At 38.5% G+C, this 288358-nt stretch overlaps 10 protein-coding genes and 2 long non-coding RNA genes across 26 annotated transcripts in view; 6 read left to right on the top strand and 6 right to left on the bottom strand.

The window, feature by feature from the left end:
• Nucleotides 1-19131: 19131 nt before the first annotated feature.
• On the bottom strand, nucleotides 19132-48309 carry LOC309480474. Its single transcript, XR_014199653.1, has 2 exons — nucleotides 48178-48309; nucleotides 19132-19306 (listed from the first exon to the last, which is right to left on the bottom strand). It is a non-coding gene; the product is annotated as an uncharacterized lncRNA (long non-coding RNA).
• Nucleotides 47035-59958, top strand: LOC309480437 (polypeptide N-acetylgalactosaminyltransferase 6-like). Its single transcript, XM_082144899.1, has 10 exons — nucleotides 47035-47552; nucleotides 48207-48379; nucleotides 49383-49532; nucleotides 50004-50238; nucleotides 52385-52502; nucleotides 53993-54193; nucleotides 55796-55927; nucleotides 56032-56133; nucleotides 56298-56456; nucleotides 58261-59958. The coding sequence occupies exons 1-10, from the start codon at nucleotides 47077-47079 to the stop codon at nucleotides 58372-58374; spliced, it is 1860 nt and encodes a 619-aa protein (XP_082001025.1). The 5' UTR covers nucleotides 47035-47076; the 3' UTR covers nucleotides 58375-59958.
• Nucleotides 59959-61083: 1125 nt separating this feature from the next.
• c1galt1la (core 1 synthase, glycoprotein-N-acetylgalactosamine 3-beta-galactosyltransferase 1, like a) lies at nucleotides 61084-69056 on the top strand. Its single transcript, XM_082144467.1, has 4 exons — nucleotides 61084-61454; nucleotides 63987-64251; nucleotides 65087-65751; nucleotides 67963-69056. Exons 2-4 carry the CDS (start codon nucleotides 64029-64031, stop codon nucleotides 68272-68274), a joined length of 1200 nt encoding a protein of 399 aa, XP_082000593.1. The 5' UTR covers nucleotides 61084-61454; nucleotides 63987-64028; the 3' UTR covers nucleotides 68275-69056.
• Nucleotides 68964-71027, bottom strand: tac3a (tachykinin precursor 3a). The gene is made up of 7 exons (XM_082144468.1): nucleotides 70854-71027; nucleotides 70432-70547; nucleotides 70248-70347; nucleotides 70113-70142; nucleotides 69970-70023; nucleotides 69319-69394; nucleotides 68964-69144 (listed from the first exon to the last, which is right to left on the bottom strand). Exons 2-7 carry the CDS (start codon nucleotides 70531-70533, stop codon nucleotides 69126-69128), a joined length of 381 nt encoding a protein of 126 aa, XP_082000594.1. The 5' UTR covers nucleotides 70534-70547; nucleotides 70854-71027; the 3' UTR covers nucleotides 68964-69125.
• A 38986-nt stretch (nucleotides 71028-110013) lies between these two features.
• On the bottom strand, nucleotides 110014-197530 carry znf385a (zinc finger protein 385A). 3 transcript variants are annotated; one of them, XM_082144910.1, is made up of 8 exons: nucleotides 197184-197530; nucleotides 141549-141694; nucleotides 133870-133980; nucleotides 125344-125515; nucleotides 117906-118235; nucleotides 114541-114725; nucleotides 114332-114424; nucleotides 110014-114203 (listed from the first exon to the last, which is right to left on the bottom strand). In XM_082144910.1, exons 1-8 carry the CDS (start codon nucleotides 197308-197310, stop codon nucleotides 113979-113981), a joined length of 1389 nt encoding a protein of 462 aa, XP_082001036.1. In that variant the 5' UTR covers nucleotides 197311-197530; the 3' UTR covers nucleotides 110014-113978. The 3 variants fall into 3 exon arrangements, with proteins under 3 accessions (XP_082001036.1, XP_082001037.1, XP_082001038.1); XM_082144911.1 differs by lacking the exon at nucleotides 197184-197530 and adding an exon at nucleotides 183629-184337; XM_082144912.1 differs by lacking the exons at nucleotides 141549-141694; nucleotides 197184-197530 and adding an exon at nucleotides 137584-138979.
• On the top strand, nucleotides 130482-133614 carry LOC309480472. The gene is made up of 2 exons (XR_014199651.1): nucleotides 130482-131316; nucleotides 133002-133614. It is a non-coding gene; the product is annotated as an uncharacterized lncRNA (long non-coding RNA).
• Nucleotides 197531-200312: 2782 nt separating the features above from the next.
• Nucleotides 200313-201586, top strand: birc5b (baculoviral IAP repeat containing 5b). Its single transcript, XM_082144941.1, has 4 exons — nucleotides 200313-200525; nucleotides 200677-200786; nucleotides 200971-201088; nucleotides 201322-201586. The coding sequence occupies exons 1-4, from the start codon at nucleotides 200400-200402 to the stop codon at nucleotides 201400-201402; spliced, it is 435 nt and encodes a 144-aa protein (XP_082001067.1). The 5' UTR covers nucleotides 200313-200399; the 3' UTR covers nucleotides 201403-201586.
• A 6506-nt stretch (nucleotides 201587-208092) lies between these two features.
• Nucleotides 208093-210894, bottom strand: neurod4 (neuronal differentiation 4). Its single transcript, XM_082146489.1, has 2 exons — nucleotides 210741-210894; nucleotides 208093-209639 (listed from the first exon to the last, which is right to left on the bottom strand). Exon 2 carries the CDS (start codon nucleotides 209631-209633, stop codon nucleotides 208578-208580), a length of 1056 nt encoding a protein of 351 aa, XP_082002615.1. The 5' UTR covers nucleotides 209634-209639; nucleotides 210741-210894; the 3' UTR covers nucleotides 208093-208577.
• A 10541-nt stretch (nucleotides 210895-221435) lies between these two features.
• On the top strand, nucleotides 221436-228646 carry LOC309481483 (myosin light polypeptide 6). Of its 3 annotated transcripts, XM_082146396.1 has the most exons (7): nucleotides 221436-221627; nucleotides 223773-223800; nucleotides 225578-225721; nucleotides 226544-226717; nucleotides 226888-226965; nucleotides 227126-227168; nucleotides 228124-228646. In XM_082146396.1, exons 1-6 carry the CDS (start codon nucleotides 221451-221453, stop codon nucleotides 227152-227154), a joined length of 630 nt encoding a protein of 209 aa, XP_082002522.1. In that variant the 5' UTR covers nucleotides 221436-221450; the 3' UTR covers nucleotides 227155-227168; nucleotides 228124-228646. The 3 variants fall into 3 exon arrangements, with proteins under 3 accessions (XP_082002522.1, XP_082002521.1, XP_082002523.1); XM_082146395.1 differs by lacking the exon at nucleotides 227126-227168; XM_082146397.1 differs by lacking the exons at nucleotides 221436-221627; nucleotides 223773-223800; nucleotides 227126-227168 and adding exons at nucleotides 222936-223063; nucleotides 223555-223582.
• Nucleotides 228647-231425: 2779 nt separating this feature from the next.
• c1ql4a (complement component 1, q subcomponent-like 4) lies at nucleotides 231426-246588 on the bottom strand. The gene is made up of 3 exons (XM_082144939.1): nucleotides 246236-246588; nucleotides 244317-245792; nucleotides 231426-232941 (listed from the first exon to the last, which is right to left on the bottom strand). The coding sequence occupies exons 2-3, from the start codon at nucleotides 244848-244850 to the stop codon at nucleotides 232762-232764; spliced, it is 714 nt and encodes a 237-aa protein (XP_082001065.1). The 5' UTR covers nucleotides 244851-245792; nucleotides 246236-246588; the 3' UTR covers nucleotides 231426-232761.
• A 30078-nt stretch (nucleotides 246589-276666) lies between these two features.
• Nucleotides 276667-278767, bottom strand: tmem107l (transmembrane protein 107 like). 2 transcript variants are annotated; one of them, XM_082146310.1, is made up of 6 exons: nucleotides 278583-278767; nucleotides 278380-278470; nucleotides 278224-278291; nucleotides 277387-277487; nucleotides 277032-277128; nucleotides 276667-276922 (listed from the first exon to the last, which is right to left on the bottom strand). In XM_082146310.1, the coding sequence occupies exons 2-6, from the start codon at nucleotides 278464-278466 to the stop codon at nucleotides 276853-276855; spliced, it is 423 nt and encodes a 140-aa protein (XP_082002436.1). In that variant the 5' UTR covers nucleotides 278467-278470; nucleotides 278583-278767; the 3' UTR covers nucleotides 276667-276852. The 2 variants fall into 2 exon arrangements, with proteins under 2 accessions (XP_082002436.1, XP_082002435.1); XM_082146309.1 differs by having other exon boundaries at nucleotides 276671-276922; nucleotides 278598-278767.
• A 1637-nt stretch (nucleotides 278768-280404) lies between these two features.
• huwe1 (HECT, UBA and WWE domain containing E3 ubiquitin protein ligase 1) overlaps nucleotides 280405-288358 on the top strand; it is a 44268-nt gene continuing 36314 nt past the window's right edge. For 8 of the 10 annotated variants that reach the window (XM_082144462.1, XM_082144465.1, XM_082144460.1 and 5 more), the window contains exons 1-15: nucleotides 280405-280475; nucleotides 283360-283410; nucleotides 284807-284876; nucleotides 284969-285067; nucleotides 285147-285353; nucleotides 285452-285604; nucleotides 285981-286043; nucleotides 286711-286788; nucleotides 286945-286992; nucleotides 287116-287284; nucleotides 287421-287521; nucleotides 287624-287786; nucleotides 287879-288006; nucleotides 288107-288247; nucleotides 288344-288358. The exon at nucleotides 288344-288358 is cut by the window's right edge and continues 91 nt beyond it. In XM_082144462.1, coding sequence (XP_082000588.1) covers nucleotides 284832-284876; nucleotides 284969-285067; nucleotides 285147-285353; nucleotides 285452-285604; nucleotides 285981-286043; nucleotides 286711-286788; nucleotides 286945-286992; nucleotides 287116-287284; nucleotides 287421-287521; nucleotides 287624-287786; nucleotides 287879-288006; nucleotides 288107-288247; nucleotides 288344-288358 — 1410 coding nt within the window. In that variant the 5' untranslated portion in view covers nucleotides 280405-280475; nucleotides 283360-283410; nucleotides 284807-284831. Of the gene's footprint in view, nucleotides 280476-280510; nucleotides 281959-283359; nucleotides 283411-284806; nucleotides 284877-284968; nucleotides 285068-285146; nucleotides 285354-285451; nucleotides 285605-285980; nucleotides 286044-286710; nucleotides 286789-286944; nucleotides 286993-287115; nucleotides 287285-287420; nucleotides 287522-287623; nucleotides 287787-287878; nucleotides 288007-288106; nucleotides 288248-288343 lie in introns of those variants that run through there. The other 2 variants (XM_082144461.1, XM_082144458.1) reach the window with 2 other exon arrangements.

Genomic DNA, 288358 nt, shown 5'->3' with positions numbered 1-288358 from the left:
GCACAAGCCAATTCTGCTGCTCCTTCACCTTGCCTCTAAGACTGTACATGCCAGCCAAGGTATGGATGCGAACTGCTAAGATACTGAAGGCTTGTGAATCACCAGTTTTAATGGTTGGAAGACTCATGATATCAGCAATTTTCCTCAGGACAAGTTGATTTAGCTGACCATATTTCTGCCAGAAGGCTGCCCATTCTATACTAAACGGCAGAGAATGGTTAGAATAAGCCAAAGCTAAATTGCGTGCTGAATCCAATTTTAAATGGTCTAGGAGAATATGGAACTTATACTGCTCAATCTCATCCGGTGGTAATAAATTCTCCAGAGCCATCTTTAACATTATGAATTGTTTAGAATCCTCTTTACAAAAATATTTTAAGGATTAAGGATTTTCCCAATTTGGGAAAATCTTGGAGGATAGCTCTTGGCCTCTTTACTCCAATCCTGCTTGAGAGCTTGAAATAGGCAAATAATAATAATAATTAATAATAATTTCAAATGTCAAACTTCAAATGAACTGAAAACTAAGAAACACAAGGTATAGGATAATTTTATAGCATTTGGTTATTCTGTTGTTGTAAAGTAGGTCTCAAAGACAAAGGACAAGGTGAACTGGGCATTACAGATTGAAGTGATGAAGACTGAACATCTTGAACAGTAGTTTGGGCTACCGTTAGACCAGTCAAAACATTTTCTGATATTCCAACTTGACTTTGTTGCTGAACACGATTAGTCAGATTTTAAGTTTGAATAGCCAAGGGAAGTATGGTTGGACTACAGATCTAACGAAAATAGAAAAAATAAGTATACATCAAGTTCATTTTATTAAGTAGGCTAGGCCTATATTTTGCCCTAAGTAAAGTTCAATTCAATTTAAAAAAATGTTTTTTATAATTCAAGTTTTTATTGTTTTTGTCCGGTACATGACAATATCATACAAAGCACAGAATACAGATTTATACAGATACTGCATGTATGACCAGGATAAATACAGTGGCTGAAATAAACAATGAAAAATCAAAATTATTGTGTTACATGGAAAGACAGCGTCACATAAGACCAAAATTCTTCCCAAACCGGAATACCCACAGTGACCCCTGCTTTGTTCTTATTACTTAGTTTGTAAAGCAAACGTTCGTACGAAGCTGTCTTAGTCATTATGTTGACCCATTCTTTTAGCTCTGGGGTTTTGGGAGTTTTCCAGTGCTTCAAGATGACTCTAGCCGTCACCGTGACCCCCACCATGATCACTGCGAACTCCACCTTTTTAATATTTGGCATCTGCTCCTTGTCCCCCAATAGACACAGCCTTGGTGAAAATTGTATTGTTGTTCCAAGCCATTTGCTCAGAATATTTAAAGTTTGGTGCCATAAAGGCTGAATAATTGGACATTCCCAGATACAGTGAATAAAAGTACCTCTGTCCTTTTGACATTTCCAGCAAACATTATTATTTGTCAGACCCATTCTATTGAGTCTAAGAGGTGTCAAATAAAACCTGTGTATGATCTTATACTGTATTAATTGTCCTCTGGCTTCTCTTACAAATTTACCTGTATTTGACTAAATTATTATCCACTCTTCGTCCCCGATTACAATCCCAATGTCCTTTTCCCATATTGTCTTTAAATTAATGCAGTCATTGCTGAACACATGGTTGGCTGTCCTGTAGAAAATAGAGGCTTTTTGTCGTGGATGAGGCAATGCTAGCAAGTCCAAGATATGGTTTTCGTCCGTGTGCTTGATTTTTGTGGAAACACAATTTCTAATTTGAAGATATTTCCAGAAATTATATTTTCCCTTTAAATTATACTTCTGTACAAGATTATTATAAGACATAAATACACCCTGCTCAAACAGATCTGTCACAGTACACAAGCCATTCATATGCCATTTCTTCCAATATATGGGTGAATTCCCGATACGAATCGCGGAATTATACCATAAGGAAGAGTATGGTTGCTTACATTGTGATAATTTGTGCATCTTGTGAATCTTTTCCCATTCCTCTTTTGAGTGCTTCATGATAGGATTTGTGGTTGTGTCTAAACACTGAGACAAGTGCTCAATAGGGCTGTATGGCCATGATAAGGTCTTCTCAATAGTAACCCAATCTAACTGAGTATTATTATTCCAATGATTGGCCAATTTGGCCATTTCAAAGGATATCTGATAGAGCCGAGGATCTGGTAATCCCAACCCTCCCTTATCCCGAGATGCACATAATTTATTAAACTTTATCCTGGGCCTTTTCCCATTCCATAGGAAACGTTTAACCATTATATCATACTGATTAAAGATCAACTGTGGTACTGTAAGTGGTAGCATCATAAGCACGTAGTTAAGTTGAGACGAGACCACCATCTTAATAATATTCACCTTCCCCCATAAAGTTGACTGAATTTTTCCCCATTTGTCCAAATTATTTCTTATGTTTTGTAGCAGTGGTGCCAGATTAAGCAGAGGAATCTCTTCTAACTCCCTGCTTATCTTGATACCCAAATATTTTATACCTCTTGGGATCCAGCTAAATCCAAATTTAGTTACCATACTTGTGTTACATATTCCGGATATAGGAGTAGCTTCCGACTTTTTCCAGTTAATTTTATATCCAGATACTTTAGAATATGATTGAACTGTCCCCATTAAGTGGGGTAAGGACTTATCTGGATCTTTTACCAAGGCCAGAATGTCATCGGCATATAAAAACAATTTGTGTTCTTTATTGCCTCCCTGAGCGCCTGGGATGTTTGTATTAGCCCTAATAGCAATGGCCAGTGGATCCAGTGTGATATTAAACAATAATGGCGACAGCGGGCACCCCTGTCGTGTCCCCCTGGTGAGGTCAAAAGACGGGGAAACTTTGCCATTAGTAATCACGAATGCCTTGGGTGTCTTATATAATGTTTGAACTAGGGCTGTAGTACTCGAGTCCGGTCTTGGATGTGGATGTTATTGAGCTTGTAGAAGTTTAGCTCTTGCGTTCTTCTGAACATCTCGCTGAATGACTTCTGAACATTGCCCGATGTAATTTCTGAGTCATATCACTCCATAATCTGTCTCTCTTTAAATGCCTATTCCACGAGTGGCATAAACCAACCATAGGGGTACACTCTGTAATACTGGTCACTTCTTTTCTACACTACTGTAGGCTACATCTGGAGTGAAGCTATATTGTCATTTAGTTGCTCAAATGTTCAGTACTAGTAGCTAGCAGTGGTAATAGTAGTGGGTTGGTGTTTGTATAGGCTATCAGTTCTAACACTGCTATTATGAGGTATCACCATATGCCATCATTCTGTTTTCTTTAGATTAGAAGATTATATGATATCAAGGGGAATGTCTATACTTTAAAATCCTGGGTGTTGTGACACTGCTTTTGCTTTTAGATCAACAAATAATAACCCAAAATGATTGTCTTGATAATGTCATGCATAAGACTTTTTTTTCCTGTCCTGGGGCCGTATTCACAAAGCATTTTATCTTACCACTAGGAGTACTCCTAAATCGCACTAAAAGATTTTAGCTAGGAGTTTTCTCTTAAAAGTTATTCACAACGCCTTTCAGACCTACTCTTAGTAAAGAAAAATGACAACTCCTAAACTAAGAGTGAGTCTTCGTTGCTATGGATGACGTCATTACTCATGCACGAGCTTGACTGAAGTGACAACCTTGTTTGGCTGATGATTGTAACGCGGGAATGATTCCAAACACCTCCCCTACGATGATGAGTGACAGGTGACAGGTCTGAGAATGCGTGCGCTACACAAGTAGTGCGAAGGACGGAAGATGATGAATAACTGAATAAATAGCCTAAATGAATAAAGAGTAAGGCAAAACAAATAGCCTAGTAGCCTAATGAAACATGGATTGATGCAATATCTTTGCAACATTATTAAATTAATCTGTCACTATATGCCTCTGCCTACGTTTGCAAAGAGAAGAACATTTTAATTTGATTCACAATGAAACGTTACAATTAGTTTACATGCAATGAGTAGCCTAGTTTTGGTTGTTGTTGGTGGCGTTATTGCATTCCTAGTTATGCCTACAATGCGAAATTGTTCCCTCGCGATTGGAAGCTCCTGTTGCCGCCGCATACGCATTTCAAAACATCGCAACGTGAAATGCCACAAAAAGCGGTTTGTGAATAGGTCTTAGTGAGTTAGGAGTCCTCTCGACTTCTTTTAAGCTGTCCCAGACTTAGGTGCTACTTTTAGGGCTAAAATGCTTCGTGAATTACTCTTAGTCAAAAAAATTAGGAGTCCTAAAGTTACGAGTGACACGCCCATTATTTTTAGGAGTTGCTCCTAAATTCGCCAGTTAGGAGCTACTTTTAGCCTTAAAATTCTTTGTGAATACGGCCCCTGGACTCGATCTTGACATGGGCTCGAACCTTTTTGGACTCGGTCTTGTCTTGGACTCGAACCTCTTTGGACTCGGTCTTGATTTGGACTCGACTAGTCCTGGTCTTGGACTTGTCTTGGACTCGACAAAGGTGGTCTTGACTACAGCCCTAGTTTGAACCCACTTGATGAAACAGGGCCCAAACCCAAAATTTAACAGCGTTGTAAATAGAAATTCCCAGTGAACCCGATCAAACGCTTTCTCTGCGTTAAGTGAGAGGGCAACAATTGGGTCGGTATTTTCTCTGTTTAGCCAAATTAGATGGAGTAATCTTCTCATGTTATCTGTTGACGACATATTCATCAAAAATCCAACTTGATCAGGATTTATAATGTTGGATAACACCTTCTCTAACCGTAATGCAAGAATTTTACTAAGGATCTTACAGTCTACAAACTTATTGGACCATCATTTGAGGGTTCGGTGGAGTCCCGATCTTTCCACTAGTATATGCCTCATCCACCGCGGTACCATTTATCGTAGCCTGTACACAGACCATTCTCCCCTCATCATCTTTGACCTCACCAGTCGGAATGAAATTTAAATTCTTGTTCACTAATATAGCGACGCCATTCCGTTTGCTGGAAAAGGAGCTATGAAAAATGTGTCCAACCCATCCATACTTCAATTAGAGCCTCTTCCCCTTTAAAGTGTGTTTCCTGAATAAATGCTAAATCCACTTTATGATGTTTCAAATAAGTCATAACTTTGCCTCTTTATAAAGGACTCCCACAGCCTTTTATGTTCCAAGACATTCATATTATATGATTTCCCACCATAGCGCACTATGTAATATTGACATTAGGAGAAAGGGAGAGAGGAGGAGTAAAAAATAAATAAAAATAAATTTAAAATTTAAATTTAAACACCACTGTGTATTTATACCTATATAGACATTGTTGCCTAGCCAATAAAATAATGAATTCTTAGTAGTAAACTTTGTCATGACCGAACCTTTTTTTATGAAAAATTCACAAAAAACAATACAAACACCTTTAAGTAACTTAAAATGCTCCCTCAAAACAACAAAAGTGTTGCAAATATAACATGCAACAACAGAAAATAACTCCTATTGGTCCGTGGGGCACCCCACATGCAGCTGGTTATGTCACTGTCCAGCTGCACGCTGCTCAGGCAGCATACCATCTAAAGCTCAAAACCCACTCGTGTTTGATTTCCACCCATGGTTGACTTTTATATATTCCTCATCGTCCATAAGCCACTGTCGGCATACCTGTTTATGTCTCATCTTTGCGCAATGTGCTGATGAAGCGTTCCGCTTCCTCGGTGCTGGTGAAACTATGATTTCTACCTTTCCAAGTAAATCTCAGTGTAGCGGGGAAAGCAAGCGTGTATCTTATATTTAGCTGTTGAAACGCTTTCTTGGCAGGCAGGAACATCTTTCTTTTTTCAGCCAGTTCCCTCGTCATATCGGGAAACACGGACAGTCTAAGATCCTCCCACATAATTCCACGACACTCCCGTAGAACTTTCTCCCACGCTGACTGCCTCAAAAACCTGATCAGCACCGGTCTCGGCGGTTGATCCTCACTTGGCATGGGGGCTAATATTCGATGAGCCCTCTCAATTTCGAACTCCCCCTCCATGACGATCCCCAGACCTTCACTCAGAACCTTCTTTACGCATGTCTCCAGGGTGCCGTTCGTCCCGTACTTCTCTTTCAGCCCCACAAGCCTTACATTGTTCCTCTTGCTATGGTTTTCAAGCATTTGAACACGTTCCCACAAAAGATTTTATCTTCTTTTCTTTAGCGTCTTTGTCTGTCGTCAGCCCTTCTGTCACGTCTTCCAATTGTGAAATACGGCCCTCCGCCTCCTCCATTCTAACCTGCAGCCCGTTCACAGACTCTAACTCCGTCATTGTCTCTTTAATGGCGATCGTGTCCGCTGCCACTACCTGAAGGGTCGTACTCATTTTAGTAATTTCGGTGAAAACTTTCTCCAGGCTCACTTTAGCGTCAGTTTGTTTTTCGGGCGAATTCGAAGCCGCCTTAGCCTCAGTGGGGTCTGTCTGGTTGCCATGCGGTTTGCATCCTTGAAATATTTAGATGTTGTCGCCATCGTAATGCCGCCGAAAGCGTGAATAAGTCTCTAGAATTTGGATTATAGACGTTTTCAAAGTATTCTTTCCAGCGAAATGTCAACTATTCCATAATAAATTGTGTAATAATTAGCAAGTGGGTAGGAGCTTGTCTAAGGAGCCGCCATCTTGCTTGAGGTACTCACGTGACTCCGTTCAATTCTATTTTTAAGTATACTTTATATATAGTAAGTGTATTAATATTAATGTACTAGAATTATACTTGTAAGTAGCCTACTGTTTCAATTCTGCTTGGGACTAAATTGGCCCACTTTTTAGTGTATAAAAGTAAACATTTTAAGTAGCCTATACTTTAAGTGTAATAGTAGTAAACTTTGAGTACACAAATAGTTTACAACAGTTTTTTATTTGTACTGCAGCTATACTAACACTACCTTATAGGTAGTTTATACCTGTAGCACATTTTCTAGTTTATGAAAGCACACTTTGAAGTATAGCCTACTTTCAGTAAACTAGTAGGCTAGTTTTAGTAGTTTTATACTGCAAGTATACTTGTAAGTTTTCTTTAAGTGAACATAAAATCATATCTATAGTTTACTATTTATATATATATACAGTATATATATATATATATATATATATATATATATATATATATATATATATATATATTCTCTTTAAGCCCAGTGGCACCCGCAGAACATTTTAATAGGGGTGGCCAGAGTAGGTCAGAGCAAATTCTTGGGGTGGCACCAAAAAAAACAAAAACAAATTCAGTGTAATGTGTGTTATACTTGTTTACGTTTGTTTCTGGTTAATGTAACTATATGACTTTAAAGCCGCAGTCCGTAACTTTTTTTGGTTAAACATTTTTAACTTTTTTTAATTTATTTTTTTAATGTATTAAATTTTTTCCTTAAAATTGGTGGGGGGGTTCCTTCGTTAATAATTCGTTACACTGAACTTTATTATATTAAATAGCCTATTAATCAAAAATGATTCACACCTTCACAAAATCCAAACATTCAGTGTAAGAGTAAAAAAATGACATAACATTATTTATAGTAAGTTTACTTGATTCACAGCTTATTAAAGTTTTGACCTCGACAACACAAACTGCATTTCCTTACCGCAGACAGTCTAAACTAAAAGATTGTTTTGGTAATTGTTCTACACATTGTCATATAGATAACCTGAAAATACAGTAGTTTATTAAGGTTAAATCTTGCTAACCACTCTTATGGGGTAAGCACACTTACATTCTCATTTTAAGAGGTGTTAAATGTGGTTTGATTTGTTTACATTAGTTAATGTATTATGCTAACTAATGAACCACGAGCAATACATTTGTTACTGTATTTATTAATCTTTGTTAATCTTAGTTGAACAAACAATGAACAGCTGTATTTTTATTATGTTACTTCACACAGTGCATTAGGCTAACTAATTTGAATAAATACAATTTCTGATTTAAATAATGTAGGCTATGGTGAAATCAACATTAATAAAGATTAATAAATGCTGTAGAAGTGCAGTTTATTAATAGTTAATGTTAATTGATCTAGTTAACTAGAGTTTAATAAATGGAACCTTATTGTAAGTGTTACCGATTTGTTATACACCGATTCAGTGTTGGACAGATCAGTTGTTTTAACCATTCATTAAAGTGAATCGGTTCAAATGAGTCATTAGTTCGTGCCGACGTGTCATTACTCATTAGCGGACTTGTACGCGTTGTGTGATTATCCCGGCAGTTATGGACACCGCACAAGATTTGTCAACACAGAAAACATTTCATCATCGGATAGGTATTGTTAATTGAAAGTGTTTTTTATGTCAGCTGAATGGGCTGAACGCTTTTCAGAGAAGATAAGGCAACGTAAAAAAGTTTAGCACAATTCACCCAGCGGTAATTCAGAAAGAAAAAATTCCGAATGCTCCACGTTAAATTTCGGTCTTCCGATCTTTTACCATCGTGTCAATTCTCAATTGATTTTGATTAATATGCGCGAGGGAGCGAGAGCAAGACAGTTTGAAGACGCGCGCGCGCGACCGGGCCTCTCTCTCTGCTCGTTCTTTCAGTAATATCCGCCTTATCGCAAGCGCAGCAGTCATCTACATCACTCACCGATCAAATAAGGCTTTGGCGAGACAAAAAATCGCTTGTGAGAGAGACGCGAGTGACATAGACGGAGGGAGAGCAGGGGAAGGAAATGCAGCTGAATAAATATGACATTTGTTTTATTACGAAACGCAATATGTGGCGGCCGGTGTTGATCTGTGGTGCACCGCCACGAATTAGTCTATGTGTGGGAAACACTGTACCGTTGCCGTTTGTCGTGACGTCGTCTCTCCAAAAAGATGCTCTGTCTCGGCGGGCCGGAAGGTCCAAAAATAAGACTAATGATTTGTCGTGGGAAGTCACTATACTATAGCCCCTAGCTACTCACTTTCCCACTGATATGCCAGCGGTGGATCTGTATACTCTCCTCACACAGCGAGCGACTCACTTTCCTCACAGCGAGCGACTCACTTTCCTCAGCGAGCGACTGACCCTCCTCACACAGCGAGCGACTCACTTTCCTCAGCGAGCGACTCACCCTCCTCACACAGCGAGCGACTCACTTTCCTCAGCGAGCGACTCACCCTCCTCACACAGCGAGCGACTCACTTAGCGACTCACTTTCCTCAGCGAGCGACTCACTTAGCGACTCACTTTCCTCAGCGAGCGACTCACTTTCCTCAGCGAGCGACTCACTTAGCGACTCACTTTCCTCAGCGAGCGACTCACTCTCCTCACACAGCGAGCGACTCACTTTCCTCAGCTGGCTTTTCAGTCTCCTCACTCAGCTGGCGACTCACTTTCCTCAGCTGGCGACTCAGTCTCCTCACTCAGCTGGCGACTCACTTTCCTCAGCTGGCGACTCAGTCTCCTCACACAGCGAGCGATTCACTTTCCTCAGCTGGCGACTCACTGTCCTCACACAGCGAGCGACTCACTTTCCTCACGCAGCGAGCTACTCAGTCATGTACATTGGCCTAATATTATAATAAAATCTCTACCCTTTCAAGTACTGTATTGGTGCAATAACTAACTACTTCAGTAAAGTGTTCAATTTTTGTGTTGTAAAAGTAATTTATTCTGAACCAATAGTCTTACATTGATTCTCATTGCATTTTTTTTATATACATTAATAAAGGCAATTTCCCCCTATATTTCAAGTCAAATTCTATACATTTTAAGTCACTATATTGCATTTACCAATCAAATTGACTAGTATCAACAAAAACATTTTTTCCCACTGCAGAGAAAACAGAATCTGCATCAGAGGTGGCATTTATAAAAAGTTTAATATGCAAAACAAGCATAAAAAAACAAAACATTATTCAACATGAATGCATGGGGCAAAAAATGAAAAAATATTATGTGTATTTTATGTTTGTTTAAGGACTGCTGCTGGCCAATAAAACTTATGAATACAATTGGAGTTCAAAAACAAAAAAATAATCATAAAACATAATGGGGCATTCATGTTGAATATTTTTTTGAATGGTGTCATCAAATAATAATCTGTTATAATCTGATAGAGAAAAACAACATGCAAGTAATTTACAGTTAACTAATGTGATCTTTACAAAAACATAATGGTGTATGTGACTTTGAAATGTGTTTTACCTATTTTCAATGTGAATCAGCAAAAATGGAAATGTCACTTTTTCAGAATATTCTATTTTAAAGATAATTTATAAAATCAACAAAAGCTTTACAGGTGTTTATTTTAAAGTGGTTAAACTGTTTTTTATGCTTGTTTTGCATATTCAACTTTTTATAAATATAAGTTTTCTCTGCAGTGGGAAAATTTTTTTTTTGTTGATACTAGTCAATTTGATTGGTAAAAGCAATATAGTGACTTGAAATGTATAGAATTTGACTTGAAAGATGACAGTTAGGGGGAAATTGCCTTTATAAATGTAAAAAAAAATCAATGTAAGACTATTGGTTCAGAATAAATGACTTTTATACAACACAAAAATTGAACACTTTACTGAAGTAGTTAGTTATTGGACCAATACAGTACTTGAAAGGGTAGAGATTTTATTATAATATTAGGCCAATGTACATGACTGAGTAGCTCGCTGCGTGAGGAAAGTGAGTCGCTCGCTGTGTGAGGAGAGTGAGTCGCCAGCTGAGGAAAGTGAATCGCTCGCTGTGTGAGGAGACTGAGTCGCCAGCTGAGGAAAGTGAGTCGCCAGCTGAGTGAGGAGACTGAAAAGCCAGCTGAGGAAAGTGAGTCGCTCGCTGAGGAAAGTGAGTCGCTAAGTGAGTCGCTCGCTGAGGAAAGTGAGTCGCTCGCTGAGGAAAGTGAGTCGCTAAGTGAGTCGCTCGCTGAGGAAAGTGAGTCGCTAAGTGAGTCGCTCGCTGTGTGAGGAGGGTGAGTCGCTCGCTGAGGAAAGTGAGTCGCTCGCTGTGTGAGGAGGGTGAGTCGCTCGCTGAGGAAAGTGAGTCGCTCGCTGTGTGAGGTGAGTATACAGATCCACCGCTGGCATATCAGTGGGAAAGTGAGTAGCTAGGGGCTATAGTATAGTGACTTCCCACGACAAATCATTAGTCTTATTTTTGGACCTTCCGGCCCGCCATATGTCTCCAGTGATTGAATCAGCTGCTTCTTGCACTGACTGAGCAGTCAACGACAGGATTGGAGAGGGGGAGGGGCAGTGAAACAGCTAACTTACTCTGCCTAGTGGCGCCAATCAATCTACAATCTTTTTTTGGTGGCTGCAGCGGGTGCTGCGTTTTATTTTATTTCACTTCGTGAACATTTGTGAATTTATATAATGTATTCAAATTAATAGTAGCCTACCCATTGCAAAACCATTCTAGGGGTGGCACAGGGTGGCCAGAGTTTATACAGTGGTGGCCGTGGCCACCATAGATATCATATAAAGGCTAGGGCTGCGTTCGAAACCGCATACTTCCCTACTATTTAGTATGGGAAAAAGAGTAGGCGAGCGAAAAAGTATGTACGAATCGAAAAGAGTAGGCGAGAATTACCTGGGTGACGTATTAATTATCGCGAGATTCGGACTTAAGTGCGTTCGAATATGCCTACTTTCCTACTATATAGTAGGCGAAAACAGTACGTGAAGGAAGCAGTACGTTCGGAACATCAGTATTCATAAAAGAGTAGGCGAGAAGTTCCCGGATGGCTTACTGCTTCCACACAGATTTTTGAGTGCTGATCCGTGGATACTCTTCTATCCCAGGAGGCCACGCGAGAGGATACGTCATTATCAAACATCGCGGAGATCAGCGACGCGGGTGCTTTCAAATGTGAGTAAACACGGTTCCTTGTGTTAAAATTGCATGTGTTGAACTACTGTAGAGTAAACTGTTGAATTGTTGAAGGTGTAAAGACGTTACACAGTGTAGTATAGTTGTGATTTTGCTGTAAAAACACGTTTTATTATGTAACGTTAGCTAAAAGGGGAGCTCCAGTAAGGACACGTAAGTTACGTCTCTAAAGTGGATTTACATAAACCATATACATCTTAAAGACGCTTATTTTAAATGTCTATTTACATCTGACAGGAAAATCTTCAGTAAGTATTGCAGAAGAGCACATCACAACATGAAATAGACATCTGAGTGATGAATGTGTGCTAGAACAAATCTATAAAGTAACTAAACATAAGTTATTTATTTTATTTGTCCATTACTGTTGATAAATTGAGGAACATTTATGTTGGATAGAAAGTTAAAACAACCTCAACATGTAAATGTAGTGTTGCTCATAAATCACAGAGGTAATGTGAATCTTGTCTGAATGTTACAGGGTCAGATGAACAGGTGTGTGTTTATCCAGTGGAGAGTGGCTCATGAAGCAGAATGCTGCCATCAAAGGCCATCAAAGACATGAATAACAACAACTATTTAAATATTAAGTTGTAGTTTATTTTAATTATTGTAATTTGAAACAGAGCTATTACAGCACTTTTCTGATTCTTGATTTCTGTGCATTTGCTGCATAGCTTTTGTGGTGGAGCAGGACCTACAAGGGAAGATGATGGCGGCATTTGTGGAAAAAAAACACGTTTTTGTCTTCTAAATAATACTGAAATCAAATGACATTGTGCGGTTAAAATGACAGTTTTTTGTGTTATGTTTGTGCATTTTTGTAGGTTCTGCAATGTCAGCAGGCTGGTGTGAGCACTGAGGATGAGGAGCCCAGAGCTGAATCCTGGAGATGGTGCCATGGATGAGTCCCTCCATCACTCCACCTGCTCTTATTGCCTCAGATTGTGAAGCACAACACAGCACGCAACAACCTCAGGCACGAACTAACGGCTCACCTCTGGTGGTCAGCTGATTCATCAGAATAAAGCTGCAGAATGGGAACCGCTGTGTTGAGACGGCAGAAGGATGTGGGGTTCAGCGCCTGTAGCCTACATACATGATTGTAGTTTGAATAAAGCTTTGTTTCATGTGTTGACTTGTATATGCATTTGTTTATTGTGTGATGGTGACTTTGATTCATTCTTTGACTAATTTATTAATATTTCTCATTGTTGTCAGTAAATAAAATATAAACATTTAATTAATGCTTTATTTATTGTTTGAATGAAAATGTAGACATGTTCACTATATACACATCTAGAGTGTATTCATGCATAGCTATGTCATATGACATACATTACATTTTGTTTGTTTTATAGAATTATTTTCAGTAAAAATTAATATAATTAAGTATTGGTCAGCATTTATCGTTGTTATTATTGTATGTTTTGGGGTGGGATAGCAATGCAATTCATTCTGGGGTAATATAAATTTTTAACATTAATGATACTTACATTTTTCGAGTATAAAATCAACAGTTTTCTCCAAAGGCGAATCTTCGCACAGCTGCCCTTTGTGCAGACATTACAAACGCTGGAGAAAACCGTTTTAGGTATAGGGCTGTTGAGTTACTGATGTTATGAGGTGTATATATATATATATATATATATATATATATATATATATATAGGCCTATATATATATATACACACATATATCAATCATGGGTTTGCATACATAATATGAGATTTTATACACAGGAAAAAAGAACCTACAAGGTTGAATATCGTAATATATATTTTCTTAAATAATTAGTTATAATACACTTAAAAAATTCATTTTTTGTTATTTATAGGCCTGAGGGATGAAACGAGAGTTAAATTCATCAAGAAAAAGAGGAAAACATAAAGCAGTAAGCCATTTTTGCTTGTGGCTGAAAATGTTTGGATATAAAATAAAGAAATTAACAACATATTCAAGAGATGACAATTTTGGGATTTTGTAATAAAAATAAATAATATCGTTAAGGATAAAACGGTAGGTCACATTAGTAGGGTTAATAAGAACTTAAATCAACCCTAAATGTAGTCACAACATAAATGGGCAGCAGTTTCTTCAAAAAGACCACAAAATGAGCAAGTTTAATCAATATCAAGACATTTACAGATAGATGAATTAAACGTGTCGTTCAAATCTTTTAAGTTGTTACGCGTGTGATAACGCGTCATAGGTCACATGATAACGTCAACATGGCAGATGTCCGGTTCGCATTCATACTCAACGAGATCTGGCTATAAAGTACCTACTCTTTTAGCGCTCGTTAAGTAAGTACTTATTGAAATTAAGTACCTACTCATTGAGTATGCGGTTTCGAACGCAGCCTAGATGTCTTAAGGCGGAGTCACTTCCGGCATCACCGGCGGCCATCTTAGGACAGGGCTCTGTGAATTAAGGTGAGTGAGCAGCACGCACACAAATCCTCTTATCTCGCTGAAATCTGGACGGATTTACAAACGGTTTGGTTTCTTACAAACGTTATTAACGTGGCTATAATTCTGAATGCTTAAACATTTTGAACATAATTATTCATATGTATGCAGTATAATAGCTACATCTCTGACGTTTATAACAAACCAAACCGTTTGAAAATCGGTAGAAAATTGAGCAAGTTATGGTTATTTAAAAGTACATGCACCATGTTATGAGTGAGCGAGCACCCTGTCTTAAGATGGCCGCCGTGTGCGGATGTCGAGCTCCATTGGCCAGCAGCGCGGACGAGACATCTAGCCTTTATATGATATCTATGGTGGCCACCCCTTTGGGGCGCCCCTGTTTAAGCCTATACATAGTTCCCACAGGCCAATTAATGTCACGTGACCTCCCCGGAGACGCCATCTTTGAGGGCATAAGCTGCTGTGTTTACAAAGTTTTAACATAGACAGTATAGAGTTTTACAAGCAAATTTCGAATATTTCTTTCTATTTATAATGTTACGAAAATCATGAAGAGACAAAGTGACAGATTATATAGAGACTCTATTAACACAAGACAGAGAGTACAATGCGAAAATTTCAGTCATAAATGGTGTGGATCCGTATGCGCTAAACTGAGCACTGATTTTGCAGCTTTGCCTCAGATACAGTATTATCCATGTGTACCATTATCTGGTATTGGCTAGGAGTTTTAACACATGTGAGCAATTCCGAGCCTGGAAATATGTGCATGAATATGAATACACGGCATGAAAATAAATAAAACTCGCGTGCAAATGAATTAATGTAACGGTTAATGCGGAACTACTTTATACGCGGGTTCTTTAGGGACATAATCTGAGATTGCAAGGCTGGAATGTCTGTGTGTGCATAGACATAATATAGATAGACGCCCTATCGACCGCTACTGCCTACTGGCGCGGGCGAGCCGTGGGGCCGCCATCTTAGACCGGTCACCCGCTCCACTCAGTGTAATCTGAATGGCAGGTGCAATGAGCTGTCAGCGCATTTAATTAATCATACCTCACTGAATACCGAGCTGATTTTCATGCGGGTTTTTTTGCTGCAAAGGTCATTCATGTAGCTATTATACAGGACACATGGTTCGGCGTATTTTAATATTCATAGTAGGCTTAACATTAATATAATATTCTGATTTAAGATATAAAGTGACCAGACGTCCAAAATCAAAATATGTGATGTAGGATATAAGGTATTTTATAAATCACACACTATAAATATGATAAAGAAGCAGAAACAGATAGTTGCAGTAAAGTAAGATATTTTAATAAGTTGAAGAAACGTGTGTGTTTTACATTTACATTGCTTCCTGATATCACGTGCGCAAACACAAATAACCTATATATATATAAAACAGTTATGTCCGGTCGAACAATTAATGTATGAATTAACTTCAGATTGGATTGCGCTAAAAGTAAGTTTCGTGCCTCTTACAAGTGCTTTCGAACTTCTTTCTGATCTGAATGGTATGTGGAAAACACTTGCGTTGAGGGAGCCAGAAAACACTTGTGGGAGACTTCTCCTAGTGTCCAGAACGCAACTGAATGCCTTTTCAAGCGTCTCAATACTGGAAAAACCACAGGAAACTACTTTTAAACACGAAATGACTTGATTTACAGAGGGTCTATTCGCACGTCTCGTCTTTTAATATAAACGTTACCTGAGGTAATTTTCCTGGACCTTTTTACAGAAGGTAAAAGTCGCCGTAATCTTTACTGACATTGTCCATAATGATTACTGAGATGCACATTCGGACGGGACTAAAATAACCGAGAAGCTCTTGTAATTATTACTTTACCCCACCTCTCCATGTCAGGTGAACACCGGCTGGTGCAGTAAACAATGCCTAGCTAACGTTAGCTGGCTACGATTTCAGTATAGTAATATCAAAGATCCTTGCTCCTTCTCAATTATCTGGTAATATTCTATTCACAAAATACAACCAATAGTACGGTAATGTTAAAAGTAATCCCCCGGGCCCTATTTGCTATGGTCCGCCGATTAGAACAGGAAAATACTCCATAGTGCTCTAGCATCTTCACTGCTGCCACGCAACGAAACTAGGAATACGACCGGTTTAAGATGGCGGCCGCATTTCTCAGTGCCCAGCGGCCAATAGGGCATCTAGTCTCTATATAATATCTATGTGTGTGTGCGTCAGTATGTGTGTGCGTGTGGCAGAGTGATAGAGAGTCGCGGGCGCGATCGAACAGTGGAAACAATGTTGTTTTTGTATGTTTTTAATACCTCGTCATTTTGTATACAGGACATCATTCAAACTGCAAAGTGTTAACTTATATTTGTGTACACTCGCAATAAAACACAACAAATTCTTGCGTGTTTTGAGGGAGTTTCTTTCCTGTTTATCCTCGGCAGCCATAACCTCCATCGTTGTTCTGACGCTTAACGTTAGTCTTCTCACATTCCTGAAGTCTAATGACGGGTATACTGTAAAATCCAAATTTAACTGAACCTCCAGCACGATTTGAACATCCCTTGACCCAGCAGGAGATGACCATTTTCACTTTTTATCACGAAATTAACTCGTTTCAGCTTCTTCTTCTAATGTTCTGCCCACAGAAATGGCGCCGGGTCGGCAAATGCCCGTATGTTGTGACGTCATGTAGGAACTATGTATAAGTCAAAGACTACGTCCGTATTGGATTCAGAACGATGATCAAAACAGATGGAGTAGATCAAGCTCAACACTCCCAAAGCTTCACAGTCATTTACCCTGCCTGGGTTGACATTTCATTCAGCAACATTAGGCAGTTTTAAACTTGAATGCTGTTTAATGTTTGAGGGTCGTGTTATTTTACATTTGCATAAGCAATCTTCAATAACTTGTTTCTGCTTATTCTTCATCAGTGTTTTGATCTGGAGATTCTGTACTCTTTTAGAAGATGCGTAATAGCGCCCCCTACAGTGAAAACATGGATAGCCTAATTCAGTCAATGGCGGGGAAAGAGTGAAGTAGTTTTGAAGTAAATTCCTGTACACTACCAGTTGAAGGGCGGTGGATTCTGGAGTGGAATCTAATGAGTGATTATAATCAAGGTATTAATCAATATTTTTCCTTCTAAATATCAAATGAGTTGAAGACTATGGAGATGTGCTACTGCCTATCAGTCCATGTGTGGAAATTGACTATGTTTATCTATTTCTTAGCCAATCAGAATCTTTCAACCTGAAGCAATGGCATAGCTTAGACCTTGGTGAAGGGTATAATTGTTGCTGTGATCTTTGTAACTGTAAGGAGGGCGGCCTATGAACTGGACTTTTATGAGTCTTGAAGCTGACTTCTGCCTGAAGAAAACGGCTAAACCATCTTCAGTAAAAATTCTCTTTAATTTATTGTAATTCTGACTTTTGTCTTAAATTGACTGCACTTCTAACTCATGGGGCTCGTTCTTCGTACGTTGCTTAAAACATCCGAGATCAAATGAGACATCCAAGATGATATCATCGTGCTAATCATGATCCGGCTAATTAGGTTCTTCAAACACACTTGCCGGATATGAGTATAGCTGGATTGAGTTATCTGAGATAATTGCGCGTTCATGCGCTGGTTTAAAAGGGGATATGTATTGATAGTAGAAACATTGATAAGCAACGCTGCTATTGGCTGTTCAGCGTGGCCAAAGAGCGGGCTCAGTTTTTCTCTTCAGCAGAGCAAGAACTAATAGTCGAAGTTTATTCGGAATTTTAATGTTTAATCAAAACGTCAGGGAACACCTCAAAGTCTGCAAAAGCCAGGAGAGAGGGCTGGCAAAAAGTAGCAGACAATTTAAATCCGTTAGAAGTGGCCATGTTAGATGTTTTTATCACTTATTAGCCTATATTTTTGTATTTTAATAATTGCATAATTACTTTGTTCATTGTAATGTCAGTCACCACACTAGAACATGGGAACAAATAAAAGTGAAGTACAAAAATATTCTACATAATGGTAATTTTGTGTTATATTATAGTCTCTTAAAAGGCACTGTTAAATAAATGGTGGTCTGTTTATAAAAGCAACCAAGAAAAAGGCTGAGAAAAAAATAGAAAAGATCTTAGCCTACACTGTAAAATAATTTTTGCTGCATTAAATTAAGGGCGTATAGTCATTTCAACTGTTAAATCTTGAGTAATGATGAATTGCTTTGACTTGTGAAAGTGAAAACTGATAAACTTATGTTAATGTAAAAATATTTTGCCATGAGTTATTGATCACATTTTTCCCGAGTGTAGTTCATTGTAATGACATTGTGTTTTCCTCTTTTGTGCACTTTTACATAATACACCAACACTTGTATCTGTTCCCAAGAAAGTGGTGGCTGAAATATGTGCAGTAAGTGGACATTTTCTAACTTTCCAAAGGAAAGAAAGTATAAGACTTTGTAATGTCCATTTGTTTCCATTGCACTGGACAGATAACTGTCCAGTGCAGTTACCTCTCAGATAACTGTCATATGGAGGAACTAGCCTACCTGCAAGTGCATAAATAACTTTACTTAATTTATACTTGAATGCTTTATGGCTGCAATATAAGTTGCAGGATTCCACATCTACAGAAAGGCCTATAGAAGAGTCTGCACAGACAGAGGAGACATAGGCCAACAGGTGGGCAGTTTATAGCCAACTATATATAGCCAACTAATATCTCTTGTTGCAGACACTTGACCACTGGCTTTTCTTTACAAAGAATAATTGAAATAAAACTCAAGGAACCAAGCATATTTGTCTTTTATTAAACATTTAATGAAAAGTGTTTTTTTTGTGTGTTTTTTTGTGGCAATGTTGTGTAATATGTCACATGCAACAATGTCACGGGCCCTGTCAGGTGTGCAACCCTCAGACTTTTCAGACACGGAAATCTTCCCTTTAGTTAGCCAAAGTTCATTTCATTGTGTGCCCTTGTCCTGGCTAGAGCTGCATTGTAACTGGTTTGGGTCAGGGAATGGGGTCATAAAACACCTGTCTGCAGGCAGGAACATGTCATAATCACCTATGAAAAAATGCAGTTCTGTTAGGATCAGCATAAGTGTATGTAATAAAGTGAGCTTGATATTTAATTGTGGAACTTTCCTTACCACTTTCAAATAATGTGCATAAATGTGAATCTCTGAAAATTCTCAAGTCATACACAGATCCTGGCCATTTTGCTTTCACATTTGTGATATGGAAGATTTTAGTCAACTGCGTTTTTTTTATTTGATATAATATTACTAATCTGGAATATTAAGAATCACAATAGTAACTGGGCTGCACATTTACATTGTGAACCCCCTTTCTGTACACATACTGTAATCCCCTTCATTGAGGCCTTGATGGCAGTCTATGGTCTAGCCAGACTAGCCTATAGGGACGTTCCGCGTGACGTCACGCCATTTGGAGCAGCCATCTTGACGGAATAGAAAATGCTAAACCGCCGGTGATACTCGTGATACTACAGCTCGTCGCGAAATATTCCTATCATGCCCGAGCAACGCTGTGCAGTTGGATGCGATCAGATACGTGATCATACAAAAGGAATATCTTTATACCGTATCCCAAAAGAAACAAAACGGAGAAACAAGTGGTTGGCGGCAATAAACAGGCAAAACGCTGATGGCGGTGTTTGGCTTCCAACTGTTTGTGATATAAGGTACAAGAAGTAAAATGTAAACAAATTATAAAAGTGCATGTAAAGTATACAATAAAGTTTAGATGAAATTATACAAGGTTACTTGACTTTTTAGGTCTATTCAGTTTTTGTAACTGTCTATGACAAAATGTCCATGACAACCGGTTATGTCCATGACAATTTTGTCCATGTTATTGTCCATGACAATTTTAGAACTCTATTCTATTCTGTTCTATAAAAAAATTAAATAATAATCTGCGTTAGATTAAACTGAGAAGGGTCATAGCACTTGCATATTGTTGTCCTACTGTTAGTTTAACTGCTTCTATTGTTCTCATTTGTAAGTCGCTTTGGATAAAAGCGTCTGCTAAATGAATAAATGTAATGTAAATGTAAACCGATAGCCTGCTAAGCTTTTGTAAGCTTTTAATGAAGCTCCGGTGTAGCGTGATGGGAAGTGAATAAGGTAGCTGTAAATGTCACCGAACTCAATGTCAGGAAGTTTTTCTACACATTTAACGTTAATGCATGTAAAAAGAACTTGTGGTGCTTCATATGGATCTATGATTCCTAATTTCTTTATCTTCCTCTTGTATATACTTGTATATATATCTTTTTGTGATGCTAATAAGTGCGATGACATGACGTGAAGAGTTAGCTGACGGCCACTGCGCTAATAATAGATAACTTAAGTTAGTGGTGGGGGGAAAAATCGATTCTGTTCAGTATCGAGATATTTTGCGCACGCAATTATATCAATACTGTAGCGCAAAGTATTGCAATATTTAGGCTAATTATAAAATAATTATACTAATAATTATATTATTAGTATAATAATATACTCTCTAATATATTACCCACCCCTAATAATAGATCCATTGCCACTGAGTAGCTGACGGATGTATTCCGTCAAAATGGCTGACACGCGGCTAGGGGTCACGTGACTGGGAGATCCCTATAGTCTGGTACCAATCACGTTAGTGAAGCCTGAGTGACATATAGCCTACTGTAAACGAGCGTATGGGACGCTCAAAGGGTTCGTTAAAGGAACACTCCACCGTTTTTTGAAATAGGGCTTATTCACCTTCTTTCCCACATTTAGATAGGTGGGCAAATGCATTTTTGTCTCAGTGCATGCATTGTTTTAGTTTGACAGGGTCGGCGCTAGCTTAGCTTAGCATAATGAATGGAATCCTTTGTTGCCAGCTAGCATGTCCTGAGTAAAAGTGATAAAAAAAAAAACCTAAAAAAACCACCTAATTACTTCTTGTGGCCTGGGCGCAGAGATATCACACAACACATGAAATCTCACGACTTCCGTCAACACACCGGCGTGAATAGTAGCTGGCTATTTTTCCTACAGTACATGAATGGCAATGAACATGGCTAATTTTGTGAGAGACAAAGAGGGTGACTTCTCAGATACATGTAGTCAAAAGCCAGAGCCAGAACCATACCTGAGTTTTCAGAAGATGAGCTGCGTGCTTTGGAAATAGAACGACAGGAGGAGGTTGCGATCGCTCAACAGCCTGAGGACGTGAGGATGAGAGCCAACACGAACTGGTGGTATCCCGACTGAAAAAGAGTGTCTGTGCTGTGGCGAGTGGGACAAGTTTCTGCCATCGATGACCAGGCTCAGCGCGTCAGATCAAGATGAGCGTGCGATGAGATGAGTTGTGTCACAGCTACCGAGGATTTCACGGCGTTGATCCATCCTGCAGTAACTTTTACTCTATTTTTTTTCCCGGTGTGATAAAGTGAACTGGAAAAAAAGCCCCACGCTGAATGGACCAAATGGACAACTGTCCACAGAGTAAGTGATTATTTTAAACATGACATATGTATAGATCGACCCATATTATACCTGTATTCACATTCACATATTATACCACATATTCACATTTCATGTGTTGCGTGATATCTCTGCGCCCAAGTAGCAGTGCTTCGCCTATGCTTCCCCCTAATATAGTCCCAAGTCAATATCTGCCTAGGAAATCGCCTAGTGTTAATCTGCAATGCTATTTGTACTCGTTGTGAATACGCAGGCCACAGGAAGTAATTAGGTGTATTTTTTTTTTTTATCACTTTTACTCAGGACATGCTAGCTGGCAACAAAGGATTCCATTCATTATGCTAAGCTAAGCTAGCGCCGACCCTGTCAAACTAAAACAATGCATGCACTGAGACAAAAATGCATTTGCCCACCTATCTAAATGTGGGAAAGAAGGTGAATAAGCCCTATTTCAAAAAATGGTGGAGTGTTCCTTTAAGCACTAACAGAAATGGTGGTGGGAGTTTCCGGTTAGAGAAACTGGAGCAAGAGAGAGAGTGTCCCAGCAGAAGGGTTTTATTTTGATTATCTCAGCATGTATGAAGTATTACAGGCATTTGCCCATAGGTATGTGTGGTCTACAATGAACAGTGAAAACAAAATACAATATAAGTTTGCTAGTATAAACAGTATTACCGATAGCATAAAGAATAGTCACTATACAAAACAGAAGTAATAGTAAATCAGGTTATCATTACTCTGTTAAAGTGTATTCAATTATTTAAAATCTAAATATATAGCATAAATGATTTGCTTACATATCAGAATTATATTGCAGAACATAAACCACTGAACAGTATCAAACTAGTTTCAACAAAGTAACATACATAAAAATACCTCCAGGGGGCATTGTTGGGCTTCCGTACACAGCCGCCCCCAAATGTTGCTTGCGACATTTGCACCTGGTAGAAAGCCCTTCCTAGGTGGCAGGATTGGTGTTGTCATCATCAATGAGTTTGGGAAGTGGAATTAACCGAGCTACAGGTCTAACATAAGTCCGATCTTGAACCTGAACTGCAACTGTCCTTATACGTCCATCAGGTCCAGGGAAGGTACGGGTCACCTTACCCACTGGCCAGAGGGCTCGTGGAAGTTGTGGGTTAATGATGAGTACTACTTGGTCAACCCTGAGCTTGTCAGTATCCTTTTGCCATTTTTGTCTTTCCTGGAGACTTGGCAGATAGTGATTAATAAATCTAGCCCAGAATTGGTCAGATTGCTGGAGTCATACATTACTTGTGGGAGAGAGGAGTCATGGCGACCCATGAGCAGGATGCTGGGTGTGATTGGGTCTGGGTCTGCGATATCCCTCCACCTCAATCAGAACAGTGCGGAGGACTGTATCAGGGACTGTCTGTTCCTTTAGAATGACTTTCAAGGCTTGTTTCAATGATTTTACTTCTCTCTCCCAAATACCACAAAATGCGGAGCACTGGGAGGATTAAATCTGCAAGAGATTTTCTGTTCGGCTAATTGCACCTTTAATCGAGGTGCCATAGCTTCATAGGCCTCTTTAATCTCTCTGTTCCCTCCAACAAAGTTGGTGCCATTATCAGAAAAGAGCTCGAAAGGCTTGCCTCTTCTAGCTATAAATCTCCGTAGAGACATCAAGAAGGCATCAGGGTCGAGACTCTCAAGTAGATCCAGATGGAGGCATCGTGTGGTCATACATTTGAAGACTATTCCCCATCTCTTTTCAGTTCGTCGTCAAACAGTCCATTCCAGTGGAATAGAAGGGGGGCTTATAAAGCCTAAGACGAGCTGGTGGGAGATCTGCCATCATAGGGATGCTAGGTTGGGCACGCCACTTTTGACATTCAATACAGCCAAGTTGATGTTTCTTGATGGCTGTTCTGCCTTTCAAAATCCAATAGTGACGTCTGAGCTCTGCAAGGACTCTTTCTGGCCCAGGATGAAGGAGATTGACATCATATTCCTTAATAAGGAGTTTAGTTATTTGATGACTAGGATCAAGAACTATGGGATGCAGGGCATTCGTGTCTACAGTATATGTTCAGCATGACGCAGTCTCCCTCCAACCCTAATTAGCAGAGCATCTTTATCATACTCAGGAGACAGAGACACTAGCCGGCTATTGAATGGTAAGGATCAGTTTGATGATAGAGCCTTAACCTCCCCTGGAAATGAGTCTCTTTGAGCTTGTTGGAGAAGGAGCCTTTCTGCAGTAACATAATGTTCAGTTACATCTGCTGGCAATGTGGAAGATTGAGCCACCCCGTGTAGGCACGCCACTGTGGCCTTTTCCAAGTCTTTCCAGGTGTTATACTGCTTTGCGTCTGGGAGTTGTACATCATGACTAGTGCGTAGGTAAAGACAGAGTGCTGACTTCTTTAATTCAGTATCTGGTTCAGGGTCAGTAACTAGCATGATTGGCCAGGATGTTTCTGGTTGATACAAGAAGTCAGGTCCCTTAGCCCAACGGTATGATTGTGTCAACTCCTTTAAGGACTTTCCACGGGTAATGTCGTCTGCTGGGTTATTGCCAGAATCCACATTCCTCCAGGAGTTAACATCTGTGAGGGACTGAATTGCAGCAACTCAAGTTCCTACAAAGACTTTATACCTGCAGGAGTCAGCCAGCAGCCAGCGAAGGACAGTGGTGGAATCTGACCAGAGAATCACTTGCCTGAGGGTTACTGTGAGTTCTGTTTGGAGAACTTTAGCTACTTGTGCTCCAGTAAGTGCTGCACTTAGTTCAAGTCGTGGCATTGACATTTGTTTCCTGGGGGCTACACGTGAACGGGCCAGTACAAATGAAATGTGTACATGACCATCTTTGTCTTCTGTGCGCATATATGATACTGAGCCGTATACTCTCTCCGAGGCATCACAGAAGATGTGTAGGTCTCTGGTGAATGGTTCATCATGCACTTGAAATGGAGTATAGCATCTGGGAATCTGTTGTTCCTCCAAATCAGGTACCCAGGTTTGCCATCTATTGCGTAGGCTGTCAGACTCAATGAGGTCATCCCATCCCACATGAATTTTCCAAAGATCCTGAATAAGTATCTTGGCTTGGGTGGTGAATGGAATCAGGTACCCGAGAGGGTCATACTGCGATGCCAATACCTTGTAGGTATTTCTCAAGGTTGGTTTGAGACATTCCACTTGGCGGGGCTTGTATCCTAAGGAATCACTGAGACAATTCCATTGCAATCCAAGTGTGCCCTCTAAGACAGCTATTCCCAAACTGTGGTCCGCTGACCACTAGTGGTCCGTGAGGGTACTGCAGGTGGTCCGTGGAAAGGCAAAATAAAATATAAAATAATATTTTTTTTACCTTAATTTTACCAGGAAATTCCCAAAAAAATAAAATAAAAGAATAATATGTAGGCCTATATTGATATAACATTTTAATTAAATTGTCAAGTTATTGTGTGATTACTAAAATAGCCTAGTGGTGTTCGGCCTTGACATTCAAGTTCAGTGCCGTTAGAACCACAACATTGGTTCGGTGGATAGCAACAGGTTCTCTGAAGAGAAAAGGGCAGAGGCAAATATGTTCTCATTATCACATCACACGCATAGCCTTTAATGGTGCGTTCACACCGGACGAAATTTCGCTTCAAACTTTTGTTTTTACGCGCGTCAATTTCGCTCTCGACGCGCGAATTGATACAAAGTGGTCAAGCGTATCACTAGACGCGGTAGGCGCGAATTTGACATATGATCCCTTTTTGAATTTGACGCGCTATTCGCGTCCGGTGTGAACGCACAGTTAGGCATAGGCAGTAACGAAATGTTTATAAATGGAATGAATAAGGCCTGTTATTATTTTAATTTCCAGTTAGTTTCTTGATCTCGCGTTTCTGAAATGTTTTCCAGATGTGCTGTTAAGTGGACAAACTCAAGCCTAGGTACTTTTTGAGGACTTGTAAAACTAAAACTCTGAAGATTAATAATCCCCTAAAATCACCAAAGGTTTTGAAATGTTGACTATATTCCAGTGTTCTGTATAGATTTCATACACCATTGCTATGGAAATAAGCCTGTTGTTCAAATGAACCTGATTATGCCCTCGGGCGCTTGAGTAAATAAATAAATAAAATATGTGGCAGCCATTGTGTGCAGTAAACTTTCTTTTAACATGCCTGTTGTACTGATGTGATGACCAATGATAGTTTTAGAGATAGTAAGCCTATTTAGAGGTGCAGATTAATTCAGGTAGGACTCTGTGTAGACATATTTTATTATGTGTATTATGAGGTGGTCCGCGAAAATTCTTGATTACAAATAGTGGTCCACACACACAAAAAGTTTGAAAACCCCTGCTCTAAGAGATCTGGACTCTTTTGGGATAACCATAGCTCACTGCTTTGTGACCTTGCTTCTGATGGATGGTGTTCAATGACTTCTGGTTTGTTGCTGGCCCATTGGCGGAGATCAAACCCTCCAGTCAGCAGCAATTGCCGTAGGCCATCTACAAGAGCTCTAGCCTTTTCCGTTGATTCCATACTTTGACGACAATTGTCTACATAGAATGACTGGGTAACTGATTCTACGAGAATGGGATCAATTTCGCTGTTGTCATGGGCTATTTGTTGCAGTGCATATATACTGTAGCACAACAAGGACTGCACGTTGTGCCAAAAGGTAGGACTTGCCACTCATATATCTTTGGCTGCTCACTCCTTTGCATGTTTCTCCAGAGGAAGCGCAGGATTGCCTTGTCATCTGGCAATAGGCGAACTTGGTGAAACATTCCTTTCACATCTCCGCTCACAGCCACGGTGTGTTGTCTGAACCGAAGCAGAACTCCAAGTAAAGATGGACCAAGTATGGGACCAGGAATGAGGAGCTCATTCAATGATTGACCCTGATACAAGAAAGAACAGTTAAACACAATCCTGTTTTTGCCATTGTGATTCACCATATCGTGTGGAATGTACCAGGATTCAGTGGTCTTCTCAGCTTCCTGAGTGGAGATTACTGCCACGTAACCAGCTTGCTCTAATTTGTTCATCTCAGTGAAGTATGCTTCAGAGAGGTTTGAGTCTTTGGCGAGTCTCCGTTCAGTGCTGCGAAGGCTTGCCAGCACTGCTTCCTTTGGAGCTTTAAGGGTGACAGTATTTGGTCATCTGAGCAAAGGAGTGGCATATTGTAGAATGCCGTCCACCTCTATCCTAGAAGTGCATGTTTGGAGTACTGTCAGAGCATGCTGGTCCTGAATAGAACGAGTAGCTGCTGTTTCATTAATGTAGGGCAGGGTGTCAATCTGCCAGAGACGCTCAACGTTCTTGAGTAACTCAGCATTCTGAGCATCTATAGAGATGTTCAGACATTGTTGATCACAGGGAGCAGTTTGGCTGTACCCCACAGGGCCTTGAAGAGTCCAACCAAGTCTGGTGTGAACAGCTATTGGGGCATTAGGAGGTCCCATTCGTATGGGTTGAACTGGTACAAGTAAGTGAGGCATGTCTGACCCAATGAGTAGCAAGGGTTGTGCTCGCTCAATCTGTGGCAATGGTAAGGACCGGATATAGGCATATTTGTGTTGAAGAGCAGCTACTGGATAAGAATGTTCTGACAGTCTCAGATTCGCTGCAGTGAAGACATGATTAATCTGGAACTTCTTAGTTGGTCTGTTTAGAGGTGACACAGAGAGGGAAACAGATGCTCCATTCAATTGAAGTACATCCTGACGTATTGTACGTAATGTGAGAGTTTCAGGCACTGTGGTGAGGTTTAACTGCTCCACGGCTTGTGGCAGTACAATGCTATGCTCAGAGCCATCGTCTAACACCGCATATGTCTCCATGGCTTTATCTCCGTTATGAAGTAGGAGCTTAACTACCTTAAGCATCACCTTTGGAGATCGGTTCGGACGATCTAAGTATACCTGTGAAGGGGGAACATTGACCAAAAGAACACTCTTTTGTGTTTGCAGTACTGCTTCATGATGAATGGTAAGGTGCAGCTCTTCAGAGTGCAGTTGTCCGAAGCATGTGTCCTTCCACATTTCCAACAACGCTTTCCATCCGTTATCCACTTCAGTATTTGCTCTGTGGTTAGTAGCTTAAATTTAGAGCAAGAGTTCAGGAAATGGTCCCTATTGTTGCAATATGGACAGTACGGTTGAAACTTGGGTGTCTTGATTCCTGCTTGTCCTTGAACAGGTGAGGTACTGTTAATGGAGTAAAGGATTGAGGTGGATCTATCCTTAGAACGATAAGGTGTGCGTGGATCCTTCTTAGGTGTCCTGGTAACCTCACATTGATAAAGCGCTGCTACTCTGTTTGAAATGCGCTTAGCCTGAGACTTAAGCTGCAGCCATGCAGATAAATCAGATAGGGTGTAGGTGCGGTCAGTGCCAGTCTGGAGAATGCCATGGCTAAAGCAGTACTCCACAAAACTGTCACAGTATGACGGTGGCATTTTGCTCAGAAGGCGATCAACATGAGATCCACATCTTAACACATAGCCATTCGGGCCTTCTAAAGTCCTGAGCATACAAATGAGTGGATAGATAAGGCGAAGTCGTCAAAAGCTTCAGCATCTCAAAACTTTAGAGCAGGAGCATTTAGTAGGGCACCTAGCTCACACTGGACTAGTTGGCGTGGTTGACCATATTTATCTTGCAGTGCTTGTAATGCAGCTGTGTATGGCCAGGGATCATGCATGTAAGCCTTTGCAAGCTGGAGAGCACTGGGAAGTTTTAAGTGACCTAGAAGCACTTGATACTTGTACTGTTCACTTGAGTGTTGTTGGTTGTTCAATAGGTTGTCCAGTGCCATTTTGAGCAGTGCAAAGTCACTTTCACGTCCAGATTCAAAGGTCGGTATGACAGGTTCTGGGACACCATAGGCAGAAGCAGCTAACATCTCTATTCCTGGCGGCTGGGCTTGAGGGATATACATTGTTGTCTGAGCTGGAAGGGCATGAGATGGAACTGGGTGAGTGGCTGGGAAAGCCATTTGAGAGTGAGGATACAGTACTTGGTATGGATGAGGATGTACTGAAGCCCCTAAGGTTACAGGGTTCAGAGGTGAAGCTATTGAGGGAGGCACACTAACAGCCAGTATCTGATGGTGGGTTACAGTGGTGACACGGAGGGGTTGGCTGCACTCTGCAACTGGGTAAATAGGTTCTAGACTCTGAAGTGGGCTGAGCTGCTGCAAGAGGGGGTGATGACCATGTCACTACGTTAGGATGGCGCACATCAGGAGTAAAGTCTGGGGCACTGAAGGAAGCTTCAGTTGCTAAGGCTGTGGTTGGTAACAAATGTGGTGCTGGAGGAGGCAATACTGATGCCTCAGAAGTAAGAAATACAGGGTGTGGTGTGGAATGTCCCTGCATTTGCTGGTCAGATGTTATGAAAATATCACTAGTAGCAGCTCTCTGTTGAAGTGGGCTTGCTTCAGGTAGTGCTTCAGGTGAGTTACTGGTGATGCTAGATTGTGATCCAGATTTTCTGACATCATGGGTGTCCTGTTTAAGGAGTGAGGTGACTAGCTTAGCAACCTCAAGCTCATTTTGTACTTTCTTGAGACACCGTCGTGTCGCAATTTGTTTAGCCAATGCTTCTCTGGCTTTGAGTGCTTCTCTAGCTTGGTCATCAAGTCTCTGACATTCTTTATCTGCTGTAGTGTCCTCTTCGATCTGGCGTTGTAGTTCCTCTAGTTCAAGGGCCTTTAATCTCTCTTCTAGCAATGCAGCTTGGACGTCAGAGAGAGCGTGTCTTGGTGATCTACTTGATGTATGTTGTGGCCAATTCTCTATCTTTGGTTTAGGTCTTCAATGTCTGAAGAAATCTTTCAGAGTCGAAGTTTCAGGTCCCAGAAGAATAAACTTTATTGTACAAACAACAAAGTGAGACGCCGGCTGGCCATCCGGACATCTAATTTTACAATGGTTTTCTCTCAGATCTTATACCTTTTTTCTCATCCCTTGGTGTCCAATTTCCTCACTTGGTGTCCAATTAGCGTTAACATAGTTATCTTTTTCTCTTTGCTCCTCCTCGTCACGTCGCCACGATTAGAAACACCTGCATTAATGTCCAATTTCTATTGGTGGCCATACTGGTGCATGCGCTTTATTAAATATGATTTCATATATGGTGTTTCGGGTACTTTTCCACTCTTGTCCTTAGACTACCTTTCACCCAGTTTTTATCCTGTCCTCACACAACCTTTTCCTCGTAAACACTTTTGACAGGTTCAGTGTTTCCCATCATTTTGTCCCCTTTGACCCGTTCTCTCTGTTTCCCATGATTTTAGGTCTTCGTTTCCCCTGCTTTTAGGCCTCCCATATCTTAGGCCTAGTTTCCCTAATATTCATATCATGCATTTGAATTGGACTCATTTATGAGACAAAGGAAATTCTCCAACACATCCCCCCTTTGGGACTAATTTTAGTCCCACCTTCAACTATTACTTCCCAGAATGCATCTTCATGAGTAGGGTACCTCTCTTTCATTATCTATCCAATATGGTCAATATAGACCATCCATCTTTTATCAACAGACCCCCATCACAAAGGTACACTCTGGAGGAAGAATGAGACCAAACATCTCCACCCCTACTTGGCTAGAGTGGAGTAAAAGATCTCACCTTCCTATAAAATCATCATTTTAAAGGATATGTTATTTCAAACATCATGCTTTCAATACTTTCAATCCATCTTGTTGTATAAACTTGGAGTTTAGTCTCTATCCGTCGGTGCCAGAGGTACTGCGGTGCCAGAGGTACTGCACAGGCGCTTCCGGTGGCCTGGAGTGCTATCTGGGTGGCTCCATCGTTGCCAGAGGTGCCCTGGTCTCACCTAGGGCGCTATCTGGTGTTGGAGCAGACAGCGGGTTTTTAAACCACCAGTTGAGTCAGCTCTTGTCTCTTCAACAGTCGATGACCGCGCTTGCAAATAATTCCTCTTTTGCACTATAACTATATACATGTTCCAATCTCAAAATATAAAAAGTGAATAAAGTGATTATTAATAATAAAAACGTTCTTATCTTTTCCCTTTATGTCTGGTTCCATTACCTCGTACCACAGGCAATGACCTGCTTTAAACCTTCTGTCGTCCCCTCTCATGCACAGATTATATAAGTTTGCAGCTGTTTTGATTATATATAAACACAGTTTTTTGTAGGATTATATAGGTAAAATATTCGAGAGATTATATGAGTAAATATTTTCAGGAAAAGGGCCCTTATGAAAAGAACAAAGAAATACAGAAAACCCCTCTAACTAACTTCCTACTCTACCCATTATCTAATTAGTCTATCTATTTTACCCCAAAATAAAATACACAGTGGGGCTACCTCCCTCTCTTACCAAAAACAAAGTCAAGAATGTATTAAAAGTAATAAAGTGCCCTTTTCCATTCATCCAGACCCTTATAAGAAGTCATCCAGCTCATCCATGCCTGGGCCAATGGAATGCACTCTTGAGTTGTAGCATCCAGTGTCCATTCCCAATGGTCCTACCACCACATTGATCATCTGCTTGGCAGCTGCGTTGGCTAGCATGGATCTGAGGAAAGGCACAACACAACAGAACAACAAAAGAAAAACAACAACACCCACGGCTATTATTATGCCCACCTTAATGAACCATTCTTTCCATCATCCAAACCCAGAATCAAACCAGTTTCCCAAATCTCTGTCTCTTCCCGCATTTTCAGCGACCTCTTGTCTCAGTTCCTTCAGCTTTTTCATGGCCTTAGTAAATGATCCGTCCGGGGCTGTATTATTTGGGATAAATGTACAACAGTCAGTTCCAAACATTACACACACTCCTCCTTTTTCTGCCAGTAGCCAGTTCAGAGCTTGTCTGTTTTGCCATGTCATTTTGCTGGTGTATTTTAGCTGATGGCCTAAGGCATCCATTGCTTGACCATAGTCTTAATTGTTCTGTTGATTGTCAGAGCTAATCTGAGATGGTACTGTATGCCAAATCTTGGGATGACTTCTTTGGTTAAATGTTTATCAGTTTCTGCTCCTTGGTCTGCTGAGGGTTCTGCTTCGACCCATCTGCTAAATCTATCTATGAAAACTGTATCTGTATATTTTTCCTCTTACTGATTTGATCATGTCCACATAATCCATCACTAGATGTTTGAAGGGTCCTTCTGGAACTGAGATAGAGCCTTTTGGAGTTGCTGTTCCTTTTCTGACATTATTTTGTGAATCTTTGTCTTTTTTATTTTTCTAATGTTATTTTTCTAATAATCTCCCCCCTTGCGCAATGGTCAAAATCATGCACATCTAAAATTAAAATAGTAAAAAGGGTTGCTAGTGTAATTATTTGTCTTTTAATACCTCATTTGTCCAATAGTCTGAAGTTGAGGGTTTTGCTTATGCCTTCTTGACTAATGATATAGACTTAATGTTATATTCAATTATCTATTCTAAATTCCAAGGTGTGAATACAGCCAATTGTAAATTAGTAACACAACTCTGATGACAAAAGCTACTGAATGTAAGCAATGTGGCATTCCCCATGTGACAGTGTCTAAATGTTTTGAATAACACAGCTGGTCGATATCAGTTGCCATTTGATTGTGTTAAACACTGCTGTCATAAACCACAATTTTTCAATATCTAATAGATACAAATTTCTGGTAGGTCTGGACATGCTGTTGTTTGAAAAAAACATTATCAATTTCTCTTATCTGATTTGTCATTCATCTGTTAATTTAATTTCTCTTCATAATCTTTTCTTCTGTTGCTTATGAGATGCTCTTTTAAATGACTGGAGATTTTAGCATAATCTCGAATTCATAACCAACAATATCACCATCGTGCAATCCCTGATAATGACAGCATTTGTGACATCACATGTTTGTAATTTGTGTAGTCACTATTTTTATTTCTAAACCTAAAAAAAAAATTAACTATTGACCAAGATGGAGTGACCAGCACCATAACTCTATCATCCACATGTTTTGTTGTTGAACATATTATGTCCTCTTTTTTCCTGATAGAGAGCTCAGTATCACTCAAGCTTATATCAGCTCTGTCTTGAAAGCAGAGCCCAAAAGCTCTCTGTTCAATGGACAACATCATCAATTATCTAATTATGCATTTACCCCTAGTTGGTTAATGCATTAGTCCCTCACTATGCTAAGTCCAGCGTCAGTTGTAGTTAATTATTGAGTCATGCAAACACTTCCCCTCCCATTTTTTTTAATGCTTACAGCTGGACTAATGTCTATTGAAAGAAAGCAAATAGAGAGTGTCAGCTTCACAGAATATAGAGAACTGCTGCTGGACCAGTGAATAATCAAAATACAATTTATATGGCCTATCAATAAACTTTGAAGCGGTCTCTGTAGTGATCATTGAAAACGCATCACCTGTGCCCACTCAGTAAAGGATGCAGTCCTTCTGCTTGGACCAGCGATCAGTTGAACTGGTTGGGCTGCTGTCTGAGTGTTTCCCTCCTCATCCGATACATTTGATGTGTCAGTCTTTGTTGGCATTCAAGGGTCTGGTGTCATGTTGGGAGTGGGACATAGTGGTTTGACTCTGGATGCTGGTGTCTCTCTGCCTCTCCTCAGTCTGGCTTTTGGCCAAGCCACGGAGGCGGCAATTTTGCATAATAGCAGGATGTTTTTCTTGGTTGTTTCTGCATCAACACAGTCTTTGTCCATACCAGCCCCTCAGAAGTTTCAGCTTCCTCTTCCAGAGAAGATGAAGGCCCACCAACCAAACGCCTCTTCTTTTCTCTGCAGCCGTGTCCTTATGTTTCTCGCTCTCACTTGTTGCACAGTCCAGTTGCTGTTGTTTATGTTGAGGGAGCCGTCCCAAGAGCTGTCTGGTGTCATCTGGAAATTGAACACTCAGAGATCCGCATTAATCAAATTCATCCTTTATAAATTCTGCAACCATCTCTTTCAATTGTCCCTGAATTTCAGAAGTCTCATCTGGTTGATAACAGCAGTTTCCCCATGCAATTTTAATAAAGCAAGTTCTTCTTTGCAGAAAAGAGCAAGCATTTTTCTTCTTTGCAGTACGCAGAAAATAGCAGTCTTTCAGTCTAAATTGCCTTATTTTCAGTCACATATATAGTATTTTTAACACTCGTTATATCGATCTCTACTCTCTCAAGCATTTTAGGATTAAATCAATGAGTCGCATTACTGTGAAATGTGTATAATACAGTATGGCTGTTAAAAATGTCTGTTTAGCTTGGTCACCCAATCCTGCTCTTTCAACACAATGCACAAGTTATTTTAAGTTAACTCAATCCAAAGATCTCAATTTCTGCAATGGCTCAAATTTAAAACTGTCCCCCAGGGACAACAAGATGCAAACATCATAGGCTACGTCTTTATATAACCGGTCAGTCATACCCACATCTAGCATGTCTCTCTCTATATAAATATTTTATCTCTAAATATTATATCTTTTATGTCAGATATTTCTATAAACCTTTTTTATCAATTATTTGATTTTCCCCTGGGAACTACACAAACCACTTATACTAAGGAGAAAACTCCAGTGTTTTTGATGGTCACCAGTTTGCGCAATCCTCCATATCAATCCCTGTTAGGCCTGCTTATTAATTTAATAACCCCATAGACCGATCAACTAACATTTAAGCAATTTTTATATTTTCTTTCAGGTTAATTTCTTATCAATTATTTTATTGGTGTTTTCTTGGTATTTATGAAATTAGTCTACTTTTAATTCTGACTGGATTAGCAGATTTCACCAATCTTACTTGATCTCTTAGTAAACGGTTTTTGAATACCTTTTCATTTATTTATTTATTTTTTACGAATGTTTCAGTGTCTCTGCACATAGCCACATCTAATGTTCCCTCAGCTGGTCATTTTGTTTTTAGGCTTCTTTCCCCATTTTTGGAGGGTTGTCCTATAGTATCTCTGCAAAATTAATATTTTGATCTTGATGTCTCTACAGGTATTGGTGCCATTATAATCTTAATTATTATCGGTGTGTTTCACTCATTTTTAGTGTATCCTACTAACCCCAGCTTGCATCTATTCTTAACTAGTTTTCAGCAAGATGGTCAGACATTTATTAGGATATCTGATAGTCTTTCTCAGGTATTTCAAAAATGCAGTTCCTCTCAGGTCCACTGGTGGGGACGACAGTTACAAATAAAATCTCTCAATGTGTTGTTCAAAGTGTACACCAATGTATTGAAAATGGTTACTCACTTTCCGGTTTATATGCTAGTCAGAACTAGGAAAGGTGAACTCTTTCTCTCTGTCTCCCTCCTTTCCTTCCTCACACACACACATGCAGTCTCACTTTCTTCTTGCAGCCCCTCCTCTCTCTGTCAGAGGCAGCCCCTCCTTTTTGCCTCTCTTTCTCATATTACAGCAGTTCCTGCCTTTGTCCTTCCTCATTTATAAATTCCTTTTCCAACCAAAAATGATTTCTTATGCCTTTTGTTAATTCTAGTGTCTGTCTTATTTGTTCCTCTTCTCGCTGCCTTCTATCCCATCGTCTATATCTATCTTTTTCACTGTCAGTAATTCCGTTCCACATTTATTCTCACTTAACTTTAAGACTTCTTGAAGAGAAAGAAAAACTTTATCAGTTGTCTGTATTCCCTTATTCCCCTCTACCTTCTGTGGTTCTTCACTTCACATACAATTGTGCTTATTTTATTTCACTCTTCATTCATACACCCGGGATTTCAATCACACACTTTCATTCATTCTTTTGATATCTTTTTGTTAAAAATGCAGAAACAATGCTTGTTTGCTCAGTTCTTACTTAGCAAAGGCTGTGTTTCTCTGTCTGGATCACACCACCTGCAGTCTGGCAAATGACCAAACAATCGACAAGGCCAGCTTCTTGGAATATTTTTTGTTCTTTGATACTTATATCTTTGTATTCTTTTTTCACTCGTTTGTTTGTCACCATCCATCCAATTTGAATAGCTTTTATCCTTGTATTGGTTTCTTAATCAAATCCTCTGCTTAGTCTCTGCTAAATTTGATTTTCACTTGCAGCTCAGCAAACTATAAATTTTATTGACTAGTTAGGTACCTTTTTGGCAACAAGCCCAAAATAATCTGGTCACACGCCCAGACCTGGCAGTATGCCTGGACCGGACAGCTTGGCCGTACGCCCGGACCGGACAACTGTTACCCCCTCCTCTCTACTCCTTAAGATTCTTCTCTGACTTAATATAATGATAATTTTATATCTTCCATTCAATTTTATTTCAGATCACTTATTTCAGCTTGTTCTTTTTCTTCAATAAAACTCATTAGCAATTCTTACTTAAAACAATGTTCTTTTTACATATACATATATTTAATACTCATTCAGTTTTAGTTCAAAACACTTATTTCAGCTTGTTTCTCTCTTTTATTTTATTTTTATTTTTTTATAATAAAAACTTATTAGCAATTCTTCCTTGAAACAATGCTCTTTTTACATATACATATGTTTAATACTCTTTCTTTTGCGCTCTCTCTCTGCACTTCTCTTTGCAGTACTGATAGCGCTCTAAAAATAATCTTAACGCGCCCGGACCGGACAAACGGCACCCCTTCTCTCTCTACTTTTCTCTCTGCACTTCTGCAGATCTTTCCTCCTAAAAACAAACAAACAAATAGTGTGCTTTTGCACCTTTTGACACACTTAATTCGCACTTCTTGCGTTTAAGATAAACAAACAGACATGTGACGCAATCTCCACGTCACTGTAGCGTACTTCATACGCTACACGCACTTCTGCGTTTAAAACAAAGAAACAAATATGTGACGCAATCTCCACGTCACTGTGACGCAATCTCCACGTCACTGTAGCGTACCTCTTACGCTTACACGCGCTTCTCGCGTTTTAAGACAAACAAACATTTATGTGACGCAATCTCCACGTCACTGTGACGCAATCTCCACGTCACTGTAGCGTACCTCTTACGCTTACACGCGCTTCTCGCGTTTTAAGACAAACAAACATTTATGTGACGCAATCTCCACGTCACTGTGACGCAATCTCCACGTCACTGTAGCGTACCTCTTACGCTTACACGCGCTTCTCGCGTTTTAAAACAAACAAACACACAGTGCACTTCTCTCGTCTCGTTATTCAAACACTCACACACACACACTCATATCATGCATGCGTTTTCTCCCTATGACCCAAAAATCAGACTCTTCCTCTTTTCTAATTTATTTTATCCTTTTTAGGTTCTTTTGATGGAGGAGTATTAAAAATAATTAACAACCATGATGATAGCTTACCAGCAGTGACCACACAAAACAAAATATAAGCAAAAACTGCTTACCTTTTTATTTTGGCCGGCCTTTGTTTTGTGTGCGCTCCGCCAGGAGCCCCCACCACGGCTGCTCGGCCTCCTCTCTTCCTCCTGGCTGGCGTTCGCCAATTATGTTGTGGCCAATTCTCTATCTTTGGTTTAGGTCTTCAATGTCTGAAGAAATCTTTCAGAGTCGAAGTTTCAGGTCCCAGAAGAATAAACTTTATTGTACAAACAACAAAGTGAGACGCCGGCTGGCCATCCGGACATCTAATTTTACAATGGTTTTCTCTCAGATCTTATACCTTTTTTCTCATCCCTTGGTGTCCAATTTCCTCACTTGGTGTCCAATTAGCGTTAACATAGTTATCTTTTTCTCTTTGCTCCTCCTCGTCACGTCGCCACGATTAGAAACACCTGCATTAATGTCCAATTTCTATTGGTGGCCATACTGGCGCATGCGCTTTATTAAATATGATTTCATATATGGTGTTTCGGGTACTTTTCCCACTCTTGTCCTTAGACTACCTTTCACCCAGTTTTTATCCTGTCCTCACACAACCTTTTCCTCGTAAACACTTTTGACAGGTTCAGTGTTTCCCATCATTTTGTCCCCTTTGACCCGTTCTCTCTGTTTCCCATGATTTTAGGTCTTCGTTTCCCCTGCTTTTAGGCCTCCCATATCTTAGGCCTAGTTTCCCTAATATTCATATCATGCATTTGAATTGGACTCATTTATGAGACAAAGGAAATTCTCCAACACGTACTGTGGCGTGATCTGGATGTAGTGTTGGAGGCTGTACCAGAGGAAATGGACTTAGATGAATGTCTAGAACAGCCTTTCTCAAACTTTTTTCAGTCAGGGCACCTTTCAAAAGTGCATAAAATCTCAAGGCACCCCAGTGTAAAATATAATTTAAAAACACTGCATAACCCAAATGTAAATGCAAATTTTATATATATATTTATCTAAAATGAATTTACAATTTTATTAATCCGATCATATGTTTAACCCTTTCACACGTAAATTTAAAATATTCTGGCTGACCCGCCAGCGTGAGTTTTTCAAGGTGACCGTTATTTAGAATGTGTCACTTTATGGTTTCCATGGTGACGCGTCATTGCTTGTCACGTGACACACCGCAGCAACAACAGAGCTGAATGAATGATGATCTGCTTTTATGTCATTTTTCCTTTTTTATTCAAAATATTCACAAATTTGTTAGATATGGCATGAAATATCTGATATTCCGATTGTCAAATATATGCAAGTGGAAGTGTTTTGTTTTTTGAACACAATTATAACGATCGCGTTAGTTGAGCTGTTTGCGCGATGGGCGCCGCCATGTTAGTTTGTGCCACAGACGCAGTTCAGAGAATCGGATCTGTTTTGGATTTGTCGGATAAGTGAATTCATCCACTTCTCCCGAAATACATAAAAGTAAGTGGCAGGTGAACTGGGAGAAGAATAGAGTAAACTTTAAAGTTACTTACACAATGTGTATCTGATATGAATAAAACTAATTATAATGGAAAGGATTATTATTGCCTCTTCCTTTGACATCAGTGTGTATTTTACAAACTCTAAATGTATTGTTTTTTTTAGTACTTATGTCTGAAACCTAAAACAAACATTATGTGGATGAAAACACTGAAAAGTTGTGATATATGACAGCTGAGCGCGCCTGTCTCTGGCTCAGCTCCAGCCAACGCGCGAAAGCACATTTGAATTTAGCAGTTGATCACGTCATGCACTGACCGTTCTAATCACACCGGTGCTCCAGGGACCAGCCTAGACTGATCACACCGGTGTGAGCGTACGTGCGAAAGGGTTAAAAAGAAGAAGAATGTATTTATGTAAATTCAAATATATTTCTATATGAAATGTCCGAATTTTTTTTCTTTTTTTTTTCTAGCCTTTTTGGCGGCACCCCTGACACAGTCAGGGGGCACCCCAGTGTGCCGCGGCACCCACTTTGAGAAAGGCTGGTCTAGAATGTCTCTGTGAAGAGGCGTCAGCTGGGGGTGGAGCTGAGTGCAGGTGTACAGGGAGCTGGACTTCATAATCTTGAAGATGGGCTGGGAGATGTCGCTCTCTTTGTATGCGGGGTTGGACCGCGGGATCTGCTGTGCTGGCAGTATCAGGATCCATTTCTACTGAAGTGTATCCGGCTCGAAGGACCATAAACGAGAGTATGGGACGCTCAAAGGGTTCGTTAAGCACTAATAGAAATGGTGGTGGGAGTTTCCGGTTAGAGAATCTGGAGCAAGAGAGAGAGTGTCCCAGCAGAAGGGTTTTATTTTGATTATCTCAGCATGTATGAAGTGTTACAGGCATTTGCCCATAGGTATGTGTGGTCTACAATGAACAGAGAAAACAAAATACAATATAAGTTTGCTAGTATAAACAGTATTACCGATAACATAAAGAATAGTCACTATACAAAACAGAAGTAATAGTAAATCAGGTTATCATTACTCTTATTTAAAATCTAAATATATAGCATAAATGATTTGCTTACATATCGGAATTATATTGCAGAACATAAACCACTGAACAGTATCAAACTAGTTTCAATATGACTTTACATGGATTTGGATAGCATGCAATTCACACAGAAATATAATTATTCAAATTACTAGTTGAACTAGTACATTGTGCAGATGACAGTAACAATACACAAAATATTAAAGTTTGAACAGCATAGAATGTAAAACAGATAACTTACTTCTTAAACAATCACTCACGGGAACAACAAACATGCAGCGGACCGCTTTGTGTAAGAACGCATGTCAGTCTCTCCACCTATGGACTGCCCTCTGTTCCTAGTTTAAACATGCCCCGACTTGTCCATGCCGTGCAAGCACCAACAAAGTAACATACATAAAAATACCTCCAGGGGGCATTGTTGGGCTTTCGTACATACTGTAATCGGCATGGTCATGATTGCATGATCTTCATAAAAAATTATGATAGCCTAAAAAAACCTACTTTAAAAAAAACTGCTTTACAACATTGGGTCTTAAGTGGCTTGGAAATGCCCCAAAAAAAAAAAAAAAGCGCCAGGTAAACTCCGAATGACACGACAGACAGCACTTGCCATCAAGTTCATCAAGTTCAATAGTGTAAAGGAAAGAGCCACTCGCAAATAATCTTTTGTCACTCGCAAAAAACAGTTTGTGCTGTAGTTAAAGCCCGACTCCGACAAGTCGAAAATAAATGTGCGTTTCCAACAAATGAATAATGTAAACGACAATCTCACGAGTCACGAAAAAAAAAAAAAAAATCTCAGAAAGTGCACTATCGCGCTGCGCTGGACTTCCCGTATCAGCTCCGCTTATGAAGCCGGGATCTAATCCTGTTAACATGAAATAAGCCTGCTCCCGAGCAGGTTTAAGCTTACGGACCTGTTGCTATGACAGCAAGTCCAGGATGAGCTTTGAAGAACCAAACAATCCAAGATCATGCCAAATCGCCAACAATCAAATCCAGCTAACTGAGTTAGCGACGTACGAAGAACGGGCCCCAGGGGTAACGGTTATGAGGTAACTTAAATGAAGGACAAGAATGGTTTTGGACAAATTTGCTTAGTCAAGTCTTTTTTTACAGTCTATGAGTCAAGTTCATTTACTTTTTTGTTTGTGTGTGGAAGGTGTGTGAATGTGCGTGTGTGTCATCTTTAAAGGGCATAATAGCTCACTGTGAGGTTTATAAAGTGAATTTAAAATTGATTGTTGCCAGTTTAAGTGCTAATCAGATTATATGTTTCACATTTCTGTGTTCATTTGTTAACAGATGTAATTTCCCTCTCATTGACATTCATAAATGTATAATACAAATTTCAGATCTCAATTCATTCCTGTAGAAATTAATAAAAATTAAAAAATATGACCAAGACCTCATATAATTCCAGCACAGTATGGTCAGCAAAGATACAGTCGTCTTAAGACCCTTGTAAATATGAGTAAATGTGCTGACAGAGGCCCGCTGAGTTTAGTGGTTACCGACAAAAGTGTCTGGACTGCAAAGTTTTTAGTTTGACAGTGTTCAGCAGCATACATCCATTTCAGCATTTCGTCATGAGCGCTCAGTCATGCTTGCACATTTGTCAACATTCTTTAAATTTATGCAATTACTGGTCAAATGCATAATCAGCACTGCTGCAAAGTATTTTTGTACCATTAATTCCCACTGTATAGATGCATATTTGACTTTATAATTGTGTTGCAAGAAACATCCTTCCCCATCCTTAACATGCATTTCCAATATGAATGTACATGTATGTTTAACATTCTCACCTTGTCATGGACTTAGAAGCACATATGGTTTTTAGTTAAAATATGTTTGGGGTACATTGACCTTTCAGGATCTTTTTCATTGAAAAGGTGGCAAATCTATATATTAGGTGTTTTATTAAAGAATAATGTATCAATACCTTATCCACCCAACACTAGTTTGTGCAATGTCATTTATAACTGCTCTTTTTTATTTCAATGAAGGTCAAGTCCACCAGAGGCAGAGTTGGCATTAAAGCCACTGGACAAAAAGGAGAAATATTAGGCACTTTCCACAAATATGGTGTAAAATAGAACCTGAAATACTCCATTTAACAAGTGGTAAGTGAACGCTTAACCTTCAGAAGCAAAGGTGACTGTCAACCACATCTGATCTAAATATTTATCATAAAATCTTGATGTGTTACGCAAAATCTAGACTAAGTATTAAGTGTTTGATAAGAAAAAGGACTTAAATATTGTTACAACAATGAATATAATTTCACAAGATTTAAGTGATGTTTTTACACATGGTAAAATTTATGTTAGATAAATAATTATAGGTCTATAATAGTGTACACTATTTGGAAATGTGCCACTAACTCGCTAGCGAATTTAATACCTCAAAACGAAGCTAACAGAAAGACAGACGGGCCATTGTTGTGAGTGGCTCTAGTGATTGTTTTGTTAATGGACTCTTCTCTTTGTCCGTGCTCAGCTTGGTGTCTTTTCTTCAAGTTGCAGTGGCAGTCTCATGTCAGTCGATAGTTTGTAATCACGATTCTCTCCTACCGAAGTACCGACCCTATTTCCTCAAAGCCGCCTTTTCACTGCAAACGACAAACGACAGCCGTCGGACCGGAAGTAATTAATTTCCAATGGAGAGTCGTACGGGAGCTGCGGGGAGTTCCGATCATATGCGTATGCGGAAATTTCGGTTCGATTTGAGCTTCGGGTGCGTTGAAATATCTGAACTTCTGCGGCTACACCGTATGCGACCGGTCGACCGGATGTGATGTATTCTAATCAAAACTATGAGCGCGAAGCTAGAATGAACAATATTTTAATACTTTAATGTAAACGCTATTCCTGCAAAATGACGGTTATTAATAATTATGGCTGAAAAAAATATTTGTATCATTATTAAATCAATATTTATATTGATTAGCTCTATAAAATCGACTATTTTTTTATATTAGATGTATTGGGTCATTTGTTTTGTGTGGATATATTCATACATGCATTACATTAATTAAAATCATTCATTTTACCATTGTGAATAGCCGAGTGTAACGGTTGCTAAACGACCAATGTTGCTAAACGACCAATCGAATGCGAATGTCGTGTGTAGTGGAAAGGCGGCTTTAGCCTGTGCCTTTCTCAAATGTCTGAATAAATATTGTATTCGGTTACACATACTATGCGACTCAAGAGGCATTGAATTTAATTGCATCCCAGTTAATAATTTATTTATGTTGAGGTATAGTGTTAACTTACCACTAGTGTTGTTTTTTGCGGCCTGTTTTAATTTTAGTCTTTAATTGTGTCAAGCTGTCGTTTTAGTTTTTATTAGTTTTAGTCACGTTCATACTCTTTTTAGTCTAGTCCAGTTTTAGTCGATGAAAACTGATGACATTTTAGTCTAGTTTTAGTCGACGAAAACTGATGACATTTAAGTCTAGTTTTAGTCAACGAAAACTGATGACATTTTAGTCTAGTTTTAGTCAACGAAAACTGATGACATTTTAGTCTAGTTTTAGTCGACGAAAACTGATGACATTTAAGTCTAGTTTTAGTCAATGAAAATTGTATTTTAGTCTCTTTTTAGTAATGCAATTCTATTTAACCCAGTCATAACATTTCGTCTCGTCTCGTTTTGGTCAACGAAAATGAAGAGACATTTTAGCATAGTTTTTATTTTGTAAACCACATTTAGTCTCGTTTTTATTCGTCAACGATATTGCATTATACATGTAGCCTATTTTAGTCATCGTCACATTACCAGCATTTACGTCTCGTCTCGTCTCGTTTTCGTCAGGTGATAACGGTTCGTTGACGACAATATTTCGTCATAATTTTCGTTGACGAAAGCAACACTACCACATCCTTTCCTGAGCCTTAAGTAATTCGACGTCATCTAATTTTAGACCTGTAAAAGTGCAAAGCAACACTGAAATGTCTACATGTTTAACCGAAGAAAACAAACAAACAAACAAACATCTAAATTAGGATTATGGTAAAATCTAGTGTTCCGTCCTATGGTTCCGTCAAGTGATCTGGTGAACGAATCGCTATTTTTGAACGAATCTCTTAAGTGACTCATTCTCGTTCATTGACTCATTTTGGTTCACTGATGACTCTCACTGTAAAAACATTTTATTGGTTTAACTTTAACTTAAAAAGGTAAGTTACCAAATTGCATAAAATGTTTAGTTAATTAAAAATGTGATTTTAATACAATGAAGGAGATTGGTTTAATCAACAGAAACTCCAAATATGATGTTATCTGAACCATATATGTGTGTGTGTGTGTGTGTGTGTGTGTGTGTGTGTGTGTGTGTGTGTGTGTGTGTGTGTGTGTGTGTGTGTGTACTTTCTGAACAAATCACCAACTGAACCATATGTGTGTGTGTGTGTGTGTGTGTGTGTGTGTGTGTGTGTGTGTGTGTGTGTGTTTGTGTGTGTACTTTCTGAACAAATCACCTCCTTCACTGAACGAGTCTGAACGAAATTCGGCCACTGAGAGACTTGTAAACTGATTGATGAATCCCTTTCGCTAACGAGGATCCGCTGAGCAAAAGTCCAGTTTGGCAGAAAATTGAGACCGGTGTCGAAAGAATTGTGAATTAGTAAAAAATTATTATGGCCATAGGCTACACTATTTAGTTTAATAAAACACATGCCCAGCAGCTAGAGGAAGAAAAAAAAATGGAAAAAGAACCAATATCCCAGCAAACTTGCCCATTTGGGGCCCGTGTGGGGTCACTGCAGGCAGAAAATTCTTATTAGGCTAACTTATGATCACATTTTTTTTTAAAGACACACAAAAAAAACGACTCTGTGTTTTAACGAATCATTTGATAACCCACAGAAAGTGTCACTGAATTAATCTTTTTGGTGAACACGAACACATTCAAAAGATTCGAGTCGGCTTTAGGACCCAGATGACGCCCAATCATTTGAACGAATGACACCTGTTGCGTTCAAAGGGAAGCCGGGAGGCCAGTGTCTAAAACTCACTAGGGCTGCGTTCCAGTCCAAAGTTGTCATGCCCTTCACTTGCTAACTTCCCTCCGTCTCGTTCACTCGGATGTACGTCATTGCGAATGCCCACTACTGGCGGAAACTGCAATGGGCTGAATTGGAACGTCCTAAGCCCTTGATCACTTGGAATCAGCTATGTAGTTGATTTATTATTTACATTTGTTTTCCCTTTAAGAATTTGTTTAATGCATCATCCAAATGTATATATGGTGTTTGGGTTGTTTTCAATAAAAAAAATTTGAATTAATATATCATAGAGTGGTTTGTTGTGGTGGTGATTAGACGAGATCTGTGGTGACGTCACAATCGTACTGCATTGTGGGACATATAGGTGCCTGAAGTGTACATATGAAGTAGACTCGCTCCCTCGGTCAAAATCGAGGGAACGAGGGTCTGTCCATCTAAACTTCCCTCGTTCACTTCACGAAGTGGAACGCACTTCAAAATGGCGGCGGGGATTCCCCCGAGGGGAAGTGCTTAGGGAAGTTCGCAAGTGCGTGTCTAAGTGGACTGGAACGCAGCACCAATAGTAGTTTTCCATTCCATCATCCTAGGTATTTACACTCCATCCCAGTAGGTGGCGGAAATGCACCAAAAGCTGGTTTGTAAACCGCCAATAAACAAAGAAGAAGTGTCTAAAACTCGAGGTTACAGAGTAACAACAGAGTTGCTGTCATATCAGTCTTCAAGATGACCCTTAAACTCTTTTCCAAATAGTACGTGAGATCCAGACCTTTTTTTTATGTCATGTTCAGTTAGATGGGGACGTGTCACTGTTGTGAAGTGTATTTATGCAAAGCTTCCAACGTCACCCATTTAGTGTGGTGGGAGTGTGCAGTGAGCCACCTGCCGCCACGTGGATCTAGCAGGGCGAAGGAAGGATCAGGGGCCTGTACCATGAAGGTAGCTGAACAAACTCGGGGTTACAGGATTAGTTTTGAGTTGACAAAACCAAACCGATGCAATCAGGCTTTATTGGTACCATGATGCAGCTCATCAACTTTCTCTGTCAACTCAGGCTTTGATCCTTAAGCTATGATTACTCCACGCGCGCGTGCACATAAAAGAGTGACGTCGACACTGAACAACCAATCGCGGGTAGAGCGTGAGCGATATATTTTCCCGCGGAGGAGCAAGAGATAATCATTCAGAATTACGATGAATTTAAATATGTATTTCAAGCTCGATACGGTCTCTGCTGCCAAAGCAAGAGAAGACTGTTGGAGAAAGATTGCTGATTGTTAATGTGTAAGTTAAACAAATACGTTCTATATTTATGTAAAATTATGTATGTATGTGTAGCCTATGTGTAATATAGCCTATAGCCTATTTTTATAATATATAAAAAATGATACATGCACATTTTTTATATAGCCTATTATAAAAATAGGCTATAGGCTATATTACACATAGGCTACACATACATAATTTTACATAAATAGAACGTATGTACTACTAAGAAAGCTAGGGAATCCTATCATAAGATTAACAGAATAATAATAAAGATTTAAAATAATTCTTAACATGTATTATATTGTATAGTACATTTGTGCAATTTGCTTTTTTTTTTTAAATAAAAAAATTTGTTCATGTGATGTCACCCTATTAAAATATCTTACCGGCAATTTTATAAAAGCCCTCTTTTATGGACATGGCCGATAAATGTCCGGGGAACACTATTAATGAAACTATTCATGTACTCCTGCAGAGCGAGGACCACCTTACGAATGGTTCGACAAACCGTGTTTTCCCCGAGCTTCTGTGCGTCCCCCACCGTGCAGGAATGTACCACTTGCAACAAAAAAAACGCAACGCAATATTTGCGGTACAGTAAGTGCATGAATTCGACGTGTTAAATTCTTTATGTGCGGCTCAAGAAGTTCGCAAAGATAAGACATTCCTTCCGCGGAAAATCTGTATCTTTCATACAAGTAACTATCAGGAAAGGCAAGGGGATTTTGTCTGGCTAAAAACTCTTTCTCTACGAAGTGCTCGTCAAACAATTTGCGCTGAGATGTCACAGGATTTGGAAGAAAAGGTGAAGTCATTGCAACAGACACTGGGAATAAGTTACGTCACCTATATGTTTCTTTGCTCTCAGCTGATTGGTCAAACTTCAGTCTGAGATCTTGAATCCAGAACATAACCTGCCCCGGAGCAGGTTAGCCGTGCAGCGTAAGATACCATGACGAAGCCAAGCTACTTTCATAGTACCTAAAACCCAGGGTTGGCGGAAACTAAACTGAAACATAGCTGGCTAGCCACCTAAACCGGCTTCATGGTACAGGCTCCAGGTGCAGAAGGGTGTTTGTTGTCAGGTGAGGTTTGTTTACTCTGTTGCTGTGTGCAGTGTGGGAGCCTGGAGTGCAGGCGTTCTTTGCCAAGTAAAAGTAGTCCTTCCAAGTTGTGGAGTTGGTGTAAATAAACAAAGTTGACAATATGGACTTTATTTGACATTATTTGGAAAAAAAATTTTTAATTTTTTTTTTTATAACAGTTAAGTAATGATTGCTTTTCCTTAATAAGTGATATTTGGTCTTTTTCCCACAGGTGGGTGTCTGAGATAAACTAACAGAATGCGCCTGAGACGTCCTTTCTCCCCCCTAAAGCTTGCAGTTCTGGGCGGCACGCTTTTCATGGTAATTCTGGTGGTGATCCAGAGGGATGTTGGCAGTGGTTCACTTCAGGACCCCTGGTTGCAAGATCTCTCCGTCAAAAAGGAGAAGGTCTTCGAAATGGTCCGCGAAGCGGTCAATAATTTCGGCTTCCAAATTGGAGCCCCGCAGCCCCCGTCAGTGGTAATGCAGCCCACCATAGACCGAAATTGCCCCCCTGGCTTTTACACTCAGGCGGAACTCAAACCATGGATGGAGAGACCTCCTCTGGACCCAGAGGCCCCGGGAGCTGATGGCGCAGCCTTCCAGAAGGCCAGTATGTCTACGGAAGAGGAGAAGGAAAAGCAGGAGGGCATGACCAGGCACTGCTTTAACCAGTTTGCCAGTGACCGAATCTCCTTGCACCGCAGTCTTGGAGAAGACACCCGTCCGCCCGAGTAAGAATAGGCACGTTGTTTGACACCATGAGAAAATGTCGAATAGCCTACAAACAATTCATTCAATTCACCATCCAATCCGACATAATAATGATTCCCTTCATAGATTAAAGTTAGGCAGCCGCAGCACCCATGACGTGCGTTATGTTTGCTGGCATTTTATGTGCCTTAATTAACGTTGACACATTTGATCTGTTTACACAGAAACTTGAAGGTGTTGATTTAAGGCCTGGGTCTAAAGCTGTATACTGTAAATGCTGCCCAAACACTCATTGTTGATTAGAGTCTTTACTGTTCTGCTGCTTATGCAGTTTTCTAATCACATCTTTACCTGTTGCATTACTCTTAAAAACAGGTTGACTGTTATGAGGTTTTCTCTTAAATCTTATCGTATTTAAACACCATGTGGAGTAACTGGCTATAAACAATTAGCATATGTCCTCATTTTCATATTACCGATAAATGCAATGTTTAAACTCATATTTTGGAATTCCATTTTTTTGAGGTGTGCATGTATATATAATTTTTTTTTATAATGAACTATATGTATATAAATATTGATATAATATAAATATAATGTGTGTATAATATAAAAATATTGATGTATTTTTTATTTCATACATACATTTGAGTTTTTTCATGTGGCGCTTACAGGTGTGTCGGGCGAAAGTTTCGCCGCTGTCCTCCTCTTCCCACCACGAGTGTGATCATTGTGTTTCATAACGAGGCATGGTCAACACTTCTGCGCACCGTGTACAGCGTGCTGCACACCTCCCCGGCAATCTTCCTTAAAGAAATCATAATGGTGGATGACGCTAGCACGGCAGGTGGGCCCGGCTTTATCAGCTCCTGCTGTAAAAATTAACCACTAGTAGTGTTAATCTTTGTTCTTGTGCCGATGGCAAACAGTTTTATCTAATGAAATATTATGGAATGTCACCTGTGAAAGTGCTTCAGCAGGTGGATAAAAAAATATCACCAGTTAGAGAAAAGGGAACCAGTTCGAGATGCAAAAAAAAACTGTAGGAGAATCTAAAGAAAGAAAATGATTCGCTAACTTGTCCATAGCAAAGCTTTATTTATATATATATATATATATATATATATATATATATATATATCATTTTTATTTTATTTTATTTTTTTTATTTTTTTTACCATCATGAGCTTTAGGTCCTTACATTGTAAGGAATGCAAGTGATAAGATAAAAGGAAGTGTGTCAGTTCGCTTGAAGTCTCACCACAGGAACTATCGTTTCAGCGGTGCAGCAAGCTTTTTCATGTCTATTTTTAGACAGAAAAATGTCACATTGAACAGTTGACAATTAAAGTTTCAGCTTACTTGTGAATTTTTTAGCACAATCAGTATATAAGCTTGAACTCGTATACTACTGTTCAAAAGTTTTGGGTTGGTTAGAGTTTTAAAGGTTTTTTGAGAAGAAGTCTCTTATATAAAAAATAATTTATTCCTGTACTAGCAAAGTTGAATTTTCAGTATCTTCAGTGTCCCATGATCCTTCAGAAGTCATTCTAATATTCTGATTTGCTGTTTAAGGAACACGTATTGTAAATGTTGAAAACAGTTGCTGCTTAATATTTTTGTGGAACCTGTGATTTTTTTAATTTTTTTTTTTTATTCTTTTGTAACTCTTTTTACTCCAGTAGTTTTACTCCACTTTTGAAAAAAAATTCCTATTGACCTCAAACTTTTGAATGGTATTGTCATAACTATAACTATTATAGTACTTTGTTTTTCATACAGAAGAAACAAAAATAAACAAGATTACACTAATGTCTTCTTTCCACATTTGATATCGTATGATCTTGTAGAACACCTCCATGAAAAGCTGGATGAGTATGTGAAGTCATTGAAGATTGTGAAGGTAGTGCGTCAGCAGGAGAGGAAGGGTCTGATCACGGCGAGGCTTCTCGGAGCCAGCAAAGCTGAGGGAGAAATCCTCACCTTCCTGGATGCTCACTGTATGTACTGTATTTCATCACACTTCATGACTTGCCATGCCCAATTCCATTGTCTAACATGATTTTCCAGTTTCTATTCACACGTCATTAACATCCACCAGTCTCTTTAATATATATATATATTTTGTGTTTTGATGCAAAGTAGTCTTTCAGGAACCTGCTTTTCAGGTGCACAGGCATGAGCTTAAAACGGTTACTCCCATGATGTTTTTTTCCCTTCTTCTGGAACTCATGTAATTTGCAAAGTTATGTGCTGTGACAAAGAGCTAGTATGTAAAGCCATTGTAGGCCCCATTGAAGCCTAGCAGCAACTCATGTTACACCTGATGCTTAATTTTTTCCAATTTTACCTTGTATATAATCAGTTAAAGGGTTGAAATAAGTGCCAGATTATCTTAGCATATATGCCTGAGTAGCACATTTAAAAACCCTTAAGGAACTTCTCTCTTGTCCTGTTTTTGTTAATGAAAGGTGAATGTTTCCATGGCTGGCTTGAGCCTCTCCTTGCTCGGATTGTTGAGGAGCCCACTGCTGTGGTGAGCCCTGATATCGTGACCATTGATTTAAGCACCTTCCAGTTCCACAAGCCTGTGGCCTCTGCCCGTGTCCGAAACAGAGGAAAATTTGACTGGAGTCTCACATTTGGCTGGGAGGCCATTCCAGATTACGAGAACGCTAAACGCAAGGATGAGACCTATCCAGTAAAGTGAGTCATGGGCGTTTAAAAAAAAAATCTTTCTAAGATTGACCGTTTCCAAGAATGGCTGCAAATTTACATATTCATTTTGTAGTAATTGACATATCAACCTTTCCCAAGAGAGGTGTGTTTGCCATTTCTTCTATTAACAAAAACGTTTAAATGCAGTCAGTCATTATCGCAAATAAAACCTGACGGAGTGATCAGAAGTGGTCTTGTATCACCCAAAAGGGTTTTTTTGTGATTATGATAGGTCGTATTTGTTTCATTAGTACTTGCCAAAAAAATTGACAAGTTAAAATATTGAACAAAGTTTAATTTGTCTGATATAAGCAAGAATACTACTCATTTATTTTGTGTATATAATGTATAATGGTAGCCCTGATGTTTCTCTATTGGTTAAATCATTTCTGACGTAATCTAACAGGGTGCCATGTATAGATGCATCTATCACATGTCATTTCAACAGCATGCTCCATCAAAACAGTGTGTTGTGTTAAGGAAATGCTTCATATATTCATGTCATCTCATCATGTTCTTCAGGATCATGTTCTTCCTGTCAATCCGATTTTGATGAATGAGATTACTTGGCTGGTTGTATCAAGTTTCATTTGAGTATCAAATGAACCACTTTCACTTAGTTTACTATGACCATGTCTTATAATGGATTACTGAGGTTAGGCTGCATGTCTCATATAGTTTACTATTCATAACCTCAGGCAGTATGTGTTCATCTTGAACAAGTGCATTGACGTCTTGTATTTACATCATTTCACTAGCTAGTTGAATCAAAAGATGCTAAATGGAACCTGAATTCAAAATAATCATTGGTATATAAAAATTTATATGAAATTAATTTGTCTTATAATATTTAGTTACAGTATTATTTTAGAAAGGTTGGAGTTGTTTGCATCTGCATGGCAAACTTTGGTAACACTACGGAACCTGTATTTATGATACATTATAAGGTTATTCTTAAGGTATTATAATGCATGCATATTACCTTAAGAAAACCATGTGTCATTTCATGAATAATAGTAACAACAGTTATAATACGGTACATTATAATACTTACCTGTGTGTGGTTATAACTTTCAAAAGAGTATGATGATTTATAACACCATAAACACTGTAATATCCAATTAAGTTGTTATAATCTATTGTAAGTTAAGATCTGCACAGAATCTTGCTAAATCATGCATATTTACACAAATTTACTAGCCTGGTTAAAACCAGACCATTCTCAGTAGTAACTGAGTTATGGTCTGGCAAAGCTTCATTAATAACTCATTTCCAAAGGGGCGTCACCAACGGACTTCGCTCAAATGCAATCAGAGCGATCGTCATCGTGTAAAGCCATATGCTGCGTCCCAATTCGCCTAAGTTACACTATGCAATCAAAGTATGTACTCTTTTTGTGAAGAAAAGGTATTTACTTTTGAATGTGTAGCAAAAAAGTAGGCAAGCTTTGGGACATACTACTTTGTCATCTTTATCGGACGGATCTGTCGCGTGCATCCTGTCACATAAACTGCCCTGTCAATCATCTTGTCACAGTTAAAATCCTCTATTAAATCTAATTTCATTTCCTACCGTTTCGGAGAGAAATGTAGTAGCACGGTCATCTGCCAGTGGGTCTTTCATGGAGACTGTCCTCATGTGTTTGCAATTTTAATATAATAATGCATTTAAAAGTTGCTGCGCCTGGCCTGCGCAATTGGATAGACCTAAAACCAATCAGAGCGATCATCGTGTAAAGCCCGCCCCAACGTTTCTGATTGGTGCCGCGATTTCGAGGGATTAAAAATGGGCTACAAATTTACACATTTCTGCATGTTGTTGTTGTTGTTTTTTTACTTCCAAATCAAATTTTTTTTTTTTGGTTTTGTTAGTTTTATATAGAAAAATTTGTTGAGGAAAAACAGAACAAGTTGCAACTTTCAGCCCTGAGATGAATGGATGGATAACTGGAAATAATTAACTTTTCTTAAATGAACAACTAAATACTATAAACAAATGCATAATAATTTTCTCTTTTTTAACTTTATCTGCAAACCAGTGTTTTTTCTGAACTGAGTTCAAAAGCAACAAGACCTGCCATTGGCTCTCTGGCTACACGTCCTATTCATTTTATTTGTCCTGTTCTTCCTTTCAGAACTCCAACATTGGCTGGTGGTTTGTTCTCTATATCTAAGGCCTACTTTGAGAAAATTGGGTCCTACGATGACAAAATGGAGATATGGGGTGGTGAAAATGTTGAGATGTCCTTCAGGGTGAGTTCAAGCTCTTCATAATTCACCTGCAGCCATATTAATGACTAATATAATGTTAAAACAACAAGTCAAGTCAGCTTTATATATTTTTAGTTTCAAAGCAATTTCATAGTAATAAACAGGAAAATGATGATTCAATGATGAATTCATCAAACAGAATTCAATTCTGCTGTAAAGCAGAAAGTTTAAAAAGTTGGACCATAGTGGACCATACTATCCTTCGGGACCGCCTCCACAATACAGTTGGACTATCGGGAACAGCACTGCAGTGGTTTCAGTCCTACCTTTCTGGCAGGACTGAACGAGTTATATTAGGAGAATGTGAGTCCAGGCTTCTCCCTGTTACATGTGGTGTTCCGCAGGGGTCAGTTCTCGGCCCTATCCTATTTATTCTATACCTGCTTCCCCTCGGTTCTGTCATCAGCAGACATGGACTATCCTTCCACTGTTATGTGGACGATTTGCAACTTTATATTAAAACTGCTCCAAGCCCCTCCACAACTTTGTCGCGACTCAACACATGTCTTCTGGAGATAAAGGAATGGATGAAAAGCAACTTCCTCCAGCTAAACTCCGGTAAAACTGAGGCACTACTTGTTGGAACCCCGCACCAGATCCACTCCTCTCCCGTATTTCAGTTCATCTTGGATGACCAAGCCATCACTTTCTCCTCCTCAGTTACAAACCTAGGGGTTAGGTTTGACCCGCAGCTGACCTTCAACGAACACATTAAATATATTTGCAAAACCTCATTCCACCATCTTCGAAATATCTCCAAACTACGTCCTCTTTTAACTCTTCCGGATGCAGAGAAACTTGTTCATGCTTTTATTTCCACCAGGTTGGATTATTGCAACGGACTCTTCATTGGGATTTCTGCCAGAAACATGCAGAAGCTACAATACATCCAAAATAGCGCTGCCAGAGTCCTCATGAGAGTCCAAAAATATGATCACATAACTCCCATCTTACACTCACTCCACTGGCTCTGTTTCATTCCGGATCGACTTCAAAATTCTGCTGTACACACACAAATGTATCACTGGACATGCACCACCTTATCTACAAGAACTCATCACCTTGAAATCCTCCTCCCGCACTCTCAGATCATCAGGCCACCTACTTCTTCAGGTCCCGACCACCAGACTTCGTACTATGGGGGACCGAGCTTTCTGTTCAGCTGCACCGCGGCTTTGGAACCACCTCCCGAGTGAGCTGAGAGAAGTACAGAGCTTGGACACTTTCAAGGCAGATCTGAAGACTTTTTTATTTAGAAAAGCTTTTATGTGCTGATTGTTTTATTGGTTTTATGGTTTTTAGTATTCTGTAGTTATTGTTCTTTTGTGTAGCACTTTGAGATTCTTCGGAATGAAAAGTGCATTATAAATAAAATCTATTATTTATTATTATTAAAAAGCTGATAGTGTCATTCAGCTGAAATCAGTTCAGTGTTGAAGAGCAAGCTGTATATGTGTGTTCTGTGCTGTCAGGTGTGGCAGTGTGGCGGACAATTGGAGATAATCCCCTGCTCTGTCGTGGGTCATGTGTTCCGCACCAAGAGTCCTTACACCTTTCCCAAAGGTTCAAATGTCATCACACGTAACCAGGTGCGCTTGGCTGAGGTGTGGATGGACGACTACAAGCTGATTTTCTATCGACGAAGCCAAAGCGCAGCTAAAATGGCCAATGATGTAAGAACTACTTTCGCTTTCAGAGGAGTCCAATTCAATTCAAATTTATTTGTATAGCGCTTTTCACAATACATATTGTTTCAAAGCAGCTTTACAGAAAGTGCATTTCAAAAATGTACATAGAAAAATAAAGTTAGTTAATCATGTATTAATTTAGGGCATAACATATCGCCGGCGTCGAGTCGTCTCTTCACGAGTGTTGGGGCATCTGAAGTCTCCATGAGAGGCTGGATACAAACTGGAGTTGACGAACTCTATTTACCTAAAGTCTATTTGACTAGCGTCCCGAGATGACAAAAGAAGAGCAGATGGGAAATAATTAGCATAGCTGCTGTTCATAATATTAATGCATTTGATCCGATTTAACTGTAGTATAAAAGGTAAGTATTATGTGAATGCTTGGCTAAAGAGATGCGTCTTTAATCTAGTTTTAAACTGGGACAGCGAGTCTGAGCCTCGAACAATATCAGGAAGGAAGACTATTCCAGCGTTTAGGAGCTAAATGTGAAAACGCCCTCCCTCCTTTAGTGGACTTAGATATCCTAGGAATGACCTGAAGCCTCGAATTTAGTGATCTTAAAGAGCGCGATGGATTGTAGGCGATAGAAGATCTGTTAAATACCCAGGAGCTAAACCATTTAGGGCTTTATAGGTCAGTAGTAATACTTTGTAATTGACACGGAACTTAATAGGTAACCAATGTAGAGATGATAGAATTGGTATTATATGTTCATATTTTCTTGACCCAGTAAGAACTCTAGCAGCTGCATTTTGGACTAACTGTAGCTTGTTTATTGAGGATGCAGGACAACCAGCTAATAAAGCATTACAGTAATCTAGTCTCGAGGTCATGAATGCATGAACTAACTTTTCTGCATCAGAAACAGATAGCATATTACGTAGCTTAGCAATGTTTCTAAGGTGGAAAAAGGCTGTTCTTGTAACATATGAAATATGATTTTCGAAAGACAAGTTGCGGTCTAGTATAACACCCAGGTCTATTACTGTAGTGGATAAAGTAATGGGACATCCTTCTAAATTAAAGTTGTATTGCAAGAGGTTTTGTGGGCAGTTTTTTGGACCAATAAGTAATACCTCCGTTTTATCTGAATTTAATAGCAGAAAAACACGTCATCCAGTATTTTATATCTTTAACACAGTCAATTTAGATAATTTAGTGTTTTCATCTGGTCGTGATGAAATGTATAATTGAGTGTCATCAGCATAACAGTGGAAACTAATTCCATGTTTTCTTATAATATTACCAAGTGGCAGCATATATATTGAGAATAGCAGAGGGCCTAACACAGATCCTTGCGGCACTCCATAGTTTACTGCTCTTCAATGTTTTTTTTTGTTTTTTTATATATTTTTTATTTTATTTAAACAGACAAAATGGTAGCGGTCTGATAGGTACGATCTAAACAAGTTTAATGCCTGTCCCTGAACACCAGTGTAATTTTGTAGTTGATCTTGGAGTATTTTGTGATCTATAGTGTCGAACGCAGCGCTAAGATCGAGTAAAACCTTGTGTTTGTGGTTATGTATCTATCTAGCTTTATGCATGAGCGTATGATCAATTTGTTTCCTGTGTGACTGTAGAACAATTTTGGTGATATATCTGACCGTCTGAAACTCAGAGAGAACTTACAATGCAAGAACTTTTCTTGGTATCTTACCAATGTCTACCCAGAAGCCTTTGTCCCTGATCTTACCCCCACCAAGTTTGGAGCTGTAAGTCCTTTTTCGAGCACAATGATAATGATTTGCCATTTTAAACCAGTCTGGGTCCAAACATTTATTTTAATTTTATGTTTTTTTTTTTTTTGTCTGTGTAGCTCAAGAATATGGGATCACAGCAATGCCTGGATGTAGGAGAAAGTAACAATGGGGGAAAGCCTGTAATTATGTATATATGCCACAACCTGGGCGGTAATCAGGTATAGTACCATTGCTGTGTCATTCACATTGATATTATGAGTAGTAGAGGTGCTTTTAAAACAAGTGACAATTGTTATAATAAGAAAAACTAGTTATTTTTTGACCGAGGATTTCTTCTTGATCTGAACAGAACAGATGTTCATCATGATGTGTTTGTTTTCAGTACTTTGAATATACATCACATAAAGAGCTGAGGCATAACAAACGGAAGCAGCTCTGTCTGCAAGCGTCTCCTTACCCGGAGCCAGTGAAGATCGAACACTGTACACTGAAGGGCAAAGGCAGTTCTTTGGCTCCTCAACAAGAGTGGGTGTTCACAGAAGTAAGTGTCCTCTCAGAACAGAAACGATTTACTCAATTGGTCTTTCTTTGTTATTACTGTCGTAGTTAGTTTCTGTTTCCTTCCTCTTCTGTTTAATGTTTTGGTTTGGGGATGTTTGTTGCAGTTTTTTTGGCAGGTCACGAACTAGCTGACATCTACACTTGACTAAATAAAAAATATGAAGCTTTAAAATACAAGTTTGATATTTGAAAATGTTATATTATTTATATGTATGTATGTATATATATATATGTATGTGTGTGTGTATATGAAGAGTTCAGATGCAAAAGCCTCAAAGTGCCATCTGAAATTTTCTTCTAATTTTTTTTTTTTTTTATCAAGCTCGTATATTTAAGTTCAGTAATTTCACTTAAATGGCAATGAAAATGACCTATTAATTGTAATTTAAGTGAAATTACTGAACTGAAATATACGAGCTTGATAAAAAAAGATCATTCTAGAAGAAAATTTCAGATGGTACTTAGAGGCTTTTGCATCTGAACTCTTCATAGATATATATATATATATGTATATATGTTATACTGTGTATTAATGTACACATTACACAAGTTAATGGGTTGGTATGATTTAAAAAAAAGAAAGAAATTAATACTTTTATTCAGCATGATGGATTTAATTCATCACAAGTGACAGTAAAGACATTTTTATTGTTACAAAAGATTTCTATTTCAAATAAATGCCGTTCTTTTAAACTCTGTTCCAATAATCCTAATAAAATTAATCACGGTTTAAAAAAAAAATATTAACCCAATATTAACAACATTAATGATAATGAGAAATGTTTCTTGAGCACCAAATCAGCACATTTGATTATTTCAGTGTCACATGATCCTTCAGAAATCAATGATGCTGAAATAAATAAATAATATTTTAGAATAAATTGTTAAATCGCAATAATTCTTCATAATATATTACTGTTTTGCCTGTATTTTTGATCAAATAAATGCTGCCTTGGTAAGCATAAGAGATTCAACATTTATAAATCTTATAGACCCAAAACCTTTGTACAGTTCTGTATGTGTTAAATATAATTATATTATTAAAATGAATAAATAATGCTGTCATTACATGGGTGAGCAAATTAAATACAGAATTTGTTGAATTTTCAGTTCAACTTTTCACATAAATCTATAACTCCTGATGGAGTTTTTTTTTTTTTTTTTTTTAAATTTTCACTTCAGGTCGCAGGTATTTGGACAGTAATGTAATTTTATGTTTATTATTATTATTATTAACAACAAAAACAATAATTAGATTAATTTTAATTAGTCATAATAATGCTAGCCTATATTTGTGATATCATCCTTGGACATTAATGTTTGGTTAGGTGTAGATATCAGCTAGGTTCAAATTGATAGAGCTCAGCTCGGTAACGTTTTACAATAAGGTCTCATTTGTTAACATTAGTTAATGTAACAATGAACAAATTTGAACAATGAACAATTTTTTTATTTTTTTTTATCTTTGTTAATGTTTGTTAATAAAAATAGTCATTCATTGTTTGTTTGTGTTAGTTTACAATGCATTAATGTGAACAGGCAACATTTGTTTGAATTAATAAATGTTGAAAATAACATTAAGATTAATAAATGCTATAGAAGTATTGTTCATTTTTAGTTCAACTAAATAGTTCACTAATGAAACCTTATTGTAAAGTGTTACCAAGAGTTCTATACTTTCCTCTCCCATTACTGAATGTTCATTTACACCACTAGAGAGAGGATTTTGCTACAAAATTCGAATTGCTGTGCTTTGTTAAAATTATTATTTTATTTTATTTCAGGAGCAACTACTGAAGAATCCGTCCTCTGGAAAGTGCCTCCATAAGAAGGGAGACAAGATATTAATGAGCCCCTGCAATCCAACAGACCATCACCAGCAGTGGGCTTTCAGCTGACCTCACACTCCAACCGAGGAGCAAGGACGTTCACTCCTTTAAGACACAAGAGGGAGGCCATCCGCCACAGCTCACGCTGGCAAGCTCACTGTAGGCCTGAGCAGATGCACTGGGTAGTTCATATCCATAAGCTCCCAAAGACATAGTGATCAGACTGCGGTCAGGATGCTCAGGGAAGACAGTGGAGATCATGGAGCATTGGAGTGTGAACATTCTGGCAGCAACATTGTTTACTTGATGCATTGTATTGCCTGATTGAGGTTTACTGCTGCTTTAAATTGGTGTAGGTTTTTTTTTTTCCTTTTAAAGAAATGGAAAATTAAATATTTTTGGAATATTGCTAGTGTTAAGGCCAGTGAATGCCAACTTGCCAACTTGTGGGTTTTGCCAACTTGTGGGTTTTGTTCAGCTGTACTAAATTGTCACGAGGCAGCATTGGTTTCAGGTCCTTCTCTTGTGTCTTTGCACTTAAAGCCGTCCGTATGTGAAGCAGAATCATGTGACTTGCATTACTTGGTTGCCGGGGTCTTTTGGGGGAAATCATGCTCTAAAAATGAATACGTGTAACTATCCGTTTCATCGTCTTCACCTTTACGCCATTGTTCTTTCTAGATTTTGAAAGCACAGATTTATTCTTTGAATCTGTAGATTGGAGCTTTCAAATGTTTGATTTGGAAAAAAATACACTCCCTGATCACTTTTTTTTTTTTTTGGTGGTGGTGTTTTTTCAAAACCAAATTTGATTTTGTTTGTTAAATATACAGTATGCATATAAACGTACACACTGTGTGGACACCATAGTTTCCGCCATAATAACATGGTTAAGGGTTCTTCAGTTTTAATCCAACTCTGATCAAACGCACATGCTTGTAATTTTCAGGTAATCCTGAAGACCCGATTAGCTTGTTCAGGTGTACGTTATTAGGGTTGTAGTTCTGTGGAACTCCAGTTGAGTAATTTAAGAATTCTGAACTAGTTACTACAATAAAATAGTGATACCTTGATATTGACCACAATTCTCAATCTGCTAACTCAGCTAAAATAATAAAGCACCAAAACAAATCTTCTGAAAACTTGCGCTGACTTCTGGAGACTCTTTATTCATTTATCATTGTTTTACTATAGCAATAGTTACTAAGGTATTTCATCAAAGCTGCATTTATTTGATAAAAAATAGAGAAAAACAGTAATATTGTGAAATATTATTACAGTTTAAAATAATGGTTTTCTGTTTTAATATACTTTAAAATATAATTTATTTATGTGATGCAAAGCTGAATTTTCATCAGCCATTACGCCAGTCTTCAGTCACATGATCCTTCAGAAATCATTTTAATATGCCGATTTATTATCAATGTTGGAAACAGTTGTGTTGCTTAAGTATATTAAAATAGAAAACCATTATTTTAAATTGTAATATTTCACAATATTACTGTGTTTCTCTATTTTATGTATTGATCAAATAAATGCAGGCTTGGTGAGCATAAGATACTTATTTAAAAAACATTAAAAATAGTAATGTTTCCAAACTTTGACCGGTAGCCTATTGTATGTCAGAGTGCCATTATTAAATAATTAATTTTTCTGTAATGTGTTGTGATTGAGGTCAGCGGTTGAAGCAAAACATGTAATTTCCCACTTTCACCAAAAGGAGGCAGCTGCCTAAAATAACCATTTATTTAACAGTGCCTTTTATAAAAGAGACTATAATATAACTGAAAATTACCATTATGTAGATTATTTTTGTATTTCACTTTTATTTCCATGTTATAGTGTGGTGACTCTGACATTACAATGAACAAAGTAATTATGCAATTATTAAAATACAAAAATATAGGCTAATAAGTGATAAAAACATATGGCCACTTCTAATGGATTTAAATTGTCTGCTACTTTTTGCCAGCCCTCTCTCCTGGCTTTTGCAGACTTTGAGATGTTCCCTGGCGTTTTGATTAAACATTAAAATTCCGAATAAACTTCGACTATTAGTTCTTGCTCTGCTGAGGAGAAAAACTGAGCGCGCTCTTTGGCCACGCTGAACAGCCAATAGCAGCGTTGCTGATCAATGTTTCTACTATCGATACATATCCCCTTTTAAACCAGCGCATGAACGCGCAATTATCTCAGATAACTCAATCCAGCTATACTAATCATATCCGGCAAGTGTGTTCGAAGAACCTAATTAGCCAGATCATGATTAGCACGATGATATCATCTTGGATGTGTAATATAATCTTGGATGTTTTAAGCAACGTACGAAGAACGGGCCCCAGGAGAAAATTACAAGATTAATCTTGATTATTTTTTTTCTATTGGCATCACTTAATAAAAAAAATGAAGAAATAAATACAAATATGCACATGGTTGTGTAAAATAAAAAGGGTATTTATTTAAGTATAGTTTAATTTGTATTTGTGTTGTATCTTTATTACCACTGTATATTTTGCAATCTGATGGTTAAGCACTTTATTCAGCTTTAAAAAGAAATGTGTGTGCTATACAGGTAGGTCTACACATAATGTACTAAATATTAAAGAATGTTTTATAATACATTTTACAATTGATTTTGTCTTTAGTAGCTTACAATTACAATATAAAAGTAAATTTAATTTTAAATGTTATAATCATATTTGTCATCCCTAAATTGAGCGACGGCCCCCTAGTGGGCGGGGACACCCATGACAACAAACCGGCCATTCCTCCAATCAAACACCTCGCTACGGCTCTCCGTCTGTGATGCTGACACGGTACTCGCTCATGATGACAGAGGATCTGTTGTCCGGTAATAGCGCACAAAGAGGCCCAATAACCATTCGGTTTATGGCAAACCCTCTGCTAATACGAGGAAAAATAAGTCGGGTGACTGGCACACACTCTGCCTTTTAAATAAGGAATTAAACCCTCAACGTCCGTTAATGTGTAGACGTCACAGCACGCACTCAAAAGCAACCTGACGCGCTCCTTTCATGTAAGCTCGCGGATATTGAGGGAAAGAAAGACTGAAGGCATGAAACTCACCGGAGCTTACAACATTGTTTGGGACGGCGAGAGGCTTGCAGAGGGGAGGTAAAGAATGCAAGGTAAGGGCCTTTGTCCTAGATCTCTGGTGCACCTCTCATGTCAACAAGCGCATGCATTGTGTATTTTGGTTGTCATGCATAAACCATTTAACACAGTATTGAAGAATATTATTTATTTTACCCGTGCACAAGATAGGCCTATATGTAATAACTTAATAAAATTCCGTGCCGCATTCTGTCTATTAATCCACTTTGGATAAAACCAGCATTAGACTTGGATTTAGGGTCTTTGAGGATTTCCTGTGGTAAACATTCGATTTGAACACTTTCATTAAATTAAATATTAAGCCTAGCTGTTGTAATAGATAGTTCAGGTTATATATAAAATGGTTTCATAATGTAGGCTATTTCATCCACCATACAAAGGGTTTGCTAGTCAACCTGAATGTCACTTGTCAACTTTGTCAAAATGAAAATTTTAAACAGTAGCATGTGACTAATGGACTGGCAGCAGCAGAAGGTGCCTAATTCTTGGAAATGAGGGTAAGAACCAAGATTTGTCAGTCACGCAAGGTAACCAGTTTATAATCTATTGATTTATCCTGCCAGCAGCTGAATCCTAAATAGAAAATGGGCTTAGTGTATCAACTTGCTTGAAGTGATTTTGGGAAGAACTCATATGCTTTGTGTATTCAATTAAATAATGTTATAATTCAGTTCTCACAGTATTTAACCCTAATATGTAGAAATCTCATGGCACCTCAAGTAGCCTATCCATTTGGCTTGTGTCTTGGTGAAAAGCTAATTAATTAAATCACAAACATTAATGAATTATTTTAAAATAAAAAACAAAGAAAATTAAACACTAAAAAATATTAAATATTTTTTTTTGTTTACCTGCGTGTCATTAGGCTAACTGACACCAGAGACCCCACAAACATGCAGTGTGTTGTTCATTTAGTTAAATATTAACTTAAAATCAAACGGGGTAGCCTAGCCTACTTCAAATAAATATTTCAGGTCAAATATCGTTGGCCTATTTCGAGAGAGAAGCAGAAATTTATTTGCCAGGTTTTCTGTGATTTTTCTGAAGAAGTAAATACCGTAAATTTGTCTAGTCGGGAAAATCAAAATGGAAAAACAAGAAAGGAAATGCGCTTTCAGGGCGGTGGAAAATCGCAGGGCTCCAGACTGCGACCAAATGCAACCTTTGTTTTCCTGCAGGTGCGACTAAATTTGGTTAGAGGTCTGCACGTTGAACAACTGATAAGAGCTGCCATTTCCGTTCATCAAAACATGAAACGGCAAACGAAACGAAAAGCGGAACGAAACTGCGCTTCTCATTTGAACTGGTGCCACGGTCCGTTTATCAGCTCGGACCAATAATACAAGACAGCTCAGCGCGAGCTCAGAGAACACTCGCGCGCCGATCTCGCTCGACCACACAACCACTCACAGCGCTGGGAGATCCGGTGAGAAAGCGTTTGAATTCGCCGCCGTATTAATAACATTGCTGAAAAATATAATGAGAAGCTATCAAATCACTACTCCGGCAAAGAATTCTGTTATAAACCACAGATATCAGATCAAACAGCGCTGACATGGAAACCAAGAGAAACATGTGCCATGAACGAGCAAGTTATAGAAAGCTTTACAATCCACAACATTCACTATGGATTTAATGTTGTAATGCTAACTGTAACCATGGTATTGTGGCAGAAATAGTAGATTGTTTTTACATTATTCATCTCGGGTTTCGTACAACCTTTTGAGAGTGAAATTCAAGCCATTTACAATGCCTTTCAAGTGCTTTAAACTTTTTCCAACACTTCAAATCTCTAAATAAAAATCTTTTTAATGTGAAGATTTGTAAAACTAAAAATGTAAAGATGATAGATGAAGTAAAACTAACACTTTGTGGAAAACAAACACTTTTATTTAAAAAACAAAACAAAACAAAAAAAAACATGAAATTACCACTATAACCAGTAGATGGCGGCAGAGTCCCTTATTGACTTGTTAGCCATTTCCACTCCCTAATAAATGGAAAAGTAGGAAAAGTCTTTTTGTATTTTACACAGAAAGCAAGTAAAGAGCGCTCCTTTTATAATCCCTTATTCAGTATGATTATATCTATAGTGCAACAATGGTATATTTAATAAGTATATACTATAATATTGAAATTAAATATAAAATTAGTTTTTTTTGCATGTTACTGTTGTTAATAAAAGTTAGTTTGATCTGCATCTCAATTCAAGCTGTTAAAGCTGTTAAATTTCCAATAAATAAACATGTAATATTAATAGTAACTGCACTTATTAATGCAAAACCATAGAAATATGATTAAATTACATTTATGATTAAAAATCCCCCCAACACCACCAAATCAGGTACTGGTGCCACCATCTTAGTGGTACCAGAGCTACTGCTCTCAAATGTTAGTCTGGAGCCCTTGAATGTAATAATTGTAATTATTAAATAATATAATAGAATTTTTGTCATTTCTTAATGCAAATTAGTAGTATATTAGGATCTTTGAAATCTCTGAAAATGAATGCAATCAAATTAATGTCACCAATATTTGTATTCTAGCCTTGCAGTGACCAGTGTGGTGAGGATCCCTGAGTGGTCACCATGAAAGGAGGAAATTCAAAGTGTGCTTTCTCCCTGGGCTTCCTGGTGGGCAGCTGTACATTGTACGTGTTCTTGAGACAGGTATGGTTTGAGGAGAGCTTCAGCTGGCAGCATGACGGCAAAAGCAACCTTTCTCCACTGGAGCCAGAGCAGAACACCCCCAACCTTACCTGGAGAGTGGAAGGATCTGCCCTGATCAACCTCAAGCATCCTCACCAGCCAGGTGCTGCAGCGCCCTCTAGTGCATCATTTAGGAATGAGCGCTACATGATATGAAATATTGCAACTTAAAGGGATAAATTCTGTCATCATTTACTCACCCTCAAGTTGTTCCAAACCTGGAAGGATAGGAAGATATTTTGAAGAAAGTTTGTAGCCAGGCCGCTATGGGGAAACATTGACTTTCATTGCAGGAAAAAATAAATAATACTATGGAAGTCAATAGTGCCCCAGAACTATTCAGTTTCCCACATTCTTCAAAATATCTTCCTTTGTGTTCAACAGAACAAAGAAATATATACAGGTTTGGAACAACCTGAGGGTGAGTAAATGATGACATAATTTAAATATTTGGGTGAACTATCCCTTTAATAACTGGTTAAAGCTTTCACTTTCTAAACACTTCATTAAGATTTCAATTAGAAGATGTTGCATGAAAGTGTATTTTGTAGCCACAGTAATATGTTCAAAGTGTATGTTCAATTAATTTTCAGTCTTAGACTTATGCATTAGCATTACGCAAAGGTTTCTCAGTTAAAATATTTCTCAGTTACTGATGCCATTGGTCTAATTTAATCTCATTATGTCTGCCGGCTCTGCCCCCATGTAAAATAAAATCGCTTTAATTAGACTACTGATTAGTTATTGTACATAATATTTAACATATTTATCAAAAGGACTATTCTTTTATATATGTGTAAGACATTTTTAATTAGGGGAGAATTATAGAGTACACCTTTAAAATACAACTCTCAGTTCAGTTATAAAGAAGTCTCTAATGAACAAAATGGTTTGTATTAAATTGCAACATAACTATAGAATTTGCTTTAAATACACAGGAGAGGACAGTCACATTGCAGACGAGCTGTTTAAGAAAGTGCGTATCCTGTGCTGGGTGATGACAGGGCCTAGTAATCTACAGTCAAAGGCTCGGCATGTGAAGGCCACATGGAGTCGTCACTGTAACGTAGTTCTGTTCATGAGCTCTGAAGAAGATCGCAGCTTCCCCACAGTGGGCCTTGGCACAGGAGAAGGCCGTGACCAGCTGTACTGGAAGACTATCCGTGCCTTCCACTACGCTCTGAAGAACCACGTCGATGAGGCAGACTGGTTCCTCAAAGCAGACGATGACACGTTCGTCGTTGTGGACAACTTGCGCTGGATCCTGTCAAACTACACGGCAGAGCAGCCCATATACTTTGGCAAGAGGTTCAAGCCGTACGCCAAGCAGGGCTATATGAGCGGTGGTGCAGGTTATGTTCTCAGCAAAGAGGCCCTAAAAAGGTTTGTGGAGGGTTTTAACACTAAAGTGTGCACTCATACAACCCCAGTGGAGGATCTAGCGATGGGTCAGTGCCTGGAGAAAATGGGGGTGGTAGCAGGAGACTCCAGGGACACACTGCACCGGGAAACCTTCCATCCTTTCATTCCTGAACACCATCTTACCGGAAAGTTCTCCAAGACTTTCTGGTACTGGAATTACTGCTTCTACCCAATTGTAGAAGTAAGTCACACACTTTTTTTTTTTTTTAACACTTATACTAGCGTTCAAACATTTGGGGTCGGTAAGATTTAAGAAGAAGTAAGTCTGTTATGTTCACCAAGCTGCATTTGGTTGAGTAAAACAGCTAAAACAGTAATATTTTGAAATTTTATTCCAATTCAAAATAGATGATTTCTATTTTAATATATTTTAAAATGTCATTTATTTCTGTAATGCAAAGCTGAATTTTCAGCATCATTACTCCAGTCTTCAGTGTCACATGATCCTTCAGAAATCATTCTAATATGCTGATTAGGTAATCACGAAACATTTCTTCTTATTATTAATGTTCAAAGCAGTTGTGCTGCTTAAAGTTTAAGATCACTCAAAAATGAAAATTCTGTCATCATTTACTCACCCTCATGTCATTCCAAACCCGTAAGACTTACGTTCATCTTCGGAACACAGATGAATATCTTTTTGATGAAATCTGAGTGATTTTTGTCTCTCCATAGACAGCTAAGCAACTGAAACTTTGACGCTTCAAAGAGATCATTAAATGAATCCATATGAATTGAGCGGTTTAGTGCAAATTTTCTGAAGAGACTCAAGGCTTTTATTGACATATAAACATTGATCAGCAAACATAAACAGAAGCTCAACCGAACCCGCTTGACACGGGAGAGCAAACCTCATTGGTTCTTGCGGAAGCTCAAACGTGCTGCATAACACGAAATTTAAGCCCATTGGTTCTCGCACGTCAAGCAAACATTCTCGAGCTTCCGTTGATCACCACTAATGTGTGAGCCGATGAATGTGATTAAAAGCCTAAATTCAGTCTGTTCGTTTGAAATAGAAATCTTTTTTAACATTATGAGTGTATTTGCTGTCATTTTTTGTCAATTTAATGCATCCTTACTGAATTCAAATATTAATTTATAAAAAAATAAAAAAAACTATCTGTGTCCCCATTCTTCTGAATGGTAGTGTAAGATAAAATATGTACTCATTGTCATTTTTGCCAAGATATTTTTAAGTGAGTGCGTGACGTTAAGGCCAAGTATGGTAACTCATACTCATCCTCTGCATTTAACCCATCCAATTTAGTGCACACACTTAGGTCAACACACACACACACACTGCAAACCGTTGACACACACACGCACAAACACACACACACAGCATACACACACACACAGAGCAGTGGGCAGCCATTTGCTGCTGCGCCCGGTGAGCAATTGGGGGTTAGGTGCCTTGCTCAAGGGCACCTCAGTCGTGGGTATTGAGGGTGGAAGAGAGCGCTGTTCATTCACTCACCCACCTACATTTTTCCTGCCGGTATTGAGAATCGATCTGGGTTACAAGTCTGACTCTCTAACCTTTAGTCCCCGACTGCCCCAACAAAAGGTCCTACTAATGTCCTTCGTGCCCTTCGTGACTCTTCTCTACATTCCACAGCTTCCGTTTCCCACACATAGCAAGCTAATTAGTTAGTACTTTGCTTTTTACAGAAGTTAAACTTATTTTTTGAAAAGCTTTTAGAACTTGAGTACCATCTGTGCCTGAGAGAAGAAAACACTTAAAGTGTCAAAAGGAATTTTCCATTCAAGATGTAGTATTTTGAGAATGAATAAAAATCAACAACATTGTTTGAGAAATATACATTGAAAATGAAATTACCTCATTTTAGCCCTTTCATTTTTTTTAAATGCCACACTGAACAAGTCCTTCAGGTGATTGCAAGTGAAATCAACAATGGATAGGTTTGATGGGGACCGTATTTGTCGATAGTTTTTTTTCATGTACGTGATGATGTGATTCGTGACTAGACAGCTAATGACTAACAATAGAAAAAACAAGAAATAAACACAATTTTGTCTCGTCATGGTTATCAAAATGGCAAAACGGTATACTTAAACTTAACACAAAAATAGCAAGTATTTTTCTCTCTCAATATTAACACATTGTTTATATCTTATAGCTGTATTTTAATGTTTACAGATTGGCCCCATTGACTTCTATTGAAAGTGCCACTCTGTTACCCAGATTTTTGCTTTTTTTGTTTGTTTGTTTTTTAAAGAAAAGGAGGGACACGTCTAAATGAATTTTTGTGGTATTTAAACATTATGACTGAGCTTAACTTGTAATGATCCAGAATATTAATTTAATGTAACCTATCTGTGACCACATGGAAATGTGACAGCATCTCTTATGTCTGTTTTTCCCCTTCAGGGCCCACAGTGCTGCTCTGACCTAGCAGTGTCTTTCCACTACGTAGACCCTGTGCTAATGTACACGCTTGAGTACTACACTTACCGTCTGAGACCCTATGGCTACCTACACCGCTACCAGCCGCCAGTGCCTGCTGTACTACCTTTGGCTTCCCAAACTGTGAAACCCACCACAGAAGCTCAGAGATTTGATGAACGTTTTAAAGAAAAGTCAGTTTCATCTTATACCATGAATCCCAAAGCTGAGAACACAAAGACTACTGAAACAAGTCACAAAGTCACAAGAAACATATCGGACAGAAGCACAGCATGATTGTGAATAATACTGCAGAAAATATTGCGTTATGTAAATCTAACATCTAGCATTATTTCAACAATGAGACAAAAATTAAGAGCCAAATTTCATACAAGTAAACAATTCTTTGGAGTTTCTTTAGAATATCTTTACTTGGGAAGTTCAGTTGGCCTTTTTGGTGTGATCTTGTCTGTGACTATGACATTAATAAACTGTCACCTTAAGGTACAATGCAATGGTTAGGATATACTGTGTTTGATGATCTACTGATATCCAAAGCACTAACATTCACTTGAAGTATTTAACAGTTGTTAAGTATTAGGCTTGCTTCTGGGACACAATTATGTTTTCTTTTTATGTTCAATTAAGTTATAACACATATAGGTTTGGTATACATAATTTTATATGCAGTGGCATGCAGTTGGCAATGAGAAAGCATCAGTGTTTTGCAAATGTAGCAAATTATTGCTGTGTAAAATTTTTGTTTGGTTGAAGTCATTACATTTTATGCGCTATTCATCGTTTAAGTAATAAAACATTGTGAGATCAGATAGATAGTATTTTTATTTACAAAAATCATGTTTTATACATTAAACAGCAAAAAATAACTTAAAATAAATTGAAAGGCATGGGATGTAAGTGGAGATTTAAATTCGATAATTTATAATGATAAATGTATCATTTGCAGTACAATGAAACAAATCACACCATAGAAAATCATGTTTATTTGATTCATTTTATATAAATATTTTATTTTGCTCTATCACTTTTGTAAAATAAATGATTTTGCTTCAAAGAAATGTCTTGAAAATAAGCTGTCATGACAGGGTGGTACAGACGATTAACTGGATATGAAATAATTCATTTGCCTATAACCCACGACGAAACCTGCAACAAATTGAAAAAAATATATATTTTTTTCATAGCAGAGAATTTATATTTACAAGAAAAGGCATAACAGACATGCTATATAAGAACAAATGCTGTGGTGTTAGGAAGAGACATGTTGTAATATCTTCAGAAAGCCTGCAAGTGGCAGAACAGCCTCACTGAATTACTAACCTCAGTTTGCATTTGTTGAAGAAGATGCCTCCTCCGCTTGTTTCTGGATACCCTTTCCTCAATGGACGCCCCGTTTCTGTCAACACAAATACAGTAAGTCTGAGAGGCTTGATAGACTGATGAATTTCTTACAGCGTCAACGATCATATTTGGCTACTTCGTCGTATGTCGGCTGTTTAACCCACGCCACGCGGTACATAAACACTCAAAACTATTGGATTCATCAGAATCAGATTAAAATCGAAGTCCTTATGATCAATAAGTTCAAACAATATACTAATAAGAGTCATTTGTTCATTAACCAATTTACACTTCTCGCAGTGTATGTTTTTGATTCCTCAAAAATAAAATTCCTTTTCATTTCGAAAAGGAATTCGTTGAAAGTAGACACACACACACACACACAAACACCGCCACTGATTGCAGCGGCAACGCACACTCAGCATTTCAATGACAATTATTTAACAAACGAACGAAATCAATACTCTAACTGGAGATGTTTCTTATTTGGTACATCCGTGCCGCCAGATGTGTCAAAAAGTGGTGGGGACAATATCGACCCCAGGCAAAAAGTGTTGTCCCACCCGCAAATTATGCTTGTCTCAAGCTGTTTCTCACAAACATAAGTGAATTTAAGAGAAAGGCTGTTACCAGGGTCAGCGCCTCGTCGACCCATGAGTCCAACAAAGATATCGTGCATTTCCCCTGAAAGACAACATATGTTTAGTTTTCTTAGATTGTTTTTAAACTAGCCTACATTATAAAAGCACAAAAGGAAGACAAAAATGTCTTACTTTTACGTTGGGGTGGTAAATCATCCGTGTCTGGAAAATAATAAGATTCGTATAAACATTAGCTTGTCTCAAAGAATAATAAATTAAAGACAAACTGCTAGAATAATACAACAAAGAAAATATCTGTTCACTCACCGGCGTTTCTGCGCCCCATTAATCCGACAAAACTGTCATAATCTATGTCATTATACCTCTTCAGCAAGTTATGAGCCGACAGCCGAAAACTTGGACTCTCCTGTGCATAAAATTACAGTTTTATTTTAAAACTCAGCAAAACTATATATTTATAGTCATTATATGATCACTATCTGCCACTTACGTTTGAATCTGATTTTTGAGATTCTGACTGCTGACAGCTCGATTCACTCCATCGGGTTTCCAGCACCAAAACCAAGAACAGTAAAACTAGTCCACGGTACATCTTTACAGATCAGTCTGAGGAGAAAATATTACAGGATGCTACATTTCATAGCGTCCTTTTCATTGTTAAACTCAGTAACATTTACATCAAAAATTAAAACACAAAGTTTCCCCTCTCCAATCTCAATTGCAGCCATTCTTGATTGCTTTGTTTAATCTCTTAACATTCAGTAGCCTATAACTTACCACTAAAACCATCAGGAGTGAAAAGCTTTGTTAAATAGATTTTTTAACAAATAAGAATAAAAAACTTAAACAATAATGTAAAATTGTAGTTTGAAATAGGTAACATAAAGAACATTTTACATGTATTGTACTTACCTGAGCTGAGGATAATGGTCTGTGGAAACAGCTGAGGACAGTGTCTGGTCGAGGAGTTAAATCCTTTTGTGGTGGACTATCAGACAAGAGACACAGATACAGGGATTCTCTCCTGTCTGATTGTTAAATGATAGCAACATGTGCGTAAGTCCAATCAGATGTCGCAGTGTAGGTGTGGTTTAAGGATTTTGTAGTCTGCATCAGCAATGACCATGCAATTGAGATCCTGACATCAGAGGCGTGAGACATTCCTTAAAAGGACAAACCATAGCCCCTTTTGTCAAAGCCCTACCATCAATTACTCAGATTTGAATTCTTGCAATTTTAATCTCATATCTGTAACTTTGCCAGTTTTTTTTCCGTTCAAGGTTACTGAGTACCTTCCTTGAAGGCAACCGCGTCTCCCCGCACGTGTGGGCCATACTCAAGCATTTGCGTGAGAGCACATCTAAATGTCATGTTTGTTGACTCATTAAGATTATGCTGATATCTATCCAAATGCTACTTTTCTCTGCTAAGTAGGGCCTTATTGTCGTATTTTCCTCCTGACTGCCTAATTGGTGTTGTCACTGGCGGGAATGTAATCTCTCAAGGAAGCAATTACACAGATGGAGCGGTGGATGATGAGAACGGTGTCTCACGGACTCAGTGGACATCTTGAGGGGGCATCTAACTGGCCTGGCGACATGCAGGGTTGATTAGTGGGAACATCCATTAGTTGCTGCCCACACTCAGTATGCAGCATGCAAAGGGCAGCTGTGCTTTGAAGTTCCTTTTGGAGATCTGATTTGATCAGTTCATCAACAGAAACCAATGATAGCAACAGCTCAGGCAGGCAGCACTAACCCACTTCCACATCAACATAATAAATCCTATGAGACTCCGACACATTCGTCAGTGTCATTATAATAGCTTTCGCAATCGTCATCTCTGACGTTATCTAAATGAAAACTTTGGCATCTTGACCTTGTTGAGTGTGGAGAATGTACACCATTAAACTGGATTGACAATACCTTTTAAATCCCAATTTAAAATACACATTTAACTTGACATTCAAACTTTGAATATTACATTGAATATAACAAAGCAGAATTAAAATGAATTAAAATGAAGAGTAATTCATGGAAAATATATATATAAATGTGTGTGTCCAATTAGAATATTCTACCTATATTTTCCTCTGGTCAGGGGGATTTACACAAGTTCTTGCTCTAGAAACGCCAAGGTCATTGGTTCAATTCCGAGGGAATACATGAATTGAACATAAATGTATAGCTTGAATGCAATGTAATTTGCTTTGGATAAAAGCATATTCCAAATGCATAAATATAATATATAAATATAAAAACCTTGAGAACCTTGATTCTGCCTTGAGAATGAAAATCAAAGACTGGACTATTAATTTTGTTCTTAATTTTGTACTTTTGTCTTTAAACAATGTCTAAGGACAGTTACATTATGCAACAGATGCTTTTATCCAAATCGACTTACAAGAGAAGAACAAAAGCAATTTGTCAATGAGCCAACAGTATTCATAATATACAATGCCAGGTTTATTTGAGATCTAGATTAGGAAGCACACTAGAGAAATTTAACTAGATTAGAGATACAGGAGAAATACAGAGAAGAAAAGTTTTTTTTGTGTGTGTGTGTGTGTGTGTGTGTGTGTGTGTGTGTGTGTGTGTGTGTGTGTGTAAGTGCATTGGTTTAAAGGGTGTGGTTGGCATTAGAGAAGAACAGAAAAAAACCTTGCTCTCTGCCACTTTGCTCTCTGTATTAAATGAGACATGAAAATGCATAATATTTTTCTAGTGTTGATAGGGGAGAGTAAATATCTGGATGCAAATTACTTTACAAATAGTGGGAATATTATAAATGATAGTCAAGAGCAACGGTTGACTGGGAGTCCTACAAAGAAAACAGTAAAGACTTTAAGGCAAAAATATGTTGGGAATAATGTTCTAAATATAAATAATGTTTACTGTCCACATTTTTAAATTCCACATTCTGTTTGTGCTTGCTTGAAGCTCATAAAGCATTTCAACAAACAATGGAGCCAGTACGCTTCCCACAGCAGGCCAGTTATTTCTCACTGCAAGGGAATACGCTGTACCTCTACTAAGCAAACCATGTGTGTTTCATAATGTTTTTGATGCAGATGTTTGGACTTCATTGCTGGCTGTGTTGATCCACAGGAGACAGTCACTCCCAATGTTCTATGCAGACCGAACTATGACTTGCAGGGACATGTCGTCTACAACAAAGGGCAGGTCGGAGTTCCAAATGGCTGGTTTTCCCAAAGGTTAGCGGATTAGCATTCTAATGTTTTAGTAATTGAGTCCCAACCCATATATGTCTCTTCCTGCTCTGCATGGATCTCGCAGATTAAGGATATGGGGATGGATGGGAGACAGATCTAACAGCAGTAGGGGAAGAAAAAGTAATTAATTGCATTCTTCCATAATTAATGACTTCTTTCCCTTAATCACAGAGACACATCCTGAGTATCAATGAGAACACCATAGGGCTGTTCATTTGGAGCATGCTAGGGTGGAGGGCCCCTGCCGCTGAGAGGATGACGACAGGAAGAGGATGGCTTAGTGGTAAACTCGTGACAAAGTTGCTATCAGCATTAGATATCATTTAGTGCACTCAAAACGTGAGAGGGGGCCATATACTGCTGCCAAGGAAGAGTCAGCTGCAATTATCTCTGGTTGTATATCTAAAGTATATGTTTACCGAAGGATGCGCACGAGAAAATGTGAATCAGTGCAGACAAAATCAGTCCTGATGTTCACGTTTCTGTTGATTTCCTGCGAGATAGGACTGCTTTTTTTGCTTAATGTGAAATGGAGCAGTTGCATTTTGTGGCAGCTGGTGTTTGAAAATTATCTTATCTGTACCTGCTAATGTCATGAGCCCTTCACACTTTTTGTTCAGTATGAGATGTTTGTTTTAACTCAAAGTAATGGCTCACAGTGAGTGAAGTTTGTATTACTAAGAAATCAGGTGACCACAAGAGTTTATTCCCTATTCTGCACCTAGAAATATCTTTCTCAGGGTCACACTCTTTTCAAAAGGTCTGGTTTTTCTGTTTGTTCACTGTGAAGGGTTTTGAATAACTTCCAGACACTTTCTTGTGCAATTGTGTCCATGACATTGTGTTTGTCCGTGCATGGAGAAGGAAGTAAATTAGATTTGACACATGATGGAATAGTGACTGACAAGTCAGATTTTTTACTGGTCGCAGCCATGCTCAGGAACAGCAGGGTGTTGGCAACGGCTTTGTGCAGACTGGGGACAAATACAGCTAGAAAGATCCATAGGATGTCAAGTTGAGACCAGAAGGGTGACTGATCACTATTGTGCAAATATGAAATATAATGATTAGATTAGAAGTCATTCAATTTTTATGCTGTAGTTAAAGGGTAACTAAACCCTAAACCAACTTTTTTTAGTTAATGATCTGTAAGAATGGGGCTTTATTAGTGCTGTTCATTGATTCGAGTAACTTTTTTGACATTTGCGTATAAAGTGTTTTAATTCTACAATATATGGTGTAAAACTGTCTGAGTCCTGCCCTCTTCAGGTTGAACGGTGGCTACTGCAGTTGAATTTTCCTATTGGATGTTTGCGGTGGCAGGTGACGTAAGCGGTGGCAGGTGACGTAGGCAGGTTCCAGCTCACCACGCCCTCCCTTGGTACGAGCTCATCGACCACGCCCTCCTTGGTATGAGCTACCACGCATAGTATTGCATCAGTTAGGATAGCTTCAAGTTAGCGTAGATTTATCTGTATTTAGTACAGTGGTCCGTGGACTGCATAGCTTTCCAGCAGACTTGGGAATTAGGCGCCAGTGGAGCTCAAGTATGGAACCTGAATTTTATGCGGGATTGCTTCTGCAACGCATATATCTATGAACACAATAGAGGTGGAAATGGGCTTCTGCACACAGCTCGCGCTGAAAAGCGACACAGTGCAAAACGCTGCTCCTCCTGCATGGACTCCACCACCGCAGGTCCGCAGCGGCGTCTTGATGTGAGTGATCATATATATCAGGGGTGTCAAACTCAGTTCCTGGAGGGCCACAGCCCTGCAGAGTTTAGCTTCAACCCTAATTAAACACACCTGATCAGCTAATCAAGTCCTTCAGGCTTAATTGAAAACTGCAGGTGTGTGTGTGCTGAAGCAGGGTTGGAACAAAACTCTGTAGGGCTGTGGCCCTCCAGGAACTGAGTTTGACACCTGTGATATATATAATCACAGTTTATGGTTAGGCTAAAGTTAATCCTCTGGGGACGACAAACGCGCTGGCGCATTTTGCTGGATTTTTTCACATGGCGGCAAAATATGAATATGCCTACAGAGAGCGCTAATGGTCAATAACGCTATTGATCAACTCGATAAAACTCATCAGATGCATGTACTTTACGTCGTCTTGCGACCCTGTGAGTCACTCTCCATTTTAGAGTCGGAGAGCAGCTGTCAATTAATCCGTCACTGCGGGTCTCAGGCTCCTCCCATCTCAAATCAAGCTGTTCGATATTGTGACGTCACAAAATCGACGCCCCTCCCACGACGGTTGATTGACAGGAGCGTTTCAACACAGACCCGCCCTCGTGAGCGAGCTGTCAATCATAGCCCGCGCCGACCAGCGCGTTCAGTGTTGATAGCTGGAGCACTGAGTAGAATGGCGTTTAAGCGATTGTGGTGTTCTGTTCTTCGGTGCAATAACGAACACAGCAGTCATGTTGATGTTCCTAAATCCGTACAGCTGAAGACGCAGTGGCTGAGTTTGTTTTCGATTTTTTTTTATTTTATTTTTTTTACGATCAACGTCAATGCTTTCATGTTTGCGCGAATCATTTCACACACCAGACTGCTTTACAAACGAGGGTCAGTAAAAAGCTGGTTATTTGCTAAGAAGCTGCTCCTGAAAAAAGGATCAGTACCAACTATTCATGTTCCTGCTGCACCTCCATAAGAACTGAAGTGAAACGTTTTATTGACCTTATATTAATCTTTATATTAATCTTTGCAAATCGCTTGCACGTTTTCACGATGAATGCAGCTATTTTTACACTCAGGGTACATTACAGCATGTTTTCTATGTATGACGTTCTCAATATAATTCATAATCCCATGTTTATAATGAACAACGCGTTATGGTTATTGTGTTATTGTGTTACAAACGGTGTACGCACAGAACAGAGGGGCGGGGTGAGCAAAGCGCATTATCATTTAAAGACACAGGAGAATCATCCTTTGAACGGCGTGCTGAAAACAGAGCTGTTTTTGACCAGGTAAAATTAGTGTTTTCTTACAATACTAATGAGAATTTTTAATTAAAGTTTATTACAAACTTTTAATTTAGACCCTAAAGAATCATATTAGCTTGTACAAAAATGACATTATATGACCCCTTTAATGTAATGTGGATCAGATTTATGATTGCTGATACGGCTACAAATTGCACAGTAGGGCAAAATGTACTTGACACTTTTAAGGGATACTCCCCTTTTTTTGGAAATAGGCTCATTTTACAACTCCCCCAGAGTTAAACAGTTGAGTTTTACCGTTTTCGAATCCATTCAGCCAAACTTCGGGTCTGGCGGTACCACTTTTAGCATAGCTTAGCATAGATCATTGAATCGGACAAGACCATTAGCATCTCTCTCAAAAAAATGACTAAAGAGTTTCGATATTTTTCCTATTTAAAACTTGACTCTTCTGTAGTTACATCGTGTACTAAGACCGACGGAAAATGAAAAGTTGCGATTTTCTGGGCTGATATGGCTAGGAACTATACTCTCATTCCTGCGTAATAATCAAGAAACTTTGCTGCCGTACCATGAGTCCAGCAGGCGTAATGATATGACGCAGCGCCTGAAAATGTCCCCAGCTTGGTAACTTCCAACGTGACCGGGACTAAGTTTGTGTAGTTTCAGCCGGCAAATTAGGTAAGTTAGTTAGTGGATTTTCAGTATCCCTTTAAGACAGGGGTCTCCAACCTTTTTTCATTTGAGAGCTACTTTTTAAAAATGAAAGTGGCCGAGAGCTACTCATGTAATACCATAACTTAAATATCTTAAACAATGTCTCATAACTCTCATATTAACAACTATCCAAACTGTTTTAGACCTAAAATAGTTTTTGTAGGCCTATATATGTCACCCTTAAATGTCAGAGAAAAGAACAGATTTAGAGATTTAAAAAAATTATAGAAAATTTTACTTTGCATATTATAGGCTACTGTAAAAACACATAATTATAGTTGATTTTATAGTGCATGATAACTAGATATGAAATGGCATGAAAATTTAATTTCATGATTATAGTGACCAAAATGATCACGGTTATCACAGAATCCTGTTCAAAAAGTTCTAATACTACACAATAAAATCAATTCACCAAGTTTTATGTCGAAAACCAGCAAATAACAAATAAACTTAGCATCATTATGCACTTTTTGTTTAAATAAACATTAAAATAATAACATAAAAAATGATGGCCAGATTTTAAAGGAGTGTCTTGCAACATGTTATCTACTAACATGTACAAGTTCAAATAAAGTTTTGACTAAAAAGTTTTTATAAAAAGATAAACCTCGCATATTTCAGCCTTTAAATCAGTTTTATAAAAAGAATGAGTCAAAAAAGATAAATTACTGACATTTACAATGCACATTAGCTTATCTTTTATTATTAATAGTCAAATTTGGTCCGATTTTCCCGTGGCGTCTGTCGTTGCTATGCAACCATGCTCTGCGCTCTCCACAACGACAAAGAAGTTTTAATAGCCAATGGATTTCCACCGCTGAAAAAATATTTATTTACGGAGAAGAAAAAAAACACCCGTAGTGTTTGGGTGCACTCCCATCCTTCATGTTGACTCGCTGCGCCTGGAAAAAATTTGCTTGTCGCTTCAGTTATTTGAAATAACAAACTTGAACGTGCAAAAGACGTGATATGTGAACGGCCCTTGGCGAGCTACCTCCAATCAGGCCACGAGCTACTGGTTGGAGACCCCTGCTTTAAGAAATACAAATGACCTTACTGGAGGTATCTAGAGCAGGAATTTTCAAACTTTTTTGAAAAGGGTAAAAAACTAACTAAACTAATAAAAATAATTTGATTTAATTGTATTGTCTTTATAATATCATTCTCAATATTTTTCTTTTACAGTATAAATGGTTTTATACATAAACCTGCTTTTATATTCTACAATGAGGGTATCTCATTTTTCATCATTATATTCATCATATTTGTGGGTCCTTGGCATAACGTTTGAAAACTCTTGATCTAGATGATGCTACGAGCTGTAAACATCCCTTATGCCAGCACTGTTCCTTCGATCGCCTCCCTGCAGCCAGGCATCCAACTGAAGCGGGCATAAGAGATGTGCGGCGCAAGAATGAACAGGGTCTGCAGCATGTAATGAAGCATACCTAAAGTTAATGCCACCTCACCAACTGCTGTTAAATGCCAAGCATGACTCTTGTTCTCTTTCCCTGTGTACGCACAGTGGTGTCCTTGGAGTGGAGTCTTGCGTAATTTCTTAAAAATTTATTCAAAGGAATTTAAGCAATTGAAACTTTTTTTGTGGTTGTTCCATACTGAAAAATCCAGCATTGCTGGTTATCAGCATAAGTTATGATTTGCATGCTAAGACCAGAAACGGATGCTGGTTGCTGGTCCTCAGCATGGGAAGTGGGAGTGCTGGTGGACCAGCCACACTTGTTCAGTTTAGCTTGAGAACAGCATGAGTATGCTGCTGGTCCACTAGGTATAGACCAGCATAAACCAACCTGGACCAACATGGAATTCATGCTGGATTTTTCAGCAGGCTTGCCTGACATTGCACAATAAAATGCTGTTGAATCTGCACTGCAGCTAAATCTGTTTAAGACCATTTAAGTGGTCTGAATCAACTGCAGCCTCCATAAAAAATATATATATAAAAAAATGAGTGAATAAAGCAACATTATGACCTCCACGTATATGTTCAGGTCAGGCTGTTGTTCCTTACCTCTGCTGTGTTGGCAGGGGTTGCGGAAGGCCACGAAACCCCTATATCTGCAACTTTGTATTAGACTCTAATTTGTTTCTATTGAAGCATTAGAATGGAGTTGAGCTCAAGGACAGAATGACACTTATGCTGTCCACTACCTCACAGATTTGTGCTAGCTTTTATGGACAGAGGCGGAAAAGCAGCAAAGTAGCGCATTTCAGAAAGAGGACAGCAGATGCAGGGGAGTATCGCAGAAAGCTGATAAAACTCAAGAGCTATTAAAAGCCAGGCCGGAGCTTAGGGGAGCTAAATGTGAAGACAGGCTTCGACGGGGCATCCAAGGGTTGATAGCCAATGAGGCATTGGGGGTGGCTGCGTGTGTAAGGGACGTGTCTCACAGTGGGGTGAGCTCAATGTAGCTCAGAGTCCCCCGCTGCTCGTGTCACCCAGAGGCGACACAACAGAGCCATAAATAAAACGGACAAGAGGAAGCCCAGTCCTTCCCGCATTACTCTAATTTGATTGATTAGCTGGAATAACTTATGAGACTTAGTCATATTCCCTTTTGAGCTGCTTCTACAGGACCTGCTACAGAGGTCTTCGGGTGTAAACTGTGATCTCACTTCTTTCTTTTTTTTACCCTGGCTTTCAAGATTTTATGGTCATCTAAATGTTAATTTAAGTCTGATTGCGTCCTCTTATCAAAAGAGTTGAATGTTCTGCACTTAGAGACATTTAGGGTTGTTAGGCAGCATGTCGTGTCCTTAAGGCACATCTCCCATCTGTTGCATACATATCTCCTCATCAGCGGTTTGTCACAGTGTTTCACTGAACAAAATATTCAGTCTTTGCGCATAAGTGGAAATGCAATCATGTGTTTTCATTTGACCATCAAAATGCTGATACTATATTGTCAGTTCATTCTGTCACAAAGAACTATATCGTGATGAGCAGAGTTTATGAGTTCACTCTGTTCTAGCTGTACTTTTCCATGCTTATTTTTTATTGTTGTGCTGTCCCTTTGATCTTGTATAATCTTTAATCAACCACTTAATATTACAGGATTACCTCGATTCTTTCACCAGAATATTGACCAAATCAGTTCTCGGTGTAATGCAAAAAGTGCAAAAAAAAACTTTAACTGATTACAAAGCAAATATATAGGAACTTGAACTTTGAGTATCTTCTGAGAAAATTAGTATTAACTCAAAAGATATTTAAGGATTGGCTCATAATTAATAACAATAATAACAATATTTAGCTTTCAGGTACTTTTTCAGGTTTTGCCGATGTTCTTTGAAACTTGATTTATTATGTTGTGCATTGTGTTGTCAGGATTTTACTTGATAATTACAAAAAAGTTTTTGTAATGGTAAGCTGGTGATTATTGTGGTGTAGGCTCGCGCTCGATCGGCCCAAAGTTCGGCATCCGACCAGCGTGGAAGGTCTCTACGTGTTACTGTCTTTTCTCGAGGCAAAGTATTTTTTTATTAAATCCAATACATTTGAATATGTATTTTCTCGTTATTTCATCTGACTCCATAAATGAAAAGGTTTTAATGATATCTGTGCAACATTAAATGTGAGCGAATGTTTGACTATTCCTTTAAACTCTTTATGTAATGTCAAAGTCAGTTAGAATAATCAAATGTAACAATTTGTTATGTCAGGTAAATGTATCATGCCAATTTCATAATCAATTCAAAGATAATCGATACAAAACATCAAATGCTTTGGAATAAAGAGAAGAGATGCGAACCCAACATTAAAATACATGATGCTGAATTCTTTGAGGTCCTTCAACATCATGGGCTCATCTGAGTAACAGAAGACCCAGAGCCCTTTGCTGCATTCCATTATATAGAGAACCTCTTTCACATGGAAACATGTGCAAACAATGGAAATTTGCATTCAGAGTTGAGACCATTTGCCTGGAGACCACTTTCCTTTGTGTGTCAGCTATCTCTAAACTCCTAAAAACCTTATTACTTTTTGGTTTTACCTATTTGGAAATGAGACCTTTGCACCAGTCGCACTGAGACATTTCAAATGATACCAAACATTTATAAAACTGGATGATAATTGTTAACATTTAAACCATATAGATTGTGTGTAAATCTCAGGTGATTTTAGCATAAGAGAGAGAGGGTGGGGGAAGAGGGAAAGAGATGTATTCTGAGGTGAGACTTTTGTCTCAAATGTTGAGTTCAAATGGTAATTTCCAGCAAGATCCTGTCTTCTCAGGGTCTCAAGTAGACTGCCTGGTTCTAATTTCTCAATTCTTACAGTGGTAAGCTGGTGGTTATTGTCCCCAAATTAGATCACAATCCAAAACTAGAGACACGAGTCACATTATTTTGCACAGACCTATCATACTGGATTTTGATGGCAGTGCCCTTTGGATTCTGTTCTTTTCAGTGATCTGTAATTAAGGTATTTTAGGTGTTGATTAGAGCAGCAGGGACAGGCTCAGTGACAGTGATTGTCAAAGTAAACAGAGTCTGTGTATTGAGCCAGACTCCTCTCTTTCACAGAATCCAGGCGTCACATGGGTGCAGTACTCTATAAATACATCAGACATGGATTTAAAAGAGATGAGAATGATCTAATGTGTAATAAATGAACTCAAACATTTTGATGTGCATGTAAAGTTTTCTAAGTTTAGTTTTAAAAAGAACATTTTCCCTGCATGCTGCGTCTCAATATGCCTACTTCCATAAATAGTATGTGAGCCAAGTAGTATGTCCGAATTCATAGTATTCATAAAACAGTAGGTGAAAAGTACCCGGATGACTTACTACTTCCGGCTAGAGTCTGAAGTGTGCATCCACTGGAGACTTTACTATCCCATGAGACCACAGGAGAAGATTTGTGAATGGCAGTGAAGCGATGCTACTGATGCTGTATAGGTCACATGACAGTGACAACATGGCGGATGTAGTATGACAGAATTTGATTTATTCATTACCCATATTCATACTATAATAAACATACGCTACCCATATTGATACCATATATAGAACATACTTTTTGAAACGATTCAGAATCAGAAAAAAATGTAGGGCGGGATTAGGAATTGATTTGATCTTTGGATTGTTGTCATTTGCTATTGCTGCGATGTCATGTTAGTGACAGGTTGCTGGAAGGGAGAGGTTATTGTGCATCCCTCACGCCGGTGAATCACAGAAGAGATGTCATAGCAAAGAGGAGGGAAAGTTATTTTTATTAAAGATTACAAGGCCACATGAATTTAAAAAAAAGTAATGATGTACACGGAAAAATCATTGCATTTGCATGTCTTTTTATGATTATGACTGCACACACAAAGCATGGCAAGACTTCATCAAAAGAAGAATAGTGGGCGAAAATGGAAATTGATTGATAGGGACCATCAAACACCAAGAAGAATTTTGTCCAAACACAGAGAACTTCACAAAGTCAACTTCTATGAAAGAGCTGCAATTGCTAAAACTTTAATGAGACACCAATGGTAAAATGTGAAAATGATGGCCATAACACCTGGACAGTTGGAGAACCAAGATGAACTTTGACATATGCACTGGCCAGCTCAGTCACCTGACTTCAACATTATCAAATTATTGTGGGCAGTTATAGAGAAAAGAATCAAAAGATGATTCCCCCCTCCAACATCTCTGAAGTAATTAGCAGATGGTCTTATTGACAACATTCCACAGGAGACTGTATTCAAAATTTTAATGAATCTATTCTAAGAAGGCTGAAAGCTGGCAAATGGTAATAAAACACCTTAATAAAGAAATATTGCCCATTTTCCAGGTGTTCACATTATTTTGTCTAATATGCGTGTGTGTATAGCTACAACTAGCTAATTCAGTAAATGCTAACATGCTAATTGGAAAGCAAGTGCTGAATGAGTAAAGGCTGGTTCACACGGCAGGATAATTAGGCCGATTTTAGCCCCGATTCACCCCTTTCGACAATCTTAAGGATGCTCCGATTATCGTAAAATAATCTGATCAGATATTCCTGCCGTGTGTGGTGTGTTAAGGCTGCTCTCGTCTGCTCGGAAGGACGTCGGGACCGCTCCGATCTCAAATCGGGGATATCCAACATGTTGGATTTATTTGGCCCGATTTCTTCTCGTGTGTGGTGTCCCCCGAGCACGCAGCCTGTGGACTGTGGAGTGTAGCCAATCAGAAAGCGAGGTGACGAGGCGGCGAGGAAACACCGGGAAATATAATCAAAACAGCCGGCGGTATGGCGCACCAGAAAGTCCGGTGGACGTCAGAGATCATCGCCTTTTCTTTTGATAACGTTTTTTTTCGGTTAAAAACAAACTACAAACTATTGCCACTGCATCCTCTTCGTCCGCCATGATTGTTTACTCTGAAGTCACGTTTGATCTCGAGGTATTTTGCGCGATTTCCCGTCTGATCTGGGAATGCTCGGGAGTCAAATCGGTTCGTGTGTGATGTGTTGATTTTGCCGTGTGTCTGCGCACCACACACTGTACGACCAAAACTGTTAGACCCGTGATTTTTTTATCCCCGTGTGTGGGGTCTCTCAGGTTTGGAAAATCGGCCAACAATTTTAAAATCGTCCCGTGTGAACCAGCCTTTAGGCAAGAACACTTTACATACACCTGTTCTCAAACTAAGCTCATGGTCCACTTGTCACCATGGTATTATAAAAATATTAAACACTATACTAAATCTTCCACTTATCATTAATCTTGCACAAAAACATATGTAACACTTTTTTGTTTAGCATTTACTTCCCGTTTGAATGCCATGGCAAAGCATGCTGGGGAAAAAAAATTAAACAATTCAGAATGTGTCAGTTTCATGAACTCAAAAGAAAAAGAAAGTTCTGAATACTCAAAAAAGTTCATTTGTATGAACTAATTCGTTTAATTTAAGTTTGCCCTACTCAAACCAATTATTTTTTAAGCGTTAGGGTTTAGAGTGAAGCCCAGAGGATTTATTCACACAAAATCTTGCATCTTGAGCCCTGTTTACACCTGGTATTAAGATGCGTTTTGGTTATTTGGCTATTTGCCATCCTGTTAAAAAACTCTTTTTCTTAGGCTAGTTATTTTACGTTTCCCTCATTCAAGTTTTGAGCGCCACCTCGAGGAGCCATGAAGTAGTGACGCTGGGAGCAGGGAAATCTATTTAGAGCACCTTATTTTATTAATTAAATATTTGGCACCAGCGTATCGATTCTCGTATCGCACGGAGAAGGACAACGATATATTGTCCTATCGATATTTTCTCCCACCCCTAATCACAAGTAGACGAGGGAGACATTCCCATTTACACCTGGTGTTTTAATCCGTCTCTTTTGTCCACTTTCAACCACTTCTGTCCTGCCTTCTTCGAGGGGAGGGTCTTTGGGTGGGTAATATATGGGCTTTTTCAGATCTTGAGATATAAAGGACTAAATAAGCTCATGCAATTAACATATGAATGCGACCAGAGATGAGAGAAAAACATACGGAAACCAGCAGCTTTCATTTCTGCTCTGATAAGGCGAGACCAGGCCAAACGTGAGTACATGTTAGAAATCAGGAATGTTGAGAAAACATGCTTGGTACATTTTTCGTCTTCAAACCAAACTTGGGTCTTCAAGGCCACAAAGTTTAAATCCTGTCCGGCTTGCACACTTTCCATAATGTTTGTAACGTTTGCTGAGAGATGAGGCAGAGAGAGAATCCACTTGCAAGCATGCTTTTAATAACAGAACTCCACATGAATAGACAGGAACATCTGTCCCAAAACATTAACACGATCCACCACAAAGCAACGACTAATAAAGCACAAGAGAAACACAAGGGCTATATACACAGGGGAAACAGGCTTAACAAGGTAATGAGGAAACGAGAAACACCTGGGGAGACTAATTAACATGAAAACTACAATGAACTACAAACATTTTATTCATTATTATTATTATAATAATATATTTTTCTCCCTGCCCCCTCTTTCCCAACTCATCGTAAAATTAGATACTTACTGATTGATCCACAATCTGGAACAGATGGTGGTGGTAATGTACCAATAAGATGGATGCCAACCGCCGTTAAAAAAAAGAAGAAGAACATGGCACTAGGATTGAAAATACACCAAAAGTCCAGACAAGACATGTGGAAATATATGACAATTTTTTGGCTGTTTAAACACATTCGACCACATGAGCGTCTACACTACGAAAGCAATCCGGTCTAATGCATTTTCTACTACCTCTGGAAGTGGTCAAAAGTGGACAAACTCAAATGTTTTAGACCCCGTTTACACCTGTATTTGCTGTCGCCCACTTGTGATCCGATCGACCAAAACATATCTTATGCTGCCTTCGCATGCTATCGGAAATTTCTTGCTTCCCACTTCTGAAGTCGTGATTACGAGCTCAGTGCATTCATATCTTGACTTGAGAGGGAGTTCATGTCCAATTTTTTACTAGGAAACTAGTATTTACGTTAATTCTGATAGCACATGAAGGCAGCATTAATACCAGGTGTAAACAGGGCCTAGCTTGCCACCATCCATTAGCATTGTATTGAAGAAAGCAGCTCAGACATTGTGATAAACTTCTCTTTTTGTGTTTATCAGAAGAAAGAAAATCAAATGAGTTTGGAAGAACATTACGGTGAGTAAATACTTAAAGAATTTTAATTTAGATTGAACTACTCCTTTATGCTCTGAAAGCTTTTGTGATCCTGGCATGTTGATTACCACAGGAAGTAATTTTGACTTGTCCTTCAGGAATGCACAAACACATTTTTGTTTAAAAAAAAATGTGAAGCATGTTTTTAAATAATGAATTCTTAAATTAATTATTCTAATCTCATACCAACACATATAAGCCTTTTAAACTGTACATTTTAGTGCTTTCTGCTTGGCCCCATGTACCTCTATTGTAAGTCGCTTAGTGTACGTAACTAAGTTTTTTGCTTACAATATGTCAGGCATTTGAAGTTTTTAGGAATTTGTCTGGAAACTGTCTTTCTTCAGAACAGTTAATTGGCACGGAAATTCCACAATTCACCTTTAAAAGGTTTCAGTGCTATTATCTTTGAGTTCAATTGACACTTTTCATAATCTTGTTCACAAAGTTTGTTTATAGCAATACCTATTGCTTGATTCTCCATTGGCAACCTTTTTTTATTTTTTGTTAAGGCTGCATTCCATTCAGAAATGATCATTTCTGTGCCATGTTTCCTTGTTCCTCCACAGTGAGGGCTTTTGGAGCAATGAAGTGTGAAGGAATCGATTTTAACAATCATTTAAAATGCACTTTTACACCATCTTTCCGATATTACTGTTGCACAATGGCTGAAATGAATGAACATCCGCTGATTAATGAATAAATAAACCTAATTTAATACACATGATTTGGCTGCACTAATAACCACTTTTACATTGTAAACAAAAAGAGATTTTAAATTGTTGGATTTTAGAAAGAATTTATGAATGCTACATTAGTTCACTTTAAAAATCATTATCGTGATACAAAGGCTATATGTGTTTGTGTGTGTGTGTTTGTGTGTGTTTGTGTGTATAGGCTACAGTGTACGTGTCACCATTCTGTTTAATTTGCTTTGTTCATGGACTTTTAGTTTGTAATCCTTCAGTTCCTGATTTCTCTCTGTTTAGATTCCCGCCACTCATTAAAGGCACACTATGTAGCATAGACATGTATAGAAAGGCTAGATAGCTTACCGGCGCTGAGAGCCAATGGGACCCGACGACGTCACACGGCGGCCATCTTAGGACAGGACCGCTCGTCCAGTTATAACATTAAAGTCTATTGTGCATGTAGTGCTGAAATAACTATATTTTGCTCAATTTTCAACCGATTTTCAAACGGCTTGGTGTGTCATAAACGTCAGGGATGCGGCTATTTAACTGCATACTTGTGAAAAATTATAGCCACAAACGGCATCAGCACAAATCATAGCCACGTTAATAAGGTTTGTAATAAACCAAACCATTTGTAAATCCGTCAAGAATTCAGCAAGTTACGAGCATTTTAGTTGGCGTATGTCACTCACCTTCCGTCCACAGCAGCAGGGAGCAGCAGCGCAGTCTCCTGACCTAAGATGGCCGCCAAGTGACGACACAGCTGACTCCGCCTTGAGCCATCTAGCCTTTCTATACATGTCTATGCTATGTAGTTTCCGTTTTTCTCAAACAGCGACCCCTAGAGTCGCTGTGGAGTACTTGTATTTAATGTTACTCTCGTAAATACCACTCACGCAGAGCCGTCTCTGCACTCTTCTGACCGCGCTTTCTTAGTTTTCTTCGTCGACTCTGCCATGATTCACGTCTGAAATGTGTGCTAGTGTCTTCCATAGAGGCTGCTTCATATGTTGGTGATGTATGTGACGTCGTGCCGTAAAGCAAGTCATGATTCTCGCTAGATTAGGATTAGGATCGTAATATAGCCGTAATATATATGTACCGTTCCACTTAAGCACTATCACTTGAGAAGGAAAGTGCTTAAGTGGAACAGAAGATCTATTGTTCTCCACTAAAAACTATATATATAAATAATAAAGAGATACAAAATATTTATTACAATTAATTTTTGCAGATTTATGACAAATAAAATGGCTATATATTCTGATGCAGAGCTTCTTGCAAGTGAAGTTAATTTTGAAGGGTCCTTTGATGTAGCTATTTTTTAGCACTTCGGTAGTTAAAGATTCTTCAACAATGCTACAGTAGTTGTTCTTCCTTCAAAGTCCTCTGCATATGCATCATGTTTGCCATTTGAAACATACTAGTGAAACACATACAGGTTGAACAGGAGTGGCGCAAGAATTGAGCCTTGAGGGACTCCGCATGTCATGGATGTCCACTCAGACTTATGGTCTCCTATACTCACATAATAACCTCTCCCATCTAAGTATGACCTGAACCATTTTAGGACTATCCCAGAAAGCCCCACCCAGTTTTCCAGCCTGTCAAGAAGTATGTTGTGATCGACAGTGTCAAATGCAGCACTGAGGTCGAGTAGTACCAGCACTGATAATTTTCCTGAATCAGTATTTAAGCGAATATCGTTTATTATCTTTATGAGCGCTGTCTCTGTGCTGTGGTGCGGTCGGAAACCAGATTGAAAATTGTCAAAGTATCCATTCGAGCTTAAGAATTTGTTCAGCTGGTTGAAGATAACTTTTTCAATGATCTTGCCTATGAAAGGAAGATTTGAGATCGGTCTATAGTTGCTTAATATGGTCTTATCCAGATTGTTCTTTTTCAGGAGGGGCTTGACAACTGCAGTTTTCAGGGAGTTTGGAAAACTCCCAGAGAGAAGTGAGGCATTTACCACTTCTAGAAGATCTGCTTCTAAACTGTTTAGCACACTTTTGAAAAACGATGTGGGAAGTGTGTCAAGAGCGCATGTTGATGTTTTAAGGTGTTGTACGGTTTCTTCCAAAATTTTGCCATCAATTTCTTTGAAGTCAGACATAGTAACTACTTTTTCAGGTGGTCTGATCTGTCTGACCTCAGTGCAACTCAAGGATGTGCTGATCACCTTTCTGATATTATTGATTTTGTCAGAGAAGAAAGAAGCAAACTCACTGCACTTGTTGTCTGAGAGCATTTCACTGGGAATCTGGCTTGGGGGGTTTGTCAGTCTCTCTACATGTGCACTAGTCTTGCAATGTGCCTATCTGATGTTCCACGTTAGCCTGGTTGAGGAGTCCAAGGACACTGGCATTGAAATTGAAATTGAATCTTTCCCCTCATCTTAATAAATGGTTCTGTCAGATGTTGCTGAAATTAACACTTAAATAAATATACTGACCTGTGTATTGCCCATGTAATCCATTAGATGTATAAATGTTGCAATTTTATAATGAAGGCAGTGTCCTTTGATACCAACTCTCTCGATTCAGGTCTATTATGAGATTAATTCATCAGGTGATCAAAACAAATTTTTTTCTTCAGCTCTTTTATGTGTTTAATTTCTATGGATGCTGGAATGCCCATGTCGGTACACGTCTCTTAGCCCTTCGGACAGGAAATGGTGTTGTAGCTCAATCAATGTGCCGTGAATACATCTGCTCTAATGATGCTAAACAACCTAGTGGCTTATTCCAGTGATATTACACTTTCCACGACTGACCGATCCCTTCCCAACCAGCTCCCAGATAAGGGCATCTGTGCTCTCTACTCCTCCACGCCTCCCTATTCCTTCGGCACTCGTCTAAAATGTTTAAGGGAAATTGCAATACGACAGGGATCAGGATAGGCCAAGCAATAACTGAAAGTCAGATTGGAAAGGATTAAACTTGTCTGACTGCCATTATGCATTCACTGATTGCAAGAGGGGGGATCAATCTTTACTAGATTTATTCTTGTCCCTTATCTGCGTACTCAATCTGTTCATGCGCATTGTTTGACACCTATAGGCCACAATTCTTTCAGCACCCAATCGGTCGCAGACAATGACATCCATTAAATATTAAGATGCCTCTCGATTCTGCAATTATTCACTACTGATCGCTTCCAAACTGCAAAAACTGGCCCAAAGCTCCATTTTGTAATGATCACCTCTGTTCCATGTTCACGTTGGCTTTGGAAACCGGAGTTTAATGTGTCTTCGGGACTGAAGGATGAACGCACCTATAAACAACGTGGTCAGACTTGTGAATAACCAGTAGGCCCTGCGGCTCTCCAGAAGGTGATTTATTGCCATGGCAACACATGGCTTCTCTAGGGGTAAAGGCCATGGGTGTAAAAGTAATTTCCAAAGCAATAATACAGCTCTCACCTGCTCATTACTTTTGACATTTTTCTCTTTTGTTTCTTTTTTGGAAGAGGACAAAAGAATTGAGTGCCTATTAAAGACATTATTCATGCAGCTCTATGGACTCTAGATCCATTACATACACATAGGTATGATTATTGCTATGAAAACGTTCTGAGATGTTGCTTAATGGTTTCTGACAGAACACAATGGAGAACTTTTCCTTGCGCTCTGCCCTTGAAATCTCTCATTAAGCTTTTGCATGGAAGCAGGGGTCATATTGCTCATACAGATATCAAGTGAGTTATTGCCCACCAAGGGAGTTGTCATAATAGTTTTCCATAAATTGGTCAATGACGTGACGAGAATTTTTTTTGTCCAAAGGCCTTAATAATAATAAAAAACAAAGATATAACATCCAAAGTATGTAAGGTATTGATCTCTTTTATTGAATCCAAAAGGTTTTAATTATATTTTACTACATATAAATGTATTTTGAAGTGTCAAAAGGTCATTCGGTTTAACCATCCGAAGGCCAATACAGCCATTTCATTTGTGATTAAAATATCTTAAAATGTAATAAATTTATATCTTTTTTTATTCTGGCATGATTTTATAACATATATCAACAGTGCAAAATGGTATTAAAATTATGTGTAGAAGTAATTTCTTTGTAAAGAGAAAGAATGTCCGTAAAAATGAATTTCATTGATGTCATTCGGAGTAACCAATATAAAGGCACCATTTTGGATAAAAGTCATGCGGTCAGTATCATGTGACAGGATGTGATATCATTCAGACACCTGCAAAGGACCACACAGTCGCAAAGTAAGTAACTCACTCTTAACTATTTGAAAAATTCATGTTTTTTCACTTGCTTATATGCATGTCCCGAAATATCAGGTCATTCGGTACAACCGCTATAAAACATGGTAAATGTTGTAATATTTTAAAAACTTGTACTAAATATAAAATGTTTGATTGTCTTTTTGCTAGCTAGCTAGATATCAGCCTGTTAGCATTGTTTGAAAATATTGTCATTCGGTATTACCAAAAGTGTAATTCGATAATACCGTAAATGTGGTTATACCGAATGACCTACTGGTTGTACCGAATGACAGCAATGTATGTAGGTCATATTTGTACATATCTGGAATAAACAAATACAACATTTTATTAATAGGAAATGTGCAGAGTATATTATTACATCATTTTTACAGAATTTTACTTTTGCAGATGATGAATTATCAAATAAAGAAAAAGCAGCTCGTTACTGGGAAAGGATCAAAGCTGATCCTGTTAAAAACGAAGAGATACTACCTAAAGAAGTATATATATTTTTTATTATTTATGTTATTTTATTATTATTATTATTATTGTTTTATTTTTGTTTTTAGTTACCAAAGAAGAAAACTCAGTGGCAAAAAAGAACACCTGTCAATGAACTTGGATCTGTTGATGAACTGTTGATGAACTTGGTCAAAAGGATCAAGAAAAAAGGAGTCTTATATGGATGAGGGCAAAACAGGCAGAGAGAAGTTGAGGACCATAAACAACATACTGAACCTGAACCCCGAGTCTTTAAATGTGACACCTGACATCCCAGTGGATGACGTACTGTACAACAGGAACCACCTTTGGCATCAGACCCAGACAAAATCTTCTACTTTATAGTAGACGTGCCAACCATTAGTGAGCAAGAACCTCTAAATTCACGGTCCTCAAGATTATGCTCCAAAGACTGGATAACTTTCATGAATAAATAGCATCTAACAATCTAATGTCATTTTTTAACAATTTAAACTTTAGTTCCAAGAACAATTAAATGCTTCATTGTTTTAATTACTTTAATATCATTAACAATATGAGTTGTATGTAAATATGTTCGTTCCAATAACGATGAAATCAAGCGTAGCGTCAGTTCTGGCAGGTCACATTAGTCAAGCTCTCATCAGTGACTCTCAGCTGATCCACGTTTACCTATATACGACGCCTATCACTGTATACATACAGTATATAAACTCATTCAGGATTATCAGCAGCCATCGTGTTTCTCAGACGCTAACTACCCTCCTCCCTCCCCAGCTCCTCCTCTCATCAGTCAGGATTTGGCATTCTGATTCCCCTTTGAATCAGACTAAATTCTCAAACTACAGTATGTTGTTCATTAAAATCTTGAATTAATGATATCTGCATACATTCATGTTGGTTCTGTTCTGTTTACCCTAAGGGGGGTTATTGCTGCTCTACCTGCTCTTATCCGTGCTAGGCTGCATGGATGCGCAGGTAGTTCTTTGCCCAGAACGGAACCATACCGGCAATCCTGTATGCTAATTGTCAATCGTATTTGATGATAGTGGTCCTGACAGAAATGTTTTCATATTTGATGTAATTTTTACATAAATTTTATATAAAAAATTAAATGTGCTTTTGTAACTATTTTTGTCTGTGTATTGTCTTAAATATTCATAATGTCAAGGGCAGCAGACATAGTCATTCGGCATAACCAGCCTTGGTCATTCGGTAAAACCGATATATAGTAAATATTTAAATAGAATAATATTATTTTTAATAACTAAAGGAACTACAATAATACAAACATAAAGAAGATTAGGCTTTTTTTCTACATTTCCCCTTTTCTCATTTCCCTGTGCAATGTTTTACTTGAATATGTAGGAGGGTTTAGAGTAGTCCAATAAAATGATTACATTTATGAGATCAGTGAAAATGTTATTTTATATTTCTTCCGTGGTACACACTATATACTATCTCATCATCAATCTAAAATTAATTATTTTAGATATATTCATGGTTAAACCCAATGACTTTTTTGGTGAACATTTTTGTCCATCTTGTAAAAAAAATGACATAAGAAGTCTTAATTGATTGTAAAAACCACATAATCTCATTGTTAATACTTAGTAAAACTAAAAAATGGTTTCAAAATTAATTATATCTCCATTATTTTTTTTTTACACTTTTAAAAACCTTATTCATCAATGACCCAAATACACCATTAAGAGATCTGTCTATTTACCCTAACTGCAAAAAAATTATGGCTTGACGCAAAGCTCTGCTCTTTATATTCTTTGTATATTATCTGTGCTAGGAAATCGTGAAGTTTGCTATACTGTATAAACAAAACTTGCAAGTCTTTTCTAGAGAGGCTGAAGTGGCTGTGATCTGTCTTGGCTTCACCGTTGTTTTTGTATTCACTGGTTGGATGCCTGTCAGTTAGAATAAAGATGTTCCGTGATGCCCAGCATGTGAATAGTTGCCTTTGTAGGGCTGCAGATATTGATGCTTTCGGCTAAATGCAAGTTTAATTGATGTCTTTCACTTGCAGGGCCACGCTGGTTGAGAAAGATGGAAAGAAAAAAAAAAAACATGGAGAATGTAGATTGTCAACAGCCTTGACATAAAAAAGATCCCTCGGTTTAAAGGTAACAGTGCAGTGATGATGTGTAACCATGGACTGAATGAAATGTCTTTACAGTAATTTTCTAATATATATTATACAGCTTGTTTTATTTGTAAGCGCACTGAAAATGTCTCATTAAGTTGTCTGTGCAAACAGAAAGAAACAAATGCACTCTTTATCTGATTGTCCTCTGCCTCATTAGCTGAGTTAAATTTTCAATTAGAGATGTAGCTGACGATGTCCTCCATGTCACTTCATATTACGTGCATTATGAGAAATGATGACAGCTCTATATTATCTTGTGCGCATTTGCAGCTTTCGCATTATTCGTTACTCGCTACGATATGCTTAAGCACACGTTCATTGTTCTAGATTTTTATCAATGCATTGCATATGCGTGGAGACTTTATGCGTGTCCCTATATGTGTTTTCTTCTGTAGAATGTTCCAGAGGAAACGCTGACAAGTTGTTGATGGCATCACATCCCATCACACCCAACGCCTACACTCCACACGCACATACATACGCAGATACACAAATGCAGAGACAAGATTGATGACCATAGGCTTCCCAAATGGTTGTCCCTCTATAATAGACAACTGCCATCCAAGCTGCCCAGTGCATGATGATTTGATTATTGTCATAACACACAATCATAGTAAAGCGCCTTTCCTCTATCCATAAATCACAAATCACCTAGACCACCCAAGTATTTTCGGAAAATGTAAATGTCACTCTACAAAAAAAAAAGTCATTTTTTAGTGAAAAGTCAGTGAAAGGAGGTGCTTAAAAAGTCAAGCTACTGTAGATATTATGTCAAATGAGTGTGATTGCTGATTATTTTACATTTATTTGACCCTCTCACCAAAATATAGTAAAAACAGATTAAAATATTTGTGTGGTTTTGGTATTTTCAACCCACATTAAACAGACAAAATGTACCCATTTATTTTTTTATTAAACAAATAATAAAATAGATTGGCCAGAATCTTAATAAGGTTGCAAGTAACAGGGCTTCAGAGTTAAGACTCAGTTAGGCTCCTCATGGTGCTAGTTGGTTTGGGTTGAATTTTGGCTGGTTGGTATACTAATAATATTTTAAATAATTTAATTTAAAATGTTTATTTATTTTAATTATCTAATAGTTTAGCTCTACAAAAACTCCCAATTCTTTAATTCTGCCTTCAATTTTTCAAAAGTCATCATGGGAAATAATTTTTTTTGTCGGTCGGATCACTAGTCGACGGGGAGACACATTCCTATTTACACCTGGTATTTTAATCCATCTCTTTTGTCCACTTTCAACCGCTTCTGTCCTGATTTCTTCGAGGGGAGGATTCTACAGGAAACAAAGTTTAAATCCCGTCTGGCTAGTGCACTTCCCATAATGTTTCCGCATTAGGTCAGTAGGAGGAGAGTAGGCGGTCTCTTGTGGCTGTTCAAACACATTCGACCACATGTGTGTCTACACTATGAAAGCAATCTGGTCGAATACGTTTTCTACTACCTCTGGAAATGGTTGAAAATGGACAAGCTCAAAACGTTTTAGACCCCGTTTATAGCCTGTATTTAGCATCGTCCACTTGGGATTCGATCGACCAAAACACATCTTAATACCAGGTGTAAAACAGGGTCAAAAAGATAGCATCTGTGAGAGAAGCTCTATGCCTGCTAATGTGTGCTTTTGTGGTTTCATCCACAGTGAATGCTGGGTAGAATGCTGAATTTTCTTAGGATGCTTACTGGGATTGAGCAGTACGGTACCAAATCAACTCACCTCCTTTCTTAGAAATTGCATTTCATTATAATAACTGCTTTTACAGTAAGTTATGTGATTAATATATTTGCAATGGGATCTAGCTTTGAGATTTCATTTGACAAGTTCATTGTTGCAAGCTACACATTGCAACGCATGATTGCTAAAGCAAATCTATCAGTATGTGATTACATCCCTCTAGCTATCCATGTCTGCATCTATCAGTTTTTCCATTTAGGCCCCACTTGGATTGTAGTCCATTGTCTCCACCAGTTGTTGAGAATGAAATGGACAATTCTGCCTGCAAATTAGTCTATTACAGACTGATCGCAGGCTTTGGGAAGAAAAGGACAACAACTGTTTGTGTCCATCTATAGCTTCTCTTGTGGCAGGCTGTGTATAGGGAGATTGCTCTAATGATCAATATGATGGGCTCACACCTGAACCTGCCAGCTTTTGTTTAGCTGGAGCATCCTGGGGAAGCTGATAGAGATTATAATGTCTTCCCTATTAGAAACATCTGCCAGCACACAAATATGCGTGTACAAAATCCCTGTAACGATTTGGTGTGGCTCAACAACACACAGGGCACAAAGAGATTCAAAGTAAAAGTAGTATTTTAATAAACTCAACAATTACTTCAGGAAAACCACAGGAGATATAATAAGACTAACCACACTTAAACATAAACGTCAACAACACAGAACAGAAAGAACTCAAGGCTTAAATACACAGGGAGCGGTATCAGCTGAACAGAAACAGATGGAACTAATTAACAACCAAGGAAACTAACTAAACCAGGTGCACACTGCGATTTATTATAGTCCTTTACGATCGTTCCTTGTCAGACTGTACAAACATGATCCTCGCTGTAAGCCATGTCACACTGTAAGATCTCAGTTGTCATTAATGTCAGACTGAACGACAGTCAAGACGCGTTAAAAACGGACGCATGCAAGAAAACTTGCCCGGAGTTTTACGTCATCAATAAATGACACGTTCGGTGACTGAGCTGCGTTACACGCGGGATTGAAATGGTGGCTACAAAGAAATCTCTAACTTTCATTTTAGTCATGGCTTGACTTGAAAAACAAAGACAATTTGATGGTCGTCGTAGGAGAAGTCACACTGACTGGGAGTCAAATCTTCTGACACTGCCAGAATTTCATCGGAGGTAAAATGTTATCGCAACGGTCAATCGGCTGTCGGTGAACATGTCAAACTAACGATCAAAGATTTCAGATTTTAGCCTAGGATCAGAGGAATCTTTTAGGATTCACAAAATTTGTCTCATGCTGGGTACACACCAAAAGATAATCGGGCTGATTTTGGGCCGATTTCTCCCCTTCCGACAATCCTAGCTATGTCCCGATTCTCTTGATGGTTTAACAGATTATTTTATCAGATTTTCCCTTGGTGTGAGGTGTGTTAAGAGTGTCCGAACCTGCTCGGAAGAACGTCGGAGCCGCTCCGATCGCGAATCGTAAATATTAAACATGTTTAATATTTACGATCAGAAATCCTGATGTGTGGGGGGAACTCCGAGGACAAACACGCGCACGCTCTGGAGATTATCACGTGAAACAAAACAATATCCAATCAGAAAGCGAGATGATGGAAGACACGGCCATTCTCACACACACACACACACACACACACTTGCAGGAAGCTTAATGTTAAGATTTAGTATTCATAAGTGTAAATTTCGAGGAAACAAGCCTTTGTTTTTCATTTTAAGAGCAGAAATTTTACAATACCTAAACACAATATTGGGTTTGAAAAATAAGAAAGCTGCAAAGTGCGTTTCAATCTGTAAACATTTTCACATTTTTGTTTAACTTTTAAGTTTGTCACTGTTTATGTATATGTCTTTTTATGTTTGTTTATCGGTTTTACTCTTTGTACCCCCCTGACTGTAATTGTATAATTCTTAAAATCAATTTAAAAAAAGATAAAAAATAAAGACAATAAAGAATGAATATATTTCTGTATAAAAGGTTATATATAATGGTAGGTACAATGGTTTTTTCACGTGAATTTTCTGTGAAAATCATTCCAAACACTTTCGCCATTTCTTCCTGCATATCGTCCGTCATGCTTATTCTGAAGTCTCACGATATTTTGCGAGATTTCCTGTGTTCATAGTCGAGACTCCGGTTGAAAATCTGTTTGTGTGTGGTGTGCTGTCTTTGTCACATCATGGCACACCACACACTATAGGAGCAAAACGCTTAAATCTAGGATTTTTTGTCCTCATGTTTGTGGTCTGTCACATTTTGAAAATCTTATAAGATGTAAAAAATCTTTTGGTGTGTACCCAGCATCAGACGGCCAAATCGTGGCCAAAATCACACAGTGGGCACCCTGTAAGGAGCACAGAACACAGGCAAAACGTGGGACAAAGTACTGACTGAAAACGAACAAACAGTGAAACTGAGCAGAACTAAACATAACCCTGATAATCCTCTCTGCATCTGTGTTTTTAGTGTTTTGCATCTGTGTTTTTATCTGTGTATAAAAAATATATATATATATATATATATATATATATATATATATATATATATATATATATATATATATATATATATATATTCTTTCTATATCAATACAACTAGTAAAAGTTGTGAAGTTAGTTTATATAGTTCTGTCATGACAACTCGCTGAGAGTTTGGCATGGTAATAGATATGACAATGTTAATGTATTTGGAGGAATAGACCTGCTACTCTGCTGCTGCTCCTGCAGATTAAAGACCCACTCCGATGAAAATCATGTTTTTCTAGGTGTTAACATGTTCTTGTGGCATTTTTCTTATGCTAGAGGACATATCTTGAGAAAAATAAGCTCAAAGTTGTATTTCTGAGTATTTCTGCATTCAAATGGCTGTGAACATGGGCGTCAGTTTGGTTTGAAATGTGCTGGGGACAGAGACGCATTCGGAAGTGCATTTTCAGAAGTGCTGGGTACAATGACGCATTCATTTTTTTCTCTCTTTCGCGCAGGTTATGTTTTGAAAGACGATGTCCTGTAGCTCAGGCACGGCCCCACTTTTCAACAGGCCCACCCAAAAGTTTCAAAGCTGGTTATATTTTGATGTTTCTGCGCAAGTTCAGCAGACAGTGAGGTTCGGGTTTGTTCCGATCAGAGCTCGTGAGTGGAGAGCGCATTTCTGAATATTCCGCTCTGCTCGTCCACTTCGTAAAAGTAATGATTATGAATGATTGTTAATAGGCTATATCTTCATTACCTAGAGATATAATTAAACAAAAATTAGTCAAAACACATATAACAGAACATAGCCAAAGTTGTTTATTTTTTACAACATTGTGTTGTGTCTTCGTGTTTATAACAGAAGATACAATACAATACAAAAATCTTCAAGATGTATAACGGATTGTCACCTTATAAACAGTCCTTTTTTAATGGAATAATACACCCTTATAATAAAGAAAAAGCTTCAGTGATAAAGAATATGAACGCAATGCATTTAATTATAGGCTACATTAAGCGTTTAGAAACCCTTTATTATAAAGAAAATAGGTGGCTCTTAACGTGTCTTTCTGGCATAGCGGTGCACAGCAAATATTCAATGCATTCAATGAAAATATTCAATGGTATTCAATGCAAAACAAAAATGAAAAATACAATTAGCCAATAAAATAAACAAATTATTGTGGCATTAATTAGCCCATAAACAATATTTATTTTAAAGCCTAAACGAATTTGTTTAAAGAAAAACACCAGCGTTTGGCGTTTATCTGTATAGGCTAAGTGTTTCAGCCGCCCTTTTCAAACTGGCGCAATAAAATGCAACAGAATTTGATTAGTTAAACATGAAGAGGATTATCCGTCTGGCATGGCCGCTCGCTCTAACGTTAACCTACATAAATGTTTGCTATTATGAAGCGCATATCCAAGTGTTTGTGCGGAGTGTGGAGCGCGCACTATATGGATGAAGGCGCCGGTGCCATCACTCGCATTTTCCTATCAACAGTGGAAACAACTTAAAATACTCCATTTCTGGTCATACAGAATATAATAATACATCAGTCGCAACTACTTTTATTTGTGTAAACTCACAACAACAAGAAAACGGTGTGCTTTTGTAAAATAAAAGAAAACGAACAGGGCGCGCTTTCATGATCTCTGTGAATTGGAGCACGCCTCAAAAATGAACTGACAAACAGTGTAGACAAGCCTCACAGACATGAGAAATATAACTATAAAGTTAATAAAAAAAATGTCCACCAACGAAAAAAAATCCAATCGAAAGCAAATACGGTATAGCTACCATCTGATTATGTAATCCTGTCCGTAAAGAAAGGCGCATAGGCTACATTACAGCGGAGATGTGGAGATATGTATGCAGGCAGCCTACACTGATTTAGAAAAGACTAGTTCATTAATAAACTATTAAAATGCATCGTTTTTTTAAAACGACATAAGATCTCGTTATTAGACATAATTGAGGTGAAAAAATAATATGTGGCAGCAATGCGTCACCGTATGATTCTGCTATATTTACTTTTTATAGCTGGTTCATGAAACATTGATTAAAATTAAGATATAATTAATAAAAAAACGAAATTCACTTTAAAGAAAGGCAGCTGTTCTGTTTGAGGTCTCTGTGAAAGTTAGTGCCGCTTTCAGAGCGCTCACGTCCATAACCGTAAACTGACACGTTGTTTTTTTCCCTCATAAATGCGAACACGGAAAATAAAATAAAATGAATATTATAATGTTTTTTTGTTGGGTCAGACAATGATTACCAAATTTCTCTCTCATATTGCTCCTCACAACCACTGAAAACGGTCAAAAAAATCGAACCAAAAGTCAAATTAATATGGACGGAAGTTATAAGGGGTTGGGTACAAAATGACTCATGACGAAATCTGGTGGGTACGGCGTGCCAGATGAAGCCGCGATTCGAGGCTTGTATTAGGTGTGTTCGACATCGGCTGCGGCTGGATGTAACCGATCGGCGAGAGTAGCCGCGTGCAGGCGGGGAGGAGCTGCAAACGGAGACGTGAAGTCGGACACTTTCTGGTTCCCGTAGTGACCGCTCACGTGGTGTTTGCATACTTTACCACAGCTGCAGTGAAATAAATGCAATATTTGCCAAATAATACACAGATGTTTCATTTCATGAGACATGTTCATTCAATACTTTATGTACTGCTTCATACAGCGTCTGTTTGAACAAGAATAAAGTTCAACATAAGCAACTATCAATGAAGTGGAGTCTACGTTTTTTAAGCAGTTTTAATTTGATAAACATGACACAATATAACATGACAACGACATGAAAAGAGTGTTCACTGTTATAATAAACTGATTTGAGAGCATTAGAGGAACTAAAGGTGTTCGAATAAACACGAAACACACGTGATCGTTGTCATGCGGTGAATCCGGCCAATCGTGGAACAGCTGTGTCGTCATCAGCCCTCCTGCAGCCCAGTGCAGCCGCTCTTGAGAAGCTGCGCTGGCTGAGTTCTCCGGCTACTCTCGAAACGCTCTCGCGGTACTTTGATGCCATACGTCACAGTCACGTGGCGTCAGCGCTGTATCAAGTCGGACAAAATTTCTAACCGGCATGCACTGCTTCAAGTCAGCCGCCGATCGTTCTGCGCAGAGCTGCATGAAGTCGAACAAGCCCATTGTTTAAGTGAAAATCACGTGACTGATGACAAACGAGGCCTCGGTTTGTGTGGATACGTCATCGGTTCGGTCTGAGTGTTGCTTCCGGATAAAAGGGGTTCGAAACTCGCGCCTCTTTGTGGGTGTTGTCAGGAGTTGTAGAATCAGATGTAGTAGTGTCAGAGAGTTAGAGTTAGAGTTAGAGAGTTGTGTCATCGTCGTTATTGTGTCATATATGTGTTAGGGCTATATATTATTACATTATATCAGGTTAGACTAGTTATAGTATATTCTTATTATTAATTATAGTAGTTATATTATAGTATTATATTACTTAGATAAGATTATTTGGATTGCTTTGGATTTTTGGACCTGGACTGGACTGCTTTTTGATTTGGATTGCCCTTTTGGATTTGTTTGCTTTTGTGACCTTTTTCCTTGTAATGGAGCCAGCAAGAAAGAGGAAAACCTCCCCTGTCTGGGAGTTTTTTAAAATGGTTGGTCAGAATAAGGTATATGTATTATTATTATATTAAAAAAAAAATTCTGTCTTGATATTAAAATAATCCTCATATGGCTGTATTATATTTCATGTCTATTAATTTATGTTTTGTAGAAGTGAATCTAACAAGATCTGAGGATCCACTAGTATATTGGGCTCAACATAAGCATCAGTATCCTCATTTATATCAGCTGGCACTGGCGTTTTTATGTTCCCCTGCATCCTCTTTTCCAAGGCTGGAGAGGTTTTGTCCAAGAAGAGGAATCGTCTAAACCCCAACACACTAGAAAAGATTCTGTTCCTCAATAAAAATAATTTGTAATCCTTCCTTCACCCACCTTGACACTGGTTCAGAATGAATTAATTTGTATGCTATTTCTTTGTACAGTAGCTAGGTGTCACTAGTGAGCAATGTTGAATGAAGCTTCGAGTAATGAACCTTTGGCTGAAGCAATGGGCTGCGAGGTATCAGTGGTTCAGGAAGCCTCATTTTGCCATCACTACCCCACGTAGCAGATCTATACAGGTGGAGCTGGGGAAGGTGGAGGGTTTCTGGAAGCATGCTGCGGACTGCTAACAACAACACTACCGGTATTTAAATGTTGAGCCTCAACTCATTAGCCGCTGATGAAACAGCAACCAATCAGCTGTGTTTTGCAGATAATGATGTGATCACTACCAAATGAGTTAAGGACCTATCAGCCTGCCCCATCTAGATTTTCATGCCAGAACTACGTAATTGGTATAGAGAGAATTGACATTTATCCTCACATGTAGTCATTTTATAGTTTTATCTATTGATTCTAAATCTTATTTTTATTACCATTTATACTGTTTAATAATAATTGATAAACTACAATTGTACATATGTAATGGATTAAGCGTATTATAATTACATAACTAATATCTAAATCATACAAAATTATTATTATAAATAAACATTGCTAAAAGCCAGATTTTGTTTTTAAAAATAATTTCCTATTTAGTGACCTTTTCATTTGGAGTTGAAACAGGGGGAGTGACTTTATTGCACCCTCCTCTTTATTGCTAGGTCCTCCTCTTTAGACTCGATGAGCTTTAGGAAGGCAAAAGAGATGATGCCTCATTCTAAAGCTTTATTATTTGCTGTTGAATTGTTAATTTACTTAAATTAGTAATTTATACATACAGTATATTTTCAATTATTTTGAAATATTTATTTTGTAATGTCACTTCGGTTTTTTTCTTCTTCTGTGCGACGCACTCGAAATTCTACTCAGATGAGTTAACATGAAGGGATGCTTCACTGAGCGTCTAATACTAAAGAGCCTACATTTGTGTTAATCATTTATTTGTGACCCTCATGCAGTGGCCACTTGAGGCAGCGCAAGTTGGGGATATTAATTTGTTTAGAGGATTAGAGTTGTTATATTATAATGAACCTTTTTGCTTTTCATTATATAACAAATTACACCCTCTCAAATTATCAGGACTGTTCGCTTTCCTTTGAAGTCGGATTGCGAGATACACACACAATCCAAATTGGTGTCTGATGTAGCGTCCATAATCGTGACTGGGAAAAAAAATGTTGTCAAATGTCCTTTCAAACAGCCATCAGAACCCCCCCAACCCCCCAGGGACACAAGTTATCTCAGTATTGTTGCTCTCTCTCTGAGATGGGTGTCACACTGAGAGGTTGAAAGCTTTAGAGAAGTTTTGCCTCCAGCATTCACACTACATGTGTGAAGCCACTGCTGGGATGCGGATGAGGTTCATAAAGCCATGCTCTCTCAAACAGAGGCAAGCAACCGGAGCATCATGGCAGAGGGAAGCACATCTCTATGGGAATGATGAGAGATGCGGGTGAAGGGGGTGGGAAAATCAATATGTTATTTATGCGGTTAGAGAGCATTGTGAACTACACAAATAATACAAGAAGCTTTTGCGCACAAAGTAAAAAATAACTGTTTTCTGTTTGAATATATTTTTAAATGTATTTTTATTCCTCTGATGGCAAAAATGTCCAGCAGCCATTACTCCAGTCTTCAGAAAGCGTGCTGATTTGGTGTTATTATCAATTTTTATTGGTACTCAATTATTAATAATGGTTATTAACAATTATTATTAGCAATTTTGTATACAGTTTTTGCTGTTAATGTTGTGGAAACCATTTGTTTTTTAGATTCTTTGATGAATAGAAAGTTCAAAAGAACAGCATTTATGTGAAATAGAAATCTTTTGTAACAGTAACACAACAATAAATAAATCTTACTTTCCCCAAACTTTTGAATAGTAGTGTAGCACGGTTTTCACCAAAATATTAAACAGCACAAACAAAAAAATTCAATGTTGAAATTAATAAGAAAGACTGAAGGAATGGCTGCTGACATTTTTTGCCCGCACTGGAAAAAAATACATTTTAAAATATATTCAAATAGAAAACAGTTATTTTAAATTGCAATAATATTTTACTAAATTACAGTTTTAACTGTTTTTGATCAAATCCATCCTTGGCGAGCATGCAATACTTCTTTTGAAATCATTTTTATTTAAATCGCAATATAAATATGCATGTTCTGCTGTAAATTTATGGGCTTTAAATTGAATTAAGGGCCACAGTGGAAGACATAAAATCAAATGAAGCTTTTTACAATGCCACACTATGAGGGCTCAATTTCCTGGTTATTATTGAATGTGCAATGATTTGAGAACATAAACTATAATTAAATCCCCTCCTAGTGACATAATCATAAGGAAGAATTTTAATTCTCATTATTCCTTATGTTCGTGATTAATCTCAAGGCGTTCACAAAGAACTCGTCAAGTTCGGCTCTATAGGGTTTTTTTCCCCCCCGTTGTTGTTGTCAGTATTAGAATATTTCATTGGTGTCAAGTATATAACAGTGCATGAATCACCCTACTCCCTTTTCTTTCTGTCTTCTCTGCATGTCTTTCACCTGTTAAGCTGCACCAGTGCGTCGGCGCACTGAAGCGTTTTTTTATTTATTTAGTTCAAAGTTACTATCAGATTAAATGTTTTACCTTGACAAACTATACATCATTAAAAAGATATAAGACTCTAGTTTCAGTATTTGACAACTATTGTATTCTGAGAAACTTATAGTGACAGTTATGTCTTATTTTGTGTCAGGAGTTATGAAATGGAAAAATGCGTTGATCCCTTTAATATGAATTATGACCGTCAGCTGGTCCATTCAGAAAAAAAAACTCCGTGCTGTTGTCATGACAGTGCTATACAAAACAACGTCCCTCAGGGCTTTTAGCTAAAAAATGTGCAGACTTGGAGAAATATTGATATATTCTCATAGATTTACATCATATTTCTATAGACAGGAATAATATTTCTTGAATTTATACCCAAATGCGTCGATGTAATCATTATGAGCGCTTCTTACTGAGATGTGCTGTGTTTTCAATTCATACCAATAGCCTGAGGGCGCTATATGCACAAAAATACTCCATATATGGAACATGAAGAAGAGACATAATCATGTGACCTTCAAGGACGTCACTGATAGCAGCTACACACAAAGCTAACACAGAGATCGCTGTAATATGCAGATATAGACGTTTTGAAGACAATAAACATGATTGCAAATGATATTTGATATTTGAGTGTTCTTCAAGCAATGCCAGGTATTTCTATAATAATAGATTATATTTATAATGTAATGCTAATCGATATAGACTTTATCATCGTGCATACTATAAATAATATATTTTCTTTCAGATTTTTTTTTTTATCTGAAGCCAAATTAGATCACAGAAGATTATTTAAAACAATCGACTTGCGTTATAAAATAAGTTTGAAGCACAAACATAGTTTTAATCTCATAAATGGTCGTGTATTGATGGTGTGCTAAGCTAACATGCTAGCTAGCTCAGGTGCACCTGTCACCTAGAAGTTATTCTTTTATGGGGTTTTTTTTCTAAATAGTAATGCTTTTCTGAAATGTTTTACTGCATTTGATACAGTTTCAAATATAAGTGAGAACTTTGATAAAATAAATTAGGGATTGAAACCCTATGAATAGCCTGTGAATAGCTAGTCGTCAGTAACTATAATGCAGACAAAATATATGCATATTTAGATCCATAACCAGGCTGGAGAGGTGTGTGAATGTGTACTGGGGAGACTGAGACTGAATGGGGCTCGTTTGCACCACAAAACAATAGAGACAATAGACTGAATAGATGACTTAGATGATGACTAAACATCAGTAGCATTTTTAGAGTCTAATCAAAATAAAGTAATTTGACATGATCTTGAAAAACATTTAACCAAATACAGAGTTTTAGACTTATCATTTTCAGATTTTAAATATAACATGGTTACACATATGGCTTTAGCTGCAGTGCATTTCTAGATTGCTCCAGGGCCCACTTCAATTTTATTTTCATGAATATGTTTAATAAAAATAAATTTCTAATAACTTTACAAAACTTTGAAGCTATTTAAAAAATATTTTTTTCATTATGACAATAATTAATCTACATTTACAATAAACTACCAGGTGTCAGCTTTCAAATGAGATCATACTTGTGCTTTTAGTGCAAAGGGTTCATGAACTGTATGTGTTTCAGTTTGGGTATGTCATTTCTGGGGATTTTTCAAAAGTGGCGTTGCAGCTTAACAGGTTAATGATTTCCTGTTGTTCGGTTGTATGTGTTACTTGCTGTGCAATTATCCCCACAGATCTGTTAGGTTAGTGCTAAAATCTTTGATAAAAGCACAGGCACATATTTTAGCTAATGGAGTTCTCCATTTGCAGAGTGCGACGCGTGAACCTTTTTCAAACTCTGACACTGTGTCCTTATGAGATGTGTGTCTGCCACAGCTCTCCTGTCTCTTCTTCCTTTCACCCATCCTCTCTACCCCAGAATGTGTACTTCAGCTGTGCTCCGTCCCGCTCTCAAGTGTTATGGAGACGATTATAGCTCTAATAATGCTCGGATTTCAGTGCAGAACTGCACTTTCCTTGAGTTTGGATGATGCTGATCTAAAACTTTAGGGAACAAACTTTAAAAGGGTGCATATCATGAACAACATACAGTGCTATGCATACGTTTAGACACCCATGCTAAAGTTGACTAAAAAGAGGAATAAAAAATCATCTTTTGGAAATTGAACTTAATGCCTTAATTACATTTTTTTGGAAAAATCCAACCTTTAAGGACACCAATTTTCTTTGTGAATGAATAATGTATCGTAAATAAATAAATGTTCTTCCTTAAAATACAGGGTGCATAAGTCTGGACACCCCCAGACCAACCTAGAGATTGGCATGGAGTACTTTCCATAAGATCATCTCTCAATGCAAATCAAACCAGCTATTAGGCTAACTGAAATAAAACCATGCCAATCTCTAGGTGTGGTGAAGGCTATGTGATGATGTGGGGCTATTTTAATTCCAAAGGCCAAGGGAACTTTATCAGGATGCATAGTATCCTGGATCCATGAAGTAACTGGCCTTAAAAATGAAAATCTGCCTGCCTCTATGGGAATTTAACATAGGGGTGTCCAGACTTATGCACCCTGTATTTTAAGGAAGAACATTTATTTATTTACGATACATTATTCATTCACAAAGAAAATTGGTGTCCTTAAAGGTTGGATTTTTCCTATTTTCTTTTAATTAAGGCATTAAGATGATTTTTTTATTCGTCTTTTTAGTCAACTTTAGCATGGGTGTCTAAACTTATGCATAGCACTGTAACCTTCCTTCAGTCCATAAAAGACCATTTATTGCAACTATATGCTGCAAAAAATCTTGCTCCCAAACCCTTGGATTGCTGATGTAAATTCATTAATATACAGCATGACTTCAGTGATTTGTAGGGCTGTATTCTCCCAGTCGATTAGTCGATTATTTGGTCGATACGTTCTGGCTCGACCAAAATTCTGATTGGTCGATTTTTTGCCGCGTTCATTTCATTAGTTTTGTCGCGTTCATTTACCGGTAATCAGTTTTGCCGCGTTCATTTCATCAGTTTTGCCGCGTTCATTTCATCAGGTGGAAAGCACTAATTGCTAATGGGGGTGTTTTCAGAGCACCCCTGTTTCACAGGTAACAGTCTGTCTTCAGAACACCCCCCCTTGTTTTCACTTCTTTTGGATTAGCCCAACTCACCGGAGAAGACGGACAGATTGAAGAAAGTAGGCTACTAGAAGGTTTGCTGAATATTACTTGATCTGGTTTGTTTAATAAATATTTTTTTATTAAAGTGGACGTGCCTTTTGTGTTTAAGAGTAAAAGCTTTAAGTTAATAGTCTATTCGTGTCTCAGCCGTGAAGCTGAGCTCCTATGTTCAGCCCATAGACTGTAAAAAATAGGTTCAGCCTCACTCTGTGCGAGCTGCACAGAGCGGCTGAAATTATAGTGTCTGTCAGTTATTATAATACATATGACAGAAACAATTGTCTAAATTATGTTGCATATTCCTCAAAAGTTCTTGTCATGATATCACTAGTTGACAACATAGTACTATTTTCGGAAATCATAAGCTATGATATTGCGCAGGTGCACGTGATGCAACGCTGTCAGAGCCGACAGACTCGTGTGTCAGACTCATTTCAGTGCAAATTAATTACGTCAAAAAGTTTGTTTATTTATAATTCATTTAGGCGGACAAGAAGGCTACCAAGTACTGCGCAGCTAATTAATTTAACGTTTTTTTTCTAACGTCATTTTTAGTCGATTTTAGTCGATTTTTAGTCGAAAACTTCAGGACTTCAGTCGACCAAGATTTTCTTTGGTTGAGTACAGCCCTAGTGATTTGCATGCCAATATCTGGAGAGGGTTCTCTGTTAGAAATGCCATTAAATGGCAGTTGCTTGGTTAGCGCATAGAGCCATGAAATACATGCCATTGGATTATATATTAGAAGTCTTCACAGTTTATTGGAATGTTGATTGATGGACATTAATAAAAACATTATCATTGCTACACACCACACAGCAGAACATTCATTTTAGGTCTCTATTTTATATGGGAAAATGTATATTAATGTAGCTAGTCTCACTGTGACAACTCATAACACAAGTACATATAAGTATTTCTACACCCAGTATTATATATCATATGGACTGGGGAATTCCATGAATTAATCATTTTGAGTGATGTTTCTAATAAAAACAGTAACCTGCAAGGTCGGAGATCAAAGTTCAAATCTATAAAGGCAAAAGGATTTTGCATCAAGATCAACACACTATGGATTGAAATGTGTTCACAAAACTACAAATGAGGTGAGGGGTAAATATAAAGTTCAGACAGACACATCATGCCCCATATTTTTTGTGACATAGCCTATACCTACTTAAAAATAAACAATTTTGAACTGAATTTACAACCAAAACATGAACACACATCACAGAGGACGCTAGTTTATATAAAGCATGTATTTATACGCTATAAACATAATTTAAAATAGTTTTAATTCCTCACAGCAGCAGCTACTGTACAAAATCCTCAGCGCACTAGTCCGCGTGCGCTTTATGCACTGTGAGCATTTCAGTCCTAGAGCGCCATCTAGTGACCCAAAATAAGAATTTACACACAAGCTGCTTAAAGGGATACTCCACTTTAAAATGAAAATTCTGTCATCATATACTCACCCTCATGTTGTTTCAATCCTTTATGAATTTCTTTCTTCTGCTGAACAGAAAGGAAGATATTTAGAAGAATGTCAGTAACCAGACAGTTTCTGGTCTCATTGACTTCCATAGTATATCTGTTTTCCTACTATGGAAGTCAATGAGACCAGAAACTGTCTGGTTACTGACATTCTTCTAAATATCTTCCTTTCTGTTCAGCAGAAGAAAGAAATTCATAAAGGATTGAAACAACATGAGGGTGAGTATATGATGACAGAATTTTCATTTTAAAGTGGAGTATCCCTTTAAATATAGTCACTTCCTGTGCAATGTTCTCTTGAAAGAACAAACAAAACGCGAGGTTTACTTTTTTACAGTTTCTGCGCTGTAAAAACAAAACAAAAAAACGCTGTAAGTAAAAACCTGTTTCCTTAAAACTGTAGGCTAATGAATTTAGTCTTTCATTTATTGTATTTTTACAGTTAAAAAAAACCAATTGAACTGAAAAAGAACATCATCTTATAATTTACAGTGAAACCCTGTCAACTGACATTCCACTAATTCCCTGTGAGAAACTTAATATTTGATCTTTCATCTTATATAAAAAGGATAGTCTCGATGATGAACTGAAAACATGTAAATCCATAGGTAGCTTTAAGAAAAAATTTTTTTTAAAGAAAACATTAAAAAAAAAAATTTTTTTTTAAGTTGACCAAAATAAACTAAACTAACTATATAATTGTTTCTCGTTAGTTTTTGTTATTAGTTATAGGTCAGGGTTTTATGTTACAACTTATGTTTTTATTAATGTTTATTGCATTATTGTAGTGTTGTGTGTTAGGTGTTTATGACTGTTAGGTGTTTATGTGTGTATGACTTTGTGCATCTTCTATAGGCTATATGTGTGTATGATTTGCATCTTCTATAGGCTATATGTGTGTATGATTTGCATCTTCTATAGGCTATATGTGTGTATGATTTGCATCTTTTATAGGCTATATGTGTGTATGATTTGCATCTTCTATAGGCTATATGTGTGTATGACTTGCATCTTCTATAGGCTATATTGATTTTTAACTCTGCTTGTGAAAAAAGTCTACTTGTGATGAAATTTCATTCTTCATGTGGATTTTTCTTCGTTCTCTTTCAACTTGTGTTATTATGGTGGTGGTCAGTATATGTTAAAGGTACAAACCTTTTGTAGATTTTAGTAGCAGTGTGGCCTTGCTAATTCTGCAGAAAGGGGTTGTTGGATTTACACGTTTAAAATGTAATTTTAGGCTAAATTACAGTTTTAAACTGCATAGGTTGTTCTGTAAATATGTTTACATTTTGCTATATATTTTACAGAATAATTACAAGCCAATGTTTTCTATAAAAACAACCTTTTTTTTTACAGTGTGTGCCTCTGTTTTAAATCATTTGAGAGGGAACTTTTAACCTTAGACTATAATAAGAACTTCTCATTTAAAGAAACTGAAAAAAAGAAGCATGAGACATGAGTTTTAATATTCTTTATTGATTTATAGACATTGATTTTTTTTCTCATTCTTTTTTTTTTTCCCTGTGGTAACTCCAAGTTTCTCTGATACCAAGTATTTCCATAATTTTCTGTGTTTGATTTAAATTACATCTATATTATTTTACTCACATATGCATCTATTGGTTGATTTCCTTATTGCAATAAACAAGAGTAGCCAGTATGAGTTGAATATTGCTACGTTCCATCACACACACACTGTTTTCCCATCTGACAATTTAATTCAAAAATATCTTTATTGGCAAGACGAGGTTTGACCGAAGCTTCTCCGTCCGCGTCTGCTCCTGGAGAGGCCTGGGGTGGAATAAGGCTAAGGCTAAAATAGACTTCACCAACTAACATTACACCTGCCCTGAAAGGTTGAATAAATCTACCAAAGACAATTCTGTACAGTGATGACAGTTCTGACTACAGGATGAACATGGTCTTTACAGTGTTGACGGATGGGACTATGGGTCTCAAGCCTGTGGAGTGTGTTAGCTGTGATGGCTTTATCACCTCACATGGTTTCAATGGGGCACTGGACACCTGGTTTCAAACTACAGCATGTGTTAGTGCGCATAGTGTTACCACAAAATGCTCATCTGAAATCAGCCGAATACTCCACTGATTGATTTAATAATAAAGTCTGGGATAGAAACAGCTGATTGTAGATGTGCAGTTTAAAGGAATAGGTCACCCCAAAATTAAAACACTGTCGTTATTTAATCACCCTCATGTTGGTCCAAACCCCCAAGCTGCTGTCCCATAGAACACTATATATATATATATATATATATATCATCACTATGGTCAAAATTCTTGGAATCTGCAATTGATATAGTTTTGGAAAATTCTTAAATTAGAATAGAAGTACATTTTTGTTTAGGTAGCAATGTTGCTTTGAAATAACACCAATGTCAATGGTCTGTAGGCTACTGTAAACGCTACGATTCAAACATCTTTACTGTTTAAATAATGAAGGTTTGGACAAAAAGAAAAAGTTTTAGAAAATAATAAATCTCACATTTCAGCTTAATAAGTAATGGATGTATGTTATAGACAGTATGTAGCTCCGCCCCTTTTCATCATTGCACTTGTGTTCTGTCTTCCGTTTTGTATTTCCACAGCATGAAGGTAAGATCTTACGGATTTATGAATGATCCGCTCGTTTTTAAATCGTCCCGGTTTACTGAAATTTGTTATGACATTCGCTTCAAATATTACAACGCTCATGATAACTTTCGTTAACTCTACAATAAGTAAATCCACTTAACCAGCTAATTACTCTTTGACAGCGATGCCATAGAAATATACAGATCTACCGCAGAAACACAGAAGTTCAAACACAAAATTTTTACATTTTAAATTTTCCGCGCTTGTTTTTCTGGCGCACCAATTATATACAGTATAGACCTTATGCGGAATATAAGGTCTATGCTGTATATAATTGGTTTGAACAATCAAAAGGCAGAAAATGCAAAATTACTCTCTGACAGTAGGTGGCGTGAATTTCAATGTCAGAATGGCAAATTTGACAAAAGACTCCATACCAGAGTCATAGACTATTTTTGATCACTTTATGTTTTTGACATGAAGTCGCTATAAACTGTTGTTGTACTGTGATACTTCATACATAACTCCTCCTGTTTTCCTCTAAAAAAAATAACAGCATATGGGTTTGAAATTACATGAAGGGTGAGTAAATGACAAAATAAGTTTACTCTTTTAGTGAAATATCCCTTTAAGGCAGATTCTGCCCATCGAAAGTTTTCCAGAACCGGATTCTATCCGTACGCACACGACACTACACGATAGACACTGACATGAAACTACACCATATACTAGTGCCTCGGTAACTAATGAGAAACAGAGGTAAAGTTTCATCAAAGCACAATGGTGGACGCTAACCACAGTTAGCATGAAGTAATGGCATTATCATGACGCTTTCCACACAATGCAAACAATGCCACGAAGAAACAAAAAGTCGAACTAAGCTACATACGCAAAGGCTATGGCTGACTACACATTGTTTGCGTTCAGATATACCTTGTCCCCCCACTCAGAGATGAGAAAAGACCCTTTAATATGAAGGACCCGTCCCTCTGGGTGCCCATTTCTTGCTTTTAAACTCCCAGCATTTGTACTGAAAAGGCTAATTTATCTCTGTGGAAGAACATGGAGGCCTATTAGCAGCCGTACAGAACCATTTATAAAGGATCTTCTACAACAAATGACATAATTCAATTGATTATTGCATTGCAATATCCAAACAACAGTAAGACATTGTCACACTTTGCTTATCAATGGAAGACTGTCGCGTAGTTCCACCAACACGACAGGCCCGTAGTTTGATGTTTATCTGTATTCGTGCTTCACCTCCAATACGCTTCCTAAGCCGCATTACGATCCCATCCAAGTGCAGGTTTTCAATCTTCCATAGAAAAATATTCTCGTTTTTTTCTTTTGTTCAATGATCCCCCCCCCCCCCCAGAATTTCCACAACAATATTTGTTCAACGTAACAGTGTACTATGAAAACGAACCCAAAAAAACAACATCAAAACAATTAATTGATCATAATAATAAAAAAAAAATCATATGCATTGCATGGCTTTAGATTCAAGACAGGAAGTTCATACCAAAAAAAGGAGAGATTGCACAGTCGTGTCCTTAGTGACCTCTCTGCGTCTTCACTCGGTTCATTTTTCAAGACTCTCTTGGGTTTCCACTGGAGTGGCTGACCTGCGGTGTCAGTCTTTGCCGGGATGCAGGCTGTCTCGTGAGACTGAACGCAGAAGGGGGGGCGTATTGCTAGGGGGTTGCATAATGTCCACCGAACATACAGAGACAAAATGAACAGAGGAGCCTGTACTGTTAGTCCAAGTGTGTGCTTAGATTTGCTGCCTTTCTCTGAGAATCAAAGTACCCGTCCATCTTTACTCAGCATCTACCAGCAGTTACATCATTCTCTACGCACACATTTCACTTCTGAATATTTTTCCTAAGTTAACCAGCTTGGATGTTCTGAACTAAACTAAACTACGCTACACTACGCAATAGAATAAATAGACATCTACTGATTTTCTAAGATCTAAGACAGAGGTCTGGGGTTTTTCAGTCAACCGCTCCTAGAGCTAACGGATGTAAAAGCGACATAAAAGAGATCTCGAGTATCTCTTCTGCATCTCTCTGTTTCCCTAGAGAGATGCGACTATGAAGTCGACGACGCTGAGCTTCTAACGCCCATTTCGAACCAGCATTCGGAAAGAGTCGAGCATCCTTAGACCTTCCCCACAATCCCCCTGCTGTGAGTCTTGACATGGTGGAACTGCTACTGAGATTGTGGCGTTTTTCTCTTGCAAAGATGCCAAAGCCAGACAGGACAAGTTGAATACAGCGAATACTACGAGAAGCGTACTGATGTAACTTGGTTTTTGGATGTTTCTCAAGGTGCATTTATTCAGAACAACAGAAACATTTAACTGTAGTCTTTGTGTGTTGGGTTGTGTGTTTTGGGGTCTCTAGATAGTTGCCTAACTCATTCCAGCATGTCTGGCTACGATGTGACTTCTGCTACCTCACAGTATGAGTATAAATAGAGGGAAGGAACAAGGATGTCAGATACATACAATATTGCTCTATTCCAACAATCCCTGCATTTGTCCATTCATCCACCAACGAATAAATCACTCAAACCAAACGAACGGAGATGGAGGAGGCAGTTAAGGGTGGTGAAAAGAGAGTTGGAACGCCAGTTGCACCCTCCTTCGTGATTGCTCCCACTTTGCGCCCCCTTCTGCTTGGTTTGATGATTGACGTTGTTGTTGATGAGCCGATTCTAGTCATTTCTGTGATGTTTCACTATTTTTTTCGTCTTCACAGTGTGCTTTTGGAGGTGAGGCTCCGGACTGGCTGTGATTGGCTAAGGGGGGTGAGGGCGGAGTCAGTACGGCGAGAACAGGATCGGACCGTGTGAGGTGCGTATGGGCCCCGGAGCTGGTCTCAAGATGGCGTGACTGAGGGGCGGACCCTGCAGCAGGTGATGATGCGGATGGGTGGGGGCTGCTGCGCGAAGAGCCAGCTGATTGGAGGAGGCGGCCGCTGCCATTGCCGCAGCAACGGCCAGAGGACTCGGCAGGAGGCCGGCGCCTAATGCTTTGGTGAGATCCTATATAAGATAAAAACGTTATGACTCAGCGATATCATTTGACATCCAATTATCAAATATAAGTTTCAGTGCATGTTAGCACATTTAAATTAGGATTGTAACCAGTATCAGGTTCGGTTACCACTTACCGCAAGGTCAGCTCCCCTGTGCTTCTTGTGTCGGCTCAGGAGGGGGTTTGGCTTTCCTGCCACTCCGTCCCGGTGCCGTCGACTTGATATGTGCTGCAAAAACACCAAACATAGTCCGTAGATGAAAATTGTATTTAGTATAAACAACATGGCGAGCATATTAAAGCACACAGACTAATGTTATTTCATGATATATGAAGATCGCTCACCTGTTTGAGCTGTAGTTCTGAGTTGACCCGCACATTGCAGATCTCACAGTGGAAGGTGCGTTCCTGAGTATTGGGGTCTGAGGCCCCGCCTCCCTGCTCCCCGCTGGGCTTCGGACCCAAACGAGGGTATGCCTTAATGGGGCCCAGTCCGCTGCGGGCTTCCAGAATGGTTTTGTGTTTAGTGCCTGAGGAGCACAGAGAAAAACAAAGGTGTTTTTTATAAATGAAAACACATGCGCATACTGTATACATGCATTTAATCTATGGTTCAAAAGTTTGGGCTTGGTAAGATTTTTATTAATGTCTCTTATGCTCACCAAAGTCACTTTTAAAGATTTAATGCATGCATCCTTGCGAAATAAAGTATAAAAGACCCCAAACTTTTGAACAGCTGTGTATATACACATAAATAAATAAATTAATGTTAACACTCTAGTTTAGGGTCCAGTTCTCACTATTAACTAGTTGGTTATTAGCATGCATATTACTATGATATTGGCTGTTTATGAGTACTTACAAATCACATATTAATGCGTTATTCTGCATGACCATATTCTTTAATTCCTTAATCCTACACAATACCTAAATTAATCTAACCATTAATAATAAGCAGTAATTAGGAGTTATATTTAATAGTGAGAATTGGACCCTAATCTAAAGTGTGACAGAATTAATTAATAAATACATAAAATAAAATTATAATAATATAAGAAATAATGCAACAACAACAATAATAATATAAAATAGAATAAAATGAGAATATTATTAAATTAGAAAAGATAAATAAATAGATTAAATGTATTTATCTATAAAGATAATATGAACTGTAATATCCAGTTGCGACCACTAGAGGGCTCTTGAATCTTCCACTTTGAATTATCCTTGACTGCAGCTGCTCATGCCAGGGATGATTCTTATTCCTCCTGTCCACATATCTAATAAGCAGTCACACCATTCTTTTATTGGAATGTTTTGCATATGTAAATCATATCCTTTTTGAATTTCATTCAGGTTACATTATTGTACAGGGCTGTTCATAAATCAAAATATATTGCTTGGCTTTCAATTTTAAAACTTTGTTGCAAAACTGAATTCTTCAAGTCTTCGAAATTTGTTAAATTTGGCTGTCCTCATTACAACGAAGCTCATCAATTTTCCATTTCCTGTATTTTGAGCCATGCAACACATGGTTCTCCTTAAATGTTTCGCCGTCATGTTCCTGGCCTCACAATGTCAGTGAAAACACAGCTAAGCTATATGGATAAAAAAAAAAACACGTGATGTCCACATGCTTGGGTTCCTAAGAACTAATGTCTTTGTTTTGTTCTTAACCAAGAAAACATTGGGAATGTCGACACATTATCTTGCCAAATCAAAAAAGCAGTCATTTTAATTTTCTCCCTTTTTGACCAAAAGTTCCCCTTAACTTTGGGTTTGAGTAGACAAGGCAAGAATCTAGCACAAATGACCTTTGTGCTGTTCAAAAATGCACTCTTGCAATATTTACACTAAATGAGTGTGGCTAGTTTCACTGTGTAACGGTCATATGTAAATGCCGTCTGAGAAACAAACAGATAAAACAAGAATTGACAGCTGTGTCTGGACATAGAGCTGCAGAAATAAAGCAAGCTAAAACTCTCCCTTCCTCTCCTGACTTATATCTGTGGCTGTCTGCACAACATATGATCTGATTTTTGGCGGTGGTTAGGAGTTTAATTTAGGGAATGGACTGTATTGATTCCAGATAGCTTTCCTTAACCCAGGCCATGATTATAAATTCACGCTTCCATCGGCAACAGCGCCCTGATATCACTCATAACTTGTAATGTTTACTTTAAAACATAGTCGTGTTCCAAGAGGAACGACTTCCATGTGGCTTCCATGTATCAAAGTGTGAATGTTTAATTTTCAGTCCACATAAACAATCGTCAAATACTTTAAGTAAAAGCATAATTCTTTTTTTTTTTTTTGCCTGGGCAAAAACAGACTATTTAATCAACAAGCATAACATGAGAAATTCCTAAACATACTGAAACTATGACTGCAGTTTTTCCTGATAAATAAAAAAGGAGTTCAATAATAAATAGAGTTGTGTGTGCCTCTGCAGCAGAGTCTCCTCAACATCCACCTTGGTCTCTTCAAACAGGGTTGTTTGTGTTGACACAAACTGAATAATAGAACAGAATGAGATCAGCTCAGGCATTCGATATACAGTACTATGAGAAATCAAACACTCCCCTAAATACTACAAGCTGCACTGCAATTCAAAAACTGATCTACTCCATTTGTTTTTGTGCACACCTTTGGGGGAAAACCAAGAGGACAAGTGGCACTGTAAAGTTGTGGATAAATCAGGAACGAGTGAAAGCTTCTAAAGACTCCTGTTTTAATTGCTAGTGTTCCTCTGTGAGCTGCCTTGAGCTACGCAAAGCATATTTCTGCTGCTCACAGAACAAGATAAATCTTGCAGACTCTTCTGAAGTAATTTTGTGCAAGTATTGAGAAAGGCAACCAGAAGGTCAGAATTTAACATTAACATTTGCCAAGTGCAAAATTCAAGCAAGGAGGACTATATAAATCCTTAACGTTAAGTATACGTTATTTCACAGTTTGTCAGCAAATTTATTAGGAACTGCAACATAATACATGGTTTTAATCCAATTGAAAAATAGTCTAACTCTATGCGATTTAAATAATAAATAAAAGGATCAGTCATAACTTTCGCATCTTCTACCATCAGAAATGTATCTAAGATGCATGTTTTATGGAATAACGAATATTACATTTCTATATGGAATGCTTCTTAATAATAATAATAATAATTTGTTATATTTATATAGCGCTTCTCTGGGTACTCAAAGCGCTTGAGTATATTGCATTAAGCCATGAAAATAAAAAATATGGCAAGCAATTATATATATTGCTTGGTGACAGGAAGATTTATTTATAATGGAATATAAAATGGAAATGTTTATGGCTGGTAAATCTTCTCAATGCACCTGCCACTGCCAAAATGTAAATTTTGGCCCATAAAAGTAACATTAACAAAGCAAAGAAACACTGTAGTACACCTTTGTATTTGATTTTTATGTTTTTCTGTCATGAAAAGTGCTTTCAGCATCATAGTGTTGCTGCATATGGAGTCTCACAATGACTTTTGAGTTTTACAATTATAATAGTACAAAGTCATGGGTATACAGACTAGTGAATCCCCTGAACAAGAAAACACAAGCATTTGGGGTTATGTACAATCTATCCACCTCTAAGCACCCATTGGAGACTCTTTATTCCAATAATGTGTTGTGTAATCAGTCAGAAGGATAAGTTATTGAGTCAAGATGAGCTGTCTCTAAATGAATGTTCACCTTTATTGTGGGCCTCCAACTGGGAGAGCGAATTGACGGCCACTTTGCACAGTGAGCAGTAAAGCAGCTTCTTGGCTTTGTCCTCTTCGGTCTCAGGGTTGCTGGGAGTGACTGATGGGGCCCCAGGGGCCCCAGTGCAAGCCTGCTCTGGGTTAGAAGAGCCACAGCCGGGGGATGAAGAGGTGGCTGGTTGTGGTTGAGGGTTAGTGGGGGTGGACAGAAGGGGACATGCAGAAGGACCGGGGGATTCTGGGGTAGGGGGAGCAGAAATGGTCACGGGCCCCGGGGCCACCGCTTGTCCGTTTAACTGTGGCGCTGGCCGCGTCTCATCTGCAAAGCAAAGCAAACAACAAAATGACATTTAAATGGAGTATTTCTGGAAGTTAATGGGCTCTGCTGTTTCATCTTTGAAAATAACAACGCTGCTACGCAAGAATTCAAGAGCTTTCGGTTCATGCCTCAGAAATGTGTTTTTTTCCTGTAAACCTCAAACCAGGCGTACTTCAAATACCTCATCTTAAAGTGTGCAACCCCAGCCATTAGACACCACATAAAAACAAGTTTGCAAAAAAAATGGCTACATAAAATAAAATTATTTACATATGTTTGTATTTTTTTATGAGGCATCACATATTGTTTAGTTTAATTTCTAAAGTAAAATGGGAGATTCTGAGAAATATGTAACCATCCCGTTTAAAGTATTCAGGATGTGAAATAGCAGTCTTTGCCAATTTAAACATGTTTCTGTTGACATTGAGACTAAGTAAGAAGAGCAAGCAAAACTCATAATAACTGCCTCATATAAGGCTATGTATGACAAAGGAAAACATTACATTCAAACTATCTTTAAAATGTTCGTTACTGATCAAAACTACAGTAAAAACAGTACAATTTTGAAATATTACAATTTAAAATGTTTCAAAAATAATATTTCTTAACAATGTTGAATGCAGTTGTGCTGCTTAATATTCTTTAATATTTATTTTTCAGGATTTTTTGAGTCAGACAGTTTAACAGCATTTATTTAAAATACAAATATTTTGTAACATTATAAATGTACTGTACTGACACTTTTGATCAATTGCGGAATAAATGCATCTATCAGATATTTTTAAATCACAAACAACTTGGGGCAAACCCCATGACCCGTCAAAAAAACACCAAATATTGATCGTGCAATTGCTATTACAGCATCAGAATGGACAGGCCGAACCATGTGACTCGTACTCAGTGCAGTTGTGGTTATAACTTATAACTCTGAGCTCATATTCCTAGTGCTCAATGCACTCTCCAGTCCATGTGTCACTGAAAAGCAAACCCTTTACCTGACACTGTTAGCATCAGTTACCCTACAGGTGAAAACACGTGCAATAGCTTTGTCATTCACCGTACATTGGGTAGGCTACATATTAAAAACACCCTAAATGGGAGCAGGGCGTTACACAGTTCAAAGAGTTACAAAGTGAGTTATCTTACCCCATTAAATGAGACAACTAAAGTGCAAACATACAGCCTTTAGAAACAATCTCTTGGGGGGGGGGAAAGTAAGCAGTGACTTCACTATTTCCTTACAAAGATTATGTACTGTATGTTTTTGTCATTTTACAAACATTTGGCCACAACGTCTTACATAAACTCTTAGTCATTCGAACTCAGTGTCTCCTTAAGAAACACACCGTTCAGGTTTTATTCACCATGACATTTGAAGTTCAACAGCCTTTGCTGTGGAGGCAAATCCTGAATGGCAGGTGTATAAGAGCTGGTTAGAGGCAACCAGATCCCTCATTTAACAGGAGACTGCTGCTCGCTCTCTCTCTCTCTCTCTCTCTCTACATTGGAAGTTTCCAGGAAGATTTGTCTCTGTGTCTCTCTCTGTTTGCGGAGCAGATGAGAGTCTGTGCTATATTTCTTTTGGGCTTGAGCTCCTGTCAGGGCCTCATAAAGATCATCTGGATCAAAGCACGGGTTGATGACATACTGCTCTTTTGGAAGATTCAGGATGTTACAGCAAACCCCATGACCCTTCAAAAAAACACCAAATATAGATCAACACTTCGTGCAATAGCTATTACAGCATTAGAATGGACGGGTCGAACCATATGGCTTGAACTCAGTGTAGGTGTGGTTCTGAAAAAGCCTGAACTTATAACTCTTAGCTCATATTCCCACTGCTCCTTTTCTACAACACACCCCATTCCCTTACAGGCCCCCACCCTCTCACAAACACACACACACACTGCGTGTGTAATGAAAAATGTGGGTTTGGCCGTGCACATGTGGTTTGTGTTAGCGGACTGTGGTTCAGGGGGTGGAGGAGAGTGTGTAATGGGGGATTTCAGAATTCTTCATCTGGACGGCTGCCATCCACCACCCTCACTGACTTGCCCTCCATGTTCGCTGCAATGTGCGCCCGTCTGCCCTCCATTTATTCTTGCTCTGCATATTTGAAAGTGCGGTTACACAACATGCACTCTCAGAGGACTCATATTTAATGCTTAAATTAACACCCGCCTTCCTTCAACTGTTGAAGGAGTCAGCCGCTGAAAACACAAGCTAGTAACGATGTAAATATTTTCATGAAAGTTCAGAGGTCCAACAGAAACCCAAAATATTGTTTTAATGTTGCTTTAAACATGTAACTGTTGTAAATCAACAGTAGGCATGGAATCATGGGTATTACTTTGTATTACAAGAGGCAGGGACAGTGCTGGTTGGGATGTCACAAATATGTTTGGATACATTTTATACACTACTTATGGTCAGTAAGTTTTTTTTATATAAAAAAAAGTCATTTATGCTCACCAAGGCTGCATTTATTTGATCAAAAATATGTAAAACAGTAAAATAACTTTTTAATTTTGATACATTTTAAAACAAATTATTTTCCTGTGATTTTTAGCATCATTACTCCAGTCTTCAGTGTCACATGATCATTCAGAAATCATTCTAATATGCTGATTTGCTGCTCAAGAAACATTCCTTATCAATGTTGAAAACCGCTCCTTAATATTTTTGTGGAAATGGTGATACGTTAAGCCAGTTTTTTAATTATTCAAATGAATAAATGTTAATAATAAATAAAGATACCTTACTTACTTATCTGCCATTCATGATTTTTGGTTTAACTGTTTAACTTTGAATACATGCTGTTCGGTATTCTAATCCACCCTATTATACATTTTTATAAAACAAATAGAGCAATATCACACGAGTAGCAGTGCGATATGGCTGTATATCAGCATGGCTGTGATTCGGCTGCAGGACAATATAGCAGCAGAAAAGCTTCTTCTTTTTTTACCATAACTGATAGCAAGGTACAATAGGAGGTGGAAAGCATGTCAGAGCTGTTTATTTTAATCATAATAAATAAAAACAAATTCTACTGGGTTGTAACTTGATTATAACACACAACAGCCTGAAAACACCTGCAGAAACAATTGGAAAAAGCTTTGTCTAGTCACATCATGCTGTGAGTTATTCCAGTTATTGATTAGGACAAAATTGGCCTTGACAGAAAGTGTAAATGATGCCTGTGCATTTAGTAGAATTATGATAGCTTAGTTACAGACTCCACATACAGAACCTGAACCCACAAGAACAATCTCTCAGTTTCCAGACAGTAAACTAAACCTGCTATTAATGCTGCTCTGGTTTCACAGCCACTGACAGAGCTATAGCGGAGAAGATGGAGTGTGACGTGGTGAAGGAGGGGTCTGGTTGTGACCCGTGCAGGTGGATCAGATATTCGAGGGGTCAGGTAGAAAAGAGGCCGGCCTTTACCCCACTCCTACCCTGCCCATCATTAATGATTAATGAACCCTGAAACAAGATGCCTGAATGAGCTTTGGGACTTATTAATTATGGAGTTGGGTGCATTCATTTGCCTCGCTCAGATCGCTGTTTCCCAGATGCATCTTAGAGCAGGCCTGTTTACCAAACGTTCCTCTTGTTTCTATAGAATCTGCGTGTAAAAGTGGAGATTCTGCCACTGTAGCTCAGCAGAACCATGCTGTCGGAGATGGAGAAACATCAAGCAGGAAATTTAATGGCACTTCAAGCTTATGCTGTGAAATATGGAGGCCCAGACGAGTGTCGTGCAGCCTTCTGTCTCCATACAATCTCCAGATGTGTAGAAGACTGCTGGAGACGTATGGCTTCATTAAGCAGAGTGACTGTGCAGAAGTGGATCTTGGGGACAAACAGACTGCTAAGACGGTTCAATGCCAAACCTCCTGCACATCCTGCCAATTCTACATGCTATTATGGGCCCTGTTAGCTGCGTTCAAGCCTTACAACAAATCTTCACTAGAATCAAAGTGTCCCTAACACAGGAAATGTAAAAAGTTCAATATAAGGAATAAGCAAACATCATAATTAGATAAACCACAGCTGAAATTCCTTGTAAAAGAGCTAAGAATGTATCCAAGCACAAACTATATTGGTGTGGAATTAATAGTGTATATTATACTATTAATATTACACTTCTTTTTTTTTTTTTTTTTTACTATTTTCTATTTTAATATACTTTAAAACGTAATTTATTCCTGTGATGGAAAAGCATAATTATTTTAGCAGAGCCATTACATTAGTCTTCAGTGTGACATGATCCTTCAGAAACCATTCTGATATGCTATTTGCTGCTCCAAAAAATCTCACTGAACCCAAACTTTTGAACGGCAGTGTACAGTACTGCGCAAAAGTCTTAGGCATGTTAATATCTCTCTCCCCCCAGCCTCAAAACAGTTATTTATATCTTTTGCAGTACATTCTTTTTGCCATTAATAGTAATAATCCAGTGAGATTTCTGTATGCACAAGGAATCTGACAACAGCCAGGATGATCTGATCTCACCATCATCGAGTCCGTCTGTGATTACATGAAGAAACAGAAAAAACTGAGACAAACTAAATCCAGAAGAATTGCGGGAACGCAGTAAAATAAAAAATTAAATCACAAATTGAATTTATTTATGATTTAACTTCTATTAACTAATTCAAATCAATATATGGTGTAACGACCCTTTGCGTTTAAAACGGCTTTTGTCCAGGTACACTTGCGCATAGTTTTTCAGGTAGCTTTGCAGGAAGGTTTCTTTAAGCATCTTGGAGACGTTCCCGCAGTTCTTCTGGATTTAGTTACTGGGGGGATATTAACATGCCTAAGACTTTTGCACAGTACTGCATACAAATTTTGGGGGGGTGAACTAACCTTTTAAATTATCAATGGTTCAGGAGACAGTCAAGGAAACATGCAGAAGGCAGCTGAAACTCTATAACCACTAAAAAGGTGACTCCATTGGCCTGAGTATTGTCTTTCTACCTCTTAGAAGCTCTACTGGCTTTAGTGATGTGTGAAAGAAAATCATCAATAAATTACATCTCCGGCAGCTGAGGTCCAACGCGACATTGTGTTTCTCATGAAGCGTGGGAATTCTCCTCTTGAGCTTTCACATAAAAACCCACACAGAGAGAGAGCAGAAAGCTTGATGTGTAGACATGTGAGATATAATGACTAGGCCCAAGTACCGAGCCCTGATGCATCCCCAATATCTAGTTGCATGCTTGTAAACTCTGACTGGAATGGGGGGGACAGAGATGAAGAGAAACACACTCAGTGAGTTCTAAACATTTGCTAAATAAATTTACACTGCACAATCTCAGACACACACACACACACACACACACACACACACACACACACACACACACACACACACACACACTTCTCTACACGCTGGGATTGCAATGTCCAGATGGAACTGCAGCTGTCATGACTCAAGGGATTGGCAGCTCAATGAAGACTCTGTTGTGAAACTATATGGGCATTAAAACAAAGTGATTGTCGGGATATACAAACAAGCGAGCCACCAGCCCGCTAGGGGTCGGGGTCACGGGAATGAGCTTTGGATGGAAAACGGCATTCTTTCATATGTATCTGGTTTCACATTTAGATCATGGCCGGTTTGTTTTGGCTCTCTCCCGCTGGAATTTTTTCTCGGCCTGAGGACTGTAGACAGTTTTCTCTGGACAGGCAAATCCCTCAGTGAGAGACACGGCTATACTGTCCTCCTCCATCCTCTGTGACAGAGATGATGAGCAGGATGAGGGGGAGGTGGGAATTAAAGCAGTCATTCTGCAAGTCATATTATATAATGTAAAAAATAAGATGTTCGTAAAACAGTTTGCATATTTTTTTGAGTTGAATTCATTTACTGAATGTCTAGTTGTCCTGACTAAAAATATGCCATTATTTTAACAATTAGGTAAAGATTTCCATTTCAAGTAAATGCTGTTCTTTTGAACTGTCTATTTATCAAAGAATCCTGGAAAAAAAACGATCAGTTTTCACCAAAACAATAAGCAGCACAACTGCTGCCAACATTGATAATAAAACAAAATGTTTTTCGAGCACCAAATCACCATATTACATTTAAAGGCTGTTTTTTTATTCAAACACTTTAAAGCTTCTCATAAAACATCTACCAGTTGTGGGGGATGATGGTTTGATACAAATTGAGCCTGGCAAAAATGGAAAGTGCAGGGAGCGGAGACACAGGGAAAGAAAACCGGCATATAACAAGCACAAGAGGGAGTCACCCACCCTCTGGCAGTTTATAAACTCTGCGCCCTCATTTTATCTTACCATCATTATGATCTGCCAATGTTTAATCACTCATTAAACCAAGATCAACTGTGATGTTTCCCTTCTCCCTCCTAACTAATCCTCAGACCTCTGAACTTTTTTATATCCACAATCTGTCTCACAAACTCTCACTTACTGCTCATCCTCTGCTCCAACCCATCCCTCCTAATCCCAAAGTTTATTCTGATGCAGAGACAAATGAGCTTTTAATACCTAATAACCCTGAACACAGCTCCATAAACACATCAGCTAGGCCTTCCTAATAAAGCTGCAAATCAAGTGGTCATGGTCAGTCACGCCACTCTAGTAAAATTAGGCTTTGAATAAGGTGGTCCATGTTCAAGACCTTTACACAGACTTCCTCAAGATGTTTCAACAAGGATTGCACCATCTTATATTTCCTAAACTAGCTATTTTAAATCTTGTGCTGGGACTGAGGAATGTTGTCTTTGTCTCTTTCTGTTATTGTACAGTTTTGCCCTGTGACAGACCCTAGACCTTCAGCGATGGGAATGTTCGATTGGTTGCTTGTTGAAGAGTGAGGTCAGACCACACACAGATTGAATATTTTTCATGTCTTCATGTCCTAGTTTTGCTTCATAGGGTGAATTAGTGTATCCTCGCTTTCCAGTCTTCTCTTTTAAGAAATTTGAAGCAGAATACACTGCCTAGCTTTATATTCTTCAAATTAATGTCTTTACGTTCCAAATGTTCTGTGTGAGTGAGCACAGAAGACCAGATGTGAATGTTTTACAATCACTATATTGTACAAAGCCACTTATTCTCAAGCTCTTACCTGTTTTATTGGGCTCAGTGTCTAAGACAGCCGGCAAGGGTCCCGTAGGTGAGGGGGACGAGACGGGCCCGGGAGGAGGTTTGTCACTCTCTTGTGGGCGACTCTTTGAGGTCTCGATGCCTTTGACTCTCCTAGCATGACGGTTCCCCTTGTAGTGGGCTTCTGCTTGACTCTGAAATGAACACACAGGTAATGGTGCTTAGACATTCTATGAGCACACCTTTCAAAATCCACAAGGAGCTGTACACAAACAAAACAGGTATAGTACAAAAAGTTTTTAATGCTTACAGGCCATATTTGACATCTGGTACTGGATGCCCCATCCAGGAGTCATAACATGGGCTTATACCTACATGCTAGTCCCAGGACACTGATGCCACATGACATCCATTTTCTGTGAGTGTGAAACTGACTGTCTTAATAGGCTACTTTTACATGTCTTAAAAATAATTTATGTAAACTAAGTTATTTGAACTTTTTTAATACAAATTATATTATTATCAACATTATTATTATAATTAATAATAATAATAATAATAATATTTTTGGTTACACTTTATTTTAATGTGTCCCTATTACAGTGTAATTATACAGTTAAGTGCTGAGTAATAATAATTAACTACATGTACTTACTATAGGGTTAGGGTATGATTAGGGTTTGGTTTAGGGTTAGTTGCATGTAATTATGCCTCATTTATAGTTATAACTATAGTATATACACGTAACATGTAACAAGAACACATTAAAATAAAAAGTGTTAACAATAATTTAGTTAATGTATTATTATTATTAAAATAAATTACATACAATGATGTATTCCATTAAATGACATGTATTCTGGATATACACTAATCCACCCTATTATGTATTCTGGATATACACTAATTTAATAATAATAATAATAAGCAAAGTTGTTTTAATTATTTGAATACAATTTTATTATTATTTAAATTATATTAACTATTAATTATATTAACTTTAAATGAAATATTAACACTACTAATTATATTTAATTTATTATTATTAATAATAAAATAAATTACACAAAATAATTTATAACATCAGACAAAGAATATGAGGTCTTTTCCCATGATTTCATTATCAAGTCAAGTCAAGTCACCTTCATTTATATAGCGCTTTTAACAATATAGATTGTTTCAAAGCAGCTTTACATTGATAATGGTAAATTAAAGTAACAGAGATTGTTTTGGCTTTACAGCAGCTCTAGAATAAAGTTATTGTCCAGCTAAAGTAAGTTTTGATTGATTCACTTCCGTCGCAACGATCATTAGTTATTAACTTAGGGGCCGCTAACACCGCACCGTTCTAACAGAAAACCCTTAAGTTCTCTCTGCGCAAACTTTAAAAACTCGAACCTGTGAGAACGCAGACGGCAACGCTGTGTTTGTATAAGTAGAGAGAATGAGACCATTGTAAAGTGAAAGGACATATTTAGCCGTCTCAGCGGTCAGTGCAGAAACAGTGCAAAACCAAAGGAAACACAAAACAGTTGACTACTGTGAAAGCTCTAATCTGCATAAACAATTCCACTTCTCTGATGTGGCACAATCTAGTCCACTCATCGATCATGCTGACTTGACCTCTAGCAGGAACACACGAGGAGATATTTCCAGAGATGCTCACACTGGAGCTGTCGCCTGCGGCCTGCGGTCTGCATCCTCATAACAGGGGAGCACTATGCATATCTGTCCTGCCTCCCAGCAGCACGCTTCAAACAGATCAACTAGCAGCCGCTTCCCAAAACAGCCATGGCCTCAGAATGTGTCCCATAAGGAAAAACATGATGATGATTATTAAATGGCTGGATTAGCTGTTGTGTGAAACTGAGAATGAGTTGACAACCGTTGCTGCAGACACTGGGAGCAGGACCAAGAGACTCATACCAGAGTGTCATCCAGGGCTCAGACGCTCACAACATTAAAAGAGGCGTGGAACCCCAGCAGAGACTCATGGGAACAAAGAGATTAAGACAGCTAGGATAGGCCTTTAAGACCGTTAGGGTACACTTGAGGGAATGGCATTAGGTTGGCCCTGCCTGTCTGTTGTGGCAGGTTGTGGGCTGTAATTGGTGATGACAGAACCTTATATAGCTGGTGGTCTGTAATCGAAGCCTTCAGGGGTTTGAAGAAGCTGCCTGTCTAAAGCACATAGGAAACTGAGGAGGATGTGGGAAAAAAGTACTAAAAGAGCAGCGATCCCTGGGATTAAGGAGGAAAGAGGAGAAGATAGCCATGTGGTTCTGGCGGAAACCAACAGAGAACTCAATGGATATGGGGCTAAAGCACAGGTGCTCCATATGTTTTAGAGGTTTTTTTTTTTTAGGTTTTTTTTTAGGTTTTTTGACAGAGGTCACACAGACAAAACAAATTATGTATAACTGATCAGACTTGAAATAGAGGAAAGAAAAAAATGCAGAAGAAAGAATATGCATCCAAAAACAAATGAGAAACACAGCTCATGCCATTGCCACGTGCAAGCAACAGACTCAAACTGTCTAGGGCGGTAATCACAACCATGAGTTACAGAGAACACAGTCAATACTGGAGATTCCAAATATTTTTTTAAACAGTCTGTGACTAGGAATGGTAATAGTAAAGAATTTAACGGTTCTAGTTCCAATTCCTCTTAGCAATTCTTTTAGTAAGGACTAAATATTGAATAAAAATGCTGTCATTTTTTAAAATCCTTGAATAATAATAATTTTTATTATTGTTTAAAAAAAAATTAATTCTTTAATAATGCATTTTTGAGAAACTTGACGTCTTCGTCTTTTAGAGGTGTCATAAATGAAATCAAATAATTGGCTTTGACTATATATATATATATGAATTGTAATTTAAGTGAAATGACTGAACTTAAATATACGAGCTTGATAAAAATGATCATTCTAGAAGAAAATTTAAGATGGCACTTAGAGGCTTTTGCATCTGAACTCTTCATATATATACTACTGACAAAACTAATGTGCATCTTTACACATTGTTGAATGAATGAACAACCAATCAGAAACTACAGTTCTCACAGTTAATTGTAAGCTGTATTCGTTTGATACTCTAAAAAGAAACTGCTTATTAGAATCATTCATTCAGGAATCAGTCTACACTGTATGTTTTCGATTCACTAAAAAGAACCGATTCATTAAAGTCATTTGTTTGAGAGTCGGACTACACTGGTTGCAATGTATAATTTTTATTCACTAAAAAGAACAGGTTCGTAAGATTCGGGAATTGGACTAGACTGCTTATGTTGTCCTTTTCATGCTGTAGATTCAGCAGTGCCAAATAGTAGAACATGCAGTTCTCTGTCTTGAGTATTTTTGTATGGTGGTCCGCCCGCATTGCCGAAAGAATGCATCAATGAGAATGCAACTGAGCATCATTCAGTTCTGGTATTTAAAAAAAAAAACTGATAAAATGACACCATCATCCTTTAGAAACATACTTATTTTTAACAACCAGTTTGTAGCTAAGCTGTTTTGGCCAGTTCCTAACTCAAATTCAACTATTAGCAATACAAATCCAATTTGATCCCACATACAGAATTCATTAATTGAAATTCTCAGTTAATTCTTTCATAATGAAGTGACTTACAAGAGAGGGCATGCATTATGTGTGAAAAATACCTCAGCCATTAGATATGAATACAAATCAAGTACTAAGCCAAATCCAAAATGTGCCAATGAGAATGAAGTGCTGGTATGAATGCAGCGCTATCAATAGAATAAGGAAACGAGGAAAGTTCTCGCCCAGATGGCACAGGGTTTTACATAAGAGAGATGAGTTGGTTTTGAGAGCACAAGATTAATTATTCTAAGCACAACGATGGAAAAACAGGAAGCATGAGCATGAAGAACTTTTCCAAGGACAAATTAGGACACAGAGACCAGATTGTCCCAGTCTCATTGAACCACGTGTGAACACAGTATGTAACGCAACATACACCAACATAAATACGATTACCACAACAAAATGGGAAAGGGCTGCATGAGGAGGATTGACAGCTGTGGCTATTCCCAAGTCCCGACGCTCATCACACACATGGAAGGAAGGTTAATTTGCCCTAGTGACGGAAAAACAGCCAGTGAATGACGGAAATTGTGCGACATCGGTGGGCCACTGCAGCTCTGGCAGGGGGAGGGACACGCATTCAACCCTGTCCTGCAGCAACAGTGACACAATATGGTGACATCACTTCTGCAGCGCTGCAAGGTTATACCTCCATCTTGCGCTAGAGTGAAAGGGACAGAGGGACACTGGCAGCACAGCATAACACAAGTCGGAGCTCCTAGTTTGATGAATGCATCAGATAACACTTGCTGGCGGCCAATTGTCTGCTTTTTCCACCACAAATGTCCTCAGTTATCGGCACTGGGGGGGGGGGGGGGGGGGGGGGGGGGGGGGGGGGGGGTGGAATCTATGAATCCATAATGGAGCGTGAAATGATGATGGGAAGGAGGCGAGGGATTAGATATTTTCAAGGAACAAATGCATTGCTTTATTCAGGATAGTAGAGGAAGAAAATGTAGACTCGTTGCTCTGTGTAACCGTTTAATGAAACATGGCATTGTATAATTTAATCTCCTAACGTAGCTGAATCATTTCCAGTGCAACAATGCATGAAAGAAGTAGCACTATTTCTAACAGAACATACAAACTTGCAATTGTTTGATGTCTTTTCTTTTGATCTCTCCGTTTTTCGCTCACAACTGATTTTACGCCGTGAACACTCGATGCCTGACAACTTTAAAAATAAATAAGAGTTTAAATTGTTAGGACAAATGACAAAAGAATGTGTGAGTTTGTATGAAGGTTTATGAGTGTTTGCATGTGGCACTGTCCACGGATACAGCACACTAAAAAAAAAAAAACAATACCCAAATTATGTTTTTTGTTTATGTTATAATCTAACGTAAAATTAACGTAGCTTGAAAAGTTGGTCGTTTTAAACACACAATGTATGTATCTCCTTAAAAATCATACTAAATAAATAAATGTAAAAATAATAAAATCATTTGAAAAATTTAAGAATTAATAAATGAATTAATAAATAAAATATGTCATACTTTTCACTTAATGCGTTAAACTGATATGAGTCATATTATTTGTATTTATTAAGCATCAGCCCTTACCCATGTTATTTAAAAATATTATCAAAATATTTATTAAATTTTTTTGCAAAATGTATAACAAAATTATATAATAATAGTAAGAAAAAAAGCAGGCCCCATATTGTACCCTTTTTGTGGAAAGTGCCATGTGTGTGTGTGCGTGTGTGTGTGTGTGTGTGTGTGTGTGTGTGTGTGTGTGTGTGTGTGTGTACCTACTTAGCTATATTTTGGGGACAAATTTGTACCCAGAAGTGACCAAAAACCTGACAAAATCTCCAAAAACCTCCCTTTAGGGACGTCCTCATTTATGAATCTGGTATAAACTATTTTTTTAAATGTAAAAATGCTGTTTTATAATGTGATGGGTAGGTTTAGGGGTAGGGTTAGTGTAAGGGGATAGAATATACAGTTTGTACAGTATAAAAACCATTACGTCTATGGAAAGTCCCCATGAAACATGAAAACACAACATGTGTGAGTGTGTAGTTAAATGCAAAGCAGGGGTGTTGAAATTATATGCCTATCTTTTACAAACCAGGACAGCTGCAGGTGTCAGAGATGTCTAATCTGTAGTCAAGTGCTTAAGGTTTATTGAACAGCATGCATTATTATTTACAAGCACACTTGTATGTGTCAAGCTTGTTTGACTTGAGGGTCATGAACTAGATTGTAAACTAAAGGCATCTTTGGGTGGCACTTTGGGATCTGGAATTTATAGCTGAACTAACAACCGTCTAGGATATTTACTATGAACCAAAACAAAGCAACATTAGATGATGGAAATAACTGCAGTAAACAACTTCAATCTAATCTTCACCTCTAATCTCCAATGATCCTACTACATGGTACGCATTATGATATCAGTGAGAAAAAAAATATTTGTTATGTTTTTCCTGATTAAAATTTGACACTATAGCAATATCAATAAACATTATCATAATTTTTTTATTTATTTATTAATTATAAGTTTGTTGCCTCAAGGCAACATTGTACCACAATGGACAAATTTAAACATTTGACATTTTCATGAAGAAAAAAAATTATATATTTATTGAAAACATCAATTTATTTAACTAAACACTTGAACAAACAGATTTATCAAGTTTTTATTGAATTACACATTTCATATTTAATAAAAAGTAACATTTATTATCCAGCTGTTGCCCTCAGGCAACATTGTACCATCGTGGAACGCAAGTACTACAAACCATTATATCATCAAGTTATCATATCAAAACATTAAAAAACATCAAAACATGCTGTGTCAAGGTAAAACATTTACAATCACTATAACATTATCCTAATATGAAGGCCAGGCCTCAACAACAGCAAGATCAAACATTTGGAAGACCTCCCCGGCCGACCTAATGACCCGTGTGGGGTCCTCCAGGGGCCCGTCGGGAACCCCCCGAAATACGAGACCCCTACAAGTCCCACTAACCCTCTATTTGTCCGATTGCCCACTATAGTAGACAAATGTCCTGTTGACCCCACCGCCGGTCTCAAGCCACGCCCCCGTCCCACTAACCCACTATTTGTCCGATTGCCCACTGTAGTGGCCAAATGTCCCGTTGACCCTCCCTGACTTGTCTCAAGCCACGCCCCCGTCCCACTAACCCACTATTTGTCCGATTGCCCACTGTAGTGGCCAAATGTCCCATTGACCCTCCCTGACTTGTCCCAAGCCATGCCCCCGTCCCATGGACCCGCTATTTGTCCAATTGCCCACTATAGTGGCCAAATGTCCTGTTCACCCTGACCGGCTCCAAGCCGTGCCCCTGTCCCACTAACCCATATGTCCGATTGCCCACTATAGTAGGCACATGTCCCGTTGACCCCCCTGACCAGTCCCAAGCCACGCCCCTGTCCCACAAACCCACTATTTGTCCGATTACCCACTATAGAGGCCAAATACTCCATCGACCCCCGCTGACCACTCCCAAGCCACGCCCCTTTCCCACGAACCCACTATTTGTCCGATTACCCACTATAGTGGCCAAATGTCCCGTCGAACCATGCCAAGTTTTCAGTTTGCAAAAATACAGATACATTTAGATAATTCAAACTCTTTTCCTTACAAATAAAATATAATTGTATTCATACGTAGTATGCCTGGCATGGCCTTATGTGATTCCATTATGGTACAATGTTGCCTCGAGGCAACAAGCAGTTTTATGTAATTTCCTATGATAAATTTGATGATATATAATGTAAAGTTTTTTGAAAATACTTCTTTACTTACCAATGAAGGTGACTCTGATTTTTTGTGGCTGATTATTTGGACAGAAATTAGTGAAAAATGCCCTTTTCAGTGGAGAAAATATGGAGCCATGTGACATGTGCACATGTGTTGAAAGAGGGAACTAAATGTACCTCTGTGGGTCATGTGACCACTCTTTTGCATTTTCTTTGGTTAGTATTTGAGTTCCCCTCCCCTTAGAGAGCATTGAACAATTACATTTTATTATGTTTTTATAAAAAAAAAGCTAAAATAGACTATGTTGCCTGGAGGCAACACCGTACCATAGAGGGTTAAGTCCAGTTGTTTCACAGAATTGCTGAGTTGTCTCAAAATCTCTCCCCATAAATCATTAAAAGCGAGCTGGGCAAACAGCTATTTTCACTGGTCTTCACATGCAGGCTTGGCCTCTCCGTCTTCTCCCTGTTTTTCATTGTCTGTGGATGCAGTTTAAAGAAGGCCATACATCTGCTCGACTGGAGGCCCAAGATTACAGGCTCACACCAAGAAAGCCACTTTCTGCCCATGATTACAGTTCTCGTCCGTAAAAATAGCGCAGGCTAGTGGGACACTCCCAGGTCCTGCTCTGTTACTAATCTCACACATGTCACAATGTCTGCCACAGCTGCAACTGAATTCAGCCCAGAATATATCAGGCTTAAGTTTCCCCCCAAACAAGCGTGGCATAAACAACTAACATAATTGCTTTCATTGATGCGCGAGGAATATTGGAACTGCAAAATGTGCGATAGGAATCTTGCAATAAAAGTCTAAAATGGAAAATTTAACGTTGTTTTTGTAGGAAGGTTTCTGTAGCATTTCCTGGTGGAAATAATCTCTTATAATTGAGATATTACTGTATGTTGAAAGAGATTTTCTTTAAACTCTTTTTAATCGTAAAAAGGCTTCATCCTGTAAGAATTTACTCTGACATGCTATGCGGATACAGTACTTCAAAGAGGATTTGCCATTGGCTATTTCCGGACTAGAAAGCAGAGTGTGCAAAGTATCTCAGCAACATAAACATAACACTCATATTACATATAAAGCTCAATCTAAGAAATCTATATACGATTTCATGTCTTCAATTCAATAAGCCAGTTGAGTAAGCCACCAAAGAGAACATGCATGTCAAACAGTCCAATATCAGATGCCTCACCTCAGAGTTGAAACGGATCTGGCAGACATTACAGGAAATGATTGGCCGTTTGGTCTTCACCAGTGGGACTCCAAAGGTGTGGTTGATCACTGCCTTCTGAACAGGATCCATCTGAACACAGAACAGGAGAAAGAGAAAGGGGGAAAGGGAAAAGAGAAAGGACTTGTGAAACTAAACTCTGATCCGGCTCCCGTTAGACAGACAAGGTCATTAATCATGTTGATGGAAAGGTCTAGGTGGCAGTAGAACATGGCTAAAGGGTGAACATATGGTGCAAAGAGTCAGGACACCTGTGAGATCAAGTCAGGGTGAGCAGCTCTTCTCTTGCACAAATGTTGTTCGTCAAGTTTCAAAATATCAATGACTTAGATAATAAACGAAGACAACCTAATAACTCACTTTCCATTAATGAGGCCACATTACACTAGATCATTTCTAAACCAGCATATAAACTGCATACCAAAAGGTTCCTGAATAGAATCTTCTGGATAAATAACTAACAGTGCGCAATACATTTGTTCCAGTTTGGTACTTGACTGTTTATAATTAGTTCATGTTAGATCTGGTCAATTAAATAATATTAACAAAAATTATTGTTACAAATATATTTAATTCAAAAATATTTTTTAATATATATTTATTCATAAAAGCCGGCTGTATATATACAGTCAAAGCAAAAATTATTCAGACAGCAGATATCATTTTTGAAGTTTTTTTTTTTTTTTCTAGTGGGTGCAGGACACTATAGTTCATTTATGTAAGTGAGGATAGCAAAATAAAGTAAACTGTGACATATCATACCCAAATAGTCTTCATACAGTGGACTACCAGTAAAATTATGGGTTAGGGTTATTATTCAGACCAAAATAACTCAGACACTTTGACCTGACCATGTTTTGCTTAAGTGTTTTTTTCTTTAGTTACTCATGTGACATTTTTACACCAGAGACTGAACAAAATTAAGCATTGCTTGGTAATTGGTTGACCTAAATTGGTATTATCTAATTATGTACTTAAATGTAACAGCTGACAGATATTCAACCTAATTCATTTGAGAGACAGTCTAACAGAAGGATGGCCAAACCCAGTGAAATATCAACTGATTTGATAACCCTGAGTTCTTATCATATTTTATTACCATTTTCTAAACTATAGCCGAATAAACTGTGATAATGTGAGAAATGTTAAAGGTGTCTGAATAAATATATATATAATAGCCACACACTATTATATTTATAGTATGTTGATTATATACTGTACAGTGTACATACATCACAGACACACATTAAATTGTTTCTGTATTAGTGTCCATAATGTGAGTTGTCAGACTTTTAATATAAATTTAACCCAATATCCTAAGTACCGCATCTCATAGCGCCAATGGTTAAGCCTCTGTTTATGACCAGCTTAATGCACAAAGCCTGATGGTCGCAGTCCAAAAATCTTTTGGCCTTGTGGTCTGCATTCAGGGCTCTATTGTCCTATGATTCCCAGCATGATTATTCACTTGATATAGTTTCATTTCATTTGAGTATTTCGACATGACATGATGCAGCTAATCTGCGTGCATACATTTACCAATTCATTCTTTCTGGAAAACAGTCAAACTTGACAAATTTTTTAGACTAATAAAGAATGCCTGTGAGACATGATTTCCAATACAGCCAGTTGCAGAAAGAAAATGTTTAACCTTTCGAAAACATCTATAATGGTTGTGCTTTTTATTCCAAATTCTAAAAACAATAGACTAAGCCAGGCCCGTTTGGAACATCTCCTCTTGGCTGGGAAACGCGAGAGAACCTGAAATGAATATTCTCTTAGTCAAACAAAAACATTTTGAAACTCTGCAAACGAAACGTATCCAGGCAACCCTCTACTAGAAGCAAACACAGAGCCGAGACGTGGTTCAGGATGACAGCGTCCACCGACTGTAGGTTAGCGTTCTTGAACCGGATTTCCTCCGATTTTTGCCTCTTATCTCATTTGGCACAGGCCCGAAAACTTGTTTGTGTTCTGCGTCACCGTAACCGTCGAGGACCCTGATGCCATTGTGCATGTGTAACGTCCACATTACATCAGTCAGACAGGCAGTGGATTAGCCACAATGATGTTGTTCTATGGCTTTGCCTTCATGAATCTCCAGAGGATTAAGTGAAGCTGGCAGTTAGCAGGGTAATCAGAACACCTCCAGCTAGAACACATCAATAGATACAACTGTCAGTACTAACAGCCTCAGCGAGGAAACGGATGGAGGAGGGGCTCCGGCAGGATTCACAGGAAAAATCAAAGCTCAGAAAAAGATTAGTTTTAAGGCTCATGTCTTTTTTAAAAGTCTGCTGGCTGCATTTTAACCCAGAACGCCCTTCTAATCAAGATTTAATAGCATACAGAAGTTAAAATGCATTTCTAGACCAAAATCATGGGTGTTGGTCCATCATGCTTCGCATTATGAAGTAAAAATAGCACTGCATTGAAGTGGTCTTCTGCTGGTGTTGATTTATTCCTTTGACTTTCTCAGTCGAGAGACATCTTGGCACATAACTATCCCAACCAATTTCCTTAAACTTCAACAATGTCATGATACGGCTTTATGATGATGCTACAAGAATCAAACTAATGAAACCACCAAACCACAGCTGAAAGATGCCTTAAAGGGGCAGTTCACCTATAATATTTGGTCATCATTTTACTTTACATCATGACTTTCAAAGTCAATGGGGTCCAAAACATTGACTTTCATTGTATATGGGGGGGAAAACATATATCTTTAAAACTCTCTATATGTTACATAAAACATATTTTATTTTCCACAGAAGAAATAAAGTAATACAGGATGACATGATGTAAAGTAAATGATACATTTTTTAGTGAAATATTCCTTTAAGGCATGTGTTATTGTTCATGTTTTATGGAAGCCTCTATAACATGCTGTATTTTTATGGTGTTGGCAGACACTGCATCTATACTAATTATCAAAGAGAGCAATTAACAGTGCATGTTACATTTATCCAATTGGCAAGCACAGTGTCTGTCATATGACCTCCTGATGCTCCCTCTGGAAAACCACATCCCACACACTGATAACTGGTCAAAAATAGCCAGATCCTTCTTACTATAAAAACACAGACCCTTTAATGACCCTTTAAAGGGATGGTTCATGCAAAAATTTAAATTCTGTCATCTTTAACTCACTCTTTTACTGACTTTACTCTGTGGAACATGATGTAAAATAAGTTTTTTTTTTTTCATACAGTGAAAGTCAAAAGGGTCCAATGTTTTGAACCTCATTGACTTTCACTATATGGGCAAAAACGTGAAAACATTCTTTAAAATGTTATGAAAATGAAAATATCCTTTGTGTTCTGCAAAACAAATAAAGTTCATACAGGTTTGGAACAACATGAAGGTGAGTCAATTATTTTGGGTAAACTATCCCTTTAAAGGAAACATGTAAAATAGATTTAAAACATAAATAAACGTGTAAAAAAAACCTAAAAAACTTAATTCACAAGAGTCTCCCCTTCCACTTACAACAAGATCCCATGTCAGTTAATACAAACACAGCATGCCGGACACCACAAGCCCAAAATGCACTGCGTTCAAACACAGAAGAAGGTGCGATGGCAGATAAAACGAATGCCGTTCAGCGTCCAGCGCTTGAGACCCAGATAAAAGTACCCTGCTCTCTGCCTGAGTTAGCTGGAGGGCACTCACCTTCATATCCCCGGCAGCGCCTGGATCTCGCAGCTGCATTGGATCCTCCATGAGGGAGCGCGTGTTTGTGTGTGGGAGGGTGTGTGCGAGAGTGTCACTCATCCTGAAGGGATCCTGGCTGTCCCACCACACCACCTGATTCTCCCACACTCTCGCGTTCGCACGCTTCTGTGCCCCCTTCTGGGGATGACAGCGAGCAATTCTTGCGCTTACAGGTCCAGGATATGATTAATTGATGTCTCTCTTCCTAGTTTTGTCTCTTCTTTTCCACCGTCGGTCGTCACTCTTGCCGTTAGGGATCAGTTTCTCGTTCTCCGCTGTTTAATCTCATCCACCTTCCTTCCATTCCTCCCTCCATCCTTCCTGACACTTCACAGCAAGCCAAGACTGCGTTCCTGGTTGGATGCTCTCTCTTCATTTTCCTCTGCTTCTCACTGGCTTTTTCTGTCCTTTCCTTCCCCTTTTTTCTCCACTAATAAATTCTGTCGTCCCTTTCCTGAGCTCTTTCAAAGATCTCCTTCCTATTTCTGTCCTACATGCTCACTTGCTGACTGCTTATTTTGCCCAGATGCACTAAGAATGTCATGCACTCCCTCAGTTTTTTTTCCTTTCTCACTCCCCAAATCACCCCTTCACTCCCTCATTCAATCAAAAACACTTATGCACAAGCTGCAGAATTCAGCCCTCCTCCATCTCCCCATTATGACAGTCCTCTCGCTCTTGCTACATACCTCTAAAACTCATGTGGAACCAATACAGCTGTGACCCGGGCTCAATTAATAAAACTTCCAAAAATATTTGAACTCATAATGCCTTGTGATTGATATCTTCCAGCTCTTAAGTTTGAAAATTACAGTTTTTCGAGGGGGTCATCAGAGGTAGAGTGAATGCAGCCAAAAGATTTCAACTCCAAAAGTCCACGTGGAGTTGCATTACTCAGCGAGGAAAATTGGCAAGCTTTGCGCAGAACCGTCGTCTTCTGCGAGTGAGCTTTACTCGAAGGTGGCTGCAGGTGAAATGCAACAAGTCGGTGCACAAGCCGCACGATTTAACGCCTACGAAATTCCTGATCCTGCGGAATAAGCGTGTCTGGGGAGCTTTTCTGCACCTTCATGCCACAACCAGCTGCTTCGTATAACTGATTCAGGTGCCTCACTGCCTGCAGGCAAATTGACTCAGAGGCCAAATCACATTAAAGACAAATTACAGCTGGACCGTAGAGGAATGGAAGATTGAGGTCTGTCCCAGTTCTATCTAAAGCTGATCAAAAGCATCTGATATTGGTGAAATGTACATAGCAAAATAATGATTTGGCCAAACAAACACATTTAAAAACAAATAATACTTTGAACTGATTACAGCTTCATTAGCTTTGATCATGGTTGTTGCATTCCAACATGAATGCGATTCCAGATGGAACAACTTGAGCACAGCCAACAAATCTTATGTTTATAAGCAGTGTTGGGGAAGCTACTTTGAAACTGTAGCTTGCCAAAGCAAGCTAATCATAATTTAGAGAATTTGAAAGTAGTTTGTGCAAATAAATAGTAGCTAATTACATTAAAGTTACGCAGTTTGTTTTTATAAATAATAAAAGCATAACTATTTAAGAATGTCATTTATCATTTAATCAGAGTCGTTTTTGAACAATGAACAAATATTCTCAGTATGTGACAGTAAACTTGAATACATTTATATTAAAAGTACAGTAAAGCCACCATAATTAACATAACTGAGTCAAAAAACATGGTACAGGGACTTGAAACAGTGAATCCTTTTTATGAATCTGACCTAACCGATTCACTAGATAGAATGAATCACACTTAATTTCCAAGTTGAAAGAACATATGAAAGAGAGAACTGCTTAGGATAGGGGACTGTTTGGAAACAATTCACAAGAACGAACCAGAATGTTAAACAACACTTTATATGAAAGAGAGGACCGCTTAGTTGAGCGCATTTGATTATTAGTACACCATGTACATTTGTTTTAAGTTCCAATTTACTAATTGAAAATTCTGCTAAATAAATAAATAATAATAGAAAATAATGAAACAGTCCCAGAATGAAACATATATATATACGCATTTGCCAAACATTATATAAATAACTCAATAAAAGCCTATGTATTACAACTTGTGTAAGGGGTCTTTTGTATTTGTCAGTATTCCATTAGGCATTAGCCTAAACACTGCAGTGTCCTAGAGAGAGGTCAGCCTGTCCTTCCAGCCACTCCAACATTGCCCCCTACTGGGCATCAGGAGTATTTCGCCGTCGGACACCCGGTCACTCTCACATTGAGCTTTTAACTGTTGTGATTAATAGCCTGCTGCAATGCTAAAACTGCCTCAATCTAAAGATTACAGCTCAGTGTCTGAATATATAATAAATGGCCAAATAACAAGAGACAGTAGTTAAGCTCTTAGATGCTGACTCTTTCACAAGCTCATGCATATTTAAAAACATTTAAACATCCCTTGGCTTTTACTGAAAAGAAAATAACGTGGCAGAATTGGAAGGCAACAACATGTGATGTGGATTTATTGAGCTGGCATGGGTAGAGTGTTCTTTCCTTTCTCAGTGTCACGATACTGTGCCAAGAGGCACGCCATCTTTCACACTGGCAACAAGTGCAGGCAAATATATGGAATTTAAGAGAGAGAATACATATGACGGACACCTCGAGGATAGGTGGATCCCATCCCACAACCTTTCCTGTTCAATTCGCTGACCAGCATCCTCATTTACATAACAGAATGCAATCTGGGAAATGTGCGGAACAGACTCTGAGTAAAAGTGCTGAGAGAGTGAAATGAGCTGCTGCATGCTAATCAAAATGATTAGCTATAAGTCACAGTGACACGAGAGAACTCATACAGCATTACACTGTCTAACGGAAGGCAGTCAGGAAAATTCAAATACACAAACAAGCCAGCTATCATTAATAGACTGAGTGGTTTAATATTTAAGGTTATCTTTATGTAATCAGATGCAAATGCATTAATGCATTGTAACATTAATACACCAGATAAACCTAAACACCAGATAAACCTAACCTTAACCCATGTAGTTACCTTATATTACCCTGTACTTTCTTAGGGAAGTACACGGTACACGTACTGTAAAATAAAGTGCAACCGAAATCTTTAATACCTTTATGTGCTTTGAAGATCTTGAAAGTTAAAATCATCATCTTCACTGTTTCCCGTTTGTTTTCCACAGATGAAAATAATAATCATAACACTGGTTTGGAATGACATGAAAATGAGCATGCTTTTAATATTGCTCCTGCAAAGCAGTGTCACTTTTTTATTTATCTGAAATGTAAAGTCCATTTTCTTTGTTATATACACTACTGTTCAGAAGTTTTGGGATTGGCAATGTTTTTTGAAAGAAGACTCTTCTGCTTACCAAGGCTACATTTATTTGATAAAAAACATTTTTACCATTTTCTGTTTTAATATATTTTAAAATGTTATTTATTTCTGTAATGGCACACTTTACTCCAGTCTTCAGTGTCCCATAATCCTTTAGAAATCATTTTAATATGCCTATTTGCTGCTCAAGAAACATTTATTATTATTATCAATGTTAGTGAAACATTTGTACTGCTTAACCATTTTTCAAAACCAAAGTGCTTGGTTACTTAACTGAATTCCTTTTTTTTTTTTTTTATAATTTTTTTTTTACATATATACACATACATGATTATGGCCTGGATGGCCATGATGTGTCTTCCCACATGGTTGTTTAAGAAATGAAAAGCTACACACTCCATCAATTAAGTTGCCAAACATATAACATGCTAGAAACATAATAATCACAGCAATAATGATCCATTCATAGACTCTAAAATAGTATTTGCCTATTTAAATCTAAACAGCAACTTTAAATTTTTTTTGGGCCGGACAGTAATGCAATAATGCAACACTGTCAATAGAGATGTTTCAGAGGCATAATCTCACCGCGTTGAAGTTGTGGAAAAGCCCAACGCTGTGTGGAGGATTCGTCTCCATTTGAAACTGTAGGAAGGGCTTCATATCCAGATGAGGCTGGATGACGGTGGGGGTCCGCAGAAATGTAGGGACACCCCCAGTTCGGTTGATGCTTCCTGCAGAGACAAGAAGAATGAAGTTAAAGAAGCCAAACGCACAAATTCTTACTTTAAACTTTCCAAATGAGCTTAAAATCCTGTCATCAGGTTAAATTTGTAACACCAAGCCTGAATAAAGCTCCTTTTGCTCAAAAAATGACTTTCTTGCCATACAGAGGTGAAGCACGGTGGCTCAGAGGTGGCTGTGCTGACACATTTTTTTGTCAGCACAAAACTCATCAGAGAGATGTCAACCTTTGGTTATGAAACAGCCCCCTCTTTTCTCTCTCTCTCTCTCTCTCTCTCTCTCTCTCTCTCTCTCCCAATCCACATCACAGAGTCTCTGTTCCCTGTCAGCCTGTCTTCTCTTATCCTTTACAGCCCGCGCAACCTCTTGCATGAGACCGTGCGAGGACCCTCTCGTCAGAATTAAGCTTTAGTTACTTTAAGCTGCTTAATTTCTGCTGCTGGATTTTCCTCGCCTCAAGTTCCCTGCAGTCTTAAATCTGTTCCCTTCTATCTCTCTCCCTCTCGCTGCCTGTCTCCTTCTTAATCTAGGATGATATTTTTTTGCCCTTCTCCGCTTCTATTTCAAGATTGCTCGTCAAGCCTCTACTCTCTCCTGACTTCTCCGGCTCTTCCGAGCGCCGTTGAGATGGTTTCCTCACGTAGAAAACGTCATTAGGCTGTGCTGCTGTGGGCATACATGTCAGGATGAGCGGGGAGACAGAACGAAGGAGAAATGGAGAGAGCACTGGAAAGATATGCTGCCTCAGCCTGGCCACAGCTGTTCCTCCTGCTCTCCTGCTGGAGCCTCAGGCCTGGACGAGCCTTGGCATCGTTAACTCAAATTAGCCATGCAAGACTCCTCACTGGCTGCACAGCACACAGGGAGATAAAGAGCGGGGGAGAGACAGAGAAGAGCAAGAATAAGGAGGCAGACTGGTTGCAAGATTGCTGGTGAGAGAGAGAGAAAGTGCCAGTGGTCGCTTGTGGGCAATGCTGGTCCCTGATGCAGTGCTCAACAAAAGTCACATGACTCACTCTCTAAATACTCCCTTTTGCTGCAAACGGTTCTCTTCAAAAGTGCCGCAGTGTGCCTTAAAGGGATAGTTCACCTAAAAATGAAAATTCTGTGGTTTACTCATCCTCTGATGTTGTTGTTTGTTCCAAGGGACACAAAAAGAAGATATTTTCTTTAAGTATATGGCTGCCAGCAAGCACAATAAAAGCACCATAAAATTTCAAAAAGTGATCCATACGACTCATGCACTGTATTCCAAGTCTTCTGACGCCATGCAGACTGAAATTTAAGTCATTATTTATTAAAATCCTTCACCTTTATCAAACAAACAATCACACCTTTGTTTCAAATTTATGACCAATATATACCACAGCTTAAAAGTTTAGGATACGTTTTTTAAAATAAAATATATAAAATATATGAATTCAGCAGGGACACATTAAATTGATCAAAAGTGACAGTAAAGACATTTATAATGTCACAAAAGATTTAAAATAAGTACTGTTCTTTTGAAATTTCAGTAATAATATTATTATATATTTATTAAATAATTCAGAAAAAAATATTAAGCAACACAACTGTTTTCAACATTGATAATAATAAGAAGAAATGTTTCTTCAGCATCAGATCAGCATATTATAATTATTTCTGAAGGATCATGTGAAACTGAAGACTGAAAATTCAGCTTTACTATCACAGGAATAAATTACATTTTTTAAATATATTAAAATAGAAAAAAAGTTATTCGAATTTTTAATAATATTTCACAGTATTTGTTTTTACTGTATTTTTGATCAAATAAATAAATAAATAAATAAATAAATGTGATGCAAGTTTCAATACAATTTTTTATATTTTGTCAATTTTGGAGTTTGAAACCCATTTTCATGAATTGCAGTATATAACAACATAACTTAAATTTTTAAGTGAACTATCTGTTCGTCTGAATGTCCAATTCCCCCTTCACCCACATAAGCAAGACAGAAGACTAAGCTCTAAATGTAAACCGCCACTCTCGCTGCTGTTTGCTTGTCACTGCAATACAGTGCTGACATAATTCAGGACATGTGTGACTGATCCAACGAGAGAACTCTCAAACCCATTTAGTACGTTCATATATGCCAGCTGAGAAACGACACAGATTTGTTGACAACCGAGAGAGAAACACAGAGGGGATCAGAACACGAGTGTACTCGAAGTGTGTTGGGGGACAGTTGTCCTTGCAGCAGAGTCAAAGTGTGTGTCAAAACAACACGGCCAGCATGCATAAATCAGGTCCAGTCTGCTTCCTGCCCCTAGTGTATAATTACCTCATTAAATTAAAGAACACTTTCAGGGCCCGGCTCACACTGTAAATCACTGTGACAGGGTAAGTGCATGCGAGTGTGTGTGTGTGTGTCATGCGTTTATGTAGGATAGAAAGGGGAATAAGATTTCATACTTACTGTTCAGATAACGTATGGCGCTAGAACGCATCTTAAACCTGCACAATGACAACTAAGACCACTGGATTCAAACAAGCACATTGATTGGACACTGCAACACTACCAGATCCTCTGCTGACAGACAAAGTGCCGTGATGATAATACCAGCGGTCTTAACAGCCTCATCAAACCCATGTGGCGCATGAAGAGATGTTGTTCTGCCACTGTATCTGAGTCTGATTTTCCTAACAAGCTGCGGGAACCTGATCGGGCTGGAGCAGGGGGGGTGGAGGACTGGGTTTTGGTTGTCGTTTAAAGCCAGTGACATGCTAGGAATCCTTCAACACACGCCGGGTCCATAATCACCCCGTTTAAAGATCCTGCGGCAAGGGGGCAGCCAGGGACCGAAGGACGAACGCGCACAGGGATAAGGGAGCTGGTGTGAAAGGAATCTTTGGGAAGAGGATTTGGGAGAGAATGATCCACAGGGCTGTGTGTGGATATGGGAGAAGTGGGGGAGAAAGAGTGGGGGAGGAGGGGTTTATAAATAGAGAGAAGGGCACAGGAAGATCAAAGGCGAGGGGAAGCGATTCAACAAACTCGAATAATTCTGAGCCTGTTTGGGCCTGATAAATGGAATCTCAGGCGTGCCTGTCGCTCTCTAATACTGAAGCTTGGCAATCCTATTTCTTACCCCATGCGTTTGCCATTTTCAGAGGGCTGGAGTAATTGTGAGGAGCGCGGGGGGGAGATAAGGATGAAATGGTTTGGAGATAAGGAATAATCATGATGAGGTCAAGGCTGACAGACACGGAAGGAAAGGAGGATAGATCTCTGCGATGGTTGAAAAATAAAAGGATGTTAACGTTAAAACACGCTTAAAAGGCTCTTGGCTGTATCTCATTAGCTGGCTGGTCACCTTCAAACTGCGAGGTCAGTAGTTTAATTGGTGGAAATCGGTGACTTGGTCTCTTCAGGTGCGGAGAGGAACCCACAGCGTTTCTGGCCTCAGGCTGCTCCCTTGGGCAACATTATTGCACATTTGAATACAGTACGCAGAGAGTACAAACTGCTTTCTTTATATTATTGACACCCAAGAAGCAATATCATTTTGCACCCTTTCTAGCATGAATCAAAAATAAATAACATGGATTATGTTTTATTTTATTTTTTAAATTTTACATTCAACTGTGTTAAGACATTTCCCCTGTTTGTTGAAAAAATATATACTTATAATTATGTCAAATAGGTTGCAAACCCAAATTAAGCCAATAATAATAAAAATCATTATCATTAAAGCTACACTGTGTAATTTTTTAAGTTGATTCTTAGCAAAAAACACTTTGTACTTTCAAAATGATATGTGCTCATTAATGTGCAATTACTTCTACCAACTAATCAAGTATTCTCGTAAGCGTAGAATCTGCCATTTAGAATACATACGAGCGAGTCGCTCGAATGACGGCAGCCTCCATCTTGAAAATACCTTAGCCAAAGAGGGACATACCTGGAAATTCAAGTTTCGCGTTTTTACACTCAGTGGCACCGTGACGAATGCGAGGGGGAGATTACTCGCGACTACCAGCAGATTTGAAATAATACGTCCACCGTGGGAGTTAAAACGCCCTCGGAATGGGAGAGGCTAGAAAGTAATATTCAGTTGGTGGTCATAAACAATTTCACCGCTAGATGGAAGAAAATCCTACACAGTGTAGCTTTAACATAACAATAACAATAATAATTTTAATTTAATCTCTATCAGCGGGAACAGCCGATTAGTCCTGTGAGTTTAATGTTCTCTACGTCAGAATTTATTCGGGAAATGCGCTTCCATCTCCTATTATTCACATTAACTCTTTTTCGCACAAGTCAAAAACTACCTCAAGCAAGCGTAAAAACTTTTTTGCGAATTACGGGATTTTTTATTTATTTGGCGTTTCCATTGCTCGTTTCTGCTGGATACTTCAAAATGCATAAAAACAGGGTGATTGAAATAGCTAGACTGTTCCCTTCTGTACATCCAGGTAAAACAAGTGGAACATGAATGAAGGAGGGATGCAATGAATGCAACAGCAAGAAATGAGAGAAAGGGTAAAAGAAAGGCATGAAAGGATGGCTGGCTTTGGATGAACACAGATGTCCCCTGGCAAGCAGCAGTGGTCCTGAACAAATTGGAGTGAGTGAGTGAGTGAGTGAGTGAGTGAGAAAGAGAAAGAGTAAGCAAAGGGAGGAGTTAAAGCCATGGTCCCTATGAGCCCCTCATTAAGCACCTGTCGTGCAGATGATCCAGAGAAGAGTGCGATTGGAGCAAATGCAGATTAATGAGATGAGAGATGCAGATAGATGTTTAGTCCCCTCTGAATCCACTGCTCTCTGTCTCTCTCTCTCTCAACAACCGTATACTTTAATCATGGCCATCCTGATGAGCTTTAAATTAGCGCCATTCAGTGCTGACTAGAAACTAACTAAAAGTAGACCTCAGGTGTCACACCCATCATATGATCTTGAAGGCAAAATATATCCATAAAGTGACTATTGTATGTAAACTTCCCTAATAGAACAAAATCATGAATAACGTCCCCTTCAAGGGCACAAAAACAGCATTTGGAATTTATCCATTATTCAAATGCAATTCCATTTGTTGCCACTGGCGGCACAGAAATTGCACCTCAAAAAAAACAAAAAAAAAACATGAAACAGTTGACATGTTTATTATTATGTGTAGACATCGTAAAAAGTCACAGGTTATAAAAAGTGAATCTCATATTCCAGAACTGAACGTTCTGTGTAATTATTGCTTGTATTACAGCAGACAGGTGCCATCTCCTTCAACCATCAAAGCTGTAAGTAGGAACAGTTGGAGTATATTAGAGGAGGTACTCAGCATGGGACAAAAACTGTTTGTACGTCTTCATTGTTTTTGCTTTTGAAACTCAGGCGTTTTAATTAAAGCATGCTGCGACCGAACGGCACAGTGTGTTTGAAATTCATGATTATGTGTCTCAACAGCTTTTTATACACAGTTTTGTGTTACATTTGCATTTGTTTATACCACATTTGCAGAGAATAAAGTAGGCTAGGTAAGGGCAGGGAATTTTGTTAATATTGCCAGTGACAGTTTTGTCGTGCACTGCTGACGTCTGTGAATTTTCTTGCCGAGGAGAGATTTAATTAGCTGAAATCTAAGAAGACCAGACAAGATTGTCTGGTGATAAGGTCAAGGTTTGTCTTCAACTGTCTACAGTTGTAAATTACAAGGAAAACAAATCAGTTCTCCAACAAAAAATTCATCAGAACTGATCAGAAAAAAGAAATCACAAACTCTCTTCGGAAAATTTATTTATTTTTCTTTTCATTCATCTGTATGCTGACAGACCACGTCCAGTCTGGGACCTGGGCCTATGTCCGCCCTGTCCTCAGCTGTGACCAAGGCAGCAGAAATGGCTCATTCATTTAACCAATTTAGGTCCAATTACTGTGACGGCAGCATAGCGCTGCTCGCTATTCCAGTCCTGTCTCAGAACGGCAGGGAAAGACAGCCTGCCCCTCATCTAACCGCCAACGCAATCCACCATGAAAACCAACCTCAGAATGAAAGACACAAACACAATCTTATAAAGCTAAATCAATGTAACACTGACAGCTTACTGCACTGAAAACAAAATTAGAGTAGGAATTTTGCAAGTAAATTTCACAAATAGAAGAAATAAGTAACACATTGAACTAAACGTGAAATTTTGAAGTAGTATGAAAGGGTAAAACATGCTCCAATCTTTGGAGCACAGTGTGCTTTTAAAGAGTAACAGCAATACGGTAAAAGACACGGTAAAAGACAAAATATGGTGTTTGGGAATGCAATAGTGCGAGACGGTTCTGGGAGGTCATTTTTGATGACATCAATTTGATGTCAGACTTTGGCTAGAATGACCAAACCAACATTTGACATGCTGTGCAATTAAATTGGTCCGCTGGTTAGTCCAGTTATTCAATCACATCTTCTTGAGGCAAAGTCACGTGAGATTTTGTATGCGCTTCGAGGGATTTATTCTGTAAATGTGTTTTCATCTTAGTTTATGTGCATATATTCTTATCAGATAAAAATATTATTCACCTCAATTGAGTGCACAAGTTTTGCATTTTTAGAATGTATGCACATCTTAGCTTTTCTATCCAGCGTTATTTATGCAATATCCCAAAATTCACATACAGGTGGATGGAATCAGCACGTGACAAATTAAAAAGCATTCTGCCTGTTGCTTGGTTTCTATAGTCCGTATTGACTATTTCAACAAAAGTTGCTTATTCAGTCAGATTTTAAAGGGTTAGTTCACCCAAAAATGAAAATTCTGTCAGTAATTACTCACCCTCATGTTGTTCCAACCGCGTAAGACCTTCGCTCATCTTCGGAACACAAATTAAGATATTTTTGATGAAATCTGAGTGCTGGATCACTGCTCCATAGGCTGCTAGGTGGCCCAAACTTGCTGGCCCAGAAAAGTTATTAAAGAGTAGGGTTGGGCATCGTTTTGATTTGAACGATTCTGATTCTGATTCCGATTCTTTATTTCGATTTCGGTTCTTTTCGATTCTCGATTCCGATTCTTTGAGGGGTGGAGTCAAAACCTGTCACAGGCTCATTTCACAGAGGAAAATTTTATTTTGATTTAGTTTTAGTTTTGGGAGCTGCAGCTCACGTGGGAGAAAATTAGGAATGCCTCTGCACCAGACCAAAAAACAGATTTATGCAGAACTTGCACCCTGGTCTGGACTCTCTGGACATAACTAACTCAATGTATAAAAGCTCACTTTAAAACACCATTGATTTGTATCATATTCCGGTCGCGGTTTAAAATGGTTTTAAGTAAAAAAAAAAGATGTTGAAATATGTTATATTTAGCATTTTATATGCAGCTAATAGCTACCTTGCTTAGCACGTATACTATAAACATTCTCTATTCATTTAAAAAAAATACCTCATATCACGTTGGTCCACGTGAGATGATTGACAGCTGTACAGCGAATGAGAGAGCGCTGATATCATAAACTGACGCGAATCAGGAAGAGCAGAGACAGAGCTCGATGTGTTCGCTGTTTGAGCTCTTCAGATCGCATAATGCATTGGAAAATGAATAGTAATGTTATTCTGTATGACGAAATATTTTACAAACATGTGATGATAAATCATTATTTCTCCAAATATGCGCACCATTGGATTAAGAGCCCTGGCGGATGCTGTTTATTGCATGTATGTGAACACAAATAAACTGGACGCTTTATGAGTGATGATTTCTATTCAAAATAACAAACATTACAGATTAATTATTTTGCACTCGATCCTGGCAACGTTACTAACGTTGGTCGCGCAGGGTTGCCTGAGGAGGACGAGACAGTGGACCAGCGCTCAGAGACAGTGGACATATGTCGAACACGCTACACTCCTTGTAAATTTTGTACACCATGCAGGCGTAACGTTAGGTGTTTAGTCATATTTGTAGTGCATCCGCCCGTGCAAGAAATAAGTTTGTCACATGTGTTGCACTCTGCCGACCCAGGCTTTTTTAAGGTGAAATAAAGCCACACTTTTGAGCGCCGCTTACCGTGCTCCATGCCTGCAACAGAACAAGCGGGCGCGGCAAGCACTTCCGGAAATCCAGTGGCCACTATGGAAACCAAAACTTGCGCGTTTGGAACCGATGATCGGAATCGAAAACAAATTTTCTAAACGATTCCAATGGCATCGTTATTTTTTAAACGGTTCCCAGTTGGAACCGGTTCTCGATGCCCAACCCTATTAAAGAGATCGTTAATATAGTCCAAGTGACTACAGTGGCTCAATCTTAAGTATATCAAGCGACGAGAATACTTTTTGTGCGCAAAAACAAACAAAAATAACGACTTTATTCCACTATTCATTTCCTTCTCTCTGGGCCTCGTAGTGTTTTTGCGCAGCGCGTCTGTGTTACACGTCACCACGTAGGCTCACTATTTTGGCCGACGCTGGTCATGTGTGTGATGCGTGGTGACGTGTAACACAGAAGCGCAGCGCAAAAACACTACGAGTCCCAGAGAGAAGGAAATGAATAGTGGAATAAAGTCGTTATTTTTGTTTGTTTTTGCGCACAAAAAGTATTCTCGTCGCTTGATATACTTAAGATTGAGCCACTGTAGTCACTTGGACTATATTAACGATCTCTTTAATAACTTTTCTGGGCCAGCAAGTTTGGGCCACCTAGCAGCCTATGGAGAACTGATCCAGTACTCAGATTTCATCAAAAATATCTTAATTTGTGTTCCGAAGATGAACGAAGGTCTTACGCGGATGGAACAACATGAGGGTGAGTAATTACTGACAGAATTTTCATTTTTGGGTGAACTAACCCTTTAAAGCTGGAACTGTTCAGTTTTGAAACATTTTATATGCCCTTAATCCAGAGAGCGTCTGGGTTACCGGCCGCCTCTCTAACCCACTGGTTCGATTTCTTCACTCAGACTGAGCACATGAAAGTGGCTCGAGGTCTGTGGAGAGAGCTACTCATTAAGATTCTCATTTAATTAGAATGAACACACTTCTCAACACTTCTGCACTTCGCCTGGCTTCCTACAGCCTAGACTCTATAGTAGTGCGTCAATAAATATGGAGAAGAAACATATCCATAAAGCTCAGCTTACCAAAAACTGACTACTGCAGTTTTAGAGACCAGTGTCTGAAGTATAAGAAATGAATGGGAGCCAATGATATTGTGATGTCTGGAATGGAATATAAACATACTGCTTATATAGTATATTGAGAATATATAGTATACTGCCCACTATTTGCTTAAAATAGCATGTGGAACATAATGCAGTGTAAAATGCTAAATGTTTTATGTATACAGTCCAATGTATAAAGCTTAAGCAAAGGAATGAGACAAGACTGCACAAGATCATGGCTATGTTCAGAGTGGAATGCTAGTGTACTGTTTATTGCATACTGTGAAGTACAGTATATACTGTATTTTGCCTACTATTTGTTAAAAATAGCACAGAAAACTGTATATCATATTTTATATAAAATTACTGTATCTAAAATTGCTTAAAGGGTTAGTTCACCTCAAAATGAAAATTATCCCATAATGTACTCACCCTCAAGCCATCCTACGTGTTCCTAACTTTCTTCTTTCAGCCGAAAACAATCGGAGTTATATTAAAAAATATCTTTTTTGCAAATGTAAATTAATGCAAATTGAAGTTGATCATCTGGGGGTTTATATACGCATACATTGTTCAAAAGTGTGGGGTCGTAAGATTTAGTTTTTTAATATTTTTGAAATAAGTCTCTTATGCTCACCAAGGCTGCATTTATTTGATCTAAAACACAGTAAAAAAAGTATTATGTCATATATTCTTACAATTTAAAATAACGGTTTTCTCTTTTAATATTGAGTTCCTGTGATGGCAAAGCTGAATTTTCAGCATCATTACTCCACTCTTCAGTGTCACATGATCCTTCAGAAATCATACTAATATGCTGATTTGGTGCTAAATAATCATTTCTTATTATTATCAATGTTAAATACAGTTGTGCTGCTTAGTTAATAATAAATAAATAAATCTTACTGACCTCAAACCTTTGAACGGCAATGTATGTACAGAAAATTCACATACTGTGCATAACATACAGTAGGCTACATCCTGCATACCACAGAAATATGAGCAGAACTCAGCCTACTGTCTCAGCCCTTTAAATGACCCATGTTAAAAGCAGAGCTGATTCAAGCAGAACATATCTGCTGTCACCAGAATCGCCGGGCTGCGTCACAAGCTATATTTGGCCACAAGGAGGTGCTACTGTGACCTTGCTTGCTGACCCTTCCGCAGATATCAAACAGGATATAAATCCCTTTTATCCTTATTTCACAGCTCTTAATCAATTATTCTCCCCTTCTCTATCTTTAGGCCCTGCAGTATCAACCCCTCCCCAAGAGCTTCTGATGTTTAGTAGAAGTTTAGCAGCGAGATAAAAACTTCTTCCCAACTACATCCCTAACTGCATGTGCTCAGCACTTTGAAGCCTTGGATCCTGACCATCATGCCTTGGTCTATGAGCCATCATGTCTGCGGTACGTGTGTGCGTGCTTACAGGCGAACAAAGAGATGATTGACTGCGATAAGCCTCCAAGACGCTACAACGGGAGGCTGGTATGAGCCACAGCACGTCTGGCATTAATCCCACACATCATACCAACTCAAACATACATAAACACACATTCACGGCAGCGCACTTCCACTACACGGTGCTCTGTCTTGACTGAACGCTAAGAGAGATAGAGAAAAGGTTAAGGGAGAAAAGTGTGAAGCAGCTGAAAGAGAGACAGTAAAAGAGAAGAAAACAGATAAAGAATGTGACTACTGTCAGACCTATGATTTAAAATGTCACCACAAATTATACGCCTGTGGGAGCTGCACCATCATAATGGCCCAAATGATATTTACAGGTGCTATAATTTCAGTATTTTACGTTGATTTACTCTAACCTGAATTATATATTGGGTTACAGTGTGCGCACATATTTAGGAGGTCACTATATCGGTTCAAATCCAGCCACAGACTCTAAATTAGATTAAATCAAAGCGGGTGTTAAATGAGCTTGTGTTGAACAGGGAGCCATCTGATTCAAGCACTTCTGTAAATGGACACTGACAAACTAGATGTGCAAACCAAGCAGTATATCCCCTCTTACCTCTCAAAACGAAGTCTGCATGTACGGACATCACGGAAAAAACACTATATCCGTATCTCAGTATTAACGAAGGTTCTTCAAAAACTACTACTTGTCCTATTTTTTTGTAGCTTCAAAAGCTAGTTTTATCAGTTTAAAAAACTGGAACAGTAGCTTGACTAATGGTCTACACACTACTTGCTACCAATAAAGAGTAGCTATACATTTAGGCTAGTAACTTTTTAAATACCTACAGTCTCAGATCATTCATTCAGTTCTGGTGACAAGCTGCAACTATTAAAAATAGAAACATACTAATTTATATAATTGGTGGTATACTACCATTTAAAAGTCCCTGTTAAAAAGTTTAAAGCATTAAATGCATTAGATTGATCAATAAATGCTGTACTTTTTATTCATCAAAAAATACTGAAAAAGTTTCAGTTTCCACAAAAAATATTACGCAGCACTGTTTTTAAAATTGATAGTCATAATAAATGTTTATTGAGCCCCAAATCAGCATATTAGAATGATTTCTGAAGGATCATGTGACACTGAAAACTGGAGTAATGATGCTGAAAATTCACCTTTGCCATCACAGGGATAAATTACATTTTAACATATATTAAAATAGAAAACAGTTTGTTTAAATTGTAATAATCTTTCACAATATTACTGTTCTTACTATATTTTTGATCATATAAATGCAGCCTTAGTGAGCAAAAGAGACTTCTTTCAAAACAGTTTAACCAAATATTTATACCAAAAAAGAAGACATAAAATGCCAGCAGAACTGCAGCAAACTGTAGGTTATAGTTTACATGAACTATTCAAATGAACTAATTTGCTAAGCTTCACAAAACTACATATGATTATTATGAAGAAGAGAAAGACATTCCAGGAAAGCGTGCTCGATTATTGCCTCATAAATCAAGACAAATCTGTGTGTGCAAAACAATGTGACAAAACATATATTACATCACACTGCTATTCGAAAAAAGGAGCTTGTATGAAGAATCTGAGCCACTGTTAAAATGTAGTTATGTTATTAACATCACTATTTTTGTTCTTTAACACTGCTGTCTCATACAGTAACTATCATGTAATTTTCTTCAGTACTCACACAAACAAACAAACAAACAAACAAACAGATACAGCCACACACATAGCCTATTTTCAGTCAGGAAGGTTTCCAATGGCTAAATAAGGGTGAAGTAATGACAGACAACACGTGTGTAATGACACCCCAGTGAGATCATAGACGGCTAAAGACGAAAAGTCCCAGAATGGACCGTGCTTTGATCTTATAAGCAGGTGAATCAAGGCTGCGAGGCTTTAATTACCCGTCTGTCTCTCATGGAAAAGTGCTGAGTCTGTCTGTAGAGTTACAAGCCAGATGCAGCCGTGCTGAAAGTAACTTTGCTCTGCTCTGAAACTGATTAAAGTTGCAGAGAAGTTCACAGGTACTTTCTGTCTTCATCTCCCCCTGTCTGCGGCCCCGGTGTTATACTTCCCCCTCACGGCACAGGGCTCCGCGCACGTGTTCCAGGCTCAGAAGCAGATTCACACCCTAATCCTTTGATAAATCTGGTCTTGGCTCCACTTTGGGGCCCAAGGGTGGTTCCTCCCTAAAACAGGAATCACTGAGAGGCAGGATGGCTTGTGGGAGATGGGCTCTATATACTCAAGACACGTTCCTCATCAAGTCCAGACAGGAACCGCTTGAAGCTAGCTAGAATATTGGCCATCAACCATCTTCAAGCAAAATTAAGGTTGCTCAGAAGAAAAAGTAAAAAAAAAAAAAAAAAAAAAGAAAAAAGATAATTATTTGCAAATGGCACATTTGCTTATTATTTAACAAAAATAGAAAAACTATGAACAAAATTTTGTAATGTATTCAAAAATAATAAGTATAAATGTATCATTTTATAATTAATATAAGAATAACATTAGTAGCCTACAATAAATTAACAGCTCTAAATAAACAGCAAACTTTTTTTGATTTTTTTTCATAAAAATGGAAATTAAGTCAAGATCAATAAATATTTTAGAAAATATGTGTGTTTTTTTTGGGATAGCCCAGGTTTCATTTGACATTTTAAAATCAAGTCTGTTCAGCTATCAAACGGCAGTAAAGAAGGCAAAATCTAATTTCTTTTCTCAATTAATTTCTGAAAACGCGAAGCGACCAAGAGTCCTATTTGACACGATTGACTCTCTAAACCCAACTACGAATATTTTATCTGAGGCCTCTTCAGAGCTTTATAAAGATTTTTTAAAATATTTCACTCAAAAACTTAATGATATTAGAAGCTCCACTGTTTCTTCTGAACCATGTCACTTGCAGCTGCCTTGTCCTATGAGTTGTCCGTCTAGCTTTCAACCCGTCTCTCCAACTCAGTTAGCTGATGTAATCTCTACTATGAAGTGTTCTGGTACTAAGTTAGATATTTTCCCGGCTCGTCTTTTTAAGGAGGTTTTTTCTACTATTAGTCCTATGGTAACCGCTATTATAAACAGCTCTTTAGCCAAAGGTGTTGTTCCAGCTAGTTTTAAACATGCAATTGTGCCACCTATGTTGAAAAAACCTCAACTTGATCCAGAAATGTGCAGTAACTATCGACCAATCTCTAAACTGCCTTTCATCTCTAAGCTTTTAGAGAAAGTAGTTTTCTCACAGCTCCAGTCTTATTTGGATTCTTTTAATATTTTGGACATGTTCCAATCTGGTTTTAGATCATTACATAGCATAGGGTTACAAATGATATCTTGCTTGCTCTGGATTCAGGCTCTTGTGTTGTGCTGGTTTTGTTGGACCTGAGCGCTGCATTTGATACCATTGACCACAACATTCTTCTTGAACGGCTAGAATGTATGGTAGGTGTCAAGGGCACTGTATTACAATGGTTTGCTTCTTACCTCGAAAAAATTACTTTTTCTGTAAATTTAGGAAATTGTTCCTCATCATCTGCGCCTGTTTTGTTTGGTGTGCCCCAGGGATCCATTTTGGGACTTTTATTGTTTTCTCTTTATATGCTCCCCTTGGCCCTCATTTCTCATAAATACAACATTTCATATCACTGTTATGCAGATGATTATATTCCAGTAAGGCTTGACACCAATGCTTCATTTGATGTGTTATTGGAATGTGTAAATTATATCAAGAGGTGATGACAAATAATTTTCTGCAGTTAAATGAGGATAAAATGGAGATTTTAATTCTGGGTTGTCCTGCAAATTCCTCTCCTGCTCTGGAAGCCCAGTTAGGTCCTCTTTCAACAAATGTGCGCCGCAAACAAATAAAAAACCTTGGAGTGATCTTTGACTCTTCACTATTTTTTGATAAACAAATTAGTGCTGTTATTAGAGGAAGCTTTTTCCATCTAAGATCTATTGCAAAGTTGAAGAACCTTCTTTCAGGCAAAGATTTAGAAGTTGCGATACATGCATTTGTAACATCACGATTAGATTATTGCAACTCTCTTTATTCTGGTCTCCCTCAATCTGCACCGAGGAGATTGCAAGTTGTTCAGAATGCGGCTGCAAGACTTTTGACTGGGTCTAAAAAGAGGGATCACATTTCCCCTGTTTTAGCATCCCTTCACTGACTTCCCAATAAATTCAGAGTTGATTTTAAGATCCTTATGTTTGTATATAAGGCGTTGTCTGGCCGTGCACCAAGGTACATTAGTGATCTTATTGTGCCATAGTGTCCTGCTAGGGCACTTAGATCTTCCAATCACTTCCTATTAAATGTGTCTCGGTGTCGCTACAAATCAAAGGGTGATCGGGCCTTTTCTGTGGCTAGGCCCAAGCTTTGGAATGGTCTCACTTATCATGTGAGGTCTGCTCCTTCATTGGACATTTTTAAATCTACTCTTAAAACGCATTTTTATTCTTTAGCTTTTGGAAACCTGTAATTATTGTTGTTGTTGTGTTTTTTTGTTGTTGCTTTTTGATAGTGTAGACCTGCTTTGTACTATGTATAGCACTTTGGATCAATCTATATTGTGTTTAAATGTGCTTTATAAATAAATGTTGTTGTTGTTTTTTTACTAAAAAAGAACTACACAAACTTATGAGACTACTAGCTTAAATATTTAATAATATTCAAAATATTAAGAAAATATATTTAAACATTTTAAATATAAAACATTTATAATACATTTAAAAATATTCAAAATTAACAATAATTGACCGTTCTAATTTTAACAATAGCCTAACACAGTAAATACATCTGACTCATAATGATTCATTCACCAAATGCATTCATAGTGGCTATTGTGGCGTATTATTACGTACTACTGTGGGTAACTCATCTGGTCTGTTAAGAGATGTTTTCATCAAAGGAATGATTGCTTAGCTTAACAGAGAAAAACAAATAGATGTATTGAGGTCAGCGCTTACAAACGAAACCCGCTTATTACTACATGAGAACGAACAGCCAAACAGACAGAAGCACCGAGAGACCAGCCAAACAAGATCCACTCATAAGAAAAGATCACACACATGCTGCTGAACAACACAAAAATATGCATGTGTGTGAGAGTGGGACAAATAATGCACTCAAATGCATTTCTGTTTTACATCAGGCACAAAATGTGAAAGCGCTGTGGAACTGAAAGATATCCTATAAGGACATCGCTGATTCACTTTACATAAGAATTCATTAATCTCTCACCCCATTACTCTACATCTCCACCATTTATCCCCCCTTTATTCTTCCTTGAGTTTCTATAATTTTCTTCTTATTGTTATAAATCGCCCATATTTGGCTGAGAGCCAGCTTGACTGGTAAGATGATCCATTCTTATCCATCTGTAATCAATGAGAATGTTCCTGGCTGTAGGGCAAAGCGGAGGCTTTGATGGATGGTAAGATGGCGTGAAGTGCTCAGGGTGATTGTGAAAAGGGGATGTATCAGTCTCAAGCGTCTTTGCCCTGACCCTCTGAATAATGCGGTTCTCCTTAAACTGGCCCTGTGCCCTGAAAGTGCAATAGCCGTCTCACTTGTATCCCCCACTACAAAAGCACTGTGGAACGTGGCCACTCCCTTGTTTTATTCTCTTTCTTCACCTGCTTGAACTTCCCCTGCAGCAGTTTCCCATCTATCCTCTCTCAATACATCTATAACCTTCCTCAACCCCCCCTCCCCTATTAAAACTCTGCGGTGCACGCCCAGGTAAAACAATGGCCGTCTTGTCTATCTTACCCGCGTTCTCAAAGCCTCCTGCCCTCAGGTATGAAATTCTATCACTCAGCACAAATGGCTGGATTAGGCCAAATTCATCTACGGGGGAGTGGAGAAAGAGGGCTTGGAGATTCCTGCACAGATAACTGGGAGGAACGTGGGTAAGATGATCCACCGCTGGCCATTTTATTAGTAGTTCCTGGAGGCCTCCACGTAAGCCACTGTTTCTTTAAAAAGAAAAACTGCAGAATGGGTCTCGGTAAGTCACAGGACATGAATAATGGAGGAGGGTCTGCACAGCAAAGGAAGGTTCATATCAGTGGAGTGGTTTTGTGTTTTAGTGGCATGATAAACGAGTGTATCTTCCGCTCCATCCATGTACCATTAACGCCAACAGTCCAATCTCTTTAAGTGCTCTTAGCTCTTTGAACGTGACGTTATTGGTGTGTGTTCACAGGAGTCTGACTGTCTTGACTGCTAGGTGGTTGTTTACTGCTCCAAGTCAAAGAGATCCTTCATTTCATTTCAATCACACACTGAGCAAATGTTCATCACTGAGAAAAATCCTTTCAGCATCATTACTCCAGTCATTTGTAACTCAAGTTATTTGCTAAAAATCTCACGAGAGTTCATGAGAAAACTAGTGATATCCGATTCGTACAAAACGTTTTTTCAAGCCTTTTTAATGTATTGTTTGATCTGGTTCACAAAACCGACCTAAATGATTCTATGTTGAGTTCAACTCACAACCGAAGCATTTCATTTCTCGCTAAAGGGGAAGATTATTCAGCACATGGACTCTTTTTATGATATTTTTTATGGTTCTTTTGGGTCATTTTTGAAGCTTGAAAGCTCCAAAAGAGTGACCAGGTCCTTTATATTCTTCAGAATTTCTCCTTGTGTGATCCGCTGAAAAAATAAAGTCATACAGGTTGTAACAACATGAAGGCGAATAAATGTTTTCATCTTTTGCCAAACTAATCCTTTAAAACTGAGAGAAGCACACACTGAGAAATAGAGAGGAGAGAGTGAAAGCGAGCATAAGGAAAAAAAACAAGCAGGGAACTGGGTTAGTCTGAAAACATATTCTCTTTGAACGTAAAGGTCCCAAAGGCGGCGTGTGAAAGAAAAGACAGAGGAAGACAGAGAGAGGGGAATCCTGACCTGCTTCTATGACTCTCCCTGAATACTGTCACCTAATGTAATAGTTCGATTCTCAGAAGGAAGAACATTCATTTAACATTCATCTGGCACTTAACAGAACCAGCTATTAATAAGTCATCCTTAGGCTACTTGTCAAGATCTAGAAAATACATCCACAGCTGCAGGAGGGTCTAATACCCATTTAACCTTGAGTATGAACTGCATGTATGGTTTCTCATTTCTCCTTCTTCCACAGTCCACACATAGTTCCTTTTTACAGTTTTGTTTCCCCCTCTCCTCTATACAATTGTTTCCTTATCTCCTCGTTCTTGTTTCTTCCTCATCTTCTTTTCACACTTGCTTTTTGTTTCCTCCTCTCCTTTTTACAGCTTTGTTTCCTCTACTCTTTATTTTGTTTCCTCCTCTCCTCTCCACATTTTTAGTTTTGTTTTTCTCCTCTCCTTTTCACAGCTTTGTTTCCTCATTTCCTCCTTTTTACAGTTTTATTTCCTCCTCTCCACTCCTTTTAACGGTTTTGTTTCCTCCTTTCCTCTCCTTTTTACAGCTTTTTCCCCCTCATTTCCTCTCCTTTTAAGATTTTTGTTTCCTCCTCTCCTCTCCTTTTTACAGTTTTGTTTAATCCTCTCCTCTTCTTTTTAGTTTTGTACAGTTTTGTTTCCTCATCTCCTTTTTACAGTTTTGTTTCCTCCTCTCCTTTTTACAGCTTTGTTTCCTCCTTTCCTCACCTTTTTTTGTTTGGGTCCTCTCCTACTGTTTTTCCTTTCTTTCTCTCCTTTACGGTCTTGTTTTCACTCATCTCCTCAATACATTTTTCCTCCTCTCCTTTCAGTGTATTGTTTTCTCTCTCACCCCCTCTTCTTTTTCACTGATATTATCACTCATCTTCTCTCCTCTTTTTTGCTATTTTGTTTCCTCCACTTCTCTTTTCCACTGTTTTGTGTCCTCTTCTCCTCTCTTCCACTTATCTTGTTTCCTCCTTGAAACCCTGCACTACCGGTTTTGCAGAAAAAGGAGAAAATCAGAAGGAAAGGTGAGCGAGTGTAAAAGTGTAAGTTTGCTGATGCTGCTGCTTTCATTGTTATTATGCTGCATTTTCTAATGAGTCAACTGCCCCCTCTCTGCCACACAAAGGCCTGATTGAATGTGGCATCCCATTATCATGTAAAAGAGCCCAGCTTCATCTTTGAGTTGCTGACTGACAGCTGATATCATCTGAGTAATTGCACTAGAGAAACACACTCACTCACAGTTTGGAGGAGCTCACAGAGGAAGCAGGGGATGAGAGATTTGGAATTTTCTGGAGCTGGTGTGAGTGAATATGGAGGGGGGCGGCGGATCTTTTTCTTTAATCGTCTCCACCAGGAAGAGTCTTCTGGGATGAGAGCTGTGTTTTGTGCACTGTTAGACTGTGTTTTAGACTATTACACAACACTGCGCAAGAATCCTCTGCACACACACTCTCAGGTGGGCGGTGGAACAGAAAGGCTAAGCGGACAGCAGAAAGGTTACATGTGGTGTGAGCCAGGAGAGGAGGAATCTGCAAAACTGCAGACACTGAACCCAGCAGAGCGCAACGTACAAGTGTTCATGAAGCCTCTTTAAAGTTTGAGGAGCTTGAAGCTTGAAAAGCTTCAAAGTTCAACAACAGTCAAGCAAAACTTCTGAAAAAGAAACACTTCAACAAAAAAAAAGTATCAAAATATACTAAGTAAAAAAACGTTATTTTAGGGAAAGGCAGTGTTTAAAATTGACAAATAATATATGATAACTATTAATGCTAAATATTTTGATGTCGGCAAGATTTTTTGTGTTTGATTACATCAGTTTGCTCAGCTGTAAAAAAAAAATATTTGTTCTGTAATACTATAGCAATAACTACTAGCTGAAAAAATAAGCTAGTTACTGGGAAAAGCTGAACTATTGGAATACATGAGCAACAGTCACACTACAGAACAATGTAGTTATGCTCAGAGCTGTGACATGCACCTCTCTCTCACACATACACACACACATACACACACACACACACATCCGAGTTGGTGCATCACCTCTGCAGTACCGTTCATAGCATGCTTTTCTGTCTAGAGTGATTTTCCCCTCTTCACTGTTTTCTTTCAAGCTCTTTTACTTCCTCCTTCCTGCATCACTGAACACCCCTCCTCTCTCTCTCTCTCTCTGCAGTAAATGATGATTGAGCAAACAGCATGCTGGAGGAAGGCTGCAGAAAAGATGGTTATCTGGCCTTCACGTGCCACGCATCCTAAACCAACCCTCTCTCCTCTTTTCAGTGTTTTTCTTATCTCTTTCTTCCATTACCCCCTCCCTTTTTTCCTTGATTTTCTTTCTGTGGCTTTGGCGATTAACTGGCAGACAGTGTCAGTGTGCAGCATGTGGCACAGTGTATACTTTAACCCCAATCTCCAGCTTACCCAGGAGAGACGGAGGAGAGGATGAGAGATAGAGAGGGAGCCACACGAAAAATATCCAATGATGGGCTGCCCCTGAGGGTCCATGTGCACCTGTAGGTTTTTTTTTCAACGCTTCTGTGAATTTGATGTTTCTCCTCATAGCCCAAGAGCTGCGTTGAAGGCAGGGAGAGGAGAAGCAAAAGGGGAAACACTGAATGAAAGAGAAAGACGGCAGTGTTGTTTCAATCCCACTCCGCCACGAAAGACATATGGCATCTGAGCTGTCATATCACTACTGCTGTAAACGTCTTCAAGGGAACTATGGACTGAAAGTCGCCCAATGTCTCATATGTCATCTGGTGTAGTTGCTTGAGGACTTTAATGGAGTCTCTGTTTCAATGGGGGGAAAAGCTGTTTACAGATGAAAGGTTTTGCATAGTTCATCAGGCATTAAGATGATTCATTTAGATAAGCCTGCAACTCCGTACGGAGACTCCAGTTCCTTCCATTCGCCGCTTCGAATGCATAATTCATGTTGCTTTGGTCACAATTACTCTAACCTTTATTTATGCCCATATTTCTTTGCTTCCTCTTATTCATTCAGTCACTACTATTCCTTAAAGTGAGCTTAATGGGTGATTATTAAAGGGATAGTTTATCCAATAATACAAATTAAAAACATAATTAAATAAATATAAAAAAAAACATAAATACATGAAAACAAAACAAATAAATAAAATAAATGCATACATAAAATAAAATACAAATAAAAACTACTATATATAGAAATAAAATAATAAAAATAAGTAAACACATCAAACCAAATAATTAAATAGTATCATAATTTACATTTAAAATGAAAGTCAATGGGTTCCAAAACAACATTGACAAAAAATTAAGTCATACAAGTTTAAAATGACATGAGGGTGAGTAAATTATACTGAATATTCATGTTGGGGTGAGCTATCCCTTTAAGAACTCTTCTAACTGTGTCAAATATAGATAAGAAGACCATGTTTACAGTTTCTCCTCCCCTCTTTCTCTCTTCCCACACTTAGATAGCCATGAAATCAATGTGAATTAAGAGGAAGCTGCCACATGTTTTTCGTAGAGGAGAGGATATTAGCCAGCTCTCCAAACTTACGGCAGTGAGTCCTTCAAACACTCATATGCTTATTTAAACTCAAGAATACCTGCACCATGAAGGACACTGAGGGCAAAGTCATTTGTTGATATCTCACGCCTGTGTGCCGCACAGCGCTGTCGATTCTATCACGCGGGCCATTAAATAAATTGATCTGTATGTGTGATCAGCCTTGCGTGGACCAGGCACAACAGGCAACGGAGTCCATCAAGTCCCCGGTAATTCTCGCCCTAATGGCTTCCCACCACAAATGAAAAGATCAGTCCTCTCTTCTAAATGCCCATGTGTTTGTATTAAGCATTTAGATCTATCACTGTTACAGTTGCTTAGACATCGCCTCCATCCCAATCAATTGACCTGTCTAAAGGGCCAGTTTATCTGCTACAAATATCCTTGGAGTAATTCCCTTCTCAGTCTGGGAGGAACAAACAGGAGAAGTCAGAATTTCTGATTCAATGAATATTGATGTGTACCTCTGGCCACTGCTGACATATGTGGGCAACATGGCTGCTGATCCAGAATAATGCCAGGCTTTATATTTTAAAGAATGTTGGTAACCAGACAGTTGATGTCATCCATTGACTTCCATAGTATAGGAAAAACATACTATGGTGCCATTAACTCTTTAAAATATCTTCTTTTGTCAGAAGTAAGGCACTCATACAGGTTTGGAACAACATGAGGGTGAGTAAATGACAACATTTTGGGGTAACTTACTTACTAACTTACTCATAACTTACTTAACTACAACATTGGATGCCTGTTATTTAATTTGCTCTTGATATAGTGAAGTGGTATGCAGTGCGCGCCTCCGCATTTACATGCTCAACAGAAGAGTGCACGCCACGAGCACAGTATTCCGTCGACAGGACAGGAAAGTTTGTTTTTCTGAGGTGAGAGACTTTTTATTTCGTAATAAGCTATGAAAATATTATTAGAATAATGACAATGACATATAGCCTGACAACATCTCATCTGACAGCAAGTACTGAATCAGGGCAAAGTATTTTTCTCAGGCACGCTTTACTTAAACTGCGTCGGACAGAAGAGTCAACAGCGTTAATGCACATCTTTCAAAATAAAAGTATTAATACAATAATTGAATACAACCACATGGTGTAAGTAAAATTCTACTTGATATTTACACCACTTGACATTAAAGTCATTAAACAAAAAAATTTTTGTAGAAAATGGTTCAAATGTTTTCAAAAATGTATGAAGCCAACCAGCTTGCCATGTGCTTTAAACTAGATTTTTAAAATATTTCCTCTGCTTATCATTTCAGACCTCCTTATTTGTCACTGACACATATATATTTCTCTCTCCTATTTTTCCATTCGCTTCTCTTTTATCTGTCCTCTTTGTTGATTTTGGTTTCTATTTATCCGTCTCCTTCTCAGTCTGTCTCTCTCCGCTGCTATTTAAGGCTATCTGTCTCTCGGTTGAAAGGACATGCACATATAATTTAATGCACCTTGAAGGTCTCCCCGATTTGCCGGCTGGACAGTGGTGCATGGTGTCAGAATGCGAGATGCGCATTTTCCTCTGGAGTGCAAGTGAAGAGCCGGGTGAGGAGGGGAGAAATGGTGGCTGGGAATGAGTGGGAGAGAGACAGACGGGAGAACGACTGCATGTAATGGAATGCAGCTCTGCAGTGCTGTCAGCTCACTGTGGGGCACCAAGAGGGACCGATATGATGCTTCTTCAAAACGGATTTCAAATCATGAGAGCCCTCAGCCCTCTTTTGTCCCCGTGTCTTGTGTGCATTTTCACCCTCTGTTTTCCCCCCTCCCTTGATACGTCCCTCCATGTCTGTGACTGCGGCAATGCAAGGCAGTCAACTGGAAAATCCACTGATTGTTTCTGACAAAAATAGAGGGGGTGACGGAGAAAAGATAGATGGTAAAAGAAATTAAAAAGAGAGAGAAATTGGATGGAAAGAGAATGGATGGCACATCAATAGCAGGGAGAAAGCATTTGAAAAGAAGTGGTTTTAGAGGTCACTGGTTTTGTGAGCTGCATGTGACCAGGGACGTCACACACCTTTACCGGGGGCAACAGTGGCAGTCCTGGCTCACTTGCTGGCTTAGGAAATATAAGACATGACTAAAGGGAAAATAAATACTTTTAGTCAACTTAATAGTTCTTTTGTGCAACTGAAAGATGAGAAAATTTCGGCTTAGTTTCATAGTTCAATTTGTTAGTTCCCAACCCCCCCCCCAAAAAACGAACTGTGTATAATATATAATTATGTTAGAAAAGCATATTACTTTCAATTGAGCCCTTAAAGGGACATGGTGATGGAATTTTTTTTTATTTTTCAATGCTTTTGTGTTCTCTCACAATTACATAGTTAGAGGTATCAGGGAGCCGCTATCAATATGTGGGGTATTGAAATTGCTTTTGAATGCACGTCGCTTTTTACTTTCTCTTTCCAATTTGCGATCACGCGTACATCGCCCTGTCAGTCATCATTCTTACTATCTTCACGGATAAGTGAAATCTGATGTACTGTAATGTAACTGACTACTGCAGCAAGCCTAACCATGTCCATTTCGCTGAATGCATTATTCATTTTCTGTACCTTTTCTGAATTCGGAATAAAGGCTGGTTAATACTCGCTGCGTCCGCCCAAACGCGAAGGTCCGTGTGGCAAAAATGGCGTCATCGTGATCATGTGGGCGGTGATGCGCGTTGAGTGCACGAGATCCCATTTCACGTGGTGGTGTGCATGTCATTTTTTGCTCTGCTTCTGAAGTTACACGACTTCGAGGCGACTCTGTATAGTACGTCTGTACAGGCATCTTACCGGCACCCACTTTGCGCTTGTCCAAATTAATTACAAAAGGACAGAACATACTTTTACTTTTAAAATCCCCTTGTTTCATAAATCTGCTGGTGACATGGGTAAATGACACCTGTGCGTGCTGGCATCTTTGATGAGATCTGATAAAACAGCATTAGGAGTTCACTGCACCTGCCAAATGCTGAATCAGCATCACACAGCGTTTCCTCTTCATCTCCTCCATCAAAGATCAATTAATATTTGATAAGCCAGTGCCTTTTTTTTAACCAAAATCATACTGGCCTGAATCTGGAAACTGAATGAAACGGTAGAGCAGGTTAAGGTTTACATAACATCCACAAAAGGGTTAATGAACAAGACGCAAGTTTTTGTGCTGAAATACCTCATTATAAAGTGGTGCGACTTTGCCCTTGAGTGATAGCCAACAAGGCAAATGTCTAAATTTGTCATTTCGTACCCCGCTTTTCCTTTCCTTCGTCTGTCTCTCTCCCTGTCGCATTAGCCTTTGAGGCTCCATGCTGTGAAGGTCATCCTTCCTGCAGCTATGGATTACACAGGCGCGCACACAAGCAGAATTGGACACCGTCCTTGAGAGGAGGTCTGCCGAACGCCGTCCACTTCCACCAAGGTGTTAATGTTTGGCGAGACCCAAGAATATAGAGCATGTGAGGTTCGATGACGTATAAGAGAGTCCACAATATAGAAAATATAGGGAAAATGTATAGTTTAAAACACTACAGTTGTATAGTTACAAAGTTTTTTGTAATTACGTTGGCTTTGAAAATCTTTTATTCCAATTTCAAAAAAGGTCATGTGGCTATCAAGAATAAAATAGCATATTTGTCTTACTCCTGAAATACTGTACTGACTGTACACATCGTAATGATTTTTTCATAATTTAAAAAATTACAAAAAAAGAACATCAAGTCATTGACCCATGAATATGCTGCATCCGCCACAATGTTTCTTATTTTAGTACTCAGCTGCTCCAATTTTGGGAGAGTGAATTGACTTTATTGTTTTGTTTTGCACGGCATGGAGGTCCTTATGTAAGTGTTCTGAAGTTACGCTTCTAAGTACATAGAGAGTGACAGAAAAGTAAGCCCGAAATAGATGCATTGTGGGAGAACTCCACCACCAAGCACCAGAGAGCAGTATGACTCATGCCAACCCCATTCACGAGTAATACGGTCTCTCTCTCTCGCAGCTCCGGTCCGTATAAAAAAAACACCCCTCAGAGCTGCAGCAGCACATCTCACATGTACTTCACATCCCCATTTTCTCTTCATACTCAAGTTCAAAGACACTCATCACCTTTCATCATTTCTCTATACAAACAATAGGCGATTTGGGCCTCTGGGGAGAGCGGGAGGACAGAGGGGTGTGAAGGGTCTTGATTAAATGATTATGACTCCCTAAAGTAAGCTAGCGGCGGGCCTCAACTGCGTTCTATGATGTGTTGAAGGTGGACAGGGAAGGTTGGTCTAGCGCAGGTTTCTCTCTGCTGTCCACTGCCTGCTGTGACCTTAATTTGTTCTGTCTTGAGTCAGTACACCCACTGGGCGGCTGATGCACCTTCAGGGAACAAAAGAAGAGCTTAACAGAAGCTAGCATCCTAGCAAGCTGACGTGTGTGTGTGTGTGTGTGTGTGTGTGTGTGTGTGTGTGTGTGTGTGTGTGTGTGTGTGTGTGTGTGTGTGTGTGTGTGTGTGTGTGTGTGTGTGTGTGTGTGTGTGTCCAAAGCAAGAGAGAAGACTAAGTAGATATGACAGAAGAAGAAAAAAGAGGGAATGAGGCTTGGGTGGAGGAGGAACAAAGCAGGATTCATTTCCCACAGCTAATCCACTAATGAAGATATGTAGCAGTGTATGTGCTGTGATTATTGGGGTGCCACAAAGCTCAAACACTCCCATCTCCCGATATAGCTACACTTATGTAGAGATAGACAACAAAAACACAGGAATATGGCGGCTGGGGCCTTATTTAGCACCGCTTTGCCAATGCAACACTGTATAATGTGCTCTTTAATCCAATCCAGTGCCAGTGTAAAGATATTTTGTGCTTAATTCCATGAAAGGCCACGTATATGAGATCAGCGTTAGGCGTATTGCAGAGTGAGGATTGTGAATTCTCCAGCGGCTCTTGCTGTTGTCTTCGCTCTGCAGGGGCTGCTGCTTCGTTCCATTTGCTAAGCTAATTTTATGGAAATGGCCCACGTCTTTTTCCACAAGCCGCTTTGCTGTTTTTCATCACAGAGTTCTCACAAAACGTTTAAGCCACTGGCCGCATCTCAATAAGACGATGCAGGAGAGCACAGTGCTTCTGTTTGAGCTGTAAATGGACTAGTGATGGAGGGCTTTGAAAAGAACCCAAGAAGCCCAGGTCCAATGTGCTTTTCAACAATACTATAAACTGCCTCTGCAACTCAAGTGGAAGACCATATACACTTCAACTTGCATTTATTATTGTTTTGTTTAGTCAAGTCAAATCATTTAAGTCAACAAATAATTTTTTCATTTGTCAACCAAGTGCTTTTAATGAATCGGTTATGTGAATGGTTCAATGGCTCACTCTTAACAAATGAAAACACATTCACTTAGCCACATACTGGTGGTAATGAAATGGCCAGTAATGAAATGGCCGCGAGTTTCATCTGCTCAGTAAATATTAACGATGGCGTCAATTTTGCCATACCAAAACGAGCCTGATTCAGATCCTGAGAAAGTTTATGAACAAGAGGAACATGCAGAACCTTTGCAAGCACAGTTTTTACAGGACGTTTCAAAGTGGTAAGTTTCTAAGGATTGGTGAACAGCAAGAGCCCCGTAGGGTCTGTTTATACCTGGTCACTTCATGCGTTTTCTCAGATCGGATAGCTATCCGATCGTGAAAAGACCAGGTGTAAATGCCCTCTGAAAGCATTTGAGACGGATTTAAATTCGATCGCTCAAACCACTTCAGAAGGTGGTCTGGGCCGCATTCCAGACGAAACTGGACAAGTCTAAATGCATCTGGTTTTACTCCTCCCAAAATGTTAGAAAATAAATGTGTGAGAGCGTGCTATAGGCTATATGACATATTATAGCCAGATATTATGGTGCTACGGCAACACGCAATGCCGCAAATTAATCTGTGTATCTCTTCAGCAAGCCAATGCGCAAACTGCCGCAAATAAAACAGTTCGTCCAACTTAGGAAAGCCAAACAAAGAGGTTTTGGAACCGGGGATGGAAAAAACAGCATCTCTTTTACATGGCAACAAGACACTACTAAAGCAGGTCTTCCTCTACTCTAGCGCAGCTCAACCAGGCCTCGTCCCTTTTTGCATATTCTGTGGGCAGGGATTCTTTAAATGAGTGACATTGTGACTTTACAAGATCCGGAAGATCTGTTGTAGTCCCAACGAGCCATTTGTTTTAGTTCTTGAAAAGCATTTTCTGTTAAAGTAAATCTCCCTTTAGAGTGGACTTTGAGCTTTGTAACCTTCCAGATATTTTTTATGCTCAAACAGCAACATTACACACTAACTAAAGTTTAAAAAAGTGAAAAAGCACAATAGGACCCCGGCTAATATGTTTTATATTTTTTCCGTTTCAACAATGTTATTTTTTAACAAATTGGTTGCGTTAATGGTTCAATGACTTAATATGCAAAAAATACTCACTTTTAGCCACCTACTGACGTAATGTTCTTTAATAAAGAAGAAACAAATACATCTGAGCATTTAATCAGTCAGGCCTTAATCAATGTGGCTAATATGATTTGTTAAATAGAAAATGATGTGTATGGAGCATTGTGTTCTTTTTGTTATTTGTGCTAATGTGGATCTACCTATCAGAAAAGACAGAACTGTGTAAACAAAAAGAAATTATGAATCAAAATTAATTCTACTAATGAGGGCAGTTCCACTCAAGAAAAAGGCATTTATGGCCTTTCATGGATTCATGGATACACCTCCATGAAATTTGAAATTTCAGCCAATGTGCTCAGGCATGTCAGTCCCCTTAAAACTGTAGCTACGTTGGAAAGGTTTCCTTATTCATCACTGGACCCGGCTAGCCACGTCAGCCTGGTGCACCTAGCCTAATCTCTCCATAGGAATGCGCGCACACACAAGAACGCTTACCTCCTGGGCAGGGGCAGGTCTGAGCGCAGTCCCTCTGTATCCTCTGCCCTTTGCCAGATCGCAAAATGAAGGAGGAGGGGAAACTGAGAGAAGGTGCAGGTGTGCATACCACACGCTCATGACTGCCGCATCACTTTTCTTTTCACCAAGGAAGCTATCTGCTAGCCAATGACTCTATGGCACTCATCCAAACACTGCTGCAAGATCCACATTCACACACAGACACATCTCCCTAACACACACACACACACACACACAAACACAACATTCAGGCAGGTCTGAGCTCACCCTGCATAGCTGGAACTGCCTCCAAAGCCCATTAAAACTCTTCAGACTCCTTTTAATTATGGTTTTACAACAAACATTCAGCAATTTGACATTTGGGCACATAACACCAGACGGCAGAGGGTCAAGCTATTTTCCAGGCCAAAACAATCACACTTCAACAGTTTGTTGCCACAAGCAGTCCTATAAAACCTCATATTTAAAAAAAAAAGATGTGCATGAATTTAACTTTCAACTGAACCTTGAAGTTGAACGTGAAGTTTAATTAACTTGAATGACTTGAATCAAAATTGGCCTCTTTAGACTTTTGGCCTCTTCAGACTCAAAATCGACAATAAAAGACACAGAGCACAGTGTTATCCACACAAAACACCCAATTTTAGTTCACCCAAAAACCCATTTACTCATCCTCATGTAGTTCCAAACCAAAAAGACTTTCTTTCATCTTTGAAACACAAATGAAGATGTTTTAATGAAATCTGAGAGATATCTGTCCCTCCATTGACAATCCATGCAACTACCACTTTGACACTTCAAAAAGTTCATAAAGAGATTGTAAATCTAATCCATATGAATTGATAGCCTGGAAATCCAGACCTAAATCTAAAAGATTAATGGTCTGGCGTCGACTAATGAAAATCGCCCAGCTCGAGGGGCGGCACCAAGCATGCATTTGAAAATCTCACTGCACGCAATTGGATAACACTACGACCAATCACAACAATAAACCCCATACGCTTAGCTACCAGTGGAGCTAACTGGTAGATTATACTCTTACCGTATCTGGTCGGCAAAACAGCAAAAAAACATCCTTCTTGCAAAGGAACGATTCGAGTGGCGTCTTCTGTTCCTCTTTTAGATAAAAAGTCAAGTCTAACTCGTTCATTGTAGCGGCCAAAGCCGTTTCAAACAACTGGTATTCATCCATAGCCATCTTGCAATGTTTACTAATGACTTTGACGTCACAGCGCTGTCGTCATCGGTTTAGCTCGCCTCTGGCCCGCCAAAATCAGATAACCCGATGTGATTGGTGCAGCTCAGATCGAGGGGCATATTTAATGAGCATCATTACTCAACACCAGAGTAACTCGCTGAGCAAATTCAACTTGTGCTCTCGCGAGAACTCTGGATTACCAGGGTAATGAATTGAGTGGTTTAGTCCAAATTTTCTGAAGAGACACGTTCACTTTATATGATGAACAGATTTAATTTAGGCTTTTATTAATTTAAACATTCATCAATGCACACATCATTTATGGTAAACGGAAGTTCAAGCATGTTCGCTTGACGTGCAAGAACCAATGAGGTTTATTCTTGTGTTACGCAGCACGCTTGAGCTTCAGCAAGAACCAATGAGGTTCATTCTAGTTTGTTACGCAAATACTTCTGTTCATGTTCGCTGATCAATGTTTATTTGTGAATAAAAGGCAAAATTCAATCTGTTCATCACATAAAGCAATCGAGTTTATTCAGAAAATTTAGTAACCTGCTCGATTCATTTGGATTCGTTTTACGATATCTGTATATAATTTTTGAAGCGACAAAGTGGTAGTTGAGTAGACTGTCAATGGAGGCAATGGCGATTCTAGGGGGTGGCCTGGGGTGGCCGGGGCCACCCCTGAAAGCTCATTGGCCACCCCTGCGGCCACCCCAGATCTGATAGGTAGGTCAAGTTCGTCAACAACACAAGAAACGAGAAATGTTGTCAATCAGTGATGACAGCTGATCAACTGATTTAGGGCCAGTTTCACATTTTTAACTAACACAGTAACGGTCGTACTGAGACTGTGAGAGCTGATTTCTGCTCAGCGGACGTTTGGCCATGCAGGTCAGATGACCCATGAGATAAGAGCACGCGCGCTGCACGGTGCACCTGCTGCTGCTGGTCCGTGAAACAAGAGGACGGTCACACAGTTGCAACAATACAACAACGATAAAAACGCTGGAATCAGTCGATTGAGCGGGATGGTCGGGACCCAACGCAACAGAGTGCGGCACGGGAATATAGCTCTGATGGCCGGGCGCGGGCGGTAATGCACTCGTGTGTCGATTCGCGGGAGTCGGGACTCCCGCAAAATAGAATTATCTATAAATTGAACAAATAAAAACGAATAAATTGTCATTCATCTGTTGCACAAAAGCAACAAGAACAACTAAAACAAAATAGAAACGATTTACAGGCCAGAGTCTCTATTTATAACATGTTTGCAGCGTTGAACAATGTAACCAATCACAGACATATGTGTTGATTTCTTGAACGCAATGGCCAATCAGATGCATTTAAGATAGAATCCCCTCACCACTCAAAATGGACTTTTTGTTCAGTGCTGAATTCTGCATACTGGCAAATCATCTATTATATCAAACAAAGTGAAGATAATATGAAAGATTAATTATGCTGCCAGTTTCATTGATAATAACAGAGATTTGTGAGATGGCGATGAACTGAGATGTCAGCTTTTTAGGAAGTATTAAGTGAGAAATCCGTCCCGTGCAGGTCTCTAATGTAGACTTTAAAAACAAACCACTAACATTATATTTACATTAACAGTAGCCTAGGCTGCAATCTAGTGTATGTGAACCTTTTTGCAGATAAACACAAATGCATTTTCGGACAAGTTAATGGCCAAGTTAATTGAGTAAATCATATCCCCCACTATGGCAATTAATAACAGACTATAGTAAACACATTTCCTAAATAGGCCTGTGACTGTATCTTACATTTTATGAAATAGTACCATTATTTAAAAATAAAGTTTGCACTTTGTTACTATTATTAAAATCCTCTATTGTTCATAAGAGTTTAAAGGTTTACATAACATTACTTTATAGTATATATGGCCACCCCACTCTAGTTTTGTGTCCCATCTTGGCCACCCCAGTAAAAATGTCCTGGATACGCCACTGAATGGAGGGACAGAAATCGCTCGGATTTAGGTTAAAACATCTTAATTTATGTTTCGAAGATGAACGAAAATCTTACGGGTTTGGAACGACATGAGGGTGAGAAATGATTTAACTTTTTGGGTGAACTAATCCTTTAAACATTTTCTAAACAACATAAAATGCAACATAATACGCTGCACAGAACCGAAAAATAAGAAGAAACTAACTTTGAAAATAAAATAAAATAAAAAATAAGTAACTAAGAGAGCCCTTCCCCCATAAATTATACGGCGATTCACACATTCGTTTGTTCAAAATTCAAAAGTTTTCCAAATGAACCATGATGCCATATTGCCTTGCTGAAAATAATAAAAAAATTCTCCCAGAAAATTCAATTCATATATATTTTTTTATAGAATATCTTAAAAGTAAAATCGAACAATTCCAATTTTCACAAAGTATTGCAAAATAACACAGTTAGTCACAAAACTTTTTTTTTTACAAAAAATAAATAAATTATAGCACGCAGTAGAAGGCAAGATTTTTCTGGACATTCTGCTGCTTGTATGTTTCACAGGGGAAAGAGAGAAAGAAAGATCACCACCCATTTATCAATTGAAATGAGAGTAAATACATGATGACAGGAGTGTCATTTTCAGGTTAACTATCCTTAAGGCATATAGCAAGACACATTTATCCAGAGCGACTTACAAAAAGTGCTTCTGTTTCCATGCATGAATCCACCCAGAGAGGGTATTAAGAGACTCAATAGTCTTGTCAGTGGGATTGGAGGACAGATTTCTCCCACTCTGCTGCAAGCTATCACATCTCCACCACCCCTCCCTCATTTCCCCCTCCACGCTCCCAAGCATCGACCTTCCAGAATTTCAAGGAGAATTGATTTTGTTCCTCTTTTTGTAACCTTAACAATAGTGGGAAACAATGTAATACCAACTATAAACATCTACAGACCTTCTTTCCTTGAATAACAAACTGTATTTTCATTCCTCGCTCATACACACACATTTCTCGTTGGTGCCAGTCCCTTACAAAAACCTGGAGATATAAGCTTCATAATTCATCCAGCCTTCCAATTTGTCAGGGATTTGCGCTCAAACTATTGATAAATGTGTGCTGTTTGTGGACGGATGTATTTATCATCCACTCTGGTTGGCGTATTTCATAAACCGTCTTATTCAAAGGATGACCCCATCTCTGGTATTGTATAGTCAGGCTTTTATGATTTGTTTGCTCTCTGAGTCCTGTCTATACAACAGAATAAACCGTAAAGCAAACAAGGAGGTTCTGTAACAAAGCCAGGATCCAGTCAGCCATGTGCCTCACAGCAAACACAGATACCGGAGTGCGTTTTGTTAGAAAATGCACCATGTTACGGGATCCCACAGAGGCTTGGCCGTGTTCTTTAAAGAGCAGCTCTATTGGACACCTGGCACTAACACACACTGCGCTTAAACCATTAGAGAATGTATTCAGGCCAGGAATGAGGTGTAATGTGTGTGTGTGTGGATGAAGATACAGTTGGGACCATTTCATTCAGTCTGCTGGGCCTCACACAGCCAGTAATGCATTTCCGTCTCCCAGAGCTCCTGTTATAGCCAATTCATTAGTGTCCATTACACCCACTATTGACAGTCTTCTAGCACCCAGCAAGTCTGTATGTCCGGCTAAGAGTGATGGCTAGGTTTGACGGGGAGAGGGGGGAGATGGACAGAGATGTACGCGCTATGTGATGTAAGTAGTGTGAAGCTCAAGCGCAGTTAACCTGCCATGTGGCGAAAGAATAAACTGACCTCCTACCATGCGCACAGCTGAGCTGTCTGAGAGAAAACACACACATGCTGTTTTAGTGAGTAATGATTTCCCCCATCGTGGCTAATTTATTACATTATTGCCCCATTTCTTCAAATGTGTCCTGGCCCGTTCTGTCAGATATCGGATTTTCTTGATGGTTTTGTGGAATGAAATCTCGCCAGCTGAGACAAAAACAAAACCATTTGTGGAGAACGCTAACATAAGGTTTGATTAGGTTATAAAACGGGGAGTGAATGTGCAGTGGCTAACCAGCATTTGCTCAGCCAAACCACTAGCAGGTGTTTAGCCTTAATGGGTGTGGAACCGCACATAAAGTCAAACTAAAGAGTATCTGTACAAGAGGGGAAAAACAGCATGGAAAGAGCAGTTTGAGTTTCTCCAAAGTGAACAAAACAGGTGTGACAAACTGCATGTTTAGCATTAAACAGTCTATAGTAATAGCATTTAACAAGTCCTGCAATTGACAACTTAACAAATTAGCCACAAAAAAGCCCTTAGCGTTCTTAGCAGAACATCCATGTAGTCAAGACACATGAAAAAAAAAAAAAAAAAAAATCAGCGTTTTCACTAAAGATTGGAGAAAGCTATCCGTTACTTAGCATTCTCATTCAACTCCATGGGCCCTATTTTAACAATCTGAAACGCAAGTGTCAAGCGCAAAGCGCAAGTAACTTTGTGGGCGGATCTTGGGCGCTGTTGCTATTTTCCCGGCGGGATAAATGTCTCTTGCGCCAGGCGCAAATCTAAAAGGGGTTGGTCTGAAGTAGCTTCATTATTCATAGGTGTGGTTTGGGCGTAACATGAAATAAACCAATCAGAGCGACATCTCACATTCCCTTTAAGAGCAGGCGCACTTGTTCTAAAGCGGATTCCCTATTATAACGGCGGATTTGCCAGACGTGCGCCAGGAGCGGTTCACAGCCGAGGAGACCGACGTTCTCGTCAGGGACATTGGGGATGGAGAAACCCACCCAAATTAATTCGGTTAAACAGGCGTATGATAATTTGGGTAAATGTGTAAGCTAGATGTATGCTTTTATAATAAATTGTCTGTCTGTCTGTCTATCTATCTATCTATCTATCTATCTATCTATCTATCTATCTATCTATCTATCTATCTATCGTAATAATGTATGATTTGCAAAAATGAAAACTGCTGCTTCTGTGTAGATGAGAGAATCAAAGTGCGCGTTGTGCACACGCTACATTGATTATGGCCAAGCATGCGCCCTTAAAATAGCATATGAATAACATGCGCAACGCGCCACTGACTTTAAACTATTTTTCCTGGTTAGTGGCGCAATTGTTTTCTAAACCTGCAAAATAGCATGAAGGAACGTTTGCGCCGGAACACGCCTCCTCTTTGCGCTGAACCGCCCCCGGGAGCGCAAGTGTATTTCCTAACTTACCGACGTGCGTCTGAGGAGGGAAAAGTCCGCTTTGCGCGGGTGCAAAACAGGAATGATACATGCGTTGGTGTACAAAGTCAATTGCGCTGGGTGCAAGATAGGGCCCCATGGCTGTAAAGCCCTTCTTTAGGGACTATTCTGTGCATAGTGCCCTGTCCTGTTAAATAAATTGGCCACTGGTGAAACAATATGAAAAAATTAATTATATCAGAATAAACAACTACTTTTGATGGGTCATCAATGGAGAAACATGCTTTTTGCCCACATAATGATGTAGTTACAGCATCAGCCAGCAGGGGCAAACTCTCCAATTTTCTAACCTGCTCAAAATGCAACAATCAATACGCTGATTTCGCGCAGCCGCCATTTTGAAATCGAAAGTGAGGCTCCGGTGGGAAAAACCCCGGAAGTAAAGATAAACAACAATGCCTTGGACTACCAACCTGAAGCTGCTGCCGCGATTTACACTATTGGATGTTAATATCCAATATAGGATAGGCTATGTATATAGTTCATTCCTGCTTCTTTTTTTACGTTCTGAATTATATAAAAAAAAAAAATATATATTTACAAATGAATTTCACTGTATATAGTCTAAAGTATGAAAGAAATGTATGTACAGTTTTAGAATAACTCATTTTATACATTAAACACAACAATACGCCATCGCATTCACGACTCTCCTGTGATTAAAGGCGACACTTCCGGTTTTCTTCCCACCGGAGCCTCGCTTTCGATTTCAAAATAACGGCTGCGTGAAATCAGCGTATTATGCTAGCTTTAGTGTACATCATGCAAAAGCAAAGTACACATTTAAAGATAACTGGATTAAACTGCACTATAATATGCAGTGTTTGGGTGATATGTGGACTTGGCTTTAAGAGGACAGATTTCATTATTGCTGTGTCATTCTCTTCCAGCCATGCAGAAGAGGTAAAAAATAAATAAATACAAAAGCAAAAATGCTATGCTGCTCAAAAAAACACTTTTTTGTTTCACAACCTCAAGGGACAGGTGAGTGTAAAGGTTGACCACAGCAAAAGAGAGGAGGAGAGAGAGCAAGAAGACAGAAGGTGAGGGGGGAGGGGACATATGACACATTACCAGGTAGACAGAAAGCGTGAGAGGATGTCGTATCATAAAGACAGATGTGCTTGCAACGAACATAAAATCAGAGAGGCAGACAGACAGAGAGACAAGCCAACACATCAGACGACTCTGGGCACTGTGCCTAAATGTCACAAAACATAACGGATCCCTCCAGGGGAAACAAATAAGGGGCGGCATGTGTAAATACAGAGACATTTTCAGAGTCCTTTGTTCTGCATGTCTGAAACACTGTTATTAAAGCGATAGTTCACCCAAAAATAATTGACTTACCCTCAAGCCATTTCAAAACCGTACGACCTAATTTCTGCTCTTTGTTTATTCAGTGAAAATGTATGGTATGCTTTCGAACTCCAAAATGACAAAAACTAATAATATAAAGTTGTCCATATGGTGCATGAAAACACGTCACGTCAAGTTTGACATAGTAGCTAATGTTTCCATCTGAGGTGCCAAATAAATGTATGCACAAAATCAGAATAATCGCAAAAACAATTAAAACAAAACAAAGTACAAGAGACCAAAATCTCACATGGGAAAATTGGCACTAAATAGAAATGGAAGTTGTAGGTTTTTAATATTATTTTGGAAATCGCATTTACATAATCTTGTTTCCAACTTTCCATCAAGAATTAACTTTTTTCAATTCACATAAAAACAGATAAATGCAAACTCAGCTAATTGTGCCAATTGTCTCAGTTTGTTTAATGTCTTGTAATGGATTATGTCGCAGACAGTTGCAACCGCAGATGCAAAATAACTAAGCTGTGGAAAGAGTAAGATTTTGAGAAAAAGGATTTTTAGGCTTTTTCCTCACAAAGCTGCATTCCTGTATCTCAAACAGTAGAACATGATGCTAGCAACCCCAAAGTCATTGATTCCCAGGAAATACATGAACTGATAAAGTGCATACCTTGAATGTAATATAAGTCACTTTGGATAAAAGCGTCTGCCAAATGTATTGACGTATTTAAAGCTATACCTAACCTTGAACACTCATGAATGACATGAGGGAGAGTAAACAATGACCGAATGTTCATTTTTAAGGAACTATTCCTTTAAATGAATTGGCTGTAAGAGCTTTACTTCTCTGTGTGTGTGCTCCGACAGGTGTGCAGGTGTGCATGGAGGAAAGGGGGGACATTCTGACTGGTTGGCCACAATGGAAACTCCACACTGGGCAGGCGGCAGTGAATGCACATCGCAGTGCTGCTGCTCGGGTTACTCACCTCTCCTTCAGCAGCCAACCCCACTCTTTGTCTCAGTCCTGCCGATGAAAACACTGGGGACCAGGCGACATGCCACGGCTCCAAAAAGTCAATGTGTGTCTGTATGTGTGCATTTTTGAGGCACTCTATGGTCTGTCTTTGAGTGTGGGGCTCAGCGGATCTCCACTGTATCCACTGCAGAGCATTTATGTCTCATTATCAAAGTCAGCTTAGTCATCACCACCACTGGGACTAAATATCTACCTGCTCACTTTTCAAAAGCACATATACTTAGCGACGTAAGAGAAGAGTAAGAGTTGAGTTAAGGACTGTTTACACAAAGAAACAATAACTATAATGACAACTATAAAGTTATAATAATCGTTCTAATTTGATGAGAATAGGGACATCCACAACACAGCTATAATGATAACGACACAGAGGCAATATCATTGGAATCACTTAAATTCTGAAGAAAAAAAAAATTCCCCAGCTGATGAACGATAGGCTAAAAACATTGACAGCCAATCAGGATCCATCCGACTTTAAAGAGGACCTTTTACTTCCCTTTATAAAGTCTTTATTTTGTTTTTGGTGTGTACTAGAATAGGTTTTTATGCTTGACTATTCAAAAATGCATTATTTTTCACATATTTTACATTATTGCAGCTCTTCTCTTCCCAGTCTGTTTCAAACACACTGTTAAGTACCCGTTTCGATGAAGCCCCTCCTTCCGAAATGCGCTCTGACTGGTAAGCTGGCCCAGTGTGTTGTAATTTGCGAACCGCTTAGAGCGTGTTCCCTTAGCATATTAACAATTCTGTAATTTTTGCCACACCAGTTCGAGCCTGATTCAGACCCTGAGAATGTTCACGAACAAGAGGATCATGTAGAACCTTTGCAAGCACGGATTTTACAGGACGTTTCAGAGTGGTATGTTCCTAAAGATTGGTGAACAGTCTTGGTGAAACACTTCATCAACTCTGTAATGTTAGCTAGCAGCCGGAGCCACTAATAATAAAAAAATACATAGATATTGTGATCCATAAACAACTGATTGTCCCGACAAATTGGGAACTGCTGCGTCTTTCATTAGAAGCTTTAGTGCATAGCCAGCATTGTTCTCTCTTAGGTTCTGGAAGCTGTCCTCCGTAAAATGTGCAGCACACAGATAAACGTTTGGGTTATAATGTTCAGGAACAGTGTTAAAAAAATTAATGTAACCACTATTTTTTAAGTTTCATGATACAACTTCAGTTGTTTGCTTATTTCACTTTATAAAATGTATGTTATCGTACATCGGTGTGTACACTAATGTAGTTATCGCTATAGTTATCATCCTTCATGGGAATGGGCCTTTAAAGGGCTAAAAGCAGGTACAAAATAAAAAGGAGGAAGGGGATGTGGTCAAGGTCATTTAGATAAGGACTGTAAATGAGTCATCACACACACATTCTGCACAAAAAAAGGAAGATCATAAAAGAGTTGGTCTGCATCACACTAGAGCTCATATAATGTAGTGTGTTGTCCACTGAAGTGTGTGATATCGTTTTTGTTTACTGGAGTGTAAAATAATGCAGAGATGTGCCGTTTTGAGTACATCTGCAATCTGCAATCAAACAAAAGGTCACCACAATGACAAAAGTCTTTGTTCGAAATACCAACGGCCCACATTAAAACAATAATAATTCAAAACAAAAACAAATATTTAAAATTAAGATAAAGTATAATTTAGCTTTGCATGCACAGCAATGCAATTTTTACCTCAGATGTCTCCATAAACATGGAGCATTTGTGCAGCACCAAGCACACTTGTGCAGGGGGAAAAAATCATTAATTATTCATTTATTAATAGTCTGAACCTTATTTAAAAAAAGGACGGAAATGTGGTAATGAACACAGATGCTGACAGAGTGCTTGAAAACATTCCTCCATCATATGGAGTAGCCTACTTGAAAACATTCATTGTCAGACGTGACTGATTAGATTGGATAGACGGAGCTGTAATCAGACAGGTTAATGAAGCCATTAGCCCATCTCTCCAGTCACAAACATCATTCCTGCCTCTTTTGATGGAAACGGAGCGGCACGTCTGTGCTCGTCTGTTTGTTCAACCAGGCCAAATTCAAGTACTCACAATTCTCCAACCCCTTGCGCACAAACTAAATAAAACACACGGTTGAAGGTGGAAAGAACACAAAGGGAAAGTTAACTAGTTAAATTATGAACATTAAGATTAATTTTTTCTAGTGCTGTCAATCGATAATTAAAAAAATAATAATTAATCGCACATTATTTCAGTAATTAATCGCGATTAAAAACAGCAGAGGTTTTTAATATTTTTATATCGTAATAATTTAAGTTACTCTGCAAATCAATGAAACAACTTAAAGACAGTATATTTTAATTATTTGTTGTAATGGCATCTTTTTATGAATGAAGGCCAATATCACTGATGCTAATATTGGTACTGATGACTCACTCTATGAAATAGATTTTTTTTAAACATTAATTACAGACATTCAATATTACAGTATAATTGAAAGCTATCAATTTCAGACATTTATTAGGCCATAAAAAAATAACTTTTAACTTAAGTGAACTTAAAACTTCATATAAACCCATTATAATAAATGTCATATTTACTTGTGGCGCCTTCCTACAGTCTAACAGATAGGAAATATACAGAAAATGAATAATGTTATCAAACACTTAACTGCATAAATTATAAATTAAATATAGTTTAATCCTTATTAAAGCTACAATTTTCTCTGTTACCTCTGTTCTTTGATTAACATTAATGACAGACATCACAGTAACTGGTTTATTAGTCTGCTGTAACTTTAAGATCTGGCGCACATGGCGCGGATCTGACATGCGTCCCATTTTCTCAGCTCTTTAAGTTCATTTAAGACTTCATTTAACTCATTTAAGAGTGCTCTTATAAGAATACTCAACAGAATGGGCATTTTGGCATAATTCTGTGTGTTATTGTCTGTTCAAGCGCGAAAGAGAACTCGATTCTGGCGCACAGTCTGTGCGCACGATACTGATGCGTTGCTTTCTGTGCATCGTGTGTGTGTCAGGACACTCACAGAGAGTGCTTTCTCTTTTGTCTTGTCGCGCTTGAATGGTTTAAAAGCATTTGCGTGAATAGAACGTGATCGTACAATGTAATGCTAGCCAAATTATGTCAAATCGAATTTTTTAATTCAAATCAAATTAAATTAATAATTAAAAAACAAAATAATAATTAAATCAAATAAAGCAAATTAATAATAAAATAAAAAAATAAAGAAATAAAATTAATTCACCTAGTTCATTCCAAACCTGCATGACGTTCTTGTTTGCATGCAATTCAAAAGGAGATGTTTAGCAGAATGTCCAAGCTGCTCATATACCCAAAATGAAAGTGAATGGTGACCATGACTGTCTCTGTTCCACATCCGCTCTGCTAAATATCTCCTTCTGTGTTCTACACAAGAAAGAAGGTTTGGAACGACATGAGGATTAGTAGGGCCTAAATGACGACAGAATTTTCATTTTTAGGTGAACTATCCTAAAAATAAAGAGGAAGAATCTTTTTTAAAAAAGGAGGCGAGAATACACTTTTTTTTTTTATTATCTTGCTTGACTTTAACATTACTTTAACATAAAGTCTCTCCTATTCTGAGAATATTTCACAAGCCAGCCCATTCTGCATGCTATGGTAAAGACATATTTAGCAAATGTAAGGATGATTCCAGTATAACCATACACTGCAACTATATATTATTTCCGTCTGTAGTAATAATGGCATATGCACACGCACACACACACACTAAGCAGACAGATCACACATTACAATCCCTATAATCATTATGCTTGGCTCCCTGGAAAACATGCCTAGAGGAAAAAGCCGGCGAGAAGTGTAGCAGCTCGGCTGTTAAATTAGCCCAGGCATGCGTTAAACAATGTGGCCTCAACTGGTGTTCCCTCACAGAGCATTACACAAACAAACACGAACAGCAACACACAGGTATGTTACAGGTACACTAAAAAAGACTGGTTATAATGATCTAACTTAGAGCTAAGCCGCACAATGACAACTGTCTGACATGATTGTGTTGTTGCAATAAAGTGCAAAGGCTATATTCAAACACACAACCCCTACAGGAATATGAGCTGGCTCAGATGCTGCAGCCTCTAGTCACCATACACACACACACACACACACACACACACACACATTTACAGCCTAGAGCAATAGAGGAACTCTCCAGAAGCTCCCAAATAACTGTAAAAAATTATCATGCTCAACCTCTGTCATGGTTGTTTATAGGTTTAATTTTAGAGCTGAATCCAGGGTTCAAGATATACGATTGGAAACTCCTGAAGAGAATTTAAGGATTGCAAATTAAGCGATACACAAGATATCGGTATCGGTTCTCGGACAATCTTACAGATTATTTTTATTATTGTATTGGTTGATATTGAATATTTAATTACTCAAGCTCCTTTCCTTTTTTTGTACATTAAGATTACCTTTGCCATCATCTAACACACACTTGAACTTCATTTTTAAAAACAATAATAAAAAAATAACACCTTTATGCGATGCCTAAATTTGTTGCAAATTAATTTGTAACATGATACATTTTTTTTTTTTATGTTTTTTATTTTTTTTATTTAGACGTAATGATAATAATATCAGTCATTTATCATTATTGGCCAAAAAATGCAAATGATTATCGAAAAATATCGGTATCGGTCAGAGTTTTTATAGAGGTGCATCCTTTTTGCAATCATGATAACGATAAACAAAAAAATATGCACAAAGAATACAATGGAATAAGACAACAAATCAACATATTCACATACACACACAAACAAAATATAACTGGCCATTTTATCTTTATCTTTTATCATAAACTAAGGAAGTTCAACTAAGGAAGTTGATTGTTTGGTTCCCTTAGTTTTTTTTTTTCTTCTTCTATCTGAGGGTCAAAATCCCTGAGAATGGACAGCGGGAGTCTGACCAAGGGTGAAACAGCTTGTATAGCTGAACACCCGCTGCTAGAACTGTGACCTTCAACGTCAACCTGAATTCATCTTGAAGAAACCACTGTGATTTATACCTGCGCATCAGGTTCACACAAGTCATTTTTAAGTTAAAAAGAGTGGCGTTAAGAACGTTTTGAGTGCCAGGGGTTCCGCAGCACTTAACACAAAGCCTTGGAGAAGAACCGAGGGAGAACTTACCTAAGATCATCCTGAAAGCCTCGCTCCTACGATTAGGATCAGCTCTCTTTGAATTCTAATCCAGGGGAGCACAAGTTCTTCTCCGCGCTCCTCTTTGCGTCTCTCTTCCAAACCAGAAGTGAGTCAAGCAGCCAGTGCAGCGTAAGAGAGAGCATAGCTGTTGTCCATTCTGTATCTCGTATGTCCTCTCTCTCCAGGTGAATGAGCAGTATTCTGAGGGGAGGGATCTGCAGGTCTTCTGCCGTCTTCTCTCAGGTGAGTCAGAGGGCAATGTGGGGGAGGTTACAGAGATGGGGATTGGGGGGGGCGGGTGTCAGAAATGCCAGAGCCTTTGGTCAGTTAATGAGCCAAAATCCCTGCAGGCGCATCGGGATGAACCGTGCTTCTCTATAGCAAACACAAGATGAACAGTTTCCCTTCAACAGGAACATTTCTCAGATAACATGAAGAAATGCCTCAGTAGCACAGTCAAGCCGGTATCTGCGCTGCGCTCTCTCTCTCACTTTCTCTCCCTATCTCTCTCTCTCTCTCTCTTTCTCTCTCACTGCTTCTTGTTTTTGGGGTTGGGTATAACCTAAAGGCACCTTCCCTGCCTGCGCTCTGATTGGTGGCAGTCCCAACCAATTGGAGAGGCAGCAGCCGCTTGTCATCCTGCAGAGTGGAAAGCATGGAAGCATTGCCACACACTCTCTCTCTCTCAATTTTTCCCTCCATCTCTTTCACTCTCATAATCGGTCTGTTTATGGCAATCGCGACTGTGGTGGTCACTTCTCCATCTCTCATTCCTCTTTTTCGCTTTGCAACCCTGTGACGGTGAACTTCTAAGGGGATTAACGCCCTCTTCCGCAACTCCCTCAGGCTCCATCTCTCCTTTAGTCTTTCTGTTGCAGGAAATATTTGTTACGCAAAGCTTTTCTCAATAGTTTGGGGAGATTTGAGATAGGGGACAGAGCATTCGGAAGAGATGGAACGGAGAGCGACAGAGCAAAGGAATGAGGAGGAGGAGGGGGAGCTTAAACTAAATTCAAACTGACAGAGGGATGAGGAGACATGGAGTGACACGGAGAAAAGACTGGAAGGAAGAATGAGATAGACAGAGAAACTAACAAAGAGAGAGAGAGAGAGAGAGAGTCCGACACAAGCCGCAGTCTTATTTAGCACAACTGGCCCAATTTCAAAACGTGTTATTGTCGAGATGAAATGCACCACATAAAGAATTTAAATTTGAACATCTTTGGTATGTAAACGTTTCGGCTCGCCTCAGACAACAGCTGAGCTTATGGCAGCCTTTGCGATGAAGGAAAGCCATGCTGCAGGGGTGAATCGACCATTTAAAAAAAAAAGAGGAGTCAAAAATGAATTCTCTAAAGCCACATACTTGCACACACACTACGCACACTTGAGCCGGGGGCTAGAAAAATTGCAATTCTTTCATTTTGTCTTTCTTTTTGTTCCTTTTACCTCCTCCTTCTCTCTCTCTCTCTCTCTCTTCTGTTGTCTCTGGCTTGTGCAGTAAGTCAGCGAGTGGGGATGTGAATACTAAGGAGGATGGCTGACAGTCTCGGTAGTGCACTGCACAGAAAATAAAGAAAGGTGGGGGAAATTGGACATATAATCTCCATTAAAAGCATCTGACAAATGCATAAATGTAAAAAAAACAAAAAAAAACAGACTAAAGGTGTATTACATGTGCATTTGCACGCACGCCGTCATCTGATACCAGAGGGCACTCATACACACTATTAAACCAGCACCTGAGCAAACAGCTCATAATGAGGATGGACTCGTGTGTGTGCCCTGATACACCAATGGGTAAACACACTGATACAGGTGAGGTCTTTATACTGATCTTTACTGATTAACTGCTTATTATTGGAACTTTGCTTAATCATTCACTTTGTAAAGGTCAGGAGGAAGGTCGTGAATCAGGGTTTGTCATTTGTGGATGCAAACGGCGACCAAGCTAACAGAATGCACCCTCATGTTGAAGATATAATTTGTTTTGGATGCTGATATGCTGTTGTCCTTTCCAGGGAATGGACAAACACAGTCCTGGAGGGACTGTCCTGCGGAGTCTTGCTCCAACCCTAATAAAACACACCTGAAGCAAGCAGCTGATCAATGTCTTCAGGATCACTAGAAGGCTACAGGCAGGTGAGCTTATTTTTAGGGTGGGAGCTAAAATCTGCAGGACAGTGACTTTCCAAGACCAAGTTTGTCCCTTGCCTGTCCTAATGCTTTCAAATAAGGTTGTCACGTTAACATTCGTCTTGACAAGCTTTCCATCTCTAATTAAAAACTACACTTATAGGGATAAAATATATACATTTCTTTGAATTCCAATTTATTTTAATTCTACCTCCTGAAATTTTAATTCAAAATGTAAATGAATTGGCAGATATTAAAATGCATAAAAAAATACTACTTTGTCTAATAAATAAGTGAAAAATTACATTATAACAAAATCATTTTAAATGCTGAATTATGGCATCATAGCATTAAAATGTACAGTACAAAAAAAAGTGTACATAAAGTACATGTACAGTGTACGTGATTTGCTCATGATTAGATATAGCAGTGTTTTTAAGTTATTTTATTTTAAATAATTATGTTTTTAAAATGAACTTTAAGTGAACTTACATGATGGCAAAGGTAATCTAAATGTACAAAGTTGAAGAAATGACCACGAACAATCAAATATTGAGGTCAGCCTGTAAATTCACACGCATTTAACTTGGGCTGCATTTCCCAAAAGCTTTGTGAGCCTAAGTTTTAGATGACTAGTTGTAGAGACTATTGGTGGCAGTGGTTTCTACAGTCTGCATATGCTTATGATGCTTTTGGGAAATGCAGTCCTGTTTTTTTCAGTGACGCCATCTGAGCCTTTGAACGTCAAAGCATTGACAAACAGGTTGATTAAATGGACCAGCCCAGTCCTGGCAAACCGAGTGATGGCTGCGTGGACAGTGTGCCAGTGTGTACGGCAATGCAGAGCTCACACAGTAGTGTGACCGTGTGTGTCTCATCAAAAGAGGGGATAGGGTTCCCTCATTAGTTGTGTTGGGATCAATAATTCAGAGCAGGGCCTTGTTGAGCTCAATGGTCCAAGCGCTAATGTGCTGTCTACCCGCTAGGGACTGGGACCCAGCAGGACTTTAATGGATGTCATGATGAGAGGGTGAAATCCAAGAATGGGGATCCTCTTGCAACCCCTGGCTCCATGTCCGTGTGTGTGTGTGTGTGTGTGTGAGGTCTGGGATGGGTATGGTCACAGCATGAGGAGAATGGCTATTAAAGAACAGGTGTGAACAGAACGTCAAGAAGAAGAGCTGAAGATGACAAGTCACCCTACAGTAACTTCCACATCCCAACAATTGTTACTCAATTAACTCAATAAGCTATTTCTGTGTTTGACAGCTTTGGCACCACAGAATCACATCCTGACTACCTTGGAGTCATTAATGACACTACAGATTAAAAAGAGAGAGAAAAGACCACTACATTTATAAACATGTTGACACTTAAGAAAAGCACAGCATTTTTACTAGGTGGATTTAAAAAATGTCTTACAAGAAAAAAAACTAGAAAAAATATGAATTCTGCATGCTTAAACTTGCATCATCACAAGAAATATTTATTTGCAACTTAGTCTGATTAGTCTGCAGGATTTATATTTTTTATGTTTAAACTTTCTAAGCACATAGGATACTGTATGATTCAGGTGTGCAAGGCATTGCATTTTCTATTGGGTTATATACATAAAAACATAGCCTAATATTTAAAATAATATATAATAAAGAACTTCAAGGTTGCTGGTTTAAAACCTTGCATGGGACAGTTTGCCAAAAAAAAAAAAAAAAAAAACAGGCTGTAGATATAACCACTGGAGATGCAAAGAAAGTACAGTAGGCTACCTAATTGTCCCTCAATTTTCATAACTGTTAAGGATAAACATAGTCAATTATATGTCATCTAAGTTTATAACCGCAGTGATACTGCTGCTTGCCTCAAAACGCAAAAAAGCCATATATAGCTATAGCCTATTTAAAAAAAAAAAAAACTTTTCCAGTTTCCTTTGAACCAATGTCTCAAAATAACGTGGACGTGACTTGCGAGGCACGATATGAAAGCATGTTAAAACTCTTCCATAAACTGCGTAAAATCCATGAGAGCATGTTCACACTTATCCTATGTCTTATCCTATGTCCCACGCCCAGAGATTAGAAGCAAGCGTACATATCCTCATTAAAACATAAAATTAGTGTTAGTGTTATTCTGAATCAACAGCAGTCTGTTCTGATATTCCGACAAAAATAACGACAGCGAGTGATGTTACTCACAATCACAACTGTTCAATAAACAAAAAGTTAATCTTGAAAACGTACATATTTCCAGTAACAACCGCCTGTTTTTGCTCCACGAAAAAAAGAAGCCAAAGAAGACTTCAACACTGCACGCTTCTGAGCAACATACGGCAGTAGCGTTCAGTTCCCAAATGAATCAGTGTTAATGAACGAATCGGTTGTGTGAACGATTCAATGATTCACTCGTAAAAACAGAGGCTGCATCAGAAATCGCATAATTCCCTATTATATAGTAGGTGAAAAACAGTATGTGACAAAAGTAGTATGTCCGAATTCATAGTACTCATAAAAAAGTGGGCAAAAAGTACTCAGATGACCTTCTTCCAGCGAGATTCTGAAATGTGCATAGGATGGACACTTTACTGTCCCATGGGGCCACGGGAGAGGATTATGAATGCCAGTGAAGAGATGTAACTTAATCTGGTAGGTCACATGATAATGACAACATGGCGAATGTAGTAGCCTACATCCATCCAGATTACATTAATACTCCACACATTCATACTATATAGAACATATTTTTTTTAGCGGTCGTAGTACCTACCTACTATTATACAAAATATAAGTAGGCTACCTACTATTTATACTATTGGTATAATATAAGTACATACTAAGTAGGCTATGGACGCAGCCAGAGGCTCAGTTTTGGATGCAGCCAGAGGCTCGGTTCGAAATAACGTAGCCTACTAGCATACTACTCCTACTATATAGTAGTATGCTTCTCCGAATTCAGCCAGTCCTTTTTCTCTCCAGAATGAAGTGTTTTGAACGAATTTGGTTGAGCAAATGAATCACTCTCTTATAAAAGGCTACACAAAAAGTCATTTGTCGCCCCCTACTGGCTTAACGATGTAAACTGCTGAAAGAGTCACTGAAAAATTCGTGTATAATAATAATATTTTGTATAACACAAGTCCCAGGACAGGGCAGCATAATCTAAAAAAGATATACCATACTTTATCACAATAATTACCATGGTCAAAGTGCACCGGTTTTAAAAAAAGCGTGGTCACCTAAGGACGCCGGCCCATGTGAGGCTTTGCTAGGCCAAGAGTCTGAAGAGTGTAAGTCAAGTGCTGCTGTGCGAACCCTATAATCTGTCTATATCCCTGCAACCATATGGAGGGAATAGAGAGAAAGGGAGAGAGGCTGGAACACCTCTGCTTGCCACCATTCAACCATAAAAGCCCACTGCCAGAATAAACCTGCACTGCGACACAGACTCAGAGGACAAGGCCTTGACTCGCGTTCTTTTAGTCCATTTAATTATGTTTCGAAAGCTCCTCTCTGTATGACCCCTACAGCAAAGGCAAAAGCGCTCTGCTGCCCTCTGCAGGTTCAGAGGTGATATGACACACGAGAATCATTCGCACAGCATAAATAAAGCAGCACATCAAGGACTGATTTACATATTAAATAATTTATATGATGTAGCCTGAGGAAAATTTACATCTTCACCCTTTCTTCAGATATTATTAAAAATGTGTTAAAGTTTTTGTAAGCATATTGCATAGTTGTGCTTGGAGTCAATTGTTTTATTTGTGATTATGCAATGAAACATGCCAAAATGTACAGACATTTTTGGTCAGGCTGGAATAAAACATTTTTTTTTTTAAATGAATATATGCAAAAACAAGCGAGAACCAATGAAATATTAATAACTGGTTATGTAGTACGCTAGTTAATTAATTATTTTATTCCCCTGTGCATTTTTTGCATAGTAAAATAAAACCTGTAGCTGTAGTTTTCCTTTTTTGCCAAATAATTTTGTCAGATAAATACCTTAACTAAGTTTAGTATTTTGTTATATATATATATATATTGGATATTTTGAAGAATATGGGTAACCAAACAGTTGATGGACCCAACTGACTAGTATGAAAATAAAATACTATGGAAGTATATATATATGACACTTATGTAACTGTGACATTTAAATATATGGAATCATCCGTGAGGATTTCAACATACCTGCTAAGTTATATTTCATCCTCCCTGTTAAAAGTACCAATTACACAGAGAATTATGGTTTATTTAGAGAGCTATTTTTACATAGAGCCTTGGGGAATCACATCCCCAAACGTACACACTTCTGTAGCACAGCAGCCTGGACCGCCTCCAGACTGCAAACCAAGCCTTGCAAACTAATATTCTCACGCAAGCACCAAGAACCTCACGCAGGGCAAAGCAGGGACACAAACCTTGGAGACACAAACAAACCTGGAACTAGCATGCAAAATTAAACACTGTGCGCAGGACCAGATCAAAGATGCAGAGACATCAAGAGCCAGAGAGAGTAAGCGAGAGAGAAATAAAGCTTTCCATGTTGAGATAGGACTACTGCCCAGCTGCAGGGAAAGGCTCCATGTGCTAGGAGGTCTAGGCCAAAAACATTGCAGGGACTCTGTGAAGGCTTCCCTGTCTGGCCAGAGGCCCATGGGTATATTGGAATATTGAGGTTCTATTTTTAATCTGTTTAACGAGAGACCAGAGCACAAGAGATTAAATCTGGACTCTGAGTTGGCCAGTTCAGCAGAAACAGATACAGTATATCTAGGGATAGAGTGAAGCCCAGTTGTAAAATCTGTGTACTCACAGATCTTTTATCATTATCATCATCATCATCAATTCTCAACATGCTCCTCTGGTACTAAGAACAGAACAAACAAACATTCTGGAGGGGAAAGGGTCGTATAAATTGTGCATGTTGAATATAAATTGTGCATGTTATGCTTAGTAGCCTATATAAATATAAAGTGTATAATCATAGCAAATGAGAATTAACTCAACAGAATATTTATTTTTAGTGGTTTAAAATCAGAAGATTGACTTTAACATGGAATGACCTTCTTAAGTTCACCCAAAAATGAAAATTCTGTCATCATTTACGCACACTCAAGTTGTTCCAAAGCTGTATGAATTTATTTCTTCAGTTGAAGATAAAGGAGGATATTTTGAAGAATATGGGTAACCAAATAGTTTATGGAACCCATTGACTATGAAAATAAAATACTATGGAAGTCAATGGTGCCCCATAACTGTTTCGTTACCCTCTTCAAACTATCTTCTTTTGTGTTCAGCAGAAGAAATAAATAAATACAAGTTTGGAACAACTTGAGGCAGAGTAAATTATGACAGAATTTTCTTTTTTGGGTGAACTATCCCTTTAAGGTGCTGTCACATTATTTAAATTTCAAGAGCAAAAAAAATATATAGTATAGCGATGTCACTGAAAAAAAAAACATTGGTGTAGGATTTACTTTGGAACAATTTTCAATCATAAATTAAATTTCATAAATAGGCTAATTAAGAATAGGCAATTAACACATTGAAATAAACAGGACATTTTGAAGTCAAAAGACTGAAATAGTATTTTCTTGAAAAACTTTGTTTTCTAATAAATTTTTCGCAATGTATGAAGCACAGTGCACACTTTCAAGTCACTTTCAAACCAAGCAGCTTTCAGTTCAACAGTTCAAATCTGCATGGGGAAATCGTTCGCCTTCCAGTGAAATTCTCAATTGCGCTTTTCTTAAACAGTCGCTCATGTCGCCAGCATTTTGTCGATGAAAGTCACAGGTGGTAGGCCTATATGAACATTTTTTTAACACTGGCACTTTGAGAAAATTGCTTTGGTTTTTAACTAGGGGTGTAACAATTTATTGTGTCACAATAGATCGCAATACAAAAATGCAACAGTATCGTGGATAGTGACAATCTGTATTGTGTATATTTCAACCAAAAAGAAAATTACTGTGTGAGACAAAATTTAAGTTTACAGAGTTTTAGTGTCAGTCACCTACTACATTTAACTAATATATATATATATATATATATATATATATATATATATATATATATATAATGTTAAGTATATTGTATAATAATGCGTGGGGGATATTTGTGGGTCCTCCTGATAATGCCGTCTGATGTTACCAGTAAAAAGTGGCCTACATTATTTTAAATAATGTCCGAGTGTAGACACCCGAGTGTAAGTGCATATTTGTCTAAAATAATTTTGTATTTTCAGTTTCAGAATCATGAATATTCTAATATTCTAGTGTTACCATTGTCCTGTGCATTGGGTAACAAGCACCAAGTCATTTCCACCCCCAATGTAGGCTAATACCAAATTTAGCATTTTAATCAACTGTACATTTTTGTTCAACTTTGACCATGTCTTGGAGTTATAGCGATAATATCGTGAGTTCAGTTTTGTGATATGTATCAATTTGTGACGTAAGGCTATTGTTACACCCCTACTTTTGACCCTTTTACAATTTACTGTGAGGAGAACAAGTATTTGATACACTGCCGATTTTGCAGGTTTTCCTACTTACAAAGCATGTAGAAGTCTGTAATTGTTATCATAGGTACACTTCAACTGTGAGAGACGGAATCTAAAACAAAAATTTAGAAAATCACATTGTATGATTTTTAAATAATTAATTTGCATTTTATTGCATGACATAAGTATTTGATCACCTATAAAACCAGTAAGAATTCCGGCTCTCACAGACCTGTTAGTTTTTCTTTAAGAAGCCCTCCTGTTCTCCACTCATTACCTGTATTAACTGCACCTGTTTGAACTCGATACCTGTATAAAAGACACCTGTCCACACACTCAATCAAACAGACTCCAACCTCTCCACAATGGCCAAGACCAGAGCGCTGTGTAAGGACATCAGGGATAAAATTGTAGACCTGCACAAGGCTGGGATGGGCTACAGGACAATAGGCAAGCAGCTTGGTGAGAAGGCACTGTTGGCGCAATTATTAGAAAATGGAAGAAGTTCAAGATGACGATCAATCTCCATGCAAGATCTCACCTCGTGGGGCATCAATGATCATGAGGAAGGTGAGGGATCAGCCCAGAACTACAAGGCAGGACCTGGTCAATGACCTGAAGAGAGCTGGGACCACAGTCTCAAAGAAAACCATTAGTAACACACTACGCCGTCATGGATTAAAATCCTGCAGCGCACGTAAGGTCCCCCTGCTCAAGCCAGCGCATGTCCAGGCCCGTCTGAAGTTTGCCAATGACCATCTGGATGATCCAGAGGAGGAATGGGAGAAGGTCATGTGGTCTGATGAGACAAAAATAGAGCTTTTTGGTCTAAGCTCCACTCGCCGTGATTGGAGGAAGAAGAAGGATGAGTACAACCCCAAGAACACCATCCCAACCGTGAAGCATGGAGGTGGAAACATCATTCTTTGGGGATGCTTTTCTGCAAAGGGGACAGGACGACTGCACCGTATTGAGGGGAGGATGGATGGGGCCATGTATCGCGAGATCTTGGCCAACAACCTCCTTCCCTCAGTAAGAGCATTGAAGATGGGTCGTGGCTGGGTCTTCCAGCATGACAACGACCCGAAACACACAGCCAGGGCAACTAAGGAGTGGCTCCGTAAGAAGCATCTCAAGGTCCTGGAGTGGCCTAGCCAGTCTCCAGACCTGAACCCAATAGAAAATCTTTGGAGGGAGCTGAAAGTCCGTATTGCCCAGCGACAGCTCCGAAACCTGAAGAATCTGGAGAAGGTCTGTATGGAGGAGTGGGCCAAAATCCCTGCTGCAGTGTGAAGTAATGCCTCGACGCTCGGAACAGTTGACGGAACTTTCACTTGCTTGATCGGCCCAGTGCTGTAGGGGCAGGGGCGCCGCTAAGGGGGTGAAAGTTAGGACGATTCTAAGGGCCCACGCACTTTTGGGGCCCCCAGAGATCGATTTTAATAATGGAATGGGTACGGTAGGGGGCCCAACCTCATATTATTTCATAGGGCCCAACATTTCTAGCGACATATATCGTCTATGATATCGTTATTGTTGATTTAACGATCTGAGATTATCAAGTATGTCCCTCACTACAAAAAACAAACAAAAACACACCCACTGAGGGCACGCATACACTACATGATGTAGTCTAGTTAGATTAGACTAGCGCGCGTGCACATTTAGAGTGAACTTTTACTGCGTGATTTATTCAAATGCATTTAGAAAGCCCCCACATTTTAGATAAGAGGCAAAAATGCCCCGTATATCTTATATCATTTAATATAGTTAACCAATATTACACGGAGAGACGTTTTTCTCCAAATATCAGCATGATTACAAATGTGACATTGATTTTATACAACGTACATTTTAATAAACAAGTTAAGATTGAGTGACTTACATTTTAGACATCAAATCGCCTGTTTAGCTGTTTTCCGCCAACGAAAATAGTTCCAAACAAAGTCCACACACTGTTTTGAGTCTCTGAGCAACACACAGTGTATCTTTACTGAATGAATCCGTTTTTTGAACGAACTAGCTGAATCAATGATTCAATGACTCACTCATTAAGACAGTAATGCTTCCTTCCTGAATGAATCAGCCGTTTGAATAAATCGATTGAATCTCAATGACTCACTCATTAACAGTGATTTGCTGCCACCACCTGGCGGGTTTAATTTCACATTTATTAAAGGGGTGGTATAATGCCCTTTTCACAAGATGTAAAATATTTCTCTGATGTCCCCAGAGTGTGTATGTTAAGTTTTAGCTCAAAATACCCCACAGATATTTTTAAATAGCATGTTAAAATTGTCACTTTTTAATTACACACTAACTAAAGTTAAAAAAGTGAAATCATGATCAACCACTCCTTTAAAGTATCGTTTCATTTTTTAAATAATTTAAAATAACAGTATTTAACGTTTTATATTTTCAACATTTCAAAACATTATTTATGCATCTTTAATTGCTCTTCACTGATTAACTTTAATAAAGGTTAATCTATAGTTATATAGTTATACATTAGATTATAAATTGTGTACCTGAAAATCTTCTGTTTAAACCTACTTGAGAAACCTGAAAAGCACAGTTTATTTCATTTATATGTTTGTTCTGTTGTATTTATTTGTGTTTATTTATTTGTGTTATTGCTCGTAATTTGATTATTTGTTCCTATTTTATTACTTACTGTTTAAATGAGTTCATCTAGTAGCTTTTGGTGTCATAACCTTTTGCATGTATAAAAAATAACGAAAACAATACTAAGCTTATTTTATAGGCCCATTTTCTTTTCTTGTACTTTAGTCATTTTTTGTTGTGGGGCCAGTGAAAATTTTGGCAGGGCAAGTAAAAATTTGAACCACTGGTAGAAAAAATCCTTAGTGTTGAGCCCTGTACAGTACAGTTCAGTATGATTCGGGACGGTAAACTCTTCTGACGGGCATAAAAATAAAAAATAAAAGATAAGAAGACATAATATTCTTTATATCCCCTTTTTTAAAGCATTAAAGCATTTAAGCATTTAAATTTGCACCAAAAAGTCATTACACGTTCATCATTTTTTTTCTTGCACATTTTATACAGGCCACTTCTGGGATGGCGGGATGGGGATTTTTCACAACCTAACTCTAAGTTTTTCCTTCCTCTCCTTTCTTCGTCTTAATCTGGCCATGACTTCAATGTATTGAGAGAGCCACAGCGTATATGTGCCATGTGCTCTGAGAACATACTGTATATATCAACAGCAGTGTGTGCTGGCGGACGGGTGGTGAATTTAGAGACTGCACTGAAAGGTCAAAGGGACGTCCAGCACCCAGCCCACCATATAAATAATAACCTAGACTTACACTGCAAGAGGAAAAACCACAACCAAATGATTAGGAAATAAAATGTATGTTAATAAAAGCGTTGATCTGACATTTTAAATATAGTTGTTTCAATTCGTTCATATAACCTTATTTGATGTTGTATCCATAGATACATCAAATCTAATTTAGTTTGAAAAATGGAAAAATAATACAACCTTTCATAGTGCAAGGTTAAAGTTTTTATTTTGATATTCATTAAATATGTGTAAGACCTTCGCGGTTCCGCTTCAATGCCCTTGAAAAGCACAGAGCCAGCATATGAGTATCCGTTTGCATGACAGTGGATGATCACACTAAAATTAGAATATTGATCAAGAGTGGATCCATATCAGTTATGTTCCTGTTGCAACAAGAAGGAAATATTTCTAGAAAGCTCTTGGAGGGATGAGACTTTTCCAAATGGATAGCCTGTGTGCTTTTCCAGCTCTGCGTATGAGGGGAATGTTGAAGTTGACTGTCACTTTCTCTCACACTGAGATGCTAATTTCACACCTTTGCCAGAAGACAGAGAGCCTCCTAATACTATGTCTGCACAGATTTATCTCAGCAAATATCCAGGCTTGTACATATAGACGCTTACACGTATACACACTTACATGTCGTACAATCATCTCAAGAGCTTCACTATAAACATGGCTGGTTTAAAAGCTTTACTGCAAAGTTCAAAATTCACAATGTGCGAACATTCCCTCAGGCCTTAAGAAATAGACTGACCTTCAAAGCTAAGCTCCTTTTCTATTTTACTTCCAAGTAGGCTACACATATTAAAAGTCACAAAATTGTTCTTGACCAGGTTTTTTATTATTTTTATTTTTTTACAGCGAATGTCCTTCACATTGATAAATGCAAAATCAAATGAGCAAAGGTACATTTTAAAATGTCATTCCAGGCATATTTTGACAGAATATAGTTCATTAATGGCTGTGGGCAATATTACTTTTGAAATTGTTACACTCAATCAAACACACATATTAACACAAAGCCTACAGGCATGTGCACTTACACATACACACACACATAATACATCTATTGACTAGATTTTTAGTGGTCTGCACGTATCAGATCAAACTCATTTTAGCTTTATTGGTGAGCATAATGAATGCTGTGACAAAACTGTAGAACGCCAGCTTTCTTATTACCGATGAAGAAACATGCCGAAAATGCCAGTTCAAATGTCCAGGAGAAGTATGCACTTCTTCATTCGAAATACAATCTTGTTAATGACAACATTGACATGAGTAAATTAGGAGGACTAGATGCTGGTCATAGACTGAATACTCAGTTGTAACTCCATGAGATGTATCACATCTCCTAAACTATTAATCTATGTCCTGGGAACTACATCTATTGTAAATATAGTACACAAATAATTAATTTTAACCCTGGAAATATAGATCAGCTTGCAGTGTTATTCTATAATAGACTGTTAGTATAAACACATACAGTATATGATGTACATTTGCATATGCAACAAAAAGGCTCTCCAGGGAAAACAGTTTTGTGTTCACTTGAGACCGCAAACAAAAATAGAAATTAGCAGATGTTCTTACCTGAGCCCCACATTAAACCCTCTTCCTCTGACTGTTTCCCGTCCTCACGTTTCCTCTTTCTGCCTCCGTGGGTCTTTCCACTTGCACCCTGACACCACAAACTCCTCGTAGAAACCCTCGCTGGCATGAACAACAGAGCGTCCGGACCCGGTTCTTTGAGGCTCCAGGGATATTTGGAGCCAAAATAGTCCTGATGAACTTACGGGAGTGTCTCCTGCACACAAAGTATCACACAGTCACATTTCCCACTTTTAGCCCATCCCACACTTAGTCTCACCACACTGAGAATACAGGACAAGTGCAAGAGATTCCAGCAGATAATCACACCAGGACAGTAATAAGTAAAGACAACTGTGTGAGGAAGGAGAGAGGAGGAGAACGAAGAGGGAGCGGGTGGGAGAGGGAGAGAGAGAGAAGAGTCAAGTGTCAATGAAAGCACCGATCGGGATGGAGAGTGAGAGAGGTACAGACTGGGGAATGTTATATGAGATATATATATGATAGCTGGGAAGATGTAGACGGCCTGTGACAAAATGCAACTGGAGCATCCAGGTCTTATTTCATAATATGGACAACATTGTTGTTTTATGATAAGTGATTTTTACATTAGAGCTTCAAAAGTGATAAATGGAGCCACTGATGTTCTGCTTGGGAATCTTGTAACTAAGGATATCAGGAAAAAGTCTCTAGTGTAAGAAAAAGCCATGCAAAGTGTATTCAGTCAATTCCATCCACTCTCGTACTTATGGACACATAAATGTATACATACTTGTATATGCACACATACTGTACATCTCAAGAGCTTCACAGCAATCTCAGTGGCGTCAAATAAATCTTATAGGGAAGACAAAAAAAAAAGCGATTTATTCCGTCATGTTAATAACAATTGAATTATAAAAAATATAAATAATAAAAATTATTATTATTATTATCACACATCTATTTAATTCAAATTAATTTAATTTGTAAATATTATTTAATATTTATTTTTCAATAATAACAACCAACATCAATTAGTATTACTATTGATAAATAAATATATATTATTAAATATTATAAATAATTTCAATAAATAAATAAATAAAACTTCTGCCTTTTACATTTGAAGTTTGGGAATCTTGCAATTGGAGAAGAAAATCAGGAAAATTCCAGTCATGTTGGAGCTGCGGCACATGACTGTTGGGGATCTGGGTTCGATTCCGGTCTGGGTCATGTCCCGATCACTCTCTCTCTACTTTCCTGTCAGTTCTGCAGTGTCCTGTGTAGTAAAGGAAAAAGCCAATGAATAAAAGATACATTTCAGCCATGCAATGTATTTCCAGAAAGTTCCATCAAGCCGCTTAACTTCTCCTGAGCGGACGACTGCATATGAGTGACAGCTCCGGTGTGGGGTCTCGCCTGAAAGGAATGCGCCGAATGTCATGTCTGATGTGAAACTCTAGACTGAATATAAAGTGACAAACTATCACCACAAAAGAGAGAACAAGCAGCCGTTAATCTTCCAAATCTCACAAATCATTTCATGGAAAAACCTCATTTAGAATTAACCATCCTAGTTGAGTGATCTCACGTTCACCTTTCAGACAGATTAACATATTAACAGCAGAATTTGTTTGTGACAAACAAAAACAACCTTTAGGGAAGTTCCTATCAAATGAAGGGCAGAGAGGGGTGGAGGGGCCGCTTTTTGGAAGTGGTAAGCACATTTCAACAGCCAGGCGCAGTGAGATACAGTTACAGAACATGGTGACAGCAGCAGGGCCTTTCCCTATACCAGTCATAAACAACTTGCAAATGCTCACACCGCAAACCATTAATGTTGTCTGCAACTCACTATGATCTCACTTTATGGTGTATGTATTGGCTTACGGTAATTGGTTAGGAGAAGAGACACAACTTGCTGAGGCCTCTAGACTCAAGTTTGTGTCTAGTAATTGGCTTATGTGCAGTCTAGGGAATCCACTGAACTATGTGTGCAGCCTGTAGCGGTTAACTACATAACACAGGAATCTTTATAGGGCTTGTTAAGGATTATGTTTGACATGAGGTCTCCATTCCAAAGCATTTACTATTTGGTTTTATAGCAAATAAAATAACTTAATTCTCTGACTGATTAGGAGTCAATGACGCAAGACTCGTAATAATTTATTCAAAAGTATTTAAAAACTCATATAGATAATAACTTAATTTTTTTTAGGACATTTGGTCCAAGAAAATGGCACGAAACAAATACAAATATATAATCTATCTATACATATATACTTCCATGATTACGTTGATATACTTCCATGATTACGTTATGTCTTTTTGGTGTTTGCACTAAAAATGTTTGGCCCTAGAATATATATATTGATTAACTGACTCTAAAAATGTGTAAATAAAGAAAAAAGTGCAGTGTAAACACACACACACACACACACACACACACACACACACACACACACACACACACACACACACACACACACACACACACACACACACACACACACACACACACACATATATATATATATAAACACACACACACACATATATATATATGTGTGTGTGTGTGTGTGTGTGTGTGTGTGTGTGTGTGTGTGTGTGTGTGTGTGTGTGTGTGTGTGTGTGTGTGTGTGTGTGTGTGTGTGTGTGTGTGTGTGTGTGTGTGTGTGTGTATATATATTCTAGGGTCAAAAATGTGTAGTGCAAACAGATATATATAAGATATCCTAATATTTACACTGCACTTTTTTCTTTATTTACACATTTTTAGAGTCAGTTAATGCAAACTTTCAACTGCGATTTTTGGACATTTTTAGTGTCAATGACACTACTCTGGAAACAAAGCCTGTTTTTCACTGAATTTCAATTTGAATATCACATTTCAAATTTGTGTTTCTGTTCGTCCAGCAGAGGGAGACATCACACTACTATTTCAAATGTGTGACATTGTTTCAGTGAACGACGTGAACATGATCATAATTTTAATGCGAAATGTTTTTTCAAACAATACTATACAATAAAAATTGATAATCTACTGGCATAAAATCACAAATTTACTCACCAGGTTTCAAGATCTTGTTTTACATCAATGCCTTTCGTTGCTCTGACAGCTGTCAGCGATTCATCAATCAATAATCAAAAGCGCCCAAACAATTAAACAGCCACACTCAAACAGATTTATAGTGAGATGGAGAGTTGCAGGTAGTGTGTTCTGTTTGAGCTTCAGAAATGTCGAACGCAGAAGTGATTGCGTCCCGGCTTTTGTCGTTTAACCTGATGTATAGTTATGAAAAGCGTCTTCAGACGTTTTCCGAGTGGCCTTTTCGAGAAGATTGTCAGTGCACACCAGAGCTGGTGAGTGCATCAATGGAAAAAATGAAGAGAGAATTAGACTATTAATGAGTGGAAGTCGAATGACAACAAATTGGACTGTACAGGGATTTTAGCAATTTTACAAAACCACTGCTGCTTTAATTAAAAGGAGTAATGAGAAACCTCTCTTCAGATGGCCAAGGCTGGTTTTGTGCACTGTCCTAGTGAGAATGAGCCAGACGTGGCCTGTTGTTTCTACTGTCTTCGAGAGCTGGAGGGCTGGGAGCCTGAAGACAACCCCTGGTGAGCTCCTGCCTGAAGCACACCTTTACAATCTATCGGCTTTGTTTTTCTGAGGACACCTTTTGTTGTTCACTTATCTACACTGCATGTTGTAAACTTGAGGTTGTAGCCTAACAGTTGACTTTGTGTGGAAAAGGGGAACACTAAATCAACACTCTTTTTTTTTACCGTCCTTGTCATTAAGGTCCGAGCATGCCAAACGCTCCCCCAATTGTGCCTTTCTCCATATGAAAAATACATTTGACAAGCTCACAGCCATTGAGTATTTTCAGCTGGAACAGGAGCGACTTCGCATCTACATTGTAAGTGTGAATGCAGTTGTGGTGTAGATTTTATGTATTGTTGGTGATGGTCTACCACCATAATATTGCGTGATTGATTTGTTAGAAATAATTTATTACCTACATTGTATTAATTTGTTTTGTTTTTTAATATAGACCTAATTTTTTCAATTGTATTTTCATTTAATTAATAAGTGTTTATTTTACTTATTTTTATATAACCATGTGTGTAAACACTAACCTCCCTTCTCCAGAGGAAGATGGGTCACCGGAAGATAGCCTACTTTCGTGATGAGGTGGAGACCACAAGCAAAAATCTGAGAGCTCTTATTTGATATCCAGTGATTAAAATTATTTTAACGGCATGCTTTATTTAAATTTTCACCAATAAATTCAATATTTGTATGTTCCATCTACCAATTGTTTTTTTGCCACTGACACCTGCTGCTGCTTTGGACACTTCTGAAGCTTTAATTAAAAATGTACTTGGACCACATGGTGAACCAATGTGTTAATTGGGAAGCATCCCTGTCCCTTATGATTTCACCTTCAGTATCTGTAAGTGATGTTTAACATAACAATCGTAAGTATTCAGCACTAGTTATGTAGCTCAACTTGACACTTTTTCTCTCTTGTGAGACCTCCTCCTATCCAAACCTTGACCCTGGGCAGATGGCCCCGAGCCCCTCCTTCTCAATACCAACTGTTGCCTCTATAACATCTGTCACTGTAGATTGTAGTGGAGTTGGTGAGAACTGTGGGTAAAAACAGTCTACCACTGGAGGGCTCAGAGGGCTCTGGTGCTGAGGATAGTGTTGTGAGGTGCAGACAGGGAAGAAATAAGGTCTTAGTATTGTTGTTCTTAGATGAATCATTTATCATCATACTTTTAAAATAAAATGTGAGGCGTTCTTTAGTGATAACAGTATAAACCGAATGTGTGTTTGGGATGGGGTAGGCGAGGGATTAGGGATGCTATCCCATCTCCCCCTTCCTATGCCCTGGATTACCGTCTAATGCAACACTCTGGACACTGAGCCCCGATCAACTGCTTAATTCTCCTTTATCCGCTCGCAACAGAGCAAATAGAAAAATAAGACTTTTTATATATATATAAAAAAAAGAGAGAGATGATGTAACACTCATCTAGAGTATGAGTTTAAAGGAGACCCCTTAAATTCTCAAAATAACGATGGTCTGGAATCACGCTTTTGATTTCATGTAGTTGCATCATTATGTGGAAGTTTCTTTTGCACAACTTTTAAATGTTGAATTGTCCAGCAGCTCCAGTCTATGCATGCAGGTGCTATAGGCATTTTGGATATGTTAAATCGTTGCTAATTCAGTTAGCATTAACAATTCGTTTTCTGCCTTTCATCAATGGCCACATCACATGAGCAGCATTATGAATATTAAATACTGGTGCACAGTCCATCACTTCCTGTCTCATCACAGGGAGTGACAGGTGTCCACACTCCACACTGACTAGGCCTTCTCCTCTCAAAATGTGGCATATGGACAAACTGACAGATGTTCCCAACAGAAAGTTTACAACCTGAGAGCGCCATTGGGGCCCATCTGTTGCTGTGCGCGGGTCCTCCCCCTCGGCTCTCCTCATCTTACACCAGAAGAGGCTCCGCCACACACCCCTGCCTCACCTCCGCTCAGCATCCCCTCCTTTCACACATAAATCAACTCCCACCCCATTCAGCCTTTATGACACACTGAGCCAAATTAATGCTGAGGGACTCACCTGGAAGAGCATAGATTAGCTCATGCAGGGACCAAACATACTAAACAAAGACCTATTCTGCCAATGTTTGGACCAGACAGACTGTTGAGAATTTTTTTATATATTTTTTTTATATTCATGTCACATTATTGACGTCATAAGCCGTGTGTCCAAACTCACTGTATTCAGAATAAGTATTCATGTGATGTTAATAATTCTGTGTATTAGTAATCATAACTAATTAATTAAATGTATTAAATATGGAAACAAATGATATTAAATATATAATTAATATACTATTAACTTAATTTCATGGGCTGGGCTAACACTTGATGTCCAGAAACAGTTGAGATCCATGGCTGTGGAACCTTCATTGACAAAAAAGTAGGGACACTCTTATTTATCATATACATTTTATGTAATTTGGCCAAATTCATCAGTAAACATATTCATCAAGTTTATTTTAAACAATGCCTCAAAACACAAATAAATGTATATACTTTTTGATGTTCAGAATAATATTTGTTGACTTATATTGTGTATTGTCAACTGAATAGTGGAGTTACAAAGTGAACTTAAAGCGCTTTAAGACTTTTCCATATAGTGGTCCAGTCTGCGACCTCCATCATCCTCTGCTGAGTTGTACCCACTTTAGACTTACGAAGGGCACCAGTACATTCAGGCTTATACTGTATTCCATAGCTTAAATAGATGATTATGCATCTCTCAAATCTCTTTGTGACCTTTTCCCTCCCCTTTTCCGTCTCCTTCTTACTTTTCCCATCCGTTTCTCTTTTACTCTCCATTACTTTGCATGGCAATCAGTGTGAGCTAACTGCAGGCTCTCTCTCACACAGTCGGTCCCTCCTACCTTGCTTTCTTTTTGTGCCTTCTTCCATAGGGACCCCCATCTGTCCCTCCTCTCCAGCCATTGTGGGGGCTCAAAGCCAGGCCACCTCCACAATGCATTGGGCGTGTAGGGGGGGGGGAGGCAGGGTAAACATGACAGCATCACCATCCTATTAGAAGCTCTTTAACTTTGACAACCCAACACTCTCACAAAGCTCTGAGGAGACGAGTCTCGCCTCACAATGTCACTTTAATGGCTTGTTCCACCCTTCTGTGAACTCTAACCTCCCTTTACCTTTCCTCTGCTGTGGATCGTCTTAGTCTTCAGTCTGACCTGAGCTCACTGAGCAGATCTATCTATCTGGTTCAGCGTTTTGTGTTGTTGCTGCTGTCTTTCACCAAACTTCATCCTCTGTCATCGTACCCTTCCCTATTTCTTCATCCTGCTGCCACCTATCAGTCTCATTGTCCTCCAACTCCGTACCTTGACCTCACTGTTCTCCGGCCTATCCAGTGTGTTTGTGTGAGTGTGTGTGATGTGACTCATGAGGAGGAGGATCACAGCGTTAGCTGAAGCTTAAAGGCAGGGGATTACGGCAGCACAGACACTGATTAAAGCCTTCCAGCCTCCTATGGCCCCATTAATACAATCTTAATCACAATGCTTTATCCCCATCTCCCCCCTATGGATCAGGACCTTTCATTTAGTAGGAGACTGCGTTGTTTGGCCAGTGGATTAGTGCCAGAGAGACAAAAAGCTGGGGAGGAGTGAAAGAGGTTTCAGACTGCACTTTAATGTCCCATCATCCACTCCTTCTCTTTAACTCAACATTTTAAAATCACAATTCCACACGGCAACTACCTCGCACAGTAAATGGAGATCTGCAATTGCCTATAGAGGCCCCAAAAAGTATTTGAACACTGTAGCCACACTTTAACTGCAGACTGCAGAGGTCTTCCACCCTGAAATGATTTTAGTGTGTATGTAGGTGTAGGAGTAACCACAGGTGTAGATCATCACCACTGTTCAAATAAATTTGACAATCATAAAGTGTCCAAATATATATATATATATATATATATATATATATATATATATATATATATTACATTTTATATACAAAATGTACTGTTGTATATATTTTAAATCAAAAATGATTTGCTTGAAATGTTTTTATTTATTCATTTATAAATGCTATTGTTTACTCTTTGCAGTGTAAATCAGACTGTCATCTGCTTTATTACCTGCAGGATAAATCCTTTGAGTTTTGGCTGTATTAGAAGATTTCAAATTAATCTTAAAAACACCACGCTAAGATTGTAGTTTTCTTATTTTGTTCATAAACTTTGTATGGGTATTTGCTGTGGCACGGAGGTCACAGCGATGGCCATCTGCCCTATATATGGGAAAACGCAACAGTCTTCACGTGCCTTTTCATTTTTACTAGCACATTTCTCCTCTACGCTTTCTCATCTGTTTTCAAAGGATATGTCGACAGCAGCTGACAACTCTGAAACCGTTCCCTTATTTCAGCCCTGCTGAGTTCTGCACAGACGGCTGATGTATTGGCAATGAACAATGCCAAAGACTCTCTTAAAACATCTTGTATAGTTTTTTATATAACTTTTGTGGATAGTAATTTGCAGATTTATGAGTAACATGCTGAGTTATAAAATAAAATAAACTTTCTGTGAATTGATTTGCTTGAAATGTGTTCATATTTATTCATCCATTTATTTATTTATTTAAATGCCTCTATACATTATATACAGTATGTATATATATATATATATTAGTGCTGGGCAAAGATTAATCGTGATTAATCGCATCCAAAATAAAAGTTTGTGTTTGCATAATATATGTGTGTGTACTGTGTATATTTATTTTGTATATATAAATACACACATATGCATGTAATTATTTAAGAAAAATTTGCATGTATATACTGTATATACATTTATACCTAATTTATATTATATATAAATATAAATAATTTATATATATTTAAAAAAAAACTTAAATATATACATGCATATGTGTGCATTTATATATACAAAATAATTATACACAGTACACACACATATATTATGCAAACACAAACTTTTATTTTGGATGTGATTAATCGCGATTAATCTTTGCCCAGCACTAATATATATATATATATATATATATATATATAGTCTTAAAATTATTCATATGTACTAAATGACTGTATAGTGGCCTCAAATATATTCGGGCACTTCAGCCACTATTAAAATTCAGTCATCATTTACTTTACATCATTTAGCATTTATTTTAAAGAAATATTTTTTTTTAAAGCAAAGCTTTTCCCAAACTGTTACGTTTTATATAAACAAATGTTGTTGAATAGCCTTCATGGAAAACATTATGATTGGATCATGTTCATAGTTAATGTGCTGAACTACACCTGTGTGAAATCAAGGGGAACTGAACGCTAAAATGAGCTACAGGTTAGAGTCATATTTAAATGTAATTTCTCATTATTTGATTTCACTTCCTTTTTTAAAAAAAACCTAAATGCTCTTGACGGCACAACCTGAAAGCCTTCTGTGCACTTGACTCCCTCCATTCTGTCCTTTCCTCATCTTCACCCACTCAACCATCTCAACGTGTGGAACTATGTGTCATTCCAATGCCCAGCTGACCCACAAGAGGACAGGGAAAGGGGTCACTCAAGAATAGGGCCTCGTTCACCACTTCTGTTTTGTTTTACTCCCTCTCCCACTTTCTCTTTTTCCCCCTTGCTCTCTCTCTCTCTCTCTCTCTCTCACTAGTTTGGCCCCAGCTGTCCATCAGCCCCCCGCAGTTCTCCCAGCTGTCTCGGTTCTCCGAACGAACAGCCTAACAACAATGCAGGTCAGAGGTCGAGAGAAAGAACACACTGCACTTACAATAGACCAGCGGCGCCCGCTAAAACAATCGCTCCCTTTTTCTCCTTCACTTCTCTCGCCTTGCCAGGGCTGGAAAAGACAAACCTTTGGAATGGTGGATGAGGCAGGGTCCACTTCAAGCAAAACAGCCTCTGAGGCGCCCGTTCTCATCTTAGTGCAGCTTCCAACAATAAACACACTTTACACACTGGCTCTCTGGCTTGTCACCCCATCAACCCTCTGTTTGTTCATTTGGAGAGGCATTGCATTGTCCGATATGAGCACAAAGCTAAAGTCAACGATCGTCCTGTACTCAAGTGATATAAAGGTTTGTGGGAAAAGGCAATGTCTTGCATACATTTCAATACAGCTATGTGACATGCTAGAGTTACAGGAATTAAAAATACATTCACACTGTAATTCTTTTTGTTCCCTACATCATTATCCCCCCTTTTTGTGTGCTTGTTTTGTTTTGTTGATTTCCCCAACCATTTTGGCAATGAAAAGGCTGGGAAAACGCAAGTGATAGTGAAAGGGGATCCCATGCATGACACAGTCACCTGTTCCACAGCTATGTGTTCCCATGGCTCCACATGCTCCACTGACTCCCATGCCCATCATAACACTAATATTAATCATTAAAACCTCTATTATTATTATTCAACATCACCGAAAGCAAATTCAGTGAAACATCTTTTTTTAATAATTTCTTCTTTTTCTTTCAAATATAAAACGTGCAATTCTGCCTAATGCAATGATTTTGTTATGCAACATTTGGTAACACTTTATTTTACAGTGTCCTTGTTACACGTTACATGTAGTTACTATAGAAATCATTAAATTGTGCATAATTACATGCAACTAACACCCTAACCTTATAGTAACGTAGTTTATTATTATTACTCAGTCCTTAAATAGCCTATATAACTACACTGTAACACGGACACCTTAAAATAAAGTGTAACCCAACTTTTTTCTAAAATAAATTATGCAATATTATAGAATATTCAACATTACAGAATCCATTAAGTATGATAAAACTATTGTAAAAAAAATCAAATAAAAAATAAAGCATAACAGAATTTATTATTATGACAAAGGAATCTAATTAAATATTTCATTATAATATTTAAATGATATGCATTTTTAAATGTCTGGTTTATTGTTAAAATTAGAGCATTTTTCATTCAATCATTATGTTTTCTTACATTCTAGAATCTCTAAACAAATATGATCATAATAAAAGTAAAAATAAAAATAAAGAAACAAAATAGTGTCATATTATATAAGAATATTTATTTTATTAAGTGCGAAACAGGTAAATATTTACAAATGCTTGAGCAAGATTACAAATATTGTGGAGAATGACAAAAATACATTAAACTGAATGATAAATAAATTAGATACTTTATGAGTATTGGTAGCAGTTACTGGCAGTGTACCAAAGAACCAATAAAAACAGTGCTGACGAATTGTTTCAAAACATGTACAATTGTCATCAAAATAAATAATAAATACAGTCATAAATAAACGCATTTGTCATGAAAAATGTTTTGTCCTTTTCCTTCATTCTTTCATTTGTGTCGTGTTTTGTTTAGTGGCAAATCAGCATCTGGTTGAACAGTGCTGAAGAGACTTAGGTTCTTACTCTAAAATCCTTCCAGTGTTTGTCTACATGTCAATTTTATGCACTTTTATGGCACATGTCCAAAAAAAGCCATCCTATTTGAGGAAGAGAACAAGTGTATACAGAATACAAATCCCAGAACAATTAAAAATAACATTTAAAATAGTAACAAACTCAGTCGTGACAAAAACAAGAATAAATTAACAAAAAAAAAATATGCATCTCTATCTCAGTACTTCAATTGCCACAGGTAGGTTGTGTTTCAGAAACTCTCTTTCAGTGACCTCTATGGTCTCTTAAGGGATCAGACAGGATACATGCAAAGTGTCTCCTTAAATGTGCTGGGCCCCTGGAGGCACACTGAGGAGCAGGAGGCAGAATTGCTGAGCGTCTCTGGTGGTCATATTTGTTTATTCACTGTAAATGCTGCTCATCTGTGATGTCACAATGTGCGAAGGGGCGAACGGCTCGAAAGCCATCTCTAAAGGAAGCTCGTAACGGGAGCCTGGGAATAGAGGGTGACCCTGAGGGACTGGAAGACCTGCCAAAGAGGTGGGTGGGTAAGGGTGTGAGGAGATGTAGTGGGTGGCATGGGCCGGGTGAGGGGTAAAGTTCCTCTCAGCCTCGTGAGGAGATGGCTCCTGTTTGAGGGCGAAGTTGCCGCTGATGCTGAGTGGCGGCGTAAGAGGGCCGTCGTAAGGTGGCGTGCCGCTGCTACATTCATTGGGTGAGGAGTTCTCATAGGCGGTACCCTTGAAACCCTTCAGATGAAGCAAGTGTGAGGCCTCCAACGAGCCGTAGGGTGGACTGGGAAGTCCCGGCGAGGGATAGCTAATGGGGTGACCCTGCGGACCACCTGCTCCTGGCACCCCGCACTTTTCATCCATCTTGTTGAGCACCATGGTCGAGGGCCCAAGTTGGAGGCAGCCGGCTACGAGATTGCTGGTAGGTTGTGAAAGCCCCTTGCAAAGCATCTCCATAAAACCGTTACTTTCGGGTGACTGGCCGCTGTCCAGAACCTCCGAAAGCGCCCAGATGTAGTTGCGGGCCAGCCGCAGGGTTTCGATTTTGGAGAGCTTCTGGGTCTTTGAGTAACAAGGCATGACTCGCCGCAAGCTTTCCAACGCATCATTCAGCCCATGCATGCGCGAGCGTTCCCTTGCATTGGCCTTGACGCGGCGGGCACGGAATCGTTCTTGTCTGGCTTTGGTCATTTTCTTCTTTTTAGGACCTCTTCGCTTGGGTGCCTTTTCTCCATCGAGACCCATATCTTCCTCTTCCTCCTCCTCCTCCTCTTCCTCCATATCCTCACTGCCAAGCTCTTCGTGACTGCTCCTGTGTAGAGCATAGTGACCTATCTCAGGGGTCCTGTCACCATCCTGTGAGCTGAGGTCTTCCTCCATCCATCCAAGAGAGCTGACTAGCTCAGTCACATCCCCTGGTTTTCCATAAGGTTTGGTCATCATTGTGATCTGAGATCAGAGGAGAAAAATTATTAAAAACAATAAAAAATAAATATACAACTTATTTAGAACTCTATGTGTTTAGATATTCTGACTTTTGACATGTGCTCACACGAGCTAAATCCTTCATCATAGAGAGAGCACGATTATTGAGATGATTATTATATAGCTTACAGCTCTACAATTCCATTTCTTCTCTCAGTTTTAATGCTCCATCTAAAAGGACTTTCTGTTTAAACCCTTTGATTTCCGCAGTCATTTTGAGACGCTGTCCAATCTGGGACACGACTGGATTTAGTCCACAGATAAAGCGCTCGGATTTAATTTGTGGGGAGTCTGTAAACCGGAATCAACAAACACAGGACCAAGCCACACTAATACTACTACAACACTTTTAAATTTGATTTGATTGAAAGACATCAGCATTGTCTCTAAATATTTAGTCACAGAATTATGTCGGCCTCCCGTTGATGAATATTCCGATTGTTTTCCTACTCTCGATTGCGCGCTTCTTAGCGAAATATTTAGATTCTAATTAAAGTTACATTCTATTGTGCGTTTATAAACATTTGTGGGTTTTGTGCATTCATTGGCGCGTCATATATTTATAAGTAGAACAGGAAAGTTTGTAATAATTTATAGTCTAGGCCATATACGCGGCCCAGATTTCGACAGCATTGATTAACTGCACTGTAAAAAATAAATAAATAAAGTTAAATTGTTGCCTTAAAGTGAATTAAAAATGTGGCAGATCACTTTGTATTTAACTACTGATGAATTTGAGATTTGAGATCAAGTATGACTGGCATAATCATAACAAAATTCCATTTTGTCAAACAGGAGACATGATGAAAACATTTTAGGATGACTATTATATGTTGACTGTTTTATAGCCTATTAATTTCTTGTTTATTTACTTATTTGTGTTTGTTTTTTAAATGAGAAATCATAAAATGAATAAACAAATATTATTACGCCGAATTAGTTTGATCAAAATCTTGAAATAAATCTTGAAATAAATCTACATTATGTGTCCTACATCTTCAAAAAATAATAATAAGAAGATATACAGCCTATTTGTATAAATGATTAAAAACAACCGTAACCTACCTGTAAAAGTAGCCTGGATTCACTTCAATAAAACTTCGACCACTAAAAAGGTGGTCAGAAAGCCAGAACACACTGTCAAAATGTTTTTGTTTTTTTAAATGAAAAACAAAGTTCCAGACACCCCACTGATAGTTTGTGTATGTCAACAGTCCGTCTGCGCTATAGTTCAGATCCGTTAGTTCTCCATTGGTGCTTCAGAGCGCGCCGCATGCCTCACTGAAGCGCACTGACTCCCGGCTTTGACTTTCTAGCGATGCTCACAAAGCTCCGCCCACAAGCCACCCACCCACCCCCTCCAGCTGATCCGAAAGCGCGTGGCGCGCTCGTGGCCAAAAGTTTCACGACTTAAGTGTGTGCGTTTACCCCAGGGGCTTTGTGTCTGAGGGTGTTCGCATTTGTGTGCGAGGGAACGATGCAACTTCCCTTGTACATTAACCCTTATAAATCTTACAAGGTGAGCGGCTCTGCAATTCGAAGAAGGGAAGAAAGCTGCAAATGTTTCTGACAACATTTGGGTAAATGACGTGACGCTCATAGGCTCATTTTGATTTGAATAAATTCATAGGCTATTGCAGGGCTTAAAATTTCCTGTCTGGAGATGGTAAGAAAACGTTTAATTAAAAAGATTTGAATTCTTGAAACAAAAACAAAAAAACAAAATAAATAAATAAATAAAAATGTTGGCATCATTTTTCATTCTTTTTTTACAATTTTGATTTCAAATAAGCTATTATTAATATTTCGAAAAATACAAGTCAGCAAAGTTTAAATCAGGGTAGTGTAATCACCATACAAGCTATTGTAAAGGCCTATTTAAAATAGAGAAGACACTTTGATACCCACATGACTGACCACGTCATTCATTAATAATAAAAAGTTAGGCTACTTTATTATTATTGATTTGATGATCAACATGTTACGTTTACTGGATTATGTAATACACCAGTTGATTTGTAGTGTAGCCTACTATCCCAAATTGAAAATAGCCTATAATTGGGAATCCATACAAATATCACTCTCCGCTTTTCTTTCGTGACCTAACGTCATTTTCTGCCCCAATAACGCCCGCTCAGTGCTGGATTAATACCCCTGAGCCCTATTTGGTTTATGGCGAGGTCAAACGTTGTTCTTAACTCTAATTACAGTAGTCTAGTGTACAAAGACGCGCGCGCGTCCCAGTAAATGATTGTGACAGCTTGGTGCAGTGTGAGCAGGTGTGTGTGTTGTTCACCCGTTTCATTCATTCGCTCCGTCCGCTCATTAGCGCCCCTCGTCCCACCAAAACATAACGCTCAATAACTGCTGGATTAATCAAGCCCAAACGGTTTTGTTTCGCTAAGATAACTCACTCAACCATGCATTCTGCGCCCGGGGGTGATTTGCCCCCAAAAATACTCTTTTCTGAAAAGATTTATTAGCCTACTTCAGATGCAACAGATAGGCTACTGGGGATCTTTTAATTCACAAACGAATAATTATGTCGCCTAAAGGATGTGATAATATCATATTTGCAGAACTTTGTAGAGGCAGACCCATATTTAAATTCTCGCGCATGATAACGAGGCAAGAATGACGTATTGTCTAGCCTTTTTAATATTGTGGCATGTTTTAAATTTTGAGGTGGGTCGTGATGCACCTTTAAAAAAAGTACCTTTTACAACCAAATAAATAAATAAATCCGGTGACAAAATAAATAAATAAATAAATGTTTAACGTGTTATGTTAACGTGAAACCTGTAAAATTTCCTTCCACCGTGGATGGGGATTAAGCGCAACAAACTTCCGTATTCTGTAAGTTGCATTGCTTCCAGTTAACAGAGCTGTTTTACTCCTTCAAAGGAGTTACCAAAGATGAGCATAACCGATGTCCATCGCACGTGCAGATTGATATCTAAAAGTTTTCAAATAAAGTGATAAAATAATCTTCATCTTATTCAAACTTCAAGAAGTCACTTAACGTTCATTGCAAGAAAAAGTAAATAAATGTAGAATTTTCATATACAAAAATAAAATTTTGTGCACTTTAACCATTTATGGCATTTTGCACTGTATATATAGCCTACATAAAGTTTGACTTTATTTAGAAAAATGGGCTACATAGCCTATATGTGTTCGTACCACATACTGCAGTAGGGGCTCTATTGTAGTAGTGTGCCATTGACTGTGGGGCTTCTGGTCACACGTGTCCTCACACTGATCCCATTGTATGCACCAAGTGTGCACATCTGTGGCAGACAGTGCTCTCACTATTAACTCTCAATATTAACTTTCATTATGAATCCAATTCTAACAGATCACATTCATATATTTTTAGGGATGATCCTTGATAAATATATATTGGTAAGATTTTTTTTTATTTATTTTTTTACTATTATTTTGACAGGTATTCAAAATAATAATTCTTTAAATCTTATGCTTTTTTTTCTCACAATTTTTTCTCATAAAAAATTCTATATTTTTCAATTGCTAGCCACCATTTACACAGGATAGTTTTCAGAATAGTTCAACTTTTAAGTCAAGGCGGACACTGGTGATTGATAAATGAACAGATGGGCTTAAGTGATGCGTCTGCTACACCAGCGCTCACGCGCCAGTCGCCTGCCTACCATAATCTCTCATGCGACAACACAATCAGCACAATAGGACAATATCCATAGCGCTAGTTCACTCGGGTGACGCTTCTTTCCTCTCGCACAAAGGGAGGAAGGCTTCCACTTGGCGGCATAGAAGTGTTGTAAAGATAGAAAATCTATGCCCTGATGAAGATGGAAAGCTTTTGCTATGGTAACAGTCAACAATCAATGTCCAATTAATCATGATTAACATGGGGGGAAAAAAACATAATTAACTTAAAAATGTTTGAATAAGTTTCTGAGAAATTTCCGTTCAGACTTTTGGTCTCAGGGGGGTCAAGGAAAGGATTTATATTTAGTGTGTTCAGGCATACTGTATCAGGAGTGCTGCTGTCCCATATGAACCAGGGATCACATGTGTGTTAACAGTATGTGCACCTATAACTGTGTCATGCTTCCCCAAAGATCCCATGGTAACCCTGCTTCTCCACAACTTTTCCTCCCATGAGTGTTTCACAATGCTGTGTCACACCTGCAACCTGTATTGGGAATTCCAGTGCTGAGTCCAAACTCTCCTCCCTTGTGTCCTACCGACGGACAGCTAACTTAGGGATCGAGGCCTCCTGCATTTTCTAGTCCACCTCAACCAGAAGTGAACACTATATGATCACAAGAGACCACTCATTTTCACCATCTGACGTTAAAGCTGATGGTTTTATGAAGGCTTTCTTAAGTGTTCGTGCGATGGGCCTTCATGGAAAATCTGTGAATGCAGAGCCACGAGACTTGCGTTATACTCAATAGACAACCTCCTGTTGAGATAGTTTAGAGTTCAAATTATATCAAGAGGAACAGCACACAGAACTCCCATGACCCGTTTCATTGTTTGGAGAGGCAGTTCCACTCCCCTACCAAGGAATTGCGTTTCTGCAACGATTTAGAAGATTAAACGAATAAACCATTCAAACATTTAGGAGCAAAATGACAATTTTGCTGACAGATTACAATAAAGATCAAGGTCAATAAAGATTGTTGTGCAGAAGCACTTCAATTCACTGACTGCATATTTTCATACTTTGGCTTCTAGCGTTCAAAGGTTTGGGGTCAGTACGATTTATTTTTTTCTGAAAGAAATTAATACTTTTATTTCGTAAGTACAAAGCACAAATGTACTTGTTCAAACGTCACAGTAAAGACATTTATCATGCTACAAAAGATTTCTATTCAAAATAAATGTTTGAACTTTTAATCAAAAATAATATCGGAAATATTGAGAAAAAAAAAACAATACAGGCTATTTAAAGGTTTCCACAAAAAATATTAAGTAGCATAACTGCTTGCACATTGATAATAAGAATTGTTTATTGAGCTCCAAATCAGTATTTCAGAAGGATCTGAAGGATCATGTGACTGAAGTAATGATGCTGAAAATGAAAATACAGCTTTGGCATCATTCACAGCAATAAATTACATTTTAAAATACATTGAAAAAGAAAACAGTTATTTTAAATTGTAATAATATTTCACAACATTAATGTTTTAAATGTATCTTTTAATCAAATAAAAGCAGCCTTGGTGAGCATGTGACTTCAGAAACTTTGAACAGTAGACTATGATGATTTAATAATAGTTTAATCTATTTTAATATAGCCTAATTAAATTTGTTCCATACTGATTTGAACACTGTTTTGAAAGAATATTTCTGCCTGTAAAAAAAAAAAAAGTCGATTATGATTCCAACATGTCATAAAAAGAACCTACCCTTATATTTGATCCAACCCTAGGCTTGCATTGGATATAATAATGTAATTTTTTTAGCAAAGAATCTTTATTTGTACATTAAAACATATATTTAGCCAGTAAACACACTGATGTAAGTCTCTCAAATGATTATATTACAGTATAATAATTTGTATATAACGACAGTATATAACGACCATTTTAGTAAGTCTCGAGAGGTTTGTACTGAATGTATCACACCACAAAACCGTCAAATCTTCAGCAGAAACCTGACAAGTCAAAAACAGACTAATCAAGTGCATCCGCCCCCTGTCAACACATCGACGACAGTTAGTAGGATGCATCTCCTTACGCACACCAGCAATGACTTAGCAGTTGTTTACTCTAGCTGGCTTGTTGTGATGCTGTTGTAGTTCCCTTGGTTGAGAGTCCTTCTCCGTGCCAAAAAACCCACACACCCACAACTATTGCCACAAGTGAGTTATCCTTTTTTGCAGTCCCAAGGGACCTGTTTGGAGTGGGAAGGGGGATTCGTGCGCCTCTCTGACAGATGGGTCCTTGTTTCTGTCTTTCTCTCCCTCACTCCCTCTCTCCTGAGCTCAGACACAGACACACTCGCTTAGACTGAGATTGAACGAATACAATAGGAATTAAAGCCTGCACACATGCTCCCTCTATGTCTCCTGAAAGCTGAGCCCCTTGTAATAATTATAAAAGCAGGGGTGTGTTTGGGTGATGGGGGCTGGGCTGTTGGGGAAAACTTTGATAAAAAATTTGCACTTAATGACTTTTTCTGACTAATTTTCTTCAACTTAAAGTTACAAACAAACTATTCAACCCACTAAAACTTTAGAAGTAAACTCTTACAATTTAATGTTCCAGATGAGGGTTTTCATATAGCGTGTCATAATGGAACATATTAGCTACATTTTGTGTCAATAGCACAGAGTTGAAGCACAGAACTCACTTTCAAACCAAGTAGCTTTCTGTTGGTCATCGCGGCAAATTTGTATGACCAACTCGAACATGAGCGAAATCTTCGTGAGGAACTTTTTCGCCCCCGTGTGAAACTCCCAATCGTGCAGATTCCTTTTGGAATGACTCAATTTCAAATAACGGTATACAGACCCTTTCCAAAAAATTTGAATATCATGGAAAAGTTTATTTATTTCAATAATTCCATTGAAAACATTAAACTTCCATAGATTATAGATTCAGGGCCCACAACTTAAACGATTTCAAGTATTTAGTTGTTTATTTGTACATAATTTGGGCTTCCAGCTCATAAAACCCACGAAAACAGGATTTCAAAAAATTTGAATATTACATGAAATCACACAGTAATTACACAGTGATACCATGGTCATTGAACCAGGTTTTGGTTATTTTGGCAGTGTGGGCAGGTGTAAATCCTGCTGGAAAATGAAGTCAGCATCTCTATAAAGCTTGTCTGCTGAAGGAAGCATGAAATGCTCTGAAAATGTCCTGGTAGACGGCTGCGTTGAGTGGACCACACAGTGGACCAACACCAGCTGATGACATGGCTCCCCAAACCAACACAGACTGTGGAAACTTCACACTGGACTTCAAGCATCTTGGATTGTGTGCCTCTCCATTCTTCCTCCAGACTCTGGGACCTTGGTTTCCAAATGAGATGCAAAATTTGCTCTCATCAGAAAAGAGGACTTTGGTCCACTGTGCTTTATTAAATCCAGAGTCAACGCAGCCGTCTACCAGGACATTTTCAGAGCCCTTCATGCTTCCTTCATTTTCCAGCAGGATTTGCACCTGCCCACACTGCCAAAAGAACCAAAACCTGGTTCAATGACCATGGTATTACTGTGTAATTACTGTGTGATTTCATGTAATATTCAAAAAAATTAAATCCTGTTTTCGTGGGTTTTATGAGCTGGAAGCCCAAATGATGTACAAATAAACAACTAAATACTTGAAATCATTTAAGTTGTGGGCCCTGAATCTATAATCTATGGAAGTTTAACGTTTTGAATGGAATTATGGAAATAAATAAACTTTTCCATGATATTCAAATTTTTTGGAAAGGGTCTGTATGTGATCAAACCCTTTTCCACTATAAAAAACCTTTTGTTCATTTGAAGTTTCCATGGATGTTAAAGGTTCTTCATGGAACCATCCGTGCCAATTACAGACCTTTATTTTCAAGAGTGTTCAAAATTGGGATTGTGAAAACTGAACTGTATTCCCTCAAGAGAATAATGGAGAGTTGGAGTGCGTCTGTGTTTGAAGAGATACGTGTTGTAAAGGTAATCCCAGAGCTCCGGCCTTATCTGCTGCTTACTGGAGCTGAATACAGGAGTTCTCTGGGATGGATCCTGAGGGACAGGAAGTCAGGAACAGCCTAACTCATGCTCTCTGGCACTGGGGAGAAGTGGGGCCGAGTTTTATGGGTATGGACTTTTAACCTCAGTATCACTCACCTTCATGAGCGCATTATTAGACTGAAAACATTTCTTTTCTCCATTTAACACACTGAAATCATGGCCAAAGAGTAGCGATTGGGGGGACTCTGTGAATAAAAGCCAGTCTGCCAGTTTGTGTAAATCAATCCCATATTAAATCAAGTGCCCACTGCATAATTGGAAGCGTAAAATTGCCCATTTGCACAATATGCCACCTGCAACCCCTCTCTAGGCGGTTCTGCTATTGATACGATGGCTGGAGAGTGTCCACACAACACTTCTTGCAATTTTTCTAGCGATTGCTTGGAAGACGCGCAAATTCCATTCTGTTGGGGAATTTTGAGGGTCATACTGGCTATTAGAGCCAACGGAGGATAATTGAACCATTCGAATGAGCCGAATACAACCACTTATAGTTCCAATTAAGGTGGTCAGAAAATTCCTCTTAAACCACATTTTACAAAATGAAGTGTTCATCCAATCACAGTCCATCCTTTTCCTGAACCCCAACCCTGTTGGGGTGAGCTGTGAGAGACGAGGGAGAGGGGGAGGAGGGTTCCATCTGCTTTGCTGGCTGTCCTTTGGGACATGGGCATACCCCAAGGGGCTGAAGCTGGGAAGGATAGAGGGAGGGGAGGATGGGAGGGAGTGAGAGAAGTTGAATAGATTGCACCCATGCACTAATCAAAGGCCATAATCAGTATGCCCAAACACAATAGGCAGATTTCGCTCATTCCTTACTTTAGCTTCTCCAACAAACACAATCATTATACAAGATTCATAAGTATCATAAAACGAACTGCAACTGGCATTTTGTAATTACTGACATGAGCGAGCAGATTTGCAGGGCTTCATTTCAACAAATTAAAAGATTTCGGTGTGTTTGGCAGGGAGCCACAGATTATGTGTGATCAGGTGCATGCAGCCCACAAGTGGAATAGTCTGATTCCCACTGTGGTTTACAGCAATATGACACACAAAGGTGATAAGTGGGTTGATTTAATTTTTATAAATGAATTCAAATTCAATTTAGTTCTATGCATAAAACATTTTATTGTATAATAATAAAATAAAGAAAATGGAAATGCAGCTGCATTATTTTCCCACAGCTTCAAGAGAAAATGCAGTATGCATTGGAGTAATGCCAATTTGACTGAGCCGGCATTTCAGTCAGCCCAATTTATTGTTTTTTGAAGTATTTTTCCACCTTTATGCTGACTTTTTGATGCAGAAAACAAATGCCAGCTGGAAAACACTGCGGCTTCTGATTAAATGAGACGAGAAGTGATTGTTTGTTTGCTGCATGAAAAACAGAGAGACCAAATAAAAGGAATCAAGTTGCATCAGGTTTCATGGTTTCTCGTCAGCTCGGACTTGTTGAGGGATGCCTGGATCTGAAAGCTGTGGGTCCATGTGGGTACCCCAGCGCTAAGCATCCCATTGATTGAACTGCTCCTCCAGGGCAAAAGCAACTTCAGTGCTTTAGTTAACACCCCTCCAGCCAACTGCAGAGCTTTCCGATTGGCTGGCTGCCTCTAAGCTGCCTGTCTTCTAGGCTTATTGTTTTGCGAGCCCTACACAGTCAATATTAAGCTTGGCTAATGTGATATAGAGGCAGCTGGAGGAGCCACTGATATTACCATGACACTATGGAGTAAGGGGTGTAATGCCATTAAAAATAAATCAGGTGGTTTGATGATTCGGCATGGTCCGGGGATTCTGTGAGACATTAGGTGGGGCAGTTGCTATAATTCTATTACACATTCTGGGGGAACCTCTGAGGAACAATTGATTCCCTTTGCCTAGTTCAGCATAATTCAATTTCTTTTCATCAAAGGCCTGAAAAGAGGAAGGCAAAATAGAAAGTTTACTTTTCCAATTGGAAAAATCGACCACCAGAATGATCAATTCTGGGATTGTGTAGAAAAAGCAGATGTTTGAGGACCTTCAGACTAAAGATGGTAGATTGGCTTTGATTTCATACAAAAACGTTTGAATAATAGGCCTAAAATAAACAACAGCAAAAAAATAAAAAGTAGAAGATTTAGAACATAGCCTACTGGATTGTTTACTGCTTAGATTATTGTACAAACAGAGATTACAAGAAATGTGAATCACAGAATTTAATCTCTTTAGTCGGTTCGATGTTCACTCGGCAGACATGCTTTGTTGAAGCTCTACGTCTTAACTGAGCAAGCACGTGAGGTCAGGTCACTCACTATTGGTTACAATACAAATATATTTTTTAGACATTGACTATGTTCACGTTTTGCTTCGAATTAAACAGGTCTGACCTGACGACCATTTGTAATAAGCAAAATGTGCATTAATAAATTAATTCAGTGTGCCGTTGGTCGCGCGGTGGGGGTCCTGTGTTACTATTGTTCTGACGCTCGAGACGCATAAACGGTGATTTCAAGGCCCATTGAGCGCGCGATGGATTGTACGTAAAATCTATTAAAGGGCGGAGAGACCATCGATTATTCGACATCTTCTGTTAAAAATAGATATCAAGAGCATTTAATCTGTTGTATGTACGTATTTGACGTTAGAAGAGCTGTGTTGTCAGTAAACAAATATTTTAAGTTCCATTTAAGAAATTCGTTTACATATTAATTTGTAGCCTATTATGATGTAGCTATTGGGATTTTTTTAAAATATATAGCCTACTTTAGGTAGGGCCTAGGGCTATACCGTGACAAATATGATTGAATGATTGCCTACTGCTTAAAACCAGATCACAAAATTATACAAGCCTGACATTTAAAGGAAGAAATAACATTTAAATCATTTAGAGCAGGTTTAGGTAATCAATAGGTCTAATTCTGTTTTAATAATTCAACGTTGACATATGTTGAACCAAAGTCTTAATTTATCAGATATTTTTTATAAATTATAAATCATTCATAAGTTGGTTTTTTTTCTTCACGTATGTAGGAAAAAAAGAAAGTTACATAATAGTTTACTTCCTAGTGGAATTATTTCATATTAAGGTTTTATTTTGGGCAATACTGACATCTAGTGGTTATAGTCAAGAACAACTTTGCCTTTGTGCTGTCACGCCCTATTCTTGTGCTGATTGGTTAAAAATACTTTACGTAGAAAAGTAATTCTTGCCTTTTAGTGTTTTCATTGTGAATTCATGATTCAAACACCCTTTAACATTAATTAATCTCAAAAGGGTCCAACACACAAATCTCTGGAATGTATTTGTATAAGATTAGCTTTCACTGGAATTACTGTATATTAGAAGGAGGGTGACATTATAGGCTACTTTTGTATACTTTTATTAATACTCACTATAAAATACATAATACACTAGCACCTCAGAACAGTAAGCATGGACTTTATTGAAGAGATTAGACGAAAAGACTTAATCATCCCGTTTTTACTTGAGCAAAATCAAGAGATAATAATAATAATAATAATGCTTGACAGAATCATCACAAGGAAACATTGAGGAAGAACGCAGATACTTACCAAGACACAGAGTGTGAGAAATATTTCCCAGAGATGAAAGGAAGAGAATTAAAATAGAAATACCTATAAATAACCCAGCTAACAGAGCTAGCACTTACAAACACACACAGAGAGAGAGGTCTTGATGCAAATGTAAAATATGATTGTTTTATACTGATACTGCTGTCTATCGTTGACACAAACACCCTAACACCCACATTTGTACACAGTTCTTCTGACCTACATATAAATACAAGCAGAGAGAGTGAAACAGACTCAGTGAGACCGCACTCCTACGCACGCTCTCTTCCACTCTCACTGCATGCACATCTTCTGCATGAATTCCTCCTAGATTATTCCTGCTGCCTACCTGCTTCTCCGTTTATTTCTTTTCTCATTTTCTACTATCAGAGGACACACATGCAATTCATCTGACAGATTTTTCCTTGAGATTTCAAAAGCAGTGGACAGGGAGGAAGGACACATATCAAGGTCTAGCGATGGCACCAAAACGAGAACCATCAATTAAAAAATCTCCATCTGGGGGAACCTTACCAAGACATGGACCACCATTTCCTTGCCCTTCCACAACACCCTCACCCCCGAAACCAGCTCCTGAGCTGAAACCGCGGATGCTGCGCCCCTCTGAATCCCCCTTTGACCCCAGCACATTAGAGGTAAGTGATGGTCCTGCAACAAAGTGTTTCAAATTTGAACTTTCTCCTGCTTATTCATCATTACTATGGCAACAGCTCTAATACGCATCACTAAAATAGCAAAGGTAAATCTAGCAGAAATAGAATGTGAATAATTTGATGTGGATTTAAGGATTTATTCATTTAAATTTTCTGTATGGCAACATATACTGCCTCACTGCAACACAGATCTGAATTTGAAATTAGTTGTGAATAAAACATTAACGTAATCTCTTTTTATGCAGCTTCTGATTATCTCAGCATAGCACATGAAAACTGTGTCAACCCAGCCCCCAAACCTTAAGAGAATTTTAGAGCTATATCAGGATTGAAAAATGGGGCACGGATGTAGCTGGTCCACACTAGGGTCCCTGAGCTGCATTACTGTCACAATTTACTTAAATGTAGGCTATTAAATCATTTATTTTCTTCATTATAATATACCTGATTCTCAAATCTAGGTTGGAATTAACAGAGCAATATATTCAGTCAGACATTGAAGCAAAGCATTAGAACAATGGGTTTGTTGATTTATTATTATACATTTTCTTTGTAACCCAAATGATTCACAGATATCCTTATATAAAGACAACCAATACATCCATGTGCTTAGGAATGCAGGCATGATGCAGCATTGAAATACACAACTGAACCTTACAAACAAAAGCTTAATCGCATGGCTTCACACAATTATACAAATCATCAGCAATGAAGATATACACGCTTTGCCAATTGTGTGCAGTCAATAATTATGATTTGCGCTGGGAGTGTCTTTGTGCAGTTGTCATTTTGTGTAATGAGCATTCTCCACCCTGTAGTGAAGAGGGAAGTCCGAGTCACTCATTCTCTCGAATCGGTTAATTCAGTTCGTTATAAAGAACCGGTTTAAAAACTGATTCAGTGATTCTTTTACGTCATGACGTATCACGCGGTTCCTGACATGTTGTGGAAAGTTCATATTATTTTTTAATTAATAATTCACGTTTATTGTAATTGTATGCGTCCCGGTTCAGTTTGTTGCAGCCATGATTCAAGTTCAACTAACGTCACTTAGGCTACAACCATATAACTGGCATTTATTTATGTTTTACCTTTCGGCTTTCGTCCCATAAGTCGGTACTCTCCAAATGCTTTAGCTATAAGTGCATTCGTCGGTTTACGGACCATTACGAGTCTGACATATAAAATACGAAAAAAACAGTCTCTGTTCAGTTACTGACCCCAACCTCTTGGATCGATTCATTCCAAATCGCGAACCATTAGTTCATTCAGCTAATTCATTAAAAAGATCCGACTCCAAAGAACGATTCGTTCACGAGTCGGACATCGCCTGCCTAGCCTTTATAACGCAGCAGCGCTAGTCATTTCACACTCCCGCCGCGATACGCACACCCGGAAAACAAGCCACTGCAAACATGGTAGGCATTTTGATAAACATTTAATTTAAAATAGGATTGAGTAGAACTTTTCTATGTGAACATATCTAAATGCAGGGTTAGAAAACTGTATTCAAGGATAGTGCCAAAGAGTCTGTCGTTAGCCTATTTCATGCTAGCTAAGCTAAGTTTTATGCTATTTAGTACGCGTGAAAGTGACCGAAACTTTGTAAATTGTTCATGAATATCCTTTACAGAAATCCATGACTGTGCTAGCTAAATTATATTTATTAAAGGATTGTGTTTTAGTGAAACCGTCACTCGGTACCACGGTTGTAAGTTAGCGGACAGTATTAGCTGGTCAGTTTTAGCCAGGGATAGAAAACTTGTCTAACTTTTTCATCCGGACTGAACTGTATTCCCAGACGGATTTTATGAACCCATATATGTTATTATCAGAAATCCCATTTGATTCACAGCATTGCTATTGTGCATCATTTCATATTCATTAAATGTCGCTCTGTCTCAAACAGTCTGAATTCAGCGAGGACCAGATTCTTGGTGAGTTTGTCTCTAGTCCAGATGATCTACATGTGTATGTATCATTCCCCGCATTTCTTCCTAGACAGCCTGCTTTCATCATCCCATCCATGTTATTCTGCTCCTCTATTACTCTGCCCTTGCATTCCTCCTACTTTCTTTCCTTACCTTTGTATTGTTTTCCTTTGCCACTGTTGTATGTCACCTCCAGATTGAGTTTAACTTGGAGCAAATACACGGTGAGTGAGTGCATTGAAAACTTTTCTGTTCTGATGTCATTTAGTTTGCATTGTGTTAAAGGCAACAAGCTGCTGTTTGTGTGTCTGAAAGCACCTCACCTGCTTCCTCCATTTGAACCTATTTAATAATTACTATGAAAGAATATGAACTTTCAATAATTAACATACATGAACTGTAAGAATTAAAATGTTGTTTGTTTGGACAATAGAAATGTGTTTTTGAAGTGTAGGCCTATGTGTTTCCTCTGTAGCATGGGCCGTCATATCTGCAGAGGGTGTGTCTCAGTCAGGAAGTGTTGAAAGTTTGCTAACAAAAGCGTGTGAAACATTGCCGTGTATAACATCTAAATCAACTTTGAAACTTGAATATTTTAGTTGTAATCTGTTACTACTAATGGCATGAGCTTTTTTGGTCAATGGCCATGTAAGATAATCTTTGCTCTTGTTTGTTTAAGCAAAAGAGGTTGACATAATACTGCTCACTCTCCAGTTTTCCTCTCTTACCATATATGGTTAAAGGCTCAATTTAAGGCATGCAAGGGAACAGCCACATTCCAGGGAGCAGGAAAAGCATTACTGCGATGGGAGAATTTCTTTTTTTTCTTTTTTTTTTTTTGGAAGGGCTTGTCCTGACGGATAACATTGAGTTCTTCTGGTTAACTCTGGCTTGGAGTCAAAAGAATAGTTTATTTGTAACCACGCATATTTTAAGCGTTTAAGCACTCAATAATGGACTATTTTAAGCTTATGTTTATATATATATATATATATATATATATATAAAAATAATACAAATCAAGAATGCCTTAAACATAAAACATCTTTAGCTTTTAGCATAATATAGCATATTAATTGAGAGATTATTTGCCTTGATTCCATTTTAATGGTTTACTTAAATATTAATATCAATAACATTGTCTAAGCAATTAAATTCATTAAACTTTAATGCATCAAATATCTTTTTATAAAGAATTTAAGTTTATTTATTGTTTTTCAATACTTTCATATTCTTGGTCAAATTGAATATCCACGTGATCTACAGCCTGACACAATACAGATTACCTTGCACATTACATTGCTTCAATGTAATACATAAAATACAGTAACATTTTCGTTTAATCAAAATGATTATATATTACGTGTTTGAATGCTGACTGACCAATCAGAATCAAGTATTTTTAGAGTGTGTGCTAAAGGATAATAGTGTAGTTTGCCTTAAGTTATGCTTAGATTGCTACTTTAGTAAGATTTTTCCAGAAAAGGTTTTAGAATTATCATATGTTAATAGTAAAAAATCGTGTATAATATTAATTGCTGTATTTTTCGCTGTAACTCTTGTTTTTGTAATTCAGTTTTTGTCATGAAGATGGCCACAGATTCTGACATGGCATTAAATAAAGCTATACTGATACTGCTTAAATAGCTAGTTGATGTGTTTGAATATTTCACAAGCTTTTTAATGTGATCAAAAGGTCTATGAGTAAGGAAGTATATAAAGACTTTAGGTGGATGGATAAGATTTCTGTGGTCATTTAGAATAGCCTGGAATGGCATTAATATTAATAGCCGGTGCAGTATTTCTCTTTGTGCTGATCCAAGGCGTAATATATCTTGTCTCTTTTTTTTAAATGCAGAATACAGTCAACCATCCTTGTTTGTCTTCCCTGTTCATTTCAGTTTCTCTTTTATCATGCATGCATCTTGTCCTTCTCTTTTCCTGTTCTCTGCCCATTTTTCCAGCGTTTTGCTTCAATAAATTCTTCAATGATCTCTGCAGAATTCAAAGAAGCCTTCCTCTTGTTTGACCGGACGGGAGATGGAAAGATCACCTACAGTCAGTGTGGGGATGTGATGCGTGCGCTGGGCCAGAATCCCGTCAATGCTGAGGTGCTCAAGGTCCTGGGCAACCCAAAGGCAGAAGGTAGGATCAGACACTATTGCCTGGTTTCACAGACCATGCTTAAGCCTAGTCCTAGACTAAAATGAATTTTTGAGCTGTCTTAATTGACAGCAACTTGCACTGATATATTAAAATATGTCAGTGCCATTGTTTTGTCTCAATGCACACCAGTAATGTTTTTTTTCTAATGCACATTTTAAAAGCTACTTAAAATCCTAATTTAATTAATACTCCTGGCTTAATCTAGGCCCTATCTGTGAAACCAGGCCTATAGGTAATGGCTGACCTGTATAATCATTGCCTCAGTTTTATCTCTTATTTTGTCAATATCTGGATTTACAGGATAAGATAATACATGGCTCAACCAGTCGTTTTTAACTGTTGGGCTGGATGTTCAGATTTGCCCTGCCAATAATTTTACTGATCCCACAACAAAAATTACATTTTAATTTTAGCAGCACATATTTTAGATTTTTTTTGTGTGTATGTTTTCTTTAGCAAAAGTTTTTTTTTTAAATGCATTACATTTCTTTGGTTTTCATATAATATAAAAAAGAAGCAGCTATTTTTTTGAGTAAATCTGACAAATAATAGCAGCCTCATCTACTATGTTTAAATGCAGCATAACAAATGTTAAAGTATGTTTAAATGCATAAAAACATGAAATGTAGTGACAAAGCACTGGCCTAATGGGGCAAGTGTCCGCTCTGTCAGCTGGCCCAAAACTCTTTCACACAAGTAGCAATACTTCGAACAACTATGGTAATTATAGTAGTTCTTGCTTCCTGCATGATATGGAAATAAAGGCTCTCTTGTCTGATTAAAGGCTTCTTTGTTCCTCAGAAATGAACCATAAACTGCTGGACTTCGAACAGTTCCTGCCCATGCTCCAGGCCATCGCTAAGAACAAAGACCAGGGCACGTTTGAGGACTTTGTGGAGGGGCTCAGAGTATTTGACAAGGAAGGCAACGGCACAGTCATGGGTGCTGAGCTCCGTCATGTTCTCACCACGCTGGGTAAGCCGGCCCAGTCTCCCGAGGAGATATTTATAGTCCAGTCCTTCACATCTAGGACACTGAATGAAAATACAGAACACAGACATGGTTGAGTTGAACATTTCAAATATGATGTATTGGTATATATTGTTCTATTTGCTAAAAATGCCTATTTGGGTTTATTTTTAAAGGAGAGAAGATGACCGAAGAGGAGGTAGAAACGCTTCTAGCCGGACACGAAGATGCAAACGGTTGCATCAATTACGAAGGTAAACATTTGGGTTTTGACTATGTATGTAGGTTCATGAAGAGAGCATGGGAATTGTATCACTGTATTATATTTATGTACTACAATGAGATTTATTGTAAGTTCTTTTAGTGAGAATCTGGTGGTGACCGCATGCCGTAACTGTAATCGATCTTCCACAGCCTTCGTTCGCCACATCATGTCTGGCTGAGAGATGTCTCGGGTGTACGTCTGCCTCCTGCCCTCAACATTTATAACACGTGAAGCAACGATCCATCCAGGCTTTTTCTTTAACGCTCTCAGACGTGCATGTTTGCATAGTCTACACCTTATCGTTTTGCTAATATAGTCGTCCACAGGCTAGCTGTGCATCATGTGACGTCTAGAGCTAGGGAGCCTGGTTGGATGTAGTCTAAAGGTTTTGACATATGGTTGAACTCTTCCCTATCTCTGCAGCAGCCTTTTCTCTGGCCCCTGGCTGCAGCATGCTCTCAGCATGTGGCCGTCCCTGTGACGGCTCGAAAGAGGCGAAAGAGCCACTGCGCTGCTTCAGACTTGAGCGCAGGTCAAGGGATGCTGCATTTAAGGGTGCCATTTAAAAGCATTTAATTAACTTTTGGATTTGTCTTCTGATATTTGAAATATCAGCACACAACCCTCCCTGTGCTCACCAAGCAGCGCAGTTGCTTTTATTATGAACTAACCAATCAAGTTGCAGTGATTTGGCTGTTTTTGCTGATCTTTCTCTCCCTTTTCCTGATGGAGGCTGATTCATAGTTCAACTCTACGATCTCTCATTACTGTAGCTGTGCTATAAGACTGTTTCCACTCTTGCCCTGTAGAGGAAAACCAGAAGGAGCTTCTTTAACATTTTCTTGAATCCTAGACCTTAAGTCTTTAAACTGTGGTTGAGTAGGAGCTAGCCATGATCTTGCTCTCACCCTGTTTCTCACCACTTAAGAACGAGAACTGGGGAGCGGCTTCAAACTACAGCAAACATGGCAGGCCAAGTGCAGTTTTGAAGGGTCGATGAGGCTATGTGGAGGTCATTTGGCTAGGTTCTTTAAAAATAACTTTGGACTGAAGATTAGAACAGCATTTTTTTCGTATGCTGTAGTTGGGGTCGATCCCCTTTTTGTTGTATATGGACACTAACTTTGTTTATTTCTTTTTCCCACAGAACTCGTCCGCATGGTCATGAGCGGTTGAAGATAAAGACCACAACCCATTTGTTTGTCTTATTTTTCTATGTAATAATTTCTTTATGTATTTGGTTTTTCTTCCTATTCATTCCGTCACCTTCATTTGCTTAATGGCTTCAGTCCCTCTCTTGTGTTTGCACTCATTTGGGTATTTTTATTAGAAGTGCCTTTATCTTCTTTAAGTTCCCATATGACTCCCCAAGAGATACACCACCTGTCCTGTGGTATTCAAACCATATAACGATATGAAAAAGGTCTGTGTGCTGACACGGTCTGCAATAAAACCTCTTGATGCAGCACATAAGCAGTGTGTATGCAATTTCCAGTGTATCCTCAGGCATCTTTGCTGGACAGTGCTGTAGTAGAAATGTCATGTCTGGCCAGACTTACTTTTGGCCTTTTCAGAATGAGAAGTTGAATTGAAAATGCAATAACATTTTTTTTGTTTTAATAAACTTGGAATGTTTTCGCTGTCCAATAAAGTACATTTTAAACAAACTACTTTAGATTTTTCCAGGTTCATTTTATATTAATTAAATTATTAAAAAGTGCCACAAGTCATTGTAGTTTTAAATTTAGGGAACAGTCTCTTAGGGTCAAGCTGAGCTTGCCTCTCTCCTGTTTGCAGATAGATGGCAGTGTTCTTACACTTGTTGAAAGCTCAATAAATCTCCCCAGTTCCTTTAATCGATCGTGGTTAATTGCAAAAACCATCCTGTCTGAAGTGAAATTAGAGCAAATTGCTGAACTTCTTTTTCAGTCAGATTAATGCAATTTAAATGATCACTGTTTGGTTTCAGGTCAGCAACTTAAATGAAAGGTAAACATTGTTGGCACAAAGATGTTTAGTGTCCTTGGCACTAATTTGTCTCAATTGCTTATAAGGGCAGATCTCAGGCAGACAGGCATAGTGGCTTTTAGAAACCGGCTTCTTTTTTCTTTTTCATCCTCATGCTGTAGTTTTAAATTTAGGGAACAGTCTCCAAACATTTTACAGCTATTTATTTTTTAAACTAATTAGCTGAAGATCGACAATGGATGTGACAACCTAAAATAACATTAGGATATTTTTTTCCCCATGTATATATATATATATATATATATGAATATATATATATATAAATAAAACATCCATTTATCTTTCCATCTATAATATATGCCTTTCAAAATCAAGAGTTTGGTGTCAGTCATTTTTTTTATTTTAAAGAAATTTATACTTTTATCCACATTTATTAACATTAAATTGATAAGTGACTTAACATTGTTACAAAAAAAATATGTTTCAAATAAATGTTCTTTAGAACTTCATCTTGAAATGTATCAGTTTCCACAAAAACCTAAAGCAGTACAACTGTTTTTAGTGATGTTAATAAGTTAAGAAATGTTTCTTAAGCAGCAAATCAGCGTATTAGAATGATTTCTGAAGGATCATGTGACACAGAAGACTGCAGTAATGATGCTGAAAATTCTGTTTTGCCATCACGGGAATAAATTAAATCTTACAATATAGTAAAATAGAATATATATATACACACACACACTGTATACTTGTCATTATACAAATAAATACATGGTATGTACACAATTGTGAAATGTTTATAACAGCTCAGCTTAATACATATACATGCATGTATGTGATGTCAGAGGAGAATGGCTAGACTGGTTCGAACTGATAGGAAGGCAACAATAACTTAAATAACCACTCATTACAACCGAGGTCTGCAGAAGAGCATCTCTAACACACAACATATCGAACCTTGAAGCAGATTGGCTACAGCGGCAGAAGAACACACCAGGTGACACTCCTGTCAGCCAAGAACAGGAAACGGAGGCTATATTCGCACAGGCTCATCAAAATTGGACAATAAAACATTGGAAAAACCATGTCTGGTCTGATAAATCTCGATTTTAGCTGCAACATTCAGATGGTAGGGTCAAAATTCAGCATAAACCTGAAAACATGGGTCCATCCTGCACTGGTGTGATAGTGTGGGGATATTTTATTTTCACACTTTGGGCCACCTAGCACCAACTGAGCATTGTTTAAATGCCACAGCCTACCCGAGTATTGTCGCTGACCAGGTCCATCCCTTTATGACCACAGTGTACTCATCTTCTGATGGCTTCTTCCAGCAGGATAACGCAGCATGTCATAAAGCTCAAATCATCTCAAACTGGTTTTCTTGAACATGACAGTGAGTTCACTACACTCAAATGGCCTTCACAATTCTCAATCCAATAGAGACATCTGTTTGTACAGGCCGTGCAAAAGTCTGTACCACTGCTATACATATCTGTTCATATACCTCTATTGAAAAAAATAATAATTATTCTTTAACTTTATAGGTAAAAGAACATCTTAAGATGTGATTGTAATCTGAGGGTTTGTTTGGGTGTGCTGAAATACCCCCATGATGCATTGTGTGCCAAGACGAGCCCATCAACAGCTCCCTGACCTTTTCTGTCTCTCGGCTCGGCACCAGTCAGAACTATTCCCCCCCTCATTAGACAGCACACATACACTCTCGGAGTGAGAGCCAGAGAGCCAAGTATCACACACCAGTGGTGAATAGGTCCTCCACTAATTACTGAATTCATTTTGCGCGGATTTGTGTGTGGATGTGCATGCAGGTTTGTTTCTACGCGCACTTGTGCGAATGTGTTGGAGGCAAGTGAAGTGTATTGATTATTTTAATCTGCCTATTTGTGAGTCTGTGATCCTCGTGGCTCTGCATTCGACAGGGGAATCACTAATGGGCCTCAGCACAGGCCGCCTCAGACCTCTCCCCGTCCAATTAACTTTCAACTGGAATCTGGCAGGAGAGCGCGAGGAGGCTGGCCACGGACACGCTGAGATCCCCCACATATTCCCACAGGCTACAGATTCACCAAAGCCTTAAGGCCGGAATGTCATTACCTCTCCCTTTTAATTAAAGGTTTCTCCCCTCGTTTTAGCCCTGACATGCCCAGGTAGAATCCAAGCATTGTTCATGTCGTTGTTCTTGTTTAGCTTGTTTTTCCTTTTCATTTATTTTTTCCTCCAAAAGACTGAATTTCCATTCTGTGGTAAACATGTCTATGATTCAGACTTTTATTTTCTCCAGATGTTTATGGTAGAGAACTATTTTGCACGACAGAAATATGTTTGCCATATTTGTATATAACATTATCTTAGCATTCACTTAATATGTTGCGTGGTTTTTGAATAGTCAGTTGCACAAATGTTACATAAAAATGAGGCAGAGATATTTGTATATGATTTATTATAGAATTTTTGTGAATAGGGAATGTTTTTGACGTATATTTGTATCAGTGTATTTGCACATGGCTTGACTTGTATCAATAACTACTTCATGCTGCATTTCTTACAAAGATTAATTAATACAAGCTATAGATCTACTAAAATTTCAACATTTTGTTGCATTTAAAATGTTTGAGGACACATTATTGTCAGAATTATCTTTCGAACATTTCAAACTTTTCGCCTCATTTCTCATAATATAGCAACCGGCATGATATCACAGAAAAATATATAGATATAAGCTTGACTTATAAATGTATAACTTCTATAAAACAATACATACAAACTTAGTGATCACTGTGAAAGTGTATTGACCTCTTAAATGCAATGCAGTAGTTACATTTTAAATATATTCAAAAAATGAAATCAATTTCTTAGACTTTTATAGTACTCTCAATAAATCTATAATCTCTATATAAATAATTCTATAACATAATGCTGATAAGATATAAAAGAATAATTCATTGTCAAGAGTGGAATATTTAGTTTTACATTGTATTATATTTTATTTGACTTACACAGACGAGTACAACATCCTCCCCTTTAAAATGTGTTAAATAATATAATCATATTTATTTACATGATTAAAACATATTGTACTCGCACATTGTATTGGTTTAAATTTCACTATCGAAGAGTCTAATGTCTAAATCGATATATTAATGTTCTGGTCTGGGCCGTATTCTATAGCGAGTGAAAATCCATACTGTATGAGCCATATTTCCAATTCCACACAGACAGCCAAAACAGTCACTTTAAGTCAAATGAATTGAACAAGAGGACTTAGCTGAATCACTAGCCCTGCTCTGTGTGTGCACGCATATATACGTGCCTGTAATGAGCTACGGCTGCATCTAGCGAGTGAAAAGTACATCTACGCACTGATTTTGTTTCAAGTCTAGCCATGTGTAAATGCAGCTCAGCTCAACATAAAGCATGTCGACTATAGAGAGTGACTTTGAATCTCAAGGTTTTGATTGACACACAAAATGGAGACAAGTACACCAACAAGTACACACATTAAAATATGAGTGTGTTACCGTCAAGGATAGATATAGACATATATTTATGCATTTTAATTTACGTTTGGGAGTAGTGTATAATGGAAGTTATAATTTACACACATACAAGAAGCATGTTGGAAATCTGCTTTATGAAAGGAATTGGTTGCCATCATCTGTTAAGCCCTTCGACTCAGTGTAAACCATGTCCATTTCTTTCAAGCCTGTTCAGTGTGTGAAGGTAACTGTGTGAGTGTGTGTGTGTGTGTTTGTACACAGTATATCTGAGTGTGTTGAGCAGCATCACGAGCAGGTCAGTCAGCATAGATGAGGAAGCCAGAGAACGTGCTGTATTTGTTGGTGTTTCCTCCGTGGACTTTCCCTCCGTCCAGCTGCACACAGACCTCATCTCCCACGTCTAAATGCAGGATCACACTGTTGGAGGCATAGTCATAATTCTGATCAGCATCCTGGGCGATAGCGCTGGCCCTCACCTGTCACGCACGGGACAAATGAAGCCACGGTTAGAGGAAGGACACGGAGCAGATCGCAACAATTTACAGATTATATTCCCACAATTACAGTATACTTGAATGATACTGAGATGTAGATGAACCACTAAAACTATCTATAATAATTTAGTGATATTCATTAGACCAAACCACAAAACATGACTAAAGCACAACAACATGAAGTTTGGCATTTGAAGCTTTTAAAATGATTTTAAGCATGTGGGATTGGGACCTTCCATTGCAATTCAATACGCCACAAACACATCAACTACCCATTATGCTGCAGACACTCAGAAAAATTTACAGAAATACATATTCAACAAGTGAGATCTGAGCATTGAATTATTGTTCAAATTAACACGGTAAAACAGTGTTTTTGATATATGTAACAAATTCAAATAGTGAAATGTATTATAAATAAGCACAGACTGAATTCAGTGGCGTTTTCATTATCATATGTGACCCTGGACCACAAAATCAGTCACATGGGTCAGTTTTTTTAAACTGATATTTAATGAATAAATAAGCTTTCAATGGATGTATGGTTTGTTATAGGTCAATATTTGGCCGAGATACAACTATTGAAAATCTGGAATCTGAGGGTGCACAAAAATCGAAACATTGAGAAAATCGCCTTTAAAGTTGTCCATTTATGTTCGCGATTGTGTTGCATTCACTCACAAATTATAAATGTTTTATATATTTACAAAATATCTTCATGGAACATGATCTTTACTTAATATGATTTTTGCCATAAAATAAAAATCAATCATTTTGACCCACACAATGTATTGTTTTTGCCACAAATATACCCGTGTGACTTGTGACTGGTTTTGTGATCCAGGGTCACATATATGAAAGAAGAAAATAATAAGTCAGATTTTTATATAAATGCTAAGCGTGGAAAGATTTCGATTTTTTAAACCTATAGAAAAAAAAGTATAAAAATGAATATTTTAACATGAATAATTTTAAAAGAATGATAATGATAATGCAAAATGATAATGATAAAAAATGTATCAATAGACAAAAATGCTGAATTGATTGATTTTTGTAATATGTGCGAGTTTTGTACATTTTATAAACAATTATTATATTAAACTAAATAATTAATATGAATGATATATTATTAATATTAATGAAACGCTATATAATGTGATTTAAAACACATTTCTGGTGTGCTGATGAGACGGTGGAGGTACATAAGCCTAAAAAAGATTAAAGAAAAACTGCACTAGACAGATACCTCTACATAAAGATGCTCTCTTGACATGAAAGAGACCTTGTTTTATCATCTCTCTAGCAATGGAATGGAGTGATTATTAAATGATACTCTGACAAGGGCTGGTCGGGTTAAATGGATGAAGCTGCAGATAACCAGCTGACCTCTACCTCAATTGAGAAAGCAGTCATACTCTCTCCTATTTATTTACTGTAGGATCATCTAGCTGGTGATGCTAAAACTGTACCATATCCCTTCCTCGTATTGACCTGTTGAATTTAATCTTAAGCTCACGTATCACACAAACCGCGATGAGACTGTTTACTGGAGACATGGACTCATTTAAATTCTGCTTGAGAGATCAGCCGTATTGACTCCCAGCAGTGGATCTGAAACTTGTTTGTTAACATTTTAAATTGAGATTAGTCATGTGGTCAGAAGACGCACATTCCTGCAGATGCAATTAAAAAGGACCACGCATTTTAATAAAAAAGAATTTCATACCCTTACAATATGACTTATCGTCATACTTTATCGTCGTTTTTTACTATCTGATCTATGCTCAAGTATTCTAAATGGAAAAGATGCGTAAGCTCCTAGCAGACAGGTGTCAGGTGACAGACAGTGATTGTCGGGCATTTTGCTCAGCCGTGTTATAGCCACTCAATCTTTGTCAGGTTTCCTAAACATACGGAGCGAGTCTATCCTAGGAAACAAAAAAAAAATGACAAAGATATGCACGGTGTCAGTAAACATCCTCATACAACATGCCATCACTCACTCAAATGCCTCTTGTTTTATTGGCCGTGTTATTCCCTTGAGAAACACCCACAACCGCAGGCCACATAAAACACACTGACCCCAGACAAAGATAAACTCCCTCCCCATATCCATAATCTAATAACCCCACTTCATTGCCATCAAGATACTGTCAACATCCGCACAACGTCCTGGAGACTACCGCCATTTAGATGCGCTATTGAATACCAATCTGTATAATGATGTTAGGAAGTTTTACAATGCAGCACTGTAGGACAAATACATCAGCTTTAAATTGATTTTGCATAGCAGTGATAGATATTTGTAATTTGAAAAATACCCTTCCAAGGCCTATCAACCAATATTGCATTTACATCAGTTATTTTAAGCGTTCAATAATTGATAGGCAGAACTGATTTTTAAATGTTTTATTTAGCCTTACAACAATAAAAAGCATACCATTCACTATGAATATTTAATAATAATAATAATGAATATTCAATTAATTATATTAAAAATATTCATAATGGTTATGTTTTAATAATAATAGTAAGTCTTATTATTGTCATTTTTATTATAATTAACTCTATTAATTGATTATTGTTAAAATAATAATAATAAACTTTTTGCTAATTAAATGGTCACAAATATATTTTCTTTTTTTAATAGTAATTATTAAAAAAAACATAAATTACCCATCCTCTGAGTACTGTTGTTGGGAGTCAACACATGGTGCCAATTATCTGTCCATAATATCGATCGGTAACACTTTACAATACGTTTTTATTTGTTAACATCAGTTAATGTATTAACATGAACTAACCAAGCAATACATTTACTGTTACTGTATTTGTAAATCTTTGTTAACGTTAGTTAATAAAAATACAGCTGTTCATTGTTTGTTCATGTTAGTTCACAGTGCATTAATTAATGTTAACAAATACAACCTTTGATTTGAATAATGTATTAGTAAATGTTGAAATTAAAAGTGCAGTTCATTATTAGTTCATGTTAACTAATGAAACCTTATTGTAAACTGTTACCGATCTGCAGTTATACTAAACATGCAAAAGCAAGTAAAAAAAAAAAGTGTGAATATCATAAAAAATATATATCGGTCATGACAAACTTTAATATGACAATGTTTAGATGTGTAAAAATCTGAATTATTTCACCGGAAGATATTGGTTGTGTTGAGGTGCGATGTGAGAAGCCTTTTAGCTTGTCCCTGCGGCCTGAATCAAAGTTATGTTGGGTTGCCAATCCCTTGATAAACCCCTTTTTCAACTATATATCACATAGTCCTGAAACAGCTACACAATCTTTCACATCCAGATCTAACATCCACACTTTATGATACAGTCATTGGACTAGTCAATAACACATTGGACTAGTCAATAACCTATATATTGAATGCTGTAAATGGTACGCGTTACTGAATACAAATCAGTGCAACAGTGATGTTTTCTTTTCAGATGACCAAAAATATATCAAATCTGAATTATCTTCACTGCAATGAGTCAATGACTCATCGAGATCAAAAAAGTCCATAATACTGAGGTGGTCAATTTGGCATGTGCATCATCCCACATCTGACAGTGACGACCTGGCCTCCTCTCCCTATCGACGCAGAGCGTATGTCATTCTCCTCATTATTTTGCCAAAGTGGGCAAAGGGGCAGTCTCTCCCTCCGGCATACCCCCATGTTCAATACGACAACGCAAGCGGTCACTTTAATTATCAGACATCCGGCGAAGACCATTTAAGACATTTCTTCGCTTCCATTGATTCACATCTTGTATTTTTGGGATCAGTTTCACCGTATCTGAGCACCCGGGGTTTAGACATCTCCCGCAAAGTGCGCTTGTTAGATGCTTCCCGGCATTTATCAGATATAAGTGATATGAAAGCCTGTCTTGGAGGGAGAGGGAGAGAGGCATTTTAGGATTACCGTTGACTGCACTGGAGATGGATATTGACATGGGAGCCGACTATACTTGTGAAACGCCACGCTGACTTGATCTCAGCGCCGGCTGCGAGCGGGGACCCTCGGGCCTGCTGGGGGCTTGTTCTGCCAGGCCTTTTCATTACAGGGAGGGAAAGGATGAAGGGGGGCACTTTTGCGGCAGCATTTTACACATAAGCAGAGGCGAGCGCTAGCAGAAAGACAAGGGTTGAAGGAGAAAACAGGAGGGGTGGGGGGGTGGAGGGTTAGGATAACAGTCTGATCAAGCAAGGCTATTTTGTGAGAGCAGCGAGATGCAAGGGTATATGAAGTCTTGTTTTTTATCAGTGGTGCCGTGCTCCAGCGGTAATAAAACTGACAGGATTCATTCTCGGTGATATACAGACCTCTTAGAGCGGAGACAATGGAAAACTAGCTCTTAAACTTACCTAAGGGACCGAGCACATGGGAGGGGAGGGAAAAGACTAAAGCAAAAAAAAGATTTGAACAGTTATTGAATAGGTCTGTTTTGCCTCAAAGGGAGAGTAAAATTTGTTTCGCGTCTTCTGAGAGGTATGCTTAATTGGCGTACTGTACAAGTGTGGCATTGCATACTAATGGTCCAAGTGCACACTATAACATACGTTACAAGCTCTATGACCACGGGTTCAATCACTGTATGAATATAGTCAACTGATTAAAGGGTTGGTTCCCCTAAAATGTAAAATCTGTCATCATTTACTCATCCTCACCTCATTCCAAACCAGTAACCAAGAGAAGATATGTTAACACTTTAGTTAAGGCCCCATTAGTTAATGCATTAACTAACATTTACAAAAAATTAGCAATACATTAGTTACAGTATTTATACATCATTGTAAATGTCAGTTACAACCGTTAGTGTTAGTGCTGTTACTAACTTGTTAGTTAATGTTAGCTCAGGTCCATTAAATAATATTAACATGTACAACTTTTAATTTTAATAAATGTTGAAATTAACATTAAATAAGCATAATAAATGTTTTATAAGTATTGAACTAATGAACTAATGTTAATTAATGGAAAGTGTTATTGTAGATATTTTTGAAGAACGCTGGGGTTCAAAACAAAATTGGACCCCATTGATGGTATGAAAAAAAATAAAAAATATATTCTGTGTTTTGGAAGAAAGCAGCTCAGATTTGTAAATAAATGTAAATAAATTATTTATACATTTTGGGTGAACTATCGCTTTAACAAGTGACCCAAGGTGGGATTTAATGAGTATGTCACATATGCAGTCTAATACAAATTTTGAATCAGTTAAAAAGATTTCCCTTAAAACTATTTGGCAATTAGACGCCGTGCAATTAAGGATTACTACAATTAGAGACTACCAAAGACACTCATTATATTTCTACCGGACTATGTACATGTCACTGCACCGGGAGACATTTATTAGAGCAAGTACTGGTCATTAACAGACAGGCGATGGCATTTTTAACACTAGTGTGTGAAAGAGCTCGACCTTTCGGAGGTCTATTAAAAGAGCGTGTGACAGGTGAAAAAGGGGAAAAAAGAATGGTGGAACGATTAAGCAACAGAGAGGACGGAGTGTAGATTAGTCCACTTTGAACAGTCTAAGGTTTCGGGAATGTACATCGAAGCTGAGGGACTATAAATTAAAAGATTAACAGCATGTTAATGATGAGGAAAAAGACATGTAGCTGCTAAATCAGAGATGACGTACGACCCTGGTGGCATATTTTGACTCACATTAGCATTAAGGCAAACAACCCATTATTCAACAAGCACAATAAAAACGCCACCAATAACGCTAGCAGCATCACATCCTTTTAACAAATCTCTCCATATGTTTATAGGCCTTTATGCAGGTATTCCATCAGAAAGCAGACTTATACAGCATAATAATTAGAAGTTATTATTAAATGATGTGCATTTTTTGACCCTAACGACCCCGGGACTTTTGAGGGTGGGATCTGACAGTTCACATTTTTTTCCTCTCCTATGAATTCCCTTCGGTTGTAGCAGGTGCTGTGATACAGTGACTTAATGCACAGTGATGAAATTTCAGCGTGAATCTCCTTCAGTGGGCAATATACCAAATTAATTACAAGAAAAATGAAGATGACCTCATGAAATATTGAAGAGGGCACTATTATGATCACATCACTAATCCTTTCCATCTGTTACTGAACAAATTATGTATTGTAACATTCCTCAAAATTCCATCTTCATCTACTGTGAAAGCCCTTAAAAGAGAGTGAATACTATTCAAATACAAATAAACAAAAAATTTACTGATCCTACACTAAAAATAGGGGTGTAACGATACACGTATTCATATTACCATTTTTCCTACAGACCATTTTTCCTACAATTTTGTTAGCAGTCGCGCTGGCGCCACCACCACAACGTTGCCCAACATCAAGTGACAAACGTAATGAAAGCGGAATGAAACTGCGCCACTAATTATTTTGTGCAGTTTGGACCGATGTTAGTGCAGCGCGAGCCGATCTTTATCAAGCGACACGCTGTTACAACACAGCGCTAAGAGATCCGATAAAGAAAGCATATGAATTCGCCAATGAATCAATAACATCGCTGATCTAGTGAGAAACATTCAAATTTCTCAGTTATTAACCATAGATCTCTATTAGATCAAACAGCACTGACGTGGAAACCAGGAGAAACATTGTGCCATGAATGATCTAGTTAAAGACTTTAAGTCCACAAATCAGCAACTTTCCCATGGATTTAATGTAGTAACACTAACTGTAACCATGGAAGTTTGGCAGGAATAGTAAAATGCTTTCAATACGTCACACATCTTTTTCCAGCACTTCAAAACTCAAATATTGTCATATTAAAAATAACGTTTAAATGTGATGACCAAAACATTATTTGTTCATCCTTCAAAGATTACCCTCATTTTTATTACTAAAAGTTTCAAGATGTAGGAAAACTCACACTTATTAAAAAAAAAAAAATTTTTTTTAAATAAATATACAGTAGGCTACTGTGCAAAAGTCTTAGGCGTGTTAATCGAGTCTGTCTGTGATTACATGAAGAAACAGAAAAAACTGAGACAAACTAAATCCAGAAGAACTGCGGGAACGTCTCCAAGATGCTTGAAGAACCCTTCCTGCAAAGCTACAGTACTGTGAAAAGTACTGGCACTTGTGTTAAAATGCTGTAAAGTGAGAATGCTTTCAAAAATAAAATCACAAATTGAATTTATTTATGATTTAACTTCTATTAACTAATTCAAATCAATATATGGTGTAATGACCCATTGCGTTTAAAACGGCATTTGTCCAGGTACACTTGCGCATAGTTTTTCAGGTAGCTTTGCAGGAAGGTTTCTTCAAGCATCTTGGAGACGTTCCTGCGGTTCTTCTGGATTTAGTCTGTCTCAGTTTTTTCTGTTTCTTCATGTAATCACAGACGGACTCGATGATGGTGAGATCAGATCATACCAGCTGTTGTCAGACTCCTTGTGCATACACATGCCTAAGACTTTTCCACAGTACTGTATATTTAAAAAAAAATGATGTTCTCTGACATTTCTTCCTTTTTGTTGTACCGAACCGTGAATTTTGTGAACCATTACACCCCTAACTAAAAGACTGATTGAAATATGGGTGACATTTAAAAAAAACAAAAAAAACCACTACTTTAAACTACATCTATGTTAAACATTTATTACATCTTTTAGAATAAACAACCACTAAAACTTCAGCATGGATTAACGTAACGGTGTGGGAAAAAAAATCCTGCTGATCTGTGACTTTTCCATGATTATCCACCCACATCATTTCCATTTCAGGCAGTTCTAAAGGGCACTTTAGCCTTGCATGTCTGAGGTCCGACAATGAGAAGACCATCACAACTGCACCAGCCGGTATCAAGAGACCAGCTTTCATAGCTGTCAAAACCACCACACAGACAATGATCAGCCAGATGGTCACACGGGCCTGCAACCAGGTACGGCAACACGCATGCCACTCTCTAGAGCATACCTGAGATACTTTTTTCTCTTAATTAGCACCCGAACATTCACAGACAGTCATTATTAGCAAACAAATGCTTATGTCAGGATCTGGTCTTTTTATCTTCAAGACGCCTTGTTAACCTGTCAAGCCCTGACATGTTTGGCACTTCTCCATCTGTCTATAGCTCTGTATTCATTTTGGTCCGTGCGTATAAGCCTCCCAGAAGTCTCGTCTTTCTGCCCACTGTCTGCAGCTTTGTATTAAGTCATCTATCTTCCTTTCCTACCCTGATCTTTCTGTCAACCAGCCTGGGTGATTCTGCCATACTCTTAACTGTCATGGCTACCCTTGCGTCCTTCTCTCAGTCTGTCTCACAATTCACTTGTGCACTTGAGCTTGTGGGCCGCCCACTGGGGTGCCATATTGAACATGGCCTCCACAATGAAGATGCGAGATGACTGTGTCAAAACTTATTTTCAAGATGAAGGATAAAAACAATGATGTTTTTCACTGCTTATTATTTTGGTTTTGTTCCTTTACAGTTTCTCCTGTAAAAGTATTTGTGTGTGTTTCTTCAACTTTTAATGCTGTTTTAATGCTACTTTTTAAAAAATGTGACAAAAAAAATTCTAACTAGTTTCATTCGTTTATGTCCAATATAAAATGATTTATGACTATTTCAAGTTTTTCAAAAAATTTAATAATTTTATGATGGATTTTTGTATTTTAACATTAAAAACATCTGGTTCTGGACCAAGAGTAAAGTAATAAAATCCATACATAATGGAATTAATCAAAGCTTTTTTGTTGTTGTTGCTATATATTTCTATATAAACTATATATTTCAGTGATTTCTGATTTGCAAAACTTGGCTACTCAACAAAATAACATGTAATTTACTGCTGGTTCTGACAACATTTTATTTGCTTGAGTCTATTTAAAAGAACACAACAAACAAAACGTAATAAACAAGAAGTGTGTGTGAATCAAAATATGCAAAAAATAGCCTAATTAAAAAGTTTACAGAAAATGTTGTTTACACCCTTTTTGAGATAGTATGTCAGACCACTGGAACATTAATCATGTAACTTTTCATTCAAAAGCTTTTAAATAGGCCTGCAAATATTTATTCATTTGAATGAATTAACTTTCAAACTCAATCCTCAAGACAGTTACTTGTTTTGTTTCTGAATGAACCAGCAATTTTGAACAAATCTGTTAAAATGAGTGATTCAATGAGTCACTCATTATGACAGTCACCATGATGTACAATGATGTTGAAAAGACAACGTCTTTGTTGAAAGATAACCGAAGTTGTTTCATACACACAACAACTCTCTGGGTCAGCGGCAGCGCGAATGCAGATTTGATTTATTCATCAGTGTGATCTCATTTGTCAAAGGGTTATAGACAGCATTTGGAATTTGGAATTTAAATTGTGATCTTTTAACGGTTAACCGTGCAGCTCTACTTCATAACAAAAAGAAAAAAAGAAAAATGTTTTTATAAAAATTAGACCTCTTGTTGAAGTACCTTTAGTTGAATAAACAACCTTATATGTTTGTATAGAGTTGCCTACATCTAGTTTTGAGTAAAATAACACAATGGTGATTCTCCACTTAGTTTAATTGAACTCTGTGTTTGGGGAAACTGGCCTATAATATTCAATAGACATGGCAGTTTGAACATAATTTTGTCAGCATTCAAAAGTAACCTTTTACAAATTAACATAAACCTCCTAATCCCGACGGACCATTGTCTGCTTTCAGATGACACTTCAGAGAATTCCAGTCTCTCAGCATCTGTCAAAATATCTAGCATCCTTTTCACTTTAACATGCTGCGTACTTTCCATTAGGTAGCTGCGCAAATCTTCATCCTATGAGCTCTTTAAAATCGTATAGGCTACAACAATCGTGATTTGTGTCGGAAATGGACTGTTGACTGTATTCCAGGTGCTTGGGGAAGTATCTGATAATTCCATCGGCAGTTTATTTGGTGTAGTGAGCAGTTAACCCACACATTTCTCTATTACATTTCAGGCCCTACAGAAGAGTGAAGCAGGGCCACCTGATGTGCTCGAAATGGACGTAATTGAGTGGACTGAAAAGATAATTAATGAGCAATCAATGGACATGCAATAGAAGAGGGGCACGTACAGCGTGCAGGGGATTCAATCTAAGAGTTATGAATGATTTAACAGAGGAAGCAGACTTGCATGACAATACAAAACTGTACAGGTCAGACCAATTTAATCTACTATCGCTCTAATCACTTTTACAGGGGGTCCACTGTATTAAGCCAGACGTTGTTGTTGTTGTTGTTTTTTTACAACATTACAACAAAACACTTGGCTTTCATTGCACAGTGTAATACAAATAAACATTTTATAGTGTGCTTGGGTAAAACTGTTCATAAAAGAATATGTTACGATTGCCTGTCAAATAAAAAGCTGCAAGAGTGGGTCTTGATCCACAAAGGTCATACAATCACTTAAAACCACGACAGATAAACCTTTTCTTGTCCTGCTCATTTCCTGCCTTCAGTTTTTAATTAATGTCTAGGGAATGAATGACTGAGTGTGGAAACTGTCAAATTTTCATGCATTCATTATTTATCTGATGTGCAAACTGGCACTAGACCACACCACGACAGCTCTGGCATGCTGAGTCGTATGACACATTTTTAGGTGATGAGTGAAATGTAAATATATGATGTTTATTTTAGTTATTAAATTGTCAAAACATATGGAAATGCAGCTGAGATTGTCTGGAAAAACATTTTTTTATGTCACAGTTTTCCCTTTTAGTAGCCTTTTCTTTGTCAGCCTTGACAAACAGTACAACAGTGTCCAATTTGCACCAATGTTGTTTAGTGGGATGGTAATCAATTGTATAATAGGAATTTTAATAGGAAAAAGCTCATAATCTTAACTATTATAACTCCTCTAGATGAAGATGACCTTAGTGGTGAAGCCCAATATGATGAATTGAGACTAAGAGAAACTACTTTCTACATTTGACTGCACACATAATGTCCATAATAAAGGAAAAATTATTCACCAATTTCTTTTTTTTAATTGTATCATCCTTCACACATCCTCATGTTGTTCCAAACCGTCCATGTTTTTCTTGACAAAGAAGATGTTTTGATAAACATCTCAGTTTTTTTGTCTTTACAATGACAGTCAGTGATGTTCAGTGCTGTTTTGGACCCCATTGACTACCATTGTATGGACAAAAACGGTTAAAAATTTGTCAAAATAACTTCATTTTGTGTTTGCAGAGGAAGGAAAGTCATACAGGTTTGGAAGGACATGAAGGTGAGTAAATCATTTAAGCATTTATAATTTCTGGGTGCACTATATTTTAAAGCAATTAAGCTGAAGATTTCATTTCCACCACAAACAATTTTTATAAATAGGGATAAATTCTTACCTGTCCGTTCTTCTTGAGGTCTGCCCACATACTGGTCCCATCTCCTCCTCTCATCAGGACATGGTAAGTGAAGAAGTAGATACCAGGCAGAGGGCATGTGAATTTTCCAGTGCTGGGCTCATAGTAGTTGCCAACATTGGTCACCACATCATCAAATTTCAGCACATCAGTGCCTTCATGTTGCTTGCGCAGGCCTGCGTAAAATGCAATCTTAGGGCTGTAGAACGACGGCACGTAACCGCCAGGCCCAGGACCCGGGGGCCCTTGTGGACCTGGCTTTCCAGGTTCTCCAGGTGGACCAGGCGGTCCCGGGATCCCCTGAGGTCCCCGATAGCCAGATTTCCCTCTCCGGTTTGGAAAATCAGGAGGTGCGGGTGATACAGCCGTTAGCTCCTGGCCATGAGGAGTGGTGTAGGGGTCACAAACCATCCGACAACTTCCTAGCATTTCGTAATGACTTCCCGCACTGCCGGCTCCTCCTCCTTTAGTGTTGTGGACCAGTAAAGGAATGGTGACCAGGAGAATCAGAACCATGGCCACACCCACGGCCGCTCCTATGACACGCTTGCGGCGGCTGAGCCGGGAGGCAGCAAGCGTTAGAAAGTCCTCCTCTCCTTTAGATGGAATGGTGCCCGCCAGCGTGAACAGTGGAGTTTGAGAAAAACTCAACTAACAAAGAAAAACAGCCACACCACAGATATCTATAGAAGAATGAGGCCAATGGGGAGAAGGACAGCAGATGAATTTATGGATGAGACTGGAAGACCAAGAAGAGAGTGGAGCATACAGAAATGAGAGGGTGCAATGGGACAAGATGTAGGACAGAGTGGAGACCGAAAGGAAGATCTGGAAGAACGAAATGGAACAGTGCAACAGAAAGGTGTGGCACGGCAAAGAATAAAAGATGATTACAAGAACAAGGTGGCTCTTGGCCAGCTAATATACGGGGACACTCGCAATACAATGCAATACTGAATTTTTAAAGTGTTGTAATTTCGTGGCTAATAACAATACACATCTTTACATTCATCCCCTTGCTTGTTAACATTAGATCTACAGTTAATTATCCAATACACAGAACACTCTTGCATAAGTGAACAGCAACAACCTGTTTTGGGGTTTTCCAGGTCAAGTTCCTGTCCAAGTGCAATTCAGCAATTGCAAAATTCAGTTCGTAAAGGGCTAAATTAAATCACAAAGGTAGCTGCTTGTGCAACAAAATTCTAATCAAGTCCAACCAAAGACCTGAAATATGTGCCAAAAGAATCTGTCATCCAATCTTCCACGTTTTAAAACAAACTGATGCACTAAAATGCTCCTGCTCAATGAAAATTGTCCAACGCCCTGCACCAAAACCCGATGAGCCACAATGTATTGATCCTTCAGAAAATTATTATTATTATTTTTTTTTTAGGAACATATGGAAGATCCCTGTAGTTGCTCTGGCGGGACTGGGAAAATTCCACAGAAATAGAACTGGAGGAGGAAAAAACATGAAAAGACAATAAAGAGAATCTGTTAAGGCTATATTTAATATCACATTATATATGTATATATATATATATATATATATATATATATTATCCTAAATTGAACATGCTGAAAGTTGTCTTGCATTATTATTTTTTTGCAATATCCAAAATGCATAATCTGTCATTATATTTTATAATTTTATATCAAAATGACCCCTGAATAGCCAACTGGCATCACGTTTTTGTTGCAAAAGGTTTGGCCTAAACAGGAGAAATATGCACAAATAAAAACAATACATGAATAAATTAGGCTAATATCTTTTTTTTTTTAAACTATAAGCTAATTGTTCTATGTAGCCTAAGTGAAGCAAGCAAAATAACACCTGTGAAAGTAAGACACAATTGAGCAACTTTAAGTACACTAAAAGGTATTAAAGAGACACTTACCCTGACTTCGGTGTTAATGGGAGATCTTTAGGATTAAAAATCTTCCTCTGATGTCTGTCCTTAAATTTGCCGAATTCCGGAGAAATTAAAGGCGAATGTAATTCATGTGCAAATGAAGACACCTCTCTTTACTCCAACAACAGAGTGAATCGCAGAAATATCGATTTTAAATGCTTTAACCAGTCAAATAGGTTAAGATGACTTCATTAAGTTGTCACTATCACTTCTGACCCTATTTATTCCGCGAACTGTTAATGACTTCGCGCGTGAGTGAAACTTCCGCTTTTGCCGTTCGTTTTGTCCAAAGATATAATAATACAGCAACGTACAGCGCTGGACTTCTGACTCCGACACCTGTGAGATTTTCACACTCCACACACACACACACGCACGCACTCACACTGCCCCCTCATTCTTCCATCCGGTCGACTCCTCCCTCCCTCCACCCCATCTCGTCTCATCCTCGCCCCTCTCACTGGCTCTGTCTCAACGCCACAGACCCTGAGAGCTGCAGAGCGCGCGTGCGACGCACAAATACGCTGTCTGGTTCGGGAGGGCACTTGGTTTTTGAGTTTGTGTTTTTCCAACTTAATCATAATTAAATGCGGGAAAGTGTTGTAAATGTTAATCGTTTATCACGTCAGCAGCCTATTTGGGATTTAAAAATAAGCAATTTTTTTAACAAAAAACTCATGTGAATGGCTTAGAAAAAAGCATCTCTATCTGTTTGGGTTAAGAATTGAGCACTGTGACTTCTCGAGGTCATTGTGTGTGTGGCTCAGTTTCTCTAGCTTTGAGAGCTCATTAGTGAAGGACACTGAGACCATTGTGCTCTCCCTCTCTCTCTTTCTCAATATCTATCTATCTATCTATCTATCTATCTATCTATATATCTATCTATCTATCTATCTATCTATCTATCTAGCAATGGAATATAATTTCTACAGATTATATTATAGCTTTAGGTGTACAATAGTTTGAATGCCCTTTTTTTTCATTTCAATAGATTTCTAAAACTGACTCAGCATAAAATAGGCCAAATGAGCGCATTTATGCAGATTTTGCATTGCATCCTCTGTTTGAAGGCTAATGCTACCAGTGTTTAAATATTGGGTCTAGTAGCAGATCCATTGAGAATTCTGTGTAACGCCTGTCAGGCGTATTCACACATCTGAATTTTTAAAGTTTAATGAGGTTGTAGAGGGGGTGTGAGAAAAATTGGAAGATCAGTCGATGAAGTGCCGCACACATTTTGGACCGTCTTTGCTTGTTTGCAATGCATGGGTAAATATAAAACTGGTTGTTTGAATACAGCATTTTCTTTACTCAAGAAACACACACACACACACACACACACACACACACACACACACACACACACACACACACACACACACACACAAACAAACAAACACACATATAAAAGCTATAGCCAATACTGTCTTAAATAGCTTGTGCGTTGCACGTCATCTTATATGACATGAGATTTTGGCCCATACAAAGCTAAAATAAACGTTCTAACCTATAAGTTGATAAAAAAAGTAATGTGCTGCGCTTAGTATCTGGCCATAAAGCCACAATATCAACTTTGACAACACAGTCTTTAATTATTTCAAAAAATACAGTGTTTTCCTGAAAAGTAGCAGTTTTGGACATTGGATATTGACATTTTCCGGCCACCCCTCTCTACACCCCTTTCTCCGATATGACCAGTGTCAGGGGAGAGAAGAACAGAAGAAGTGGACAGAAATGTGAGAAAGATGCTCCCAGAGTAAGAAGTGCATTTGTGTTATACAGTGTTATGTCACTCCCACTTTGTGCGTCAGTCAGTCCCTTCCATTAGAAATACACACACACACACACACACACACTGTGCGGGTTTAACCACAATGGGTGTTATAATCATCGCTAGGAGACATAGGCAATATAGCGAGAATTGGATTTTTAGTGGCTGTTAAAATATTACTGAGATGATTAATATTGAAAAATGCACATGTCTCTGAGCTGTCTGTCTCTCATTCCCTCTTCTTTTCTGGTCTCGTTTCACCATACTGTCTTTCTCTATTATTTTTCTTCGATCATGAAGGGGAGAGTGGGGTAAGTTGTGTCAATGCATTTGGAAAAGATGCTTTTAAGCTGCATCCTTTGAGTCAGTGACACAGCCTAATCCCAAAGTATCTGGCACAGTTTACCCCACAGCTACCATTTTGGTAAAATGGCAAGCCAGGGCCAGTCTAACCTTTTTTTTTTGTCATGCACTAAGATAGACTTGAGTATTGTTGCATCTGACAAATTTATTTGCCTTTAATGTAAAGGTGATATTCTTTTTTCTGTCACTGATGATGACTCAAGCAAGCTGTCGATGGTTGTTTCATATCATGTATCTATAGACCTCTGTTAGTCTGTTGCTTGACATACAACTGTCGAGAGTTGGATTAAATTATCTGGATAGTTTTCTTGGAACTAAATATTAGTTCTAGCCTTACCACTGTCAGGGTTTATCTGTGTTCACTTTGGTTTTGTTCATGTTTTAGTTAAGTTTCCATGGTTTTAGTCTGTTTCTATAGTATTGTTTGGTTAGTGTTTTCAGCTTTAGTTGAAACTATCAGTTAGCAGTTCAGTCAAATAATACATCAAAATAAATATCGAAGCCTGTTTCCACCTCAGCATATACAATGTGATATAAAGTCACAATTGTTTTTACAGTAAAACATTTTAAAAGGTGTACTTCATACTGATGTACATTGCGCAATTTTACAATTGTAGAAGGTATTACAGAATATCTGCACAATACTACTGACCTAGCAAGAGCAATCTGTTAGTATGCTATTTAAAAGAAATCTCTCCATGATCTGTAGTTTCGGTAGGCTATCTATATATACACTAAGCCTCTATCACTAAATTGATGGAAAATAACAAGAAAAACACAAGTGTACTACACATGAACACATACAGACTCACTAATCACTACCAGAGACAAGATCCCATGAGAGTTGCTGTGACACTTATTGAGACATGGATTGTGCACATAGATCCACCCGTGTAACCAAGTAGGTGTGAAGAATGATTTTATATGCTGTTATTTATGTAAAAAAATTTGATAATGAGATTACCACTGGGCAGTAAAAAGTAATTAGGACATGAATTAACACTCATTTAAACAGGGAATATTGACGGAGTCTCCCAATTGGCCAAAGGAGCGGTGACCTGACCTCTCTCCCCTGTAGGAAAAAAACGGATCTTGATCTGAAATATAACAGTCTATAGATCAGTGCCTTTGAGGGTAATGGTGGGGGAAAAAGATTAATAAAACATCACCAAGTGCTGAAACAAAAGCCTTTTGTACTTTCACTCTGTTTCAGGAATAAGGTATAATGGAGGAATGGTATTCATTGTGGCGTGTGCATGAAAGGATGTAATTAGATGCTGACTTATGTCATGGAGAGTTCACTTTTGTGTATGCAAAAACAGATGAAAAATAAATGTAAGGTAAATATCTGTTTTTCCTGAGTGTGAGAGAGAAAAAAGGTGTGAGAAGTTAAAGGTCAGGGATAGTGTCAGTATTTGTTTATGTGCACTGCAACAAAAGAAAAAAGAAAGGAAAAAAAAAACTTTTTTGCAGTAAAATTAATTATCTAAATTTCATTATTTCATTCATTTAATTATCTTAATTAATTAACAAATTTTCAACAAAAAAAATAAGATAAAAGAAAAAAAGATTCAAGAAAAAAAACAATTCTGAATGTCTTAGGATCTTAAAATAAATTATCTAAATAAAAAATGATTATAAAATAAAGTACGATTTGTGAACTTTATAGAGAAAGGGGGATGTTGTAGATGAGCTTGTATGTATGTATGTATGTGTGTGTGTGTGTGTGTGCGTGCGTGCGTGCGTGCGTGCGTGTGTGTGTGTGTGTTTCTGTTGTGCTGTTTCATTAGACTCTGATCATGGTGCCTGATGCAGAGTGACAGTGTGTAGATTGAGTTGCACAGCCACTCTAATTCTCTCCATTAATAAGCATCGTTCCACACTGCCGTCCCGGACCACATTTATTAATCACAATTTGTCATCTGCCTTGCACTCCACCCCTTCTGTGTCTTTACCCCCTTCTCTCCCACTCTTCCTTCCCTCTCTCAAACAGAGAGACATGGTCAAGCATGCTGAAAGTCTGCAGCGGCACGACTTGTTCTCTCGTTAAGTCCACATTCATCTTAGAGGACTCAGAGACTAATCCAAAGCATTTTGCTCAAATGTTAGCACCGCTTGTTATTTATCTGCAAAAGTCATCATCTCCGATCTAAAGGAGATGAGAGGGATCTAAAGGCCATGATTGTAAAAAAAAAAAAGAAGTTTTTTTTAATCTTATGTCTTTATCTTAAACAAGTATACAGCATAAGTGTCATCCCTCAGCTACAGTATACAGCAGCTGAAACACAAATAACAGCCTCTTACTTACATTTCACCCTGTACAAACTGCCTATCGGTTTTATTGGCTCAGAGGATTAACTAATTGGACTTGGTCTCATTACCCTGACACTCTGAATTCGAAGACATGTCTCAAAGGTAATCAATCCATATACATGGGCAAATATCTGTCAGGCTGCATAAACCCAAACCTAAAGGAGGAGTAAAGTATCAGCTCTACAACACTAAAACTCAACATAAAACAGCTGTGAATTATTAGAGGATTTAGGGGGTCGGACCTCCCAAATCAAATATTTAACCCCCCAAAGGATGTCAAAACAAACTGTTGGAGGATCTCATTAGTATTACATAGGTTTGATGCTATATATTATATTAGGAATATTTCAATAAGACTATAATAATAATGTTTTCTTTTTCACCTCCTGCCAAACTGACCTTTGCAAACAGAGGTAACCATAGTAACAGTAGGCTATATGCCGCTACAGCACTTTCCGTCAGGGTCAGTATTACATTAGTAAAATATTAAAATCATTACTTTACTTACTAGAAATGCACTTTATACCAATATCGGCTGATTATCTGTCAACATATTTAAATAATAAAAATAATAATGTGTGTGTATAATATAAATATATATAGCCTATATATATACACACACACATACATACACTACCATTCAAATGTGTTTTGTAGGATTTTGTTTTTGTTTTCAGCATCATTACTGCAGTCTTCAGTGTCACATGATCTTTCAGAAATCATTTTATTATACTGATTTACTGCTTAATTATTATCAATATTGAAAACAGTTGTGCTGCTTAATATTTTATTTTTGTTCAGGATTCTTTGATGAATATAAAGTTCAAAAGAACAGCTTTTTTCTTTTTTAAATCATCTTGTTACATTGTTTAATTCCTTTAACGTCTCTTTTGATCAATTTAATAGGCTACATCCTTGCTGAATAAAAGTATTAATTTCTTTAACAAAAATCTTGACCCCAAACTTTTGAACAGTCGTGTATACTGTATAAACATCAGCTTATCAGGCCTACAAAGATATCAAAGAAGGCAGATATCAACCACCAGCTGAGAAACACCATTGAAATGAAAGGGAATTCTAAGAGCTTTTGCCCGGTATTGCTGTAACGATCACCAGCTGGAGTGCCCTTGAGAGCCACCAGAGGGCACTCCACATAAGACTCTCCTATTCACTCACAAACTACAATTCCCATAACTCACTGCCTGGACTCATCATCACTTATCACTGATCACATTCACCTGTACCTCATTCACTGATTGTATTCACCTGTCTCATCCTGTTAGTCTGTCTATTTATACCATGTTCATTCACTCACTGCGAAGTCTTGTTGTACTGTTAGTCTGCATTTCCGAGCATTTTCCCTGGTTTCTTGTCTGGTTTTTGAATATCTCGCCCTGGTCCCTGGATTACTCTCTTGCCTCTGGTCCCTGCCTGTTTTGTTAGTTTGTTTCTTTATTTGTTTGTTTGGACTGCCTACCTGTGTTTTGACCTTTTGCCTGTACTTTGGATTACGCCTTTGGATTACCCCTTCAATAAAAGCTGCACTTGGATCTTAACCTTCGTGTCTCGGAGCAGTTCATGACAGAAGACTTCGCCACACCCAGATCCAGCAGCTATGACCTCCAGCAATCCAGCAGTACGGATCTCTCCTGATCTTCCCAGCATGAGCCGGGAGTTCGCTGGACAGATCGCGGCCTTGGCCCTGGATAGCCTCGATCTGTTCCAGTACACCTGGGGGTTTGTTCCTCTCGCTGCCTCTTGCTCTCTAGGTGACGAGGCAATTAAGTTGTGCTACCGGCTGGGGGCTAAGGAGGTCGACCCAAGGGAGCTCCCTGATCTCTCTGGTCTGGATTGGAGAGAGGCACTCTCCAGATGTCTGGAGAGCTTCCTTCCGTGGCACGCCATGTCACCGTCTGCACTTCACGCCAGTCCAGCCGAGCCCGCACTTCACGCCAGTCCAGCCGAGCCCGCACTTCACGCCAGTCCAGCCGAGCCCGCACTTCACGCCAGTCCAGCCGAGCCCGCACTTCACGCAAGATCTGCCGAAGCCAAGGCAGTATGCGTCATGCCCGCCGCCCCTGAGACTGAGAGCGTCATGCCCGCCGCGCCTGTGACAGCAGGCGACATGCCCGCCAAGCTAGAGCCTTCACCGCTGGTCTCGTCCAGCACAGAGCCCTCTTCACCACTGGTCCCGTCCAGCACAGAGCCTTCTTCACTGCTGGTCCCGTCCAGCACAGAGCCCTCTTCATCGCTGGTTCCGTCCAGCTCAGAGCCCTCTTCGCCGCTGGTCCTGCCCAGCTCAGAGCCCTCTTCGCCGCTGGTTCCGTCCAGTTCAGAGCCTTCATCGCTGGTCCTGTCCAGTTCAAAGCCCTCTTCATCGCTGGTCCTAACCAGTTCAGAGTCCTCTTCGCCGCTGGTCCTACCCAGCTCAAAGCCCTCGCTGCTGGTCTCGTCAAGCTCAGAGCGTGCTGATCCTGAGCCAGAGACTGTTCACGTCACTTATGCCGAGCCAGAGACTGTTCTCGTCACTTCTGCCGAGCCAGAGCCAGAGCTTCACGTCAGTCCTGCCGAGCCAGAGCCAGAGCTTCACGTCAGTCCTGCCGAGCCAGAGCCAGAGCTTCACGTCAGTCCTGCCGAGCCAGAGCCAGAGCTTCACGTCAGTCCTGCCGAGCCAGAGCCAGAGCTTCACGTCAGTCCTGCCGAGCCAGAGCCAGAGCTTCACGTCAGTCCTGCCGAGCCAGAGCCAGAGCTTCACGTCAGTCCTGCCGAGCCAGAGCCAGAGCTTCACGTCAGTCCTGCCGAGCCAGAGCCAGAGCTTCACGTCAGTCCTGCCGAGTCAGAGCTTCACGTCACGTCCGCCCATCCAGAGTCTCATCCAGCCGAGACTGAATCTGTTCCTGAGCCTGAATCTGAGCCTGAGCCTGAGCCTGAATCTGATCCTGAGCCTGAATCGGTTCCTCTTCCTCTTCCTACGCCTGTGTCTTCGGACAAGATGGCCGACTCCACGCCTGTGTCTTCGGACAAGATGGCCGACTCCACGCCTGTGTCTTCGGACAAGATGGCCGACTCCACGCCTGTGTCTTCGGACAAGATGGCCGACTCCACGCCTGTGTCTTCGGACAAGATGGCCGACTCCACGCCTGTGTCTTCAGACAAGATGGCCGACTCCACACCTGTGTCTTCAGACAAGATGGCCGACTCCACACCTGTGTCTTCGGACAAGATGGCCACCGCCGAGCCAGTGTCTCAGGACAAGATGGTCTCCGCCGAACCAGTGTCTCGGGACAAGATGGTCTCCGCCGAGCCAGTGTCCTCAGCAGAGTTACCCTCAGCAGAGATGGCTGCCGACATGCCTTTCCCTGAGCCGGTGTCTGTTCCAGATCCAGAGCCGGAGCCAGTGTCTGTGTCTGTTCCAGTTCCTGAGCCGGAGCCAGTGTCTGTGTCTGTGTCTGTTCCTGTTCCTGAGCCAGTGGTGCCAGTTCCAGTGCCAGTTCCGGTGGTGCCAGTTCCAGTTCCTGAGCCGTTGGTGCCAGTTCCAGTGCCAGTTCCGGTGGTACCAGTTCCAGTGCCAGTTCCGGTGGTGCCAGTTCCAGTTCCCGAGCCGTTGGTGTCTGTTCCAGTTCCTCCGCCGTGGCCGCCCGAGGGGTCTTCACCGCCGTGGCCGCCCGAGGGGTCTTCACCGCCGTGGCCGCCCGAGGGAAAGTCTCCGCCCAGGCCGCCTGAAGGTTCGTCTCCTCCCTGGCCGCCTGAAGGGTTGTCTCCGCCCTGGTCGCCTGCACAGCCTGCTCCGCCCTGGTCGCCTGCCCAGCCTGCTCCGCCCTGGTCGCCTGCACACCCTGCTCCACCCTGGTCACCTGCACACCCTGCTCCACCCTGGTCACCTGCACAGCCTGATCCGCCCTGGCCTCCCATCCTGCTGCAGTATCCAGGTCCTCTGCCGCTCCACGGGCCTGGCCCTCCATCCCGCCCCCGGGTCCGCCTCCGCTCCACCTCCCTCCTGGACAGTTTAGGAGTGTCTGGAATCCGCTCCTTAAAGGGGGGGCTATGTAACGATCACCAGCTGGAGTGCCCTTGAGAGCCACCAGAGGGCACTCCACATAAGACTCTCCTATTCACTCACAAACTACAATTCCCATAACTCACTGCCTGGACTCATCATCACTTATCACTGATCACATTCACCTGTACCTCATTCACTGATTGTATTCACCTGTCTCATCCTGTTAGTCTGTCTATTTATACCATGTTCATTCACTCACTGCGAAGTCTTGTTGTACTGTTAGTCTGCATTTCCGAGCATTTTCCCTGGTTTCTTGTCTGGTTTTTGAATATCTCGCCCTGGTCCCTGGATTACTCTCTTGCCTCTGGTCCCTGCCTGTTTTGTTAGTTTGTTTCTTTATTTGTTTGTTTGGACTGCCTACCTGTGTTTTGACCTTTTGCCTGTACTTTGGATTACGCCTTTGGATTACCCCTTCAATAAAAGCTGCACTTGGATCTTAACCTTCGTGTCTCGGAGCAGTTCATGACAATTGCAGACCTTCTTGGAAATATTATAAGGAAACATGGAATTAGTTTCCATTGTTATGCTGATGACCAGGGCCTGAAGTTAACTTTTTTGACCACCAGCCACTGTGGCAGGTGGATTTAAAAAATCCACCTGCCACAGTAACTTTTTACCAGCCAGTTTTTTTTTTTTTTTTTTTTTTGCCTCATAAAGGTGAAAAATAGAAATCACACAAACATTGTTCTTTAACTTGTAAGAATACACATTTAGGTGCTGCATCTTTTTATTCATTTGTTGTGTCACAGACATAGTCATATGTCATATTCATATATACTGACTGCTGCTAATCTGAGTCCACAAAAAAGGAGCAGATGCACTCCTCTTCCTCCACTGCTGCATCTTCATGAGGTCTGGTGGTCTCCTTGACATGTCCCCACCACTTTTTGACATGTCCCCACCCCCACCAGAACTGGGGCCCCCCGCACCCAAGACAAAAATGGTTTGGCCACTGATCAAAATTTGATGTTGTCATTTAATTTGAAGTTCAGTACGCTTAAAATGCCCGTTCAGCACAAGTCCGGTGCTCAGAAGAGGAAAGAAAAGAGAAGAAGAAAATAGAGGTTTTCTAAACATATATATATAAAAAAAAAAAAGCGGTGACGGTGAAGCTGGAACTAGTAAAGTCAACGTAAATCAAGGTAAGAAACAGCGCAGCAAACGCTTACGAGCATTGTCAGGAGTTTTCCTGCATTTAAATTTTTGGGGCGGCCGAAGATTTTTGTCCCGCCAAAGCCGTCTCGATTTTTGTCCCGCCAAAGCCTTATTTGATCGGTAAGTGATGTAGAATAGAATGACTGCTGCGCCTGACAGGGCGATAACGAGCAGAGAGAGCCCCGGCCGCGCGCGCGCACTCTCACGTCTTCAAACAACTGGTTGAGCGCTGTCTTGCGCTCTCTCACTCGCGCATATTAATCAAAGTCAGTTGAACCGTTAAGCAGAACTAAATTAATATTAATATTACTGGTAAAGTTACCGGGTACCGGACATTTTCTCACTGGTTCCCAACTCAACATACACACGCACACACATCTGTGTAACTGTCATTGTACCATAACCAACGTCAGCTTTGCTTTATCTCATCTCATCCCATCTCACCAACAGTTTAATACTGTTACTCGCACATCCAAAACATCGTATTTTACGTCGCGGACTTAAAAAATAAATAAATAAAAAAACAGACGCAAAAAAACCCAACAACTAATGAATCACTCAATTCTCATTGGCTACCCGCCAATGTGGCAGGTAGATTGACAGTTTTACCCGCCAATTGCAAAATTCACCCGCATTTGGCGCGTGGTCGGGTGTTAATTTCAGGCCCTGCTGATGACACTCAAATATATATTTCATCACGGCCGGATGAAAACGCTAAATTTTCCAAATTGACAGAGTGTGTTAAAGATATAAAAGATTGGATGACGCGTAATTTTCTTTTATTAAATCCAGACAAGACAGAGGTAATACTTATCGGTTCAAAAAACCGCCCACAAAACCCCGCACAATACAACTTTAACATCATAGGATGTCCTGTTACTTTATCCTCTACAGTAAAAGACCTGGGTGTTATACTCGATTGCAACCTGTCTTTTGAAAATCATATTTTATATGTTACAAAAACAGCCTTTTTCCACCTTAGAAACATTGCTAAGCTACGTAATATGCTATCAGTTTCTGATGCAGAAAAGTTAGTTCATGCATTCATGACCTCGAGACTGGATTACTGTAATGCTTTATTAGCTGGTTGTCCTGCATCCTCAATAAACAAGCTACAGTTAGTCCAAAATGCCGCCGCTAGAGTTCTTACGAGATCAAGAAAATATGATCATATAACACCGATTTTATCATCACTGCATTGGTTACCTATAAAGTTCCGTATTAATTACAAGGTATTGCTACTGACTTATAAAGCCCTAAACGGCTTAGCTCCAGTCTATTTAACGGATCTTCTATCGCCCTATAATCCATCGCGCTCTTTAAGATCACTAAATTCAAGGCTTTTGGTCATACCTAGGATATCCAGAACCACCAAAGGAGGGAGAGCATTTTCACATTTGGCTCCAAAACTCTGGAATAGTCTTCCTGATACTGTTCGTTGCTCAGACTCGCTCTCCCAGTTTAAAACTAGATTAAAGTCGCATCTCTTCAGCCAGGCATTCATATAATCCTACAGTTCAAACTACAATCCGGCCTCTAGCTCATAAATGCCAGAGGAGAACTGGCCCCCGACTGAGCCTGGGTTCTCCCAAGGTTTTTTTTTTCTCCATTAGGTCACCTGATGGAGTTTTAGGACACCATTAGGTCACTTGATGGAGTTTTTCGGTTCCTTGCCACTGTTGCCTTTGGCTTGCTCAGTTGGGGATATTTTGGGGATATTTCATTTAATTTTATCAATCAATAAATTCCTCTTGAAAAAAACTTTGTTGTATTATTTTAATTTAATACTGTGAAGCTGCTTTGATACAATCTGTATTGTGAAAAGCGCTATACAAATAAACTTGACTTGACCTTCTTGGGTAGGACCGGCAAATAATGACCTGCAAATTTATGTAAGCAGATGAAGATGTTTTACCAGATGAAGATGTTCCCCTTGGGCTTCTGGGTTGAGGACTTACAGCAACACTTTTAAGGCTTTTACTATCAGAAGGACTTCCAGATGTGGTCAAATTCCTCCCATTCACCTTTAACGGGTAGTTTGTGCTGCACTGTTCATTTTAGTCTATAATATTAATGTACTTGTAGTTTACAGAATTAGTTTAGTGATTTCTTTAACAATTAGCATGTACTATTCTGTGTGTCTGTTCAAGTGCAAGAAGACGCAAAAAAGGAATCAATTATAATCTGAATCAAGCCTCTCTATGTGCGTTTCGCCTTTTTGTGTCTTAAATTGCTTGAATGTGTGAACTGGCAAGACAAAACAAGTGCAAATGATAATCTTTCACTTTATGATGGTTAAACTTTGCAATTAATCTGCAAATCACATGCGAGCTGAACAGTGGGGCCTGGTCTGTACGGATCGCGGATCGACTATGATCTGTTCTACCCCTAGCACTTTGCATGTTTAATAACTGTTCGGCCTAAGCTGTGTCAAATCCAAATGAAAGATGCCTTTAAATGATTTTTGCCACTTATCTCACGAGGCCGTTCTCATTGGCAGGCCTCGCGCAGTGCGTTAGTCAGATGGGGTGCTTTCATTACAGTACCTTGCCCTCCGTCTCCCCGCAGAGGCCTTGTGCTGTTTTTCTTAAGCAGCACCAGTGTTCGGAGTGGGAAAACCAAGCCGATTTTCATGTGCAAATGTCAGTCAGTCAGCTTCCAGCAATCACAGCCTCGACTCCTCCCGAGGCCCCGCGCGAGACGACGGCTGAATAATTTAACAGCTCGGTGTCACTGCGCTCTGGGGTCACAACCTTCTAAAGTGATGACAGAGAGTGCTCCCCAAGTCCCTCCCATTCACTTCCATTACCACTTATTTACCGCCTCCGAATCCAGGCAGACAAAGCTCAAAGCTCAAAGCTCAAAGGGATGGAAATCAGCCGCACAGTCCAAACAGTGTCATAACACATAAAAAAATAAATACACAACAACATTTTCACAAAGAATCCCTCAAGACGCCGGTACACATCTGTTTGTGTTTCACACACACACACACACACACACACACACACACACACACACACACACACACACACACACACACACACACACACACACACACACACACACACACACACACACACACATAGAGATATACAATAGCCGGATGGAGACCCAGGCTCACCTCTTCATAGAACTTTGTCTTAATTGCAGTAAAAATTATAAAAAAGAGCAGATAGAAAAAAAAAAAAGAGTTGATATAATCATGGGGGGGGGGGGGGGGGGGGGTCAGCTTTGAGGGAGAAGTGAGGGAGAGGGCAGACGAAGGGAAGGATTGATTTCTCCAGTGCTGCAGACACATTCTACCTTTCTATCAGTCACATCGAGACATTGTGTCATTCTGCGTGAGGACTCATCTTTCTTCTCAGCTCCAGATGTGACAGGAACATGACAAGGGTGCGTGGTCTGTGGGTGAGACAACCACACACACACAAACACACATTCACAAAGTTCTTCTGAGGAAATTCTGAGACCTGACAAACCCTCTTTACAATAATATTATATTTCTTATTAGTAGGAGAAAATATGTTGCAAAGACAAAATCGATTGCCAACTTAAAAGTGGACCTATTATGCCCCTTTTTACAAGATATAATATAAGTCTCAGGTGTCCCCAGAATGTGTCTGTGATGTTTCAGCTCAAAATGCCCCACAGATCATTTATAATACCATGTTGTAAATGGCCATTTTGAGTTGAAGGAAAAATGCTGTTTTCATGCATGTATCTTTAAATGCAAATGAGCTGCTGCTCCCCGCCCCTATCCAGAATAGCACTGTGCCTTTGTGGCTCGTGCCTCGGATACTCTACCAAAAACTAACAAAAGATCTGTTACAATAAATTACAATAAATATAATTTTGTCCATCGAAATATTTAGATGAATGCAAATTATTTACTTCCACCCCGAGATAAAATGGAATTATCTATTTGCCTCTGCATTTTCAAGCATCACACACATTATATTCATATTTTCCACTGCAGTTAGCAGTTTGTACATTTAAAGAAATGTCACAATACAAGAGTGTGGTTTGTTAGCTGTGCCCTGGGATGTTCCCATGGAGATATCAATACCGTGAGCCCTCATTAGAACTCTTCCCTGTAAATGCATGAGCATCATGTTTCAGACTGTGAAATCCTTTCCTCGGTTTCACACTGATAGCCTCCATTCTTCAGCTTCTGTCACCCTACACTCTTTACACCTGGTTGTACAGTGCGAATTTCTCTAAACACTAAAATAAGCACACAAAATGCATAAAAGGACTTTTAAATATATATAACATCACTATAAACACCTTTTTTTTTACTTTTACAATCCACTTCCCTTTGCTGATTTGTTGCCCGGATGTTTATTCAATGTTCAACATTGAAGATAGAATTGAAGATGTGTGTTTGCACATCTACAATACTCTAAAAAGCAATTTTGCAATGCTTTACTGTATAGATTTATATGGATTTATTAGCTACGTTTATGTTCAAACAAGCATGGACTAAGGTTCATTAGAAATGCATTAAGGTATACTGTATATTAGTTTACCATAAATACTTGTCAGTACATTCAGCAGTAACTTTAACCATATTTCAAAGACAATAGTATGATTTCTTTTTTTTTTATTAAATGTACTTACCAAAAGTAAAAAGACATAAAGAGAGAAGGAACAAAATGGACTGAGCTCTGAGTTTATGAATGAACTGTGTTTTGACTTCTGTACGCTGATGATGCTAGATAAAGAGATCAAGGCAAAGGAAGGTGAAGGAGACATGAGTGATCTTTTTAAATTACCGAGAGCGATTATTTGGTGACTTATGGTTGCTTGCTGTCAGGGATTTCAGGATAAATTGAGGCAAACAAGAATTACACTTTCTCCCTTACCCTTCATCCATCTACCCCCCTTCTCTCTCTCTCTCTCTCTCCCTCTCGCTCTGCTCTTGCAAAGTTACGTGATTCACTAGCTTGTGATTCACTTTTTAATTCATGACCACTTTTCAAATCACAGTGCCATAAATATCTGTGTGTATTTGTCTGTTGATTTGTTTGAGTTTGCTTGTCTGTAGTGACCTCTGATTTTTTATATATATATATATATATTGTGAGGAAATTCAACTTATTATATAAAAATTTACTGTTTATTTATCGTAGAAAAGATTAGTTTAAACATTTGAGTGGCCATGTTTTTTAATAGAACTATGATATATCCTGAAAACTGATTTTTTTTTTTTTTTTTGGCAAAATGATAAGCACAGCAGACCCAAAAACATTTGTTGAATGATATAACGTAGCCTATTAGTTCATCTTTCTTCTTTTTAACTCAATATAGGCAGGCTGGATCGCTCCAGTCTAATTAACATTCTTTGTTGCATAATATTTCTAATTCAGTAATCTGGCATCAGGATGGTGCTTGGTTTTGTGTAAATGGTGTCTGAATTATTCATCCTGTGCCGTCAGTATGAGAATGGTTTAGAGATGGGATGGCTATGCCTCAGGCCATGAATTATTGATCATATCTGATTAAAGTTTGCCATTGATTAGTCCTTACCTCTGAGTTGATAAAAAGACACACCTGTGTTTGCTTTGCTTTAGCAGTTTCTGTTCTGCCTTTCCATCACCTCTAAGAATTGTCATTTTTGATTATGACAGTCTTTTTTAAACAGAGATTGTTAAAGAAAGAATTGACCAAAACTGAAAATTATTTACCCACTTCCTTTCTTTTATAGAAAAAAAAGAGAGAGATTTCCAATCTCTGAGTAGGGCTTTTTCATACAACAACAGTTAATAGTATAACTACAGGTGACTAAGTCACTATAGTGTGCTATACTCCAATTCATGAATTATTCTTTCAGTTCTACTTGTGAACTGGATCAAACGGTTGATTAAAACAGAACCAGCTGAAATGAACAATTCAATTGCTGATTAAAATCCCTAATGAGGCCTACATTTACATGCAACCAAATAAACGGTTAGTAATCTGATTGATGTCTCAATCTAATGGAAAAGCCATTGTGTAAACACCTCAATCAAGCCGACTGAGCTCGATCTGAAACTATTTTCTTAACTGCATTCAAAAATACCCTCACGCATATGCCCAGTTTTTTTTCTTTTTTTTTACATATTATTTTATTAATTATTGTAATGGTAGCCCCAGTGACATTATCACAGTGCTTTCTACACTCATTGGGTTATTTTTGTGTACCCAATAGCTGGGTTAAAAATACAAACCGTATACGGTTCTGAACGCAGTGACTGAGCTACGCATGCACTGAAGTTTTGCACATGCGCATGCAAAAAAACAAGTGAATTGCAATATTTAATTTTCAGAACTTTCAGAATCTGAAGTCAGATTGGATTAATTCCAACTGACAAATATGAGTGCATGGAAAACATAGTCAGTCCTATTTGTAAACTGAATCAAGCTCAAAAGTTTGACTCAATAATCCAGTTTCAGTGATTCTATAGTTAAAAACTCCTTGGAGGGGAAGATTATTTCAAATTTGATTATTTCATAAATTATGACATTACAAAAATGATAATTTTTCAGGTAAACTCTCCCTCTAAGGCTAAATTCAGGCCACGTTTCACACTGTCAGTCCAAATCCGATTATTTGTGTATCTGATTGAAATCTGATCTAAACTTATTGACGTCCACATTCGCTACGTTCAGACTGTCAGTCCAAATCCGATTTTTGTGCATATCCGATTGAAATCCAATCAGATTTAGCAAGTGTGAATGGCAAACTCGGAATAAAGCAGTGCACACCAGCCTCCTACATTTCTCCCTCTGCCTCTAAATAAGACAACATCTGTATTGCAAACTCCTCCATGTTGCGGTTGTTGTTGTTGGTATACCTACCAAGGCAACATCATTGTCATAGAAACCAATGCAGATATTCCGGAAAACGAAAGAGCGGCATGGACACACAAATCATATTGGAACAGTTGCGACACACAATGTGGACAGTCAATAATTTAAGATCAGATTCCAATTGGATATACAAATTACCAGATTTGGACTGACAGTGTGAACGTAGCCTAAGGGCTTTGTAAAGCATCTCACACTCTTCACATTTACTTCATGAGACCTGATCAGTACAAAATGTGTAATACAGCTGATCACATTTAGTTTCCAAACTAAGGACCACATGATTTCTAGCATTACTAATGCTTGTTATAGAGATTTGGACAGGTACATCTCCCCCACTGGCCAACTCCAGCTGGTTCTCCTACTGTCACTAACCTGCCAGCTCACCCTAAATAGGTGTCCTGGATGCAAATAGGAGCCTAATGCTAAGTGGCACACTGATGGATATCCACGCTAATTCTAAACCACTGAATGACTGTCACTTACACCAGAACATTTAGCCACCTCCTGTTCCATTTAATGTTTCCCTGTCTCTCATTCAACTCTGCTGTGAGATCACCCCTATCCGCTTGTAACCTTCAAAGCCCAACTAAGGATGGCACTTTGATCTGTCTTCCAGAGCTTAGGAATGAAATGCATGACAGAGAGGTGGTCGAGGAGCGAGAGAACGAGGGAGGGAGTGAGAGTGACAGGTAATGACAGTGGCTACATGCGCTGACCTTTAGAGCGATCACAGAAGCATGACGGCAAGGCTCAAGGTGACAGAGAGAAGAGGGAATTTGGGGGTGGCCGGAAGTTTGGGGATGAGATGTGGGACTGCATGCCTGGAATCAGTGCATTGTGGGTTGTTAAATAAGAACTGTTAGCACCAGTGTAGAACATAAAAACATTTGGTCTGTTGCAAAACCTTGTGAACTGCCGATCTAGACAGCATTTTCAGTGTTCCAAACGTATGCTGACAACTAAGACAGCATTTCCTAAACTTTTTGTATATACACTACCACAGCAGGCATAAGTACCCTTTCATCAACACTAAACCAGATGGATTCATCTGAATCACTGTGACGTCATAGACATTAATTCAGCAATGATAGGCTACTTAAGTTTCACTATAAGTACACAAATTTGCTTCATTCAGGAGTTGTGACAAATATTACTGAAAAAAATGATATCCTGCAGTTTAAGTAATTCGGTGTTAATTCAGTAATTCAGAGATGGACTCAGTGCATTCACTTGTCTGACGAATACTTATTTAATTCACAGATTCACAGTCTGACGAATACTTATTTAAAACACACAAATCAGTTATAAATCAGCCGCAGTGATTGGTTAATTAACAGAGGCCAGCATGTACAAATCAATAAGCAGCTAATTGAAGAGTATGAACCAGAAAAAGAATTGTAAACAATGCTCATTCACTTCAGGCAGATCCACAATGCAACATGATGATCCATTTAAACCTATTGCAAGGGTTCCGCCAGTAGTGGGCACTTGTGCAACATAAGCAATGATGTACATCCAGGGCCGGATTTACCTCATATTGTGACATATAGGCAAAAGCTCATTTTGAGCACCCCACAAAACACTTAAAAAATAATAATAATAATTAAACATTGTGATGTCAAATTTGATGGCTTTATGTGATCATATCACTGATCTATATAGAATGACAGTGGATCATATACTTGTCATTGTCATTATATTAACACTTCGCCAAAATCAAGCTCAAATAAAGTTAGGATGTTTTTGTCCAGTGAATGCCATGTTTTTAAAGTTTGTGCTTGGTTTTTTTTACATCTTCAACAGTGTAATTAGATTAGCCTACTGTAGGCCTAATACTCTCTAAAAAGTATTGCATTACTAGGCCTACTAATTACTTTCTAAATACAAGGAATGACATGAACTGCACTTTTAATTCTTTCAAATAAATATTTAAATATTGTGTAAATTATTCTTGAACTGATCAAAGTCATTAAAGGGAGGTTACATTAAAATAATAGCCTACATTTTAACATTAGACGTTAAATGTTGATGTTAAATCCACTATTGTTTTATATAGAATTGTTATATAGAAGTAACTCAGAAAAAAAAAGCCGTCACTGGGGTGGTACTTTTCAAAAGGTAGGCCGGCTACACCATTCCTGTATCGTGTCCTAACGTGGTCCTAACCAACGGCGATGGCGACACGCGATGATTCTATTTTGGAAACGGTTTATATTCTGCTACGTTGCAGCTGGAAAAACAACAGAAAGTAGGCTGATAATCTCAGGTAGGCTAGGCTACTGTTTATTTTTTATTTAATGTTAAAAGCGTCTACTGTGAGTTTGAATATCATTTTGTGTGTCTTTTATTGCCGTATTGAAAGCAATAATGGACAATTCACCTCAGATCTTCAAAATAAATGATAAAAGTAGGCCTAAAGAACGTTCAAACTGTCAAATGTTAACAGACTAGTGTATTCTATGACAAAGATTGTAAAGTAACTCTGTATGTATTTTTAATAATGTTAAAATGGTATATTCATGAATTTGATTATGTACGTTACTTATCCATTTTGCGGAGCTTGTCGCGAGCCCGCCCACGCGCCCTTCAGATTGGCTGTGCCTGTGACAAGGTAGGCTACTTTATTTTTGAAGGGAAAAGTAGGCCTAATTAAATTACAGTAATTAATTACTTAGTGATGCATTACACCCAACACTGCATCACACTTTTGGTGACTTAAATGGTTACAAAAAAACTGCAGCCTAACGCATTATAGCCTACACTGAATGACTGAGAATCGAAAACGGCAGACTCCGTGGAATCTGTACACATCCTACACAAATGTGTGTTTTCTTGCGATTATTTCACCGTACACAGCCTTTTTCGGACTGCAAAATCACATTTTCAATCACATTTGCTGCGGCGCTACTTAGCCTAATTGAGCATTGTCATAAATCCAGTAAAAAATGGCAGAGTTCATTTACATGACAGACTTGCGAAGAAACAGTAACCTCGTTGCTAGGAGGGGTGACAAATCACAAATGAAAATAATATTTGTTCTAAAAAAAAAAATTTTTCCCTCCAACTTCCTAAACGAATCTATAAAAGCAACAAAAAGTCTGTGCTCATCATACTATTCATAATTTTTTCTGAAATCAGTTAACTCTGACTGCCTAGAATTTGCAGGCTCCAACTTTCAGCAAGCCTCGACTTCTCCAGAGTAAGCTGGCAAAAATCTGGGCAAAAGTTGCCTTGAGTATTAACCGTTAAGATGCACAAAATAAATTTGAAGAAAATATATGACCTAAGAACATGAGGGGGTATTGCAAGAGGACGATCACAGAGTGTGATAGTGTGGGACAAGACTCGGATTCACAGGTAAAAGCATGAGAAAACGATGATTCAGAAGAAAAAAGGAGCGCCAAAGAGGAGAGGAGACAGGGCTTGTCCAGCTGAAGTCCCTGGTGAGGTTTTAAGTCGCTTGGCCTCCTGTCACTTCTGACAGCCTCGAGCAAACACTCCCCTCCCCTCCCCTCTCCCCTCCCCTCTCCCCTCCAAAAAGCCCACCACCCCGCTGCTCTCCCGTTTGGCCCAGGCCTCAACAGCAGCCCAGTTGTCTGACCGAGCCTATAGAGGTTTCAAAGGAGGACGGCTGGAATACTAAGAGAGCGAGCATAGATTTTCTGCTGAAATGAGGGGGGAGGGGTGGGGGGGGATGAGGAGGAGATTGAGCTCGGCTACCCACATCAAACTCTCCTCTTCTTTTTACTCTCTTTCTTCCTCTGCCTGCACTCTAGAGGGACCCTCTGTTTGTCAGCCAACCAGTCGAGCGTCTCTGCCTAAACCCCCCTTTCTCTCTCTCTCTCTCTCTCTCTCTCTCTCTCTCTCTCTCTGTCTCTCTCTCTCTCTTTCTCTCTGCTTTAATCTGCCTTCACTCTTATACGGTTAGCGGAGGAAACAGCCTGTTGATAAAAGCAGTAACGGAAAGGGAGTGAGAGACGATGCTTTGTGAGACGTGATGGAAGTTAAAGGTTCCTTAACTGAGTGAGCGGGTCCGCTGCTTTGCTGTGCAATATAGAAAGAGAAACGGGTGCAACTAATTGCACCAAAGAGACGTTCCTAATAAGACAGACAAAGGGTGTGTAGAATTCCAATGAGATGGCTGATAGAGAGCATGTGAGTAAGGGGAGGAGGAAGTAACCTGTGATAAATGCACAGTATTAGAATTTTGCTTGAAAGAAAAAAAACTTCTTTTTTTTTTATAACTAAGAATCTTTTATTTATATAGGAGGTATGCATCGGATTTTTGGGCTAAAACGAGAGATCTTTCTCTAAAAACTTAAAATCAACATGAAACAGCATTCTCAACCCATTTTCTTTACTAATGTGACGTTTTTCTAAGTGAAACAGGATATTTAATGAAAAAAGGGACTGATTGAATTGTGAAAAGGTGATGTCAGACTAAAAGGAAAGGCACTTCCGAGGCAGAGCGAGTTATTCGATTGAATAACATGCTATGATTTGTTCATAATAAGATCATGAGTATTATGAATAAAACCAAATGTAGTAGGAAAGTAAACAGGGTCGATTTTGATTTGATGTTGGCTTTAAGGTGTTAATTGTACATCTTATGAGGCTGCATAATGATATTGTCCACTGTCACATGTTCATTCTCTTGTCTTCTTCCCTGATCCTTCTTTATTTCAGGTTCTTCCTATGGTTTCCTGCACCTGTAGCGTCTCTCTACGTCCCCTCCCTCTCGTGCCCTGAAGTGAGCGTAAATGTGAATACCAATGCATGAGTACATACACACGCGTAGTGAATTATGGATCCTCACGGCTCTAAGACTCTGAGGTAATGCTTCAATGCCACTCCTCATTTATCTCTAATCAATGTAATACATGCTCAGAATCAACTGAAATCAAACCCTCTGTTTTGTTTTGAGCATTCAGAAGTTAAAAAATGTACCGCCCACTGTATTAAAAGTAAATGTTTAGTCTGATATTAGAAAGCCTGAGTGTTCATCCAAAATGAGTTGAAATCAGACAGATAAATGAACTATATTCCAAATGTTTCAGCCCAATTTTTTCAGCCCAGTTTTAAAAAAGATATATATATATATATGTATATATATTAGTGTTATCTCTGCATATATGTATATTTTTGTATACAGCAGTATTGTCTGTAATTTGTAAAACTATCATTTGTGGAGAAGCATTCGAGTAAGTAGTACAGATTTTTATTGTTCTTTTTACCCGATACTTGTACATATGACAATAAATGACTTTGACTTGACATTATAGAAGGGAGTCCATGAAAAGGTGATCATAATGTTTAGGGGTCCTTGGCTTTGAGAAGATTGAAAATCCTTTGATTAAGCTATTGTTGTTCCTATGGGCTCCACATGGAAATCTCTTCACAAACAGTCTTTATCGAGTTAGGAAATTTGACAGTTTGGGAAGATGTTTGCTACATTATTATGAAGGCAACAAGGGAACAGTCATTCTTATAAAGAAACCTTAGCTGCACGATCGAGGGCCGATATTAGACATGAATTTCAAAATGGGAAATTGGAATTCTCTCATGGTTTGATAATCCACAGAACCGCCTTACTTGACCCTGATCCTCGAGGGCAGAGGTACCTTTAGATTTTTCCTCCGGCAAATCTGCGCACCACTGAGATCAATCAATAGTAATTTGGATACAACCCATCTAGCTGAATCTCTTTTACACGCGGTATTGCCGGTCTGGAGCTGTGATACAGCGGCGTGGGGGGGGTTTATCTAAGAGACGGTGCGCATGGAAGTGGAGGACCCAGAGCCTGTGCTCCTCGTTGACTTTAAGATCACATAGACTTTGATTTTCCTCACACTTTGTGTTTAAAAGATTCATATTCAAATCTGCTCCTGTGGGCCCTCTCTCCCCATCAGTCTCAGTGTTTCTCTGACAGGTTCTGCCGAAATCCCAAACTCTCTCTCTCTCTCGCTCTCTCTCTCTCTCTCTCTTCCACACACTCAGAAGCTGCGGGCTGTGTCCAGCCGCCCACTGCTCGCCCCACGCGCGTGTGTGGGGGGGATTAGAGGGGAGAGTGGGCCTCGATCGATTTCTGGAGCTGTTATATGACAAGTCAGGTCTCAGCTCTGCCTGTTTACAGCACATTCGCAGCAAGCCTTCCCACTTTGAGCAATATCAGACAAATTGTTTGTTGTGAGTGCACGTACATGCTATAGTGTTTGCTTTTGCTCTGAGGCATCCGAGTGTGTTTTCTCATTTAAAATCAGTTCTCTAAGGTTTAGGAATATTACAGTATGCTTCAGATTGGTTATTTTACCTCTAATTGTGGCCGGTAAATGCCTTCTGTGTGGTACCCGTGAGAATACCCTTGAGTTTGAATCATGGTTATTTGCCCATTCGTGATGTGGGGGGAGTTTATGTGTGCGCGAGCATGCTGACAGATTGGATTGGTACGCTTTCTGAGGGTTATTTTAGCAAATGCAGTTCATCTGGAGGGAGGCGTCCCCCAACTGTAGCAGGTGGATCGGTGACGATGTGAGGGGGGTGATGTCTAACCCGATTCATCCTCGAGCGCGCCACACTTGCGACCTGCTTCCATACAAATACCCCCCCTCCCCAACATTAACCCACCAAAACAAACACACACCCCATTGTTTGAAGTGCCACAGCACTGAGACGTCACCCGGACCGTTTGGTGAAGATTAGAACTGACAATGTAGCTTCCCCCTCTGCCTTGATCAATCAGCCAGTCACCAGATCAGATCTAATTCGAACTGAACGCTGTTGGCTGGAGTGAGTTGTTTGCACCCTTCATCGTGGCAAAGGGACTTTGTTGTAAAAAGAATGTCTTTGCATATACTAATTAAGGACATTTCATCTTTTAAAGGGATAGTACACTCACAAATGAAATAAAAATGTTGGTTCAAACCTGTATGATCACAAAGCAAGATATTTTGAAGAATATTGGGTTTCAAACAACCTTAGACCTCATTGACTTTCATTGTAAAAAAAACAAAAAAACATGGAGACATTTTTTTTTTACCGAAGAAAAAGTGCAGGTTTGGAGCAACATGAGGGTGAGTAATGGCAAAATGCTCATTTTGGGGTAGGCCTCTCTTTAAGGGGTACAGAATCTCTTTTGCTTTGTTTTATAGTCCCTCTTTTCCATTATTCATGGTTCCTCGGTAAATGTAATTAAAATGCGGTGACAGATTAAAGGGAACCTTCGGAAGAAGACCTTTTGGTATATATTCATCAGCTCATAGCTAATTTGTGTCTGAAAATTAGCTGGACCACAGGATAAAAAGATCAGCCTTTCATTTCTACTATAAAATGTTCTCAGCCCCTCAGGCGGTGTATTCAGTTCTCCTCACACATTCTTGCAGCTCCTCCCTGGAGCTTCCATGTGAAGTGCATTTGATTGTGAGGTGCTGTACCTTTATCAAAGACGCAATAATTCCATCATTGCGAACTTGCTTCTGAATAGTAGCGCAGTTCTGACCACCTTTGTTTGGGGAGTGTTTTTTTTTCCATTCATTTTCTCCATAAGGAATAAAATAACCTACACATAAAACTTAAATAAATAGTTCAAGCCTTAAACCACGTAATCACAAGTCACATAATTATAACCTTTTAACTACCTTTCCCATGAGGCATTGTGAACGACATTATACATCTGTGCATTAGTGGTGGAGATTTTTCAGTAATCTTTTTGCGGGTTACATAATGTTTTTATGAGGAAGTCACTGAATCATTTACTCAAACGATTCATCCAAAAACGCTGATTCATTCAACACTGATGCTGTGGTTTTGTTTGGAACTATTGTCATTGGCTGAAAATTGATAAAGTAACTAACAATACTGTAATCAAAATCTTTGTGTGTATGTAATATATATATTGCACACACACATAGATTTTGATTTCAATATTATTAGTTACTTTGTAAATTTACAGCCAATGACAATAGTTCCAAACAAAACCACAATATATATATAATTATTATATTATCTCATGAAGTAATAAAATAACATGACATTGTTTAAATAACATGGCATATGAACGCACTCCAGTTCTTATCCTTCGGAGATCATAATAGTTTATACTTAATAGGTTTATACATTTTTGTTTAAAAAAATCTATTTCTCTATGAAGACAATGTTGAAAGTTGAAAGTTTATTTGCACATATAACATTTAAAATACAACTTTACAAATCCATAAAAGAAGAAAACAAAAATACTGTGCGGGAGAGAGTGAGAAGACCATAAGGTCTTATAAAACCACCTCCCCAAAATCTCATTAAATGGACATAAAATTACATGATCAAGAAAGACAATTTAATCAATACATCAATCATTTTAATATAACAAATTAACAAGATAAACTTATTTACATGTTAACATTATTTTCAGCTCTCTTTTGAAAGAGTTTAGAGTGGTTTTAGTCTTTAAAGCAGGGTCTAAATGATTCCAGAGTGAAGGTCCTCTGTATTGCTGGTGCCACCATGCTGGTGGAACGCTCTCCCCACCCTCATCCGGAATGCAGAATCCCTGACAACATTCAAAAGACAGCTGAAAACCAATCTCTTCCGTGAGCACTTAACCTTATAGAAAAAAAAAAAAAAAAAAAAAAAAAAAGTTTTCCTTTCCCTTTGTAACATCACTTATCAGGCTTATGCTACTCTGAATAATACCTGAACTTCGTACTTTGAGCACTTCTTGCGTTGTTGTTGCTTTTGCCTCTTTATGATGACTCGCTGAATTTTGTCCTAATCTGTAAGTCGCTTTGGAGAAAGGCGTCTGCTAAATGACTAAATGTAAATGTAAATGTAAATGTATTTCAGTGTAGATTGATTAAAATGTATTACTTTTTGTTCTGTACTTTGTTGTGTACTGTGTTGCATCCATTACTTTGTTGTGTTCCGCTCTCGTCTCAGACAGGAGAGTATCACTGAGGCCTGGCTTTATTCAGACACAGTTCTGCGGCTCCAACATCACTGGAGCTTATGGAATGGCTTCTGTCCTTTGCTTTAAAAATCCTCCAGCACAGGTTCAGAATAGTTAATGCATTTGGGCGGAGTGAAAAAAAAACAAGCTCTCTCTGCCTCTTAGTGTCCATCATGTGTCATGGCCGCTCCTGGGTTTTGTGTTCTGTCTGGCTGAATCTCCTGCTCCAGCGGTTGCTGACTGTTGCCTCTCTGTCCCTCAGAGGCAGAATGCTCCACATCCTTCTCGCTCAGTCCAGTTGAGTCCTGCTTTTCTCCTGAAACCTAACACACCTCTGTTTTGTTGTCTCTCTTCACTCTCACTCCGGGCTCAGGTGTGTTTGAATGGCATCTGTCCAGATCAGATGCATCCTAAGGCGTTTGGACAAGAGACTGGCACCTGACCTGAGGAGTCCTTATCCTTTGTTTATGTTGAATAGAGTTTGTTTTTGGCTAAAATGCCCTTCTGTTTGTATGGAAATCAATACTATTTATAACTCTAACTTTGCTATTCTCATAGAATTACACTAAACAAGTTTTACATAAAACAAAGATTATTGGATTTGTTTTACAAGAAAATACTATTTCAGCTTTTTCACTTAAAATTTCACATTTAATTGAATGTGTACTTGCTGTTTCTTTGTAATTGTTTGTGAAATTTACAAGCAATTTCTGAGTGAAAATTGTTTCAACCAATATTTTTCCAATGATTGGCAAAACTTTATAGTTACAGTTATCATTATAGTTATAATTCTTGGTGTGGGTTAAACCTGTGTGTACGAGTCATAAGGCACAGTGGGTTTCATACAGTTCTTTAAACCGAAATGTTTGATTTAGGGCTAGTTATGACATGTCAGAATTTGATATTTTTGTATTATGTTTGGTTATCTTTTCCAATTTTTCTGTTTCATGAAATGCGATAAATGGCACTTTAACATTTTAAATAGACTTTTTTATGTTAGATAATATTTAAATATTTTTTAATGTATTCTTCTCAAATTAGTGTTAATAAATAGCAAATTCTCAAATATACTCTGTAAAAGGTATACTGTATGATCAATAAGTTATGACAACATATGTTTTTACATTGCTTTATCTCATCAAAATAATTTAAGCCATTTTCTACTTTTAAAAAAAAATAAGTTATACAAGATTCAACTAGTTTTTAAGTCAGTTTAATGTAATTTAAGCTGAAATGACTTAAACATCCAAGTTAATTGTACTTAAAAATTTAAGGCAGCAGCTTTTTTACAGTGTAGTGTGAAATTGTCAAAAAGTGTGTTCAGTAGATTGTTGTATTCACCTTTTTTAACACATTGTAACTTGAATGTGTCGAGACTCCCTGTCTCATCCGCTTCTAGTTATTTTAGCTGTACAAAAATAGGTTACTTCCACATTGAAAAATTTGGTGGATATGTCTACACTGAAATTGACACAAAAAAATATATCCTTTTACAAACTCGGTATGCTTGCTTATTAATAATACTGTTTGGCGATGCACTTGCTGCAGAGTTTGTCCGCTCTCATGAAACATTTCCCATTCAGCCTTAAATTCACAGCTTAATCCAGTACACTCTGGGCTCCATAATAAAACATGCAGTTAGCTTCCAGGCTTGCCCTTAATGTTATGCCATGGCTGACATTAAAATGGACACATTTGATATCTCTAGCTTGTTTGATTACCATGGGAACCAGCAAATTCAGACTAGCCCCAAAACAACCACAGGCTGATGAAGACAAATGTGCAAACCCAGGTTGGCAGAATTGCTTTCTCGGTGAGTGTGATCGGCCACGCTCGAGAAGGCGGAACCAAGAGTTGTGATTTATCGTTTCGTGTTGTCCCTAGACCACCACTGTCTGCTGCCTCTCCATGCCTTAATTACCCCAACCGTGTTTATTAGAATAGTCACACTACCTATAATACATCATCGGCGCTGAGGGGAGCGGGACAGGAGATGGCACTTCTCTGTGTGGTCTTCATGCAAGCAGAGCAGCTATTTTGCTAGCGTAACTAAAGTAGCTACATGAAGTATCAGGCATTAAAGGTAACGCGTATGTTGTGTAACTTAACTGGTAGAGCGTAGAACTAGCAAGGGCATGAGTTCACTTCAAGGAACACATTCAGACAAAACTGCACTGTAAGTTGAAAAAAAATTTATCAGGTCTATTGATGACAATTAGATATTTTCCACAAAAAAATAAAAAAATCTGAAACATATTTTATCCATTATAGGAAGCCATATATATATATTATGTTACTCTGTATAAACGGAAACTAATAGTCATTTTATTGAGAAAGGTTTTTTTTTATTACCTTTATGATGTTAAATATACCCTCAGTAATAAGAATGAACCATAAAGTAGACCTAAGTTAAACATTTAAAAGTCCAAATGAGGAGGTGAGAGACTGGCAATTAAACCGAGTGAATTTAACAGCAGTATTTTAACATTATTATGGATGTTAAATTTTAGCACGCTGTAAATAGCCATATGTCACTGACAGGAGGATAATCCATACGTCAATCCATAAATCAACGCTATCTCATCTACTTAAATTGCCACATATTATCTGCTTAATGGCACTAATGATGGAGGTGAACTTTTATGTGCAACTTAAGTATCAAAATCTGAACTGCAGCTTATGTAGTTTTTTAAAGAAATTATTTGTCACAGATTGTGCAGTCATCAGATATCTCACATTAAGCTAGTTAACATTAAAAAGTAGGTTTCAAATAGACAGATCTCTCCTTGCCATATAAATGCTAATTAGTGCTAAGAATGCTAAGAAGTCATACCATTAACATACATACTAACGCCCTCTACTGTTCATTTTTTGGTAGTGACATAGACACAGCTCTACTGGTTTAATAGACCAGAAAGACAAGCCTCTTGACTAAGCATATTCAATTTAAAGTTCACAATGGTAAATCTCTTAAAACCTGTTTTACACCCTGCTATTTCTAATAGCTTGCTGTAGTCTTGCTCTAAAATCCCCCACAAAATGATTAAAAACAATTAATAACCATCACAGTGTTTCTTTGAAGCTGTTGAATTACAAAGCATCTCTATTTTCTTTCTTTAGATCACTTATGCAATTCAACTGGAGGGTGATACCAATACACTATAAAAGTATAGTGGTGTGCACAGTCTTAATAGACCCTGAAGGAGAAGGCAAAAGGTCCCGACACAGTCACCGGAAATGGCGTTTTTTGTCAAGATGCACCTTCCATTTAGTTTTAATTATTTAGCCAGAGGTCACTGATGTTGTTGGTGTCTAGTTGACACTAATTGGCCTAGGGTGAAGAGAGCTTTCACTATGCGACAGACAGCAAAGGGGTCAGGCGATGAGGTGGGTCGTGGCAAACGGAGACAAGGACGAAAATAACGATGGGGAGCAAAGCGTGCTGATAATATGTGAGGAGACAGTTGCATGAGCTGCCGAGGAAATAGGGCTGTGTACACACAGAGAGTGGAGCTCATTAAAGACAGGCCGATGCGGCGTCTTGGCTGAAGTTGCCTTATTGATTGCTATGGTTTATTTAAGTTAGGACGAGTGGTTGGATTATTTAGAGGATATGAAGGAAGTTTCTTGGAAATGGAGGTATTGATTTTGTCCAAGGAAATCAGGGTACATGAATAGGTGTCAGCAGAGCAGAAAGGAAGAGCTGGGGTTTCTTTTAAAGACATAGAGAGACGGTTCTCAGCTCTGTTTGATTGCAAGTCCTTCCATTCCAAGTATGTCAATAAACATAATGTTCAGTAACCTTAAATTAACCAATTACTTCCATCAATTTTAATTTATTGGAGTGTCTGATTTAATTTTAAATAAAGGGTCCTTAAGTAATATTATTTTTTATAATAAAATATCTTAGTCTTAGTTTTTTCAGTAAAACAAATATAAATTTTTTTCCCAGTTTATAAATGGCTGGATAACTGCAATGCTGTACCATAGCAATGAGTATTGAGCTAAAACTAAAGAGTTTGCTGTTTCTTTGGATAGTGTGAATATCTTGTGTTCTTCTAGTCACAGTTTATTTGTGTGTTTTCATCCATCTTAATGAAAGAGTGTGTGCAGTCCAGCTGAAGTCAGCTATGCTCAGTTCACCACGTACCTCGCAGGCTCACAGACTCATCATTCCTGTGAAGGACTAACTTCTCTTGGCAGTCCTACAGCATATCAACAAACACCTTGATGTTTGCTAAGAACATACATTTTAAGCTTATGGAATTCATCGTGTAGTTTTTTGGATTCACATAAAATTTTCAATCATAGGTTTTAACTTTTAAAAAGGATTATTTTAAACTAAATAACTTATGCAGCAAGTATAGTATCTGGCAATTATGCTAAAAAAAAAAAAAAAAAGTCCTTTTAAGTTTTCTCCAGAAACATATTTTATCCATTATAGGAAAGCATATAGAAATCTCACATAAATATTTTGTGGTATATTTTATCGATATATTGAATTGAATTGTTCAATTGATATATTGAAATTGCCTGCTCTGTCTGTTATTGAAGTAAGTAGTAAATAAAAATGGTAACTTGTTAAAGTTACAGTGTACATGTATCTTGTGACTCTAGCAGATAGTTGGTTAGTTCTCACTCTCGATCTCCAGGAGTTGCACGCCTTCACTTCCAGCTGCAATGTCAACATATCATGATTTCAGCTTCACATTCAGCATTCACTCACAAGAAGAAAATAAGGTTATACAGGCCATACAGGTTTATAATAACATGAGGTTGAGTAATGATTTTTTAATGAACCTAAGCATCTATGCATTTGGGGAATGCACTTAGTATAACTGTAAATTATATAAGTATAATTCATAGTTCATCTTGTGCCTATTTTTAACAGGTTTTATGAGTAAACGTGTGCAATCTACTGAAAATGTGAAGCATGAACAGACTTAGTTATCAGTTGTATCAAAATATTTTTTTTTATTAATTCATTACAATTGGTACAAAATATTATATATACAAATAATTAAAGTACTTTTTTAGAAACACTAGTTTATTGTGCTAGTGAATGTTATTCTGAATTCAGGTGATTCTGGTACGTCGGTGATGGAAGGACAATATTCGACTCGCCAGGATAAAGAGGGCAGAGACACTCAAAGAGGCTTCCTCTTAAATCCAAACACTACAACAAAGAGGATCATCTCATATAGTGCAGGAATCACACTAAAACATGGAGAGGAACATGATTACAAAATGTTTTCAAAGAAAATTCATTAATAAGTCAATTCATATTCACAGTTATGCATTGTCAGTTAATTACTTAACGACTGACCTACAGAAGCCAAAGATCCACCAGTAGATGGTGCAGGTCCATTGCTCAAACAAGAAGAAGGCCAAAGCCACAGAGCCACTGGCGTGACATCCAATAGCTGCAAAGTGACAGTTAAGTGAAATTCTGTACCAATATGAGAGCAATATAATTTACAACTAAAAAATACTCATTTCTATCATTGCAAATGTAATTTAACCAGTGGCTTGATCAAACACGAACATCTCATTGTTTTGAATTGTACTGCATTAGTTATTGGACTGTTCTAGGATAATAAAAGTAAAGATATCCATCTCAAGAGGACAACTAAGCCTGCTTTGCTGAGCCTGTGGTGATGATGTGCTACTGGTAAGGATACACAGAAGAGCTTGATTATTGTTGAACATAGAGACTCCACAGAGGAACCCAACCAGCTCGATGGCAAACAGGCCCAGGGTTACGGATAATGCCACCACAAGCCTGCTCTCCAAAATGAATGATTAGGAAGATCAATGAGCATATTTACTATGCATACAGTACATATTATGAAGTAAATAACATGACGGTCATTATTTGTTCAGAGATAACTCAGTATATATAAATATATATTACAGTTCAAAGGTTGGGGAAATTATTTTAAAGAAATGAATGTTTATTCAGCAAGGCTGCATTAAATTGATCAAAGTGACAGTAAAATATTTTTATATTATTACAAAAGAAAAACATTTTCAAATAAATACTGATCTTTTGAAGTTTCTATTTCTTTTTTAAAAAGTATCCTAAAAATTTTTTTATCACAGTTTCCACAAAAAAATTTAAGTAGCACAATTGTTTTCAATATTGATAATAATAAGAAATGTTTCCTGAGCATCGAATCAGCATATTAGAATGATTTCTGAAGGATCATGAGACTGAAGACTGGAGTAATCCATCACAGGAGTAATTATTATTTCACAATATTACTGTTTTACTGTATTTTGATCAAATAAATGCAACCTTGGTGATCATAAGAAACTTCTTTCAAAAACTTTTGAACGGCAGTGTAAAAGACTGAAATTATTGAAAAAATGAAATGTCTGCATGGCATAATGATTCATTATATCTTTTTTTAAAAAAGGGTTGAACTAGATTTTTATCATCATATTCATTTAATTTGTCATTGGCCCACACACTTTAATGAAGCAATACTGTACACAACCGAGACAGTTGTCCTTACCGTGTGTCCTCTAACCTGTATTCTTCATTAGTGTAATCTAGTGGGAGGCAAGCTCTGACACTGTTCTCCTGTGGGATAGTTCAACTCTTAATCACAGGCCTAATTGCAATGATATAGTGTGATCAAATAATGATTAAACACACGAGAAGTTCTTACCCGCGACCAGAATATGATGATGACTATTACAAGGTGCGCGATGAGAGTCAGGAAACGGGCTGGAACCAGACTGCTTAACACCGACATTGAACTAGACACAAGAACACGACATCATGTGAGATTAAACTAAAAATGAACAGGCTTAACGTTATTCGTCTTGTAAATGAACGTTAGAGGTATACAGAAAACGTGTGACTTCTAACCGCGGATATACGTACCAGTTTCTAAGGTGTTAACACCTGCTAAGATAGTTCAAGTAAACGGGCGACCAAGTAGAACCTGAATATAACGCTTCTAGGCATCTGATATACTGAATTACAAAAGCTGTGGACGGTTCTCCTTCGCACAAGCTTCAGGTTGCTACGACAACACTCTTCTTCTTGTTAATTAGTGGTTGGCAAACCAGCTTTTAGGTGCATTACCGCCACCAACTGAACCGGAGTGTGGTACAGCAATGCGGAAGAACTACCCTGACAAAAAAGAAAAGAAAAGAAAAAATAGAAAAGAAAAATGTATAAATTAAATAATTAATTACTTGTGTAATTTCTTAATTCTATTCTCATATATGATATTTTTTGCGTTTATATATTGCAAAACCTCATCTTTCATCATACATTTTCTTGCATTTAATTACGTCTAGCTTTTCCTGCAATTTTAGCAAAACTCGTCTTTAATTTTCATACTCTGTACAATATAATATAACATGTTCAACTGCCTCTTCTACATTACAATGACTGCACAACCCATTATGATGCTTTTTTTTAATAGGTTACCATTCAGTCCAGTATGACTTGTACGTAATCTTGTTATAATCGATTCTTCTTTTCTTCTTAACATTGTTGTGAATTATCTTCCTATACCCACGTTTTTTTCAATACTATATAAATGTATTCCCACATTTCCTTCCATATATTATTTGTCGCGTTTCTAATAGTTGCCATGGTTTCAGATTTGCTGGATTTTCTCATGAGAACTGTGATTTCAACATTATTGCATTTTAATTAGTTTTTTGTTTATCCACTATCTCATGTGCAGGAATCCAAAACAATATGTACTATGTAGGGATGTTCAGGACTTATGTCCTGAAAAAAAAAAAGAAAAAAAAAAAAAGAAAAGATTTATGCCGCCACCTATTGGCAGGAGTCGCTCTCTGACTGTGCTTCTCAACGGGGTCCTTAGTAAACTTTCAAAGGGGACAAAAATGTCTTAAAATTAATAAATTACATTTAGATAAAAAAATAAATAAAAATAATTTCTAATTTTGATTATGCATAATTTTTTAAGCTTGAGAAAAATCTTGCATATTACATGCACTGCTGAGATCTTTTTCACGGCAACATAAAATTCTGGCAAATAAAACTATTTAAATGTGTCCCCTCAACAAACGTAACTGAACAGGTGGCATTGGAAACTTCTTAAAATTAATCATGATTTGGTAGGCTTTATTTACAGGCATATTTTCTGGAAGGCGTAATAAAAACATCTGTTAGAATTCTGTCAGAATTTTTGCAGAAATACAAGATATAATGCATTCACTGCTATATCTGTTGGGATCCAAAATCAACTTTGAAAATGAAGACAATGGAGAGTTATAAAAATGTATATATATAGGCTAGCTCTAATACAAATGCAATATCGTTTTTAAGAAGATTTTTAGATTATGGTGGCAAATCGTTTTATGACGATTTTTAGATTATGGTGGCAAATACTTTTGCCATTTGGGCTTCAGGGTATAGAAAGGACAAGAATAGGCAAACACATCTTATTGCCAATTTAATCACTTGCATTATTGTATCTTTTTTGTTGCATCTGTTTTCCTTATTGGACAGTGCATTTTGGGTACCTGAAGTGTCAAGAGGAGCACAAAGGGAGTCGTGTACGACCAAAAATTGATTATTATACATACATATATTTAATTATACTGAATACTGATCATATTTTGTATCGTTCTGTCTAGGAGCAGATCACTGAAGGGGCTGGTCTGTGTGTCTTCAGAAGGCTACTATTGGAGCAGAGGAAGCCAACTGAAATATCGCGAGATTTACATCCCCACTCGCCGCTGTAAGATGGAGAAGTTATGTTGAGGCGCAATCGAGGTAAGAGCTTAAATAAGTCTTTGTCTGTTTGGTGGAGACGTCTGTGGTTGACTCTACATGACCGTTAAGAGTAACCGACGGGTTTGCTTGCGAACTGTGCGTGTATACTGTCATTAAAATGAGTGTTTTTGATGCAAAGACCGGACACTTTGCTAATATAAACCGCCATTTTTAATTTGCGGTCGGACTAGCATTGTGGTGTTGAATGCTCGCGCGATGTGCGCGCGCATAGATAGACTGAAATCTGTTTACACTCTGTAGGAAGAATCTCTCAAATTAAATATGATACTCGTGCGTGAGTGTAAATTATGTGAAATTGGCGAGTAATGTCATATATGAGTCTATCAGTGGATCACGACGAAAAGAGCATGCGTATGTGATAGCGTGTGCTTATGTGATAAATGAGATGTACAATTAAATGTTTTTGTAGGATTTCTGCATTTCAATCTTCAAAGCCTCCAAATTAGGCTTCAAAACATCGTGTTCTCTGTATATTGATGTTCATACCCATTAATTTGCTGAGTCGTCAAGTCCAGCAACAGTCTTGACACCTACATTCCTCTGGTATGGCCTTTAGGGGGTTACATTTCGCAATTTTGGGTTTAAGTTATGTGGTCCCATTATAATATACAATTTTCCTTAAGAAGAATTCACTGTTTATATCCCCCAGACATCTGTCTTATATGATCTACTATTGAGATTACAGCTGATGGATAATATGGGTCAGTATAACCAAACTGACCCTGACTGATGTTGTAAAGTGACTCCACCCCCTAACAGTTACTCCCCGGTTTTGTTGTATTATTATCTAAACTGATGCTGATGACTGGAGTGAAGAAATGAAACATGCCAAACGACAGTAAACAGAGTATGGCTACTGTGTTCAGTGAATGAGAAAATGATTAAAATCTAATAATAATCATACTATAAGTGCAATGCATTTCTTTTCCAGCTAGTTAAGTTAATCAATATTAGAATCAATAAAATCCATATTTGGGAAATCAATTTTTTATATAATATCTTGACATGGTTCATTATCTTTTAATGTTGTGCATTAACATAAATATTTCCAGACTGCTTTAATGATTGCAAAATACATCAACTTTTATTTTTGGCTGATAAATGCAGTCCAATTATATCTGAACTTCAATATCTATAGCTCCTAGGTATTATTTCAGATAAATGTGTTTTTAACCTGTTAAAGTAGACTTCAATATCATGTGTGACACGCTACGTTCGCCACAAATGCAGCTACGCACAAGTGCAGCAGTAAAAAGTGAGAAATTGAGCCGTCCACTGGAAGTCAGTGTTATGGTAGGCCCGAGTGGGAATGATTCAGCGAGATATTCTGCGTTTCTCAGCTAACCAACCACACCAGCGCATGCACGAGCATCTCATCCGCCGCCAACACCGCGCGCGCTTCACCGGCCACAGTTCATCGAGACGAAGCGCTTGCTGAAAATGTCTGACAATATACGCTACGGTACGGCTGTGGAAGCGCTGTGACAGACGCTGTTTTTGTGAGCTGGATATTTGAGGGGAGTGAGCGGGTTTGCCGGAGCAGGCCAGGCTGAGCCGGGCTCTAGATTAGACCAGAGCATGTGTGTAGCCCTGAGGAAAAATATTGACCTGTGTAACGTAGCTTCGCTCCTGACGTATTCCGCCATACTCGAGCCTTATATGAAGGGTTTGGCAAATGTTTGGTGGAAAAGATTGGCTATGGTAAAGGTTTTAAGAGTGAGTTGAAGATTGCGGGTTTGTGTTGACATGTTGAGGGGAATTATGTGCCGCTTTGAGCTCTGTAACGTTAGCTCGCGAGCTCGGAATCAAAGATGTCGCGCGAGCGGCTAACGGTCAAATTTCCTTTCAGTTCGCGTCCGGTAATTTTGTTACCGTTTATTCTAAAACCGGCGATGGTCGTGTTTTATCTGCGCCATTAAATAAGAATGACGTGACCACGTTTATCCGCAAAACTTAGCTTGCTGACTGAGGTAGCTTGTTAGCAAGGAAAAACTAGATAGCATGTTAGCTGCCTTTTTCCTCAAATTGGTCTCCGTTTGCTGGCTTGTTTTCGTCAGAAATAGCCTAGTTAGTGAAATAATATGTCGGGTTATTGTTTTATTTCAACAGTGGCTGTGTTACTTTCACTTGTTCTTACAATTTGTTTGTTTACGGTGTTGTACTTTCGTTTATGGGCTCCGGTTAGTAATGTCATTGTAATTTGATGTATTAGGAAACTACTGTAAGTTAGCTGCTGTGGTGCTCGCTCCCACGACTACAACACCATTTGGTTCTCTGACAAGAACTAAATTAGTGTGTTTCTATAGTAATTACATTTACGTTTAAATAGCATAGCTAGGTAACGTTGAAGTTTTGTGTAATGTGTTGGCTTATTTTTCCATGTCAGGTTCCTTGATCACAGGCCAGTGCTTCTCTTTGGCCTGGTTCAAGGTCCTAAATCAGTTTTGTTTCTCAGTAGGAGTGCACAAGTTAATAAAAAACGCTACATTGACAGCCTTTTGTTTCAAGGAGCAAATGGAATAGTTGAATTCATTAAGGGCATGTTTGTAAGGTGCTAGAGATTGTCTGTGCCCAGAATCTATGACCTATATCTGAACCAATGTGGGTTGCTTTTCCTTTGGCTTGGTCTCAGACTTTTGTTAACTTTCTGCCAGCCCTGATTTAGTTTTTATTCCACAGCTAATTAGTATAGGACTGTTTTTAACCATGTAGAATAATTATATTTGATATACTTTAAATGACCTCTGAAGCTGTAGTGCAGAGGTTTTGTGCCTTTATTGTGCATTCGGCAGCAAGATCACAAACATTCTTATGTTCGTTCCTAGGAACTGTTTCACTTTCATCTTTCTTTCTTTTACTTTAGGTTTTTGCACATGAAAAATGCCGTTAAGTTGGAATTGCCAAATCATATACCGTGAGTTCTTTTACATTTTCTGAATTTGAAGGGTTATCTGCTTAAACATAATTTGGATGAATGTTTACATTGCTATTTTGGCACTTAATCCTACATTTGGATCTGATTATTTATGAATATGTAATTGTTCTTGTATGACTCAAAAATACACCTCATACTTTTCATACTGCACTTAACCCTGGGTTGTTGTCATTATTAACCACTTTTTAACCCCCAGGTAAAGAAACATTTCACACTTACCGGTTTTGGGGTGTTAACCCCACATTACATTGCTAAACTTGTACAGTGTGAAATTATGCAGTGTTGGAATTTTACAGCTAGAAGCTAGGCAACAGACACCTAGTTGCGTGCCTCATATTCACATGCTTTAGATAGTCACAGAAACACTGCGTGTTGTAGGAACAGTAGTTTGGCGGAAAAAGTTTGACAGAAAATACGTCAATTGGCGTAAAGAAGAGCGCATTATTTTGATATTTATAGTCCAAAAAGTCCATTCAGGAAAAACTTGATAGTGTAGTAGGCAATATATAGGCTAATACAAAGACTTAAGAAATGCAAAGACGGTGTACTCATTTTACTTATTAACGGGAGAAAGTGCAACGCACAATATGGCAGAATAGTCTTGCCTTCTATATAAAAAAAAGATTGGTAAAGTTACAGGAGCTGCCATTAGAAGCTTCAGCATCTGATCTATCTGCCATATTGTGCATATTGAAATATGAATATGCGCATTGGCTGGTCTAGCCTGAAAAATACGCTTTTTTGATGCTATTTGCGCATAAGAACGAACATTTATGAGACAGTTGTTGTCAGATTTCATTCGTAAGCTTAGTGAACAGCTTTGGAGAATTTGATGTTTCCCCATTCAAAGAGAGAGGATGTACCTCCATGACTGAAACAGCTGCCCATGAGGCGTTTCAAAGATGGCCGGGATTGGCCGCAAAGTGAAATAACTTGCCTTAAAGGGACTTTGGTATAATATGAGGATGCACAATGCTAGAGGCTTTATATACACAAGTCATGTGCTGCTTTCATCCAATCATTGACACTGACACTGAAGATAAGGATTAAGGACATTATTCCATGGTTTAGGAATGTACTGTGTGAAACTTCAATTTATGAATACACAATATTCATTTTTAACCCTGCGTTAAGGTCAAGTGTGAAACCTGAAGCAAGATAACCCACAATTCCGTTAATCCAGGGTTTAGAATGACCCAGGATTAACTAATTCAAGTGGGAAAAGGCCTATAGTCTTTTTTTTTCATACTTTGGCAGTGCTATTATTGAATGTCATGCAGTGGCATGTAGATAAGCATTATTCACTTAACAATCAACATTTGATTGAGCTTTTTTTTTTTAATTCTCTCTCATGATTTGATGTGCTTTTTTGTAGGAACCGAGTGTAGAAATTAGTGACCATGAAGGTTGACAGAAGTAAATTGAAGAAAACCCCCACTGAAGCGGTCAGTATGCAGGATTTCTGTGCATTTGGAGGATTTGAGGTTGTGTGTGCGCAATTCCTCATTGTTGACATGTTCTTGCGTTCCTCCTCCAGCCTGCCGACTGCAGGACTCTCATAGAGAAGCTGAAAGGATGCAGCGATGAACAGCTGTTGCTGGAACTGCAGCAAATCAAGACCTGGAACATTGGCAAGGTATACACTAGCACATGTAGCATCATAGTGTTTAATATGCATGTCCAGATCTCTAATGACGACCTGTTTCTCTTCACAGTGTGAGTTGTATCATTGGGTGGACCTGCTGGACCGTTTCGATGGCATCCTCTGTGATGCAGGGCAGACGGTGGAGACCATGGCGTGGTTGTTGGTGTGCGACCGGCCAGAGAATGGGCAGCTAAAAGCCTTATTGCTGGCAGTGCTCAACTTCACCGCGTTGTTAATCGAATACAGTTTTTCAAGACACCTGTACAGCTCTATAGAGGTACCACAACCCCTGACCAACAAAACCTGCTTCTTTTAGCCTTAACTTGTTCATCACAAGTCGATTTTGAGTGTTTTCTTTTTTCTTTTTGTCTGTAGCACTTGACCACTCTTCTAGCATCATGTGACATGCAGGTGGTTCTGTCTGTGCTGAATCTCCTGTATGTGTTCAGCAAACGTTCCAACTACATCACCAGACTTGGCTCAGACAAGAGGAGCCCACTGCTTGCCCGTCTGCAACATCTGGCCGAGGTATGAAAGCTCTCCTTTTAGTCATCATATTTTTTTCTCAGTTTTGATTGCTGAAGTCAAGAAGATTGAAATGCAGTGTCAGGAAGCATCTGCAAATCAACGGCCTTTGAAATTTGCAGCGGCAGCATGCAGTGTTTTAAAAACACTTGTCATTTTTAAATGTTTATTCTATGAATTGTATTTGATGCTAGTGTGAATTTTTTTTTATCCTTTTGAAATGAGTTCATTTGTTTTGTATTGGTTCTAACTAAAGCAACATGCTGACCTGGTTCTGTACAGACAGATGCTTTCATGGTTTGTTTAGACATTTGAAAGTTGATGCGTGTTTTCTTTCATCCTACACCTTTTCCTGACTCTTTCATTTCCCCTGTTGTAGAGCTGGGGTGGTAAGGAGAATGGTTTTGGTCTTGCAGAGTGTTGCAGAGATCTGGCGTTGTCGGTATGCTATTGTGCTCTATTACATATTATAATGTCTTTTTGAAAAGGGGAAACTCTTACTCTTTAGTTTTAGCGATTTGAGTTGTATGTGCACACCATTGATATAAAGTTATGGCTAAGTAATAAGGATAGCCCAGTAACCCAGGGCTAGGGTGAGAACGTTTAGGGCCAGTTGATGAAACCTTTACCAGTGTAGTGTTGTTACTAAATCCTACTTCCACTAACCATGTAAATTTTTATGCCCTGTAAACTTAACTAACTTAAGCGTTCACACCAAGGAGGATAACGGTAATTGTGTAATGTTCTAAAAATCGTTCTAAACATAAAAGAATCCTCACCACAACAATAATGATAATGGCATAGATAAACAATCACTTTTAGAATGATTTTTTTTTTCAAGCTGATTAACTATAAAAACATTGACAGCCAATCAGAATCCATCCTACTCTAAAGAGCTTAAGCATTTAAAGTGGCAGACAACATAACTGCAGTGCGCGCTTACAATAAACAGAACGATATAGTCTGCTAATATAATTAATCGACAAATATAGTTATTGTAATAGTGATCTTTATAGTTATTGTTCTTGGTGTGAACTGGCCTTTAGTCATGCAATTTCCAAGTGTTTGTTTTTTTCTGAAATATATTTTTCTATATTTGCTTTATGCAGAAATATCCACCGAGTGCCACCACATTGCACTTTGAGTTTTATGCAGAACCCAGCTCTGAGGTCAAAGTGGAGAAAAAGGTATGCATGGAGTCATGATTCCCTTTATTTTGCCATACTCATTCAACACTGTTTTTTTTGTTTCTTTTTTGTTAGGGAAAACAGTTCATTTCTTTTTGTCCTGTTTTGTTTGTAGAACCTTTTAACCTTTGTTTTATCTTTTTCCCCTCTTAACAGTCGAGCAGTAATACGCTACACTACATTCATATTGAACAACTTGATAAGGTGAGTTCCCATAGTTGTTTTCATTTGCTATCCTTATGGAACAGTTAATGAAAGTGCATAGACCTTTAATAGCTATTGATTGCACTTGAATTTAATTTCTGCTTTTCCCCGGTGCGCCCTCAGATTTCCGAGAGCCCCTCAGAGATCATGGAGTCTCTGACGGCTATGTACAACATCCCTAAAGACAAACAAATATTGCTTTTCACACACATTCGCCTGGCTCACGGCTTCTCCAACCACAAGAGAAGACTGCAGGCCGTGCAAGCCAGGCTGCATGCCATCTCTATACTCGGTAAGTGACCTCTCTGGTACCGACCAAAATAAGTACAGGTATTTATATTCATGAAACGGCACTAGGCTCTTGCTTTCTGTCTGGTGAGGTTGATCATATGTAAGAGTTTTATTTTGTTTTGTTTTTTTGTGTGCAGTGTACTCCAACGCCCTCCAGGAGTCAGCCAATAGCATACTCTACAATGGGCTTATAGAGGAGCTAGTGGATGTACTTCAGATTACAGACAAACAGCTGGTGGTGGGTAGCAATTATTAATATTCACTATATGGTATAAATAATTGTTGCACTGTTTAGAGTGATTGCCAAGAATAAAATTTTATTGATGAACCCTCAAAAAAGTTATTGTTGCAGGACATTAAGGCCGCCTCTTTGCGCACGTTGACATCCATAGTCCACCTGGAGCGCACCCCCAAACTCTCCAACATTATCGACTGCACAGGAACAGCCTCCTACCATGGATTTCTGCCTGTGCTTGTCCGCAACTGCATACAGGCCATGATCGGTGAGGAGATTTTAGCTGATTTCTTTACTTCAGCTTTTTCTTGGGTTTTTGGTTTGGTGACTTACTGTTCTTATTTTTGCTGGGGGTTTCAGACCCGCTGATGGAGCCATACCCCCACCAATTTGCCACAGCCCTCTTCTCCTTCCTCTACCACCTGGCTAGTTATGATGCAGGCGGAGAGGCCTTAGTATCTTGTGGTATGATGGAGGCGTTGCTAAAGGTTGGTGCTTTGCTGCTTCCTCTCCAGCTTCCTCAATTTTGTAGCATTTAATAAGGTGTTATGTGAGGGTGTATTGTGATCCATGCCACTTCTACATCAGGTGATCAAGTTCCTTGGGGACGAGCAGGACCAGATTACCTTTGTGACGCGGGCAGTGAGAGTTGTGGATCTCATCACCAATCTGGACATGGCTGCTTTTCAGTCTCATGGCGGCCTTTCAATCTTTATCTCCAGACTGGAGGTATTGAAAGCCGCCCTTGTTCCTGCGTAAAATATTCGGCTTTTTGCCCTCTGCCCTTTTGTTGACGGAATGTGACCCCATTGTTTCTCTGTGCAGCATGAGGTTGACCTC

This window comes from Leuciscus leuciscus, assembly GCF_965113295.1.
Source record: "Leuciscus leuciscus genome assembly, chromosome: 18".
Taxonomy (NCBI): Eukaryota; Metazoa; Chordata; class Actinopteri; order Cypriniformes; family Leuciscidae; genus Leuciscus; species Leuciscus leuciscus.
Note: the sequence above shows the minus strand (reverse complement) of the source record. Positions and strands in the feature narration are given on the sequence as shown.

Excerpts from the sequence above, each read along its gene's own strand:
- znf385a (XM_082144910.1), bottom strand. The coding sequence starts at position 197,310 with ATGCCAGCGAGGGTTTCTACGAGGAGTTTGTGGTGTCAGGGTGCAAGT. Across the intron at positions 141,695-197,183 it reads GGGTTTAATGTGGGGCTCAG|GAAGCATCAACCGAACTGGG; the intron begins GTAAGAACATCT and ends TTGTCTCTGCAG. Across the intron at positions 133,981-141,548 it reads TTTTCCACAACTTCAACGCG|ATGGATCCTGTTCAGAAGGC; the intron begins GTGAGATTATGC and ends TTCTGTGTTCAG.
- LOC309481483 (XM_082146395.1), top strand. The coding sequence starts at position 221,451 with ATGGCACCAAAACGAGAACCATCAATTAAAAAATCTCCATCTGGGGGA. Across the intron at positions 223,801-225,577 it reads TAACTTGGAGCAAATACACG|AATTCAAAGAAGCCTTCCTC; the intron begins GTGAGTGAGTGC and ends TGATCTCTGCAG. Across the intron at positions 225,722-226,543 it reads GGGCAACCCAAAGGCAGAAG|AAATGAACCATAAACTGCTG; the intron begins GTAGGATCAGAC and ends TTTGTTCCTCAG.
- c1ql4a (XM_082144939.1), bottom strand. The coding sequence starts at position 244,850 with ATGGTTCTGATTCTCCTGGTCACCATTCCTTTACTGGTCCACAACACT. Across the intron at positions 232,942-244,316 it reads ACCTCAAGAAGAACGGACAG|GTGAGGGCCAGCGCTATCGC; the intron begins GTAAGAATTTAT and ends CGTGCGTGACAG.
- tac3a (XM_082144468.1), bottom strand. The coding sequence starts at position 70,533 with ATGTACCGTGGACTAGTTTTACTGTTCTTGGTTTTGGTGCTGGAAACC. Across the intron at positions 70,348-70,431 it reads CTCAAAAATCAGATTCAAAC|GAGAGTCCAAGTTTTCGGCT; the intron begins GTAAGTGGCAGA and ends TTTTATGCACAG. Across the intron at positions 70,024-70,112 it reads TTTACCACCCCAACGTAAAA|GGGAAATGCACGATATCTTT; the intron begins GTAAGACATTTT and ends GTTGTCTTTCAG.
- tmem107l (XM_082146310.1), bottom strand. The coding sequence starts at position 278,466 with ATGTCGGTGTTAAGCAGTCTGGTTCCAGCCCGTTTCCTGACTCTCATC. Across the intron at positions 278,292-278,379 it reads TCATCATATTCTGGTCGCGG|GAGAACAGTGTCAGAGCTTG; the intron begins GTAAGAACTTCT and ends ACTATCCCACAG. Across the intron at positions 276,923-277,031 it reads TGGATCTTTGGCTTCTGTAG|TGTGATTCCTGCACTATATG; the intron begins GTCAGTCGTTAA and ends TCCATGTTTTAG.
- c1galt1la (XM_082144467.1), top strand. The coding sequence starts at position 64,029 with ATGAAAGGAGGAAATTCAAAGTGTGCTTTCTCCCTGGGCTTCCTGGTG. Across the intron at positions 64,252-65,086 it reads CAAGCATCCTCACCAGCCAG|GAGAGGACAGTCACATTGCA; the intron begins GTGCTGCAGCGC and ends TTAAATACACAG. Across the intron at positions 65,752-67,962 it reads GCTTCTACCCAATTGTAGAA|GGCCCACAGTGCTGCTCTGA; the intron begins GTAAGTCACACA and ends TTTCCCCTTCAG.
- LOC309480437 (XM_082144899.1), top strand. The coding sequence starts at position 47,077 with ATGCGCCTGAGACGTCCTTTCTCCCCCCTAAAGCTTGCAGTTCTGGGC. Across the intron at positions 52,503-53,992 it reads ATGTTGAGATGTCCTTCAGG|GTGTGGCAGTGTGGCGGACA; the intron begins GTGAGTTCAAGC and ends CTGTGCTGTCAG. Across the intron at positions 55,928-56,031 it reads CCCCCACCAAGTTTGGAGCT|CTCAAGAATATGGGATCACA; the intron begins GTAAGTCCTTTT and ends TTGTCTGTGTAG.
- birc5b (XM_082144941.1), top strand. The coding sequence starts at position 200,400 with ATGTCGAACGCAGAAGTGATTGCGTCCCGGCTTTTGTCGTTTAACCTG. Across the intron at positions 200,526-200,676 it reads GTCAGTGCACACCAGAGCTG|ATGGCCAAGGCTGGTTTTGT; the intron begins GTGAGTGCATCA and ends ACCTCTCTTCAG. Across the intron at positions 201,089-201,321 it reads AGCGACTTCGCATCTACATT|AGGAAGATGGGTCACCGGAA; the intron begins GTAAGTGTGAAT and ends TCCCTTCTCCAG.
- neurod4 (XM_082146489.1), bottom strand. The coding sequence starts at position 209,633 with ATGATGACCAAACCTTATGGAAAACCAGGGGATGTGACTGAGCTAGTC.